At 39.7% G+C, this 281,055-nt stretch overlaps 10 protein-coding genes across 15 annotated transcripts in view; 4 read left to right on the top strand and 6 right to left on the bottom strand.

The window, feature by feature from the left end:
- Positions 1 to 1,165: 1,165 nt before the first annotated feature.
- On the bottom strand, positions 1,166 to 16,821 carry men1 (multiple endocrine neoplasia I). Its single transcript, XM_028475296.1, has 10 exons — positions 16,635 to 16,821; positions 13,747 to 14,232; positions 13,462 to 13,670; positions 8,893 to 9,021; positions 8,314 to 8,354; positions 8,154 to 8,241; positions 6,938 to 7,074; positions 4,757 to 4,901; positions 4,392 to 4,565; positions 1,166 to 2,204 (listed from the first exon to the last, which is right to left on the bottom strand). Exons 2-10 carry the CDS (start codon positions 14,180 to 14,182, stop codon positions 1,695 to 1,697), a joined length of 1,869 nt encoding a protein of 622 aa, XP_028331097.1. The 5' UTR covers positions 14,183 to 14,232; positions 16,635 to 16,821; the 3' UTR covers positions 1,166 to 1,694.
- Positions 16,822 to 19,748: 2,927 nt separating this feature from the next.
- cth1 (cysteine three histidine 1) lies at positions 19,749 to 21,648 on the bottom strand. Its single transcript, XM_028474081.1, has 2 exons — positions 21,538 to 21,648; positions 19,749 to 20,651 (listed from the first exon to the last, which is right to left on the bottom strand). Exons 1-2 carry the CDS (start codon positions 21,544 to 21,546, stop codon positions 19,749 to 19,751), a joined length of 912 nt encoding a protein of 303 aa, XP_028329882.1. The 5' UTR covers positions 21,547 to 21,648.
- A 4,182-nt stretch (positions 21,649 to 25,830) lies between these two features.
- Positions 25,831 to 71,955, bottom strand: mta2 (metastasis associated 1 family, member 2). The gene is made up of 18 exons (XM_028474723.1): positions 71,518 to 71,955; positions 53,183 to 53,250; positions 50,297 to 50,390; positions 35,914 to 36,031; positions 35,536 to 35,599; positions 35,337 to 35,454; positions 35,013 to 35,115; positions 34,366 to 34,465; positions 32,876 to 33,064; positions 32,695 to 32,769; positions 32,543 to 32,601; positions 32,359 to 32,459; positions 31,412 to 31,551; positions 30,339 to 30,567; positions 29,700 to 29,789; positions 29,312 to 29,430; positions 27,514 to 27,656; positions 25,831 to 27,429 (listed from the first exon to the last, which is right to left on the bottom strand). Exons 1-18 carry the CDS (start codon positions 71,543 to 71,545, stop codon positions 27,276 to 27,278), a joined length of 1,992 nt encoding a protein of 663 aa, XP_028330524.1. The 5' UTR covers positions 71,546 to 71,955; the 3' UTR covers positions 25,831 to 27,275.
- Positions 71,956 to 75,873: 3,918 nt separating this feature from the next.
- Positions 75,874 to 135,304, bottom strand: eml3 (EMAP like 3). Of its 2 annotated transcripts, XM_028474408.1 has the most exons (25): positions 135,000 to 135,304; positions 110,058 to 110,234; positions 108,410 to 108,521; positions 107,781 to 108,269; positions 104,298 to 104,408; positions 104,053 to 104,081; positions 102,242 to 102,277; positions 99,405 to 99,525; positions 99,169 to 99,318; positions 96,903 to 96,972; positions 96,711 to 96,821; positions 95,477 to 95,572; positions 90,432 to 90,566; positions 90,098 to 90,236; positions 86,859 to 87,010; positions 86,648 to 86,773; positions 83,918 to 84,049; positions 83,757 to 83,824; positions 83,050 to 83,138; positions 82,594 to 82,691; positions 81,524 to 81,611; positions 78,459 to 78,557; positions 78,232 to 78,362; positions 76,983 to 77,087; positions 75,874 to 76,903 (listed from the first exon to the last, which is right to left on the bottom strand). In XM_028474408.1, exons 1-25 carry the CDS (start codon positions 135,022 to 135,024, stop codon positions 76,775 to 76,777), a joined length of 3,018 nt encoding a protein of 1,005 aa, XP_028330209.1. In that variant the 5' UTR covers positions 135,025 to 135,304; the 3' UTR covers positions 75,874 to 76,774. The 2 variants fall into 2 exon arrangements, with proteins under 2 accessions (XP_028330209.1, XP_028330210.1); XM_028474409.1 differs by having other exon boundaries at positions 75,874 to 77,087.
- A 4,300-nt stretch (positions 135,305 to 139,604) lies between these two features.
- ecsit (ECSIT signaling integrator) lies at positions 139,605 to 146,007 on the top strand. The gene is made up of 7 exons (XM_028474188.1): positions 139,605 to 139,829; positions 141,898 to 142,300; positions 142,373 to 142,596; positions 142,681 to 142,738; positions 142,835 to 142,983; positions 144,982 to 145,093; positions 145,482 to 146,007. The coding sequence occupies exons 1-7, from the start codon at positions 139,773 to 139,775 to the stop codon at positions 145,763 to 145,765; spliced, it is 1,287 nt and encodes a 428-aa protein (XP_028329989.1). The 5' UTR covers positions 139,605 to 139,772; the 3' UTR covers positions 145,766 to 146,007.
- Positions 146,008 to 146,469: 462 nt separating this feature from the next.
- LOC114480234 (uncharacterized) lies at positions 146,470 to 173,642 on the bottom strand. 2 transcript variants are annotated; one of them, XM_028474184.1, is made up of 7 exons: positions 173,499 to 173,642; positions 166,253 to 169,061; positions 160,106 to 160,723; positions 153,618 to 153,664; positions 153,465 to 153,520; positions 153,059 to 153,376; positions 146,470 to 148,807 (listed from the first exon to the last, which is right to left on the bottom strand). In XM_028474184.1, the coding sequence occupies exons 2-7, from the start codon at positions 168,893 to 168,895 to the stop codon at positions 148,791 to 148,793; spliced, it is 3,699 nt and encodes a 1,232-aa protein (XP_028329985.1). In that variant the 5' UTR covers positions 168,896 to 169,061; positions 173,499 to 173,642; the 3' UTR covers positions 146,470 to 148,790. The 2 variants fall into 2 exon arrangements, with proteins under 2 accessions (XP_028329985.1, XP_028329986.1); XM_028474185.1 differs by lacking the exon at positions 173,499 to 173,642 and adding an exon at positions 172,024 to 172,132.
- Positions 173,509 to 193,496, top strand: zfta (zinc finger translocation associated). 2 transcript variants are annotated; one of them, XM_028474187.1, is made up of 5 exons: positions 173,509 to 173,641; positions 183,465 to 183,968; positions 185,186 to 185,551; positions 189,514 to 189,960; positions 191,506 to 193,496. In XM_028474187.1, exons 1-5 carry the CDS (start codon positions 173,635 to 173,637, stop codon positions 191,961 to 191,963), a joined length of 1,782 nt encoding a protein of 593 aa, XP_028329988.1. In that variant the 5' UTR covers positions 173,509 to 173,634; the 3' UTR covers positions 191,964 to 193,496. The 2 variants fall into 2 exon arrangements, with proteins under 2 accessions (XP_028329988.1, XP_028329987.1); XM_028474186.1 differs by lacking the exon at positions 173,509 to 173,641 and adding an exon at positions 178,988 to 179,412.
- A 7,330-nt stretch (positions 193,497 to 200,826) lies between these two features.
- Positions 200,827 to 246,739, bottom strand: rtn3 (reticulon 3). Of its 3 annotated transcripts, XM_028474033.1 has the most exons (8): positions 246,477 to 246,739; positions 235,009 to 235,056; positions 213,720 to 213,927; positions 210,709 to 210,847; positions 208,409 to 208,478; positions 202,597 to 202,643; positions 201,647 to 201,705; positions 200,827 to 201,572 (listed from the first exon to the last, which is right to left on the bottom strand). In XM_028474033.1, exons 1-8 carry the CDS (start codon positions 246,565 to 246,567, stop codon positions 201,524 to 201,526), a joined length of 711 nt encoding a protein of 236 aa, XP_028329834.1. In that variant the 5' UTR covers positions 246,568 to 246,739; the 3' UTR covers positions 200,827 to 201,523. The 3 variants fall into 3 exon arrangements, with proteins under 3 accessions (XP_028329834.1, XP_028329835.1, XP_028329836.1); XM_028474034.1 differs by lacking the exon at positions 235,009 to 235,056 and having other exon boundaries at positions 246,477 to 246,738; XM_028474035.1 differs by lacking the exons at positions 235,009 to 235,056; positions 246,477 to 246,739 and adding an exon at positions 224,093 to 226,256.
- A 482-nt stretch (positions 246,740 to 247,221) lies between these two features.
- taf6l (TAF6-like RNA polymerase II, p300/CBP-associated factor (PCAF)-associated factor) lies at positions 247,222 to 268,880 on the top strand. The gene is made up of 12 exons (XM_028474657.1): positions 247,222 to 247,346; positions 249,199 to 249,346; positions 252,429 to 252,515; positions 252,625 to 252,775; positions 262,007 to 262,057; positions 262,270 to 262,364; positions 262,437 to 262,511; positions 262,596 to 262,816; positions 265,351 to 265,483; positions 267,100 to 267,228; positions 267,851 to 268,347; positions 268,436 to 268,880. The coding sequence occupies exons 2-12, from the start codon at positions 249,200 to 249,202 to the stop codon at positions 268,764 to 268,766; spliced, it is 1,917 nt and encodes a 638-aa protein (XP_028330458.1). The 5' UTR covers positions 247,222 to 247,346; position 249,199; the 3' UTR covers positions 268,767 to 268,880.
- Positions 268,881 to 273,954: 5,074 nt separating this feature from the next.
- The window catches only part of LOC114480721 (tetraspanin-5-like), a 16,209-nt gene continuing 9,108 nt past the window's right edge, over positions 273,955 to 281,055 (top strand). Inside the window, exons 1-4 of the mRNA XM_028475113.1 lie at positions 273,955 to 274,263; positions 276,547 to 276,597; positions 278,540 to 278,686; positions 278,770 to 278,940. Of these exons, the coding sequence (XP_028330914.1) occupies positions 274,183 to 274,263; positions 276,547 to 276,597; positions 278,540 to 278,686; positions 278,770 to 278,940 (450 nt within the window). The 5' untranslated portion in view covers positions 273,955 to 274,182. The remainder of the gene's footprint in view (positions 274,264 to 276,546; positions 276,598 to 278,539; positions 278,687 to 278,769; positions 278,941 to 281,055) is intronic.

The raw sequence follows: 281,055 nt of genomic DNA, 5'->3' as shown, positions 1-281,055 counted from the left end.
AAACCATAATGATTAACTTTAAGAGTGATCCTAAACCACACCCCATTGCTAAAATAACCAATAAAATCAACATGTTGAAAAACTATGGGGTACCAATTGTAAAAACTCTGATAATTTTCAGTATTTGGCTCACATTTGTATGCACACATGTAATAGTCAATAGGTGAAAAAGAAATGTTAAATTTTAAACCAAAAGTTAACTTTAAATGTTCAATTCAAATTTAAATGCTTTCCTTTCAATGTAGAAATGGAAATGTTAAATTTAAACCTAAATGCATTAAGATGTGTTAAACATGTTCTGTAACAACTTAAAAACAGTGTTGTGCTTTTTATGCTAAATTTAATCTTCATGTAAGACACCATATAAGAACAAAAAAGAAGAGAAAAATCATGGTATTTTGTTCGTACTCATTGACTAATGGGATTCACCAATGTTTCCCTAACTTGTGAATTCTCTTCTACGAGTGGTCGAAAACACTTATAGATAAGAGAAAACCTCACAGCCTATCCAATGTTTTTTTAATACAACTTGAGAATAAAATGAACTTTGATTTCAGTGCTGCTAAAGTTCATTATTTTTGTGGCATCTTCTCTGGTTGTCGACTGTTTGCACAAAGCACAACACCTGCCCTTACATGCTGTTTAGTGGGCGTCACATATGCTAATCAGCTGTGGGGCTCAACACAGCACAACTGGTTAAAGACATTTTTAACTAAAAAAGGTAGAATATTAGAAATTTAAGAGACTATCTTTTACCAAATCTTTCTTTCTGGAGTTTTGTTAGTATCATTGACTGGTGTTTAGTGCACCCTATGGACAGAAAATTTAACTGCTTCCTGTCAAATGAACTTCTTGAAATACATTTCTGGAGGAATTTGTTTTAGGGTCAGTCAGATGTCTGATCCAGACCACGATGCTGCATCTGCTCCTCCTGTTACCTGTACACTTTACACGTTTTCTCACTTTTAACACACTGATATTAAGGTTCTTAATAACACACATTTGGTTATGGTTAGCAATTTCAGATTGGCTTTTGTGTTAAAAACTGGACATTCTGAATTGTTAGACTGTGTGGGACAGACTGGGATCTGTTCTAGGTGTTTGCTTCTTCCAGCACACACACGCACGCACACAATTTGTGCAGGTCTTTATTACTTACAGATACAATTCAAGAATAAAACCCACAAGTTATCTAGCAAAACATATGTAGCACAGCCACCTAATGTGGCTGTGTCAACAGTGCATGGTCCTCCTGGTCTACTCTATTCATTACAAACAGGCCTGTCCACTACTTTAGAAAACAACAAAGGCAAAATAAGGCAACATAGAGCTAACAAGAAAGAAGCCGTTGATAGAGCTGAGTGGACAATGTTACACAGTAACTATCCTAAATCAATCACTTCCACACGGTCCAGGTGTTGCAAGCTGATATCTACATGTTAATGTTTGTGACGATGACAGTCCTCCAAACTTCATTTATTATTCATAGTCAGTGTGCAATTGGCTGCCAATTAAAACACAAACTAATGAATGGTGACCACTTCAATGTATGAATTCAAACCAGTTTAGATATGATCTTTAAATAAAAGCAGAAGAAAATGTTTACTTTATCACTGCGTCCAATCTAACCGCGGGTAAATACGAGTCCATGCTGCTGTTCACAGTAAGTTCTGCCCTCGCCACCATCAGCTCTGCTACAGGGATTTACGTTGACGCTTCAAGAAGGACATGGAATAATCCCCGGCTGCTGTGCTCTTCTGCCTCTTCATTTGGACCTGGGACTGCGCTGTGAGCTGCAACTTGATGGCGCTGGAGTTCACCTTGGCTGCACAAAGCAGCTCCTTCATACCTTTCATCTTCTCACTCTGGAAGAACACCACAGGGCCTGCTAAGGGCGACGATGGAGGCGAAGGAGCGGGGTCAGGGCTCGGGGATTTGGGTTTTCCTTCAGTGTCTGCCCCTCGGGGGCCCTGGGAGGGTCTGCGGCCGATGGATCCTTCTCCTACCTTCTTGGGCAGAGCTGTTGCTGTGAGCTGAGTAGAGGGGGACGTTGGAGCAGCTGCAGGAGGAGAAGAGCTTTGCTCTTCCAGCTTGGACTCCCTCCTGGGGCCCCTCCGGCGGCCATCACGGGGATCCTCACTCGACTGGTCGTCATCGTCCTGGGCCTCGGGCTCTTTGATGATGATCGACACCTTCTGACGCACCTTTGGAGTCAGAGCACAAAGCTGTGTTTAAGTTGCAGTGCAATCTCACTTTTTCCCAGAAACCCAAATGAGCATGTGTGTGCAAAATGACAGTCCAGATTAAATAATGTAATAATAATATAACCTTTGTTAATCACCATAGTGATTCTCTGCATTTCACCTATTTTCCCCAAGGGGTAGTAAATTAACTGATAGGCTTTTTAGCACAGGCAAAGTTTGAGATTCTTGCCTGGTTGGCAAAAGAAAAAAGAAAATTAAAGTTCCTATATCATGCTAAATTAACTTTTTGGAGATTTTAAATTGTTACAATGTTAATTCCTAATCAAAAACACCCCCAAAGTATTACTGGGCTTCCTTCCTGCATCTCTGGGCAATCCTCACTAATCCTACTCTAAGCTGTTGCTCCGCCCTCTTCTGAAAAACAAGCGGTCTCTCCGGTTCAGACTCTAGGAAGTGCCTGTTGCTGCCTCCACAGTGCCTGTTGCCCATGCTGCTTCGCCAGGGCTCCAGGGCTACGTCATGAAATGGGCAGCACTCACACGGGGAGAGGCGGAGCTCCAGAGGAACCGAGCATTTCAACTTCCAGGTTGAAAGAAAATAAGTCATATTTCTTAATAAATTAGTATTTCATTTTTCAAAATGTTAAATACTAGCCATATGTGGCTGTAGTTGACTTTGGAAAGTTTAAATAGCATGATATACTGTAGGTCCTTTAAATATATAGATCATCTTCAGGTTTGCGTCAACCACAATGTGTGTAACATATACAATAATGCAAAAATGTGCATTGACGCGTCATTTAAAATCAGGTCGGCAGCTGTTTTCTGCTTCATTTTTGCTGCAGTACCGTACACAAACTGCTTGGCCAGGGCTGTACACAAACTTTTCCTGTGGTGGCAGTGGTCGCATCCTTTTGAGCAGGTGGGGAGAGTGTACAGCATAGCCATGCATGCTGATGAATAGTTGACTTAACTGGAGTACTGTAGTTTAGTATGAAGTAAAAATTGATATGATATTTGCTAAATGTTTTAGTGTCAATATTTAGTGTCAAGTTTTTCTACAGCAAGCAGTGGCTGAAATAACAGGTCATTTATTTTATATCATTTTAAAAGAACTAACAAATGCTTTAAATAACAGCAAAGCATAACAACAGGTTACATGTATTCTGTTTTTATTTTTGCAGAAATGCTGTACTTGAATTAACTTAACAGTAGTATAACAAACTTAGCATCTGCATTGCTTCACCCCATGGAATTAAATTCAGAGGATCCAGCTCTGATAGTGGGGTCTCCTAACCCTCTTCCCCTGGTCAGGGGTTGAAGACAATATTAATGTATTAAAATCTATACAGTTAAAATTATATAGAATAATATTTGATTTAATTTGACTTGATTTTTATTGATCATGTAAATGGCAACCTAAACAGCTTAAAAAAAATAAAATAAAATGACATCAAGAAATAAAACAGTATCTTACATCTTCAAATTCTTACACATCTGTATTTGAACAAAAAGTAACTTGAATTGGATAATGCATGATCATGTGGTCAACACATGCTAAATGCAAAGTCAATGATCTGTAAATGTTGCAAGAGGTGAAGTAGGAAGGTGTCATTGTACAACGTGATTTATTTTAGGTTAACAAATTGTTATATCTTGATTTTATTTGTGATTAATCATTAATAGCCTCTGTAAAAAATAACTCCTCCTTTCAATAGTTTTTTTAAGCTATAAGGAGCCATTGCAAAAGAGTCACTGGGGGGTCACAAACTTCACATAAGCTTTTTAGTAACCACTAAAGCAGACATTTTCCAAACAAACAGTAATGATCACATTCATTTAATGGTCCCAGGAGAAGTAAATATTTTTTTTTAAACCAAGATCTGAATCACCTATTAATTTATTTTTAACATAAAATGTAACTTGATGAAACAAAAAAGTCTGCTAACAGACCACCTAAAAAACTACAGATGAACATATACAGTACAGTGTGTCCTAATTACATGTTTGAAACAGCTCTGAAAGGTCTGTGCTGGTCTACTGTGTTAACTTTGCAACTGGTTTGAGGAAAGCCAGTCTGGTTTTTCGAGTTGACCTTGTGAACAGTTTTGTAACACTTTATACTTCTTTTGTGCAGGTTTTTAGATAGCTTTTGTCAAAAATCGTGTGTTGAGCCATTTTCCCTCACCTGAGCATCAAAGCGGCTCAGAGACTGGACCAGGTATGTGGCCCAGCCCACGTGGAGAACAGGGGTGGGACTTCCCTCCTCCCATTTGCAGATGCCGTCATAAAAACGCAGTAGGTGGGCAAAGCATTCTGGGTCCTGGAGGGCTGAGAGTGCTGCAGCCTGCTTGGGCTGAACCTGAATGGGAGCACAGGACCAGAGATGTGAGGTGACCCCACTGTGAAATAATCTACTGTAACCTCTGCTCTAAAATAATAAAGTCTGTTCTAAAATGAACAAGGCAGCAGTGCTTTGGTTTTGTAAAAACCTTCATTTATAACCTTTTTGCTAAGGATTCCACTAGCCCTGCTCAGTGTGGGAGTGTTTACCTTCTCAGCTCCTTCCCCGTCCTCTCCTCCATCAGCAGGACTCTCTGCAGCAGCAGCCGTCTCCTTCAGCAGGGTGGGGATCACATCGTTGGCAATGTCAAAGAACTCCTTGTAAATCTCCTCATCCTCACGGAAATAGTTATATCTGTCAGAGAGAGACGTATTAAATGATCAATTTTAACAAATCGAATCCTTCAAAGGAAAATCTTTTCAAATTGTTTAAATTATTTTTTCACTCATCCAAAATCTTTTGTTTTATCATGAAGAGGACACTATAAGGCTGCCCCACATTTAACAGGCAGGTGTGCAGTAAATGTCAGCTTTTTTTACACACCAGAGCAGCTACGTAGTCGGAGGGACTGATTATTGCTACTTGAGTCCACTTTCTTGTATGAATGAATTCAAAGTAGAACCGCCGAGTCATGCCAAGTGAGAGACGCCCCCCACACCCACACACCACTATTAAACGCACTGGCCACGGGTTCCTGAAGTTTGTAATTCAGAATGAATGATTCCAAATTAAATCATTCAGAATCAAAGTGTCCTGCTTCGTGTTGACATGGAAATAGTCATTCACAGGTTTATTCATTTTAGGTCTGGTGGTTGGTTCTGATTGAACCGGAGGTGAACGTGACGTATCACGTCTATCGAGAAAAAACACACAACAAAGCTTTCTTTGCGGTTACAACATAGAGGACCACATAATGAGAACGGTTGTCACTTTTATTTTCATTGTAGTTTTGAAGCAGCACTTTCACTTTCCATGTTTCACTTTTGTCGGCTAAGCAGGAGAAGGAAGCCAGACGACCGTACTTTGGTTAATCAAAGCCAGCGGTTAATGAAACAGCTTGCCCACCTCCACTATACAGGACATTGAGTGGAAAATTAACTTTATGACCCATACGTTAATAATACGTAAGTGTTTTGTTTGCTGATGTCAGTGTGTGTAAAAATTTAGTGTGAATGTCCACATATTTATTCCGTGGTCCATCCACTCCATTATATCCATGTCTTCTTAGGCTTTTATTAAATAAATAGTCTTGGCTCGAGTCCGGGCAGCCATCTTGGATTATGTAATCACCAACGGATCATTGCGACAGGAGGGGCATGAACAGAGTGACCAGAATTAACTTCAAGCGGAATTAAATGTCCACAAGATCGAGCAATTATTTAATTCGGAAGAAAAATCTGAATAAACCAGCAGCCTAATTCAGAATTACCATTCTCATTTGGAATTACGTAAGTGCTTACAAGGTCAGTTTAAAGAGGATTTCAATTTCATTCTGAATTAAAGGGAATTAAAGTTCTCAAGTAAAACATGGCCCCTCTCCATCTCTCTGCATCCCGTGCAACAGACAGACCACATCACAGACCACGCCCCTGCCGACTACTGGCTGTGCACATGACGCAATGAGCTGTTACTGTGGAACACTGCCAGACCAACCACAGCCCTGAATAATGAGGGAGTTTGACCCAGCTGAATGAGGTGGGCACAATCCTGAGCACAAAGGTACTGCCTCTCTCCTTTAGGGACAACGCACCTTCTGTAGACACCTTCAATAATTACTCAACCTGGCCTCCAGGTGCACCGTGCAGGCTGCGCTGCTCAAACTAGGGACCTGGGCCTGAAACCGTACCCAACTGTGGTGAGGCTGAGCTAACACTGAAGAACAATGGCTGAGCAGGAAAGGGAAGCTGGTGGATGGTGGGAGGATGTGTAAAGGTATTTTTAGCTGCAGCTCCTGTGAGGTCAGGGCTTCCTGAACACAGCACCACGCCCTCACAGACTCAGTGCCAAAACAAAAACCTGTGTGGAGAACCTGGAACACAGGTCACACCACCAATACACATGTGCTTTTACTGCCATCTGGTGTTTGCATGTTGCAACAATGGAAACGCTCATGTTAGTGTCTAACAATTATCCCTGTCTTATAAGTTGTACAGAGACAATTTGAATCTTACACACTCATTGCTGGGTATGGTCTATTAGAGACATACAACAGAGGAAATCCTAGTACTAGTTCAAAAGGTCCAACATAATATGAACCCATAATAACTGTGTAAATGTGTACATATTGGAATATTCAATTGTTGAATTTTTGCATCATATCTAGTTTTAAAGCAGTTCCTAGGTTTTATGCAAACTTGCTTGTGTCATTATAAAGTGGCAGAAAGACTCACTCCTGCATGACCTGCGCAGCCTCAGCCCATGACCTCAGAGCCTCCTGCACGTCCCGGTGCCTATAATGGAGGCCAGCCAGGTACATGTAGGGGTAGATGTGCTCGTTGTTGTAGTGCTTCTGTGCTGAGGTGACGGCCTTAAAAAAAAGAAAAGCAAGTTTTCATTCTGATCGACAAACAAAAGAAACTTCATCTAAATCGTTTTTCAGTTTCACAACACAATTCTGGAGCAAATACAGTGAAATTCAAACATGGACGTTTGATTTTATGTGAATTGGTACCAGGTAGTATCGAAGGAATTTGGTCAGTACCTAAAGAAGTACTGAATTCAGTACCCATCCCTACATTCCACACTACAAAAAAAGTAATAAAGTAGGTAGGATACGTGCTGATATTAGTGCTGTAACAATACATCAATCCACATCGATTAATTCATTGACAATCCAATTACATTGATGCACAATGAAAACATTGTCATCTTTAAGATAGGCCTTTATTTTGAAATTCACATAGCACGTCTGTGCCACCATTTCCTGCTCTGGGATGGTGATATAACGTTGCAAATGCCACGCGACAACAAAGCCTTGCAATTCCTGCTGCCAATTTGTACACGGTACTCTGCGACCAGTAATGCCCCGCTGCTGCTTTCTGAATGTGGAGCCAACCGCTATAAAACCAATGAAAAAGACGCAGAAGTACCGCAATTTCCGGACTATAAGCCGCTACTTTTTTCTCACGCTCACAATGACGTGGCTAAATTGTGGATTTTTCCTGGTTTTATGAGCTTCATGCAGTCACAAAATTGAGCTCCGTTACATTAGACCAGGTGGAACAAATAAATTGTTAAGATTAAATTGTTTTTGCTCGCACAGAATCATTCTGATCACTCATTTTGTCATGATGCACACTGCAACGATGCGGAGAAATGTTGTCAGAGAGCGAGAGAGACAGAGAGAGAGAAAGCGAGAGAGAGCGAGCTTGGATGAAATAAAAGTCAGCCAGTTTGTAATAGAAGGATAAACAGAATAAAGTTATTAAATCACTGCGTTAGGTTTGTTCAGCATTGATCGGTGCTCTGGACTCTGAGGCTGATGGAGACGCTTCTGTAAGCGGAGCGGAGATCAGAACAGACTGAATAACAGGCTGTTCTGATCTCTGCTTTGTCTACAGTAAAAGTCAGCCAGTTTGGGTGGGAAGGTCATTTATCAGCTTCTACCTTCAGGTGAATCTCGAGGGGGCTTTCCTTTCCCGGGGTTGGATCCTGGTCCTCCAGGTCTGCTAGCGTCCCCATGGCCATGGGATACCTGATGCGCAGGACGTAAAGCAGAGTCAGCATGGGAACAAACGGTATAAATAGAACAGTAACAGATTCTCACCTGTCCAGGTTACCTCGCTCATACAGCAGCCACAGGAGTTTCTGTTTCAGGAAGAGAAACAATGGGAAGCATAGCTCAACAATGCAAGGCTACATTTAAATATCATCAGCATGTAATGCTAAAGCTGTCATTAATTAAAAAAACAACCATTCATATCAACATTATAATAGTATTACATTTGTTCATATAGTTCCCACCAGCGAGTCTGAAAAACATTTGTTTTATTATCTTTTAACCAAAACCAGCATGTGTCTCCAGTACTGTCCGTCTTATTCAATAGGAAGAAGTTGTTTTAATCTCCAAAGATGGCTTTTATTGTGTCAGACTTTATGAAAGTTAAGTTTAACCATTTGAGGTACAAATTTACCTAAACCAAGGACTTCCTTTAAGACTCACTGCTGCCATCTTTCCTCTACTTGCTAGCCTTTAATTGGCATGTGGCAATTTAGTTTCCCTGCTATCAGAGCATAAGAAATAGTTTAAAGAGGCCCTCCTCACTGCCTTTGTTTGTTAGGTACTCTGCAGTATTGTGTTGATACACACTGTCTTTAAATAGAATATAAGGAAGTGGGAGCTGACCTGCTGTAGCTGCAGCAGTTCATAGCTGTCAGTGTGCAGGTCCAGTGAGGGGTTGATGGCACACACCATGAAGGCCACCTCCATATTCCTGTCACACTTCATGTAGGAGCCCTTCAGGTACAGCCAGCTCTACAGAACACACACACACACACACACACACACACACACACACACACACACACACACACACACACACACACACACACACACACGCACACACGCACACACGCACACACGCACACACGCACACACGCACACACACACACACACACACACACACACACACACACACACACAGGTTTGTGACTGTAAAAATACCACTACACTTGCTGCCAAACAGTGGAAACCCCAGGCAATCAGGATTGTTTCTGTCAAGAAGGCACCATAGCGTACACAATGCATTTAGCGTGTTTGGCTATGGAAAGCTGTTTTAACATTTAATCAGACGTGGAACATATCCAGAATTAGGGATGGGAATTGATAAGAATTTAGCGATTCCATTATTGATACTGCTTATCAATTCGATTCCTCACCGATTCTCTTATCGATTCTCATTGGGTGAGGGAATTAAATAATGCAAATGGATTTGTTTGCTTTAACTCCTTATTATATTATCTTTGTCTCTTCAATTTCCTGCGGGGATATCAGCTCTTTTTTAATTTACCAGGTATATATTGTTTTCAATGGATAATAATATATACAAAAGCGCTAGATAAAATTGATGAATTATTATTATTACAACATATGACACATTTTAGCTAAAAACATTTGAGAATATTTACAGTGCTCAATTTGAACTTGAACAACTTGATCCAAAACTAATTCAGAGATTAAACAAATAATTCTTCTGTAAAAAAAGAACATATTAACCAAAAGTACAGCTGCACTTATTGTTATGTATTTAAACGGTAAAACTTTAGTTTAGCCTTGTTTACATTTCTTTTAACTAGTACAGTGCCCATCAGAAGTATGCATTCATGTGGGAGCATAAGGGGTATAATTGCGTATTTTTGTATCTTTCTGTTGTCTTTTTGTGCATTTTTTGTATAATTATTGTTTTTTGTTGCCATTGCAGTGTGATTCTGGAATCTTTGTGTATTTTTGTATCTTTTTTAGTGTAGTTTTGTGCATTTCTGTTGTTATTGTGTATTTTTGTATTGATATTTAGTTTTGTGTATTTTGAGTCATTTTCATATGTTTGTTGTTGTTTGGTGTATTTTTCTGTAATGTATGTTTTTTGGAGTAATTTTGTATATTTTGATGCATTTCTGTTGTCATTTTGGGTACTTTTTGTATAAATATTTTTCATATTTTTGTTGTTGTTTGGTGTATTTTTCTGTAATGTATGTATTTTGGAGTAATGTGTGTTTTTGGAGCCTTTTTGTATATTTTTATGCATTTCTGTTGTAATTTTGTGTACTTTTTGTATAAATATTTAGTTTTTTGTTTTATTTAACTCATTTAGTAGATTTTTATTATAAATACTGTGTGTGTGTGTGTGTGTGTGTGTCAGCCATCTCCTCCGTGCGTTATCTATCACACATGCGCGCGCGTCTTACACATAATCCGTCGCAGGTTGTTTAGAGAGACACGGTAACTGTCCTGATAATAATAAATATGTTGATAGGGATATAATATTAATAGTGAAAGTAGTAATAGTAATAAAAGTAATGTTGTAATGATATTAATGGTAATAATTGCAATAACAAAATAATATAATAATGCACTAAAAACAATATTAATAATATATTAGTATAATATTAAATAATTATAAGGTAATATAATGATAATATAGCAATGCTAATAATACAATGAGAACACCAGTAACTATAATAAAAATATATATTAATAATGAAAAAGAATATAATGTGAATTATGAGAATAGCAATAACTTTAATACAATAGCAGTACAATTATACAATAACAATAACAAAATAATATAATGAAAAGCCAGTAACTGTAATACAATAAAAACAATAACAACATAAAATAATAAGGTAATAGCAATAATAATAATACAATGAGAATACCAGTAACTATAAGATAAAATAATAATACGAAAAAAGAATAATATAAGAATAACAATAATACGGTAGTAGTACAATTAGATAGAGATAATATAAATAATACTGTGTGTGTGTGTGTGTGTGTGTGTGTGTGTGTGTGTGTGTGTGTGTGTGTGTGTGTGAGTGAAAGAGAGAGACCCGAAAGTACCGCGAAAAATAAACGTTTTGCAACACCATGTACATCCCGATGTAGTGCAAGCACACCCATCAGCCGTGTGTGTGTGTGTTTACATTGTAGCTGCTAGCATCTTTCTTAGCAAATAGAATAATATAAGAAGTTACACTCACCATTGCACAGAACAAACAATAATCATAGTGGACCCATCCGTTCACATTAATGTTACATTCCTCTGTGTGAAGAATCAGAATGTTTGCGATAAGGTCGGCTAACGACCGTCAGCACAGCCACCGCCCACACTCATGGAGATAGAGGAAGTGAAGTCTGTGACCCGAGATTTAAAGTAAGTTTGCTCCACGCACGCGCGCACACACACACACACAATTTGTTATGAGGACATAAACTGGCAACGAGGTGTGTGTTCTTGTGGAACTTTGTTGTTTTCGGAAGAAAAGTCCGTGCAAAAAGCAACTTTAGCGTGAGTGTAGCAACAGAGACGCTACAAACAGAGCACGGAGGACAGCGCTGCTGCGGGTGGAGGAGGTGGATTCTCCGCGGTGGACAGCAAACAACAATATGGTGGAAGGAGCTTCACTTGGTGCTAGCATAAACACAATATACAGGACCTGAAGGAGTTTATTGTTACGTATTTGCGACGTAAGAGGAGCCGATATGCTGAATTGACAGGCAAGCAAACAAACGATTCCTAGGAACTGGATTAAAACGCTTTTCTCACTGAAACAAGCCCACCAAAAGAGGATGTTGTAAAGAGGCGAGCATACAGCGTGGACTCACAGAGCAGCTGTATTTCAACACATCTGAGCACTAAAATGTCTTCTAAGCAATGGTTGAGACGGAGCAATGAAACACTGTGATTACGTGTAGCTTTCCGTCAACACGGACCTCTACACTGTGACGCATGGCTGCAAACAGTTGCATGAATTCAGCGCACGTTATACAGAGATCGTCAGCACTACATTGTGCCCCGCCCCCCACCGGACAGCACAAGCCGTGGGGCAATGCCCCCGACCGGCGCACGAGCGACCGGCGGCCGCCACCACGGGAAGGAGGCACCCCAACGGCACACAATCAGTGTGGAGCAGCAGCCCCCAGCCAAAGGCGCTCCGGACCCACCCACCAGTCGCAGGACAGACCTACCAAGTGGCCGATACCGACCTCAACCACCTAAACAGCTAGAGCCGCCTCCCAGCAAATAGCATCATCCCGGAGCCCCCAGAAACATATATTAACACGGCTTGCCATAGTTTGCCTCTGATTAATATGTTGTGTGTACAATCATATTTCTCAAACGTGGAACTGTTTTTGCGCATCACTTTACACGCTACAGCATCAACTGGACCAATGGCTGAATGTTAAATAAACCCTTTTGCTATCAGAAGGAATGATAATAAATATTTGAAATAAAGCTGTAGTCTATACAGGCATAGCAGGTGGAGGGATGCGCAGAGATGGACTCCAGTGTGGCCTTCTGTATAATGAAAAATGAAACCACCTGTTTGGCCCTACTTCCTCATTTTAAACTGTGCTTGGTGGGTCTCTGGCTCCTCTAAACTACAGGAGCTGCACTTCTCACCTCTCCTCCTCCTCTCTGCTGCACTAATTACATTCTGTGCTTTATAACCAACATCAGCTATAATACTGACTAGAGTCATCAGAAACAGTGCTGAAAGGCTGCATCATGGGAGCAACAATGGGCCGAGTGTGTCGTCTGAGTGTGCACAACACAGCGCCAGACCAGAGACGGCACTGACCTACTGGGCGATGACCAGTAGTGGATTTGTGGAGTGCACCGGGGACGGAAAGTCAATAAATGTGGGGGAAATAGTAACATGAGTAGATCTTTAAGTCCGTTTAAGTCACAGCACTTTTATTTAAATTGATTTTGTAGCCTACTTAAATGAACAAATATAATGTAATCACTAAAATAAGAGTGTTTGTGTCATTGCCTTCAAATTTTATTTTGCGCTTTCTCCCACTCAGGTTGCCTCTTCTTTTCTCCATGCTCAGTTCATTAGGGCAGTGTGAACAGGTAAGGAAATAACACCTCCAAAGTACTTAAGTACGTTAAGGTACTTTGCGTCCTTTATTTGAGATCTTAGTCGATCTGATCCCAAAAGTTTAACATTTAAAAAATATGAAACAATTAAAAACTAACCAGTCATATAATCCCATGTTAATGGAGGAACTGTGTAGTGGCCCCAATTGTATTTTTTTGTACTCATACACATCCAAAGATATTATAAAAATGTTTTTTCATATGTTTTGATGGGCTAAGAGTGGAAACACATCAAGTTCAGAGCAAAGCATTTGACTACTAACGGAAAGACAAGCACACAATAGAGAGACGTGATGGTCGCATACTACCTTCTCATTGACCCCTGCAGTGACCGTCTGTCCTCTTCGGTCCTCGTTTCCTTTCCCATGCCACGTCACCTCCGCCGTCTCCTCTCCGTTTTTGGTGAATATGACCCAGGCGTGGTCTTCAGACAGTGCAAGGTGAACATCATTTAGGCCTAACACCTGACAGGCGGCCACCACAGCAAAGGCCACACCAGAGCTGTCCAGCTTAGTGCCTGGTTAAAATGTATTCAGCAGTTAGACAAATCCAAGTAGGCCGTCAGTACACTAAACTGGTCATTATCTCTATACCTGTGATGAGGCTGAACAGGGACTGGATGTGGGCCCGGTCTTTGAAGTAGGAGCGACTCAGGCTGTTCCAGATGACGTCCGACACCTTTTTCACCAACTCTCTGCTGGAACCCGCCGCAGTCCTCCGATACTGGGACAGGTCGACTGCTCCGCGGATCTGAGCGGTGAAGCGCTCGTACAACGCTGAGATCATTCCCAGCTCCACGGTGGGAAAACAGGAAGTAGGGCAATCTGGCTCCAGCGGCTCAAAGCGTACCCCCGGCACATTGATGGGGACGACCCGGTTCACAGCCAGGAAATGCTCCACAAAGCCCAACACAAGAGAGAGAAGGGCCAGGTCAGGCTCCGATTTATGGAGCTCAGCCTCAAACAACTGAACCACGCCATCAATCCCCCGCAGGGGAAAGAACTTCTTCTGGGCTGAGTGCAAACCCATGTCTGCTGACGGTCACAGCTCGAATGTACACAATGTCTTCACCTGCAAAGCTGGATGGGAGGAGAGTCACTTTATATCACTGTTCTCACACACTCACAGACAAGAGATGCTCATTATTTCTTTAACAATACCTGTTACCATGACTCACATTATTGTTTAATTGTGATTTATTATGATAAGTGACATTTGCATCACTTCATTTCCCTAAAAAAAACCAATAAGGTTTCAACACTGCATTACAATTGCAGCGTTTTTCAACCGATAAAATTCTATTTTTTATTTTTATTATTATTCAAATACACAACACACAATAAAAATACCTGTATCCTATACTTTAACTTTCTCAAATATAAATCAAATAAAATGCAGTATAAAAACATTATAAAATTATCTGAGGAGGAACACGTGCACTAATCCTGACTACTCTGTATATGTAACACTTTAATAAACATGATCAAAAACTAATTCTAGAAAGAAAAAAAATGTCTCTGGAGTCGGCGCACATTTATGATATCGGGTCACAAACTGAAAAAAGGTTCGCTTTTATACTTTTGCGTGTAAAATATCAAATTGCTGCAATCTTAACGAACTGCTGGCAGATATTTTTAAAATGCAACTCTCATTACCCTTAAATATTGAAAACAAAGAATATGTCCAGTTAAAAGAAATTCAACAAATATTCCACTACGGTTGGGGTGAATTCTAATTTTAATCACGTAATTGTTAATTGATTGAAGAAATATGTTGCTGTTGTAATCATAATTAAATTGTAATTGAGTTCAGAAAATTATCTTTGTAATTGGGATGGAAATTCTATTAATCTGTCAATTACAATTTAATTAATGGCCAACCATGTTACAATTCTATGGCTTACACATACGTAGTTAACAATTATTAAAATATATTTCATATAAAGTTTTGCCACTACATGTCAGATCTCTTGGGGATAATTTTACCATTTAATCAAGGGCTTTAATGGCAGAAAAAAGGCTCAGACGCCCACACCAAAAATATTAATAATACCAATATTTTCATTGATTAGGAACCCTAACAAGGTAACCAAGAGATGTAAATTCAGTGTATTTTAAAGCTGATGGGTGAAACTGACTCGTTATCATAAAATATGTTAAGAGATAAATAACACAAGAGGAAGGTTAGTTTTATGGGCTTATTTATTAAAGGCTCAGTAATTGTAATTAATTGCATTTGAACTTTTGTAATTGAGAACGGAATGAAATCTACTTTCTGGGTAAAAATAATAATTGTAATTTTGATTGTAATTGGGATAAATGTCGGTCACTGTAATCATAATTGAGTTGTATATGAACATGGATAATTGAAGACATAATTGTAATTGAAAAACGTAATTGACGCCAACCCTGGCTGTTAGTGCTTGTAATAATTTTTTGAAATTCATAAAATACTCATGGTGTATTTTATTAAAGGATTTTGAAATACAACAGCAGTCGGGCACTGGAGTAAGGCCATCAGGGGTTTAAAACTACAATGCCCGTTTACATCGCGTATTACGGTAAAGTCGGAAGACGCCGACGATAGCTTCATGGTGCGTTCAAGTACAACTCAAATCACACCAACAGTACAGGCGTATTGTACCAAAAAATCATTAAAAAGCCAATTATTTTCAGGACACTGCATCAGATTCTTGTTCTACAGCCTGTACAGTACAGTTGGGGTGATTTGACGTGTACTTGAACGCACAATGAAGCTCCCGTCGGCTTCTGACGGCTTTACCGTAATACGCAATGTAAACGGGCATTCTAGTTTAAACCGCTGATGGCGTTTCTTCAGTCAAACGGGTGACGGCATTCAAGGACAATTCATTAGGAGTGGCAGCAGCTCAGTGTGATGGTGACACCAGTAACTAGCTGGTAATGTGGCGGCCTGGTGAACTGGGACCGTTGCATAACAGCGCTCATCTCTGTGCCTATGTGAGAGTGTGGGCGGGGCAGTCCCACTGTACAGAGCTGATGAACATAATGCTAATGTCACTGTTACCGCTCTCTGACGCCCAAACACAAACCCACAGATTCCCTGAATGCATCACATGACCATACGCTGTCGGAACACACCAACCCCCGCTTTTCATTCATTTCACCGTCAATTCGGTGACGTAATACACGACTAACTTTCCGAAATTACTATGAGGATACATTAGTGTTTTAAACAAATATTTCAGTCACAATGTAAGCGTCGTGTTATTTGAATAAGTCAAGTAGACGTCATTGGGGCTTTGCGGTGTGACTAACGGCATAGCGTAGCTCATTGAACCGGCTAACAAGCTAACGAGCTGCTGCTTAGCTACCTTCACCACTCTTCATTAAACATTAACCTCCCGGTGATGTATCAGAATATATGACACAGAGCAGCGTACCAGGCTCTCACTGGTGCCTCTAAGCAGCCCAGTGTGGCCGTTGTGTGAGATAAGACGTACCGGTTTGCTCAGCAGCACAGCCACATGTTTTTGTTTGTGTCCTCCTTGTTTTGCCGCGCACTTCACTCTGTGTCTGAAAGTCAGTGCGAGCGAGCGACGCTGCGTCAAGCCACGGATCTCACAACAATCCGCAGACCGCAGCCCATTGCTAACAGCCCGTGACAGCTTCATCCAACACTTGTATAGATCTAACTGAAGCCCCGAAGGGTTCGCCCTATGAACTCTGGGAAATGTAGTTTTCCTCGGTCATTGACACGCACACCCCCAGCGAAAGGCGGTGTAACGCTACAAGATGAACAAAGGTACACTTACATAACACAGAGCGGATTGGATCCCATAAAAACATCCAGTAACAATCAACATGTTATTAAATACATTTTTTAAATACATTTTTCACCTAATCTACAACGTAGTCAGCATTTTAACGATCCTGTACTCAATCTTTAATTCTCGCTCCTTTATCTGCTGGCCAGCCTGCTCATTGAGCTGATAGGGTTTTGTAACCAAATAAAACATTAGGCATTCTTTAATCAAGTCAAGCATTAAAGTCACAACCCTGAAAAGGAGAAAGATGGAAAGATACTTTTATACATTATATATGTGAATTGGTGTAAAATATGTTAACTAAAGTTAAATGTTAACTGTTTAACGTTGTAAAGGTCTTCAGTATAGCAGATGTGACTTGTCTACAACCATATGGGGCACCGATTGTAAAGTTGGGCATGCTAAAATAATCAGCAACTTTTTACAACATTTAGCAACAAAGCACGTTTAAAAAAAACAAAAAAACATTGTGAATATTTTTATGTTACTTTTGACAGCAATATTTGTGAAATTTGTGATATTTACTTTTCCCGTAAAAATATAATGACAATGTCTAAATGTTAAATCTAGACCTCCGATGAATTTGCATATTAACTAAATATTTAGTTTCAGCTGTGACATTTAGATTTAACATTTAGATTTAGTTTAGGTTTAACATTTAGATGTCTATTTAACATTTACATTTAACATGTAGATTTAGATTTAACATTTAGATGTAACAGACATATTTTTACGAGAAAAGTTAATATGACAAATTTCACAAAAATTGCTGTAAATCTGGTCAAAAATGATGTTCTTTATACGTGGTTTGTCGCTAAATGTTTAAAAAAGTTGCTGTTTATGTTAGCATGTGCCACTACAATCAGGGCCCCATACAAAAGATCACATAGAGGTTTAGAGGTGAAGTCTTTCTACAGCAGCCAGGAGATAATTATACACATGACAATCTTAATGGCTGTGATACAGTTTGGGACCTGACTAGATGGTTGACCAGCACCTTTCATGGCAGCTCTGTCTCATAGTGTGTGAATGAGCAAATATAGTAAATAAAGCACTTTATAAATCAGGTCCATTTATTGATCCGTCTATGCATACAGATCAATGTACACATTGGAAGATTGTGTACATTGATGTGTACACAATCACTAATGTGTTGTTTTTTAACACATTAGTGAATTGAAATCCACATTTACAAATACTTGGCGTCAGCGTAGAATATTAATGCTGGCATTTCTAATGACCTGGAACACCTGGTTTTCTTTATCATCTCAAACAGGTAACTAGATGTGTGAGTAAAACCAGATAAAGTTACACCTTTGTGAATCTGAATACACTTTTAAAGGTACCTTTGCTACAATAATGGCCCCATTAATGTAAGATGTAGTTTCTGCCAATTTTAGATCAATTCTCCAAGTGGTTTGTTCTCACTATAACACTAAAACAAAACATTCAAATTCAGGGCACAAGTTAGAACAAGTAAATCTTGATTCAAAAACCTATTATAGGCTGGAAGGAGACTTTTAAAAAGAATTCACTGGTGAGTTAATCAACAAACACATTTGGCTCTGAGGCAAGGCAAATGTATTTGTATAGCGCATTTCATACACAAGGCAACTCAATGTGCTTTACAAGATCAAAAAGTGCATCAGAAAACATTCAACAGCTTAAAATCTATAAGATCATTTAAAATCATCTGTAAAATAATTTAAAATCAAACACATTACATTAAGAGTGTGACAATATCTCCATACTGCAATATATCAATTTTTTCGTGCTAAATATCGATTTTTTTTTTTTGAAAAACCTTTTCTGCTTTTTCTCTAAAATGTGCAGGTAGGTCTTCACAGAAATGTTGTCACTGTTTGAACCAATATATTGTTTACTGGAATATAAGACCCTATTTTTTGTTTTACAGAAAGCACTATTGGAGATACTTATTTGTTTACATAAGTATGTTGACACTTAACAGAAATGTTGCATTAAAATAGTGTCACTGTTCATAGGACACTTTTTTCAATTTGTCTTTCAGAGATATAAAGTTAAAAAAATAAATTAAAAAAATCGTATTTTTTCCACTTAATCTTTTTATGTCAAAGATTATTGTAGATTGAATTCTGACCAATAATCACAGTATCGTCATATCACAAGGTTCCCACCCTTACATGACCAAAAATCTCCCTTTCAATCATATGCAGTAGAGAAAAAAAATGCCTTTAACTTCGATTTAAAAATGTTCACGTGATGCTGACTTCAGCTCTGCTGCAGTTTGTTCCACTTTTTGCAGCATCATCATGTTTACTGTTAGCTCTGGGCTCTACTATCTGACCTGTGTTCATAGATCTGCTGGGTTCATATCTGACTAACATCTCAAAGTGTTCTGGACCAAACCCATTCACAGATTTATACAGCAGCAGCACTTTAAAGTTTATTTTGAGGTTGACAGGGAGCCAGTGTAAAGACTTTAAAACTTGAGTAATGTGTTCTGACCTAAGCAAATATTTCCATTGAGCCCCTGAAACATCACTTTACCTGTAATCATTTTCTAAAGCAATAGAAGTTGCATATATTAATCTGACACCAAGCTCAGATATTAAAAATTTATTTACAGAAATTCAGTCAGTTCATGTACAACAGTTAAAAAAATCACATTACTTAAGAGGAATGCATTTAAAAAAGATCTGATAATAAATGAACAGCCAGTTGATTTGTTAAACTGGTCAGTTCTGATTAAAAAAAAACATTTAAAAAAAAAAAACACAATGACCTTGAAATATCATTTGTGTCCATTCCTTAAACAGCTCTGTTTTCCCAGGCCTCCTGGGCTTTTGAGCTCCCCAGCTGCTGCAGATGCAGGGCCAGTGGCAACAGAAGCTGGTTCAGATGTTGGCTGGAGAAGCTGAAGGCATCATGGGAAGGGGCCTCTAATGGAGTGAGCAAAGGGGAGGCCGAAGGAGGAGAAGAGCAGGTGGAAGAGCCTTGTGAGGAAGAGGAGAGTAAACGTAGGCCATCTTGGGACCCATGCTTACTCTGCCGCGTCACCTTGTTGGGGATGTTATGTTGGTAAAGGCAGCGCGTTCCATACACGCAGAATCCAAAAGTACTGAAAGTACGGCACAAGGTTTTTGAAGGCTTGTTGTCTTTGGCTTGTGGTTTGGAATCAGGAGATTGATTCTTTATGTCAGGAGAACCTCGTCCACTGTCCGAGTCTTTGCTCTCAACATGCAGGAAGACACAGCGAGTGCCAAATGGACAAACCCCAAAGATGCGCAAGTTCCGACATGGAACATTCCTACGGTGCCGGATGGTAGGGCGCTGCTCGGAGGCGTTGTGGACAAACAGACAGCGGAGCCCATAGTAACAGTAGCCAGTTGTGTGGTAGTTGCGACACAACTCCGTCTTGTATTTTGGGTGCTGGTAGGGGACTCGAAGGTCCTGAAGGCCGTGAGCAAACTGGCAGTGCTCCGCATACTTGCAGTTACCAGAACTGGAGTAGCTGGTGCAGAGCTCCGTCTTGTAGCGGGTGGACCAGACTGAGGGGACGAGGGGAGAGGAGGAGTTCTCCAGTGGGAGAAACGCCTTTGCCAGTGAAAGACTGCTCCCACCACAGTCTGCGTCAGATTCCACACCAGAGAGCAGGTTGTCCACAAGCTCCTCATCCTGGTAGGAGGGCAGGAACAGGTCATCACTGCTGGTCTGAAAAAAAACAAAAGAATCAGTCATCATTTAGAAAGTCTTAAACACATCACATTCTTTGTTTTACTTATAATGATTCAATAAAGATATTGCACAAACTATAAAGTGGCACTGCTGGCCTTAAGTACAGTAGATTAAGATGAATGCAGTTCACTTAAATACATGTCATTATCCTTTAATCAGGTAAAAGTCTCAGTCAAACTTCACATTTTTTAAATACATTTCAACAAAAGTGACAAGCTGGTATTTCAGTTTTGACAAATTACTGAGATATTAATACAGACCAAACAGCTGACCTAAATTGCTTGTTGATGGCCATCTCATTCTAACCCTTAGCCAAGTTGCATAAGCATTAAAGCATAACGTACTGTACACTTACAGAGAAACTCAAAAGAAAGAAAAACTTGATTTTTATAAACATATTTCATGTGTTGTTTGAGCAGCAACGCAGTAACTCCTGTCAAGGTTTTGTGGAAACCAGCGAGAACATTCAATTTAGGCCGTGGCTATGGATATGTTAAACGTAACCATACGCAGCAACCCCATTGGCCAGTTTAGATCACGTAATAGGTGCACCATGTGACCTAAAGTTCCATCACTTGTATTTTAGTGACATTTTTTTTTTTTAATTCTATCCCAATCCCTAAGATGTTTATTTGGTCAGATATGTATTTTTAAAGGTGGAATTGCCCAAAGTTAAAATGAAAAAGTATGTCCAGTCCCTGGGGCTATGATTACATTTAACGCATCTTTAGACACGTTCTTTAATTTACCACTCCATGGCTGACATTGTGCTTTGGACCAAGAACCAAAGAAAAAAAAAAAAAACATTTGACAAAGCTCAGTGATAATAAAACACTAAGAGCAGTGCTCAGACAGAAACTACCTCTAGCATCTCTGCTGGTGCACTGTTGACGGCAGATAAAATCCTCCAAATCAGCGTAGACAACGTTGAGCTCCAGCTGGACCCTCTCTCTCCTTCCTCACTGAGACTCACAAGCTGCAACCAGACGTTCACTTGGCTTTATACGGAGCTCCGCCTCCTTCTCACCGTAATGAAGCTCAGGTGTGCTGAAAACCAACCAATCAGGCTGTAGCTGGCCCGTGGTGCGTTCAGGTGCAACACAGTAAACACAGATCCGAGAGCTGTGAAACTTTAGGCCTTGTCGTTAGCGGATCTAATTCCATTTATTATTTTTGAATTATGAAAGATCTTTGATAACATTCCAAATCCATTTCAAGTGGTTCAGATCTCTCACTCCCCGAAGAGATCATGTTTTTATTTTGATGGAGATTCATTCATGAAAGTTTGCCTTCCACATATAAGGACTTACACATATCAATATTCTGATTATTCTTCTTTCTTCTTTTGAATAGGAACCTTTTTTTTTTAATAGAATAGGATTGTGTTCTTATAAAGCTATTTTCATTTATTTGTTAAAGTAAAATTGCCTGCTACATTTTGGTCTCACATAACCTTCCTTTTATATGTCATACAGTAATATATTTTTAATTTAGCTGCAAACTTCTCCATGTTATTACAATATACATTTAAGTATTCCAATATTTTCTTTAGTTTATCCACAGCTTCTTATTATGTATGTGTGTGTGTGTGTGTGTGTGTGTGTGTGTGTGTGTGTGTGTGTGTGTGTGTGTGTGTGTGTGTGTGTGTGTGTGTGTGTGTGTGTGCGTGTCTGTGTGTCTGTCTGTCTGTCTGTTTTAAATCAAATAAAATCAAATAAATATATATATGTGTGTTACAACAGCTACATTTACAACTAGACTGAGACTTTCAACATGGCTGCTGCTTGGGTCAAGGGTGTGTAAAGTCAAATTTGTTTGGATTACAATGATACCATTCATTAATCATTTCATAAAATTGTCTTATATGCAGCTTTGCAGAACAGCTTAATGTTGACAGGTAGTCATGGTAACTCAGGATAAGTTCTGTCCTTGTAGGTTTACCGTAGTGTGATGTGAGCCAGCCCCCTCTTTGTTTAACCTTTGAGTAGGCTATATGTGTGCCAGTCGCATGTTTAATTTTTTTATTCGCACTATGCTAAGATGCTAAGCGAAGAGTTTATTATTTTTTTAATTGTTATGTGATATATTATAAAATATGTAGTTATCTGATTTCTTAATCAGAAAATTGAAGCTACTGTGAAGTTGCTGTTGCACTTTTGCGTAAACCTGGGTTAAAGCTTGAAATAGTTGAATGACAGAACCTCATTAACTTTTTATTTTGGGATTGTTCTATGCATTTTAACTCTTCAGGACAATCACAGCAATAAAGTTGCACTTCTGATGTCTGCAGTTTTTAAAGTGCATTGAAAAAAAAAAAATCGAATCAGACTCGAGATTTTTTTTTTCTAGCAAAATCGCCCAGTCCTAGTTGAAAGCTGCGGATAATCTACAGAGGGGTATTCCTTAAAGGAGGGTTAACAAACTCTGAGTCTATCCATAAACTCTGGGTCAACATACCCCGTGATGGGAAACTCTGGGTATTTGATTCCATTAAAGCTGGTATGAAGTGGGTTAATCAACCCTGAGTATGTAAACCTTGGGTTACAGACGTGCACGCGCGCGATAAAAAGCCACCATCAATGGATCAAAGAATACTCAAACTGCCATGACAACCAAACGGAATAGAGTGATTTATTCACCGTAATGGGTGAAATAAGCCACTGTTTGATGAATATGAGCCTGTTCTAAAGGTGTGTTCAGTCTTCAGTGATTATAGTGGCTTAAATCACCCATAATTAGTCACACTTTTTGGTCGCTTCATCACTTTATTGCTTCAGTGACGTGACGAGCGGTGAATAATATGAATAAAATGTGTTTGAGGAGACGTGTCAGCAGCATAGGATGGCTGCATAGAGAGTCCTCCCGTTACACTGGATATAAAGACAGTGGCTGCTGCTTCATATCACAACATTTATATTGATTCTTAATGTAATATTGTTGCCAGAGTCATCTATACGTCCTAAAATATGTCATAAAAACACACTGAAGTGGGACGCGAACCCACGACCCATCCCGTTCAAGAGCAGTGTCACACTTCACTGCACCATCATACCTTCAAAGATGTAAGATCTACAGATTTAACTGTATAACAATATAAAACAACAATCGAGCCTTAAAAGTGGATTTATTTAAATGTGTGATGTTACTAATGTGTTTCAGAGAAAAGTGTTAAGATTTATTAATGTGTTCAGAAACGGTGTTCAGGTGGGCGGAGCCAGGTAGAAACCCAGGGTTTCTTTGATAAAACCTGCCAGCGACCAGGTTTAGTTCATGGACAATGTTGCCATGGTAACATACTCAGAGAAGAACATACCTCGCTTTTTGGAATGGGATACTCAGAGTTTCCCTCATTTGAGCCTGAACATACTCAGAGTTTGAACATAACCCGCTTTATGGAATACCCCTCAAAAACGACTAAAGTGAATCTAATAACCAAAAAAAAAAAAAAAAAAAAAAAAACGTAAGTATTGACCAGCAGGTGTCCTCAGTGAGCTACGTTTGTAACTAAGGTGAGTAATAATAATAATAATAATAATAATAATAATAATAATAATAATAATAATAATAACCCACTAAACATCCGACGTCCACGGACCTCCAGATCACGTTCATAGCGCGCAGGTCGGTCTGGACCTCACCTGTACGGTTATATGACGTTTAAAATAGGTCAGCATCTGACGTCATGACCACGACCTCATCTGGACCTTGAACGTTTGAAGCAAATTCACATATAAAGTTTAAACAGCCTTGAAATTCTACACTGAGTCACAGACACATGCATGTGTATGTGCTTCTGTTTATTAAAAATCATTATTCAGTATTATCCACAGTCACTAAGTATATATAATAATACATTGTGTGTGTGTGTGTGTGTGTGTGTGTGTGTGTGTGTGTGTGTGTGTGTGTGTGTGTGTGTGTGTGTGTGTGTGTGTGTGTGTGTGTGTGCGTGTGTGTGTGTGTGTGTGTGTGTGTGTGTGTGTGCGTGTGTGTGTGTGTGTGTAATTCAGAATTAAATTTGCATTAGAAATGAAGTGTTTACAATTGGTCAGTTTAAAGAGGATTTAACTTTTATTCTGAATTAAAGCTTCCATGTAAACCATCCATGAAAAAGCTATTTAACCTCCCACTTTTCTATAGCAACACATATTTCCTACACTGCACTAGTAAAGAAAGAAATTAACTGCAATATCTTTATTTGACCACTTTAAGAGTGAGTACAAATAAACCAACGTTTTTACAACACTCAAGTTTCCTATTTGAACACTGTAGGCTATAGCCTACAACACAATGTTTTTGTTGTAAATAAGATTTATTTGTTAATCTTTCTTGCTTAATTTAAATAAACAGAATAAAAATCCTCTGTAGTCTGTCAGTTGTAATGTACCTGTGTAAATAAGCCGAGGCTTTACATTGTTGAAATTGCAATTATTTAGTTTAAATTTTAGTGTTGAAAAAATTATATATATATATATCTGTTGTAAGATACGTCAACAAATATCAATATCTTAATCGTGTATTAATACTTATTCGAAATAAACCTAGAGATGAATTTAATGATATTAGTTTTATTTCATTACTTTACGGTTTGGCTCACTTACTGGTAATAAGTTCCAACTAACTTAGTTCCAAATACACAAATTTTAATCAAACTAAAATGAATAAAAACATATTTGCACAGCTCAGTTTTCCAATACTTACATCACATGATGGCAGTCATTTTTAATTTTAAACACTGAATTTTGCCAAATCCTGCCATTTTCTTCAAAATTTAGCTAAATTGAGTAAAAATTGGTAAAAGAAAAAGAAAATTTGTAGGTAAAGATATTGGTCTCTTATTGCTTGGATGTTTACAGTGAGATATATATTTTAGATATAATTTATATGCGGAAGTGTAACCTAGGGCACAATAGTGGGCCACAGTTCATCTGCAGCCCACTTCAGATCAAAGTGGTCAGACTGTTGCCCTTGAGCAAAAATGAGTTTCCCACCCGTGGCCCTCCATTTCCCCTAGTGGTACCTCCTCCACGGTCCCCACTCTGTGCTGACAGACACAGCTAGCCTTGTTGCAGTTCTGGATGAGCTTCTGCAGGTTGCAAACTCATGCTACCTCTAGTGGTGAAGGTACTGTGTTGTAGTAATGAAACGTGAACCGATGTCTGACAACAAAGAAAAAAAATCTTTATTTCTTTTCGTATCAAGATACATTAAAGAATACAGAGATGTCGGAATAAAAAACACTTGCGAAAAAGTTTTCAATTGTAGCATGTTGATCACTCCATCATGTAAAAATCCACTCCATCCTGTGAAGGAAGGAAACCCCCCCACATGGAGCAAGGTTAATCAGCCGAGATGTAAAAAAAAAACCAAAAAAACAAAAAAAAGCTTCCAATTTGCCACATTTCCTGTTTCTTGTAACTGCAGAATAGCATTTTCTAAAAACTCACTTTGATTTCTAGTTCTGGGAGCAATATTAAAGTGGGCGTTGGGAGCACACTTGCTTATAAAAACAGTGGCTGCTCACTGGACTCACAGTGTTAGAAATATTCCAAATCACTGTTGACCTCAGGGCTCTTTGAATGTGGTCCAAATAAACCAAAACATGTGAAGTACAGACTGACGTAGCTGTTGTTTCCTTTCATTGTCAATCATGATCACATTGGGACCATCACATTTACAGGAGAGGGATACACACACACACACGCGCACACACACACACCAACCTAAGATCTGCTGTGGATTTACAATGAAATAATTTTCATACTGTATGGTTATTTTTAGTATGAGTAGACTAATGTACCTGAGAGGCATTTAAGAACAGTTCAACTAATATTTGTGTGTTACAATGAAAGTGAGTGCAGTGTAGACTGTGGTCCTTCACTTGTACTTGGGAGAAACAATAGTCCAACAAGCTCAAAACTCTGCTTGCGAAAGAAACCATATTTCATTAAAAAATGTATTTCAATAGTTAAAATGTTATCCAAAAACCTCGGGAGTTAAGAATTAAATAAAAATGTGCTTCAATTTTGACATGAAAATATCAAATAGTTGACAACAGACTCTGTGACATTTACAGGGCCCTGAAATACTGTGAGAATGTATCAAAACAATATCAGTGAGTTCAACATTCAGTCCACATTTCTGCTCTTGGAAACGAGGTGTCTGCAGAGGTGAAAATGAGCGTTTTGCCACAGAGAAGCTGCAGCAGATGCAGAGCTCTGAAAAAGAACCAACAATCACCTGTTGATCCAATGGCTGTGGCAGCCTGTCAGCACTGGGCTGATGAAGGCTGCTCACCAGTCAGACCAATATGTACACAGGGGTTAGACGTGTAGCTTCATCATCACTTCAGAGACAGACAGGGCTCAATTTAAATTATACATTTAAAACAGGAAAGTCTGTGAGGACCTGGAATAAAACACTAAAAAGCTTTGATGTGTGTGTGTCAGATTAACAGAGGACTAAAGAAAATGGAGGTGAAAACAAAAGAAAAAAAGACTATTGTATTGCATGCTGCACTGCCTGTGACAGCACCAGCCTAGACCACTCCCCCCGCCCCCCCATAAGTCCCCCCATGTCCCAATTAAAAACTAGTTGTCCTCTTCAGTCTTCCAGAACGATGGGTTCGCTGGTGCTGGAGGGCAGGAGGGGGACAGCCAGGGAACGGGGCGGGGCCACCAGCTTGATCCGGACCAAGAGGTGAGGTTTCCTTGCCGCCCTGCGCATCTCTGACTGGGTCAGGTGTTTCCTCAGAGCCCTGGAAAGACAGCACAGTGATCACACCTGGTCCAGGAAAGTGATGGCCTAACAGCAGGAGGTGCTGAGAAGGTGCCACGCGTACCTGGTGTCCTTTGTGGCAACAAACACAACAGGGTTCGGAGCTTCTCCCTGGCTAACTTTCTGCCGCTTAATGACCGACTGGGAGGTGGTTCTCATCACCGAAGAATACGGCCTGCCATTGGCTGGATAGGGCACCCCTGCAGCCTGGAAACCAAAAAAAGCAGCAAGTCTTCCTTTAGCTGTGTGATGCCATATTTAGAAAATAGGGTCGTTCAAAATAGGGTGGTATAAAAATAAAAATAAAAACTTTTAAAATTTTAATTTTGTGAACCACCCTATGGCACAACCATGAACAAGAAAGGGAGATATAAGATGGATGGATTACAAATTACTGCAAAACATACCAACTCAATATACAGTACATCAAAATTGACCTTTTGGTTTTAATTTGAACTGAAATGGCAATTATACAACTCACTGATGGATAGGGTAAATTAACATTGGCAACAACAAAAGAAAACAAAAAAAAAACAATACCATCAATCATGTGATTTAAGGTCTGATGCTTCTTCACTGCCCTTTAGTGTTAAACTAATATAACCTTAACTGTACTTCAGTCTTCTTTATGACACTTTTTATTTCAATGTTGGACTAAACAATAGAAAAATGTGAGATTAAACATATTGTCATGGTTGTGGCAGCATCTTTTCTTAAATGAATAATTAACGCGCTCTGGGGCAGATTCACTAAAGGTTTAGGGGTACTAAAACATGCAAATGCTACTCTATACGCTAATAAGGGGTACAAACACCAGGGAATCAGGACTGTGCGTAACAATGTGCCCATAATCCATTTAGCACGTCTCCCTCTAATGAATATGTAAAGTAGGTGGATCTCATGAGGGGCACAAAAAAAATAGGAGGAGAAAATGCAAATAAATTATTGCAGTGGGCGCAATGCAATTCATCAAAACTGAAACTGTTTGCGGTAACGGTTTTATGCGCCGAAAATAGTACGACACATATAGGTGCAAACTCACACAGATCATCACTGCACTGAATGTTGACACAAAACACAGCAGATATGCGGTGCAGAGAGTCGCTGTGCATGGAGCTCTATGGATGTCGCTCTAGGTTCATTGCTCTAATGAGCTCCTGTATCTATGTTCCTCTCCATGTTTTGACCGTAAAAGTCGCGTCGATGGCAGGAGCATCAGGCCAGAATCAGCTGATCAGCTGCGTAAATGGCACAATGTTTACTACTCAGAAGCTCAGACCTGCTGGATGATGCTCAGTAGATCATCTTCAAATGGTGCTGATCGACTGATTGATTCTGTTACTGTATGAACTCAGATCAATGGCATCAACAGATCAATAGGAAGGTTTGTGTCCAAATCTGCCTGTTTTCCATGGACTGATCAGAGCAAGATTACAGGACCTGACAGAGCAGCCACATTAAATTAATTATATATATATTTGTTTATTTTGTTTTCTACATTATTAAATGTTTGTGCAGCAGACAGAGAAGTCCACCTGCCTCCAATTGAACTTCTTCAAATGACATTTTGTGCTTCTCTGCACTCTCCTCTCCATGACCAAAATGTTTATTTAAATATGGCGGTTTCAACCACATCTATACGTGCACCCATTAGTGACGCAATGTTAGTGAACTCCCCACAGCAGGTGAACAAACAGCACCACCAAAGGAATTAGGGACGCACCTGGTTTACTACTCTTCATTTCAGATCTTAGTGAATCCACCCCTCTCTGTGTGTGTGTGTGTGTGTGTGTGTGTGTGTGTGTGTGTGTGTGTGTGTGTGTGTGTGTGTGTGTGTGTGTGTGTGTGTGTGTGTTACTCACGCTGTCAAAGCCTCTCTTTCCCAGCAGGCCTTGCCCCACTCGGGGCTGGCTCACCTGGTTCCTGTTGATGGGGGTTGGGGGTCCCCTGGATGCCTTCAGTTTGAGGGGAGCTGAGATGGCTGCAGAGAAAAAGCAGACATGCAAATCTGAAAAAGTCTCTCCTCACAGCTATCTTTTGATGAGACGTAACATAGAACAAACAGGTGATGCTCATTAGCAGGTTACTGCAGAAACTAGAGACCACGTTAAAAGCAACAGTTGTTAAGTTCTGACAAGCAAACTCTTACTTTATTACAAGTTCTAATGAAACTTCCACTCAGGTGTGTGTTCATGCGTCTGTGAATTGTAGGAACTAGTGCTGCAGGTAGGTCACATGACATGTTTGTACCTAAATCTTTAACGATGTTGGCCAGCGACTGTCGAGGAACCACTTTGGTCTTGAGCGGTGTTTTTGTGGCTTTGGGCAGCCTGATTATACCTGAGGACACAAACACATACAGCATGTAAAGCAGTGGAACAGCAGGATAAACAGTAGAACTACCCAAAAAGGACAGATACCTTCTACAGATATTTAAGGCAGCTAGCAATAAGGCAATAACAAGGCGTTGGCTTTGTAAGGAACCACCCACCGTTGATCAGTGAATGGACATTGTTAAAAACATGAAACATATGGAACACATGACCTCCAGTCTAAGGCTGCAGAGGGACAGATGTGAGGCTCTTTGGGCACAATGGGAAATATTTCTCACACAAAGAGGTGATAAACTTAAACCTGAAAAATTGTTTTCTGTGAACGTTATGAACAATGATGAGGTTGCTTATGGAGCACATGACATCCCCCCAAATGTTACTGTTGTTGTATAACTGTATAATTGCATGACATTACAGAGCTATTATGTACCCTTTGTTAATTGTTGTGTAAAATAAAAATGAAGTTTAAAAAAAAAAAAAAAAAAAAAAACAGCAAGATAAACACTATGTGTATGTAGCAGGAGGTGTGTGTGTGTGTGTGTGTGTGTGCTCGTACACTCAGCCTTCACAGCGTTGGCATTAATTGAGGCGTAGGGCCGGCGGGCGGCACGCCGTGGTTGCAGGAGGTCCTCGCACACACGCCGGGCGACGCGGGTGAGCTTGGTTGTCTGCAAAATGAACGTCTGGCGGTTCTTGGCCAGCAGCTTGGCGCGGCCCTCGTTGCGGGTAAACGGCGACATGCCCTGAACCTCCTGGCGTGTCATGTGACCGCGTGGTCCTGACTCCTGGTTTGGGAAGGAGGAGAAACTTAATCAAGGAATGGGTGAAAGTCTGAAAGCTTTTGTTGAAAGAATGTCTTGAAGGATCTGGGGCCTCATATATAAAACTGTGTAGGTAAGATCACTTCAGCTGGCGTACACACGAAGTGCATATACAGGAAGTGCATATGCAAAAAAAACTTTCAGATTTATAAGAAGACGCAAGCACGTCCTACGGCTGTTTCCGTTTATAACTCACAACCTCAAACAATAGTTCAAATTAAAGTAAAACAATGTTTAACTGGGTCGGTGTTACTGTGGCCCCACAGCACCTCGTTTGCCCTCCCACAGCACCTCATCCTTACGGGTGCAGTCCAGCAAATAGGTCTCACTGGTCTCTGAAGATCTGCTCCCTCCAGAGTCTCCCATGTGCCACGTCCTCCAGGCGTGCTGAAAAGCCCCTGTGCGTCATGCGTGTCTTTTTATAACAGCTACTGTACATGTGTTGTTGTTTACATGTGAGCAGCAGTTTTGCACAATGATCAAGTCATTTTAATTAGAATTATTATTAATATAAAACTGCATTTGATGGTGCGCGCACGTCACTCACTCCCTGGGCCATCAGTATAATTTTTTTCCTCCGTCATTTTTGCAAATATATCCTTCATATATGATATGTAATGTGTAATGTTTGATTATTTCACACAAATGTATCAATTTCACAAAGCTAAGTTCATCATTATCCTGTTGGGTCAGAGTTTCCCGTTTCTCTGAATTTTGTGCGTACGTTGCTTACGAATGGCGTACGCTTTTTTTTGTACATACACAGAGTTTATAAATGGGGCCCCTGAGCTTCTGGAAAGTTACTTACTGAGCCAGATCTTGCAGTGCCTTCCAGCTGTGTGGGGGTCTTCAGCCCTCCGTACTTCTTCCAGTAGATCCAGCAGGAGGCACAGAGTCTGCACTGCATATTTGGGGGGCCCCAGGCATACCACTGGGGAGACTGGGCCGCTGGGTGGGTTATAAAATAGGTTAGTGTGAGTGAACATCTGCAGTCATGCTGCTATTGCTTTAGGTTTTTTGAGGAATGTGAGGCAACAAAAATATCTGCATGTCATTTTTCACAATGTTGAATCTGAGTCTTTCTTTACAGTGTGTACTGTGTCACTCTGCCTTCCTAGTTCAGGGGTGTCAAACTCATTTTAGTTCAAGGGCCAAATACGGACCAGTTCGATCACAAGTGGGCCACCGGTTTTAGGCGGGAAAACTAACAATTTAAACATTAATGTGGCCAAGTTTGCACTTCCAGCTATGAATTAAACATAACGTATGGAAGGCATCAACATTATCTAAGCAATTTTTTGACCAATATCTATTTAATTTTGAAAAATTTTGTGGAATAATTTGAAAAAAATTGCAGAATTTTGGAAAAATGTAGAGTTCTTTTAACAAAAAATTACAACTGAATTATTTGGTAATTTACACAATGATTAATGTTTTTCATTTCTTCTGCAGGCCAAATCAGATGCTGTGAAGGGCCGGATTTGGACCCCGGGCCTTGAGTTTGACAAATGTCCTAGTTCAATCAACCTGCCATTTTATTTCTCCAATAACGTCAACAAACCATAATCTATTGAGGAACATGTACTTTATTGCATCTGTGTGACCTTTACCATTCCCATGTTACAGCAATTTCGGCGCATAACAATTAAGTCTCAACCAGGCTTAAGTTACATTAAGTGCATCAGCTTTGATTTATCTATTTTGACTGCAGTCATCTTCTAATATTGTCCGTCATGTGTGAATCTCAGTACTCACTGTGGCAGCTTTCACAGCTCAGCCCTTTCTGGAAGCCTGTGGCCCCGTTCATGCCGGGCTTACTCCCAGGCACCATGATCTGGTTGGGATTAGGTTTGGTGCTGATGGGAGACAGACAGATGAGCATGCTGACAGTGTTGCCAGGAGTGAGATCCCAGTGTGCAGCAGTTCAGAGAATACTCACTAGGTGGGGATGTACACCTGCTTGAGCTTGCTGTCAGCCTCTGCTGCCTTCAGCCGTTTCTGGGACCAAATGTGTGTTTGTGAGCATTAGAGAAGATACTTGATAGGCTGTAATTGTGTTTCCTGAAGCAGTGAAACTTGCTGTTGACAAACCTGTTGGATGTAGCGATCAGTGGTCTTCCACATGTAGTAGAACTGGACCACACTGGCCAGTGACTTCCAGGGCAGCTAAGGGGGATTAAAAATGATTGATTCAACACAAACCTGGAGGACCATACTGTTGAACATTGTCCACACTTCAATATGCAGACTGCTGTAGAGGAGAAATGCTTACAAAGTCCTGACGGATGTCGTTGAAGTCCTTGCCATATTTCTCCAGTGCTTCCTCAAACAGCATGGCTTCCGAGGCACTCCACTCCTCCATCTCATCACGGCAGAGCACCGGCCCTCCCTGAGGTACCAGGGTGGACATGGCTTTTGCTAGGTCGTAGTCATTCTTCTGCAGCGTATCCATCGCATGGAACTGAGAGCAAATTCAAGGTCAGTTTCCATCACAAGAGATTAGCACTTGGTTTACAATCCAAACCTTTGGTTCTTTAGTTCTTCCGTTTTGAAACCAAATCAAAATAACAAATAAACAAAACAGAAAAGCAGCTTTCTTTTGGTTTTCTTTTTAACTTGTTCTATTTGTGTGAAATTTGGATATCTACAGGGAAATTAGAGTGAGAACTGAAGTCCACTGCACCTGGTTTCTCTCCCCAGGTCCTGGACCAGGTCTCCACACACAATAGGACTGTATAGGATTTATTTCAGCAGTTTTCTGGTCCTGCTCATGTTTTCATGCACTGTGTGGATGTTTTATCTCGTAAAAAGCTGCTCACGTTAAATGTTTTGTTTTCGCAATGTTACGGTCCAAATAGTATCTAAATAAACTGGTGACTGACTATTAACTGTGAGGCTGGTGTGAGGAACAATAGATGTTAGAACTTCTACCATTTGACACTTTTGCAAAAACAATTACAGCTTTTTTGAGGGCAGTAAAAATATTTATTTTGCACATTATAAATACCGCTAACAGCAGCCGTCAACACACACAGAAGTTGATCGCAAGAAACGAGGAGCACCAGTAGATTAATTACACCACCTCTGGTTCCACATATCATGTGAATGTTTTACGTAAAACATCTATTTTTTGGTTTTGATTTATTTATGTAATAATAACGTTTCAATTCACCGGTAATGTGACTTACGCGTTGCTTCTTTTTATGTCCGGACCGGGAGCAAAAATCTGCCCAGTCACCAGTTTATCTGGATACTATTTGGACCATAACACTGTTTGGGAAAGGTTGGCAGATATTCACAGATTCAGACTTCCAGCATCACTTTAACAACAACAAAAATAATCAGTTTTTTCTATTTTTTAATTTGGTTTTGGAACTAAATAACCAAAGAACAAAGGGTACACGGATTGTTTACAGGTAATAGTGCAGCAGATTAGTAAAAAAATCGTTCACTTTGGTATGAAAGCATGAAATTTGGCACAGATACTCTCTAAGGGCCACTATTTTAGAAAAATACATTAGCCACTCAAAAACTTCAATAAGGCGCCCATTTTTCAAGATCGGGCCAAGCGAAGTGTCAGCCTAAAGGTCTGGTCAACCTTTTAGTTTGAGCAAATGGTCTGAGATATATTGATTATAAGGTATAATCAACATATACCTTCATGTATATCTTTATCTGATAAAAAAAATTTCATCACCACCAGCTTTAAAACAAAGACAAAAACCTTTACTGCGAAGCAGTGTTGATTATTTGGACTCTTACCAGTGTAATGTCTCTGGATGCAGCAGCTGCACTCATGTGGAGGCTGGGCTGGCGGATGGAGCTGCTGCAGTCCAGGGCTCGTGCAAACGTTCCCACAGCTCTGAAACAAACAGGCACGAGCAGCAATCAACTACTGCTCTATTCACCAAGAAAACACCAACTTGGAATTCACAGGAAGAGATGCTTTCAACAGCAGTAGGGTTTAAATAATATTTCTTGAAGACAAAACATTGCAACACCTCCTTATGTACTACATTTACAATAGAAAATTTAGTTTTTAGATAAATGTAAGATTCTAGAGTTAAATATCTATCACTATTAGGATGATTCATCTCTTTCGTCAAACACTTATTTACTTCAACTGTTAAAAAGGTACAGAAACTGAAATCCTATTTTTCATTAGCAGCTGTAAATGATCAGATTGTAGCATGAATTTGAAACCATGGATTGGAAAATGAAGCTAGAAAAAAAGTCACTTAGTTTTAGTCAAAATTTAACAACAAAAATAATTAAAAACTAAAGGAAACCTAAACTTGTTTTCCTTCAAATAAAATATGCTTCACATCCCTCTCAATTTTTCCGATGACAAAATAAAGTTTTGCGAGAGGATGTGACGGTGCAGTAGAGCGATGGCTGGGAGGCGTTACCTTGCTACCACCAGGAACTGGTCAATCTGAGGGTCTTTGAGCTGGTTGATGGGATCCCAAACCTTTGTCTCCAGCTTCTCCTGGATGCGGTTATCTAATTCAACTGAGACATGATAGAGTTCAACATGCATCACTTGTTACTGAAATAATAAAACTTCCAAATCAAAGTTAAATCATCTATAAAAAAAAAAAAAAAACTTGAATTCACAAAGACACAGTTGTGAATTTGAGCTGTCAGGACAGCAAAAACTTTCAGCCTAAAAAACAAACACACAAACAGAAAGTCATTGTTTTTTTTGGAATCTGTAACAATCCAATGATCACCATCGGCAAGCTTGTCAGGGATCTCTGCTTGGTACTTAGAGCCCACTCTGATCTCGCCCTGGTCTGCCAGCAGGGTCTTCTGGACTGGGTCAAAGACGAGCGAGTAGAAGAAACAGTCCTAAAAGGACACATGGATTACAGCAGTGCTGACCACACTTTCACAGAGCTCACACAACATGCTCAAAAAACAAATGCCTACCTCTTTATCCAGATAACCAGCCAAGACGTCCGTCTCATTGAGAAGGGTCACATTACATTTACCTCTGAGGAAAATGTGAGCAGCAAGGAGCAAGAGGTCAAGACAAAGATCTAAAAACTCACCCAGACTGTCAGATATAGATGTGTTGTATAGTCAGGTTTAGACATGGATGCATTCTATGTTGTTTTTGTCATTCAATGATGGAGAAGAGGTGGGAATGTTGAAGTTATACTTGTGCATATGAGGGACAGACAGTGGATGGAGAATATTAAAGCAGATGAACCCTGTGACTGAGCATTTGTTTCCCATCAGCTAAATAGATGCAGAGTGATGAACAGGTGGAGGTACAGAGCAGTGACTGACAGAGAGAACACGTACCGTATGTGTGTGGCAGGCAGAGACTCAAACTGTCGTGACAGGAAGAGCTCTCGATGTTTGAGCTGGTGTTTCTGCTGTTCAGACGGTGTCGGCTGCTTTGACTCTTCCTCAAATTCTCCTAGTAGCATGGACACACACACACACACCACACACACACACACACACACACACACACACACACACACACACACATTAGAACTAGATTGTCAGCCCTGAGATACCGAATATGTTTACAAAGAGGAAAAAAATGCAGGACTGTAACTGATACAGTGGTAAAACAGGGGTCCTATAGCTTAGGTGGCTGTAGTTTGTTGTGATGGGAGGTTGGGGTCAATTATAATTGTAATTGCGGTATTGATAATTAATTACAATTATCATGTAGTTATAATTGTAATTGTGGTATTGATAATTAATTACAATTATCATGTAGTTATAATTGTAATTGTAAAAATATGTCGCTCTTCAATCATAATTGAATTGTAACTGAGTTCAGATAATTGACTTTGTAATTGTAATTGGCGTGGAAATTCAATTACAATTTACAGTTTTTTTCAACTGCCAATAAGCATTGGTCTAAACTGAAGTCACATGTTCAAAACCCTTAACACAGTGTGCAAAACAGAAGTCCATGTGAACTAAACACTTTTCATTGTTTTAAACACTAAATACATTCAGTGACCACGTCACCAAAACTCATCAACTATTTTCTCAGTCACCAGTTCACCACCTGCTAAACACTAGACTTTTATTTTAAGGTGCAGCGTTCAACAGTTGCATCAATTATGAGAATTTTCCAGGAATACAACAATTAAGAGACATGCATCCTACAATTAACGTTTTGAGCCAGATTTCACAAAATAAAGTAATCCATGTTTTTACATCAGCTGAAACCTACTGCTACAATCACTGCCACATTCTTGCGAAGCATAAACTGCTAAACTTTGAAAACGTTGGCAAGTTGTGCCTTCTCAAACTAACTTTCAAATAGGGGTGTGAGGAAAAAAAAATCGATTTCCCGATATATCGCGATTTTTTTGGGTGGCGATTTTAAATCATTTTCTTATTTAAAAAAATCAATTGAATTTTTTTTTTTTATATTTAATTAATATTTTTGTGTATTTGTGCAATATTTCAGTGGTTACAATGCTTTCAATGTGTTGCTATGGTTACTTGATGCACTTGATTTTATGATGGCAGTGTGTAATGTCTGCAATATTTATGTATGTATTTTATTTTCATATAATCTGTTCAGATCAGTGTTTAAACTGACACAATAGGATAAATTATTTTTTTCTTATTATTGTGCATTATCAGTAACTCAGGGTGATTTTTCCTTAATGTTCTCACTTTTTTTTTTTATTTCACCTTTATTTAACCAGGAAAAAAATTCCATTGAGATTAAAAACCTCTATTTCAAGGGAGTCCTGGCCAAGAGGCAGCAAAGTCACAACACACTGAACAGAAATACATTTACATTAAAATGACAGGATAACATAAGAATCAAATAAAACAATTACAGACAACAGAGGCAGTCTCAAATTCTCTTTGTATCGTTTTACAAGAAGCATTCATATAAAAAAGGTCACCATAATCTAACACAGATAAGAATGTGGCAGAGACAAGGCGCTTCTTTACACCAAAAGAAAAACATGTCTTATTGCGGAAGAAGAAACCCAATTTAAGTTTTAATTTCCTCACAAGTTTGTCAATGAAAAGTTTAAAAGAGAGGGAATCATCAATTACGACAACAAGGTATTTATATTCATGTACCACTTCTATGACAATTCCTTCAAGAGTGGACACGACCGGGGGAGTTAGAGGCACTTACAGTTGTTACAATGTCGTCATTATGTTGTCATGGTTACTTTGAGACTTCTACACAGTAGTTTCAGTGAAAAGAAACTTGTTTATTTTATGATGGCAGTGTGTAAGACTGCATTTTCTTTTTTTCAGTGAAAATGTGCAAAAACACTAATAATAAATAATAAAAATGATGTTTTGAAGCAAATAGTTTTGACTCAATTTATCCTCTGAATGATCAATATCTTCTGATGAACACATACAGCAACTTGATTTTTCATCTCTACGTTTCATTTTGAAATTAACTGGGTAGAATATCGCAATAATATCATGATACGTATCGTATTGCAACATCCTTGCCAATACTCACCCCCTACTTTCAAATGTGTCAATAATCTAGCACCTGAGCCACTCAATTCATTTATACAGAGACAAAACAATAACAAAGTCACCAGAGGCTCCATCAGTCACAACTGTACCATTCCACTCTGCAAGACCTCATTTGGTCAGTCCGCCACTTCGTACTCCGCTCCGAAACTGTGGAACTCATTACCCACAGAACTTAAAACCATGAGTTTAAAATGTTCTTGGCTGAAAATAAAACAAAGCTGTACCCATTTGTAAATAGCACTGAGTCTGTGTGAATGTATATTTGATCATATATATATGTGTGTGTTTGAAAAACGTTTTATACAAATGTTGTATTAATGTATTTCATTATTGTTAATTGTGTAGAAAGACCCAACCAGGGACATGAGTTGCAAATTAGCACTAGCTAGAAGCTCTTTATGCATCGCATCAGCTGCAAACCTTATTTGTAACTATGTTGATTGATAAATAAATAATTAAAGTTTTGGGAAATATATTGATTGTAGATTTTTTTGTTTAATCTTTATAGTTTTTGTAAGGTCCTGAAATACTGAAGTACAAAAGTACAAATGTTCTTGATTACTAGGAGTGTCTCGATCCGATATTGATATTGGATATGGATCCGATATCAGCCAGAAAACAAATATCGGATTTTATCGTACTGCATTTAAAACTCAGATATAAGCGCTCCGATAAGCTTTCCCACCACCATATACTGACAATAAAAAATTACTAAAGTGAACTTGAATTGTTGACTATTGTTCTCTGTTTGAGTCACATCAGTTGATCAAGCCTTTTCTAACATTCCACACTACAAAATAAGTCATAAAAGTATGTTTGATTCATGCTGATATTGTATCGTATTGAAATCAATGAATACTCAAGGCTGCAATATCGGAATTGTACCGGAAGTGAAAAAGTTGTATCGGGACATCCCTACTGATTACTGTAAATTGCTGCACACCTGATTCAGTATTGTTCTAATATTATAATATTACAGCATATACTGTACAATCATTTAGAACCATCAACGGGCAAAGATCTTATTTTGTAATAAAATACTGATTTACCTGACAAAAAGCATTCAAACTTGAAAGATAAGATGTACTTTAGGTCTTTGTTCTTAGTATTGTGTAGTTCAGTGTGTGTTTCCACAGGGAGACTATTTGCTCGTGTTATGCTTGAATGAGACATTTTTGGGAACGATAGTAACCGTTGAGCTGAGATGCCTGATGAACATGCAGGCTGTGTGTTAAGGGTTTTGAACATGTGACCTCAGTTTTCGACCAATGCTTGTTAGGAATAAAACAAAACAAAACTGTAAACGCAAACCTAGGGAACCATGTTACACATACATAGCTAATAATTATTAAAATGTGTTTCATATCAAGTTTTCCCACTTCCTGTCAATTCTCCTGAGGATTTTACCATTTTCGAGGGTATTTTCCTGGATAAGGAAGCTTAACAATGTAACCAAGAGATCAAAAACATAATAGGATTACTAGGGGTGTGACGATACACTCAGCTCAGCTCACGAGACAAGACGAAACACGATACTGGGTTCACGAGAAGAGACGAGATTTTAAGAAAACTACACTAACAAAATGTATGAGTGGACCAACAGACTTTTATTTAACCGAGTTGCACATGCATTTTGAAATGTTTTATTGCAACAATTTACATGCATGATGTAAGCAAGAGCTTTTAATACACTTCTTCTACAAATTGAAACTAAAACTTAAATTTATAAAAGTTAGAATTTCTTTCTTTTTGTCAAGTCCAAACAATATTATGTGCAAAATCAAATCAAAGTTCTACTCTGTCAATACAGAGTGTAAATAGTGCAAACAGAGCCTGTCATTAACAACATGCTACAACTACACAGCCATAATCTTTTAACTGTTAATTAACTTCTTCTTCCACAAACTGAAACTACAACTAAAATGTACTCCTCCTCTTCTTCTTTTCTTTCCCCTGCTTTAGGACGACTCGACGTAGCAAAGGCGCATTACTGCCCCCACAGGTCATAAATAGAAGTTTGGATAGCTCACAAAAAAAAAAAAAAAATCTTGCAAGGCAAAATTTTTAAGGCGACGAGAAATCTCATCGAGTTAATGTCACGAGAACTCATCACAAGTAAGTAGGCAAGCAAGTAAGTAAGTAGTTTATTTATAAAGCGCTTTTTGCAGATAAAATCACAAAGTGCTGTACAGAGTTGTGGTAAAAGTACAAGTGCAACACAATAGATGATTTAAGACATTGGTCAAAACTGACCCGTTATCATAAGAGATGCTAACAGGAAGCTAAAGCAGGAGGAAGGTTACATTTTATGGGGTTATTTATTCCATCCATCCATCCTTTTTCTCCTGCATATCCGTTGGCGGGGTTGCGGCGGCAGCATACTTAGCAGAGAGGCCCAGACTTTATCCACCTCATTCCGAGGTGTTCTCAGGCCAGCCGAGAGACATTGTCTCCCCAGTGTGTCCTGGGTCTTCCTCGGGGTCCACAAGTGGAGAAGTTATTTATTTCAGGCTCAGTAATTGTGATTAATTGTAATTTTGTAATTATAATTGAATTTCGGGGGGGGAAATAATAATTGTAACTGGATAAAATTTTGGTCACTGAAATTGTAATTGAACATGGATAATTGAAGATGTAATTGTCATTAAAAAGAGTAATTGAACCCAAACCTGCCTTGGATCAACCCTTCCATGGAGAGCAAATACTAGAAAAGTTTAGCATATATAGCCCAGAGTGGTGGCTCACTAACTGGGAAATGAGCTGTACAGTTGTTGCATTCACTCCTGGCTCAGAGCTGAATTAACCAATACCATAACAACCCTTAATGTCCAACTAGCTGCTCTCATTGTCATCAGGTTAGAGAAGAACTTTACAAGCTGTTAAAATCAAAACTGGATATGATTAATAACCAAATCAAGACCAAGCACCTGACTGAAACTCCATCTTAACAGCTTATTATCAGGCAGAACAGTAGGGGTGGGAACCTCTGGGTACCTCACGATATGATACGAGACACAAAACTCACGATAACGATTATCTCACAATATGACAATACTGTGATTATCGATATATTGTTCAGAAATCAATCTATGATAATCTATGACAAGAAAAAAAAAGATGTAAAAAAAAATAAAAATTTTATTTTATATCTCAGAAAGACAATAAATTGAAAAAGTGTCCTATGAACAGTGACACTATTTTAGTGCAACATTTCTGTATCTTTCTAGTTTCTCCAATAGTGCTTTCTGTAAACAAAAAAATAGGCTCTTTTTTTACCACCGACACCATTATAGTGCAATATTCCTTTAAACAATATATTGGTTCCTTTAACAAACATTTTTGTTAAGACCTCCCTGCACATTTTAGTGAAAAAGCAGAAAAGATTTTGAAAATAAGAAAATAAATCTTAAATCTAAAAAAAAAAACAAAGAAAGAAATATTCTTTTTTTTTTTTTTTAAATCGATATTTAGCGTGAGGATATTGATAATCGATCAGGTGAAAAAATATTGCGATATATAGCCGTATCGAGATATTGTCACACTCCTACAGAATTGTACGCTACACCCTAAAGATGTGGATGGTCCTGTACGTTTGGTACATTATTGCATCCAGTGAATCAAATTTTATTTGTTTTCAGGTACATTTGAACAAAAAACTGGCCTAAACCAATAAATTCATAAGGATACAGTCAGGATTGTGAGAAACTTAATAGAATTTTAAAAATTCACTTCTTCATGATTTGCAGCAGAGATAACTTTAGGATGAAGCTGTGAGCAAATTATGTTTACATTTAAATACATTTTACATTGCACAACATGCTGTATAAACTATTATTACTGACTGGAGCTTTGGTCTCTAATCATAATCCTCCTGTAACTCTAACCCAAAACCAAGTTTATAATATATAACAATATATTGCACTCATTCAAAACCATGGAACTGAACGCTTGCTCATTTCATTGCTTGCAGTACAAGTTTAAGCAGTGTTACAGCCTCTTACGTGTTGCCCATGTACTCAGCAAGTATGAGAAATCAAACACTAATCCTCAAGACGGCAGTGTGTGCTTTTGCGATTGGCCACTAGATTGCGCATTCCTAATTTCAGGCAGATGAGTAATTTGTTGGAGTTGGGGGAAGGGACTATTGAGCTTCATCTCCTGGACTCCGCCCCTGCACTCAGCCAAAGGAAACCCTGTCAGTGAGGGCATGGAGAGAGAGAAAGACTGTACCTTAAGCCACACCCCTTTTCTGTTAACCTCTCAACCCCCCCACCCACCCTCCGTCCAGCGAGGAGTCCCTGCCAGATTAAGCAGGAAACCCTGTGTACTAAACCTGAGGCGCCCATCCCCCGCCAACTCTCTACACACGCACACAAGCATAGTGAAAACAACAATCATTTGTGTGCGTGTGTGTTTCGATGTATGCACACAGACACGGATGCACTCATACAGAAGCACATACATATGTTGGAGTCACTTTTCTGTGACAACGATGCAAGTGATTTAACTGGTTGCGTGCTGTGACCCTGTGGGACAGATCAAGGATCTTTTGTTCTGCAGGGAGCACATACGTGTGTGTAAGAGGAGGACATGATTAAAAGAGGCAGATACAGTAATAACAAGCAGGAACATTGGTGAATTATTGCAGTCTTTTAAACATTAAAACTAAGAGCTGTTTGACTTGGTTTGCTCCAGTTTTAAGGGGAAATCAGTCTTAGCTTTAATTTACAGTCTTTTGACTAAAATGCTACTTAGTTTCAGTCAAAATGTAGTTATTAGGATGAGGGATGCACCGAAATGAAAATTCTTGGCCGAAACTAAAAACCGAAAATGAGAAAACCAAGGCCGAAAACCGAACCACAGAAAGAAATTATTATTCAAATGATTAGTCTCATTGCATTTAAGGCTGTGAATGTGTACGAACCACTAAAATTAAAACATTACAATTGTATAAGAGGATCCCTGCGCTGACAGACTGAAACCAGATTCATGCTTCTAATGTTTTTTAAAGATTCAATTACCATTGATGGACAACACACTTGCGATACAGCATCACAACCTTTTCCCGCTGGTACAATAAATACATTAATTGAGGAATAAATGGGCTGAATATAAACACAGATATCCCTGATTTATCAACAACTGAGATGGGATCTTTTTGTATACAGCCACAACAAGACTTAAAGGGGGTATTATGTAAAATCTACTTTTTCAAGATTTATATCATGTTACTATGTCATTCCCTCATTAAAAACATGCAAGTGTTGCCTTGGTTCATTCATGTATGTTTGAGTAATCTCGGCAGCCATTTTAGGCGTAAATACGCCCGAGTCCTCCTAGGAACGCCCTCACCTCCTAGAAACACCTCGGACCTTTCGTCACCAGCCGAGTTACCGCTCTACAGCAGAGCCCCTCCCCCTCCTGTATTCTCTTCCTTAGTCAAGCCCAGCAGATTTAGCTTTTATTTTACTTATTTTAAATACTTTTGTAAGAATCCCAGGGCTTATGTTGTCTGTACTTATTAATGTACTCATTAAAATAAAAAATAAAATAAAACTGTAAATAAAACTCGTACACCTCCCCCGCTTCCAGCTCCGTCAAAACAGCAAACAGCTGAGAGATAACTGCGTGTTGATCGGTCTACTATGCTCATCGTAGCTTATATGAAAGTGGATAAATAAATACACTGACGTGTGTGTGTGTGTGTGTCGATGACAGGGAAGAGAGATCTCTGTCCGTACGTCAGCATTCCTCAGTTTGATAATCATTCTAATGTATTGGAGCAATGTAAAAATATAGAAAGTAGCGTGTTCATGGGCGCGTCAGACACACTTGGAGTTTCTTAAAGAGACAGAGGCGAAATCGAGGCGTCGTGAACCGTGTGCTACAGAGGGAAATTTTTTTTTTTAATATTTGCTGCATTTTCTAAAAAAAGTTGGGTAGCATAGCTATTTGAGTGTGCTATAGAATGGTACTATGTGCCTGAAAAAATCATGATACCCTCCATTTAAAGAGTAAGTAAGTAACAGAGGTTTTGGCTGACGTGTGTCTATGTCTAGTCCGGAAATTCAAAAAATGCCTTGATTCTGGGCGGGGCTCCTGGAGCAGCGAAGACACGCTTAGTCTATACAATAAAATCGCCAAAGAACAACCTATGCTATCCTAACTAGCTTTCTATGGATGCACCGATCGATCGGTGCCGATTTCCCTTATTTTGGTGGATCAGCGATCGGCCGATCCTTGCATATAAAACCAATCTTTTCTACCTCTGCTAAAGTCTTAAAGTCTGTCAAAGTCAGCCACTGCCCCTTTCTGCTGTGATATGACTGACAGGTCATGTGTGCATGTGCGTACGGCCCATGCCTCTACGACACAGCATAACAACAACAGCTGCAGCATGGTTAGCTTAGCATGTCAGCAGTTTGGCGGTAATAGACAAAAAAAGAGAGCAAAGGATCACAATCTGTAATTCCTGTAACGTGGAAATAAGTCTGGGTGGAGCTACAAACAAAACGCTACCTCGTTCACCATTTAAGAAACAACCTGAGTGTGCAGCATTTGAAGCTAGCAATCAAGCTAATGCTAATGCTAAAGCTAGCAGAGCAAAGAGCCAGGGAGAGCGCTTATCAGTGAAAAGAGCAAAGCTACTACGAGGAAAATGAGGGAGTTCATGGCTTTGGAAATGAAGAAAAAGTTGCCACGAATGAACAAGTGACTGTAATAAGACTAAAAATAACTAACCTGTGTCATGTTCCTTCTACTCATTACGCGTTGACTTATGAAAATGTTACACATGATGCACTTCATTATTTCTGTAGAAATATTTAGGGGCTTTTATCCTGTAAACTGTGTAAAGTTGTTTTTAGAATAATATTTTCACATTTAAATATCCACAAAGCTGATGTATTTGGACATTTTTTATTTTTATTGCTCGACAAGGGAATCTAAAACTCAAGACACTTTATTGGTGCTTTAAGATGTTTTGTTAATTTGTCCTGTAGATTATTATTTTATCATCTACCCCAAACCATGTGATTTTCTTTATTTATAAAACCAAAATACTGCTGTGCACTTTATTTTTGGCAAAGAGCTCCAAACAGGTCTGCAGTGCAACCTGTTGGACACGTTTATTTTGTTTTTAAAATGTGAAAAATAAAAGACTAAAAGAAGTGATTTAATTCAGTATTTTGACAGCTATGTTCTAAACTTTTAATTTATATTTGAGATAACTACCTCATGTGCAGTTAAAACAACATGTTTGTATTGTTTCACAGGTATTGTTCAAGGTTTTACAATAAAATAAGATTGGAACATTCATGGTGTATGATGTCAGTTATGACAAAAAAAAAAAAAAAACTCGGGCAGGTCAGGCTTTTCAAAAATCGGTGATCGGTGCACATCTACTGTACGTAGCTCCTCAATACTCACTATACCACTCTATTCACAGTTCTTTCAGTCCAACATACTAGCTACAGATTAAAGAGTCCATAGGTGTGTGTTATTGTAGAAGGTGCAGGGCCAACAGTGGTGCTTCAGGACGTCAAACAAACAAACCACCATTCTCAGTCAATAGTAAAATTCAATAGTAATAGTCGTGTTGCAACCCATAGATGGCAGTCACTCTTACATTTTTACAACAAAATATGTGGAATAAAAATATTTGAACTACAATGTCAAGCATTAGACAAGAATTAATCAACAAGTCTATTTCATAATCAAATAGTATACAATAGTTTTTCAGCAGGGAAAAATGGTTTTGGGGTTTAGTTACGCTTTTAAGTATTTAATAGGGGTGTTGATATTCATTGTCTTTACGATGCATGGTGATGCAGAACGTGGATGATGCTGCATTGATGCAGAGACAGAACTTAGTAAATTACAGCGTGGTAATATTGCGAGAGCAGAGGATGAAGCTGCAGCTACTAGTAGTTTACTATATTATATGTTTCAGCACAGCTGTAATACACTGCTATGTTGAAGGACTGATGATTAGTTTTGTGAGGATAAACCAATAATATGTGCAATAGCCAGGCTATGCCGGTACAGTTTATTTTGTGTTATATCTTCTTTTATGAAAAAGAACACTGCAGTGTATAAACTACTGAAGTTTGATGTAAGGTAGGCCTGAAACGATGAGTTTAATAAACTGACTAAATCAATTCAGAAAATGAATCAAAGCAAATTATGCGAGTCAACGCATTGTTTTTTTAGTCCACTAGGTCTGGATCTCGATTCCATCGTAGGCATCAGTTAATCCATTCAAATATCCTTCCACAGAATTTCTTGTTACCATATAAAATAAATAAACAATGGAGCAACTCTATCAGTGACAGGGCAGCGGCGGCATAGCAATCACACAGGCTATCACCGCGGCGACAGACGCGCGCACACACTCAACCCAGCACTCCAGCAGGCAGCACACACAAACATGTGCATCTATCCAACTATCTATCTATCCATCCATTTTCAGACCCGCTTTGTCAGCACACAGACACATCACAAACATTTCCTCACTTCCTCCCGTATTACTCTATCATTCATTTATTTCACTTCTCTCTCTCCCTCATACTGTTCACATAGTCAGCCAGGACCGCACATATGACTGCTCTGTGTTTCACCTGCTCATACAGGATATTCACATTATACATCCTTACTGGTGACATGACGCCTCTGAGCGCTGACAGGTGTGAGACGGAGCGGCTCATCTCTGTGTTTATGTAGCGCATTAGCGCAGGTTGTGTGATTATGGGTAATTTTCAATTATCTTTAATGACGTTTCTGCATGTTTTTTTTTTTTAATTTCCTTTGGAAAGAGAGACGAAATATAGGACGTGACGGCGCAACTGGCAGCATCACATCGTCACGGCGTCACGGCAACGAGCACACACACCCAGTGGTCCTCCGTTCTGCACACAGACATAATAATAATAATAATGTATCCTTTATTAATCACCGTAGTGAAACTGTAGTGAGATTCTTTCTCTGCAATTAACCCATTTCCCTGAGGGGTAGCAGTGGGCTGCCACAGTGTAGTGCCCGGGAAGCAGTTAGGGTTAAGGACTTGCTCAACATACCACAGGTGAGATTCGAACCAGTGACCCTCCGATTACAAGCTTGCTTCCTTAACCACTAGACCAAATTATAATGCAACAATGTTGCAGATTCACTGCCTGAACCGCACCGAGTCCACAGGACTATACGTATGTGTGAACGCACTTTAAGTACCAGTAATTGTTTCTTTTCTAAATTTAAGCCATGATTTTGAACGTTGTCAGTGTGAGTTCCAATAGTGAAATTCTAAAGCTATCTGTTAGGTCAGTACCCCCTTTCTCCTATTTCTGAATCCAAGTACCCCCTATGTCCTACTACCACATTTTGCTTAAAAAAGTATTTAAAAACAACTATACAGCATACTGATTGAAGGAACGAGTGATTACACTTTTTAAAGAATCTCATTTTGTAAATAAGTGAAAAGAAACAGTATTTAGTGCAGTGGTTGGATCGTGACCCCATGTTGATCTCAAAAATTTCTGGCAACCCCAAAGACATTTTCTTTCTAGAATTTGTTTTTGATCATGTTTGAGCTTGAGCTCAGAGATATATATATATATATATATATATATATATATATTATTTTTTTTTTTTTTACTGCAATTTAGTTTAACTACAACTAAACAAAGTTGTTTAAGATTGCGTGTTTTAAGTATAATTAAAAAAAATCTAATCTATTAAATTTCAGGTGACCCCATTTAATTTTCCACTACCTCTCTCTCTCAAGTACCCACTGTAGTGCCTAGGGGTACACGTAACCCCATTTGAGAAACACTGCATTAGGTAGAAAGATTTATGCAAGGATGAGGATAATTATCAATGCACAGAAGACTGAATGTAACGTTAACTATTGTTAACACACATGGTGCGTTTGGACAGAAGACGAAAGGTTGATAAGAGTAAAATGACACTTCAAATGTGTGTTGCTTTGTAGAAATAAACAAGGTAGGATTTGTGTGTGTGTGTGTGTGTGTGTGTGTGTGTGTGTGCGCGCGCGTGTGTGTGCGCCTTTGTCTTAAGCTCTTCAGCTCTGGTGGAGGGAAGGGCAGCTGGTGAGTAAATAGTGAATGCGTTCAGTCTTCTGTCTGCATGCCATTAGCACCACCCTCCCCAGCTCCTTGACACTCACACACAAGGAGATGGGTGGGGTGAAGGGGGTGGGGCAGGAGCGCACAATAAAATAATACCTCGGTGAAAAATATTTAGCAAATAAAATCAGCTAATAAATTTCTGAAGTCAGAGATGTGATCTGACCTGGAGATGCCGAGTGAAAAAGCAGCTACATTATTGATTTATTTTAATTATTAATTATGACACAATAGATGAATGGCCAGCATCAAGCATCAAGATTACTATTTCATTTAGCAGACACTTGATCCAAAGCGCCGTACAACACGCCCAGTTAGGGGTTAAGGGACTGGCTCAACACCCCAGTGGTGACCCAGGTTGGATTCAAACCTGTGACCCTCCGATTACTGGGGGTGTGAAAAAAAATCGATTTCACGATATATCACAATTTTTTTGGGTGTCAATTTTAAATTGATTTTTTAATTAAAAAAAAATTAAAAAAAATTTAAATAAATTTTTTTTTATTCTTATTAGGGATATTTAATCAATATTTTTGTGTATTTGTGCAATATTTCAGTGGTTACAATGCTTTCAATGTGTTGCTATGGTTACCTGATGCACTTGATTTTATGATGGCAGTGTGTAATGTCTGCAATATTTATGCATGTATTTTATTTTCATATAATCTGTTCAGATCAGTGTTTAAACTGACACAATAGGATAAATTATTTTTTTCTTATTTTTGTGCATTATCAGTAACTCAGGGTGATTTTTCCTTAATGTTCTCACTTACAGTTGTTACAATGTCGTCATTATGTTGTCATGGTTACTTTGAGACTTCTACACAGTAGTTTCAGTGAAAAGAAACTTGTTTATTTTATGATGGCAGTGTGTAACACTGTCTTTTCTTTTTTCAGTGAAAATGTGCAAAAACACTAATAATAAATAATAAAAATGATGTTTTGAAGCAAATAGTTTTGACTCAATTTATCCTCTGAATGATCAATATCTTCTGATGAACATATACAGCAACTTGATGTTCTATGTTTAATTTTGAAATTAACTGGGTAGAATATCGTGATATATCGTATCGTGATACGTATCGTATTGCAACATCCTCACCCCTATCGATTACAAGCTCGTTACACCACCATCGCATCAAATCATACGAGTCATGTATTGAACAAAGGTTGTCCTCTTTTGCAATGTCCATCACTATTTTCATTTCTCCCAGTATGTTCAGCTTACAGAGTTGTTTGCTAGCGGTGGCGGGGACTGTCCCTTTGTGATCTGACCGGAAGTGCGTTTCAGCAGCTAATGTGTCACTTTGGATTTTTGGGATGAATCTTTGTTAATATTGTTGTTTGCAACAATGTATTTCTTTAGTTGCACACTAAGAACTACAACCCAGGGCTTTACAGAGCAAGCATTTTGTCACTGCGCAATGGCCTGTATCAGAAAAAGTTATGTTATCATCCTCACCTCTTTTTGCCTTTATACATTTCGGATATTATTTAATTATAATCATATTATATTCACATTATATAATCTGATATTATATAATTATCTTAACATTTATGTAATTTTTTGTACCTCCTTTAGCCCTATATGTTTTCTCTGATAGTTAATAAAGGGTTAGTGCTGATATATTATTCTGTTATGAGAGAGTCCAAATATGGAAATAAACTGCAGTTCAATTAATTAACGCAAAAATAATTGTGATTATCATAAAATCACAATTATTTCTCTGACAATGATCATACCAAGAAAATATGTAATCATGACATCCTCAGTTATGATTGCGAGGAGTTTGTAATTAACTGTGAGCCCAGCTGTTTCATCACCCAGGACTTTTTCACACTGGCCTTCGCTTGAAGCTTTCCACACAAGTGGCGGTTTCATGGAGCCATGGAGCAACCCTTGGTGGAATCGACATAAAAGCTGAAGAGGTGCTCAGAGGCTTTTATGTGAAACACAATGAGCAGCAGGTTCATTAAAGGCAGCCAGCCATATGATAGCTGCTCTCATGCTGCAGAAGAGGGCCACAGAGAGGGGCCCACTGTTTACTACTCACTCGCATTGCTGTCAGCTAGAGTGTTGAGGTTTCCTGAGATGTCTCTCCTCCTGAACAGGCATACAACCTTGGCCTCCACGTTTCCATTGGCTGTCTGTAAAAGGAGACCGAGTAGTCACACATTAACAACTTTCAGTATCAGTTACTCCTTGTGACAACAGTCAGATACACAACATCTTCAAACCATCCTATGCTGTGACCTAATATAAAAAAATCAACTGAAAACTCAAATACAAAGATCTCTTTTACAACATTTCAACATGTATTTTTGTAACACAAGATTCTCTGAAGATTCACTTCAAATGTTGTATTTGTGTCAACATGTGACATGCCAATGCTTAGCTGAATCAATTAATGCACAGACACCAGTCTTCAAGTCTTCAATTAATCACGTCATCCACAAACATAAAAACTATGGGTTTGTATTGCCTGGCGAGTCGTATCCTGATACATAGGTCACGATGAGGGCTGGGCAATTTTACCTAAAAAAAATCTCAGAATTTTTTAAGGAAAAATTCGAGTTTCGATTTGATTTTTCATTGCACTTAAAAATGACTGCAGACATCAGATATATTGTCAAAAAAGTACAACTTTATTGCTGTGACTGTCCTGAAGAGTTAAAATGCATAAAATAATCCCAAAATCAAAAGTAAATGAGGCTCTGTCATTCAACTATTTCAAGCTTTAACCCAGGTTTAAGCAAAAGTGCAACAGCACACAGTAGCTTAAATGATCTGATTAAGAAATCAGATAACTACATATTTTATAACATAACATTACAATTAAAAAAAGTATAAACTCTTCCCTTAGCATCTCAGCATAGTTTGAATAAAACATTGAACATGCCTGTGGCACACATATAGCCTACTCAAAGGGTAAACATATGGAAACAAAGAGGGGGATGGCTCACATTGGAACACAAAAAAGTCTGAAAAAACTGTGGTGAGAGAAAAGAAAAAAAAATGTAATTACATTTTTTATTTTATTTTTTTAAACTCAGATTTGCAAAATAGAAATCTTTTTATCTACAAATTTGATTAAATCGATTTTTTGCCCAGCCCTAGTCACGATCCGATCGATATATCCCAATATTAATGTATAAGGAAATGATTTCAATTTATATATATATATATATAAATATACGTCTTAAGAAACAACTAATCTGTAAATGTGTACACCTTAATGAGAACGTTATGTATGAAATATATCTTATTGGCATATTTTACACTCAAAACACATTGACTTGTGACCTGTGGCTTTTAAACCAACTTTGACTTTAGTGCAACTTAACTGAGGTTTACGCCTAGAACAACAAATATATGCAGAAAGTTACTACTTCCTTTTTAGATTTTATTGAAAAGACACGAGCTGGTCTACATGCCCAGGTTTCAGCACTTCTTTGTGCAGTTATAATGTCTCCTGCCATGGAAAGACTTTCCTGGTTAGAGAAAGGTTAAAGAAAAATAAAAAATAAATTAAAAAATTAAAAAATATATATATATATATTTTTTTTTACCAAATAAAAAAAAAAAATATCAATATGAATGCATTTAGACTCGTTCCGAGAATCGTGCAACCTAATATCGCGATATATCGCTGAATTGATTTTTTCAACACCCTAATAAAAACATTTAATGCACTTTGTAAACAAAGAACTAAGCTGGTAAAGTAATAGCAATATGGGTCATCACATTGTGAAGGCATATGTGCTTATATTGGAGTGTGGTATTCCATCACTTGCTAAAGGCTTTCATTATGATTGACAGAATAAAACAGCCAAATGTGCCAAGCTATTCTTTGATAAAAAAAAGTTCACATACGGTACTAATATTTCATTTGACTGCCTTTGGCATTGATTACGAATTTTCCATAAGCTTGTGTGTAAACTTTTTTCACCAAGATCTCATGCATCCATCCATGTGCTGAATATTAGGGTAAAAATACATCATTTTCATGTTTTCTATAAGCCTGTCAATGAGAAATTACTATAAATTGAAGCTGGTGCTGGGTGATATGGACCAAAACTCATATCTCAATATTTTTTCTCAAAATGGTGATATATGATATAAATCTTGATATTTTTATTTCAAATTAAGTCTGACCAGAAAGACAATTCAGGGTTAAATTTGCTGATGTAAAATGCTACACAGGCACATTTATCAACAAACAGTTGCACAATATGTTCCACTTTTGGCTATTTCTCCTATAAGGGACAGCACATGTGAGCTCTGTAGTGTGGCTTGTTTAGGGGAAAGTCTGGGTTTGGACGCACTCAGAAATCCATCTAACTCAGATTTTCATGCTGTTCTGAGAAGTGATAAGTAGAAATATAAAATAAATTAAATAATATCAATATAGGCGATTTTGTAATTTTCTGTATCACTAAAAAAAAACTTGATATATCTTGAATCTTGAAACTTGTATGTTTGTTTTTATTGCATTGGGTTAGGGGACGAGGTGCAGACATGCCAAGGATAGCGCAAACTATTTAGTGGAAGTCTATCCCAGTGTTTCCCTCGAGATGACTTGTGTCTGTGTCTGACCATTGCCTCATTGTGCTAAGCAGTCATTAGAACTCAGAGCGACACACTCCTCCTGATGCACAGCACCAGCCCTTTAACGTAGAAAATGTTACATAAATGATCTTAAACCTTTGACCAGAAACACAAGCCTCTGTGAACTGCACCAAATGCTCTTATACGAGAGGCTCCTGCACCAGCGTCCAAACATCACTGAGGCCATCATTCACCAACTAAGGACCACAAGTGCAGAAACTGGCAGAAAATACTGGTTCCGATATTGTTTAACAAGATGAATTATGCTACAGCTAAAAAGGAAACTCACTAGTTTCTGTGGCAACGAAAGAGAGAGAAAAAGACAACTTACCTTGTTTAACTCTTCTATTCTTCGAATAAGGTATGGGTTGCTGGAGGAGTTCTCAAAGTAAACATAATCTGAAAGAGATAATAAGAAAAACTGTTAGCTCATAAACTCATTGTTTTGTGAATTTTTACTATCTAAAATGAAAAATAGGGCTTAGGTCATTTAAAGCACAGAAAGCAGAGAGTATGCACAGAACAGCATACGATATAAGTGAACCTTGCTGACCTCTGGCTCTGATCTGTTCTTGTGTGGGCTTTGTTTGGGTTTTCTTTTTCTAAATGTTTTTTCATGTACTACAATTTAAAGAAGAACATTTGAATAAAGACTTTCAGACAAAGAAAATTCACTGAAACACTGAAATGTAATTAACACAATACTTTGCACAGGACTGCATTGGAACAGTAAATCTTTGCCCAAAACCGTTCATTTCTATGAACACAGGAGTAACTTGTTTAAAAAACAAACACTATTTATTTACTCGTTCTGAAGCTGTGCACTGTCCTATAAGTAGGGCCCTATAAAATCTATTTCATTTTTTTAATGTTTTCCACATTATATTTTTGAAATTCCGATTTTTTTGAAATATCAAAAAATATTAGTTTTTAACTACTGTAAGAAAACAAAATAAATACTAATGAAAAAAACCCATAAATAAACATGTTTAAAAAATAAAAAAGGTCATTTAAAATAATTAGTAAGATACAATTAAAAAGATTATTGAAGGATTATTCTGACTGCTCCATTTTAATTATTTATGTCATATAAACATGTATGAGAGCAGCATTAATGTCAACCAATTTCCCCTCAGAGATCAATGGTTTACTGAATCTGATCAGGTTTATTGATTACATTTTGATCAACCTAATTTAAATTATCCTGATGACATCATTGCAGACCGTAACAATTAAACAAAAACAAATGAACGCAAGGATGCATCAGTTATTTCACCACTAGGGGCCAGAATATTTGACAGTATTAGAAGGATAAACTTTATTGATCCCCCAATGGGGGCAATTTGGATGTTGCAGCAGCTCCAAAAAACAGAAAACAGGAAATATAAACAGCATCAGTAGTGAGAAAAGTTTAAAAACAACTATTAACAGTATAAGGCGATTATTGTCTTTTTTTTATTATACGACTTAAACAACTAATCTGTAAATGTGTACACCTTCATGAGAACATGATGTATGAAATGTATTTTATCAGCATATTTTACACTCAAAACATTGGCTTTAACATGCCATGTGCCAACAACTTAAAATAAAAAATAACATACAATCTGCCTGTGGCTTTTAAAGGGCCCATGTTGCGCTAAATTAACTTTTCTGTGCTTTAAACATCATAAAAGTTCTATTATGGCTTCATACACATGCCCAAAGTGTTTTTTTCATTGATTCCCTCAATCGTTAGATAGAGGGTGATTTGCTCCTTTCTTACTGCAGGGTGAGTCCAAACACCTCGCTCCAATTTGATGACGCATTCCCACTTTGATGACAAATTTGACGCAGCACTGAGGTGGAGAAGCCACGCCTCCAGGAAGCTCTCTGCCGTGATTGACATGTAAACAGACACGCCCATGAAGGTGAGCACTTCAGCGTCCTTTGTGCAGTGCTGTGTATGTATTTTATACAGTCTATGTATGTATCAGCGAACGCCCTGCCTCCACGCTCTGTCTTGTGTTTAGAAAGCAGCATGAGCTCGGCTCTTTTTTCCCCCCCACACCCCTAGTTAATACTGTTGGGCAGTAAAGGATTCAGGCTTAAAGAGAGATTAGCTTCATTTGCATGGGTGGATCCAGAAAATGTTCAGGTGATGGGCACAGGTGTTAACAACAGTTAAACTGAGGAACCACAATGTCCCGAAAAAGACGAGGCCCAAAACAGCATTTTCGATTTTTGACCAAAACAACCCGGCAAAAACAAGATATTGAGATGACCCGACCAAACAATGTTGGTCAGCACCGCACGTGGGTCTGTAAACAGGCCAACGTGTCTGTGGAGCGGCTGTAGATTGAGACAAAACAAAAACAATGAAAGTTACACTCTCAGGTGCCATTTATGTTTTGGTTTCATCAACTCCATAAAATCCTGACTGAGCATCAGCTGCATTAATTTAGCTTTCGTCTGTCAGTACAAGTTTCACAGAGATTCTATGCACTTCATCACGACTGATTTACAGTAATTTGAGTCTTTCAGCAGCCCAGTCAGTTTTAGGCCTGTACATTATTAAATGACACAAGGGTCAAGTAAAACATATTTAGTACTTAATTTTACAATATATTGTGCATTGTTGGAATGTCACTGCTGAATAAATATTTTCATTTAAAAAAGATGTATTTATGAAACATTAATAATTTATGCAAATGTATTGCTTTAATTTTAGTGAGGTTAAAATTATTATGGTACTAATAAATGGCATGATCATTTGTTTTGCTTTTCAGCCTTGGTTATATTAACCTGTGTCTATCTAAATGTAGCTGGAAACTCAACATGTGCATAAAAAACATTAACTCATGGTGTTTGTAGTGTTAGCCAACAGGCTAAACACTTACTGCATGTCAAGCTGCTGTTGTTGGTTGGGCAGTTAAGGTACTCAATTCATTTATTCAGAGAATGGGTCCTACTCCAGCTCAAGACGCACGCACACACAGTAAAAATGTGTTAGAGCAAAACAAATAGCTTTCCATGATGAACTAGCTTATTTAAAGATCAATTACAATAACAATTTACAATTAGGTTTTAAAGAAGTTATATTCTATTTTTCCCAATTACAAAATGGGTGCACAGTGGCTTAGTGGTTAGCACTGGAGCTGAGTAAAATTATCTGTTTAATTGATTTCATTGACATTTCCCAAAATCGATTAATTGGTGCTGAAATCGATTTCTGTTTTTCACTCTAACCCCAGTAGTCTCGCGCTATAGTCTTGCATTAGCGACTACTGCAAATGTGCAATGTCAGAGTGCATTCAGTGCAAACATGGCGGATGCAGAAGAAGCTCTGCTGGGTAAGAAATTTGGAACCATCTTATTAATATCCAAATAAAATTTTGATTCAGGAGATTGGCCATGATACCCAGCTCTAGTTAGCATTAGCACGTCTGCCTCACAGCAAGAAGGTCCTGGGTTCAAGCCCTGGGGTGGACACTTGTGTCGTTTCTGTGTGGAGTTTGCATGTTCTGTCTGTTAGGTTGATTGGAGTCTCTTAATTGCCCATAGGAGTGAATGTGAGTGGTTGTCTGTGTGTTGCCCTGCAATGGACTGGTGCCCTGCAGAGTGCGTACCCTTGCCGAACGCCCTGGAGATAGGCACCAGCAGAACCCCACGACCATGAAAAAAGGAAGAAGTGGGTCTGAAAATGGATGTATGGAATTACAAAGGGTTTGGTGAAAGCACTGAGTACGAGGGCTGAACGATTTTGTGAAATAATCTAATAGCGCTTTTTTTCCTCGATATTGTGATTGCGATTTAATATGCAATTTTTTTTCAAGGGCCTCTTGTAGGGATGTATCGATTAATTGTAAGGCAGTTAAAAATCGATTCATAGGTATCACGGTTCGTATCGATGCTTTGAAAATTGAATCGCAGTACTTTTTTAAACAGCAGTGGGAGCCTATTTATCATTCTCTTGTCCAGAAGCGTAGGCGGCGGGCGGAATCGCCTACTGCTCTTAAACATGTTCATGAATGATTCCTTACCCCTTTAGCAGCGAAATAATATCTGTAATATTACGTGAATGTCTGTAAAAGTCACGTTTTTATATTAGCTATGTCTGCTAGCGCATAGCATCTCTTCTTCACTGCAAGAATATCTTCATGCCAACTGACCACTGGGTTACTGCTGGTCCAAACAAATATCTGATGTAAATACAGTGCAAGTCCAATTGTTAAGGCACAAAATACATTTTCAGTTGCACTTTTAAAAAGAAAAAGAACTATTATGCAGTTTTGCATTGTTTACTATAGAACCAGAATTTAAATTAATAGGCTTCTCCTTCATTTATTTCATTCAAGATTTATTTTTAGTTAAATTGCATTGTTTTGAATAGTTTATCAAGGGATTCTTTGGACAATTAAAAATAAAAGGAAAATAGTACAGTATTTTCTTTTTCCCGAAAAAAATAAAGGAATATTCTTCAGTCATCATTTGTCTACAGTCCCATTTTGCAAAATAAATCGTGAGAGAATCGTATCGTGAACCCAGTATCGTGAATCGAATCGTATCGGGAGTTGAGAGAATCGTTACATCCCTAGCCTCTTGACATGTATTTTTTAATGCGCCCAAGCAATAACTCAATCTGTTTCATAATAAACAATTTCAGATTTATTTAAACTTTAAAGCATATCTAACTTCATGTTTCATGAAACATGTAAAGATGTGGACTGCACTTTTTAAACACTCTGAACTTAACAGAACAGTACAAGACAAGACAAGACAAGAAAAAAAAATTGCAGCCTTTGCGATTAGAAAATCGCATTTTATGATATCGCGATAATATCGCAAACGTAATAATCGCTCAACCCTACTGAGTACCTCCAATAAGGTTGAAAAACACTGCTTTAGAGTCTGTCAGCACGTTTCAGAGACCTATTTGGATCCTCTGCACTCTGTGCATCTCCAAGAGGGTTCTTCTTCGCAGCATTACTTTCCACATTAAAGTAATGATGTCTACAATGCAGATTAAGTAGTTGCAATAAAGTGCAGATGATCTAAATAGATCTGTGACATGTGTGCAGATCTCCATCAACACGGACCTCTACACAGCAGCTCATCAAAAGTGTGAATTTAGTTTCAGTTTGTCAGCGCACGCTTCTCAGAGATCCTCTGATCTTCATCATGACTATACTTGGTCCACGATATAAAGATCATTACATGGATGGCATTAAACCATCGCGCACAAGTAATGATGCAGTCAGTTATAGGCCAGTACATTATTATATAATGTAGGGCTGCTCAATTAATTGAAATTCGATTACGATTTCGATTCTTACACCCAACGATTACAAAAATAACAGAATCGAGAAAAAAACCATTATTTAAAAAAAAAAAAAGTAACACGTTTTATTCACTAAATAAAACAAAAGCACCATTTCGGACATCTACAAATAATAAAGCTTGGCACACACATGTAAATAATACTAACTTTGGGTTGTTTAATCCATGCACATGCAAGCTCCTACCCTTTGCCCCTAGCCAAAGCTAGCCTGCAGGCCAACAGGAGGAAAGTTGTTGCTAGTGGTCTTGAAACTTGGCAGAAGAAATGCAGCAAAAACACTTGGTAAACAAGTGGCAAGTCAAATTCTCTTTTATGGGAACACTTTGGGTTTGATGATGAAGACCTAGAGCAAAGACACCACGTGCAAGAAGTGTTTTGTGCAAAAGTGAACATACTGGATTTTAGTGTTTGAAGGATTTCATCTATATTTAAAGAATATATTTTGTTGTTCTGTACAAAAAAATAAATAAATAACTTTTTGGTTGACAAATAATTGTTTGACTAATCGTGATTATTATTTTTTCTATAATTGAGCAGCCCTAATATAATGTATGAGAGATGGGCAAGTTAAACAATTTATTTTTTTAGTAAAAGCTAAATAAATATTTAAATTTTTTTGATCCAATTTATACTTTGAAGCATTAATTTTGCAATATTTCAATTTTGCTGAAGTTAGTGCACATTTTAAGCCTTAAATGCAATGGAACTAATAATTTGCATAATAATTTATTTCCGGTGTTTTGGTTTTCTGTCGTGGTTTTCTCATATTCGGTTTCGGCTAATAATTTTCATTTCTTTGCTTCCCTAGTTTAATTATTTCATTTCATATAGTGCATTATTTGAATATCAGTATTAACTAAATATTTTTAATTGACTTATTCCTTGAAGCATTTTTTTTTTTTACTTTCTGTTTTTTTTACAACTTAAAACAAGAAAAGTGTATTTATGATGTTTATAGTTTCATTTACGCATTTTGGTAAATAAAAAAAAATTGTATTTGCCAGTTAGGCAATAAAAAGTTTATGTTCTTATTGTTTCATATAGTGCTATTATTAACTGAACAAGCCCAAGGAGAAAAAACACCACAAAATGTGTCATTCCTTAACATTAGATTAATCGTCTGAAAAAATAGATGAATTATTCAATTGCTAAAATATTTGCTTACTGTAGGACCAACACACATCCAAAGACACGAGTATCCTCTGAGGCAGCCATAAGTATGGATGCATGCAGCTGGAGTGGTGCAGTGGCTGTGTGCTTGAGGGTGTATGAAGAGGAGGAAGCCCTTTGACTAATCTCTGGGGAGGATAATGATCTTACATGCTGACTGAACACTGTGTGCTTCTGGATCTGTGCTAATAAAGCAGCTCACTTATACATAGCGGTCCCCAGCAACCAGCTGGAACCAAACCAACCCAACGGTAAACCCAAATCCTTCATTAATATGCATACTTTTTAACAAAACCTACAATGACTAAACATTACCAATTATTTAGTGCATGTGTTACAGAACTGCACTGTGAACTACAGAACTATCAATTTGAAAGTCATTACATAATAATATATGGCCAGACCTGGTCTCACAGTGTAACCATAATAGCATGCACATTCTCCACTCAACACGTGATCCAGCGAGGTAGGCATTACACTAAAAATCAGAACTTTGCCAGGAGGCCAGCCGCTCCTTGCTGCCTACTAACAGCTGTAGAACAGATTTTGTCTAAGGCTTCCCCACAAAGCTTGTGCACAGGCCACGGGTGGGAATTAGCACCCCGCCACCCACCAAATGCAGGTGAATTTGTGTGTTGGTTTACCAGCCACTGCAGCAGATAGGACTGCCACTCTTACTGAAAAATAAATAATCGTCTTTTTCTTGGCCATTAAATGTTGCATCCTGCATTTAACCAACAAGGTACCCAATTTGTACTGTAATTTCATAATAATTATAATAACAACAACAATGGCTTGGATTTATATCGTGCTTTCTTCGAGGAGACTCAAAGCGCGTTACAGAAACCATTATTCATTCACACCAGTCATACCGGTGGCAGTAAGCTACAATGTAGCCACAGCTGCCCTAGGGCAGACTGACAAATTCATAATTGTCCAATACACACACACACACACACACACACACACACACACACACACACACACACACACACACACACACACACACACACACACACACACACACACACACACACACACACACACACACACACACACACACACACACACACACACACACACACACACACACACACACACACGAAAAGCCTATGAATACATTTTTAACTGCCTTACAATTAATTGTTACATCCCTATATCAAACACTTCTTTCTGTGTTAGGGGCTTGGTGGATGCAGGAGGTTGTGTGCCAGAGTAGTGGTTGCAGACAGTCAAACTGACTTTGATCACTAAGTTCAGTGATGTTTTTAGGTCCTCTGACTCTTTTCGTTTTGCACTGCAAAGAAAGCGTTACCTCTCTCTATTGCAAGCGTTCCTGGTATAACCATAAAACTGATGCACCGGCTACAACGGTAGAAGCTGAGGAGTCTTTGAGCGCGTTCATTTTAAATAAAACACACCGGATGGAAAACTAAAGCCCAGTTGTCTGCAAATTGTGCAAGAAAGAGTTTGTGGATCACCGGAGCTCTTCTAACCTCTAGCTAGGGGTGTAAAAAAAAAAAAAATCAATTTCTACAATATATCGCAATTTTTTGGGTGCCGATTTTAATTTCAAAAAATCTACAATCTTTATGTGTCGAAGCAATAAACCAATGAACATGTATGTGAACTGTCTCATAAAAATTAAGATTTTGTAAATTACATTAACCACTTGGCCACTGCATAAGCTGTCAGCTCTCGATCCTCATCTCCACATAGCGTTAACCTAAATATAAACAAGGAGAATCACTCTCCATGACTTTTTGTTCATAAATGACTCTAACAACCTTTTTCAAACAATCTGTGGAGGCAAATTTCAGCATCCTTCCTTTACAGTGAAGAAAAATGACTCTGATTCGGTCATATCACCAGCTGCTGCGCTAACAAGACACGGCCCACTGTCTCCAAATCCCTGCTTCTAATTGGTCAATCCCACACATGGGGGAGGGGAGGGGCCATGTCTACGAGCATGAATCAGTTTTGCTACAGACGTCTCGCAAAATGTATTATTTGAAGATTGACAAAAGTACACATTAAAGGAGACATATCATGCTTTTAAATCCTTCCTTTTTACACATAAATCATACAGTTGTGGTCTATATAAAGCGGAACTGCAATGCTTAGGTCTGAATTCCTCATTATTATAGCTCCACAGGCCCCTTTTTTGATGTGCTTCTGAGAGCAACTCGTTTTGGTGCGGCCTCTTTAAATGCAAATGAGACACTTCATACCTCGCCTTCTCTCCAGGTTGCAGAGGTGACACTCGGTTCAACTCCACCCTGTTTGGCCATTTTTTTAGTTTGATAGAAGAGATACGATCATGTAGGGGCACAGAAAATGTTTATTCACAAGTTATTTACAAAATGTCGGACCCGGCGGAGCGAGATGAAAATGATGATGATGAACCTGCAGAACAATGTCTTCATATGGATGTTAACAAGTGAGCTAACACAAGTGCCGAGCTAATGCTGCTTCAGCAACCTCCGCCAGTATAAAGAAGGATTTGCCGAACGACTTTGTCTGATTGAGGGTTCAATTCCTTCTATCTTTGGAGACGATGAACAGAGCACTTCGGTAAGCTGTAAATAACGTTAAAAAGTGTGATAAGACGTCCCTGTCATTTTTTAATAGCATTAGCAATTGCACCGTCTTCATATGTTAGCGCTGTGTGCTCGTTTTAGATCCTTGATGATATGGCCTACGTGATTTAATTTAAGTCTAAAGTTTTCATTAGGCATTTAATTTTTCATTATTAAAATGCATTTCGTGACATTAGTGTCACCATTGAAGTGCTTCGCGCACACAAAAATGACCTTACCCACAGATGTGGGTACATTTCCGTGAAAAATAAAACTCAACCAGGCACTTCGAAAAGGTTCTGATGCTGGGAGACGGTGTAATGAAGCGTGTGGGTTACTACATCCAACAACCGAACATTTTGACTTATCCTCTTGTAACATAGGCATCCTTGAGCTTGGACTACAAAATAAATGCGAGAAATAAAAACGGCGGATTGCTCGAAGTGTTGGGCCTGGAGTCGATGTCCTAATTTGGCAGTTCCACTGCAAATACTGTGACGTTATTGTTCAAAAAACGTAATAGAGAATATAAAAATCGAAACAGATTGAAAAATATGACCAAAACAGAATATAAAGATATCAACGGAGCACCTGAAGAGACTAATTTGAGCTTTTCTGTACTTCTAAAAACTCTAAATATACAACAAAATGCATTTAAGGGCAAAAAAGTGGATTTAGCATGATATGTCCCGTTTAATATTCCCCCTGATGGTCTAAACTGAAGGTTACATCAGCCCTCGGCACTAGTCTCAAATACCAGTGGAACTGAAATTATTCATGTCTGTTAAAAACTTCATATATATATATATATTATATTGACAGCACTACCTCTGATGTTTCGTGATCATCTTCTGATGAGTTTCCATCTACACATGAAGTCCTCACTGCTCTACGTCTGTATATCAGTCCACTTTAGAAGTGTGCCAATACATTGATTATTACATAAATCGGGATTCGACACGTGACAATTCGATAACGATTCATAAATAAAAACAATCGTTCATAAAACGATTGTTTTTTAGAATAACTAAATGACAGGACCATGACCGCTGCTTGCGGAATGTAAGTCGTGGTTGGTTCGTGCGACCGGCTCTGTGGCTTGAAAGGGCCTGGCGGCAAAGGTGCCACTTCCCAGGGATGTGGACAACATGGTTACCTCGCTGTGCCCTCTCTGCTCTACGGACTGTCCTCAGTGTGCCCTGACACCCACAATAGTTGGTGCACTGAATTAGAAACATGTTGACCAGCTCCTTTTATTACAGAATCATTTGAAGGTGAAGATGAGTACCTGCACATATACTGCCTGACATGATTAACAATTCATTGTTTTATGAATCCACCTTTCATTTAAAAACTCAAATTCAAACAATTGTTATGAGAGCTGATATTGTAGTTTTGATGCTTTTAAAGCTGCTTTGAATGTGCACAGCAAAAAGCTGTGTTTTGTTTTGTTTAGAAGTCTTTATTTTTACTGAACATGCTTGTGTGTTAGATCAGATTGGATTACCTGAACAAGCTATTATTTTAGTTATTTTTATATTTATATGTATTTTTTAAATATGAATATTATTGGATTTGGTGATTTGATATAAATAAAAATCAAAGCGATACATTTGTTTGGTTATTTAAATGAATGGATACCGACACATAAAACTTGTTTAAAAGTAAGAAATAGCCACAAAGTGAGGAAAAGAAAAAAAGATGAATAATAAAAGAGCAGTGGGCTGCCACGGTGCTCAGGGAGCAGTTGAGGGTTAAGGGACTTGATCAAGAGCCCACATTGTTGGTCCGGGTGAGACTTGAACCGGCGATCCGCCGATTATAAGCCAAGCATCCTTAACCACTTTTGAATCTTCAGTTCATGGTAATGAACATTGGCAGTGCCAGTTTAGTCATCCCACTGCAGGGGTGAAGGTTAGAACACCCTACAAATGTGTGCCCACTTGCAGAAAAATCTCCACAGATCGCTCTGCCGTATTGACCTCATCCTCTTTATTCAAAATCGAACCTACTATTAGTTATTATTGAATCACAGTAATTAATAAATCAGAATCGCACTATATATTGAATCGGCACCCAAGTATCATGATTAAAATCAAATCTGGGTGAAAGCATATTATCCCAGTCTTAGTAATCTCACATGATTTCAGTGTAACCATTCTGTTTATGTAAATCATTTAAAGCATATGAAATAGTGATGCACCGAATATTTCCCCAACCAAAATGCCTCAAAACGGCATTTTAGTTTTTGAAACGTTTTCTCACTGAAACAATCTAGCCAAAACAGGATGTTGTGATGACGTGAGCAAACACAGCGGTCAGCGCGCACTTGTTTGGAAACAGGGCCAACGTGTCCGTTAAATAACTTTTTGGTTGACAAATAATCATTTGAATAATTGTGATTTCAATTATGACTGAAATAATCGTGATTATTATTTTTTCTATAATCGAGCAGCACTACCGTGGAGCGGCTGTAAAATGTAAATGCGGGAAATGGACAAAATCGGCATGAAACGCTGTTACCATGGTGCAAAGAACGTTTTTTATGGGGAAATGTTTCCGGGGACTGCTTATTAGGTGCACCACCCTCTCTCCCTCGGTCCTGGCTGCATTAAACTCATCTTAAATCACCACAAACACCCTCTAAAACAATGCAAATCATCACTGACTCCTCACTACAGAATCTCCAGTGCACGTTAACTTTGCTGTGCCTGTAAAGCTCTCTCCGTGTTTCATGTAGCACAGCAGCGTTCCGTGAGAACGTGATCAGCTTTAATCATCTTCACCTGCTCAGTGTTCAAACTGTGCCTGGTTAACTAAGAATAACTCAGTCCGTGTTGTCCTTTAGTTCTTTTTATTCCACCTTTTATACACCTTCAGTGTATTGCATGGTGTTACTTTAGTCCTGACTATGGGGGACAAAAATAACAAAGTGTAACATCTAGTCAATGTCAAAATCCACATTACACAGAAGATAGGATCATTTAAAGTTAGTTAATTTAAACTAAATTGATCAGAACTTAATCAAACCTGCTCAGATTCAGTAAATCATTGATCCCTGAGAGGAAATCAGGTGACATTAATGCTGTTCTCATACATCTTTATATGACATATAAATAATTAAAAAGGAGCAGTCAGAATAATCCATGTCACTTCAACTTATATCTACCTTTTAATTGCATCTTACTTTTGTTTTTGACATACATTTGTTTAATTATGAGGGTTTTTTTTTTATTTATTAGTATATATTTTGTTTTCTCACAGGAGTTAAAAACTAATATTTTCTTTAAAAAATGATAAATATTTCTTTAAAAAAACAGAATTTAAAAAATTAAAGTGGAAAACACGGAATTCGGGAAAAAAATGAAACAAATTTTATAGGGTCCTATGTATAAGGTTTACAATAGGATCAAAAGGGGAGGCATACAGCTAAATTCCATTGGTTCATCAGGATGTCTGTAGTGTCAGTGTGATTTGGCAGAAGAAGAAAAAATAATACAAATTGGAAGCATCTGTACATGAGCACACGGACAAATGGCACAGACAACACTGTGAGGGATGAAATGTGCACTACAGCCGGTTCTACGATCTCTGTGCTTTGGTAGATTGTCGTCATATTCTAATCCTTCACTATCTAAGATCTTCATATCACATGTCTTTATCTGAGGCCCATAGGCTGCATGCTCCTTTGGAGCTGGGTGTCCACCATTAAACAGTATACTCGCCCCAGGTGGGCGTTTACATGCACAGGCGCAAAATAGAAAAATAAGAAACAAAATAAATAAAACTTTTTTTTAAATAATTAAATAAGAATTGAATATGACTAACATGGCAAACAGTGTGAATTATGTTTATGTACTGACATGCTGAGTTTCCAGCTAGATTTATATACAGGTTAATATAACACAAGTTTGAGCTGTTCAGACTTCTGGACTTGTTTGCCCACATATTTGTACCGAGAGGTCTTTATGATAACTAGGGATGCACTAAAAATGAAAATTCTTGGATGAAACTGAAAGAGAAAACCAAGGCTGAAAACCTAAACACCAAAAGGAATTATTATGATAATTATTAGTAGACCTCACATATTTGGGCGCAACGCTGCGTAGTATTTTCTATTAAAATCCTACATGTCCCATGGTTCTTAGCGCTTCTCTGTAGTCCTTGTACTCCTGGGACGTGTTTTAAAGGTGTCACTACTGTCATAGCTCGTCTGCCAGTCTCTCCTCTAAGCTCATGTTCATCTCCTGCTCTGTTTCACCAGGCGAGTGAAACACAGGTTGATGTTACATTTAATGCAGGTCGATACAATGTTAAGCAGTGTTTTGTGGGACACTAACTACGTGAAGTCTGCGCGGTAGTAAAATCCGAGCTTTGCATTTAATTGGCCTGCGGGACTGTGCGTGGGGGGTGGGAGGCGACTGTCCATAATAGTCGCAATATTACTGCGGTATAAAATATATATATAATAATACAATTTTATTTCTTGTCTATACAGTGTCCGTGACTACCGATACATTCATGATGAACCTTCACCAATTGATTTGATTTGTTTGTTTTTTGGACATGAACACAACAGCAGTGTATTTACCATAATGAAAATGATAATAGTCTTTTTTTTTTTTTTTTTTAAATCAAACAAAGCAAAGTGAGAATAAATGGTTACAAAATCCGGCACATGAAGCCTGTACATGTCTGAAAAGGAGTAGGAGGAAGTATAAACTTATATGATCCAACCCCTTGTAATAACAAATAACTTTTGGCTTTAAAGTTAGGCAGAAACAAAGATTAAAAACACAAAAAACGTTAGCTTTACTTTACTAAATTTGACTCTCAAAGAGTTATAAATTCAAAATTTTCCACAGATCTCACTCACGCGCCACACGACCACCCATGCTGTGAAAAATTCCTGGTGAGAACCCTGCATGGCTATGAATTTTACTAACCTCACTAAAATTACAGCAATGCAATTGTATATATAAAATCATGGTCCAACAAATATATTCGAAATATATTGTATCATTTTCTTGTTCTCGTTATTCTTTCGCTGCTAAAGGGGTAAGGAATCATTTATGAACATGTTTAAGAGCAGTAGGCGATTCCGCCCGCCGCCTACGCTTCTGGACAAGAGAAGGATAAATAGGCGCCCTCTACTGTTTAAAAAAGTACTGCGACTCAATTTTCACAGCATCAATGTGAACCGTGATACCTATGAATCGATTTTTAACTGTCTTATGATTAATCGTTACATCCCTACTATCCAAGCTGATAAAAGTGAGGAATCACCACTAAAATATCAACAGTCCATCACAGGGTATGGACTCAAGTGTATTGCTATAAAATAATTTTTTTTTCATAATCAATACTTAAGTAGGGCCCTATAAAATGTTTTCCGCATTCATTATTTTTAATTCAGTATTTTTTTTTTAAAATATTAATACATTTTTTCAGCTCCTGTGAGTAAACAAAATAAAATGAAAGCCATAATTAAACAAAAATGTATGTCAAAAATAGTGGAAACAGTAGAAAAATAGCATAATATGTCCCCTTTAAATGCTGCATACTCGGTGGTGTGGTGGGTTCTTATGGTGAATAAGGTAGTGTTGTTTGCGACCCCACCAGGACTTATTCCCGCGTTATAGGAATTACAAATTGCGATCCTTTTCTCTTTTTTCGTGTATTATTGCCGAACTACCGACATGCTAAGCTCCGTGTCCGTGAGTGTTGTTCTCCTGTAGCAGAGGAATGCACACGCAGACATGCTCACATGCAGCTTCAGAGCTTTCAGTTGTGTCTTTCTGATCCATTTACACTTCAACTAACACCAGAGCGCTACTGTTTACCTTCTTATTTAGAATTGCAACATTGAAAAGGGTCCGGTCTGAAACGTGGCGCAGCGTAGCGTTCCGAAAGTTGTATAATTGAATACACCGGTACGATGCTATATTAAAAATTTATATCATAATGAAATTATATACCGGCATTCAGTATGAACAGGTATACCGACCCAGCCCTAGCTCAGGGAGTGATTGGGAAGGCTCTGCCCAGCCCACCCTCAGACACATTTTTGCTGGCCACCTAACCGACTGTGCCTGCCTCCTCACACAGGATCTCACACACCCTTGGACAGTTTTAAAGATGTTTATTTACTAAGGATGCACCGATCGATTGTCGCCAATTTCCCTGATTTTGGGTGGGGGATCAGCGACTGGCAGATCCATGCATATGAAATTGATCTTTTCTGCCAACCTTTTCTACCTCTGCAAAGGTCTTAAAGTTGGTCATAAAGTCAGCCATTGTCCCATTCTGCTGTGAGATGACTGACAGGCCCGCCCACCAGGTTATGTGTGCATGTATGCGTGTGCGCATGCATCTACTACACGGGATAACAACAACACCCGGAGCATGGTCAACCTAGCATGTTGACAGTATTACACACAAAAACACAAGTAATGACTTGTGGGGCCGCAAACAAAACGCTACATCATTCACCATTTAAGAGACTACCACACGCTGAATATGTAACATTTGAAGCTAGCAATCGAGCTAATGCTAAAGCTAGCGTAACAAAGAGGCAATAACCCATTGAAAAGCGACTATGAGGGAAATGATGGAGTTCATGGCATGTCAAAAAATAGCTGCCACTAATGTACAAGCGACTGCAATAAGTCTCAATTAACCTGTGCCATGTTCATTCTACACATTACCCATTTACTTTTAAAATGTTTTTTTTTTTTTGGAGACTTTTAAGAGCTTTTATCCTGTAAGCTTGTTGCAAGTTCATTTTAATTTGCTATTTTTACATTTAATTATCCACAAAACTGCTGCATTTGGACATTTTTTCTTTTTGCACTACATGGAAACTTGAAAACACAGGACATTTTATTGGTGGTTTAAGATGTTTTGTTAGTTTGTCCTGTAGACTACTACTTTATAATTTACCTTAAACCTTGTAATTTTCTTTATTTGTAAAACCAAAATACCATTGTGCACTTTATTTTTGGCAAAGAGCTGAAAACATGTTTGCAGTGTAACCTGTTGCACAAGTTTTATTTGTTTATAAAATGGGAAAAAATGAAAGGAACTGATATAATTTAGTATTTGAGAGCAATGTTCTAAACTTTTCATTTATATTTGAGTAAACTACCTCATGTGCAGTTAAAACAAGTTTGTATTGTTACTTTCAGGTATATTGTTCAATGTTTTACAATAAAATAAGATTGGAACATTCAAGGTTTTTATTTTAACATATTTAACACGGCAAAGTCCACCTTTAAAAATACATTTCTGACAAAAAAATAAAGATTTTAGGGTATTTCCTAGGTTAGGGCTAAAATTAGAGCAGGGACAACGCGTCAACGTAATCGTTGATGCAAAATGTGCGCCGATGCTTCGTCCGACCAAAACAAAGATGGCGACGCCGGAAAATAACTAACGCGAGTGGCTCCTCCGAGTTTCAAAAGTGCAAGGCAGTGAAGGCACGCATTCGTTTGTCGTAGGTAGCTGTTCCCCGTAACCCTCGTCCTTTATCCCGGGTGTGACCGGACGGCAGCGCATCAACGGGACATCAGCGGCAGCAACAGCACATGCACACTCGATTAAAAAACACATTTACATATACACTGTGATACCCTAGTAGTCTGTCCTGATTTGTAAATTAAACACAATTAATGTTTGCTGTACACATAGGCATCTATTGACATTGTTCCTTTGCAGTCTGACATTTTATTTTTCCCTTAAACTTCCCAAAGAACAACGCGCACGCACACACACACACACACACACACACTTCTTAAAAGTAAGGTTTATTTTAATGCTACTTCTGATTCTGAGTGCATTATTTTGTACTTTTATATTCTTACTTGGACTTTATTTTGGATTTTTGAGTTGAAGAGCCATACACATATGTTGCAATGATATGGAATGTTTATTTTTTCATTTTAGATTTGTAAATCAACATGTATAAATTACTATTAGTCAATTAATGGGGAGATAATCAAACTGAACTGGGAAAAAAAATCGTTAGATTAATCGACGCATCAAAAAAAAAAAAATCGCTAGATTAATCGTTTAAATAAAAGTGTTTGCGGGGTAGCTAAAAATTAATATGAGCTAAAATACAACTGACGGAACTTTAAGTCACGTGGTGCGTGACCTAAGCTGGTCAATGAGGAGTGCTGCTTATGCATAGAGTGGCAGTTCGGCCATTTAAAAATCGGTGCACCCCTAATATATACCCATTTTTATTCTTAGTGTGTATTTATTGCTGTTAACTAAAGAAGAGCTACTAAACTGTGTTCCTTTGTTTTAAACAATGACAATAAAGATCTGTTCTAATCACCACATACAAGGAACATTGTATGTACAATAAGTAAGAACTACCTAGTTGACCTGCCATCAAACTACCCTGAACAATAAAAGGTTCTCCTCCAAAAGGTAAGACAAAATCTTTACAAAGACTTTCTGAGCAACCACTGAGTATAGGATGCTTCATATGACAGGGAGCAGTGACCTTATTACAAAAGCCAAAGACTTATGGTCTCAGACATCAGTCTGTACGTCACACTGTCCGTCCAGCCACCTTCACAGTAGGGTACACCAAGTTCTCACTGATGCTCCTACATGCGGGCGATGTGGAGGCCTGTCAGATACTGACGCACATTGAACGCACACGCCATACCAGCCGAGAGGGAAACGTAGAGCACAGACCGGTTAGCAGAAAGCTGGCGATCTTTACCGGTGCGTTCTCATCATTTAGCACACGTGCTGATGTTTGGCTAGCTGAACATGACTGCATTTAACAGCTCAGCAAAACTTGTGTCATTTTACTAAAGTGGACATTTTCCAGAGTTCACCCAGCCGGGTGAAGCCCAGTTATTATCTGGTAACCAGTAAACACAAAGTCTATTCAGTTTCTGTTCAGCTTATAGTGTTTCACTCACTGGCCTTTAGATAATAATATATATACCAAAGGGAACTGGTTTAGACGACGACACCTTCCATGACATTTGGCGAAGCGGCGGTGAACAAATGAAGCCGGTCCTGAACGAGCAGCTTCGTTGACCTATCTGCCGATAGCTGCTAATGCTAGCACGTATTGAACCGTCGATCAGGACGGACTCACAAGCAGGAACCACTCTTGTCAACATTAAAGATAACAGAGTATTAACTTTAACGCATACAAACTACGAATCTCTAGTATTGTGCGATATTTTAGACAACTTTGGCCGGCGGCGCCGCCGAGCGATGGACGGCCGCCCGCCACGGGCTGTTCTGGAGAACAGAAACAAACTCCCAGTTCTCTGATCTAAAAGTTGACAATGTGCAAATAATAAACTGCATTGTGTTCATTTTACTAAAGCATCGATCTTAAATGCGGCCAGCTTCTTAAGTAATGTCCACCAGAGTGAGCAGAGTAGTTTTCCAAGCAGTTTATTGTCGGATGTTTGAATGGCTTTGACGCAGGTACCGACGCTAACTAAAAGCTAGCTTTAGTTAGCAGCTAACCAAGCAGACAGCTAGCGGCTAGTTAGCCACCTCGCTGCCGAGGCGAACAATCACGTTGTGCGGGGACTAACTAAGAAAACCGCTCCTTACCTCCCACCCGGTACATGTTGGCCGCCATTCTTACGTAGCCTTTATCCAAATAAATTCCGGTATGGTCCCTTACTAGGTAGAAAGAGGTCGAATAGATCCGTTTTATTCCTTCATTTATTGCAGACACCCCCGCCACAAAACAAAGCCGGCTCCGGGCAAACAAGCCGCTCTGAGGCGGGTAAAAAGTTGGAAGTGTCCGTTAGCGACGCTCCGGAGGTTTCTCCGAATGTCCAAGTCTTTGTGTTCACTGCCTTGGACGACCTTCCTCTCCTCTTCCTCACTCGTTCACGCACACAGCTAGCCCGTCTCTTCCTTCACTCTTCCTCCCATCCTCAGCTCCAAGCTTCATCATCCTCTTCTTCACCTCCGCTCAGTTCAGCACACTCACGGCCCGCTGAGCTCGTGCGCGCGCATCATCTTCGGAGAACATCGGCTATTTCCGGCAGCCCGCGAATAGTGGTGGGTTTACGACACACGACTTGACATGACACACTGGCGTGCGTGTGTGTGTGTGTGTGTGTGTGTGTGTGTGTGTGTGTGTGTGTGTGTGTGTGTGTGTGCGCATTTTACCTTAGCACATACACTCCCCTCTAAAAGTATTGGAACATCAAGGTCATTTCCTTTGTTTTTGTTGTTTACTGAATACATTTGGGTTTCAGATTAAAACATGAATATAAGAAGAGTTCAGAATTCCAGCTTTTATTTCATGGTATTTGCATCTAGATGTGTTAAACAACTCAGGACAGAGCACCTTTTGTTTGAACCCACCCACTTTTCAAGTGAGCAAAAGTATCGGAACAAACATTATTAAATTAACTTAAAGTGAATAATATTTAACATTCGGTGACATAACCCTTACTTGTAATAACTGCATAAAGCCTGTGACCCACTGACTTCACCAGACTGTTGCATTCTTCATTTAAAATGCTTTTCCAGGCCTTTACTGCAGCCTTTCAGTTCCTGGAGGTTTTTCCCTTCAGTCTCCTCTTCAGGAGGAAAGATACATGCTCTCTTGGGTTAAGGTCTGGTGATTGACTTGGCCAGTCTAAGACCTTCCACTTTTCCCCGATGAAGTCCGTTGTTGTGTTGGCAGTGTGTTTTCGGTCATTGTCTTGTTGCATGGTGAAGCTTCTCCCAACTAGTTAGGATGCATTTTTCAGTAAATTTCCAGACAAAATGGTTTTGTAGACTTCAGAATTCTTTGTGCTGTTACCATCATGAGTTACATCATCATTAAAGACCAGTAAACCTGTTCTAGAAGCAGCCATGCAAGCCCAAGCCATGACATTACCTCCACCATGCTTCACAGATGAGCTTGTGTGTTTTGGATCATAAGCAGATCCTTACTTTGGCCTTTCCATCACTTTGGTAGAGGTTCATCTTGGTCTCATCAGTTCATAAAACCTTTTTCCAAAACTTTTGGGGCTCATCTCTGTACTTCTTTGCAAAAGCCAATCTGGCCTTCTGATTCTTTTTGCTAATGAGTGGTTTGCATCTTGTGCTATGGCCTCTATATTTCTACTCTCAAAGTTTTCTTTGAACAGTGGATTGTGATACCTTCACCTCTGCCCTGTGGAGGTTAGCAGTGATGTCATTGACTCTCGTCTTTGGGTGTTTCTTCACATCAACTCCTGTTGATACCCTTGGCCGAACTGTTCCATGTCTGTTGCTCAGTAGAACAGAAGTTTCTTTCTTTTTCAGGACATTCCAAATTGTTGTATTGGCTATGCCTAATGTTCGTGTAATAGCTCTGATCGATTTTCCCTCTTCTCTCAGCTTCAAAATGGTTTACTTTTCTCCCATAGCATAGACAGCTCTCTGGTTTTTATGTTTGCTTAACAGCAAATGCAGTTTCCACAGGTGAAACCCAAAGCCAAAAACAAGAACTATTTAATGTTTAGGGAATCAATATAAAAGGCAACACCTGAGCAACTAGAAACACCCATCAGTCACATGTTCCAATACTTTAGCTCACTTGAAATGTGGGTGGGTTCAAACAAAAGGTGCTCTGTCCTGAGTTGTTTAACACATGGAGATGAAAATACTGAAATCTGAACTTTTGTCTCAAATTCATGTTTTGATCCGATACCCAAATGTCTTCAGTATACAACAAAAACAAAGGGAATGACCTTGTCGTTCCAATCCTTTTGGAGGGGATTGTATGTCATTAAATAGGTAATGATTGATTAAGTAACTGGAATAAGAAAAACAAACATACATTTGATCGGGAATGAAACTCACAACCCGAGACAAGCAAACCCCAAAGTAACTGCACCACGTGGAGTCTCAATTTAAGATCCGAGGGTGATCTATGACCATGTCAGCCGATTGATATATCAATTGTCTTCTGCAGATGTAATCCATGCTATGGACAAACATCTGATAAAATGCAAGTATATAAAAATGCTGACTAATTTATACTTAGGGCCAGCATTTTAATACTTCTGGAAGTAAAACTCTAATTAAATCTCCCCTCTTAATGTTACAAACTAATGATGCAACTGGGGAGTGCAGAAAACCAGTGGAGAACATAAAGAACCTCTCAGAAAATTGAAAAGCATGTTAAAATGCAAACGTGTAGCAGTACTTTTGTGTTCACAATTCAAAACTTATACACTTCACATACTGAGGATCATTAAAGATTTTTATCCATTGTCTCATTTTCTATCCGAACTATGGATGCCCATTCCCGCTAATAAAAAAAACATAATAAGATACTGTCATAATTATGAGACACTAAGTCATAATTATGATTCATTTTTTTTTTGACTATAGTTATTTTGTCATTTAAAGCTTATTCGAATTATGTCCTCAAAGAAGATTTCAACACAATATTTAGCATTTTATTTATTTACCTTTCACGTTCACTCTTGGTGTCACAAGTCAAATCTTGACATCATTAGAAATGTAAGACCAAAAAAAAGCTCAGGCACAGGCACACACACACACACACACTCACACACACTAGAGGAATGTGAAGACAAAACTGAATATAATCTAGAGCATAAATCAAGTAATGAAAAGTAAATCCATACAGAGGCTGTTGTCAAGTTTTAAAGAATGGAAACCTTTTCTGGTCATTGTGATTGTTCTTATTGTTTTTTTTTTTTTTTGGAAAACACTGAACTTGGAACAATGTTCAATAAAATTTGTACTTTCCACTCACTTTCTACTGGGAACAAAAGCTAACAGCTATTAGCCCACTTGACTGTATAACAAAGTTTTTGACACAAAGTCCATAACTTTAAATTACAGTAGTAAAAACCCACTAAATTATTTCTAATATGAATTTTTTTCCTTAAAAATAATAAGTCAATCAAAGTTGAGATGTGTTAGATTGTATAATGCATTATGATATATGCCATTCAAAACAAGTAGAAGTTAAAAACATGTGATAATATACATAATAATATAATCTGCTCAATAGACCTAAAAAAATCTTGTTGTGGTAAAAAATGTAAATTGCTATTATAGAAATGTCATTTTTGCGTCAAAAATCTATAGGAGCTTGATGTTTTTTTGGGGCTGCACTGCCCACTAGTGACACCACCCATACAACACAACCTCTTTAGTCAAATTGCTTCAGAAATCAGCAGAAACTGCTGACTTGCTTTCTTCTTCAGTGCATCCTGGTGCTATGCACCCCACGAAAGGAGCACGTCTGTGGAATTAGGCCAAACTGGCAGGATTTTGCTAATCACATTCATCAATGATCCTGATTCTGGTTCACTATTTTTTCTCCCCCAAATCCTTTCAATTTTGAGAGAAAATGCTCGACTTGCTGCATATCATATTCCAGTCACTAACATATGCTCCAACAAAAAGATGAACAGTATTATTCACTTTGTCTCTTCAAGCTGGAGTACATAGTCACAGTTATATCTAGATTGAATATACTTACAAATGTAGAATAATATGCATCTTTAGGTGGACTGAGATGATTGACCTTTATTTATTCATTATTTAAACCAGTGGTTCTCAACCTTTTTAGCCTGAGACCCCCAAAATAAAGGTTCCAGAGACCGGGGACCCCCACTGTAGCTGCAGGTGGTTGAACACAGACATGAACATTGAAGAACAGTCATGTGGAGACAGGGCCATCTCTAAGGGGGAGTAAAGGGGAGAGATTTTTGGGGTCCATCCATTAAGTCAACTATGAATCTGTGATAACCACATTTATTTATTTATCTGAATATTATCCACTATTATCCAGGAAGTTTAGTATTATTTGCTCCATAGTATATAGTCATCTTAAAGATGTAAATCCTTGTTTTAATCAGAAATGATGGGTTAAAAGTGACCAAATATGGTGGGAAAAGGTGGTGAAATGGGATTTTAAAAATCAAAGAAGTTGCAAATTAGAATGGCCAGAAACGGACAGAAAAAGTGGTAAAAACTGTTCAGTCTCAATATTGGCTTAAAAGTGGCAGAAAAAAGTCAGAACAATTAGTTTAAACTTTCAAATAATGGGCATGACGTAATGTGAAAAGAGGATAGAAGTGACAATAATGGTTCAACTTGTGCGACATTAGGTGGAAAAGTGGTGGAAAGGTTTTATGAGTGCCGTAAATGTCTTGAAAGTGGAAAAAAAATATACAGAAAAGGCATTGAAATTTGATGGAGAAGGAGGCAGAAATGGAAGTATGATATAAAAAAAAGTGTTGAAAATAGAGTAAAAAAGGGAACGATTGTTGTCGTTGCAGAAAAAGGCTAAAAATAGGTAGAAATTGGCTCAAATTCTTTAAAAAAAATGTTCTTAGTTTCCTAAAGACATCTGGCGACTCCCTCCCAGTGTCTTGTGACCCCAAATGGGGTCCCGACCCCAAGGTTGAGAACCCCTTGATTTAAGCATGCATCTGGTTGATTTGAATCTCATGGTAGATTAAACAAATCTAAAACGACATAGAAATAATGTAAGCACGTTTAAAATGTACAATCTGGTATACAAGAAATATAGGGAATGTTGCTAGTTGTTATATTAAATAAACCAAGAATATAGTCTGTAGTAAGGAGCTGAGAAAAGCATGTGATATGCAGAGACTCACTGAAAGAATGGAAGCACAGGCTTTAAATGAACCCCCATTGTAGCTGAGAAGCAAGATCACTAGTCTCCGTTCTAGTACAGAGAATTAAAAAGAAAACACGCTTTTCATTAATTCTGAGCATTTCTCACTTGGTGAGCAAACACTATGATGTGCATGGAGTGGCAGACATGTTCAGAGAGTCCACAAGGCCACAGCAGCAAAGAGCTGGACCTTCAACACACCTGCTGCAGAACCTCAAAGACTGGAATGAAAATGCACGGTTTCACAAAGACCTCCATGACTAATGCGTTGCTGCTTTGCTCTGAGCGAGCTGCTCTCCTAGCAGGTGGCGGGCTCTGGAGAGCCGGTGGAGGTGGAGGAGGCAGAGGTCAACCTCTCCCTGCTGTCTCCTGACCCTCTGCCAACGACTCTCCACTGGAGGATGCACATGTCCTTCCCGCCCATGGAGAGCAGGTGGGAGTCACAGTGGGTAAAGCAGACATTGGTGACGTGGCTGCCATGGCCTTCATACCTGTGGCTCGGAGCCTGCACAGAGCAGAAGACCATAGTGTGAGGACCAGTCGAGAGTATATAGAGTATATAAGGCCCTAACAGTGTCTGAGCAAAAGGTTACAGCTAGTGACTATTTTTATTCAATTTGGGGAAATCTTTTCAAAAAATTTAAGGATTGAGCAGAATTTTGGAAAAATGTGGTTTCTTTCAACAATTTGAGAGTAAAACTGACTGCTATACAAACATGGGAAAACTGCTAGCCCCTGCAAATGTTGTATATAATTATATTATTTTGCAATAATGCCAAATATTTATGTTTGGGTATGATGCAGTGATTTCAAATGACTCCAAATTTCTGCTTAATTTCAATAAATGATTCCCTCGAAAGGTTTTGATTTTTGAAATATTGCCAAAATTCTCAAGTTTAAGTTCCCGTGGAAATTTGCCAGATATTTCACGCCCCTTTGCAACCCTACTGAGATATCTACAACTAAATGATTTAGTAATTTACACAATGTTTTCTTAGCCATTTTTAAATCTATTTAAATGTCTTAAAGGGTCAGATTTGGCACCCGGGCCTTGAGTTTCACACGTGCTTTAGACAGACTTTGAACCACTGGTAATAAACTGGTTTTTCACTGTTTCACTTTCAGCGCTATCAAAGACATTTTTACCTTCTTTTACTACTGGCCTACTACTGGGGATTTGAAGCTGTTTTAGTTTTGTATTTGCATTTGTTGTTAACTACATTAACCTGCTTAGTGCATTATAGAAATTGGTTTAAAGTGGTTTCTAATTTGTGTTTAAACTGGTTTAGGACATAATACCAACACTGTTGGACTCGCTGTCCTCACTACTTTGAATGACTTTGGAAGATTAGTGGTAGGACCATAAAATGAGTCTGGAATAGCAATCACATTTATGACACAAGCTTAGTTCTGAGAAACTTTTTATTACCGCAGGACGTATTAATAATTAATGAGCTGACGATAAGTCTAACAGGGGATCAGTGACTAAAGTTTACTACAATTCAGCACATGCTCCAGCTGAGATTTATCAATGTTGCTCTACTTTAAAGTTGAAGGTAAAAAAAAAGTCTATAAAGGCATTTATAAATCCAAAAAAAAAAAAAAACAACCAGAGTAAAAAGTCATGATATGAAGTGAGCTGTGTGTACCTTGGGTTTTGGACAGGGGTACTGGAAAAGATGGACCTTGCAGAAGTCATCAGCCACAGCCACTATCCTTTCACTGTGAGAGCGACACAGAGCGTTGATGTCTGTGCCATCAGAACCCTCCAACCACACGCCTGAACGACACAGCAGCACATCAGCTTCAGCTGGACCAAACATTTACCGTTTCTATATATGTTTATATATAAGCACACAGCAGCGTTTCGTCTCACCCATGACGTGGAAGCCAAGCACGCAGGTGTAGGATGCCCACTCCCTGTCTTTGCTCTCGAAGCGGTTCCTTAAAAGCTTACACCCTGCTGCTATGTCCCCTGGTCTCACACACACGCGCACACACACACATGCATACACAGCATCACGGAAAGGTCCTGCTAACTGAAATTTGGTGTAGTTTTAGCAAATTAAAATGTATAGTACAAAAAACTATGATAAAGTCCTTTGATATGGTGAAATCAACATTGTTGTACATTAATTTCTGCACATTATTCAAGATTCATAGCTCAGATCATGAGCAGAGGCAACTACAGTAATGGCCTGAGCTGAACGTATGGGCAGAGACAAGGCTGAGGTGGATCAGACAATAGAAAACATGACACAATCATCCAGGGCTGGGAGATATATTGATATTCAAGATATATCGAGTTTGCCATTTTTGGCGATATAGAAAATTATAATATTGCTTATATCGAAAGACATATTTCTTCATAGCTTATTTTGTATTGAAAAACTCATTTTTGCTCTTGTTCTTAGAACAGCATGAAAAGCACAGTTTTCTGAGTAGATTCTAACCCAGTCCTTCCCCTAAACAAGCCACACTACAGAACTCACTCACACGTGCTGTCCTTTTATAGGAAAAAAAGCCGAAAGTGTCACATATTGTAGAGCTGTTTGTTCTTAAATGTGCCTGTGTGGCATATTGAGTTATGATTAAGTTATGAGTTTTGGTCCATTTTGTCCAGCCCTACAATCATCACAAAACTATGCAACTAAACTAAAGGAAAATCCAAGGAATTCATGGAAATGCACTGACAAAGTGTCATATATCGTAAACATAAGCTTGTGTGATATTTCCAAACAGACAGCGTTGAATTGGCTTTACAGGTGACATGTGCATAAATAGAATGATAGCTGTAGCGATTGGGGTCAGGCAATTTTTGGCAATATCAGGCAATTCCGAGCAACAAGCAGAGTGTAGGAAGATGAACAAAAGTTGCATTCTAATGTGCATTTTACAGCAGTTGAGGCTTTAACTTAATTTTTTTCGACAGCAGCAATGACTAGTTAATAAAGCAAGAAGTCAAACACATGACTATTCCGTAACATCTTATAATGAAACATCTTCTATGTCATTAGCATATGAAGATGTCACCTGTAGCTTCACTAATTAACTAAGCCAGTCACCTGTGTAAGACAATAGCTCTTAGCATTTAAAGGCAGATTTGAAACGGCTGTCTAAAATTATAAGGACAAAAATGTAAAAAAAAAACAAAAAAAAAAAACACAAATTGCATCTAGACAGCATGGAGATGTTGGTCATTTGTTTTAAACAATGATTTAATTGCTCCATAAGTGGAAAAACTGATTTTTGCATTGACTCCAATTGTTCGCATGAGAGCAAAATTAAAAATGCAGTAAAAATTTCTGTTTTTGAGAAAAAAATATATTTTTTTAACATTACCTACCATGACTCTAAAACATTGTAAAAAAAATATTGAAAATGTATTTAGTGAGAATTGGCAAGTCTATGTTTTTACAGCACCGTTTGCAGTCAAACATTTTGATGCACTGTACTCTCAATTTCTGAGAAATACAAAAAGATCTGTGTGGACGGTTTGTGTTGTGTCTGAAGATGAGATGTAGCAAGTTTGGTGTCAACTGAGCAAAAATTGTGGGATGAGATTGTTTTGATAACTTTTACAATTTTTGGAAAAAAACAGTGCAATAGATTTAGCTGTAAAGAAGTTTCTTCAGTGTTCTTCAGTGAAAGTTGCACATATAGTTGATTTGTTGAGAAATTTTTCAAATGTTGAACTTTAGAGACTTTAGGACGATTGCTCCTTTTTTTGCAGCTGAGGCAATCTAGCATGGGACTGGACCTTTGTGCAAAATTTGGTGATTGTTCATGCGTGGGAAGTATGACTTCCTTGGAAGAAGAAGAAAGAAGAACATGTCGGATAACAATAGGTTCCCAGCAGCTATTTAAACATGTTTTAATGCATATCCGCACAGTCGCAACAGTTGAAAATATTGAACTCCTGCGACTGTTTTGCAATGACAAAAGCCAATCAGAGTCTTTGTTGACGATGACGTCAGGCCGTCAACACAGACACTGGTCTGTTCACCCATTCAACCATGGAGTAGAAGCTGTGTGTGACCACATGGAGCTGTATGACACGGCCTTTATAACCAGGACAGGACGAGGAAGGATTTGGCGAGGAGGAGAATCAGCGAGGAGGTGGTAGTAGCAGGTAAAAGTTCTCTCTGTAGCACTGAGCTAGGATAGCATTAGCGGCTAACTGCACCGGCTTTTGTCACTGGTGGTTTATGTTTATGAGAGGAGAAAAAGGAGCGCAGATCCTCGCTTCAGCAGGCAGTGAAACTCACTGAGTTGTGATGTGTTGCTGGTGGGTGGGGCTTAGCTTCAGATTTGCGTATGAAGCGAATTGGGGAGATTTTTTGATCCTGCAGACCCTGCGGTACGTTTTGTGCTGCAGAAAATGCATTTGGTGTGAAGGCAGCATTACACTCTTCTTATGCTGTATCTGTATATCAGATTGGCTTTTGTCATGCAAAACAGTTGCAGGAGTTCAATATTTTCAACTCATGCAAAGTGCAGATACTGTATATGTAAAATCGCACGGCCAACGCACTTGACGTGCGGATCGGACCGCACCGCTGCACTGGAAAGATTTTGCATCTGGGACGCATCTATCTATTGACTTTGTGTGTAATCTGGATGTATGGACATTTCGTGATGCATCTGGTGTGAACGCAGCATAAGTCTGGAGGAATTGGTTCTGTCCTAGTGGACTCAGAGTGTGAGATTGGGTGCCCCAGGCTAGAGACAATCACAGGCACACAAACAAACATGCTCACACATTTACTTCTTTGGTGGATTTGGACTTCATTGATAATCTAATAAACTTTACCCAATGAGGCAGAAGCCTGGATCTGCTGCACCACTGAGCATCCCTACATGATCACAATATTAACTCTATCTCAGACCACCTTTATGTCACTATCTCAAATGTCTCTGTGCAGTGCAGTGGGTTCTTACAGTAAAGGATCTCATAGTCCCCAGAGTTTGACATGATGTGTTTCCCATCTGTGGACCAATCCAGGTGAGTTATGAAGCTGGAGTGTCCCTGGTTCAACACAACAACAGTGGAGATCATGTCAACATACCATTAATTATTCTGTGCTCCTACGGCCTGTACTATGAAGCTCGATAAATGAAACCTGGATTTACCACACCAAACATTCTCCGTCAGAGAACAGCTGGACAATGAAGCATGATACAAACTTGCAAACTTAAGCTAGTTGATTTTAGCCAGGCTATGTGTGCGGTCTTGCGACAGGGGTGGAGATTGGAGCACAAACACAAACTGTGCAGAGCAACTTACGTCACAATTGAAGAATAATTCTTTAAAAAAAAAAGAAGAACTCAAATCCATAATTTAGACCAAAAACAGCAAAAAAGAGCATCTGACACAGGCTTCATAAGATGACTGTAGGTCAGTCTATCAGATGTAAATCTATACCTTTCCTAAAGGATGTCATCAGAAAATAAAAGGATTGCATTTATCCATTAATCATCTTTTTTTCCTAAACAAAGCTGTCAGATCTGCACCAACCAGGATCTTCTAAGAATAAGCAGGTCATTTTCCAAGAGAACTGATTGGTCAGGAGGCGGGACTTGTGTACTTGTTCAGATCTTATCCCCTTCATAACCTGGTCCTGACCAGGTTATGTGTTCAGCCTAAGTTACAGCGGTGATTTAGCGCTGTAGAAAGTTAGTCAACATTGTAGTACACCACATACAGAATAAATCCTGGAAGTTAGCGCAATAAGAGGAAATCCAGCTTCGTAGTACAGGCCCTAAAGTCAACAAATGATGTGCGGATTAAATAAGTTATGAATGCAAAATTCAATTAGAGATTAGACATTAAAAAACAAGCTGCCCTAAACACACAATGGTGAGCTTTCATCCCTCACAACACAAATAAATATAGTGTCACATTTCTGTGATGAAATATGGACCTTTATGCATTGGACATAGTCCTTTGAGACTTTAGTAGTTGCAATTGTTACCGGTACAAGACAAGAATGGGAGCCACCTTCACTCACATTGCACTTTCCGAAGCGACTGTAGCGCCGACCGTTCTCTGTCACATTGTAGATGTAGATAAAGTTGTCATGAGATCCAACTGCTAAAAAGCTGCCATCTGCAAACACACGAGGTCATCGACAAAGATAAAAGACTTTACCACAATGTTCCTCAATCTCATGTCCTTTTGTGCATTAATCAGCCATCAAACTTCCACATTTCACTGATCGATCATGCACGTCTCAGCATCAACAAGAGTGGTGTGATGGGCTGTAGACACGGCACGTTTGTATCCTAAAACAATGGAAGTGTGTCTAACTGCTGACCAACTGGAGCTCATGTTTACAAAGCACCTCTTTTAAAGGCTGTAGTATTACTGAGAGGCTAAAGTACTGAAGGTGTGATCATGAATCTAGGCCAAAACTGTCCCTGAGGAAGAATTGTCAGATCGTGTGAAACAGACGATGATCTCGGACCTGGTGAATATCTAATGACAGAAAGCTGTTCGTTTCCATCGGTGGAATCAGAAATGACATCTTGGGTCAGCAGATCCAGAACCATCCATCTGTGAGATTGAAAGAAACACAGTTGCATGCGATAAGTGACAGTCCGTCAATCAAACCTTCTACTACTACTTTGCATTCCTGTGAATTTCAATGTCGAGGTTTGTAAACCTACGGGGAGTCACTGCCAGAAAAAAACAAACGTCAGTGTACACAGACATGGACACCCTTCAACAAGAATTTGAGTGAGTGCTTGAAAATATGATATCAGAACTGACAATAAAAGTTATGAGACACACACAAAGGCTCTCACAATGGGCACATCCCACAACGCCACAACTCAAATGTCCAACCAAAAGAAAAGGTAAAAGTAAGAACCTGGGACAGTGTAAACAGACAAACTTTCAGACCAAGACCCACCAGCACATCTCGTAATAATAGATTACATGAATAATCATTAGTTTAGGCTAACATGACATGACACCTAATCAGCGCTAAAAACACTATATTTGAAATACTGAAAAAAACTTGTGAGACGTAGTAACACCCTCCTCTAAGCAAAGCCCCATCTGCCAGTGTCCCGTCCATCTAGGAAAGCTTCTCCTGTTAATACTGCACTAACAACTACAAGAAGCCTATTCCATTTTGATGGTTTATGCTTCAGTGAAATAAGAACTCACCTTCCTGTACTCAGGCCGACTGAAACCACTGATCCGTTAGGGCAGAAATCAGCACACAGACCATACTCCTGTCACACACACACACATACACACACTAGCAATCAGCACCGTGTAATGCACAATCAAGTTACAATATGAGACAAAGGTGTTCCTGCACCTACCTCCAGGTTGATACACCAATCCAGCTGATGTTCCTCGGTATTCCACAGACAAACCTGTCTGTCATGACCACACGTTAGGAAGATGTTCTGAGACGGATGTGTAGCTAATCCCCACATCTCGTCCACATGACCCTGACACCATATACACACATGAACATAGAGAGGAAATGGCACACACACACATACACACAGTTAGACATGTGCATAAAGCAAAGGCACAGTGATGGACAGAAACAAAATGGTTTCAGTGTTTGCCCTTCAGAGCACCTTTAATCTGGTTTCACTCATTCAACGAGGATATCATCCAATCATGTTGGCAAAATAACATCATACAGTTCCTAAAGGTTTGCAGATATGAATGACCCTTCCCACCTCAGGTAACCTTGTGTCACATGTGTGATGTTTTGAATTTGTTATCCTGCTAAAGATAGCCCAGACCCCAAATTTGGGATATCAGTACCACCTGGGGTGACTAATTCCCTTTGATATTTTTAACTTGCGACAGGTATATGTCTCTAGTTCATGTTTTGATGTGATAGCCCATGCAGACTGGCAACTTAATAGAGGTTATTGCTTCTTTAATAGTTAAATCCATGGAAAATGCCCCAAAAAAATCAGAAATGGCAAATTGGAGGAAGTAATGGCAAATCTTGGACAGGAATGGCAAAACTTAAACAAATTCATGCAGTTACAGTTACAATGTTTAATTCAAGCAATGCAAATACAATACTTGAGCACAATTTGTTATTCTGCTCATTTTCATCGGTTGTTGTACATGCTGTTTAAAGCTGCTATCTGGAGTTTCTAAGAGGACGTTTCAAGGTCCCGCCCTCAACAACTCCACTTCCTCCCCTGCCTCTGCAATCTACCAGAAGCCACGCCTCTACTTTTCTGCACGCGCATCGCGGAACATAACAAGGTTGCATCGGGTCGCATTGATATAGGTCTATGGGTCAGGAAAGAGCCAAAATCATATTTACCTGTTTGCTGTTGTGACGCATTGCTTTGTTTCTGTGCACAGTTCTGCATTCACTTTGATTGACAGTCTCAAAAACACTAAGTCAAAGCCTATTGGCTGGGCGCACTCGCCGGTCGTTTCCATTTGTATAGAGGTCTATAGTACGAAGGAGGGACTTATATACATTAATGTATATGAATGACCACCGGCAGTAGACCATAGTAAAAGATTAGTTAGGTATTTTTTCGCATTTCAAAAGAATCAGAAACAGATTTCTCAGTAACTCCGGATATCAGCGTGGGAAAAAAGTAGTGCCTCATAGTCCGGAAATTATGGTACTGACAAAAACCCACTAAAACCATCCTAAATTATTTCCTCAGCGATGATAAAACATCAAAAAACAATCTGCAAGATGATTTCCCACAAACACAGTAAGCACATTGGCCCTCATTTATCAACCGTTCGTACATTTAAATACGTGCGTACAATGTGTGTTCGACCAAATTCACGCAGGCTGACTGAGACTGAAAATAAAGTATTAATTAAACAAACATCAGTTGTCATTTAAGCATAAGCAGACAAATTCAGAACATTCAAAACTGATTATTAAAACAAAATAAAATTAATTTTATTACTGATACCACTCACACCTCACAGAATAACGTATAACTGGTAAACTCTGCTACCGTGCATGCAGTAGTGCAAAGGTTCACCCATTGCGCACACACGTACACGGGACAAGCTGCTATGATCTGTCTTGGAGGATGAGGTCCTACGTCCTCCGAACGGCGCATCACTGAGGGATGTACGGAGGAAATAAGACCTCATTCAAGCTTTTAAATGTAAATAGTTCCTTAAACATTTACAAATGTGCAGCAGTAATCAGTAATGTGATGAATTATAGGAAAAATAGGCTGAATACGGCATAATAAACACAGGCAAGGAACAACATTTAGTCATTTTCAGGCTTTTTTCAGCATTTCAATCATTAATTCCGTGTAATGTGATATTTATTGCCTCAATCATGCAGACTGAGACTGATATAAACGTCATATCCGTGTGTCTCTCCAGGATCTCTGTTGTGAAGTTGCTCGCAGCGCACACAGGGGGGCAGACGTCACCTGCTCGGGAGCTGATCCTCTTCCACAGAGCGATCAAATGCACTTCTTTAATTCCAGTATTCACATGTTCAAAAAGCACATCTTCGTTTTACTCCACCTCAGATGTGAGGAGGTCAATTTTCATCTTGGAAAAGTTTATTTTCTCATTTTACCTCAGTGGGCGGGGCCTCCGAAACAGGAGGGCGTAACAAGTTAATGACGATCGAATTCAGCTGCCGCATTTATCAACACCCAATCATTTGTACACTGGGATTGGTCAAATATGAATGTTTCATAAATCACACGTTGGTCCTGTTGTACGACCAAATGTGCACTCAGATTTGCACCCGTTTTCACGCAAGATTGATATGTGAATGTGTGAATGGAGTTTCTACAGGCAGTTCGCCAATGTGACATCATCAACTCACAAGGCTTTGCAGCAATTCAAGTCGGCAGCCCACAGTCTCTATAAAGCCTATCTTTAAAAGACAATAAAATTAACATAGGGCATAATGAGGTGTTTATTAAAGATCTGCTATTATTAATTTAGAAGCTTTTAGGCCAACCAAGTAAAAATAGTGAAGGGTCTATACCTTATAAAGTGATATTGAGGGATTAGAATCTATCTTCCCTCACTCATGCACACACGCACGCACACACTGACATACACACCTGGACTATGGCCACAAAGCCATCTGAGAAGGTTCCTCTGAGAATGGCATTTCGGGTTGTACCAACTAAGAGTTCCTCATCATCCACATCTGCAATGGTACGGACTGCCCCAAATTTTTCAGGAATCTGTATAAAATATTTCATCAATAAACAAATCATTTTTTTCCTGATCAGATATAACAGCAGAACACACTCGTGCGCATAGGTTCACCTCACACTCTCTCTCTGGCGCCAGGTCTGCACTCCATCGGATAATTTTACGATCCTTTCCTCCTCCGCTGAGCAGCGCACTACCCTGCAGGGTGCACAGGGTGAACACGCTGCCTTCATGAGCTTTGGTTTGTCGCATTATTTGCAAAGTCTCTGGGAAAACAAGTAAACAAAGTGTTTGTTATCATGTTTGGTTGTAATCTTTACAGAAACACACATGCTAATAAAACATGACATGGGGGAGAAATTCTGTACACCAAGACCCATTCATGAGAAGTATCCAAATCCAATTCAAAGGTATATGCATATTTAAAGGTGCAGTCCGTAACTTTTATAAAAGTGATTTTTTGTCATTATTGCTAAAGCTGTCACTATGTAAGGACAGCTTTACATCAAACTAGTAGTTTGTGTGAAAACAACAGGTTCATTGAGTCCCCCCTGCTGCTCCTGCAGCCTTTAGCAGATTGCCAGAATGCACCGCGACCGAGCAAAAAGAACCAATCAGAGCCAGGATTATGTTTGATGGACTGTCTAACAGCTGTTGCTCACAGCCCCCGCCCCTTCTGCCGTAGCCAAAACACAGCAATGCTCATAGCCAGGTAGTGCTTGGAGCGCCGTCTTTTTTACAGTGTATGGTCTGAAGGAGTAGAAGATGGAATTAGCAACTTTTCTGCTTGAAAGGTAATTACTGCTGCTTGATTTACAATATGTTTGATTTGTAATTGTTATACTAGAACTCTGTAGTGCACGTGTTGTTTGTTCGCATGCACGCTGCCATCACTGCAGCCTCCTGTTAGAGGTTGGGTGAAGCCATTTATTGTCAAACAACTGTGTTTACTCCTTCTAAATCATAATGACAACAGAAACTACCCAAATAACAACGATCAAAAGTTTACATACCCTGGTGATTTTGGCCTGATAACACGCACACAAGTTGACACAAATGGGTTTGAATGGCTACTAATGGTAACCACCCTCACCTATGATCTGTTTGCTTGTAATCAGTTTGTGTGTGTATAAAAGGTCAGTATGTTTCTGGGCTCCTGAATGACCCTTGAATCTTTCATTCAGTGCTGCACTAACACTTCTGGATTCTGAGTCATGGGGAAGCAAAATAATTGTCAAAGGATCTGCTGGAAAAGGTACATGAACTGTCTAAAACAAGAAAGGGATATAAAAAGATATCCAAGGAAATGAGAATGCCAATCAGCAGTGTTCAATCTCTAATTAAGAATGGGAAAATGAGGGATTCTGTTGAAACCAAACCACGGTCAGGTAGACCAACAAAAAATTTCAGCCTGGGAAATTGTTCGGGATGCAAAAAAAAACCCCACAAATAAGTAGTAAAAAATAAGTGGTGTGGCTGTTTAAAGATGCACAATAAGGAGGCACTTGAAGAAAAATGGGCTGCATGGTCGAGTCACCAGAAGAAAGCCAATACTACGCAAATGCAACAAAGCATCCCGCTTACAATACGCCAAACAGCACAGAGACAAGCCTCAAAACTTCTGGAACAAAGTCATGTGGAGTGATGAGACCAAAGATGAACTTTTTAGCCACAACCATAAACTTTATGTTTGGAGAGGAGTCAACACGGCCTATGATGATAGGTACACCATTCCTACAGTGAAACACAGAGGTGGGTCGCTGATGTTGTGGGGATGTGTGAGATACAAATGCACAGGACACTTGGACAAAATTGATGGCAAGATGAATGCAGCATGTTATCAGAAAATACAGGAGGAAAATGTCCATTCACAGACTGAGTTTACCTCGTACTGAGATCGATCATGAGCATGCGCACTACCGGAAAATGAATTTATGCTAGTTCCGCTGTGATTTTTGCTACTTCCACCATGCTGAGTGAATGACAATCTCACTCAACAACTTCAGTAAAGTAATAGTGTCTCATGCAGCAATCTCAATACGAATAGGAATAGCTTATTTTCCAAAAAAACATGATAATAATATACTTTGCAAGAAATAACAGTTAACCTAATGTAACTTTACAATAGTAAGCTGTTGTATTCATATAAATTAGCAATCTGATCATGAATTTTTTTAATCGATGGTTGACTGATCATCAACAGCAATCTCTGTATGACATTGCGCATGGCAATTCCAGCACAGGTACATCTCAGTACGTCGCAGTCACATACTGAGATTGTAAGACAATCTCGTGACGAAGGTAAACTCAGTCCGTGACGCACTTAGACGTTCCAAAATGACAACGATCCAAAACACATGGCCAAGTCGACCTGTCATTGGTTACAGCAGAATAAAGTAAAGGTTCTGGAGTGGCCATCTCAGTCTCCTGACCTCAAAATCATCCAAATAAGATTGCGTGTTATCTTTCATATTCTCTGAAAAATGGCCAAAAATCCTAAATTCTGCCAGGGTATGTAAACTTATGAGCACAACTGTATGTGCACAATCACTAAAAAACAAGAAGCTTTGAAGGAAGTTACTGAAATAAACATCTAGTAATATCTTTGATATAGCTTGCAATTAAAATTCACTAAAGCTGCCCTTTAAGGCAAGAATGAACAACTATATCACAGCGAGGGCCACAAGAATGTGATTGTATCTGATCCGAGGGCCACATTATCAACATTCATGTCAGCATTTAGAGTAATGGCCGATCAGAGGATTAACACGGGGAAAAAGGGCTTTGTCTTTTTTGTCTTTGTGGTTTTGATGTTTTCTCTGTTTTTAATCATTTGGTGTGTTTTAGGGGTCATTATGTGTTTTTTGCTATTTTTCTGTGTTCTTGTTTTAATTTTGTGTATTCTTCTGTCATTTTCAGCATTTTTGTTGTTGATTTGTGTGTTTATGGGGTCACTTACTGTATTTTTGCAGTTGTTTTCTGTATTTTCCTGTCATTTTGTGTAATTTTGTTAACAATTTGTGTGTCTTCGAAGCTATTCTGTAACGTTTAGTTGTTTTGTGTGTTTTTGCAGTCATTTTGTTCGTTTAAGTGGTTGTTGTGTCTGTCTTTGTTGCCATTTTTTGAGTTTTATGGGTCATTTAGTATATTTTGCGCATTTTGCAGCCAATTTCTGTGTTTTGGGAGTTATTTTGTGTATTATGTTCATATTCCTTCCAACTTCTTAAATTACAATTTTGGGGGATTTGCTTTGAGGGCCACAACAAATTTGACTGAGGGCCACCAGTTGCCTATGTCTGCTTTAAGGTAAATGAAAGGAGATAAATGTACATCATCTGAAATGCTTAAGTTACCTTTGGCACCTTTTCCCAAAGTCTTAACATCAGCTGCTGATTTTCCCCATGTCAGGATGTTTCCTTCAGAGTCCCCGGTCAGAACGTCTCCCGTCAGGCTGAACACAAAGCACTGGATAAACTTTGGCTTCTTGTATTTCTAAAAACAAAAAGAAGTAAATAACACTGTGACTTCATGCAACATAAGCTTCAAATCTTACAAATCACAATCAGCATCCATCCATCCATCCATCCATCCATCCATCCGAGAAAGACGCACACCTGACTTTGTAAATCAATGAAAAGCAGTATAGGCCACAGCGGGAATAAAGTCTGAATGAAGGGTTTGTCTTACTCCAAAGATGCCTTGTTTCTTGGTGAACTGTCCTCTGCTGAGAGTCCAGAAGTAGACGTGGGATCTTCCACAGGTGATGATGTTGGTGCTGTCACTGGGGTTAAACTCCACAGCAAACACAGCCTCGTTGGTGCTCTAACAGACAGATGGACTCAGATTAATACCTTTAAAACAGAGAAACGTTTACTGGCACAAATTCCATCTGAACATATTCAAGGTGAATGCACAATATTGAAATTGGTGGCCTGGTGTTGAACTGATCTGTAAATGAATTGATCTGTATAGCCTTAATTTGGCGAGGTGGGTTAAAAGTGGACAATGGGGTGATCTGTGCACGCTACACTTGACTCGTGCTTGACTTAAAACATATTTTCTATGTTTCTATTTTAATTCCACAGAAGGTTGAACCAATAAGCAGGAAATACAGGTGCCAGGAATAAGGTTAATAGAACGTGCCACAGAATCATGACGTTATATTAGAGCATGCATGAATCCTCAATTTACCAACATATAAACATGGTGGGCTTGGTTAGTGCAAAGGTTTACAAGCAGCCCCACATGACCATAGTAACACATAGTAAAGAATCAGTCATGATGTCTCTAGACTTTCAGAAGTTTGAGCAAACTCTGTGCCACCTCCTCTGTTCTCCATTCTGCCACCACGCTCTTAGTCTCTGAAACACATTATTTACTCATTCTACTTTCTGACATTTTAGGCAGAGACATGCACACAAGGGGTCAGTTGCTCTAAAGGTAATCTGGTCAGATTTTGGTTATCGGATTGGATCAGATCTTGAAAATGGGTAGTTCAAAAGAGAAATAAGGATTCAGAAATCAAATTAGATCCCGGAATCCAATTCTAGTTTTAATCTGGATCAAACCTTCAGTTGGGGTTGTTCAAAACGTTTCAGGAGGATTTGGATAACTTTGATCTAAAAAAGCAGAATTACAGTATCCTGATCCCAACAGGGGGTAGGATTTCAAGGTGGATTTCAGGATCAAAATGTAGTAAAATTTTAAATTTGGTCAAATATTACATTTATATAATTTAGTGTATATACTTTTATATATATTATGCACTTGACGGTTTAACTGCTACAGTGATGAAGTAAATAACGTAGACATTGCGTTACCTCGTCTTTGACTTGAAAACACACTCTGTGGTGATAAATGATGAAGACCAGACAGGAGAGATGATGAAGTAATAAAAAATGATTTAATCTAAACTAAATAAAAAGGTACAAAGTGGGATAGACAAAGAAGTGGTCTCCTCTGGCCAGAGGATAGATGGGAAGAAGGGCCCAAATGTTCCTGTGTATATGATGTGTGTGTGTGTGTGTGTGTGATGTCTGGGGTGGGTTTGGACGTGCTCTGGCCTTCGAGATTAAACTGAGGCCAACTGACATTCCTTTAGAGAAGCTGTATCATGGGAGTATGGGCCCACTGACTTTGCAGGAAGAGGAAAAGACATCAGACAGGCGTGGAAAGTTACAAATTGGGGTATTAAGTTGAATGAGATCAAAAAGCAAATATATGAGTATACATAATTAATCAATTTTGCCACCACACGCCTAATAGTGATGTTGTGCAGGACAATACATGCAAGTATTATGTTGCATGCTCCCTGTGGTTCCACTCCCACTGGAAGAGCAGAAGTACAGATAAATCAAACTGACCAAACTGCAGCAAACCTAAGTGAAATGGTCTCTCCTCCTCAGATGAGGAAGAACTCTGAACATCTTTATAACTATTGGACATTTAACCTTTTTATCTAAGACGATTTCAAAATATCCACAATGTATTTGTTAAAGTATATTTGTTTTTTATTTGTTGTGGCTCAGATGAGGGGTCATAAAATAAATTATAATTGGAAGTGGATGTTTGTTATTTTTGTGTGTTGTCTCAAAATAGAAAACACTTACAGTGACCCCATGTTGGCTCTTCTACCTGTTGTTCTTTACACAGCTGTAGCCCACACTGTCCCATTTAGAGCCCTGCTAATCCGGATTTGGTAATCTTGAAAACTGTGTCGTGTGATCGATAGTTCGCGGCTCAACTAGTCTGGAACACTCCAATGTCTATCCTTCTATCCTGTTCTGTTTGCCTGTCTGTCCACTAACCCCAACCAGTCAAAGCGGATGGCTTCCACCTCTGAACCAGGTTCTGCTGGAGATTTCTCCCTATAAAAAAATAGGGAGTTTTTTCTTCCCACTGTTGCTAAATGCTTGTTCATGTGGATCTTGTTGGGTTCTTTCTTTCTTACTACGGACTTCAGTATATTTCGTTAAGTGCTCTGAGATGACTGTTGTAATTTGCGCTTTATAAATAAAGTTGAGTTGAGTTGAGAATCTGCATCAGGTTGATCCAATCCAATGTTGCTTTGAAAAACCTGCATAAAAGTAAAATGGATTACCTGATTCTCGGTAGCAAAAAATGGGATTCCCAAATCCAGATAATTTTGATCCAGATTAAATGTTTTGAACCTTGAAAACATTATAAAAAGAACCTCATCAGTTTCAACTGTGCCTCTGCTCCTCTCACCAGTACTTAACCCAGTCTTTTCGGCAAGATTGTCATGATTCCCAGTGTGCATAGTTTTGAGCGTGTTGTCGGACTCTGCATTGTTTTCAGGGTTATGAACTCGCCGGTTCCCCAGGAAACCTCTGCCTGGGATTTTTTGACTTCTGTGTGCCGAACCTCTGGCTATCCATAAAGGAACTGAGTTTTCTTATACCATGTCTCTGCTTTTGGCCTCCCCGTATGGAACTGCTTCAGGCACACAGCCAATCCTAGCTGTATGTCCAGTACAAATAGAAGTACAGAAGCATCACTTATACAAATGCTGCATTCATGGCCGTGCAGTAAAGTGGCATATGGACTGATTTATTGCAGAAAAAACAGAGGGGGTATAATCATCTTGTCCCTATTGGATTAAACTGTATATTTGTACAGTGTGTGTGTGTCCAGAACTTGGATGCCCTTCCAAGGTAAAAGATTCATTGATGTTGTGTGTGTCATAAACCATACAATCAAGCCCGATAAATTCTGTACCTGGGATGATAACACTCCACACGTTCCTGCAACCGCTTCAGAGAAAACCCACACAGAGTGACAAAGTCCCCTTACAAAATATTTACACTGTTGCCAAGACAGCTGTGGCAAAATTGCCGTCAGGAAGTGAAGCAGTTTTGGGATAAAAGCCCAGTAAAACATAGCAGGGAAGAAACCCCAACCACCATCTCTTCAAGCTCAGCTAGAGTCCCAAAACGTATAGACAATAAACAGTCTCTCTGCTTAGACAGTCTTTCTGGAAGGATCTGCAAGGTGCACTACAGGGCCAATTTTTTAATTATTCAAGGTGGTATCTTTGCACTCAGGATTGAACTGACTTTATTCAGTTCAATTATTCAGGGGTGTGGTTCAGTGTTCCTGTTGGGAGAGGCAGAAAGGAAGGTGGTGGTGGTCCTCAGTAGAACTAATGGAGCTATTCTAACTGTAGGTACAGCGTATGAACACGCACTGTGTTCTGCGTTCTGATTGGCTAATGCTGCGTTCACCCACCAGCAACACGCCCAACTTGGTGAGTTTCACTGCCTGATGAAGCAAGGAGCTGAACTCCTTTTTCTCCTCTCATAAACATAAACCACCAGTGAAATAAGGCGGTGTGATTAAATGGATGGTAAATGGACTTGATTTATCACCACATTGAAGCAGTCTCAAAGCGCTTTACATATCAGCTCATTCACCCAATCACTCTCACATTCACACACCAGTGGGACAGGACTGCCATGCAATTCGCTAGTTGACCACTGGGAGCAACTTAGGGTTCAGTGTCTTGCCCAAGGACACTTCGACACATAGTCAGGTACTGAGATCGAACCCCCAACCTCTCGATCAGAAGACGACCCTCTACCACCTGAGCCACGGTCGCCCGTGATTAGTGGCTAATGCTATCCTAACTCAGTGCTACAGAGAGAACTTTTACCTGCTACTACCACCTCCTCGCTGATTCTGCTCTACGTCAAATCCTTCCTAGTCCGGTTCCGGTTATAAAGGCCGCATCATACAGCTCCAGGTGGTCACACACAGCTTCTACTCCATGGTTGAATGGGTGAACAGACCGGTGTCCGTGTTTACGGCCTGATGTCATCGTCAACAAAGACTCTGATTGTGTTCGCCATCAATGTCCGATCACTAACAGTGTGACTATGAAGTGATGTATGTTTGAAAACAGGTTTATGTTTGAACATCTACGGTTTGAACTTTGAGAGTGTTTAAACAAGAGAAAGTGTGTGGTGAGGGGTTTTACAGCCTTAAAATATGTATAATAATTGTAAAAAATAAAGCTGACTACTTTGCAGATTACTACTGCGGGTTATTTTTAGAACGTAACCCACACGATAAACGAGGGACGACTGTATAGTCTATCTATATTCATGTTCTGGGCCACTTACTCTTTTTTTCAGGGTCGCGGCGGTCTGCCGGTGACTATCTTGGGTCCATGGGTAGTTTGCACAGGGGCCCACTCGCAGTGGCCAGCCAAGGTCTGGGGGGGGATTGCTGCCGCCCCATCTTCATTAGGAGCGACACCGCAATGGAGACACCAGTGCCCGCACGACCCCACAACACAACACCATCGGCAGGGGTGGGGGCACCCCCACTTCCCCCCCAACAAGAGAGGGCACTAACAACTGCCCAAACAGGGCTACCCCACCAACTACTAGACCAACAAGCAAGCATACCCAAGCACCTCCAACTGGGCGCCACTACCCCACACCAATGCTCACGGCACCAGTACCCTACTTTGTCCAAAAACATGTGTTTAAGTAAACTGGCCTCTCTAACTTGCTTGTAGGAATGTGTGTCAGTAACTTTCTGTTTCCAGTAAATGGGGTACCTTGCTATGTGGTCTTCCTTGTCTGCTGTGTTAGAGTCAGGCCACACAGTCTCATAATGTAATAGGATAAATCAGGCTACAAAAAGCAAAACATCTCATCCTGAAAGCCTTTAAATGCAGAACCTTGTCATGTATGGGTTTTCCTTACCTTGACCTCTGCATGTTTGGTCCCCTTATTACAATCCCATACAGACAGCATGTGTTCATTTGAGTCATCGATGACACACAAGAATGTACCAGAATCCTGAAAATACACACAACCGACACAAAGGTGACTTTACGTGTGTGAAGTCTCTGCAAAGCATCATAAAAGTAACAATATACTGCAGCTACACAGGAGATTTTATTTAGACTTTAGACTAGAAATGGGTATAATAAAGTTTTGCTATCTATCTATCTATCTATCTATCTATCTATCTATCTATCTATCTATCTATCTATCTATCTGTGTTTAATGACATATTAGATTTGTGTTTGAACAGTTTTCAGAGGGTGCGTTTGCATCGGCAAAATCCTAGAGTGTTTAAATTGCTCTAGGATTTGTTTTCCTGGAAATCACACGGCGTTTGGGCTGGTGTAAACATGCAAATTAAGTCTAGCGCAGATCCGGCAGGTGAATTCTAGAGCAATTGCTTTGGATAGAATCAAAGTACTTCCAGTCTAACTCTAAAGTGAGTCAGCTGTGCTGTGAACACAAACGCTCTCAGTTTGGCCCAAACACAGGAAGTGTTGAAGATGATGTAGGGCACAGCATTGAGGGTGGGCAGGGAAACCAGCTATGGCACAAAACAAAACATCAAAACCACCAGAGAATCGGCAATTTGTTGAATGCTGTGAAAGAACAGGCAGTCTTCGTCGTCTTCTTACTTCTGTTTGTCTGCACAGAGGCCACTCTACTCTGTTAACAGCACCTCAAGTGAGTAACTCATGCAACTGCATCAGAGGCTGTTTGGAGCGGAACAAAAAGTGTACTGTGAACACAAACCGAGCCAAATCAAGGTGATCAAATTATCAGATGTTCTCCGCCCATTCAGCCTGAATCCAAGGCTATCTCGGTGTGAAAGCAGCCTTAGTCAGTCCTGAATTATATTTTGGCTTGTTTGTGTAAAAATGGTCCAGTTCACACACACTATCTTTAAACTTTCCCCAAAATGGTTCAAGAAATGTTATCCTAGAGTAGCATCAGCTGCAATACTCTCAGGTACCCCTGATTGTGAATCACTTGTCTGAAGTTGCTAGTTAGAAACCCTGGACAATAAGATGAAAGTCAGCTAATCAGAATCACTGTTTTTGACTGCTGAATGCTTAGCAGGTGCTGCAGAGTGGCTGCTCACTGACTCCATTCTTGGCAGTTATTTCACTTCTTATTTACGCAGACTCACAGCACAGGAGAAAGCCACAGATCCCACTCCCCTCTGAAACGTTCCCAGGCCGATTTGCTGCAGGGTGACCAAGGTGGTTGAGTCCCAGATATGAACACAAGCCTGCAGAGCCTACACACGTGCACACAGACACATACACACGCTGTTATTTTAATCTATGACATGCAAAGTTTTCAAAAGTCCTGAAGTCACCTTGCCATCTTTATCCACTCCTGCTGTTTGACCTGACGCCACCCGCACTTTGTCAGGATGGAGGGTGAGACTGAGGAACACAAAGGCAAATACAATACAAAACTCATCCATGCTTTTAATGTCTTAAGAAAAAAAGTTTGCTTTCATTTTTCCATGAACTGATTCATGTAGAAATAGTGCACGAGATATAAGACAAACACACGAGTTAGTTAGACTAACACTCCCAGTGGTGGACAGGACACATATACTGTACTGTGTGCCACACACCAGGGTTGGGGTCAAATATAATTAGAATTTTGTAGTTAGTAATTAATTAAAATGATGGCATAAATATAATTGTAGTCGTAATTGATTGCAAGAATCTGTTGCTGTTGCATTCATGATTTAATTGTAATTGAGTTCAGATAATTGACTTTGTAATGGTATTAAGCAGTAAAATTCTACAAAAACTGTCATTCACAACTTAATTAAATGCACAACTGGGGAATCATGTTACAGTTCTATGGCTTACACATACGTAGTTAACAATGATCAAAATATGTTTCATATCAAGTTTACCTATTAGTTCTCTTCAGGATCATTTTACTATTTTAAAATCTGGGGGGATACTGACATAAAAGGGGTCAGACACCCAAACCAAAAATATTAAAACCAATATTTTCATTGATCAGTAGCCTAACAAGGTAACCAAAAGATGAGAAACAAATTAGATGATAAATGATATTTTTAGTGTATTTTACAGCTGATTTAAGACATGGGTCAAAACTGTCCCGTTATCATAAGAGAAGCTAACAGAAAGCTAACACAAGGGGAAGGCTACGTTTTATGGGGTTATTTATTAAAGACTCAGTTATTGTGATAAACTGTAATTGAGCTTTAGTAATTGAGAACGTAATCGTAATTGACTTTCAGGGGAAAAAAAATAATTGGAGAAGATGCCGGTCAACGTACTCATAATGGAGCTGTAATTGAACATGGATAATTGAAGACATAATTGATCATTTGTGATTGTAACTGACACCAACAGTGCCACACACACACGCACACACAAACACACACAAACACAAACAGAAACACACACACACACACACACAAACACACACACAAATACACACAAACACACACACAAACACAAACACACGCACGCACACACAAACACACGCACACAAACACACACACACAAACACACACACGCACACAAACACACGCACACAAACACACACACAAATACACACAAACACACGCACACAAACACACACACAAACACACGCACACAAACAAACACAAACACACGCACGCACACACAAACACACGCACACAAACACACACACGCACACAAACACACGCACACAAACACACACACAGATGTTAAATGATACAGGCTTAGTACAGTATTTTTGCTGATGTGCTACTCTCCTGAGTTACTGACGCCCCTCGTGTTTGGCTTTATGACAACAGACTCCTCAGTGTGAAGAATATGTTCTCTAATCATGAGTAATATAACAACATGCTGATTTGAACATTTCAGTGCACATGTACAGTAGAACCAAACAAGCCAGAACAATCTATCCAACCACAGAACGCTACATAAAGATATCATTAAGCAATGTGGACTCTGTTAGCAGTGCCGCCACTTCTTGAGGAGCTTTTAATAATTCTTAAGAATGCTCCTGTCACTCCAGTAAATGCAGAAATGTCATCCCTTACGTACGCCATCACTTAGCTCAAGTTGCTGAGTTACAACTGCCAACTCTTCAACTGTTTGGATGCTGTTTGTACTAAACCACATTAGTTAGCATGAAGGTCAATCAATCTGTAGCATCCAAAAGCATTAGCGGCCTGGTCAAATTTATTTTTGTTACCTTTCTGTTGATCTATTGTGATTATACTGTATGTTGACTAGATGCTTAAAGGAACAACTAGCAATGGCCACTGCAAGTTAATTCGGGCAATAAATGCTTGGGCATGACTGTATAATCTATATTGTACCATCCAAATAAATAAACATAGAATATATGCATATATTGATATACAGTAACAAGTTGTATACCTATTAATAAGCCCTAAATCAAAATGTTCAACAACATAACGCAAAGTTCAAACACAGCAGAATTTGACATTCTAACACTGTTGTTAGAGAAAGACCCATTTTACCAACTGAGCATCCTCAATGGATGGATCTTGTTTCACATCTTTTTACTAGACATATTAGTGTGTTAATCTGTAGCTTATGTAGATAAAAGCTTAAGTCCTGTGTGGAACTGACCAGCGGACACAGTCTGTGTGTTTGCGATAGTGCCTTTGTGTGCGGTTGTTAATGTGATAAAGAACGACGACGCAGGCGATGAAGTAAACTGCCTCGCCTGACGGCAGAAAGTACAGGTTGGCTCGGCAGTCTCGTCCTCTGTAGCCATAGCTGGTACAAAAGGGTCAAGGTAATAGCACGGCCAAATTACAGCCTCATAAACTGAAATAGACTAGCATTTTAGTATAGAAGGATACACCCAGTCCAGCTCCAGCCTTTGAGAAGGGGGCTCCATCCTCAGGTCCTCATAGTTCTGAATGTTAGATGGGATGTACATTGTTATGGGTCGACCTCGAATGAACATTTTGATTGACTGTCCTGAAACACAAACAATGACATTAAATCACATTTCAGCCCTTTGCAACAGTGGTGGTTTTTGATGGTTAAAGATCCTACATTGCATCCTAACATTTACTCCTACATCAATCATAAGTATCATCTAGCTGCTTCTTACTTTTACTGCAGATGACAAACTCACGCAGCACACCTCACCATTGGTGCCCATCCCTCATAAATGTCCCACAGCTCAACAAACTTCTCTGCCAACATTCAGCACACTTTGAGGTCATGTCGCTCTAAGAATATACATTATCTGTTACATCAATACATTGAAAACTATAGTTTTGTAATTCGTTCATTTGTTTTTCATTATGTTATGTATTTGCTTCCAAAACCAAAATGAAAAAATGTAAAACGCCCTGTTTTTCAAATTCAAGCTCCTTTGCTCCGATACAGAAAATGAAAAACGGAAAACGAACACCTTCGGAAGTGTACTCTCATCCGACGCTAACGGCTATGCTAAAGGCAGTTCAGCATGACAAGATCGCTGCTTCCAACTGTCCTTTTCGCTTTAGCTGGTGTTGGACACAGAACCTCCTCACGGACATTTCGGAGGATTTAGAGACTCCTAAGTGTTGCAGAGCTAAAGATATCTCGGAATGTGTAACGCTTCACTTCCAGGTCACATACTTTGGCAAATCGGTAATTAATAAAGGTGTTCGTTTTCCGTTTTTCGTACCGAAGCAAAAGAGCTTGAATTTGAAAAACAAGGCGTTTTCCGTTTTTTTTCATTTTGGTTTTGGAAACAAATATCAAATAATGAGGGTTTTTTTAATTTTTCATGTTTTTGTTACATAATGAAAAACGAATGAACGAATGATACACGGATTGTTCTGGATCACAATGGTAATGACGGTTTACTTAGCAAAATGTGGCTACAGATATAGATTATTAGCATTAAAGGCCCCATATCATGCATTTTTCACCCATCTCCATTTGTTCAAAGAACCCCAAAATCATAGTATTTGAGGTTTATTTTTCCCAAACTCTCCTGTTTTCCAGAGTTTTAGCCTCTATAAAGTCAATTTCTGACCAACGGGCTGTATCACCTCAACCGTTGCGTTGCATTGGGTCACAAACACGTCAGATCAAGTCATAGGTGATATGATGTTTGCTCCCTGGGTGCTACACTGCAGTGTTCACCATGGAGGCGCGGTATCAGCAGCAGGCACTTCCTGGAGGGGGCGGTTCATAATGCTAGTGACATCACTAGTTCAGAAGAGGGCAGAGAAGCAGCTCAGAGATTATTGAGGATTTCTCAGAGATGCAGGAAGGAAGCCAATAATACTTTGGGGGTGTTTTTGATAAGGAATTAACATTGTAACAAGGTTCAAAGCTCCAAAAAGTTGATTTTCATGATATAGGACCTTTAACATAAAAAAGTGTTTTAAATAAACAAGTTAAGATCCTAACTCTATCATCAATATTTCTTTCTATATTCCATAGTTCAACAATAAATGCCTAAGGATGAAGCTTAGAAGGGCTCAGTAAACTCTGATTTTATAGACAGATATTTTTTTTATGTCTACAGTGGGTTTGTGACTTCTTCCTCCTTTCTAAATGTACAGACAGTGACAGGAAATGTCTCACTCTGCTCACAAGAGAGGAAGTGGTTATGAAATGTATTATTAGCATATTGAGTTTCATGCAAACACTGGGAAACAGAAACTAAACAAAAAACCCCAAAATGCATCAGAAACAAGAACAGGGCCTATGTAACCAAGACATAATGGCATCCTCAACCCAAATGGGAGAGGAGAAGCTGCAGATGCAATAAACAGCTATTCAAACCCACGCTTGTGTAGGTCAACACTGATGTAGTGATTAGTCAAGGAAGTGAATGGCTCAGTACAACACAATATGCACAATAGTAGCATCACATTATAATTTCAGTACAACCAAATTAGCTTAATGGCAATCACTCCTTCTAATTTCCCACCCTAACTCCATCTTCCCTGTTCCTTCCCCCTCACCAGGGTATAACCTTTAGCTTAACCTTCCTTAGTGGGGGCTTGTGATGGTCAGAATTAAACAATCAAATAAATGTATTTGTTTTATTACAATATTAAAACAGGCATAGGTGTCACAAAAAGATTACACTACATTGATTGTTGACCTTCAACAGTGTGTGCAGACAAGGTGAAATACAAAAGACAAGGAAGTGCTCCATTCATGTAACTACAACTTGTTTGATGAGTTTAAAAGCATCTGATGATTGCCATGATAGCACAGACTTCCTCATTTTAAGGTGTTATTCAAAGTCCCGTTTTCTGTTTCCTGATAAGTGCAATGTCAACATCTGTCCACCAAAAGGTTCCTGGTCTTCTTATGGAATAAGGTCCTAATGTCCAAGAAACTAAGCATGAAACCACACACAAAAAACATCGTATTGAAACTGAATTTCTCTCTTACCGTCAACTATACATCCTGTGACGTTTTAATGTATTGTCCCACCTTTAATTATTCCCATTTAGACTGATCAAAAGTGTATTGCCCTGTAGATATAATGTGATCTTGTGTATCAGGATTCACATTCTATCTGTGAGCCAAAAATCCCCTTAATGTAATATCTGGCAAAGAAAACAATAACGGAATTTTTTTTTACAGTAATTTGATGCCCCAGATGCTCTAAAGGTGTTTATCAATGATAAATATATACAATAAATGCATAAAATTAAGATTAGAGCAGAACTACCTTGACTGTAAGTTCCTCTTCTAGAGCCAGGAGATCCTTAGAGAGGAAAAAGGCCTGTTAGAACAATAGTCAGCAACAGTAAGTATGAGAAAAACTGACCCATTTATTAGTAACCAATTGGTTACATGAAGTTTAACCTTCAACATAATATTTACAGTATTCTACAATTGAATAAAATAAATAAAAATGAATTGGGGAAAAGTAAAACATTTAAAAAAAAAAATAAAATAAATCGGAAATTTGAATCTGATATCCAATATTCCTTTTCAGGCTGATATCGGACCGATAACCGATATCAATATCGGATCGGGGCACCCCTAAGCATAAAATATTCTTGACAAGTTTTAAGAATGGGTGCATTGACATCAGGAACTGTAAAATTTCAAAATTAAATGAAATACTATTAGGGAAAATTCTCTGTTCAACATTTCAATTGTAAATATAAATGATGGTCAATGAAAAAGACCAAACACAATCTTGCATAATTTCTTAAATGGGGGGCATCATGTTTTTTTCAGGCACATAGTACCATTCTATAGCATACTCAAATAACTATGCTACCCAACTTTTTTTGGAAAATGTAGCAAATATTAAAAAAAAAATTAAAAGAAATTTCCCCTCTGTAGCATATGGTTCATGACGCCTCGTTTTCGCCTCTGTCTCTTTAAGAAACTCCAAGCTTGTCCGATGCGCCCATGAACACGCCCCCTTCTGTACTCATACAAACACGCATGGATTTTGTTTACTTCTGTTTTTCTGTGCGCTGTATTTGGATACTTTCTACATTTTTTACATCGCTACATTACATTAGGATGATTATCAAAGTGAGGAATGCTGACGTACGGACGGAGATCTCTGTCATCGACACGCACACACACACACACACACACACACACACACACACACACACACACACACACACACACACACACACACACACACACACACACACACACACACACACACACACACAGTCCAGAATAGGGATCGCATTGTGTCAGTGTATTTATTTATCCACTTTCATATAAGCTCTAGTTTTAAAGCAGGCATCTGAAAAGGCAGCAGCTACTACGATGAGCATAGTAGACCGATCAACACGCAGTTATCTCTCAGCTGTTTGCTGTGACTGCAGCTGTTTTGACGGTACGAGTTTTATTTACATTTTTATTTTATTTTTTATTTTAATGCGTACATTAATGAGTAAAGACAACATAAGCCATGGGTTTCTTACAAAATGTAAAATAAGTAAATGAAAAGCTAAATCTGTGGAGGCGGGTGCTGTGTGCTGAACTGAGGAAGAGAACATAGGAGGGGGAGGGGCTCTGCTGTGGAGCGGTGAACTCGGCTGGTGATGAAAGGTCCGAGGTGTTTCTAGGAGGTGGGGGCGTTCCTAGGAGGACTCAGGCGTGGCTACACCTAAAATAGATGGCGCCAGAGTTTTTAAAGATTACTCAAACATACATGAATGATCCAAGGCAACACTCCAGGCATGTTTTTAATGAGGGATTGACATGATCTAAATCTTGAAAAAGACGATTTTACATAATACCCCCCTTTAAGAAATTTTTAAAGTCTGAACCCATGTTTTCGTGACATTATGATTTGCTCAGCAATAAATGAATTTTCCTGGTGTCTACAAAACTCAGATGGCATGTTTGAGAGGGATTTAATTACCCTGTCTGACTGAAAACATTCTTATAACTCTTATACAATTAAAAGATCTGATACATTATAAATGAGCCAGGGACATAAGCAAACCTCTCACAAAGTGCTGACCAATCACATGTTGACAAAGCCAGTATGGACCTTACCTGCACTGGAAATCAGCTCCTTGGCCCGGCTGTAGAAACACAAACATTCATCATTGATTTCACAATCGCATGCTAAATATCTGCACATCTTCACTACAGGAGGTGATTCATGAATTATTACAGGGACTGGCAACATTTCACCAAGTGTCCCTTTGGTCAGAGAGAAGGTTGCAAGCAGCCGCATAGGAAAAGGTGAGCAGTGTGATTGTGAGCAGACAGCTGTGAGTGACGGCTGCGTGGCTCACTTTTCAAGGCTGGGAGAGCGGGTGAGGAGGTTGGCAGTGGAGAGTGCTTTCTTGTCCAGACGTTTCTTCTGCCTCTCTGGGTTTACCAGTTTCTCACTGTTCCTGCGAACTCTGTAACCACAGGAATCAAGTCAAGCTTTCTCCCTCCCACATTCCATCGAAGAAGACGTACATGGTGTCCTACAAAACTCCTTTAATTTAATTACTTATTTAATGTAAAGAATCATACAGTAATGGGTTCAACCATGCATACTGATAGATGCATAACCAGATTTTGGTAGATTCAACGAGTTAGATTAAAACATATAATTACAGTGAGCTCCTACTGTCCTAGTTCCAGAGAGCAATTAGTTGAAACAATCGTTCCCTAAACATGATCAAACACAAACACCGGAATACTAAAGTGAGTGATTTGGGGAACTTCCAGAATCTCAGACTGGTGCTAAGGCAGGGCAACAGAAATGATTCAGCTTCACTGGCATTTCATCATAAAGCACCCATGCCAAACTCTAGGACCGGGGGCCAAATCCGGCCCTTTAAAAGATCCAAATTGGCCCGTTGGCTAAAGTAAAATGTCTGCGAAAACAGTGTAAATAACTAAATAATTTAGTTGTAGATATCTCAGTAGGGTTGTAAAATATCTGGCAAATTTTCACGGGAACTTAAGCTTGGGAATTTTGGCAATACAGTATTCAAAAAAACTGAAGCTGGTTATTTTCTCAGTTTCAGAGTTCATACATTTATCTATACTTAGAGCCTGATAATGTTTTATCTATTTTGAATTGAATGAATTGGTTTTATTTTATTCCTAAAATAATTGTACATTTTGACAAACCTTTTATTCTATATTGTATTTGTTAAAAATAAATACTAAAGTGCAAGATTTCATCTCTTCCATTTGAAGTTTATACATGAGATGTTTACTGTATGCAAGGGAACTGTGGCAAGATTTATTTACCAAAAAAAAAATGTGTGGGGAGTAAAAGTAACCTGTAACTTTTACTTGTACTTGAGTACGATTTTAATCAAATAAAAGTACTTTTACTTGAGTAGGCATAAATCCAGGTCACATGACCTCCAGGTCAGCTCCCGTTGAGAAATGAGACGACATCTCTTTTATATATACAATCCATAGTGTGTCTGTTCACGTGATAGTATATTGTTTGGACCGTTTGTACAATATAGTTATATTGTACAATGTAACAATATAGTTATTGTTTGTACAACATAATTCTATTGCTTGTACAATATAACATCATGTTTGTGCATGTGGCAGCTCTATGTTTTCATACAAATCAACAACCTTTATTATTCATAAAATAGTCCATACTTGACAAATCTCAAAATGAACTTCCAATCTCTCAAACATTGTAGCAATATAGGAAATATTTCCTCCTTTTGATTTAAACTGTAACAGAAACCTCAAGGCTTACAGAACAGATCAATAAATAAAGACACTGGCCTAAATCTAAACAGTGGTACTGTTACAGTTTGCTGCTCCATAGTCCCATGCTGACTTTTAAACTCTTTGTTCTGTCTATCACCCGTGTAGACACGGAGGTATTGAGGCGTAGACCAGGGGATGGGAAACTGTGACAGGTCATTTTGCAGTTGTCAGATGAACTGCATTTGTTCCAGGTATCTGATGGGACGTGTCCACTCTCTATGTACTTAAAGAAGAAAAAAGAAAAGAAGATTTTTATATAGTCACAGCACATTCCTGTGAAACATAAAAGTGATAGTACACAAACACACACACTGCTCAAACATAAACATATATACAGTATAAACAAATAAGGCTTGGTAATGTTACTCTATCCTAAAAAAAGAGCCAGCCAACTAATGTAACTCAAGGCATATTGTGTGTGTAGCACACATTTACTCACAGAAGGCCAAAATACACGCATACAGTACAAACTAACAGACTTGATATGCTGATTTTAAATGTTCTTATTGATTTTAAACAATTGAATGTTTTATCATGTAAAGCACATTGAGTTGCCTTGTGTATGAAATGCGCTATACAAATAAATTTGCCTTGCCTTGCCTAAGAACCACACAACACAAGAATGAAGTTACACATAATAAAAGAGTAACTGAACCCCGAGGTTTTGGCTGACATGCGTCTAAAAAAAGCCTTGATTGTGGGCGGGGCTCCAGGAAGAGTTAAGACACGTCCAGTGAGTCTATGCTATAAAATCTCAAAAGAACAATCTATGCTATACTAACTAGCCACTTAATACTTACAATACCTCTCTATTCATAATCCTCTCAATCACACCTACTCATCACAGATTGCATAGTCGACAGTTGCTAGTTTTCATAGGGGGGGGTGGGGCCAACAGTTTTTGTTCATGAAGTCCCAAGCCACCAAAACATCACAAAATTCTCAGCCAATAGCAAACTTTGATTGTAAAAGCCAAGTTTTCACTCATCGAGGGCAGTCACTCTTTACAACAAAATACGCAAAATTGAAAGACTTTTACTAAAATGTCAGGAGTTGGACTAAAAACAATCAACAACACCACTTCACACCCAAATACATTTGTTTTCAGCATGTTTTGGAGTATAGTCACACTTAATGTATAAAAAGTAAAGACTAGCTAGAAAAAAAGCAGAACAAGATTTATTCATTCAGAAATGTAATTCATCTTACCTTAACGTTCTTTGAAAAAAGTTCCTCCTCTTTTTGCTCCTTCATTTTCATATGAACCTCCATTCAGGTTATTCATTTGAGACGGTCCACCTGCTGACATTTCTCATTAAGATCTGCCATAATTTGATCTCCTTTCCTTTGCTCTCTTTTTTACTCTGCTCCATGTCTAATGCTCTCGTCAAGCAAAGCGGCCGCTTCAATGGCTTCTGCCACTTGTGTGAGCAGCTGTATTGACATTTTGGCTGTAAAGTAGCCTACAACAAACTCGTTTTTAGAAACCGTTGGATTTTTTCCGACAGGGCAAATGTTGGGAAATTGCGAGAGAGATGTGTTAATTTAAAGTTTGTTTATACAAATGTGTCACTGAAAACATGTTCATGTTAGGTTGAAAAACCTGGACGGTTCCATGGATGCCCCAGACCGGCTTTCAATGTCCAGCCATCCTACACATAAAGCACTAGGAGCATCACTTGCTCTTTGATCTGCGTTCAATTGCTCCTGTGTCAGTTTTTCCACAGAGTGTGATGGATGGTTGTGTGTGCTGTGGAGCTAAATGTAGAGGTAACCACTAAACTCAGCTGTGTCTTTGTTTCCTCAGCCTGCAGCTCAAACACACAGAGAGCAGTATATTTATTGTCTGCAGTGACCATGATGACAGAACATGTCATCCCCTGGGGTTTCGTGCACCAACATCCTCACACAGGGCTAATTTAAGACTGACAGGCTTTCATATTTAGAGGAAGGAAACACAACTGAGCTTTGCATAGCCTGAATCACAGAGAAAGTGTGAGGATTGTTAGAGATCATGGTGAAGTGAGATTACGCACAGAAGTTTGTGTTCCTCCTGGATGGGAGTTAGTGGTGGTGCAGAGCGGGGGCTGAGGTTCTGCTCCAGGTTTCTGTTGGAGGTTGAAGCAGAGCGTGGTTCCTCTGAAGAGAAGCATCCATCATGGAGCCCTCTGATGGTGGTTGGCTGAATAGGCTCTTCTACTGAAGACGCCCAGGAAAATGCCTTCTCCTGCTCCCCACCTCCTTCATCCTCCTCCTCCTGCTCTTCATCCTCCTCCATACCAGGAATACGATGGAGCTTAGCTCGAGTTCCTTCCAGTATATGTTGCTCTGGATGGAGGGCGTCCTCCAGCTGCAGGCTCTGAACTCGTCTGTGCAAAGGAACACTGTCGTGTCCAAGGTCCTGCCTCAGCAGGGTGTGTTCTGTCTGAGTTGACCTGTCCATTGTAGCTGCTTTGGTTGTGAGCTCCTCAGGCACAGGGCCTACGTGTCCATTAGCAGTGGCCATAGCAGAGACGGACAGTTGGCTGGAAGGAGTTGAAAAGTTGAAGAACAATTCAGAAAAGTCACAGAGGCAGATGAAGCTAACACATAAACACATCTACACGTGACCCTGCAAACTGCCCCACACTGGTCTGTCATGCCCCCTGATATGTAGCTGCAGTACCTTGTGGCAAACTGGTGGATCCCATCCAAGCCCGAGCTGGAAGATAACTTTCTACAGCTGGTAAAGTCTGAGCAGCATACTTTGTTAAACACGAGTGCAGCTGCAGGATTCACTGAGGAGGCAAAGAGCACAGAGATGGACAGTCTTTTTTTTTTTCTATAAAACTCAAAAACACACAAGAAAAAAACCTATACATAATGTAATAATGTAAAAATAAATATAGGATATATATGTATATATAAATATCAGTGGATTCCATATGTTGGTGCTTTCCCAACAGCCCTCCATCATCGCTTTGATCAGCTCACAGGGATGGATCGCACCTTGACCAGGAGGTTTTCTAGCAGGGATTATTGTGTAGCTAATGTAGCAACTAGCTGACAACAGTGTTGGGGTCAATTACATTTTTCAGTTACAATTACATCTTTAATTATCCATGTTCAATTACGTCCCAATTACGATTATGCTGACCAGCACTTTTTCCAATTACAATTATATATATATATATATATATATATATATTTATATATATATTATAACAAGTTAGTCTTGACCCACGTCTTATATCAGCTGTAAAACACACTAGAAAGATTATTCATCGCACAGTTTGTTTTTCATCTCTTTGTTACCTCGTTAGGCTCCTTATCTATGAAAATATAGGTTTTCATTTTTTTGATGTGGGCTTTTTTGTGCCTGTTTACCCCTCGATCTATAGTGTCTAGGACCGGAATGATGCGTCGGCATCATTGATGAAGTTGACACAAAAAATACGTCAACGCAAGATATGCGTGCCGATGCGTCGCCCGTCCAAAACAAAGATGGCGGCTCCACAAAATAATTAACGCAAGTGGCTCCCTCGAGTTTCAAAAGTGCACGGCAGTGAAGGCACGCACTCGTTCATCGAAGGTAGCTGTTCCCCGTAACCCTCGTCCTTCATCCCGGGTGTGACCCGACGGCAGCGTGTCGACGCAACAAGGAGGAAACACTCGCCGTGACATCAGCAGCAGCAGCCGCGCACGCACGCTCGATATTTGTTTTCTGGCTGATATCGGACCGATATCCGATATCAATATCGGATTATCATCAAGAGAACTGACGGTAGTGGGAAAACTGGATATGAAACATATTTTAATCATTGTTAACTATGTATGTTTAATTCAATTGTATGAATGGAAATGACAGTTTTTAGAGAATTTACATGCCAATTCCAATTACAAAATCAATTATCTGAACTAAATTACAATTCAATTATTACAACCGCAACAGATTTTCCTAAATAAAATTACAACTGTAATTACGACATGATAGTAATTAATTATCAATTGTGCGATTACAATTATAATTGACTCTAACCCTGGTTGACAGCACTACCGTCTAAAGAAAAGGTGTTTCTACTTTTCTGGTGAAACAATAAGACATCATGTTAACATAACAAACGTCAATAAACTATTTTTAGCCCTCGGACGGCAGTCTGAATGAAAGTCACATGATGGCGACATCATCTGAGAATTAATTCTATTTTAGAGACTTTAAAACATCTTAAAATCTTAAATAACCAAGACTTGTTTCAAGAGGTTTAAAGGCCATTTGCGCGTCCTATGTATATAATGACTTTACATGTGCCACTGATTGGAGATCTTCAGCCTACCTGCAACAAGCTGCTGCTTTATTAATGGAAGTAGCTGATCGTGGACATGGATCCTCCGCAAGGCATCAGCTAGCGAGGATTTTAGCAGAATTATCTCCTCCTCCTGTGCCTGAAGACGCACCTCCATGATGGACGCATGGTCAGGAAGTTCAGGGCTGATCTCTGCCGACATGTCATCTGCAAAGAGACCACAAGGAGGGTTCATTAAAAGGGCTTACAAGAGTAAGCCTCAGTTTGAAAAGCTTCTATGAGCTAAATTCTAGTCATGCTGATCTCTAGGGTGTGTTTTTTACTTGTTTTCCTCACTCACCCTTAAGAGGCGCTAGAGATCAGGGACAGTCTGCATCACTTCGTGTTAGGGAGATTGTCAAGGCCACATCTCCTCATGTTACATTTAGATCTTGTAATTATAGTGAGAATGGGATGGGTCATAATAATGTGTGAGGTCAAGAGTTGTTTAATTCTCAGACATGGCTGTTACTTTGATTCCTGTGCAAGAATGAATGCAAACATATATATTTTCAATAAGCAAGCCTAGTTTTTACTTTATATATTTAAGCAACGATTACATTATTCAAATCGGTCACCGCCTTAGTTTTAAGTTTCAGTAACTGCATTATGGGATGTATGGATCGAGTCCCCACATGCTTAAAAAAGTAGATATGTGAGTTTTCTGGAAAGTCTTGTGATTTCTAGATGATTACAGATATTTAGAGCATTGTAGTGAAGCAGATGACACTTTCAAAGACTCTTTTGTATGAACTCCAATTTGAGTGGGCGTTTACACACAAGACAAGGCTCGCTGGAAGTGTGTGTGGCACACCACATTCTGCTCTGGTAAGACGGGCTGTAACCATGTGTGTAGCTAACAATAGGTCAACATATTTCTAAGAGTCTGTGTGTCAATTACTCAGGCACTTGTTTCTTCAGCTTCACTCTTAAAGCTGTTTTTCCCCACTGCAGTCTTACCAAGCCTCCCAGTGACCAGGAAGTTGTACAGATTTTTATGCTTGCTCATAGACAAAAAAGAAGAGGTCCTACTAACCACTCTGTAAAGCCCAGATCTACAATTTACTAAAGTCTCTGGAATTAATTTTAGCACAGGCTAACACAATTTCACTGTCGCCTATTAACTGTAGTTTCCAGCAAGCGGAATACTCTGGGTGTTCTTATAATGTGGGCAAACAGCAAAATTTCACAGAAAAAAACACATGAGGACCACCAACATTTCTCAGTGTTTGCTTGCAGTCTCCAACTAATCCACAACACCATCCAACTTTCACTCACAAGGACAACACAAAACAAAACATACACTTTGTCAAGCTCATTCCAAGACAAAAGGAAGAAAATCAATCAATTCTACATACATTAAAGCATAACTGCACGAGAGAAGAAATACTGTACTCAGTCTGCACACTGCCAAAAAAGGGATATTCTGGAACTGTTTGCGTTAGTGAAAGATTTCAAGCCGATAAGAATGGATCTTAGATCCCAGTGTGACTCAGTCCTGCTGGTTGCTGCTGGCTGTGTGATCTCTCTCCAACAAAACAGCTCACTACAAATTATTAAATGTTTAAATTGCCCGAGGTCTTGGAGAAAGTTACATGAGTCAATGTGGTTTCCAAAGACATGTTACTTTATAACGTAAGCTTTATTCATCACCGTAGTGAAATTTTTCTCTGCATTTTACCCATTCTCCTCAGGGGGTAGCAGTGGGCTGCCAATTCCAGGCGCCTGGGGAGCAGTTGCCTTGCTCAACCCCCCACGGTGATGGCTCAGGGGAGATTCGAACCGGTGACCCTCCAATTACAAGCCCGCTTCCTTAACCACTACCCACACTGCTTTGCTAAATGTGCAGAGTTAATCCAATCCTGTGTTGCTCACAGAAACAAATGTAGGTGAAGGTTTACAATGGGTAAACTGTTCCATGGAAAGAAATGTCGGGAAAAGGAAAATGCAAGAAAAATCACTAAATGTTCTCTCATTTATACTTGGAGGATGAGGAGAGTAAGGGCCGCATGCTGGTGTAGTGGTTACCACTGCTTCCTCACAGAAAGAACATACAAATCTTACACGCACCCGCTGCACATGGTAGTACATGAAAGAGATCCCTAATTAGACCAACCTTGGAGTTAAGTGAAGCTTCATTGGGAAATCTAACCACTCCTTCCTAAAAAGACCTAATGATGATCAATTAAAACATTCCAGCCCTGCTTTTGTGAGGCCAGTGCTGAAACGTGGACAGAAAAGCAGAAACACATGCTGGAGGCTGGAGGACCCTGCTGGCCTCCTGCCTTCATCAGTTAGCAAGCCATGCACCGTCAGAGGCCCACCAACACTGGCACACAAAGAAGTTTCATTGTGGAAGCCACATTAGCCCGACATTAACAATCAGCACATTAGAATTAAAGCACGTACACAATTTCACTGATGCTCACATATACTGGCAGTCCATTTTAGCAGGAAAGGTGCAACTTCTGAGTTTCATTTAGGTTCATTTAAAGAGTAAGTAAGAAAAGTTTGAAGACTTTTGGAGTAAAAGACAGAATGGACTCACCCCACCAGGAATCATTGTTTAAAGTAGTAGCCAAATGTTTCTGCAATCTTTGTATATTTTTGTGTTTATGTTGTTTCTTGTGCATTTTTATTGCTAATTTGTATATTATTCTGCATATTTTTGTTGTTCTTTTGTGTGTCACCATGAGTCATTATATGTATATATGTATTTTGTAACACAGTGTTAATATGCTGTCGTTTTATGTATCTCTTCCTTAATTTTGTTCTTTTGGAGGTTTTTTTTTCTTTTCTTTTTGCTGTAGTTTTGTGCATTTGAAAAACTATTTTATGTGTTTTATTGTCACTATGTGTGTTTGGAATCACTACTTTGGGGCCACACAAAATTTGACAGGGCAGCCAGTTGCCAATGTCTGGACTAGAGTGTTGCCCACTAAGTTTTGGCCAACCAATGCCCATACTACGCCTGTTATGATGATGAGAATAACTGGGGGGGGAAAAGTGCACAAAGTGTACAAACAGTAAAGATACTGTACATCCATAAGAGCTACCTCTTTTCATACAGTTATCGCAATCGCATCATGAACTCACTGTATCGTCCAACCTCTAATATTCACTGTTACTCTCAGGGCACATTGGGACCAGCTGGAACGCACTCTCTGTTGCTTTAAACACGCCACAGTTTGTTTCCTTGGATAGTGTGCTATGTTTTGCCAGGTCTGAACGCACCCACACATTTTCACTCTTGTTAGTTGCAAATACAGGTACATTTAAAAAAATTACAATATCATGAAAAAGTAACATTTTTTTTGGTCACTCGTTTCAGAAAGTCAAACCCACATATGATATAGGCTCATGACACAGAGTGAAATATTTCAAGTCTTTATTTCTTGAAACTTTGATGATTATGGCTTACAAATAGTGAAAACCCAAAATTAAGTGTCTCAGAAAATTTTTATATTGTAAATAAGTTCACCTGCAAAGGTTTCCTGAGCCTTTAAATGGTCTCTCAGTCTGGGTTAGTAGGCTACACAATCATGGGGAAGGCTGCTGACTTGACAGATGTCCAGAAGACAGTCATTGACACCCTCCACAAGGAGGGTAAGCCACAAAAGGTCATTCCTAAAGAAGCTGGTTGTTCACAGAGTGCTGTATCCAAGCATATTCATAGAAAGTTGAGCGGAAGGAAAAAGTGTGGTAGGAAAAGGTGCACCAGCAAAAGGGATGACCACAGCCTTGAGAGGATTGACAAGCAAAATGCATTCAAGAATTTGGGGGAGCCTCACAAGGAGTGGACTGAGGCTGGAGTCAGCGCATCGAGAGCCACTACGCACAGGCCAATCCTAGACATGAGATACAATGGTCGCATTCCTTGTGTCAAGCCACTCCTGAACAAGAGACAAAGTCAGAAGCATCTTATCTGGGCTGTGGAGAAAAAGAACTGAACTGTTGCTCAGTGGTCCAAAGTCCTTTTTTAAGATTAAAGTACATTTTGCATATCATTTGGAAATCAAGGTCCCAGAGTCTGGAGGAAGAGTGGAGATGCTCAGAACCCACATTATTTGAGGTCCAGTGTGAAGTTTCCGCAGTCTAGGATGATTTGGGCTGACTAGTCATCTGCTGGTGTCAGTCCACAGTGTTTTCTATAGTCCACAGTCAACGCATCCATGAGTACTTCATGCTTCCCTCTGCTGACAAGCTTTAAGGAGATGCTGATTTCATTTTCCAGCAGGACTTGGCACCTGCCCACACTGCCAAAAGTACCAAAAGCTGGTTCAATGACCATGTTGTTATTGTGCTTGATTGGCCAGCAAACTGGTCTGACCTGAACCCCATAGAGAATCTATGGGCTATTGTCAAAAAGAAGGTGAGAGACACCAGACCCAACAATGCAGATGACCTGAAGGCTGCTGTCAAAGCAACCTGAGCTTCCATTACGCCTGAGCAGTGCTACAGGTTGATCACCTCCATGCCATGCCGCATTGATGCAGTAATTCATGCAAAAGGAGGCCCAACTAAGTACTGAGTGCGGAGAAATGACCATACTTTTCAGAAGCCTTACATTTTTGATTAAAATATCTTTTTTTTTTTATTGATGTTATGTAATGTTGTAATTTTCCGAAACACTGAATTTTGGGTTTTCATTATCTGTAAGCCATAATCAACAAAATTTCAAGACATAACGGCTTGAAATATTTCACTCTGTGTCATGAGTCTATATCATATGTGGGTTTGACTTTCTGAATGTAACTTTTTTATGATATTCAAATTTTTTTAAGATGTACCTGTAAGACCTCAATACAAACATCCCTGAGCGTGATGTAGCGATACGAAAAGATACATTTATTTGGAAAAAGCGCACCTTAAACTTCTCAAGTACATCTACAAACCACTTCAACCACTCGGTATCACAGTTAAAAAAAATAATAGGTGGTTATTGGAGGAGGTTGATAGGAGGAAAATAAACTAAACTCAGCTCAGTAATGTACAAGCTGCTCAGCCGTTGTGAAAAAGATGTTCATGCATCACCATGGATCATGCAGGTGAAGTATTTACTGAATGACTGTGGTTGGTCTTATCTTTGGATTAGTTAATGGTGTAACAGCATTAACTGCCTTAAAGTGACTGTTGAACAAAGGCTCAAAGACCAGTTTCTGCAAAAGTGGCAAAGTGTGATGTGATTTACATTTTATATGTAGAATTTAAACAAGAGATTAAACTGGAGAAGTAACTGTTATGTGGAAATATTAAAAAATATAGACAAGATATCTATAGTTTTAGATTGAACATCAGGATATTTTGTTCCCTTTGTCTTGTCTGCACATTCTGTCAAAGGTCAACACTACATGAAGTGCAAACTTTTTACAACAGCAATGCATGTTTTGTCATTACAAATTAATGAATTAAATTATATTATTGCATAGTTGTGACCATCAACAGCACTCCCTAAGATAGTGGTAGAGTGGGTTGTCCAGTGACCGAAGGGTTGAGGATTCAAATCCCGCTCATTGTCGTTGTGTCCTTGGGCAAGACACTTTCAATCTCAATCAATCTTTTATTTGTATAGCGCCAAATCATAACCAATGGTATCTCAAGACACTTTACAGTAGAGCAGTCTTAAGGACGGACTCTTCATTTTATGGATACACACATATGCATATATACGTATATACACATACATATGTATCCCACACCCAACATGAATTCATCATGGCGGCAAGGAAAACCTTCTGTTAAGCAGCAGGAACCTTGTGTGGATCCCATTCCTATGATGAACAGCCATCCACGTTATGCTGTGTTGGGTGTGTGCAGAGGAAAGGGTGGAGACTCTGTAACTCTTTACCCACATTGCCTTGTATGAGTGAGTATGAATTGTGCATGAATGTTGGTGGTGGTCAGAAGGGCCGTAGGCGCGAAATGGCAGCCACGCCTCTGTCAGTCTGCCCCAGGGCAGCTGTGGCTACATTGTAGCTTACCACCACCGGTATGACTGTGTGAGTGACTGGTGTGAATGAATAATGGTTTCTGTAACGCGCTTTGAGTCTCCTCGAAGAAAAGCCCTATATAAATCCAAGCCATTATTATTATTATGCTCCCTTCATAAACCTGTCAGGCTGGCATTCGTGGAGAACAGATTCATTTAACCACCTTTGTGATGGTTAAATATGCATGTTTTATGTGTGGCAAGATATTAGCAAGTAGCATGTGTTGATCACATGATCATGTGTTATCAAATTCAAGTTACTTTTTGTAGCCTTTCAAATAAATTAACTAAAAAAACTTCTTTATATAACATTGTGTTCATGTAAACTGAGATGTGTAAGAATTTGAAGATGTAAGATACTGTTTTATTTCTTGAAGTCAATTTATTTTATTTTAAACTGTTTTTAAGTTTCCATTTACATGATCAATAAAAATCACAATCAAACATTATTCTACTGTATATAATTGAATACACTGTATTGTCTTCATTGAGAAGGTATTTTTTTGCTCCAGGAGGACTTTAATCCAGGTGAGATGAGGTTAAATGGTTCCTTGTAGAGTAAAGGTTACAGACCCCTGACCAGGGGAAGAGGGTTAGGAGACCCCACTATCAGAGCTGGACCCTCTGAACTGAATTCCATGGAGTGAAGCAATGCAGATGCTAAGTTTGTTATACTACTGTTAAGTTAATTCAAGTACAGCATTTCTGCAAAATAAAAAAACAGAATACATGTAACCTGTTGTTATGCTTTGCTGTTATTTAAAAAAAAAATGGTCTTCTTTTAAAATTATATAAAATAAATGACCTGTTATTTCAGCCACTGCTTGTTGCATAAAAACTTAATATTGACACTAAAACATTAAAACATTTAGCAAACTGAGAAAGTTAGTCGCACCAGTGCCACCACTAGAAAAGTTAGTGTAGCGCCCTGGATTTGTTTAAAATATTGATGTATTTTGCACTTTGCTTTGTGTGATTTGTTACAGATTTACATACTTGTGTTTACCCCTCACTGTATACATTTTAAGAACACAATGTAAACAACCATTTTGCCAACAAGCTTTATAAAATCACAAACTGCAATGAGGAAAGTGGTTTTCTTCTAACTGCCATCTATACAGATAAATGCTGCAACATATTGTGTCAGAAATGTAAAGGTGACAGGTTGGAGGACCCAGATCCAGAGAGACGTAGGTATTAGGGCTGCAATAAATAATTATTTTAGTCATCAATTAATCTACCTTTTTTTTTTAAGTCAATGATTCTAATCAACAGGGAAAAATTAAAAAATGGAAATCAATTCCTTCCATCACTTCATTTAACAATAGAACATTAGTTAAAAAGACAACAGTTCAATAAAGTGCATAACAACATGTTCTCACTTAAAATGTCCCAGAGCTTTTAAGATATCAAGTCATAAATATTAAACAAGAAAAAATTGTTTGGAATAGCTTTGCTTTATCTAACAGCTGTAAGAATTTGCCGTAGGCCAACAAAAAATATACAAATGCATGTTATACAATGTACAACTTTGTGCGTATATACTGCATTATTATCCTATTGGGTAACACTTACTTTGAAGAGGTATACATACGACTGACATTACGCTGTCATTATGATGACATGACACCTGTCATTAACATGAATAAAGTGTCATGAAGACTGTCATTAAGTATTGTTTGCTAAATTATGATACCTTTGGAGCTATGTTGGCATTTCTTGGGAAAGCACTGTCATGACAAATAGTCATTTAGAGCGTACAAAATGACCATCAATTATCTTTGTCACGACAACTTGTCATTGATCAGGGGAAAATACCCTATCTATTTTTACATTATGACCACGAGACATTAACATGTCATAATAGACCTCAAACATCCATCCATTCATCCTCTGACCTACTTAGTCCTGTTTCAGGGTCACGGGGGTCTGCTTGTGCCTATCGCCAGCTTCCTTTGGTGGATAGGTGGGGGTACACCCTGGGCAGGGAACCAGTCCATCGCAGGACGACACAGACACTGACAATCATTCACACTCCCATTCACTCCTATGGAGCAGTCTCAAAATTTCAATCAAGCGAACGGTCATTTTTTTAGATTGTGGGAAGTAACCCAGGAAGCACAAGGAGAACATGCAAATTCCGCACAGAAAATACCCAAGTGTTGACCCCAGGGTTTGAACCTAGAACTTATAACTTTCCTTTTATTATTGTGTGTGGTTAGAGTTGACATTGACGTCATTAGACCATTTTAATAGTACAAAGTTTCTTTTCCATTACCTGAAGTAAAGTGAAACCCTTTGAAATGGTAAGGATATACTGTATGTGATATATGTAAACATATATATGGAGATAAAATGACACATGATCAGAAACAAAGACAAAACCACACCATCGTTTTCTTATTATTTAGCCATGCAAAACCTAGTTGTATGTTTCCTGGTCCATGCATTAAGAGCCTCTGCTGTAAAGGATAATTTGGTTATTGGTGTGTGTTTACATTTACAATAAGGTCAATGTTGCATGTAATGTAACTCCTGTGGCTCCATGACTTTGAAAGAACTAGCTAATGTGGATTTAGTTTGTATTGTATTGTATGCGCTGTATGTATTGTAAAGCACTTTGTGACTCCTGTCTGTAAAAGGTGCTTTATAAATAAATATTACTTACTTACTTACTATAAAAGCAGGCAGCTAAATGCTGGATCACCTTGCTAACAAAGTGAAAAATCTTCTTTTGCAGCAGTGGGTGTGGTTCTAGTGGTTCTATGAAATCACAGGAGTGGCCAAATTAAAAGGAAATATGTGTGTAAATGGTTCTAGTAGCATGTTGCTGTACGTTAACTTTGGTCAGTAGTGGACGCTGAATGGCTCAGGTCACTTTAAGCAATGAACAGTGCCTTTGGAAGGAAATAGCGGCTTCCTGTCTGCTGTACCTTCCTGTAGCTCACGCACACGCACGCACGCATGCACGCACACAGTGAAAAAAAAAACGCCTTCACCACACGTAAGGTATTTATAATGAAAAATATACTAAATTAGTAAAATAAAACAAAACACTAAACGATATTTATACAAAAAGTACACAAAACGACCACAAAAATGTACCAAAATATACAGTAAAAGGCTCCAAAAACACACAAAATTACTCCAAAAAACATACATTACAGAAAAACAACAGCAAAAATATGAAAATGATTCAAAATATAAACAAAAAAAAGATAAAAGTGAGTTAATTAAAAAATTTATTAAACCAGGGAAATCACAGATGCTATTTTACTCTGCAAATATAAATCTTTATAACATCCAACCTTCAAACACATACTCATTTGGCCATAATTGACAGCTCTACTTAAGCTCCCACTATATGAATACATAGGGCACTGTACTAGTAAGTTCAAAGCTAGTTTAATGCTAACATTTATTTACACAACGTGTGACATGTTAGCGTTGAGCCTTCCATACAAGTGTTCAATCTTACCATACGTACAGTCTATCGGTGGCACTTTGTGGTTTGATGATGGTAAGCTTTTTACTTTGTACTTGTTCTCTTCCTTTTATGAAACTGTTAGCGTTAGCTCTTAGCCCAGTCTTATGTTTCAGTGGGTTAGCGTAGCATGCTTTAGTCCAGTTTCCAGTTCTATCGTTGCTGCAGGTAAATCTCTGTCATCTTGTTTGTGGGAACTTTGGGTGGATCTGACGGAGGAACTTAGACTGGTTCACTTTGTTGGTGCGTGTCTGGTTTGAACCAATCAGTGGTCCATAACGTGTCAATGCACAGAGCTTTTGGCCTGTGGAACAAGGTTTTTAGGGGCATTCTTGGCTAAATTAAGGCCAAACAGCACGTGACCCTCACTAATTTCCAAAATGGGAATTTATCGTTTCTATCGTGGGATGACACATTCTTACCAGTGGGAATGTTTTTGACAATATACATACCTGTCAAGTTTTGGATTTGAAAATAAGGGATTTTTTTTTCTGGTGCCCGCTATATATATATATATATATATATATATATATATATATATATATATATATGCAATATTGTAGTTTTCTATATCGCCAAAATAATAAACTCAATACATCTTGAATCTCGATATATCGCCCAGCCCTAATTCCTAAATAATAAAACAGCCTAAATTAAAACATAAATGTTTATATGAAGCACGTGTTTATTTAATATACTTACAGTTTATATACAAGTCAACACTTTGCATATTTACTGTTAATTTCACGTTGCTTGACATTTACATTTTAATTTTATCACATATTTTCTTATAATTTCTCATACTCACTCATGTGGTTCTCTGGTATTCACTAATGACTTATTAAACACATTTATTACAGACTTTACATTCTTTAACACTTTTTGAAAATAGTGTATATTTGTGGCGCTTGTGATTGGCTGGTTTTTATGGTGACTTACGTGGTTCCTTCTGCTGTGGTAGACCTTAAAATCTCAGTTATTAATCTAACAGAACGTGTAACTGTGTCCCATCCTGCTGCTCTTTAGGAAGGTAAACTCTCTGTCACATTTTCCAAAGTATCTTTTTTTTTTTTTTTTTACCTCTTCGTCTATCCATCTCTCTTCTGAGTTGTTTCCAGGTTTGGTGCCACTGTCAGCACTAATCTCGCGAGAGCTGCCACCAAGCCAGGTCATTTCAGATGGCAGTTCTCACGAGGCTAGTGACGGCGTTCAGTTTAGTAAGGCATATTTTAATTATTATTACATTAAAATACGGGATATTTACGGGAAAATAATAATACAAGAAGATGGCGGGAAAAAGGGCTAAAATACAGGAGTTTCGCGGCCAAAACGGGATACTTGACAGGTGTGAATATATCTCCCGCTAATCACATCTGTAATGTGCATACAGACGTTTTTAGTCATGCGACCATCGTATATCGCTTTGTGATGTTTTTTTAAGTTTTGAAAAAAGTTTGTAACAGTGGCAAGGCAGGTTCTGCACATTACCTGACGTTGAGCAGTATCTGGATTCGACAACTGAATTAATTCCACACAATTGACCTGCTGCCCCTCTTTGGTACTCAAATTTCTGCAGCGTTGGCTTCAATTGAACCAGTGCAACTCTCTCACTGCCTGCTCCGCTGACTCGGAAGTTGCGTGAACAGAATGCGTGATTAATCAAATTGCAGCCTTGGCGATTAGAAAATAGTTTTTTACCATATTGCGATATTATCACAAATGCAATTAATCATGTAGCATTAATGAGAATCACTGATTTACAGGGTCACAGGGATTAGCTGAACCCTATCCCAGCTAAATTGGTACATTTGTGCACCCTGGATGGGAAACCAGTCCTTCACAAGGCTAGTACACAGAGAAAATCACACTCACTACAACAAAAGTTTCAGGGCCCATATCATGCTGCCCCGTCATGCTTTTTATGTTTATCAAGTAGGGCTGTAACAAAATAGTTAACTATGAAATATGATATAGGGCTCATGATACAAAATACTCATGATACAAAAAATTACAAAAATTCCCAATTAAGAGTAACAAATGTGTAACAAATCTTTGCAAATGAAAAATAATTTGACTGTAAAAGTTGGAGACAGTGTGTGGGAGTGTTTTGCTTTGCAAATAAAGAATGAAAACAAATTTACCAATCTAACTTTTTTATTATTATTATTTATAGTTTCTGTAACATTAAATATTTGAAAGCTTTTGTTGCACCAATGTTTTGGCCTGTTTGTGATGTATAAAAAAAATTGGTCGCTAGGGATGTAATGATTAATCGTAAGGCAGTTAAAAATCGATTCATAAGTATCACGATTGATATCGATCTTCTGAAAATTGAATCGCAGTACCTTTTTCAACCAAAACTGTAGGCGGCGGGCGGAGTCTGCTAATACTTTCTTTCTGGCCGCCTTCTACTCTTAAATATGTTAATAAATGATTCATTACCCCTTTAGCACCGAAAGAATATCTGTAATATTACATGAATATCTGTAAAAGTCACGTTTTTCTATTAGTTCTGTCTGCTATCGTAGCATCTCTTCTTCACTGCTAGATTAGCTGCATGCCAACCGACCACTGGGTTACCAGCGCCCTCTGCTGGTCCAAACAAATATCTGACGTAAATACAGGGCAATGACGTTTTTTTTTTTTAAAGTCCAATTGCTAAGGCACAAAATACATTTTCAGTTGCACTTTTAAAAAGAAAAAGAACTATTATGCAGTTTTGCATTGTTTATTATAGAACCAGAATTTAAATTAATAAGCTTCTTCTTCATTTGTATTATTCCTTTATTTATTTAATTCAAGATTTATTTTTAGTTAAATTGCATTATTTTGAATAGTTTATCAAGGGATTCTTTTGACAATGAAAAATAAAAGGAAAATAGTACAGTATTTTCGAGTTTTTTTTTCCCCCCAAAAAAATAAAGGAATACTTTTCAATCATCATTTGTCTACAGTCTCATTTTGTAAAATAAATTGTGAGAGAATCGTATCGTGAACCCAGTATCGTGAATCGAATCGTATCGGGAATTAAGTGAATCGTTACATCCCTATTGGTCGCGTTTGGAGAATGCAGTTTTTCATTTCCCAATCGTCGTCTAAGTGGTGTGGTCTGAAACTGTTACGTAGATTTGAGTAGCACGTCTGCAGTTATAGCTGCTCTCTCAGCCTTCCTCATGGCGTTTTTTAGTTTAGTGGACCAAGTACAGTTTTGTGCGTCAACGTGACAGAAACATAAATCACAAGATATGTCTCAATCTCCGCTTAAAAGACGTAGTGCTCAGATGTGTTGAAATCGGGCTGCTCAACGGACATGCTGGCTCGTATCCAGACAAGTGTCTGGATACGAGCTGAGCACAATGTTGAGCACAATGCTGAGCACAATGTTTCATCACGACAAACAACCGACGAGTCCACGGAGCATCCGTGTTGTTGCAAGCGCTGCAGTGTCTACGAGAAGCAGGGGGGGGGTCAAATGTCATCTCGCGCATCTGCGCTTTTTTGTAACTTTTTATTTTGTGAACCTTTGAATTTTATGTTTTACCTTGATACCTAAGTGCATCCTTTTGGTTGGAGTAAACAGAACACCAAGAAGAATCCATGTAAGTAGAACATGCAATATTCTGAGACAGAATGGTCCACAGATCTAATCAAACCAAAGTCATTCTGGCTATAAGGTGGAAGTCTGTTTTTATTGTTTTGCAAAATAGAATTCTGATAATTTCCTTAATATTCTCTCCCAAATTGTGCCACTTTCTGTTTGGAGATACAGCCGAATAACTAAATAAATAACTCTGGATTAAAACTGTTATATATATATAGGCTTGATTATTATTTTTGATCCCTTTGAGAAAAAAAAAAAGATTTTTAGCTAAAGATGTAATAAAACTACTTTAACTTCTAAAACTATTATCTATTCAGTATTGATACAATATTATATATTGAATGAAAACCACGCCACAAGCATCCATTACCAAATATCCCAGGTAATGGTCTCTCCTGGTCACAGCTATAGGAGTGTACACATCTCAATGTGCAGCTGCTTTGCTGCTTGCCTCAGTGTCTGCTTTTCTTGTTTTCATTTTTCAGTTACAAGCCCACACTGTTGATGACTCACCGTTGTTTGGCAATCGCTCAATGAAAACAAAAATCTTGATTGACATACAATTCAGTGCAACTGCACAAAAAACATTCAGACTCATGCAAATCTCTTAAATGTGACTGCCTAAAATTGTTGGAATTATGTACTGGTCTTACTGTGGTTTTTTGTGTTCGGGAATCAAACTTTCTTTCCTTCTGCGATTGACCCTTAAAGCACCTCCATTATATGTTCTTTTCTCCTGAAATCCTTCAAAAGGAGAGGGCTTGGCCAAGCTAGTGTACCAAGTCCCTGTTGTAATCAAGATGTCATGTGGGTTATTGGGGCTGGATATGCAGCTGGTTCCCTCAGGAGAACCACAAAACCTTACATTACATAGACACTTTTCATGGGATTCTCATACCTTTTACTTGACACTATCGACTTTCTGTTAAGTCGGTCATTTATACTGATATGAGTCACAGTGTGTGTGAGAGTAAATGAATCTGATCCGTTCATCCAAAACATATTTTACTAGTGAATCACACGAAATACAAGTAAATACAAGACACTCCGATAGTATTCAGAGAAAAGTCCATCAGTATCCGATGATCCTAAAAGAAACAAAGCCAGTGTTTGATTACTAAATCTGAGGAAACTCATTCTCTGTTTCATTGGGATTTAGTGGACTACGCCGGGTCATTTCAGGTCTTTCGGGAGCTTGGCTGTCTGACAGCAGCACAGACACACTGGCAGGCAAACTGGTAGCTTTGTTGAGTCTTTGTGGAAAGCTGCAGTCTACAGAAGCACACAATTCTCTCCACTATAGACCCAATCAGACGTAAAAGCAGCAGATAGCATGAGTTGAGTGCAGATTTCTGTTGAACCTCAGTGTGGCCTCTTCCTTTCCAGCCTGTATAAAAGCCTGAAATGTTCCAACAGCAGTCTTTTGCAATGTCTCCTCGTGAGTTGTGAATTACTGTTGTGTCCACCAATATATTACTGTATGGGATTCAGATTCAGAATACTTTAATTATCCCTGAGGGGCAATTCAGTGCTACATAAAGACAAGCTACCAGAGGGCTTGTGGTGCAGAACGCCAGCACAGAATATAATTTGTGGCAAAACATGGCTCTCTGAAGGTGCTGCAGGTTTGCCTGGTTCATTCTGAAGCTTTGGAGCAGCAGCACTGCCCTGCCGGTGGACGAAGCTTGATAGTCTGCAGATAGGTTTACGCTGCTCCTGGCTACAGAAGTAAAGAACTGCTGTTCTACAGGTTCAGCTCGTAGTTACAGGGCTCTGACGTGAGATATGAGCTGCTGAAGCAGCTCCTGGCTGGACACTAAGCTGTGGTCATTGATGTCCAGGAGCCCTGAAATCTCCAGGAGTATGGCTTGATCCATCAATGTCCCACTGGTTCAAGTAAACACCGCCCTCCAGCTGGCTCCAGAAGACTTCAAAGACAAGTATGAAGGTGAAATGTCTCAGCACACTGACAACATAGTGTTTAGCTGTCTGAACAGCTCTGGACACAGCAAACTCTGATACAAAGAGTCTCAGCATTACCCTGGCTGGAACAACATAACTGATCCTGAGATAATGAAGGATAATAAGTAAATGTAGAGATTGTTTCTTTGAGCTAACATCAATTACTCTTTGAGTAATTAATGCTACAAGATATTTTACTGGTGGAATTGAAGGGCTTTACGAAGTACAAACCCACATTAGGTCAAGAACTCTTTTAAACCACTCTGATGTCACTTGAAGGTTGTTAGGAGAAAGGATTCCTGTCTATGTGTCGAAGTGTCCTTGGGCAAGACACTGAACCCTACGTTGCTCCCAATGGTTGATTAGCACATGGCAGCTCTGTCCCATTGGTGTGTGAATGTGAGTGTGAATGGATGAATGAGGTGATATTGTGAACGCTTTGGGACTACTTCAGTGGTTATAAAGCGCTAAGGGTGTAACAATACATGTATTTGTATTGAACCGTTTCGGTACAGGATGTTCGGTTCAGGTACAGGGTTGTGCACGGGTGAGTTTTCGGAACGGCGAGAAACCAGAGCTGGAGGACCCTCCCCTGTCGCTAAAGTCTCCTGCTTGGGAACACTTTGGCTTCCGGGTGAAATACTGCAACGGAGAAAGACCAGTGGATAAAACGGACAGTGTGCCAAAATTGTTCAGCTGAGATCGGGTATGTTTCCGGGAACACGATAAACATGCTAAGAAAGAAAACGTCCTTAGTGCAAACGCAGCTGACTTTGACATTAAAGCAGCCTTTTCCTAGCAATTCAGATCTGGCCAAAGCTGTAACATCTGCCATCGGAGTCTTTATAGCAGCGGATAAAAGCTGTTAACAAGCTGTGAATAGCTTATTTTTTTTATAATGTTTTATGTTTTTTTTTTGACAATATTATTATTATTACCAGACAGCACTTTACAACAGTTTTTTATTTTAATTTTTTTAAACTTTATTTTCATATTCTGTATAATGTTAAATACATTGTTGGTTTACAAAAGTTTCAAATAAACAACAAACATTTATGTTTTGCATTTTGTTCCATACTGTACCGAAATAGAACCGAATCGTGACCTCAAAACCGAGGTACGTATCGAACCGTGATTTGTGTGTATCGTTACACCCCTATAAAGCGCTACATAAATCAAGTCATTGCTACACTTGTGTATGGATACGAATGCAGAACATTTACACAGTAAACTATCAGCACTTCAAACTTACAAAAAAATATTTTTTGGCTTCATTAGAAGAACTGAACCATTAAATATAAGCTACAACACAGGGCTGAATCAATGTAATTAATGCTCATTTGTAGCTTAGCTTGCTCAGGGTTGTGTTCCTCTTTACATGAGGCACAAGGGCAGGTATGCCTCCTTGTTTTCCTTACTATTATCTAAGGGGGCATTGGTTAGTACAGTGCAGGTTTTAGTAAAATAGGGACTAGCAGATAAATAAACACAATTAAATACCTGATTATCTACTAATTCCTACAGGAACATTAGATTGTCCTCTGGTTACTAAATTGTGATACTTGGACAGGGTTTAATAAAAAAAAAAAAAAAAGTATAACGCCTTTCTAGAAAATCAAAAACCTCAAAAACTATGTTTTTGGGGCAGAACTCAAGACTGCGACCAAAATGGTCGCATATGCGAGTAATTTTTCAGTGTGTGCGAGTGAAAATTTTATCTGGTCGCATCCGTGCGAGTCCGTATAGGGTGACGTTATTTTATACGGAGCGGCTGAGCGCTTTGTCACGTCCCACAGAGTGTACTTCTCTCTCTCACTCCGCGCTCACACAACGTGGCTGAGTGTAATGCAACGGTGAATGTGCCGAGTATAAACACCAATGTGCTCCTTTGGAGTGCGCATGGTCCGTTATGAACGGAGCCAGGAATAACGAGCCCTTCACTGAGTGCACGCTCACACTGAGGGCAGCAATAATTAAAAAAAAGAACATTATAGATAGAGCGTACACGCTCATCAGAATCATCATGGAGGGACCAGAACTGATGGACTATGATCCCAGGCCAGATGTTCAGCTGTGGTTCTCCCAGAGCAGGGGTCTGCAACCTGTGGCTCTGGGGCCTCATGTGGCTCTTTGGCTCTTTTGCAATGGCTCCCTGTAGCTTTAAAAAAAAAAAAACGACTATTGAAATAAGGAGTTAATTTTTACAGAGGCTATTAATGATTAATGACAAATAAAATCAAGATAACAATTTGTTAACCTAAAATAAATCATGTTGTACAATGACTCAGCACCTTCTACTTCACCTCCTGCAACATCTACAGACCATCAACTTTCCTGCACCTGTGGCTAAGCTTAAGTTTTAAATCCCTGGTTAAGATAACTAAACCAATAAAAACACTATTCTGGAAGAAAATAGAGATTTTAATTGTGTGGGAACAGATTATTTTAACCACCTTTGTGATGGTTAAATATGCACGTTTTATGTGTGGCAAGATATTAACAATTAACATGTGTTGATCACATGATCATGTGTTATCAAATTCAAGTTATTTTTTGTTACCTTTCAAATACATGAACTATAAAAAAAATCATCTTTATATACTGTAACGTGTTCATATAAACTGAGATGTGTAAGAATTTGAAGATGTAAGATACTGTTTTATTTCTTGATGTCAATTTATTTTATTTTAAACTGTTTTTAAGTTTCCATTTACAAGATCAATATAAATTAAATCAAACATTATTCTATATAATTTTAACTGTATATAATTTAATACACTGTATTGTCTTCATTGAGAAGGTATTTATGGCTCCAGGAGGACTTTAATCCAGGTGAGATGAGGTTAAATGGTTCCTTGTAGAGTAAAGGTTACAGACCCCTGACCAGGGGAAGAGGGTTAGGAGACCCCACTATCAGAGCTGGACCCTCTGAATTTAATTCCATGGAGTGAAGCAATGCAGATGCTAAGTTTGTTATACTACTGTTAAGTTAATTCAAGTACAACCTTTCTGCAAAATAAAAAAACAGAATACATGTAACCTGTTGTTATGCTTTGCTGTTATTTAAAAAAAAAATTGTCTTCTTTTAAAATGATATAAAAGAAATGACCTGTTATTTCAGCCACTGCTTGTTGCATAAAAACTTAATATTGACACTAAAACATTTTGCAAATATATCAAGTCATTGTCAATCTTTACTTCATACAAAACTACGATACACCAGTTAAGTCAAATATTGATCAGCATGCATGGCTATGCTGTATAAATTATATACAAATATGATATAGATCATTACAAAAATAATACAAATGTGTCCCCTTTAAAATTACACATACTCTTGTTTCATGATTTAGATTCTTAAGCAAACATAGATTAAGTCCTTAAGCCTTTGTGGAATGGCTCCTAATAGCTTCAATGTCTGCTGGAACAAAAGCCTCTAAAAACAAGCAACAAAAAGCTAGAGCGATGGTACAGGGGTGAGCTCACGTTTGCATGCCATCACACATCCATGTTGTAACCAGTTGAGGCAAACTAAAACATCCAACAGGACCGTGTTCGCTATGAAAGGCAATAAAACCATAACTGTTGATGGAAGTTGTTTCTCTAAAGGTTAACTGGAAATGTGCTGAAGCAAGTCTGCGCTGCACACTCCTCTGCTGCTGTCAATGTGGCTGTGTGAATAATGACACATTGGAAGCTAAACCAAGACGTCATTACATGACTCTTATTGTAATGAATCCAACATTGCTATCTTACAACATGTCTAAGTCCTTTTAATCAGCGCATTATCATGTCGTGCATATTTACCAAATTCGCCGACACGATGTTTCATTGTTAACTGCCAATTTATTTTTGGCTTCCCGTCTCAAACGGCTCATTGCTTATATGAAACATGACAATGGGAGGCAAGTCGGAAACAAGCACAGCATTAAGAGAGACGAGTCCTAGATAATGACTGAGTCAAAACAAGTATGTGCGTACGCCAACAAAACAGTAGTAAATTCACTCTGTGAAGCTTCATTGTCTCATGCCAGAAAACAACCACGATGCACAGGCTCCTAAAAAGTAAACACACAGGAGTTGTTGAGGATGAGAGAAGGAGAACACAACGTTAGCAAATTATTATTAATGAAACGGCTTTAACGTGTGTTAAACCCTGCCATGAACACAAGTGTAAACATGAGCAGCATGTAGCATGTGTGTAGCCTGCTTTCAGCGCAATTCATTGTTAGTGAGAGAGAAGCTAAGATTTAGCGTGGTTCTGCACCCACAGAGAATGAAAAGACAATGTACATAAATGAAGAAGAATTCAACAGTGAGAGTTTTAAACCCTGCCATGCACACAAGTGTAAATGCGAGCAGTGCAGATGTGTGAATTCATTTTTAGGCAGAATTAAAGTTCTTTGAGTTACGTAAGTAGTAGGCTGCTCCAAACTTCAATGTAGCACAGCCTAATAGAAATGCAGATAGATGCTTAGATTGTCCATACATAATGTTTTTGAACAGCTTACTTAGTCAGGATGGGAGACACGGATGGTAACGTAACTGCATGCACGTAACAAAAACACTCAAGCACAAACGGGAGAACAGGTGCAGTTTGATCCAACATAGGCCGTAATCTGAAAAGCTAACTAAGGTGAGGCTAACTAAGCCATCCCAGAGGAAGTTCGGATCAGTAAAGTCTCCAAAGTTGAAACAGTTATTTTGAATACACCAACACAAAAACTACACACCAAACCACACTCTTCCGTCATGTATGTAGACCTTGTTAGTGGCATATTGCAAAGTACACACTCATTGGGACATTGCTTTTAACAGACACAGAGAGGCTGTTTTCCTCCAGATGCCAGAATAAATCGCCCCCTCTGCATTTCTGAAAAGAAGTGCTGTTACAAAATTCTGGAAAAGAAAAACACCATAGACTCAGTGCCATCACCTGATGCAACTTCCTGTTGATTGCTACACCACATGAAATATTTTTTTAGTCTAACACTTTAAGTATTTATTGAAGGTGTCCTCTGGCTTGGCTCGAAGTGTAAATTAGGTTTATTTGCTGTGTGAATCTGGGCTAAGATTGTTCAAGGATCACATTCAGGTCAATGGAACATCTTTCTACAATTTAGAAGCTATAACCACAAAGATACAGACTTGGTCTTTAGTTTGAAACACAGAAAGTAGTGCTCAGAGGACCTCAAAGAACTGTTAGGCACATAGAGATGCACTTGGACACCTAAAGGTGATCAGCATCAGGAGGAAAGCCAATAACAGATTAGTGACATTAATCAGTCCCTGATGCTGCTTTACAACCATTGTGGTTTTGAAACCAGTGCGGTTCATAAGTCTGGAGATTTTTAGTGCGCTGACCCGCGTTCACACCAGTTAAAGCCGAACCATCTGGGCTTTGAAAGGTTCTAGATTACAGTTTGATAAGAACCCAGTAACACTGGTGGTCGATACTTGCCGTAATATATTTAATTTTATCACTAAGGAAATGGAATGAGAAGAGTTGGTGCAGGCGGCCAACACAGAAATCAGGTTGAAAAAACAAGTTCCTAAATGTACTTAAAAGCTTGTGATAATAAATTTGCTACAAGTAAAATGTAGATTATATTAGAGGTCGACCGACATGTGATACCGATTTTTTTTTTAAAAATAAATTTCATCCGATTTTTGGAAGCCGATATACTTTTTTTTTATGAAAGACAATTGAAACACTCATATGATATAAATGTATATATTAGAAATTAAATTAAATTAAATAGAACTCTTAGCATTTATTGAGCTTTAAATATGCCCGCACACAACCAAGTAAAACAAAAAGTACAGGACAGGTAAGTAGCAGTAAAGCACGACAACAATATACAATGTGCAAGTAGTCGGTTTAAACTAAATACCAGTTTTATGTAACACCACTCACTCCTTCCCTCTGTTCACAGCTACCACCATTATACCTAAGCTTCACACTTGTCACCATATGCACAACTACATCATCACATCTCTCTCTCACTTTAAAATATCGTAATTTCCAGATTATAAGCCGCTACTTTTTTCTCACACTGTGAACCCTGCGGCTTAAACAATGATTCTTGCTCACACTGAACCACTCTGATCACTCATTCTGTCATGATGCACACTGCCTCGTCACAGCAACGACACGGAGAGAGAGAGAGAGAGAGAGAGACAGAGAGAGAGAGAGAGAGAGTGCCCGGTGCAGCATCAGTGTGGATACAGTAAAAGTCAGCCAGTTTGTAATAGTAGCATAACAGCATGAAGTTACCAAATCACCACGTTGGATTTGTTCAGAAGCGATCGCGTACGTATTCTGACTCAGAGTCCGACTCGCTGTGATCGTTCCGCAGTAGTTCATGGTAAGAATAGTGGACAAAGCGGTGTATCAGTCTGGTTCCAGTAAAACGTGACCATAACAAGCTGTAAATGGACTGATATGTAGACGTGGGGCAGTGAGGAGGAGACTTCATGTAGTAAAGGAAACTTATCAGTTTACAAACACGGACACTTCCGTGAAACCTAACTTGAGTACAGCAGCCCGCCAACCTGCCCGTTCTGATTGGCCGAGTTGTCTGATGGGCACCCTCATCAGCCAATAGGGTGTTATGCTGTGGCGTGTGTGTGGATTTTTCTTAAGAAATTACAAAATTATTGTAATGCGGCCAATAAAACAGTGCGCTTTATAGTCCGGAAATTACGGTAATCAACTCTTCCCCACACTTTCCATTTCCTACCTTGAGTCTCTCCTCCCTGTTCCCTTCCCCCTCACTTAGGTGTAACACTGCCCTCTCTTTTTATATCCTCCCTATAATAAAGTGTTTCTTACCCTTCCTTAGGTAGGGCTGGTGATAGTAAAAAAATAAAAATATTTTTATATCCTCCCTATAATAAAGGGCATGTTAGTCAGCTGAGTGTGTGGGAGGGGATTGCAACGCACCTACATGAAACATTTTCAGGTAAGTAACTTCCTCCATTGTGAAACATGACTAAGCACTATATACTGTATGTCACCGACAGATGTTGGTGTACATCTCCATCTGATGTTTACTGCTCCCCTGTGCCCTGCTGCTCTACCAGTTTAAAAGACACTACATCAGCACATAAGGTAGGACAGCAGGTCCTACAGATGTGCAACATGAGCAGCATTGTGCAACAGCTCAAACTATCTTTCTGATAAAGCTTAATGTGCTGCTTGTATTTGCTGTTTCATTCTGAAGGCAAACAGAATGAACACGATCCGGAGTGTATGACCTGCACTGCTTGGCGGTCATTTGAATATATTGTTGTGGTAAAGCTTATCCACCAGTTCACAGCCTTGACAAGGATATGCAGATGTAGAAGCTTTGATGGGTGGACCTAGGGATGTTTATAAGCTGAGCTGGAGATTTCGAATTGAAAGCAGACTCCAGTGTTTGTACCATTTTAAATTTACTTTCACTTTTTTTTTTTTTTTTTTAAATTTTCATCATTAAGCATAAGGGTCCAAATAACAATAACCTTCAAAAATCATGTAAACTATCCATGGACCCTTCAGTGTCAGCATCACTTAGATCATATGTGTCAAACTCATGGCCCGGGGGCCAAATTCGGCCAGCAGGAGAAAGTAAAAATCACAGAGAAAACATGAATCATTGTGTTAATGCAGGGTTGTCAAACTCATTTTAGTTCAGGGGCCAAATACGGACCAGTTTGAGCTTAAGTGGGTCACAGATTTTAGGTGGGAAAAAGAGGAAATTCAACATATCCAAGCAACAAGTGACAGATATCAGTCCCAACAGGATTTCCACTTTAAATTTTCTAGATTTTGTGACCAATTTCTATTTAATTTATGCAAATGTAATAATTTAAGGAAAATTAAAGTAGTTTGTAAGAATTTTGAGTTTTTTCAACTGTTTAACAAGACTGCAATCATGCGAGATAAGCACTGGGAAAAATGAGCCTGTGCAAATATTGTTGAATTAAATCTACACAATGATTCTTTTTTTCTCTGTCATTTTTACTATCTCCTGTGAGGCCAAATTGGATGCTCCAAAGGATTTGGATTTGGCCCCTGTTCCATTAGTTTGACACGTGTGTTAATGAAACTCAACAATATTTGCAGGAGCTCACAGTTTTCCCGATGCTTATTTCACATGATTGCAGTCATTTTAACATTAAACAGTTAAAAAGACTCAAAATTCTTACAAAGTCCTTCTTTTTTCCTCTAACTTTGACATAATAGTTTCCTAACTTAAATAGAAACTAAAGATCGACCGACATATCGGCCGGCCGATATATGGACTTTTTCAAGATCACCATCGGCCAAAACATTACCATCACCAGCCCTCCCGTAGGAAGGGTAAGAAACACTTTATTATAGGGAGGATATAAAAAAGCGAGGGCAGTGTTATGCTGCGTTCACACCGGCTGCGTCACGAAATGTCCGTACGTCCAGATTACATACAAAGTCACTGGATAGACGAGTCCCAGATGCGAAATCTTTCCTGTGCGGCCCGATCCGCATGTCAAGTGCGTTGGCTGTGCGAGCGCGTTCCCGATTTTACGCATATCCGCACATTTGCAAGAGTTGAAAATATTGAACTCCTGTGCCTGTTTTGCATGACAAAAGCCAATCAGTGTCTTTGTTGATGATGACGTCACCGGTCTGTTCACCCGATTCAACCATGGAGTAGAAGCTGTGTGTGACCACCTGGAGCTGTATGACACGGCCTTTATAACCAGGACCGGACTAGGAAGGATTTGGCTTGGAGGAGAATCAGTGAGGAGGTGGTAGTAGCAGGTATAAGTTCTCTCTGTAGCACTGAGCTAGGATAGCATTAGCCGCTAATCACACCAGCTTTTTTCACTGGTGGTTTATGTTTATGGCAGGAGAAAAAGGAGCACAGGTGGTTAGTGGCTGTGAACAGAGGGAAGGAATGAGTGGTTAAAACAGCTAAAACAGGTATTTAGTTTAAACCGACTACTTGTACATTGTATATTGTTGTTGTGCTTTACTGCTACTTGCCCGTCCTGTACTTTTTGTTTTATTTTTGGTTGTGTAAGTTCAATAAATGTTAAGAGTTATATTGGTGTATTTATTTAATTTCTAATATATGCATTTATACCATATGTGTGTTTCAATTGTCTTTCATAATCAGTGTGCTTTAAAAAAAAAAAAAAAGTATATCGTGCTCAAATATCGGCTTCCAAAATCGCCTTTAGATATCGGCCATCGGCTGAATTTTTTTTTTTTTTTTTTAATCGGTATCAGCATCAGCTTTTGAAAATCCTGTATCGGTCGACCTCTAATAGAAACTGGTCACAAAATCTAGGAAATGTAAAGTGAAGATCCTGTTGGGACTGATTTCTGTCACTTATTGCTTGGATATTGTCGGTTTCTGAAATATTTTGTATTTAATGTATACATATTAAAGTGAGCACAATAATGCTACATACTCGTTTTCCTGCATAAAATCTGTGGCTTACTTCAGATCAAACTGCTGCATATTTGAGCCCTGAACTAAATGAGTTTGACAGCGCTGACTTAGATAAAGGACATTATACTCAAACTTCCTGAAAAGCACTTTCAAAAAACACAAGCAACGCTTATTTCTGTGTCTCCATGTTGCAGGATCGACTCCCGCCTGTTATTCTCACTGTCCTCCATTGAAACACACAGGAATGCATAAACAAGCAGAAAAACAACAACAACAACAACAGCTGCCAAACCAACGCACAGTCTACGGAGACGTAGGAATATCCGCTGCATAAGTCTACCATTATTAGTTTCACACAATGTGTATGGTGCAGTACAGCAAAAAGCACTAATAACGACAACCAGCATCGTCATTGTACTGTACAACTGCCTCTCACACAAGCTTCCTTAACACCAAACTTCTTTCTACTTACCCAAACTGTGGGTAGTGAAGTCCATAGCCCGGGTCTGAGGCAGTGGGCACCCCACACACACACTCACACACACACACACACACTGTGTGCACTAAGGTGAGTGTCCCATGCTCACAGGGAGTGCCACACGCTGTCACACGCCGCCTTCAGTGAGCCCAAACCCCGCCGCAGCTTCTCCGCAGGCTGCCTCAGTCAGCCTGGAGCTGCTGGCTGACATCAAGTTACCACACTTATATGGAGGAAATCCGCTGAAAAATGTCAACTTCAGACAGTTATAGGAAGTTCACTGACGCTAATAAGCGAGAGTCCCATAACGCAGGGGTTCTCAACCTTGGAGTCGGGACCCCATTTGGGGTCGTGAGACATTGGGAGGGGGTCGCCAGATGCATTTAAAAAACGGAATATTTTTTGCTTCTTTTTACCCTTTGTCGGCAACTACACCAAACTTGTCATATTTTAACCTATTTTCATTACTTTTTCTTGCCATATTTTTTTCTCCTTTTAATGCATTTTACCATTACTCCCATTACTTCTCCATCAAATTTGAACACATTTTTTATACATTTGTGTTTCCACTTTCAAGACATTTTCAGCACTTATAAACCCTTTCCACCACTTTTACCGACTCATTTTGCGTATGTTGACCCATTATTGCCACTCTTTTCACCATATTTCATGCTTGTTTTTGCCATTGCACATTTACGATTTGTCATGTCCATTATTTGCCAGTTTAAACTTATTGTTCTTACTTTTTTCTGCCACTTTTAAGCTAATACTGACACTTGAACCCTTATCACCACATTTTCTGTCTGTTTTTGGCCTCTCTAATTTTCAACTTTTATCAATTTTTTTTTCAAACCCCATTTCACCACCTTTTCCACTAATTTTTGTCACTTTTAACACATTTTATTTCTGATTAAAACAATTATTTACATCTTCAAAGTGACTATATATACTATGGCAAATAAGGAGTGTGATGATATCTCGATACGGCGATATATATCGCGATATTTTTCCGCACGATCGATTATCAATATGCTCACGCTAAGTATCGATTTTTTTATTTTTCTATTTTTTTCAAAACCTTTTCTGCTTTTTCACTAAAATGTGCAGGTAGGTCTTCACAGAAATTTTGTCACTGTTTGTTGAAGGAACCAATATATTGTTTACTGGAATATTGCACTATAATGATGTCACTGGTAAGAAAGACCCCATTTTTTTGTTTACAGAAAGCACTATTAGAGATACTTATTTGTTTACATTGATATGTTGACACTTATTTACAGGAATGTTGCACTAAAATAGTGTCACTGTTCATAGGACACTTTTTCAATTTATTGTCTTTCTGAGATATAAAAAAAAATTGTATTTTGTCACTTAATCTTTTTTTTTCTTGTTATGTCAGATTATCGTAGATTGATTTCTGACCAATATATCGATCGTCACAGTATCGTCATATTGTGAGATAATCATTATCGTGAGCTGTGCATTGCGTATAGTATCGTGAGGTATCCAGAGGTTCTCGCCCTTAGCACAAATAATACCAAACTTCCTGGATAACAGTGGATATTACTCAGATAAATCAATAAATGTGATCATCACAGATTCATAGAACAATAAACCATCATTTTACTGACTTTATGAATGGGCCCCAAAAATCTTTACTCCCCCTGTCTCCTGTCTTCAATGTTCACGTCTGTGTTCAACCACCTCCAGGTACAGTAGGGGTCCCTGGTACCTTTTATTTTGGGGGTCACATGATAAAAAGGTTGAGAACCACTGCCATAACGGGCAGCCTGTGACCACTCTATGATCATTAATAATATCTAGTCCAACCAGCTCTGAACAATCAAGTGTTTGCCATTAAAAACGGATGATTGAAAATAACAACTACTGCTCAGGTCGTATAAAACCACAGTTTACCACTCTTTACTTTTATTTAAACAGGAAATTAAGATTGATAATCTTTTTTTCTTATCGTGTGTTCACATGTTAACTGTCACGCTTGGTTAGAATTTGCTGAAAAACACCATGTTAATGTAAACCGCCCGTGGCAGTCATGGGTTATGGGATTAGAAAGGCTTTGCCGCCACCATGCGGTAAATAACTTGAACTACATGCTGAAGTCTGGGTGGCGATAACGGAGACATACAGGGGCCACAATAAACGCACGAAATGACTCAAAATATACATAAAATGACTCCGAAAAACAGCTGCTTACCTATTTCTCTGAATGGGGTGCTGGATTTTGAACATTCATAGCAGACATTTTGAACAATAGCTCACTTTCCTAACATTTATCTAATTGTTCTTTAATTTGAGACAGAAATTCATGTAAAACAGCATGTTATTTACCATTGTTAAAAATGTGTAAACATAAAAAATAAATCTAAATGTAAATGTTAAATGTAAATTTAAACCTAAATGTTAAATGTAAATCTAAATGTTAAATTGGTCGCCAAGCGTAAAACTAAATGTTAAGAAATTATACAAAGTGGACAGGTCAGCACCTGTCGATCACAAGGCATGCTTAACACCACCGACTGTGGTCAGAAAACCAGTCAGTATCAGTATCTGGTGTGACCACCAGTTGCCTCAGCCAGTGCAACACTTCTCCTGAACATTTATAGAGTGGCCTTTTATTGTGGTTAGCCTAAGGCACACCTGTGCAATAACCATGCTGCCTAATCAGAATCTGGATATACCACACCTTGAGGTGGGATGGATTATCTCTGCAAAGGAGAAGTGCTCATTAACAGTTTTAGACAGATTTGTGAACAATATTTGTGAGAAATAGGTATTTTGTGTGTATAGAAAATGTTTTAGATCTTTGAGTTCAGCTCGTGAAAAATTGGAGCAAAAACAAAAGTGTTGCTTTTATATTTTTGTTTAGTGTAGATTCTATCTCTCACAGGTGAATTGTACCTACAATGAAAATTACTGACCTTTCCAATCTTTGGAAGTGGGAAAACTTGCAAAATTGGCAGTGTATCAAATACTTATTTTCCCCACTGTACAAACAGTACAACAGAAATACTCAAAATGACAACAAAACTACAACAACAATGTGAAAAAATACACAACAAAAAATACACCAAATAACTCATAATACACAAACTAACAGCAAATGTAACACTTCTAATCCCACTGCCAAACCAACCACCAAAGATGAAAAACCATTCACAGACAATATCCCATGCATGTGTATCTGAAATGTGGGCCTGGTCTATTCCACATTCACTGAAAAATCCTCTGTCACACTGACAGCACACCTTAATGTTGTCACATTTCTCTCATACATGATCTGCATATTTGAATTGGCTAAACTATCTCGTGCCGAAGCCCAGTCCCCGGCCTGATGCAACCCTCCAGCTTTGGAAACCAATGCCACATAATGTGTCTCAGCAGAGACTAGATCACCTACTTTTCTGAATGGTATACCAAATTAAAACAAAGGCAAATGACAAAAATTATGAAAAGTTCAAATGAATCAGAAATTATTTTGTTAAATTTGAGTTCATTATAATGAACCACTTTAGGAAAAAAGCTCAGGCATAATGTTTCATTAGCTGATTAGAAGTATTTTTAAGGTTACCAATATCACCTTGGAAAGGCTCTAGCACCGCGTTTCTCAACTGGTGGGTCGGGACCCAAAAGTTGCTTGCGCACCTGTAATGGGTGGGTCTGGGACAGCTGGTCAAAAATAAACAAATGCTTAATGTCTCATGTTGGACTTGTCTTTTATTTTGAAATAAACTTTTATTTTGACAGGCATGTTGTGAAATGCATGTTGCAAAGGAAAATTTATGTTTTTAAAAAGATTATATATGTGTGTGTTTTCAACAAAAAAAAAGCTAAATTTGGTTGGTTGAATACTTAAATAGTGGGTCAGGATTTAATGACAGTGGCAAAATATGGGTCCCCGGGTGAGACCAGTTGAGAACCACTGCTCTAGCAGATCCCAGTCTATGGGCTAAATCATTGATTATTAAAAAAAAAAAAAAAAAAAAGTTTAAACAGTTTACTTCCTTCTTCTTTTTCTTTAGCCTATAGTTTTTTGGGGGGAATTTATTTTAACTTAGCACTTGGATGATCAAATGTATGATAATAAACAGTGTCAAGCCTTTTGAATAAAACCTGGGGGGGAAAACGTAAGTAGTTTTCTTTTCTCAATAATGCAAAATTTCAGATTTCGTTTTTTATTTTATTTTTTATTAGGCTGTTCCGGGTCAACTGGTGACCCTTTTAACTCGTGACAAACTTCCGGTTGTGGTGTTAATAGTACACAGCACATCTTTTATCAGATATAATTCTTAGTTTCCTTTCTAAAATACCAATTACACGTCTTTACACGAAATTGGATTTTGTTTTACAGAAGATACAGATTATTGTCGGTTGAAGTACAATTAAACACAGTCTTTGGTTGTTTGTTGTTTAAGACATAACAATAAAATAAAATAAAATGTTTCCAATACAACGGAAACAATAATGTCCAATTCCATAATATACACCAGGAAAGTCAATTAATAACTTTAAAAAAATCAAAATAAAAGGGTAAGTTGCCGCTTGCGGAAACCTAGTATGACAAAGTGTTTCCGTCTTTTGGGGAAGGATTTACGTGTCGGACCAGAATGTTCTCGGGGCTTTACAACATGGATGCTTCCAAGGGGAGTGTTAAGTGAAGGAGAACAGGTCGTCAGACAGACTGTTAGTAGGAATGGCCGTGTTTATGTGGTGTCGGTGTGTGTGCTGACATCGGGCTGATGGTGGAAGATGATCCGCTGCTTGAGTCCTGTTACCCGGGGCTGTGCTGCTGCTGTCAGTGTGCAGGTGAGAAGCACACAGGGTTTCCAGAAAATAAGAGACACCCACAGGACCGTGAACACAATCCTCACAAATAGAAACATTTTGACATAGAACAGTGTTTTCCAAACATTATTGCCCCATGTACCCATTAGCTCATGTTATATATAATGTATTTGTGTCTACAGGGTCATCATCAGGGTCCAACATTAACCTTCAATTTAGGCCTTTTTTATTCATTTATTTCTGATGTTTTGCTCGCTTTAAAATGTGAATTTCACCTTTTGGTGTATTTTAAAGAGTTTTAAAACAAATGATTATTGATGGATGAGGAAAACGTTTCTGTGTACCTCCCGAAATATGTTCAATTATCCCTAGGGGTTCATGTACCCCAGTTTGGGAACCACTTCAATATACAGAAATCTCTACAAAAAATGCAACCTATGGAATATATATAAAATAAAATATTCATGTATTTATTTATTTAATGTTAATCTGTGTATGTTTTTTTTTTTCGTTAAAATGCCTATTTATATTGCCTAATACTACTGTAATAATAAATAAATAATCTTTATTAAACTTTAAAACCTCCACATCCTAAACATTAAAGGTCATATCCATAGCCTGTCACTCTATGCATACGCAGCGCCCCTCATTGGCCAGTTTAGGTCACATGATAGGTTCATACCGGTCAAGTATCTTGACAACGGCAACAAACCCGGAAATAACTCAGAACAGAGATGATGAATGAAGACGTTCCGGTGAAAAAACAACAACTAAGAACTGGTGTAAATACATTGTAAAATGTGACAGAGAGTTTACCTTCCTATAGAGCAGCAGGATGGGACACAGTTACACGTTCTGTTAGATTAATAACTGAGATTTTATAGGTGCACCACGTGACTTCAAGTTCCGTCAGTTGTATTTTAGCTCATATTTAGTTTTAGCTACCCTGCTAACCCTTTTATTTTAACCCTAAACCAGGAAACACCCTAACATGTTTATTTTTGTTGTATATGTATTTTTAAAGGTGGAATTTGCCGTGTTCAATATGTTAAAATGAAAAAAATGTATATGTCAGAAATGGGATCCGAACCCACGGCGGCGGAAGGAAGAATCCCTCAGTGCGGCGCCTTAGACCACTCAGCCATCCTGACACAGTGAAAACACACAAGGCACATTACACCCATAGTCCCAGGGGCTATGGCTACATCTAATGTATATTTAGTCACTTTCAACTTTAAATTAAATCCCAGTCGTCTATTAAATCAATCCAGCCACGATGTCTTACTGTATCAGCCTCAGGGGATGATGTGTTTATGAAGAACTCCTCAGATTGTTCATATATACAGTGTTGTTCTCCTGAGGCTGTTTGACAGTCCACCATGTGACACTGAAAACTCTCTAATGTTGGACATTTTTAGGGTGTGCGTCATCTCTTTCTCCAACAGTCCGTGAACGCACCACACACACATCCAGGTACACAGGACACAGAGCAGAGCGTGCGTGCGTGCGTGCGTGCGTGTGTGTTTGCTCTTTAATCCAGGAAATAAACATGTAAAATGTGCCACTTTAATGACCGGTAAAACTGAATACAGAGAACCCATTCACAAGAATGTTTGCTTCTCCCTGATTCACCACTTGTGTGCATTGACCATGGCAACCTAAATAACCCACATGTTCCTGCCCCAAACCCCGACAAACTTTTTATTGATTTTGATGGGCTGGCATGTCCACTAGATAGGATGTATAGCAGATGTTTTTGTATATTCTGAGAAAGTAGGTGGAGCTGTATGACTATACCAAATTTCAGTTTCCTATGTTATGTAGTTTCTTTGGTATTGGAAGAAAAAAAGAACGCAAAAAATCACCCCTAAATTGTCCATATCTCAAAAAATTATTCTTTTGGTCAAACAAAAAATTTGAAAGTGTGCAAATTGAATTATTAAGGAACAATTGGCAAATATGTGAGATTTTTTTTTTTTTAGACCAAAGTGCATGAGATGTCCTGAAAATGAGTTCAAATGACATGGAATGACAATTATGTTAGTAGCAACAGTGGTTGTTGATACTTTGTATTCACTGTCTCTTGTAGTTGAGGAGTGGTTTCCATGGCAGCCCTGCATCTGCAAAGAGCCGACCCGTCCCCACACACTTTAATAATGAGGACAAGGAGAAGGACTGGTCTCCTGCTTCCCGTGATGACCTGTTTGAGCAGGTGGCCAGAGAGACAAAAACCAAGGCCACGTTTAACAAAGTGATTGAGGTGTTCACTAGGCAGGACGTACGAAGGCGAGGCCACGTGGAGTTCATCTACGCTGCTCTTAAGAAGATGCCTGAGTTTGGTGTGGAGAGGGACCTCAGCGTCTACAACAAGCTGCTGGATGTCTTTCCCAAAGAAGTGTTTGTGCCCAGAAACTTCATCCAACGGATGTTCAACCACTACCCTCGTCAGCAGGAGTGTGGCGTGCAGGTGCTGGAGCAGATGGAGAACTATGGTGAGTAATCACATGCTCACTTGGATTTGAATCCTTTTTGTGTGCATGTTACCCTTTGATCGCTGCCTTCAGGTATCATGCCCAACGTTGAGACCAAAGTCCTGCTGGTGCAGACCTTTGGAGACAAGAGTCACCCTATAAGGAAGTACCAGCGCATCATGTACTGGTTTCCCAAGTTCAAGAATATCAACCCCTTTCCCGTCCCCGAGCAGCTCCCTGAGGACCCCGTGGACCTGGCTCGTCTCAGTCTCACCCGCATCGCCAATGACCTGGATGCTCAGGTCACCGTCTACCAGGTACAGCTGTGGATCAGCGCAGGAAAAACAGAAAGGTTTGGAGACAATGGTAGTTGCTTCACGAGCTGCTTTGTGTTTCCTCAGCTGCCCTGCACAGACGTGACCGAGAGCGGCGAGGAGGTCGTAGTCCCACACATCGTGGGTACGAACACACGTGTTCACAGCTTCCTGCAGCTGCAGAGGTGTCGTCCACTCTGTTGCTCACATTGAGTGCTTCTTTGTTGTGTTTTGACCTCAGGCATCCAGAGTCCCAGCCAGATGGAGCTGCTGGAGAAGCATTCAGTGGACAGGCCCGTGTTTGTGGAGGGGCCCTTCCCACTGTGGCTAAAGAGGAAATGTGTGCACTACTACATCCTCCGAGCTGAGCCTTTGCCGCCTGAACTCAAGGTAGAAGTCTATTCTTTTAGCCTTTCCTCTACGTTCAAATTCTTCATTTGTCACAAGACGAATGAAGGAAAGATATTATAAGATAAAAAAGAAAGAATAAATTACTTTGAAATAGGGACTTTAACTAGAAACAAATGCATTCCCACGACAACGCAAGTGGGACTGTGAAAAATAAATGCCAACTCCTTCGACTGTATGTATTTATTGTCAATAAACACAAGTTAATACACACCTTAGATATTTATAGGCAGTACTCACAGCATTATGTTCACTTATTTAGCAGGCACTCAGAAATTAACATTTATTTAGAGTCAAATTTACAGACAATGTGCAGGGCAAGATTCTAAACAGGTACCACTTGATTGCTCAAGGGAAGGTAAAAGCAGGTTCTGATCACACTGAACTACACAGAAGTCTCAGGGTAAAAGTCCTACTTAGTAAGGGACGAATACTAACCATTCCCAATAAAAGTATAATTTTAAGAAACAGGAAGATTGTAGCAACATTTTAAGCTGCAAATAGTGGCTGTAGCTGCAGGAAAAATATGAAATAAACTATTGGCAGAAAAGTCTGGTCCTCCCGGGTCCAAATATGTGCTAGGTTTTTGGCTAGAGTCCAAAATGGGCCCGCTCGAGGCCCCGTAAAGTCAGTGTTTTCTTCTACCAGGGGTAACCTCTGTCATTGGATGGAATTATGATCCGCCTTGAACACTAACTATTTTATTTTGAAAATAATCCTGATAATTTATTGTCTATACACTACTTCCTGTCCCGCACTGGCTTATCTTTGTCAAATTGATGCAGCATCAGCATCTGGCAAAAATAGAAGTGCTGCGTGACTGCTGCAAAGGGCTCCAGCATGACTCAGCAGTTACGGAGCTGTGCGAGAGCAGATTCGCATGTGGTGGAAATTGGTACATTGACTTAAATGGAACCTTATCAGCTGCGTTGCGGTTCCGCAGCAGTTTGTGAGCAGTTTCAGTTTTGGATATAGTGGAAATTGGGGGTGAGGCTGGTAAAAGCAGCCCTAGATATTGACAGAGATATTGCAGTTTACAGTAAATGCAAAAAGTATTAGCATTTTACAAATGACACTAAATAAAGATGTAAACACGTTTTTTTCTCCCATCTTTCGTGAGCTGAACTTAAAGATCTAAAACATTTTCTATATACACTAAATACTTATTTTGTTCACAAATGTGTGTAAATCTGTATTAGTGAACATTTCTCTTTTGCAGACATAGTCCATCCCACCTCACAGGTGTGGCATATCCAGATGCTGGTTAGGCAGCATGATTATTGCACAGGTGTGCCTCAGGGAGGCCACAATACATTTGTGCATAAAGAAAATGTTTTAGATTTTTGAGTTCAGCTGATGAAAAATGGGAGCAAAAAACAATTTACTGTATATTTTTGTTCAGTGTAGATAGCAGCATTACCACTAAGCCAAAAGCAGTGTGTGCTTTGACTGTGAGTACATCTACTTCCACACTGGCTATATTATTTACACAGGTATATTAGTACAATACTGTAATTATTATTTATTATATTATATATTTATATGTTATTATGAATAGTTTGAAAAAGAGAGCTGCTTTTTCCTGCAGTAAAGTGCACAGACTGCTTTGCCTCAGCAGCTGAATGTAAAAGAGAAATGCATTTGAATGTTTAAAATTATACTTTATTCTCTCATTCGTTCAGATTCTTTTTGAAAGCAAATGCATTTATTACACATTTCCCCTTAATGAATGGAACTGTTTCTGAATAAACACTATTTCAGTGTGTTGTTTACTAACCCACATGATGTGATTAATTGCAATCAATTATGGTCAGATGTGCAATTAATTAGTATTAATATTATTATTGCACTAATATTTACCACTCAGCCATGGAATGATCCATATGTTTATATTTGATCAGTAAAATAATTGAGGGGACATGTATTAGTGTTGGCTAAATGTTTCAGAAAGCAGGGGGAATAATTGAATTGTGTCCACAGACTGAGGAACCCTACGACCCAGAGCGGTGCCTGGACTATCCCCTGCAGCTAGACCTAGACCTGGACCTGGACTGTGATCTTGGGGATGACCAGAGCTTTGATGTGGAAGACTGTAAGAGATGACGATCTGTCAAGACTGAGAATGTCCTTATTTGTTACATTTTATAAATAAAACACATAAGATCCATGTAACATATAAACGGATCCTCAAATTTGTAGCGTTAGTGTTTTGAAATCAGTGTAAACACAGTTTATGGATTGGGGCAAATTTAGGATGCTGACTTTTCTTTCCAGACATATTTAAAACTAACTTTTGTCAAAGAAAATAAAGTTAGAAACTTGATGAAAGCATTATATTAGATCCCAGTCCAAAAACAAATACAATTACATTTTGAGATTTCTGTCAATCAACGCAAATCATGTGCTCCTCCCATCAGGACTACTCTTTGTTGCTGTGATGCTTATGTGCTGTGTGTGTGTGTGTGTGTCCATCCCTCCAGTGGACGAGGGTCCAGTCTTTGCCATGTGCATGACCAGTCAAGGAGACCAGTTTACCCTCAACCAGTGGATCTCAGGCCTCCAGCAGAACAACCCTGTCCTAGGTCGGGTCCCCACTCTGTTCCGACTGGACAGCAGTCCCCGTGAGCTGCAGAAAACAGACCACACAAGGTCAGACCACAAACAGGAACCTTCGTTTGGGACAGAGGGAGAAGAAGAACCTGCTGAGGAACCTGAGGTGTTGAAGGACGAGGAGCCCAGGAGGAGCCGAGGGATGAAGCAGTGATGACTCGCTGTGGGCTTTGGACTCCACTAAGAGATGTTGGAGACTCTGAATCCTTTCAAGAAACTTAAATTAATTCATGCATTTGTTCTCAAACCATGTGTCATGTTTATCATTAGGTCAGGTGTTGACGTTCATCGAAGGACACAAAAACATTTTTTGTAAACCTGGAAACTGTAAGTAAACATTAAACCTAAGAACAATTGGATATCTGCTACGATCAGTAAAGTTTATTACCATAAATACATGTATACACAAACCTAATCTGCTTTTAGTCTATGATGATTTGGGTATGGTAAGAAATTGAAATTAATCATCTCTCCAAACTGTTGACCTCCTTAAAATGTTAGAAATAAAGCAGTTCTTACATACATTTAATCTAAACTGAACCCTCCCATTCCTTATCCACACATAAAATACCGTCTGAGACGTGTTCGACATGTTGCACTCACATAATTAATGACACTATTTTAAAAAGCCTCAGTAAATAATATATACAATGACCGGAACTGCTGGTTTAAATGCTTTACTTCCAGGCTGCCATTATTGAGTTTACATTTTAAATTAGTCCATCCCTTAAATTTACAAAACCACACTTAATCATAAAAAACAAAAACAAGCATTGGCATCGTTACTGTGTGAAGCCCAATGGTTTTCAGTCAAACTTTAAAGATCCCAATGTAAATGACCACACACACAAAGAGACCAAAGGTAGAAAAGGTTTATTATTGAAAAAGCTTGAAAACATTCCCTTTGAACAGTGAACAGCTCGGTAACATTCGGAGAGTGTGGATTGGCTCCTCTAGCTTCCTGTGCACGCACAGCTCCGCCCACAGCACACGACAGAAACACATGGAATGTGTTCCACAGCTCTTCTCAGTACACAACTACGGTACTCATGCAGGAGAACCTTTGGATCTTGAATACGCACTATTGAGACTCTAATATGGTGCTATCTACTGACATGAAAGATACATGATAAATAATTAGCAAAGCAAGTGTCAATAAATAATAAATAAGGTGGCTTAAAGATTTTAAAACAGCGATTAAATTCAAAGTTTGGCATCTAATAAAGGTTGCAGTATTGTGTATTTACAGTGCAGGTGAAGGGTTGGACGTGCTGTAGTTTGAAACCGTGCAGGAGTCCAGACCTGGACGATGATACTGTTTGAGAAGCTTCCCTGCTTTACCAGGAGGTGTGGAAATGAGCAGCGCAGCTGTGACCTCTAAAACCTGCAGAACCACAGTTATCCAGTAACAAGTTTGGATAACCTGATGCCACACATCCTACCAGTGAGGAGTGGATGAAAACCAGAGCTCCCCTGCTGTCTACTGGAGTGTGTGGTTCCCTCAGTGGGATTAATAGCACAATGACAACATAGAGGTGGATTTGGGATGACTTGGAATATCTTTGCCCAGTGTTCTTTAAAATGAACATTTTTTTGTATTCTGCCAGGTTAATTTAGTTGATTATTCGAGGCTTGACATGCATCTCATTGCTTTAGATAATCGACTCTAAAAAGCACTCACAGCTCTCACAAGGCAGGAAAACAGCACAAATTCTAATGATACTTGCAAACAGAAGCATGTTGTGTTCACATTTTCACTTCATGTTTCTCTGAATTATTGAATGACATCAGCAGAAATTAAATGGGCCCATTGGAAAATAAGACAAGAATCTTCATTAGAAACACGACAAATCCTCACTGAGGTGTTTGAGGACTACAGGTCAGTAAAGGAGATTTTGGTTAAAATGAAGCAAATAATCTCACATGTGCAAAGCTGTTACCTAGCAACCTGTTGTACTTTGAAATGACATTCCCAAAGTCTAAGAGATGTTTAAAAGAGAATCACAACCATACCAGTGAGCACGTTTCAGTCACTTATTTGTATTAACCACTTCAATGCACATGATTTCATCACTGATGAATCAGATTTACCACAAATATAAAGCAAAAATGTACAACTTTTATCTTTTTTTTTTAGAATATTCCATTTCTGAACTCATGTTATGCTTATGTAGCATCCATCATCTTGCTCTATCCCAGGTCTTCCAGCTGACTGCCAGCTTAAGACACAAAGAAAGCCTAAATAGGTTTTTAAGGAGCTCTTTCAATAGTAAATTTACTCATCTTAGAACCTGAAGAAAAAAATAGGAACAAATAGTGACTGACATGGTATGCACTGACTTTGAGCTTTGGACCAGAATGTGTAGGATAGTGAAAAATCATCTTGATCGTTACCTGTAGTTTAATTCTATTTCTGATTATATCTTATAGTGACTGCGATGGACTGGCACCCTGTCCAGGGTGTACCCCCACCTAACATCCAATAGGAGCTGGAGATAAGCACCAGCAGACCCCTGCGACCCTCAAAAAAAGGAGCAAGCGGGTCAAAAAATGAACGAATGGATGGATCTTGTGGTGATACAAGGCCTGGCATCCAATACATGCACTATAGTTTTGTTGCCCGTTTTTATACATGTCAGTTTTATTTAAAAGTTGTACCTTTCCATTTCATCTTCATAGATGCTCTGTTCTCGAGTTTGTTTTATTGATTTTTTAAAATACTTAAATCATATCAATAATAAATACCCTATGGGCTTGCGATTATTTCCAGTCCCTACCTGTCACTGAGCATGACACAGCATGCAGTCGTCACGCTTCCACTTATGGCTGTTCTTTACGCTTCACAGTGTTACAAGATGTTCAGTCCAACTGCTGTTTCAGCAGAATGCAAAAGAAAAGGTGAAGATGATAAACATGTTTACATAAATTGAAGTTTCATCAGCAAACAGCAGTACATTGGGATTCTTTGACTAATGAAGCCTGTGCTTGAGTAGTATCTGTGTCCTCACAGATCTGCTTGATCCAACATTAGAACCCTTAGAATAAAATGAGGTAAGGTTTGTGGCCTGAATTCAGACTGTGCAGCTTTCTGCTGTGGGTACGCGCCAACAAACAGCAGTAGGAGAAAAGAAGACAATGAGTGGGCTTAGGTTCGGTGTCATGCTCTTGTTTCCTGCTGCTCAGCTCAGGTGTGCTTCTGCAAAAAAAAACAAAGAACACATCAGTGAATGGATCCACATCATGAAAGGACAGAAACAGAATTCCTTTATTAATCCCAGGGGGAAATTGCTTATTAATCCCAGAGGACATGCTTATCTCCTCCAGGTGCCATGACAACCACACTTAAGCATGTGACCCTCCATCACTGACGATTCGATACGCATCTCGATACACTACCAGAAACACGATACATAAGCAATACAATGTATCCCCAGGTGATACGATGCGATATGATTCACCCCTGTTCCCGATTTGATACGATTTGATATTGATTTGATGGCGATTCAATTCTACACAATGCAATTTTGTACAATGTGATTCAACATGGTGTTAAGAAATTCTACAAACATTTAAATAGTAAATAAGTAGCTGCAATTCAGTGGTACTAGAGGAAGAGGATGTATTGTATTCCTTATAAGCAGCACATTTAACAAAAGTGCACATTTTGCTTATAATCTCTACTAGTATTTATGCGTCACTTTATGCAATTTCTTTTTAGCCTCTTAAAAAGCACAACAAAAAAACAGGCCTTTTACAAGCAGGGTTGGGATTTAGAACCAGATTCATCATAAGGAACAGGAATGGGTTCCTCACATTTAGAACCTGTTTATCACACTGTCACAACTTAAACAGTAAACAGTGAGACAGTGATTAAAGTGACACTTTCAATAGTACAATGTAAATGTCCTGTCTGACACATACTAATATAAACTGTTCAGCAGGTATTAGGCTAATACAGTAGTGAAGAACAGAAAAGATTAACATTTCTCATATGAATAATACAAATAATGATATTTTACAATTAGGTCTTTAACAACTGCTTGTGCAAAAAAAATTAAAACTATTATTTAACAGTCACTCACAGCTGCTGTAAACTGACCCCTGCTGAGTCATATTTAATGTCCATAAGACAAACTAAAGACTTAAATGAAATAAAATGCACTTTTGAAAAAAGGTCTGGCATCAGTTATGGCTTTGGCACGGGCAGAAGGTGCTGCCAGAGTAGCGTCTTGGACTAAGTATTTTATGATATTTTTCTCACCAGTTTGGCTAGAGCTCTGATTCTAATCTACCTCAGATGAATCTGAGTTAGGGGGAGAAGCAGCGGACGTATCGATACTATTGAGCCCCTCAGTTTGTGTAAGGTTTAGCAGCACAACATTCTTTATAAACCACCTGCGTCTAATCAAGTTTACCATCTTTCTACGACTGATTTGAAGTTTTTAGGTTTAGGCGTTATAAATCTCATCTATAGCTGCTGCTCTCACGGACCTCCATGTTTTTGTAACTTTGTTGCGGTACAAATGTGCTTCCCGGTGTCACGTAATGAGTTTACCTCCATACTGGGATTATAACCCTAACCTAATCCAATAAACAAATAAAACACGTCTGTTCACTTTGAAATAAAAAAATTAAAAAAAAATTATTATTTTTTTTTAGCAAAAATTCATCTTTCGCTAGTGCGCATATACAATCTCAGTATGATGCGAACTCATTACATGACACCGGCTTCAGTCCGTGTTCAAAACAAAGAAAAACAAAACACAAAGCACATGGTGCATTTGATGTGCCTCGGAAAAACAGGATAAAATGAAAAACAACATGAAAAAAATCGCCCCGCGACCCTGAAAACAGGAAGAAGCGGATCAGACAATGGATGGATGGATGAAAAAATTGATGCAACCATGGGTTTTACCGATGCAGGCACGCAGTGACCGATGCATCTCGATTTCACCCATAAATCCTACCGATGCACACTGAATTAATCTATACACTCGCATCACGCACGTTTGTATCTAGATACCGATTTGTATCGATTAATCTCCAATTGCTTAAACCACATCTTTACAACATCTAAACATTATAGCCAACAAAAAGACTGAGACTTTTTGACCACTTAGCGCTAATCTTCCTGCACCGTGACCTACGGCAGTGTTCATGTTGTAGATCTGTTACGGCAGGCAGACAATTCTGCAACAGTGGAACGCTGAGCTTCTGCAGGTTCTGTGGTCATCGCAAAACACAGCAGAGGTGTGGCGTGAACCCCCTCCTGTGTCCACCAACCTCCTTAAATCGGACTGAAATGTCTGGTATTAAAGAAAAAGTATATTGGAGTGCCTTGCTCCACTCTTGACTTGAACCTCAGTTCTGTCCCTGCACATCTTTTCTCATACAATGTGTGACTAAATCATTTTTGCAGTTCACATGGATGTTTTTTAGGAGCAAATGAGAGTGAATCATACGCACTGTAGAGCTCTAGTGGTTAAGGAAGCGGGCGTGTAACCGGAGGGTCACCGGTTCCAATCTAACCATCACTGTGGGATGTTGGGTAAGTCCCTTAAAGGGCTTACGCTAATGTTACGCTAAATCAAATTTTCTGTGCTTTAAGCATCATCAAAGTGCGATTAGGGCTTCATACACATGCCCAAAGTGTTTTTTCATTGATTTCCTCAATCATTAGTTCGAGGGTGATTTGCTCCTTTCTTACTGCAGGGTGAGCCCAAACACCTCGCTCCAATTTGATGATGCGTTCCCACTTTGATGACGAATTCGACGCGGCACTGATCTGGAGAAGCCACACCTCCAGGAAGCTGTGTGCTGTGATTGACATGTAAACAGACACGCCCATGAAGGTGAGCATTTCAGCTTGGCTACGGAGTGGGTGGGAGGAGGGCGGGCCGTCCTCTGGCCATACGTCACCATACGGGGAGGAGGAAGTTAGTGTCCCCTCTATAGACACACCTACTCATGAATATGCATAAGTAGGCCGCAAATCAGCCTGTTTGTGTAGAGTTGCTCAGAAAGTGACTTTTCGGAGGCTAAAACTCTGGAAAACAGGTGAGTTTGGGAAAATAAACCTCAAATACTATGTTTTTGGGGTTCTTAGAACAAATGGAGATGGGTGAAAAATAGCATGATATGGGACCTTTAATCCTAACTGTTCCATGGGCACTACACCATGGCTGCCCACTGCTGCAAGTTGAAAGCAGATAACTAATTCTGTGTATGTAGTAAGGGTGTACGAAAAAATCGATTCCGAGATATATAGCGATATTTCACAGCGCAATTATCGTATCGATCCGAAAAAGTCCAATCCTATTTTATAAAAAAAAAGAAAAAAGCACAAGTCACTAGGTGTCAGTGAACCACATCAGACCTTGTTAAACTACCTCACTCCTCAATGCATTTTAGCCTGGATGTAAAATATACTGGACACTTTTATAGATGTATGTGCTTAATTAAAAAAAAAAAGAGAGAATGTAAGAACTTAACACAATCAGAATCTGGAATTACAGTTAGTTAGCATTTACTTGTTTTTGCACGTTTATCGTATCTTGACATGCAAATCGTATCGTCAGATTCATGTCAATGCACACCCCTATTATGTAGTGTAATTGTACATATATTTGAAAATAAATAAATAATAAATTATTTTATTTAATTCCATTCTTTGACCATCAGTGTTACTAGAATGCTGTTGATCTGTGACATCTGTTATGGTCATTTTTATATTCATCATCATATCCTCAAATGTATGTTCATGTGTACAATTTGTCATGTTTTAATACATGACGACTCCATTACTCTTTACACTTTTGAACAGCTGAATCATGATTAAACAGTACAGATCGTATTATTCTCAGTGCAGCACAGTCTCTGCCAAGTCAGAATCTCTGCTCACATGCAGACATACACTGACGCACACACTTATCAAGACAGATAAAGACTGGAGCAGAACCTTCTCATAACATCTTCATCATCCTCCAACAATTCCACTATGGGCATCTGACTCCCTCCCTTTTGTCTCTCACTGTTGGGACCTTTTCTTATCTGTATAAAAAGCTTAAGCTGAAACTGTTAGAGGGCGCGGCACTTCCTTCGGACGTCCGCCTGGACGGACGCTAATTTTGTTCCATCTTGTACCTTTTTTCTTAGTTTAGAATAAACTATTTTTTATATAAAATCATCAATGCTTCTCCTGGACTCCATCATTCAACCAGAGCAATGAATCATGTCTTCAAATGAGGTCAACCGTAAATTCAGCCGTAACACATCCTTAGTCAGGAGCCCATGACCAGGGAGACATACGGGGTTGTACTTATTTCACTCCTTCTTTTGAAAGTCTAACAGTTTACATTTTCTACTTGTTTATTTCAGTGTGGTCTACCATCAGAAGCCAACTGGTACTGATGGAAGCGCTGGTACGTGGTGTGTTGTCAGCCCCCACCTGTGACAGCGCTGCTGTGCTGCTGCAGCTGGCTGGTGAAGAAGCGTTCCCGCTGGGATACCTGCTCGTCCCAGGACGTCATCATGTGCTCCCTCTCCTCTGCCTCCAGGGTGAGCGTGTGTGGGTGAGCCTCGTCGATGTGGGTCCTCACTCCATCCAGGCTGTGAGAGTACTGAAGCTCTCCACACACCATGCACACCAGCAGCTGGTTAAGCGGGTCGTAGTCCATGAGGAAGCGGTTCCTCCACATGGCATCTGAGAGAGGAGCGTCTTCGCCGTTGGTATTGGCGAAGTCGGGAAGCAGAAGCTCCGACTCTCCTGCAGAGAAAGATGCAGAGAACCATGACTCCTCCACATACACAGCTCTGAGGGGCATGAACTTCAAACAGACACTGATGCTACTTACCCTCCAATGTGTAATCTGAGTATGAAAAAGATCCGGGGTCGCTCTCCATCGGCACACTGAAAAACAATCATTGTGTCATTGCCCTGCATCGCGACTGAAGCAAACTGACTTGAAAAAAAATTAAAAATTTAAAAAATGGATAGTGATCCTCACCTGATGAGATGCTCTGATCTCTCAGAGGAGTTCACCCACTTATCGTCCTAAATGCGGGAAAACAAACAGAACCTTAGATTTGAGGTTTGAACTTGAGAGCCACACAGATGTGGACCTAAAACTGAGAGATGTTTGACGGGTTGATGACTTCTCTCCTGGGAACACCTTTAGCTTGGGCAGACAGCTCCATTCGAGTATTTTATGTAACTTGTGCTAATGGGGGCAGTGATTGGTCTTTGCAGACAGAACTTTAAAGGTCCCATATCATGCTATTTTTCACCCATCTCCATTTGTTCTAAGAACCTCAAATACTATGTTTTTGAGGTTTATTTTCCCAAACTCGCCTGTTTTCCAGAGTTTTAGCCTCTGAAAAGTGACTTTCTGAGCAACTCTACACAAACGAGTTGATTTGCATCCTCCTTATGCATATTCATGAGTGGGCGTGTCTATAGACGGGACACTGACTTCCTCCTCCCCGCACGGTGACGTAGGGCTAGAGACGGCCCACCCTCCTCCCACCCATTCCGTAGCCGTGCTCATGCTGCTTTATAAACACGAGACAGAGCGTGGGGGCAAGGCGTTCACCAGTACAGACAGACTGTAGAAAATACATACTTAGCACTGCGCGAAGGACGCTGAAGTGCTCACCTTCGTGGGTGTGTCTGTTTACATGTCAATCACGGCAGAGAGCTTCTCCAGCTCAGTACTGCGTCAAATTCGTCATCAAAGTGGGAACACGTCATCAAATTAGAGCGAGGTGTTTGGGAAAAAAACACTTTGGGCATGTGTATGAAGCCCATATAGAACTTTTATGATGTTTAAAGCACAGAAAAGTTAATTTAGCGTAACATGGGCCCTTTAAGGTGACAATGGAAGATAATCATGCTTTGGGAAATTTAGAAGCAGTCTTGGATTACTAAAGTTGTTTTATGTTAAAGACTTTGATTCGGTCCCATTAACCGACATTGTGTTTGGTTGCTTTGGCGTGTGAGTGTATATCAAGCATCCAGTAGGGTAGCTGGGAGCGACTCCAGAGGACAGCATATGGCCTATGGCGTCACAACTGTGTCGGCCGTCAAATGTTATTTGGTTACACTCAATGTTGGGGAGTAACGAATTACATGTAACAGCTCATATTGTTGGTAATAGTTGGTAATCGGACTACAGGTACATTGTTGAAATCAATAGATTACCTGACATTACTTCTCTGTTTCACGGGTTTATTCATTGTCAACATGGCAACGCGATACATTTCCCAGACTTCCCAAATGTAAATAGAAAAAAAAAAACTATTTCCTTCGGCCCCTCAATCTTAATGATATTGTAAAACAAGCAGCGGGAGAAAGACGTCGACCCGGAGGTAGAGCTAATGCCTGAAAAGGTAAGATTGTGTTTCTTGGTGTCTCTGCAGCACAGAGCACTTATGGATGCTGTGAGATGACGGATCTAAAAAAACTTGCTTCGTCTGGAAATACTTTCAGCTGAACAGTGACAACGTTTTACAAACTTTCAGGCTAAATTTGAACAGAACAATCGTCAGCTCAGCACACAGGCTGATCACAGCCTAAAACTAACGTTAGCTTTGCTTCTATGTTATGTACCGATGTAATGATGTCAGTGCAGAGAATAAATTATCTATAGAGAGACAACTCCGTTAACTAAAGAGATGGCGTGTATGTGTGCGCCCACGCGTGTGTGAGTGTGAAAAGGTACGACTGTATTTTATTGCAGGTGTTTTAACGTGATGGTTTACTAATGATTCCATGGATGCTCCGTTTGTATGATGAAGTAATCAAAGCTTTATCTGGTATTCAGTAATAAGAGGATGTCCCACACTTCTCTCATTCTACATTTCACTGTTCAATTAAAATGTGATGCCTGAACATGATATTGTTGAGAGTTAAACTGTAATTCTGATAACTGATTGAATTATTAATTAATTAATTAACTCACAAAATGCACCACACACCAATACCCAACCCTTGGGGGGCTGGATGGTGGGGCTGGGGGTGGAGGGGGCCGCCACCTGTGTTACTATGTAGTGGCGTGGGGGCGGCCCTCCCACCTCTAGTTGCCCTACTAATCCCTCCAATTTTAATCGCATCTCAACATGTCACCCCCCGGAGGGTGTATCATCTTTTACACCCTCCGGCCTATTACACCACATACACATAAATCCACAGAGGCTGGAGGGGGAGCACCGCTCCCCTCCATCCCCCTTCTTTTAATTACACCCCATACATTCACCAAACACACACATTCACACAGGGGATCGGGAAGTGCCTCTCCATTGGGGAATGGAGAGGCACCATAACAGGGTGGTGGGTTGGTACACATATTTGGGCCTCTCCGGTGGGGGCCTGGCCCCTCTGTTGGTGGCTGGGCCACTGCATAGAGCAAAAGCACATCAAGATGGTGCGGTCGGGCGTGGCGGTGGGTCTCGGGGGGGCTTTGCCGGGGTCTCTCCTTGCGGGGTCTTTCCGGGCTGTGTCGGCCGGGTGGGGCGCGGGGGTGCCTCTCCCCCTTGGGTGTGGCTTGGTGCTTGCATTGTCTCCTGGTGGCCTTGGGGGCGGGCCCCGCGGTGTGCGGGCCCGGGGCGGCCTGCCTCGCCGGTTTGGGGGGTGGGTGTGCTGGGGGGGTGCTGGTGTCCTCGCCGGGGTTGGGGCGGGGTTGCTTGGCGCCTCGGGGTGATGCTGTTTACTGGGGGGCGGCGCTAGCTGTTCCGGTGGTGGAGGTTGCTGTCGGCCGCCTGGTGGGTCTATCCTGCCGTTTGCGGACTGGTGGGTGGGTCCGGGGCATCTTTGGCTGGGGGCTGCTGTCCCGCACTTGATGTGTGCCATTGGGGTGCCTCCGTCCCCGCGGTGGGGATCGCCGGTTGCTCGCGGGCCGGCGGGGGGCGCTGCTCCGTGGCTGGCGCTGTCCGGGGGGCGGCGGGCCCTGGGCTGCTGGCCGTGGGCTGTCCGGGGCTGTGCGGTCCTGCCGGGCCGTGGCCGGGTCCCGGGCGGGGGTGGGGGATGCGTCCCGGGGGGCTTGGCCCGGGGGCTTGCCCTTGGGGGGTCCTGGTCCCGGGGGGTGCTCCTGGGGCCCGGGGTGCTTGGCCTGCTGGCCGGGCCGGTCCTGGCGGGGGTCTTTCGGGGCGGGTGGCGCGTGCCGCGCCCTTGCGTACCTACTGGTGCGGCCCCTGCTTGGGCAGTGCCCCGTGAGGTAGGGTGTCGGGGGCCGGAATAGGGGGCCACATCCCGGCGGGGCGGTCTGGCTTGGCCCTTGGAGGGGGCCCTGGCTTTAAAAAAAAAAAAAGAACTGAAGCTCGTGGCGCGGGCGGCATCAGTGAAGGGTGATCTGGGGCGCCGTGGGGGGCTAGGTTGGGGTGCCTGGGTGCCGGCGGGGAGACTCCCAGCGGCCCCCTGGTGCCTTATGCGGCTTGGGGTGTGGTCGTCCTCCCTGGGCGGGCTGCTCCTGGTGCTGCATCCGTTCCGGGTCCTTCTGGCCTGGGGTCGGGCCCCTGCTGGCTCTGGGCTCGCCGGCGGGTGCCCACTGGCTGCCTGTTCGGCGCGGTTCTGGTCGTCTGCTGGGTGTGGGCTTCGGCTCCTCCGCTGGGGCCTCGGGCAGGGAGTTCTCTGGGCCCTCCCCTCGGGGGGTTGGGCGCGGGGGTGGGGTGGGGGGGTGTGGGGGTCGATGGGGTGGGGGGTCTGGGGGTTGGGGGTGGGATCGGTGGCGTGGTGCGCTGGGTCCTTGGCTCCTTGGGGCTTTCTCGGGTGTGTATGGGGGGGCGATGGCTGCCTCTCGGCTTGGGATCTTGGGGGCGTTCGGGGGACTGCTTGGCCGTGGGGTGGTCGCCGGGGGCCCTTAGGCTGCCTGCTCTTGCTGCTGGCCTGACTGCTTCTTCGGGCCCGGGGGCGGCTCTTGGGTTTTGCAGTGGCGGTACTTGGAAATACATTTGTCATGGATGCACTGGCCTTGGGCTGTGGGATAACACTCATACTGGGCTCAACCTTAGACACGTTGTTCCCAAATACCTGTTTTATGGAATTTCCACTCACCTCTTCCTCTGTTCACAGCCACCACCATTATTCCTAAACCACACACTGGTCACCAAACTGGCTTGACAACACAACAATAAACACAATATACACAACCACAATTTCACATCGCATCACTTAAAACTATTCCTCACCCATTCCATATCCTATCTTGTATCCCTCTTCCCTGCTAACTTCCCCACCCCCCTCCAACCCCTCACCTTGGTGTAACACTGCCCTCTCTTTTTTACATCCTCCCTTTAATAAAGTATTTCTTACCCTTCCCTAGGGATAGCTGGTGACGGTCACAATTATGCAATGAAATAAATAAATTTATTTAATTGCAATAATAAAATATGCATTGCTGTCAAAAGATTGCACTTCTTGTAGTGTTAACCTTCGAAAGCATGTGCAGACAAGGTAAAAAAAGAAAAAAAAAAAAAAAAAAAAAAAAAAAAAAGTTGACTTTAAAAAAACAAAAAAAAAAAACAGTCATTTTACTGATTTACGTCAGATATTTGTTTGGACCAGCAGAAGGCGCTGGTAACCCAGTGGTCGGTCGGCATGCAGCTAATCTAGCAGTGAAGAAGAGATGCTATGCTAGCAGACAGAGCTAATAGAAAAAAGTGACTTTTACAGATATTCACGTAATACTACAGATATTTTATGAACATGTAACATTAACATGTAAGAGTAGAAGGCGGCCAGAAAGAAAATAGTAGCAGATTCCGCCCGCCGGTACAGTGCTGACAAGAGAAGGGATAAATATATAGCGCCCTCTGCTGTTTAAAAAAAGTACTGCGATTCAATTTTCAAAGTATCGATGTGAATCGTGATACCTATGAATCAATTTTTAACTGCCTTACGATTAATCGTTACATACCTAGTCAACATCAGCGCTGAGGATGTTGTATTTACAATAGTCTTCTTGTTTTCATTGACGGCTGCAGTCCAACACTTAAAAAATCTAATTTAATGTGGAAGTAATCCATTACACAGATTAAGGCCCTCTTTACACGACTACGTTTTGCTTCTGTTTCCGTTTTTGTTTCCAAAAAGTTCCTCATTTTCAAAACAATCTCTGTTTACATGAGACTGCAGGAAGAATAAAAAAATACGGACTCTGCTCAGATGCTGCACTGTTTCAATAAGCGCAAGACGATGCACAAATGTTTGCTGTGGAGGCGAATGGAGGCTGTCCTCTGGTACATTCATAAATTATGTTATAAAATGATTAATGACTCGTTTCTGACTCGTATTGTTGTGTGTGTCACGCACAGTATGTAGAGAGTAGGTTGCTGAGCTGTGTGTGTTGCAGCATTAAACCGCTAAGTAGCGTCTTTAGCGTTACATGAAGTTGCTATTAAATAAAGCTGAGTTATTAAAGAAACTCACCGACATATGCACGCCGCGCATGAATGGGAATAGTGTGTCGGCAGCAATGGGTTCAGGATTAAAAAAAAAAACCTTTTTTAGGGATCGGGCCATATTCAGACGGCTTCGGGTCTAACATTATAGGTGTAATTAAAGCTAACATCTGAGGTTCTGCAGCCACAGTGCGCATACCTGTGATACAGAACATTTTGGAGGGGGTAGCGTTTTCAAGCACCAAAACACTGTTGCCATGTAAATGCACCGCCAAAACGCAACAAAACATTTGCGTATACACTAGAAAACGTTCTAGTGTAAACAGAGCCTAAGTAATGAAAGGGATTATGTTACAAATTACAATTTTGGGCATGTAACCTGTAACAGATTACATTTTGAAAGTAACCTTCCCAACACTGATTCCACTATCATTTTCACCTCAGGTCTTAAAGGGAAGGTACACAGATTAGACATACTATCATGACCACAAACGTTGCTGTGTTTAAAAAAGGACAAACAGAGAATTAACTCAAAGATAGTGGTTTGTGTGTGCTCCAGAGATCAGTAGGCATTAAAGACACAACATTATCATTGGTCAGCTGACACCGCTCTCTCATGTAGTCCATGACAGCAAATGAGTTACCAAAATGATAAAGATGTTCATGTTGGTTCTGATAAAAGGTGTGCTTGTTACGAGTCCTATCTCTGACCTAGTGCAGATAAACAACAATATCTTTGTCCTGGGAGCTGAAGTATGTAGACCATCAAAATTTGAAGGGAATCTGAAACACCCTGAACTAAAAACCCATCTTTTCTTTGTACTGGTCCTTCTTTTGACTTTTACTGACTTCTAAACACCTTCTAAACACAGTGGTTATGTTAAATTGATATCTGCCATGTACATAATTTCCAGCATTTTGAGAATGAGAGTGAATAATTAAAGAATAACTTGACTATGGCTTTTTTTTTATTGTTCTGAGATGTAAATTGGTTGGGTTTGTGTGTTGTGTCTCTCCTCACTGATGCTGGATTTGAACATCAGTCTCCAACCTTAAATTTGAAGTTGTGGAAGCAGATGTGGAGCAGCTGTGTGGCACTCACCTGTGTCAGCAGATGCTGCTCAGATAGGACCGTCTCGTAGCTGCTGGAAACGTTCTTAGTCGGGAAGGGCCTTTTGTGGAGGACGGCCTTCCTGGCTCTCTGCTCCTTCTTTTTTATTCTCCAGTATTCTCTCTTCCTCTTCATGAAGTCCTCCTTTGACTCTCCACGGATGGGCTTTGGAGGAACCATATTGCTAATTGGAACCAGCTTGGTTGGAGATTGTACTGGGTTTGTGTTGCTTTGAGGATGAGAGGACATGGGGATTACAAAGTTGTCTGGACTATGGCAAGGTTCAATTGGCTGCAGGTTGATGCTGGATAATGGGTTCTCTGGAGGTTTGAGAGTAGGTAGAGAGGGTACTGCGTCAATGACTGCTGCTCCATGTGTCCAACTGTGAGAGAGCCTTGGAGGTTCAGGAGGGCTTGTCGAGCTCTGCAGGGTTTCCATGGGATTCTGCTCTGTGATGAAGGCCGGAGGTTTGACTCGGACAGTCCCAGGTGACTGCTGGCCATCTTGTGTATGCCTGACAACCAGGAGGGTGGGCAAACTGGGCATGCTGCTTATGGCAGCCAGAGGGGCCACAGGTGGTTTGGGCTTAATCGTGACAAGGCCTGGAACCTGAAAAAAATACAAAACAGGAAATTCCTTTTAAACTGGGACAACAAAGAAATGGTAAATGGACTTGATTTATATAGCGCTTTATAACCACACTGAAACAGTCTCAAAGCACTTTACATATCAGCTCATTCACCTAATCACTCTCACATTCACACACCAGTGGGACAGGATTGCCATGCAAGGCGCTAGTCGACCACTGGGAGCAACTTAGGGTTCAGTGTCTTGCCCAAGGACACTTCAACACATAGTCAGGTACTGGAATCGAACCCCCAACCTTTCGATCAGAAGACGACCCTCTACCCCCTGAGCCACGGTCGCCCTACTTCCTTCAAACACATACTGTTTGAAGTTTGTAGCCCCTGGATAAAATAAAGCCCCATTTGCTGTTCACATGTAAGATTCCAGTATGAGTTATAATCATTTGTGCTGCTTTTAAAAGGGACTTGTAGGGTCTTTCAAGATGGCAAGGTTGTGGCCAGGAGAGCTGCCAGGCTAGTTTCCTAATATTTTTCATTCAACCCTGCTATACACCACAAATACACATCTGGGGCCACCCAAAGTTAAGATGAGCCTTAATAACTACTTTCTGTGACAAATCGAGATGTCACACAGAAAAACACAAGCCTGAATGAATCAAGTATTTCTGAGTTAGAGGATAGGGAATGTACTAAGAGCCCTTGAGCAGCAGGTGTGTGCCTTGAACAACGCAGAGTCATACCTGTCAAGTATCCCGTTTTGGCCAGGAAACTCCCAAATTTTACCCCTCTTTCCTGCCATCGTCCCGTATTATTATTTTCCCGTAAAAATCCCGTATTTTAATGTAATAATAATTAAAAGATGCCTTACTAAACTGAACGCGTCACTAGCCTCGCGAGAATTGCCACCCAGGCCACTTCAGAGATAAGTGCCGACAGCGGCAACAAACCCGGAAACAACAACGAAAGAGATGAATGAAGACGTTCCGGCAAAAAAAACAAAGAACTGGTGTAAATACGTTGTAAAATGAGACACAGAGTTTACCTTCCTAAAGAGCAGCAGGATGTGACACAGTTCTGTTAGATTAGTAACTGAGATTTTAACATCTCCCACAGAGGAAGGAACCACGTTAGTCACCATGAAAAATCAGCCAATCACAAGCGCCATAAATATACACTGCTTTAAAAAAGTGTTAAAGAATGTAAAGTCTGTAATAAATGTGTTTAATAAGTCATTAGTGAATACCAGAGAACCACATGAGTGAGCATGTGAAATTATAAGAAAATATGTAATGAAAATAAAATGTTTATGTCTAACTTAAAGACAAGCAATATTAAATTAACAGTAAATATGCAACGTGTTGACTTGTATATAAACTCTAAGTATATTAAATAAACACGTGCTTCATATAAACATTTATGTTTTTATTTAGGCTGTTTTATAATTTAGGGCGATATATCGAGATTCAAGATGTATCAACTTTTCTATTTTGGTGATATAGAAAACTATAATATTTCATTCATATATATATATATATTATAGCTTATTATGTATCAAATACTAGTTTTAGGAGTCGCTGCTTTTACTTCTCAGAACAACATGTAAAGCTCAGTTAGATGATTAATGAGTGTCACATATTGATCAGCTGTTTGTTAATAAATGTCCCTGTGTGGCATTTTGCTTCAGCAAATTTAACCCAGAATTGTCTTTCTGGTCAGACTTTATTTGATAAAATTATCTAGATTTATATCATATATCACCATTTAGAGAAAATATATTGAGATATGAGTTTTGGTCCATATTGTCCAGCCCTAGTAGGAATGTTCACAGCATTTCAATGTTAATAAAGGTCGACCTACCAGATTCTAATCACATAATTGTATTTAGCAAGTGGTTGAAAAGTTTTCTTGTACACTTGTTTTAAAATATAAGGGATACTGGAGCTTGGTTGGGCGGGTGGGACGGCTCGTAGTGGGCGCCTGAAAATTTCCCTTATTTTCAAATCCAAAACTTGACAGGTATGCACAGAGATGATTTAGAGAACAAAGTTTGGTGAAAAAATAATAGTATTGTTGGTAGTCAGAGGGGGCTGAGAGAGAAGCCCCAACGTGTTTCTTCAAGACCCCAAGATTTTGAGCTTGGAAACAAAATCGGGGCCGCGTGAATTTGAAGAGAGCCCACCGCACACTGGCAAGATGTTTCATGACCCAGCTGAGGTGGACCGACACGTACACTCACTAGAAGAGAACCCCTTCCCCTGAAATGAACGAATGGCAGACTGTGGTTGAAGCATTTTTTGTTTTTGTTTTTTTACTGCTACATAACGGATATATTGGACTGGCTCCAGGTTGTGAGTATTGACTGTTGACGTGAGCTTTAGGCTTATTTGAACTTTTTTTTTTCTTCTTTTCTTTCAAGTTATAGCAGGGACAGATACACTCTGCACCTCTCAGGCCTTGTCCACACGTAGCCGGGTATCTGCTAAAACAAATATATTTTCCTACGGTTTGGCCTGTCATCCACACGAAAATGCAGGATAAGGTCATTAAAAACGGGGCTTTTGGAAAACTCTCACCAAAGTGAAGATTTGGGAAAACTCCGGTTTTGAGTTTGAGTGAGGACAGATAACCAGAGTTTTAAGTTTCCAAACGTCACTGTCTGCGACATCTAATGTATAACCGTCATATTTGCGCTCCTTTATATTTCAGGCAGTGGGCGACATGGATACTGTACTACTTAAATCATTGCTACAGGCACTTTTTGCTGCCTGTTGGTAGGAGCACAACTATTGCTTCTCCTTGAGGAGATGATCAAATCAACCTGTGACACTGTTTATCAACGAAGGCATTTCAAATTAAAAGTGTCCTTTATCATTTTCATGGATTTCAATGACATTTGCAAGCGTTAGGAAAACTCCATGTTCCATGATTTCTTGACAGCCTAAAAATAATGACATCATGGCCGAGTCCGCCTCCTTTGCTTCAGACTAGGCTTGGGTGGTAATACGATAATACCGTATACTGCGGTGTCATAAAATAGCAATAGTCAGTTTCAATACTGTTTTTTTTAAAAACAAAGCAATGCACTGCTATAGGTGATAAAGATTAAATATCAAATATAATTTATTTAATGCCAAAACATGATTCTATGTCCAGCAACAGCTGTGTGAGTGAGTGAGTGCTGGCTGCAAAATAAAGTGTTGCGCTTCAGCTGTTAGTGACTGCTCTGATCGGAGGAGACAGGGATCAAATGAATACAGCATCCACTATTGAATCAATCCTTTTTCTGCACAAGAACGTGGATTATCCCCATATTTGACAAGTGGATTATGTAAATAGATCCACTGCTGTCTCTGGCGCTGCGCACCTTTATTTGACGTGTGATTGTTACCCGTGAGCTGAGCTGATGTTGACATTAACAGCTGTCTGTTAATAAAGGCAGGCTTACCACTAAAACAAACATAAATATGTCATTTGTATGAGGGAAAAATTGGTTTTAATTGTTGGTTTCGGGTCGGGCACGGATATAAATACCTAATGTCTGTCAGACGTGTCACTTTTGCTTTGTTGGGTTCTAGTCAAAGCTTGAATAAGGTTCATATCAAAAATGGTCTGTGTTTAAAAGCAAATCGACACCACAAAACGCCTAAAACAAAGTATTTGTCTCTTTTTCTTTCTCCTCGTCCTCCTCTGCACCTGCTCATTCATTCTCCGGCACCACTGCACTAAAACTCAGACAAACGCGACAATGCACACGCGTGGTTCACACTGGAGCCACAAAACCTCCACAATGGAGTCTGATACAGGTCACATTTTTAATAGTCATGTGAACGAACAAACAAAAAAATCGGATCTGTGTTTGGTATTCAGTTACTGAACGGTGAAGGCACAAGTCAAAAGTTTGGTGAGGCTGTCTGAGCCTTACGTCAATTATGAATTATTCACAGTAATACCGTATATCGCGGTGAAATAGGGAAGAAGTTTGACTGAGCCAACTTCAGACCGCCTTCATTCACAGACTACGCACTGTTGGTTGAATTACGCACAATGGCCATGTCAGGAGCCTGGACAGGAGAATACACACAGCAGAGAGGCGCGTAACTGCAGGTGCATTAATAAGCGTTTAAGTCCAGACTGGAGAATGGGGCACTTTGTGAAAATCTAGATTACAGTGATGCATGGAGGGTTCAACACTTGATGGATAAGGACTAGTATCCCTTTTTTAATTCATCCTATTCAAATATGTATCCCATCAAACAAAGAGGAAGATTGATTACAGAATTGTCTCCTCCATCACAGATGATGTTGGCAAGCAGGCTTTTGACACTCCAACAATAATAAGCGTATTAATATGAATGGTGGTCCATTGTCATTACTTCTTGGTATATCTAATCACAGATTTAAGAGGGAACTCTATAACACGTTTGTTTTGTTTTTTTTTACCAAAAAATTTATAATTTTAAACTGGATCACAGACAAGGTCCTTTTCAAAGTGCAATGGCCAGAGGCAGAGAGTCATACTTAATTATGTTCCACTGGACTACTTAACATGTAAACTACACTCCACTATTCTGAGGCTGTGTGCTATAGACACACACAATTTTTTTAAATTATTTTTGTCATTATTAATTATTATTATTATTATTATTATTAATCTTCCTTTATTATTCTGTCCTGAGCCTGACACCTGTTTGAGTTTGAATGTTTACCATCATGTATACATGAGCCAAGTGTGTGTTTTGTTACAACTAAATATTTCTAAAAAAGCAAAAAAAAAAAAAAAAGTGTGTGTGTGTGTGTGAGGGGGGGGGGACTTGGCAGTCCATGGCTGAATGAGTAAGAAGTGTTAATGTTTGGAAATAATGTCTGCAACACAGATTTGCTCTTCAAATACTACAAGGAACCTAAAGATTTACTCCCCTTAAACTGAAACTTTCTCTTGTCCTTTGTTTCAGTATGAGCAGCATAATAATGATGAGGCTAAGGCAGGGGTGGTCTGAGAAAGTGAACAGCTCGTACTATTAACCAACAAATTCTGGCAAGGGAGGCATTAGCTGTTACTGACCCTCCGCCTTCTTCACAAAATAATTCCAAACTACTTCACAATGTTCTCTTTCTCTTTGTCCTCCTGAATGACTGATGCCTGCACATAATTAACTGACAGCCGGCACTTTTAAATATTCAATAGACAATGATACTGAAATATTATTGCAAGTCTAAGTATTATTTATTTCCTTGCTGCTACAGGGGCTGCCAGACATGATTTCAATGTATTTTTACTATCCAATTACAATAAATCTAATGTCTAAATGTTATTTAGACTAACAAAAAGTGCCAGCTGTAAGGTAAAACTTACAGCAGTATGTGTTATTACTGAACATCTCATGGGGAGGCCTTGGAACAAAGCTTCAGATGCAGATGAACCACAGGCTAAGGCAACTAGCGTATAACCAAGCAAACAAGAGCTAGTCAGCTTCTCTGTCTTATATAATCACTTGATAACCTCGACTCATCAGAAAAAGAGTGTTGTGGGTGTGTTAGGGCCTCTCCAAACCTGGATGTCTCTGTAGGGGAGTTTGTGGCTGGATTCCCCTTGTCTGTCCCTCTGCTGGGCCCTTAGCCGTGCCCTCTGCTGCCTCTTCATCAGCTTCCAGTACTCCCTCTTCCTCTGTAGGCTGCTCAGACCACTCAGCGCGCTCAAGTCGCACTCCTGTGTTGTTGGTGACCGATTGTCTTGAGATGCTTCTGGGAATTTACACAGTAGTTCTGTGGTTTGTGGCTGCTGCTGTGGCTGAGAGTGATTGGTTTCTGTGAGCTGCTGTGGACTGAGTGAACCCGGGGATCTGAAGCTTTGAAGTATCTGGGCTTCAGGTGGAGAAGAGGAATCAGATGCTTCCAGTGATGGAGTTGCCATTACATGAGATGGGCTGTGGGACGACTGCTCACAGGTGGGATGCTCTTCTACTTTAGCAGAGTGATGAAGAGGGGGAGGTGTCTCACACGTAGAGGGTGAGTTCTTGATCTGAGGGCATGGAAAATCCACCTGCTCTGAAACATCAGTGTCCACCGGAAGCAGCATCAGGTCAGCAGAGAAGGGAGCAACTTCCTCCTTTACAAAGAGCGCCAAGTCAGGCTTGATATCCTGCTCTAAAGCTTCATCCTCATCTGGTGTCTCTGTTTTTATGTCCCACTGCTCACTTCTATGCTCGCTCACTGTGCTGAGTGACTCCTCCAACAGCTTCCTCATGGAGGCCACAGCCAGCAGGGTGGCACTTTGGCTGTCTGAGCTCTGAGCTGGGTCAGGTTCTGGTGGAGAAGCCAGAAGTGGAATTGGTGGTGGTTTGGTGTCTGAACAGGTGGTTTGTTCTGTTAGCGTACTTGGGTCGGTTGTTGGCAAACACTCTCTCTCTGTTTTGATGACATTGACATTAGGCAGCTTTGTTGTGTCTGGGAGAGTTTGTGCATTTTCTGTAGGCTCCATGGGACTGACCCGCTTCTGAGCCTTTCTCTTTTCTAAAGCTGCCATAGCCCTCACCTGTATGAGTCCCTGCTTTAGGCGGACAGCTCGAGCTGCTCGCTGTTCCCGCTTTTTTATCCTCCAGTATTCCCTTCTCCTCGCCATCCTCTCCTCCTCCGTCAGCTCTGGATGCAGGGTCAAAGCTGATAGTGACGGAGCACGGCTTGACACAGCCATTTTCATGACACAACCCCTAAGGTTTGAGGCCGCTTGGGATCCTCCAGAAAGTGTGTTCTGAGGACGGCTGAGCCTGAGTTGAACACCGGTGTGTGTGTGTGCAGTTGGAGCTGTTATGCTTTCAGCCTGTGATTTGATTGACGTAAGCATTTGAGATTTTTTGGTGAAATGTCCAGCAAGAGGAACAGAGACTCTGACCTGAACTGGTTGAAGTGGAGGCGAGGGGCGGGGTATCCTGATAAAGGGAGTGTCTTTGTGTTTACAGTGAGGCTGGATTTTAGAAACTTTCTGTCCTGTGTGACCTGTGGAATTGCGTAGCACATTCATTGTCAGTGTTCCATCCTCTTCAATGAACCCTCCGATGGTCTCCGAGTGAGTCAGGGCTTCTCCTGTGGTATGCATCAGTGTTCTGGCCTTCCTCATATCCTCCAGGATTTTCTGATAACGTTTGACTCTTCGCATTAGAGAGTCTTTCTCCTTCAATCGAACCTTCTTGTCCATTGACAGCTTTGCTCTTTGCTCGCGCTTTTTGTCCCGCCAGTACTCTCGCCGTTTTGCTATTACTTGCTCAGGGGTGGCAGCAGGGTCAATTTTCGGCATACCTTTGCTGCTCAACATTGGAGACTTAAACTTGAGGTTAATTTGATGCATTACATTTTTTTGGGCATCAATAAACCTTTGTCTGGGTGTTTTGCACCTTACGATCCCTCCTGTTCCATAATATAGAAGCTTTCTCTGAGGTTCCACTATCCTTTTTACAGATGTCACTGACATTTTGCTAAGGGTAGGGCAGGTTTGTGTGGACACCAAGGCACTCCGTTTTCCACATTGAGGTGTAGGGTTTGATGCACCGACCTCTGTTTTTACTGAAACTGGGCCCCTTGAGCGGGACACAAAAAGGCTCCCTGTAGAGTATGCAGTTTGTGCCATATCTTGGGATTTGGGAAGGGATGTGTCCTGCATAGACAGACTGTAAGGTTTTGTTTTAATATAGCTGCCATTGGTAACCATGTTCAGTCTGACGGGAGGCACTGAGGATCTGCTGAGGAGCTGGGTCTCACTGGATGTGGCTGAGTAGATGGCTCTGGTCCCTGTATATGGAGGCGTAGCTGTGACTGTGTCAACTCCAGCAGCTTTGGTAGTGATGGAAAATGATGCTGGCAACTGAGACAAGTTGTTGTTGAGATTTTTCGAGTTGGACCATTTGCCCATTTGGCTTTCATTGGTTTCAGGTGAACTGTCCCCAACTTCATTTCTATTCCTAGTTGGAGGAGCATCAAAGAAGCATTGGACAGCACAATCCCCCCGTGTGTTTATGAGTGAAGGCTTTTTCCCAGGGCTCTCCAGTGCTAGCTTTCCTCTGTGCTCTGATACACGGGCCCTCTGCTCCCTCTTCTTGTTTCTCCAATACTCTCTCTTCTGGGCGAGGGTGGCATCATCATATTCAGAGGCCGGTCGATAGCGGTGATATGAAGGACCACCTTTAACCTTTGCCGTTGGCATGCTATGGCCAGCTTGGACAGGCGACTAGTTCTCATCCAAGAGTGATGGTTGGCTTTGTACTTTCACACGGATTTACTGTGGCCTGTCAGTCCACAATCCTCACCACGATGAACATTAGAAGGTGTTCTCTTTCCACAGATATAAGGCATCACCCTCATCTGAAGGTCTGAAAACAGAGAAAAATCAGTTAGCTCTTTGTACTACTTTTTTTTAATTTACTTATCAATTTCAAACAGTTGGTGTTAACTGGAAAAACAGAAACTTAGGGTTAGATAAGACCTATAGCAGTGGAGGCATAATCACTGCTTATGTGAAATAAACAGTTTTACCCTCAGGGCCCAGTGTATAAGATCGTTCAATAAACTACAATCAAACTGGATTTTTTATGATCATGATCCTCAGACTGAGTCATGCTTAAGTTGATCCTTTCAACAAGAAAATCCCTCACAATCTTGCACAGTCTAACTCAATATCACTTCACGGTACTTATTTACCAATTACATATCTATAATTACTGAGCCATGTGTACCATTTCTGCATTTTTACAAAAAATATATTATTGTAGGGACTTCAAAATGTTTAGGAAGAAGTTCTATAAGACAAGGTGGTGGTCTAAAGCTACAGAGCTAAGTTGTTGAGAGACGCGCCTAAAGCGTTACCATCTTGGTACAGGTGAGCAGAGGCGGTACTGCATATCTATCTATGACGGTAAGAGGTATCGCTAAATCCTGAAGTAGAATTACTCAATTAATCTTTCCCCTATTTCAAAAATGGTTTTATTTGTTTGAAACATTACACATGTAGCTATGACACAAGGACGCTTGAATATTTTGAACATATTTGTTTTACTATCAAACTACTACACATTTTACTTACAATCTTCTGACATAACTGATAAAGATGGTGGACTTCAGTGCATGCTATGGATGTTCTAATGAGTGGAACATACTGTACGAACCAGATCCTGTGGAATCACTGTCACAGGTGTATGCAATAATATGGCGTTAAATAAACCCTGACAGAGAGAACCATCCCACATAAATATAACCAGTTTAACATATAACATATTACTGTGTTCCAGTAGCTCCTTTATGGGAAGAGCTGTTGCTTAATGCAGCCTCTACTGGAAGACCAGGATGAATTTTACAAAATCCTTCTCCTCAAAAATCATGGGGATTTCCTCTCAAAAACACCCACAATGAGCACAGAAGCATTGAAACTGGACAGAAGCTGCACTGATTATTATTATTATTTTTTTTACATCACATTAATCGCTCAGACAAAAATGGTACCAGGATGCATAGCGGGATGCTAGGAGAACTTGGGTCCTCCATCCATATATGTTACAAAAACTGGGTCGATATATGGGAGAAATTAGACATTGTAGAAAATTCATTCCTGGATGACTGACCAAATAATGAGTTCAATCAATAGTGTTATCTATTTTGGATTAAGTGTCAGTTGTTTGTAGGGAGGTCCCAATACAACTTTTTCACTTCCGATACGATACCGATATTGCATCCTCAAGTACTTGGCCGATATCGATACGATACAATATCAGCACGAATCATACATACTTTTCTTACTTATTTTGTAGTGTGGAATGTTAGAAAAGGCTTGATCAACTGATGTTACTCAAACAGAGAATAATAGTCAACAATTCAAGTTCACTTTAGTTATTTTTTACTGTCAGTATATGGTGGTGGGAACAACTGTGGGCGAAGACAAAAACAACAAAAACTTATCGGAGCGCTTATATCGGAAATATTAGATGCAGTCCTATAAAATTTGATCTTCGTTTTCTGGCTGTTATCGGATCGGGACACCCCTAGTTGTTTGCTCAAATACAATTGAAAATCATTTACACAAACTGCAAGTCGCACAGAACGAAGCAGCCTGGCCTGCACATAACAAATATAGCCACAATGCATAAAAGTTTAGCATGATTAACAGTAAAACTGATTACAGTATTATATATTATCATTCATTTGAAACATTATTTAAACCAAAATACCAGAAACGATTTACAGTAAACTGTCTTTTTTTTTTTTTTTTTACTGACAAGCATCATTATAACAAGACAAACAAGTGAAAGTGTTTAGGCAGAACACAACCATTGCAAAGAACAGTTTTATTGGTCCATGGTTGCATGGAATGGATCACCATGTTTTTGGTTGTTAGAAAACAAGTGTTTTTAAAAGAAGTTTTAAATGTGTTCTTGTTCATACAATGAACTATACAAGGAATATTGGGAATAATATGAAACGTGTTATATGTATCAGTGAGCTATGGTTTATGTATGAGTTTCATGTAAGCAGTTTTTTGGTTATTTTTTGTTACATTTACGTGTGTATAATTTATGTAAAAGTATGTGAAGTGGAAGGTGTAATGTATACGAAGAGACCCCAGGAGGAATAGTGGCTAATATTAATGGGGATCTTTAAAAAACTCAACTAAAATGTGAATGCTACTTTTACTGAAGACAATGTTCGTAGTAGTCTGATGCAGACATGGCTCAGAAATAAATTGGAAACAACAATTAGTTTGAAGTGTTCTCAGATTTTACTTCAATCCAGCATCTGTGGGATGGGACCTCTAGGACTGGAAAGGAGCTATATTTAGTGTCTCTGACCAGATACCGCAGCACAACTTCTGAGGTCTAAGGGAGTCCATGCCTCAATACAACATGGACGGCGGTACATAATGTTAGCAGAAAGACATGTCCTTTTAACCACAACTACTGGTTTATGCAGATCAGGAGACAAAGCGTGTGTAACGCCCCTCAGCATGCAGACAGTGAGACCTCCACAAACACACACTAACTGGGCCTCCAGGGTTAGAGTTCACATATTTAACATTTCAGTGTTTGTTCTGAAGTGACGCCATCGTGAGGGTAAACGCGTGTTGGAAGTCTAGGAACCAGGAAGGAGACGAGTGTATGTCCTTTTAAACATGTCCCCCTTCTCTAACTCTGTCTACCCAGAGCCGGTTTTCTCCCCTATCGCAGCAGCGGAGCTTTAACGGCGGACGGATACACGGGGACAGACCGATCCGGTGAGGCGGCGGTGTCGGACGGACCGTGTGTTTCTGATCGGTACAATGGACGGGGTGTACCCTGCCCTACTCACGGACTACAGAAGCCTGTCTCTGTGCTGCTTGGAAGAAGAGAGGCCGGTGTTATAGTTTAAGTGGCGACCATTTTAACTGGCGACCGACTTCCGGTAACGTGGCTTGTTGCCACAGCAATGGCAGATGTGTTCAAAAAGGACCAGGGTGCATAGCTGCCCGCGTTGATGCCGGGTAGCTTTTATTTACGTTGTACAACTGTTTAAAGTGTTAATATGTGATTGTGTTTGCAGCTCTGTGTGAGGACGCATTACATGTAGAAAACCAGACTTCTCGGTGCAAAGTGGACTCACCACAGGCTAATCCCACCACGATGCTCCACAGATAGCCACAGGAAATCAATCTTGCCTGTGGCGATCGAACTTTACAATTTATCACTGTAACCTGATACCTTTGATTGTAGTAAATATCTGTATTATTGTTATTATTTATACTACTTCATGGTTTACTACTGTAATGTGTGTGTATCAAATCCTTATATTTTGTTAAAAACATTATTTCACGTCATTATGTACTTTATTATCACATCTCATAATCATGTTTAGTGAGATGTACGTGTTATTCACTCCACAGTGACAGTAAACAGTCTTTTATGTTATTATTTTCTATACAATACCTGTGACCCAGATGTAACTTGTGGTATGTTGCGACCTTCGGAAGCATAGACATTATACAGTATATGTATATAATGTCTATGTTCGGAAGTAGGTCGCCAGTTAATCTGAACCGAAACAAAGTCATAGTTCTGGACTGTGAAGGCCCCGCGCTGAAGTTTGGCTCCACAGATTGCTTGAAAAATATTCTTAGAGTGATTTGTGAACAAAAACAATAATGGAGATATCTTCTCTGTGTGTAAATTCAGGTAAACGTGGTCACAAGTTAACATGGAACTAGTGTAATTCCCCTGCGACCTCCAATAAAAACGGTATGTAAAGATTAGAACTATGAATTACAAACTGATCAATGGCGGATGTAATGATTTGATTTTTTTCTCATTGACGAAGGATCGATCCCCAGTGGAAGCAATTCAACTGTTTGTTTATTTATTTGTATGACACAGATCATATACGTGTTTATTGTTTCATCATATTACACAGACTGTAGACTTTGTAGAAACACATAGGGATGAATAGGTGCGAGACACGTAACTTCCTGTTTACAACAGCTGTGGTGAGTCCACTTTGCACCGAGAAGTCTGGTTTTCTACATGTAATGCAAACATGTAACACAGAGCTGCAAACACAATCACATATTAACACTTTAAATAGTTGTACAACGTAAATAAAAGCTACCCGGCATCAACGCGGGCAGCTATGCACCCTGGTCCTTTTTGAACACATCTGCCATTGCTGTGGCAACAAGCCACGCTACTGGAAGTCGGTCGCCAGTTAAAATGGTCGCCACTTAAACTATAACACCGGAAAGCCGCCCCGTAACAGCACGCCTTAAAGAGCGGATAAACATGCAGAGCCGTTACCTTTTAGCAACATAACTTTCCAGCACAGTAAGAAGAGGACGGACACGGTCAGGTCTGCTGCCCGAACATTAGAGCTGTTTCACCGATAGCCAGAGCCTGTTCGCTCCGTGCTGCTGACAACGTAGCAAGTACCAGGATGAGAAGTAAGGCCCCGCCCCCACGGTTTTAAAAACACCAGAGCCGTTTAGCGACAACTCCGTTCACTCCAATGGTCCCGTTTTTTTAATACAGAAATGGCGGTTCATGGAGCCTCACAATAGTTCCCGGAAGTGAACAGTTGACTATTGCACCGCAAAGGAGCTAGAGCGGAGTAGAAACTTTGTGATGCACTTTTGAACGATAAGACGTTTAAATAATCATATTGGATATTATTATTATTATTATTATTATTATGCTGGTTAGTGGGTTATTATATTATATATTATAGTTATATACACATACATATGGCGGTGTGCTGTATAAATATTGTAAATCAATGCAGTTATTGACGACAAATTACCAAAAATCCCAGTTATGTCTCTCGGATTCAATGGATTCAAATCTAGGAGTGTACCGATATCTCGATACGGCAATGCATTACGATATTTTTTTGCACGATCGATTATCGATATGCTCGCGCTATCGATTTTAATTTTTTTTTTTTTTTTCAAAATCTTTTCTGCTTTTTCACTAAAATGTGCAGGTAGGTCTTCACAGAAATTTTGTCACTGTTTGTTGAAGGAACCAATATATTGTTTATTGGAATATTTCACTATAATGATGTCACCGGTAAGAAAGACCGTATTTTTTGTTTACAGAAAGCACTATTAGAGATACTTATTTGTTTACATTGGTATGTTGACACTTATTTACAGGAATGTTGCACTAAAATAGTGTCATTGTTCATAGGACACTTTTTCTATTTATTGTCTTTCAGAGATATAAAATAAAAAATGTTATTTTTTCACTTAATTTTTTTTTCTTGTTATGTCATAGATTATCGTATATCAATTTCTGACCAATATATCGATAATCGCAATATCGTCATATCGTGAGATAATCGTCATCTTGAGCTTTGTACCCAGAGGTTCCCACCCCTAGTCAGATCTTCTGAGGAACTATTTGAGTCTACATGAATCATGTGACGGTCAATGCGTTCTGAACTTCTGTTGTTGCAACTCTCTTTCTCTCTAAACGACTCTGAAAAACTCAAAAAAAAGTATTACAACATAGCAATAATATTAATTATTTTTATGACCAAGAAAGTTCAAAACAATGGAGCATCCAATCCAAAAACAAGTTGTTAGTGAATCAGTGATCCTCATGATAATTCACACTTTAAAGGCTTGAAAGAAATGTATATCCTCATTAATGACAATACAGTAGGTATTTTTTTCCAAAAATCGTGATGAAATGCGCAATACGGGTCCTATTCGGATGAAACTTGGTGGGGTAAATGAAGAACCAACCCGACATAACTATAGTAAAATTGCATAAAGCAGTACATGGTGGAACAGCAAGTAGGTCCTGGTTTCAAGCCCTGGGGTGAACACTCCTTTCTGTGGAGTTCGCATGTTCTCCCCGTGCATGTGTGTGTTTCTTTCGGGTACCCCGACTTCCTCCCACTATTCAAAAACATGACTGTTGGTTGACTGGAGTCTCTAATTTGCCCGTAGGAGTGAATGGGAGTTGGAGTGGATGTTTTTTCAATTCAACTCAACTCAACTTTATTTATATAGCACAAATTACAACAATGTCGTCTCAATGTGCTTATCAAAATATAAAGTCCATAGTGAGAAAGAAAGAAAAAAACCGACAAGATCCACATGAACAAGCATTTAGCGACAGTGGGAAGAAAAAAACTCCCTTTTTTTTAACAGGAAGAAATCTCCAGCAAAACCAGGTTCAGAGATGGCAGCCATCCGATTCGACTCGTTGGGGTTAGTGGACAGTTCAACTAGTCTTCGCATTATCTTGTACCCAGAACAGAACAGGATATAAGGATAGACATTGGAGTGTCCCAGACTAGTTGAGCCATGAACCATTGATCAGGAACTGCGAGCTCCAGCATCAAGACACTTGAAACAGAAAAGAGAGAGAAGGGCGAGGAGAAGGCACTGACTGCAGAAAAACATGATACACTATTAGCAGGTCTGCCTGCATGGTTTTGGGCTTCATTCCTAGTGGTAAGGTTAACGTTTAACGTCTTGCGGCATCTGCCATGGTCTGAAATGCTACCACTACAGACGGGACTTCATATTGTACTGGGCGCACGTAATGATCTAAGCGACCATTACGTATAATGGTCTGTGATTGTGACCATTTCAAACAAGACCATGTCCACTTTAGGTTATTGCTATTTTACGGTATACGCTTTAGCAAATAAATAGGTTTTGAGTTTACTTTTAAAGGTGGAGAGAGTAGCAGCCTCCCGTACTAAGACTGGGAGCTGGTTCCAAAGGCGAGGAGCCTGGTAGCTGAATGCTCTGCCGCCTGTTCTACTTCGAAGGAGAACTGGCAGAGCTTTCAGCTGGACACTTTAGGAACTTCCAGAAGACCAGCAGACTGAGAGCGGAGTGTTTTTCCCAAATTATAGGGCATTGACAGGTCTTAAAGATGCACAGGAGCTTGATCATGTAGAGCTTTGTATGCTAACAGGAGGATTTTAAACTCTATTCTAGATTTTACAGGAAGCCAATGAAGGGAAGCCAATACTGGAGAAATATGCTCTCTCCTGTTGGTACCTGTTAATAATCTAGTTCTGAATTAACTGGTGATTTTTTTAATGAGTTTTTGAGACATCCTGAGAGAGAGTTACGATAATCTAATCTAGATGTAACAAATGCATGGATCAGTTGTGTTTAATGTTGTGTGTATGTTGCCCTGCGATGGACTGGTGCCCTGTTCCGGGTGTACCTCAGCCTAACGCCCAATGACAGCGAGAGATAGGCACCAGTAGACAACCACAACCCTGAAAAGACGCAAGATGGTTGGAAAATGGATGGCTGGATGGAAATTTCATTAGGATCAGTCAATTATGAGGTCACGTTATGACGTTTTTTAATTTCGCCAATAAACAATTTCCTCCCAAATTTAATGGAAACTTTATTCCATGGTGTAAAATGTCCATCTTTGGTTAACATTTTGTACTTTTGATGTGATTCTGCTTACAGACCAAAAAACATACATAAACACCAGTGAAAATATCACCATCTTTATTCAAGGACCAATGCAGTGAAAGAAATTAAAGGAATAAGTAAATTAACACTTTTCCACTTTGAATTGTGTGCAGCACTGCCCTTACAGTCATGCAAAAGCACCGATCATACTTTAATATAGTTTTTCTCAAATGGTGGTACGTGTACCCCTAGGGTTACACAATGACACTACAGGGGATACTTCAGAAAAAGTCAGAAATGAACAAATGCAAGCATTAAAACTATGGAGTTTCATCATGTCTATTTTTAGTTAAAAATAATGATGATGGAAATTATTTTGATTAGAACATTAACTGAAATTTCAAGGGTCGGTCTTTGTTTCACACCAAGCGGGGGATGACCGGAAATGATAAAATCTATGGAAATAAACTTATAGGCGACCGTGGCTCAGGTGGTAGTGGGTCGTCTTCTGATCGAGAGGTTGGGGGTTCGATCCCAGTACCTGACTATGTGTCGAAGTGTCCTTGGGCAAGACACTGAACCCTAAGTTGCTCCCAGTGGTCGACTAGCGCCTTGCATGGCAGTCCTGTCCCACTGGTGTGTGAATGTGAGAGTGATTGGGTGAATGAGCTGATATGTAAAGCGCTTTGAGACTGCTTCGGTGTGGTGATAAAGCGCTATATAAAATCAAGTCCATTTACCATAGGAGGCACTAAATACTGTTTTTATTTACAAAATGAGATTCTTTAAAATGTGTTATCACTCATTCATTCCATCATCATGCTCTATAGTTGTTGTTTTGTTTTTTTTACAGTATTCTGAGCAAAATGTTGTAGTTGGACAAAGGGATACTTGGATTCAGAAATAAGAGAAAGCAGGTACTTAAGGCCAAAAAGTTTGTTTGACAACCACTGCTTTAATAGACCTGTCAAGTGTGTACCTTTCCCTGAGCTCTGAGTCACTTTAATTTACTCTGGTTTAATGGAGTCTATGTCCCTCAGTTGATTTAAAAAAAACAATGTCCTGTGTTTTCCATCACTGTGTTCAACGACTACAGATAGAGAGAAGCATTTCTTTAAAAAAAAACACTGGGCAAGGATCAAAATAAATATGTATAGGTGAAGTTTAGGTTGTGGCTTGATAAACTGTATGTCACAAATACCAAACACTCCTATTGACCTTTGTCGACAAACAGACTTTAAAAAAATTCACGGATAGTAATCTCCAGGCCAGGAGACCACCTCTGGGGGCTGATACAGGTTGGACTAAGCAATGACAACCAGTAGCTATGGTTAACAGGCAATAACTCCCTAATGGAGCACCGCCCCCACCTGCCTGTTGGGGTGAAGTGTCTGTGGTTTATAATTCAAAACTATTAAAAAACAATGGGTGTTTGATGATGTAAAGCAGATTGGATTTACGGACCTCGGCAAAAAAAAAAATCTTCCTATACAACAAAATCATTTGAACTTGTGGACATCAGGGGTGCAGCAACTTCCTGAGTACAAATAGATAGATTTCAAATAACAAAATATGCTTTGATAGGTAACATAGGCCACTAAACTGAAACTCATATTTGTTGAACACAGTCAAGAGCAGTATATATATTATATAATCTTACAAACTTGCTAACTTCTTTTGCTCAGGAGAAGTTGTGCCCATAAGAGAGATCTACAGTAGTGTCTCCAACCACGGGTATCAATGCAAAAGCATCATTTTCATGTAGAAGATGACCTGAAATACTTTGAATAACCCCAATTTTTTTTTGTCCCGATCCTTTTCAATTGTGTCATAGTCCTTAACAACCTTTTTATCCTCATCATCTCTACATCCTGCTCCACTGAGTCCATTCTGTGATCATTGTGCAGTAATGCCAAATATTTGATTATATGAAACAAGTCAGCCATAACATGTAAACATCGATAGTCTGTAACTTTTCTTTTTTTTTATCTCAATGACAGGTTAAAAAAAATCAACTTCTTTCACTCAGGAGAAGTTGTGCCCATAACTGGAAATCTACAGTAGCGTCTCCAGGAATGGGATTTTTTGGCTCTTTCCAATTCCAAGTGTCCTTGACTTGATGATAGCTGCTACATGATGAAATGTGACCTATTAATCATTAAATAGAATGCCAGACTTAAAGGTAAATAAATAAATACATAAATAAATAAATGGAATTTGGTAAAGGGGAGGGCTTGGCCTCAGACTTTGGTGAATATAAGCACTGCGAGGGCCCGGTGCTTGTCCGGTGCTAACCGCATTAGCTGCTTATCGGTATTAGCGCCCCTCGGGGTGGCTGTGCGCCGACTACGCGGTTACTGTCTCTTTAAATTTACCCAGGAGCCCCTTAAGGAGCCCCAGGGGCCCCTAGTCTGGCTCCCCACCCCGAAGACAAGCAGGAGCCTTAAAATACATGAGTGGAGGACTGCGCAGAGGGGCGACGGGCCAAGCTTGGCGGAGTGGACACCGTTTGGTTTCATGATAGTGGATTGGATGAAAAGTTAACTTGACTCCCGTGCGGGGCGCGTGGAGGCGATCTGACAGATGCGCGTGGGCTCCCGCTGTAACGTGTGACATGTCCCGCTCCGGCCCCGCAGACCGTTGACGGAGTGAGGACAACCAGTAACCATCAGCAGCAACAGCAGCCAGGCCAGGGATGGAGGGAGAGGCGGCGGACAGTGAGCCCGTGGAGCTCGGCTGTACCGGGCGGCCCGAGCTGCTCTCTTTAATTATAAGCGACGAGGAGGAAGCCGCGAAGGACGAGAGCGACCCGGGAGGTAAATAAATAGCAGTTATTTTTGGGGTTTTACTGTAAGCCCACGGTTAACCGGTCTGCGTGGCTGTCAGAGACACGGCCATTGTCAGGCTGCGATAATCCGTGTCAGGGACAAAGCCATGGAGCAGCATGGCCCCTCCGTCTGTGGCTCCTATAAACAAAGGCTCAGCAGCACACAAGCAGCGACACCCAGCGGACTGCAGCGGTACTCCTCCCCCTAGAAAACAAACCCTACTGTCTCTCTTACTTTATAGCTGCTATAAAGGTGGCCAATCCTGGTCCTCAAGAGCCACTATCCAGCATGTTTTAGATGTTTCCCTCTTCCAACACACCTGATTGAAATGACCAGGATCGTTATCAGGCTTCTACAGAGCTTGATGATGAGTTAATCATTTCAATCAGGTGTTTTGGAAGAGGGAAACATATAAAACATGCTGGATAGTGGCTCTTGAGGACCAGGATTGGCCACCTCTGTTATAGCAAGTATTGGTAGGGGTGTCCCGATCCGATATCGATATCGGATATCGGTCCGATATCAGCCAGAAAACAAATATCATAATAAACGGGTCCATTTTTCTCATACCTACTGTTGATGACTATTGTTCTCTGTTTGAGTAACATCACTTGATCAAGCCTTTTCTAACATTCCACACTACAAAATAAGTAATAAAAGTATGTATGATTCGTGCTGATATCGTGTTGGATCATTATTGGTATTGGCCAATACTCAAGGCTACAATGTTGGTATTGTATCTGCAGTGAAAAAGTTGTATCGGGACATCATAAGTGTTAGAATAAATTATGAAACTTTAAACATTCAACATATTTCTAAACTGCTGCAGGTTATGAAACAAAAAATAATGTCACAGCAAATCAGAATCAAAAGTACTTTATTTATCCTGGGGGGGAATTAATTGTGTCACAGAGGCTCAAGAAATATTACAAATGAAAATAATAAACACCAAAGGAAAAGAAAGAAAATGTACATAATTAAGGAATAGACTGTTAATTAAATAAGGATTAAATAAAAGTGCACACATTACAGTAGAAACAAAATAAGATAATAATAATCTATTTATAAAACAAATATCTCTGTCTGTGTTCCTCAAATATCTCTGCGGATCAGGATCAGACTGAGCTGAGACTTTCAACATGGCTGCTGCTTGGTTCAAAGGTGTGCAAAGTCGGATTTGTTTGGATGCCCCACCCCCAAGTCCCACCTCCTGAGTCAATGGACTCAGTGATGATGTCATCAGTCCGAGCTTGATGATGTCTTTAGTCCTAGCTCTACGGTGATGATGTCATCAGTTACAATTTTAGAACATTGCTACATTGGGATGACATCATCACTGTAGAGGTAGGACCAATGTTCTAATGTTCTATAGCATACTTCCTACAGGCACTGCACTAGTAATAATACAAATGTACAAATATAATACAAATATGTACAAGAATCAAAGTTTCAGGTTAAAGTTGTAGAGTTTGATACTACTAAACAAAGGAGGTTCAAAGCTGAAAACAAAAATAGAATAGAAATAAATATACTTTATTGTCATATATGTAAAGCTAATATGAAAAGTATGCAAAAAAAAATACACAAAGAAAAAAATCTGAATCCGAGTGTGCACAAACAGAAAATTATAATTTAACGCGAACAAAAAACAACATACAATATGTTATTGGTGACAAGAGGTGTATTTTACACAATACTGCAAAAATAATTGCAAAAAAAGTAAAGATATATAACCGATAGATAAGAGGATAACTGTAACACAGATACACAACTTATGTGACAAAAATGTATCATAAGCACTGTCAACAGAATGAGATAGCAGAATCAAAATAATATGTAAATATGTTAGAGATAAATAAATATTGCTGATGTGGTTTATTCATCTGTAATTTATGATTATCACAATGAGAGAAAACATTCATTGGGAAACAGGGTAGAATATGGAGGCATATCCATAACAAACCTGAGTGAAACGTGTTCGGTATAAAAAGGAGAAAGTAAAGGCAGTTAGTGCTGAAGGTAATGACCTTAAAATGTTATCTGTGCTGTACAAAGTGCTACAGAGATACTGCAGGACACGAGAAACAAGCCGCCCAGTGAAAGGTTTGATAATGAACTCACAGAACTACCACACCTTTGTCAGTGATACGTCAGCTGTTTGTGGCTATTTCAATGTTTAGCTATTCACAATTTAACTTAACACTAGATTTGGCTTGTTTGCTTTCATATTATAGGTTTCTGACATACTGTAAATGTGAACAAGAGGCTGGTCGACATTAATTTGCTATAAAAGATTCAACTTTGGTGTCAAAATTAAGAATAACACATCTGGGATTAGACTGAATACAGTATACTGTTTGCTTGTTGTTATTCTTTATTATATAAAAACAAATAGTGTAGATATCTCTTAAAGTTCACTGAAACAAATAAATAAAATGGCTCCTTGGATTTTATAAAATCTGAACTTTGCCGTACAGCAGTGAAAATTAGCTTCAATGTATTTAATTGTGTAGCCAATCAGGGCGTTATTAGTGTTACACAGCCAAGAGAAACAAATATCTTGTTTTATTGGCAATCAGTGGAAAAAACAACAGATGCCGATTATTGTGAAAATGGCAAATTTCTGCCGATATTATCGGCCAAGACAATGATCAGTGGATCCTTGATCCCACCCTACACCAGTAAGAAGGTGTTATAACACCAGTTAGAATGCCAGTCTATGTGAGAGCCATCCACTGCAGCTAAACATGCAACTTTCCTGATATGTGGCATTGGGATGTAACGATTCACTCAACTCCCGATACGATTCAATCACGATACTGGGTTCACGATACGATTCTCTCACAATGTATTTTACAAAATGAGACTGTAGACAAATGATGACTGAAACATTTTTTTTTTTCTTCAAAAATAAAAATACTGTACTATTTTCTTTTATCTTTCATTGTCAAAAGAATCCCTTAATAAACTATGCAAAACAATGCAATTTAATTAAAAATAAATCCTGAATGAAATAAATAAAGAAATATTACAAATGAAGAAGAAGCCTATTCATTTAAATTCTGGCTCTACAGTGAACTATTCAAATAATTGCATAATAGTTCCTTTTCTTTTTAAAAGTGCAACTAAAAATGTATTTTGTGCCTTAACAATTGAATTTTAAAACAAATCCCATATCAAAGAAATAATAAAAATAAACAAACTAAGGGTTTCATTCTCTCTCTCTTGTTTCTCCTCTTCTTCTCTGTGCTCCTCTTACCTTGGATTTCACATGTTCTTTCTTTCTCACCTCTTTCATTTTGTCTTGGTGAAGCCAAAATGCTTCCACACTTCTGATTTAAAACACGGTGGTGCGTCCTGAATTTCAAATTCTAAATAGATAGTGCTCTTTGCTGTAAAAAAAAAAAAAAAATGTATCGATATGAATCGTGACACCTTTGAATCGATTTTTAACTGCCTCACGATTAATCTTTACATCCCGAGTGTGGCAACATTGCAATGTTTGTTGTTACCTTTCTGCATTTTTGTATCAATACTCTCTGATGGGATAGTGTTCACTTTCAACATTACTCATCCATGTTATTATCTTCTCATGGCACTAATGATTTCGTGGACACGCCTCAGAGCTGAACAATCCGTGTATCATTCGTTCATTCGTTCTTTTATTATGTAACAAAAATGAAAAAAACACTCATTATTTGATTTTTGTTTCCAAAACCAAAATGAAAAAACGTAAAACGCCTTGTTTTTCAAATTCAAGCTCTTTTGCTTCAGTACAGAAAATGAAAAACAAGGCGTTTTCCGTTATTTCATAATAATAATAATAATAATGAAAAATGAATGAACAAATGATACACGGATTCTGAGGGTAACTTGTAATACGGATAATATGAGCATCCTTCATGTCCCTGCTGCATGAAAACAAACAGGCCTGTTGGTGATGGTCGTCCTTTCTCTGATTGTGTGTCTTCCTGCCTCGCGGTTGTCATAGCAACAGCAGCATTAACAGCACCAGTGTGCACTGTTTCCTGTTCTAACAGATGAGAACAGTCTTGCTAATGGCCATACTGAGGAGGAATCCCAGTCTGGGATGGTCCTGCCTGACAGGTCAGCCAGCACCAGCTACTGGAGCATCACAGAGGGCCCCGATCACCCCCACCTCCTCTCCCCTGCCCCCGGGCCCTCAGGACGGAAACCCAGGATGCGGGCCTCACGCCCAGGCCTGAGCAGGATTCCGGGCCGTGACCACCGTCGCTACTACCACGAGTACTGGCGCAGCGAGTACCTGATGGACTTTGACCCCCAGAGGCATGGAATGATCTGCATGGTGTGTGGCAGCTCGCTGGCTACGCTCAAGCTCAGCACCATCAAGAGGCACATCAGACAGAAGCATCCGGACTCTCTGCTGTGGAGCCCTGCTGATAAGGAAGTGATCCGTTCAGGCTGGGAGTGCCACCTGGGCCTAGTTGAAGGTCAGAGGTCGCATGACTCTGATGATGCACTCCCACAGCAGGAGGGAGACCCGCTGCCTCAGCATTCTGCTGGTAAGACACGGACGCTTTCATGTTTACACACTTGGTGGCACTACAGTATGTATTTGTGTGTTTGTGTATGAGGATGATGTCATGCTCAGTGGGAGTGTATGAGGGTGGCCTTTACTGATGGGAACAAACAAGAACCTTGCCCAGAAGACAGAGCCCATGAGCACAGAACAAAATGCGTAGCAAACACTGTAAAAACCCTTCAACCTTCAGTTCATTTGGATTATCAACAACTGTGGATGAGTTCAGAGTCAGTAAACATATCTGAAATCAGCTTTGTCACCCCAAACCTAGGGCTGGTTTTATATCTCTCAGGAGTGTCTGATCCCAACTTTGCCTCCTCTTTTTCAGCAAACTTATGCATATCTTGGCCTAACCCTGGAATCAAACCATTGCCCTCTAGCTAAGAATCAGTATCACTAGCTTGTGCTTCATCAAGGCCGCCTGCTCTGCGTACAGTTACATTTTGTATTTAAAAAAGGATTTAATCTCTGATTGATTCACTAATGTGTGTTTGTGTATGTTTGACTGTCTTTGTGTGTTGGTCCCATCCATGGGTTCCTGATGTTAGCTAGGACAGCAGACACTGGTGCAAAAAAAGAAGAATAGTTATAGAGCAGGGCAATATGGACCAAAACTCATATCTCAATATTTTTTTTTCAAAATGGCGATATACGATAGAAATTTTGATATTTTTAATTCAAATAAAGTCCCACCAAAAAGACAATTCTGGGTTATAAATGCCACACTGGCACATTTAATAACTAACATGTGTACAATACAGACCCTTTTCAAAAAATTAGTCCAGTCCTTCTTCTGCTCTTTTTTTTTTCTGCAAAAACGGGTCTGTTTGTGCCACTTTTGGCTTTTTCTCCTATAAGGGACAGCATGTGTGAGTGAGTTCTGTAGTGTGCTTGTTTTGGGGAAGGTCTGGGTTAGGGCGCACTCAGAAATCCTTCTAAGTGTGCTTTTCATGCTGTATTTTAGTACAAAATAATCTGTAAAATATATATATTAATAAAAGCGATGTAATTTTTTGTATCGCCAAAATAGAAAACTTGATATATTTTCAATCATGATATATTGCCCAGCTCTAATAGTTGCAGAATTTTCTGATTTTTGTCTGCATTTTATTGTTTTGTTTGACCCTAGTGGTTATAAAGTGTCACTTAAGTGCATTGTTTCAATGTCCTCATTTCAACAAATCTCTGTCTGTTAAGCACCAGTAGATCCCCCGGACTGTGTGTCACACGGAGAGCAGCCTGCCCCTCCCCCCAGCCTGTCCCCTCCCTCTCCAGAGGGTGAAACCCCCCAACTCAGAGAGGAAGAGCGTCATCTCTCCGGGCCATCAGCACAAACTCTGGAGCGCTATTTGAATGACTCGCTGCACGCCTGGTTTCGCCAGGAGTTCTTGATGGAGTATGAGGCGGAGCGCGGCCGCCTGCTGTGCATGGTGTGTGGAGCAGAGCTGCCCTCGCTCCATCTGGATCACATCAAGAGCCACGTACTGAACACACACGCCAACTCTCTGGTGTACAGCTCTGAGGAGAAACACTGCATCCTGCAGGCCTGGGCTCTGGCTCACGGTGAGAACTGATATTGTCTTATATGTACTCCCAGAGGTGTAAAGAGTAGCGATAAAGTGATTGAAATTATACTCAACTACAAGCACAAGTAAGTCATACATAAAATACACAAGTACAAATGAAAAGTAGCTCAGGTGAATAGTACTCAAATTAAAAGTAACTAGTTACTTTCACCCTCCCACATTTATTTTTGGTAATAAATCTTGCCACATTTCCCTTTGATACAGTAAACATCTGATGTATAAACTTGAAAAGGAAGAGAGGAATTCTTGCAGAATTGGAACTTCATTTATTTTGCACAAAGGCATCTGTATAAATAAAAGGTTTGTCAAAATGTACAATTCTTTTAAAAATAAAATAACACCAATATATTGAATTCAAAATCAAAATATAGTATAACTACATTTATGAACTCTAAAAATGGGAAAATAACTGCCATTCAGTGCTGTTTTGGCGCCGTGCATTACGCTTAATCTGATTGGTTGGCTAGGATGTGATGCATTGATTGTTCTCATGGTCATTTCATTTTTTGCGGTTTCACAATGTCCGTTGATCATTTTAAAACAAAAAATATGAATTTACTCAGTAACGGTTGAGTGTAGAAATGCAACAAATTACGTTACTTATTTTATAACGTACTTAAAGCTGCAGTTTGTAGAATCGTAAGACGCTCCCATCCTCTCCTGAATTAATCTTCTTGTGCGAACGCGCACACTGGAACTCTGCAATTGTTTTTTCCATAAAGACTAGTAACAAATGTAGAGACTTTATCTTGTGTTATCGGAGAGTTTTCTGATGTTTTAGAGTCATGAAAGCACGTATTATTCTCCGCTGTGAGGACAGTAAGAGGCTCACATCCACAGCAGCTGCTCACACAAACAGCTGCAGCTGAGCCCAGCTGATTAGAGCAGACACACTCCACATCCACTCTGCAAATTAATTACATCTTTTCTCTTCACCTTGGATAACGTTTATTTTAGTTATCAGAATCAGAAGTACTTTATTTATCCCAGGGGGAAATTACTTGCGTTACAGCCGCTCAAGAAATATTACAAAAAGAATAAACACTGAACAATAGGGATGTAATGATTAATCGTAAGGCAGTAAAAAATCGATTCATAGGTATCACTGTTCACATCGATAATCTGAAAATTGAATCGCAGTACTTTTTTTAAACAGCAGAGGTGCTATATATTTATCCTTCTCTTGTCCAGAAGTGTAGGCAGCGGGCGGAATCTCCTACTACTTTCTTTCTGGCCGCCTTCTACTCTTAAACATGTTCATAAATGATTCCTTACCCCTTTAGAACCGAAAGAATATCTGTAATATTACGTGAATATCTGTAAAAGTCACGTTTTTATATTAGCTCTGTCTGCTAGCATAGGATCTCTTCTTCACTGCAAGAATATCTGCATTCCAACCGACCACTGGGTTACCAGTGCCCTCTGCTGGTCCAAACAAATATCTGACGTAAATACAGTGCAATGACTGTTTGTTTTTTTTTTTTGGTCCAATTGTTAAGGCACAAAATACATTTTCAGTTGCACTTTTAAAAAGAAAAATCACTATTATGCGGTTTTGCATTGTTTACTATAGAACCAGAATTTAAATTAATAGGCTTCTTCTTTATTTGTATTATTCCTTTATTTTTTTCATTCAAGATTTATTTTTAGGTAAATTGCATTGTTTTGAATAGTTTATCAAGGAATTCTTTTGACAATGAAAAATGAAAGGAAAATAGTACAGTATTTTCTATTTTTTTCCCAAAAAAATGAAGGAATATTTTTCAGTCATCATTTCTCTACAGTCCTATTTTGTAAATTAATCATGAATCGAATCGTATTGGGAATTGAGTGAATTTTTACATCCCTACTGAACAAAGAAAGAAAGAGAAAGAAAAACCTACATCATTAAGTAAAAGACTGTTAATTAATTTACAGTTTTCCCATCTGTTATCATTGTCTCTGACTCTATATGTGAGGCAGACTGCGCGCTGACTGAAAGCGGATCACTTGCAGTCCGCCACACAGACACAGTCATAGGGACCTCCATAACACATTTGTGCCTTTATTCTGTTGCTTCTCCACCTCGGTCTTCTTTTTTCCGCTGGCTTTGCCATGTAACCGCGGTGCCAAAAGCCGCGTTTGAGACTTTTGCTGGAATGTCCAACAATGCACTTACCCTACCCTCTTGTGAACGCAGATTGACTTTTGACGAGCAGCTCGAGCAGCCAATAGTCATGCTTCAAACAGCTCATGGGATCGCCCTGTTGGTAGAAAAAAGATCTTTGATTGGCTGAAGTCCAGCATCACCCTCCTGGATTTCTAAAGCTCATTGTTAGAGCCAGGAGAAGGAGCAGAGATTCACTGTCCACTCAGAACACTTTGGATTACAATATGCTCAAAGATGATTATGGATTTTTGACCAAACTAAGCCAAAAAAACTAAGTAAAATTACTTTTTAAGAAATAAACTGAAAAAAGTACAAGTACCCATAAAATAAACTCAATTACAATAATGTAAGTACTTGTAATCAATTACCTTCACCTCTGTGTACTACATACATGTAGTACACAGAGTATCAAATTTTGTTGGGTATTTTCCACTTTGAATAAAGGTGAATTTTCAAGCCCCACTTGCTCCCAAAATAATCCTATTGACCTAATGGGGAACAAGTAACATTATTTTATATCAAAAATCACAAACTAAATTAGACTAATTACCTGCATAAAAACATATCTTAAAGTGCAGCAGTCAAAAATACAGGAAAAAACCAAACATTGTTTGCAATCTGTGCCAAAAAGCGTAAAAAACACTGATGCACTGAATCCTGGACAAAGATGGCTTTCATATTTTGATGACTCGTCCCATCTATTCAGTGAGGGCGCTGACTTTTGTGGTCTTTTTCACAAATGTATCCATATTTCTCAGCTAATGAAAGTTTGTTTGTTGTTCCACTCCACCAGTTCACATGCCAACGTAAATCATTATTTTTGCACTTTAGTTCCATGTTACATTTTGTTCCCAGTTCATATCTAATGTAGCCTGGCAAGAAGTCACACCCACTTCCTTAGTTTTTGTAAGAAAGGTGTATGGTACCTCCGTTTGTGCTCACTTACTTGGTTTGAAAGAAAACTAGCCAATCAGAGCTGTACAGAAAGAACGTGTCAAAACAAACATGGCGCCCGCTACGGAGAAGATATCCAGAGCTGTGTCTGCTCTGTTTTAAAAGACCTGGATATATCGTTGAAACCACAACAAGTAGAGGCTTTAAAACCCTAAGTCTGTATCATACTACACGTCGTTTTCCTTTGCCGGCTTCGTTTAGGTAGCTTAGCTTGTCACGCTCTTTGTTTGATTGGTTACTCTTTACATGTTTGTCCCACCCAGTGAGTGCTTCCAGACTAATCGCTTGTATTAAACATAGAATAATACAAGGAGATTAGAATGGATTCCAGGCTATATCTAATGCAGTCTAATAATTTAAAGCTAGGGTAGGAGATTTTCTTTTTAAGTTTTTGGTTGAAATTTTCTTTATGTCCTGTCAGAAATTAAGATTTTATGTGCTCTGAAAAAGGAGCAAAGAAAATTTGTCATCTGTAGCAGCTGTAAATCTGTAATATCTTCGACCAATGGAAAAAAACAAACCTTTTCTTTTAACCAATCACGTCTCCTTGTTCGTTCTCGATCCCTCGCACTGGTTAATCCATCCCTGAGGAGCAGGAGTTAGGTTAAGGTTCAGGGACTTGCTCATTGTCCCACAATGAACTACAATAATGTTTTACATACACAGTATGAGACACATTTCATTAAACTCCAATGACAATCAATAAGTCGCAGAATTGACTAAAGGGTAACGTTGTAAGAGAGATAAATCTTGTCAGTAATGGATTGGTCAGAGGAGCTAAACATGAGAAAACAGTCTTGCTCTAATGTTCTTTGCTGTTTTTTTCTCACCAACAGACGAAGCAGAGGAGTCTTCAGAGCCTAGCACCAAAGACGGCGAGCCGGCTCTTTATGCAGAGGATATGGAAACCAGCCACATCAACGCATGCACGCACCCCTCAGCCGATGGCACTTTAATGCAGGACACTGCTCTTATCAGTGTGGAAGGAGGTATCGTAGCACCACAGCAGGAAGCCCTGCCCCTACGACATCCTAGGAGGCGGCGTCTGCGCGTGGGCGACCCGTGGCGGCTTCGCCTTGACTACCTGGTGGCTTACGGGCCTCGCGGACAGGGAACTTTCTGCATGGTATGTTCTCAAATCCTAAAGGAAACCAAGGTCAGCAGCTTCCGCCGGCACATACAGGAAAGTCACCCTGAGACCACTACCCTGAGCCGGGAGGAGCGGGAGGCCATGGCTGCTGCCTGGACCAAGGACTGCAGTGAAGACCTGCAGATCAAAGAGGGTGAGACATCTGTATCATAAAAATCACAGTTTTTTAAAAAGAAGTCAACAGAGTTTGGATGTTGTCCCTGCGTGTGAATTAATTTATTAAACGCTGCCATAAAATAAAACCAGGTTAATAATGAGCTACTGATAAACTTTGTATTCAGTACATGCTGTTAGCTTAGAGAAAAAATGGCTGTCAAACTCAAGTTCTTTCACACCAAACTTGCTGATCCAGGTCTCTATGGACCTTACTTTGTGCACTTTTGCACAGGCAGGTTGGAACGGGACCCTAATATAAAAATATCTCCAAACAATCCATCAACGATTCCCATAAAGTTGGGAACATTAATTTGCCCAAAATGCCATGGAATGCTAAAGCACTCACACCAAACGCGTCGAAAGCGTCAGGTTTACATAGACAATAAATGATGGACGCGCTTCTAGGAGCGTCGAGAGGTCCCGCTGCGCGTCCCGCACTTCCTGTGCGGCGCTTTTTGAAGCATCTCAACCCGGCCGATGCTGGAGTTGGGATTGTTGAACTTTTAGAGCATATCGCGGCGCGTCAACCAATTAGGAGCTTTCCCCAACCGTGACGTATTCAGAACACTAACCGGAGACAGATGAACAGGCTCTTCTGCTGGAATAGAGCGCCTGTAGTTGGGGTCCTGGTAGGAGAGCGAGCACCGATGCGGGTCAGCAGGTCGTCAAACTGGGCACGGGAGAGACGTAAGTAGCGCTGAAAGCGACTCTCATCCGAGTGCAGCTCTGGTGAATCCAGAAACGGTGCCGAGGCGCCCTTCAACGACGTTGTCTGGCTTAATTTATCAAATAAAGCCAAGCCACTCCCTCTATAATGTAGAGCTGATGAACGGGGGTCGGGTGTTCAGCAAGGAACTCCTAACTTTATTCTGCATTCAACCACACTTCTCTATAGCCTCTAACATCACAGTGCACACACTGAGTCACACCAAAATACATCAGACCAGAAACACCGCCTTCTCAACACAATAATGTTCCCCACCACTTCAGTCACTGGGTCAATTACGAACGTAACTGATCGCCACAATATCATTCATTGTCTGAACACTACTGGCAACAGAGAAGCCCCTCCCCTTCACGCGCTCTCTTCCCAACTTGTTTGGACCCGCGTCCAGAGCATCTTCAATGCTGGTGACAAGCGTACTGATTCAATGAGCACAAACGTCCAACGAGGGGCGTGAGGCACGATTTTGACGCGCGAAAGGCGTTTGGTGTGAACGCAGCATCAGAATTCATTTCACTGGAACAGCACAAGTGATGAGACAGAGACATTCTTTGTTGATAAGCTGTATGGGATAACTGGTGGAGCACATACAAAACTGAGAACTGTCATCATGACACATCTCTGCAGTGTGATCTGGATTTGATATGACCTGGTTATGTTCTTTTGTCTATATTTGGCTTTTTTAACAAGCAGTATTTTACTGTGTCAGCTGTAATGCTACATGCTTTACATCCCTAATACCAGAGAGCAGCTTAGTTACATCTTTCAGTTCCTCTTACTCAGCCTTTGTTTTAACAGAAATGCTTCCCAGTGAAGCAGACGATCTCCATCCAACAGAAGATACAGGTGAAAACGCCTCTTTTGACTTAAACAAAGTAAAGAAAGAGGAGACTGGGGGAAAAAGCCGGTGGAGGGACAGCAGTTCCCGTCACGGGCACTACCCCGGGAAGGACCAAAGGAGGAACTACCAGGTGCGCTGGCGGATGGACTACCTGATGGACTATGACTGCAGGAGACACGGCCTGATCTGCATGGTGTGTGGGGCCACTTTGGCCACCCTGAAGGTGAGCACCATCAAGAGACACATTCAGCAGGTGCACCCACATTCTGTGGACTTCAGCCCCGAGCAGAGGCAGCTGGCCATGCTCAGTTACAGCCAGAGCGCCCAGCACTTCATCCACGCAGACGATTGCTTCTCCTCCCAGGACCATGGACACACTGAGCTGGAGCCCAGTCCAGCACACGAAGGCACTTAGAAAGGGACTGCAGTCAGTGTGTGAATCTTCAGGTTCAACGGGATTAGCAGAAAGCTACGTTTTGATGTTATGCGATATCACTTGAACTCAACACAACTCTGTAACAAGTGTGTAAAAAGCTGTGCTGAGCTTGTTTTTCTGCTCCTGGTGTGAGGAATGGAAGAGCAGCCACTCCTCTGTAAAGAAAGCTTTATTTGCACATGAGCTACCTAAGGACCTGCTGAGCCAGCTGTGATCCAACATCTGCACAGAACACAGGGTGTACTGTTCTCTGTTTTAGAATCACTGTGCACTCCAACCATGACAGCAGAGGCTCTACAGGTACAGGTCCATGAATGCATCTCAGGTAGAGGAAAGACTTGCAGCTCACACTTTGTGTTCAGAGTAACTTCAATCCACAACAAACTCCTCATCTTGCACTTAATGTGGTACTTGGATGGACATGCAGAACTTGGGTGTTCAAATTTGGTCCTTGCTGCAACACTAATGAATCTGATGTAGGCGTCATCATGCAGTTGTGCAGAAAACCTGGCATCAGCAGTAAAGTGTGTTGATGCAGGGAGACATTTTAAAGCTGAGGGCTGCAGCCCTCCAGGACTGTAAGGGCCCTCTGGGTTATTGATTGATTATTATTTAAGGAAAAATGGATAAAGAAAATTGTATGTCCATCCAATATGACACATGGGTTGTAACCCTGCAGTTCACTGCTGCATTCTCCCATCAGCCACTGCTCCTTCAGTCTGTATATAGTAATATATGGTAATAAGTTTTTTTTTTTTTTTTGCTAAAAGCACTTTTAAGCCCCTTGGTTTTGTATTTGTGTCCTGTTTTACCAAGTTGTCCACTGCTGTTGGCAGGTGGGACTCGTTTCCTGTACAGTTAGTGCAGTTTATGCAACTAAACATGAATTGTTCAAGACGTTCCATCTTCATCCAGACTGTAACTCAGGGATCTCAGTTTCATCATCTGCATGCTCAGCGTGAACATCAGAACACTGAAGTGGTTAATATGTGTCTCAGCCCGTTTAGGACAATCAGAGCCAGAATGGCACTCATCAATGGTTCATCTCCTCTAAGGTGGGAGGGAAAGGTCTCATCCTGTTCACATCAGAGATGGAAAATGTGTCACAGGCTGGAAAACTGGAAAAACAAGTCACTAAGAGTGGAAATGAAAAAAGTCAAGTTACACGTGGTGTAGTTTGCGAAAGGAAGTATGTATTCAACCAAAACTCATGTAATGAAAAACACTTTATTTATTACAACAAACAAATCCCAAATGGGAGTGTGTGGATTGTATTTATTGACCAGGATCCAATCAGTTGAGTGTGCTTGTGGTTCTTACTGGATGTTCCTTCTGAATGTCACCTCCAGCCTCCGAACAATGATCCTTTCACCAGGTGACCACGAGTGAACGCTCCACAGCAGCTATTACATAGCAAGAGTGTGTGTATGTATGTGTGTGTGTGTGTGTGTGTGTCTGCGTATTGACTTATGGCTTACTTTGCTTCCTGACTTTTCCCTCTCCTTCTGTACATGGCCAACAAGTCACACATGTATTGTGTTCTTTTAATAAAGCTCCACACCATCATACAGTGGTATGGTGGTGTGGATAAAGGAGTGGAGACAGAGTCAAGCTTTAAATGTTTATTATGTTAAAGGGTTTGGGACGGACAGACAGGTCTGGGATTTGGAGGTTAAGCAGCCAGGAAGAGTGTGTCCCTGTCAATCTGCTGCTGTTTGGTGCTTTTTCTGTTTATGTGTGTTTAGTCTCAACATGGGAGAGTCATGAAGTCTGACTATAACAGACCAGGAGAGAGAGATTTACAATATCAAATCCCTCCTTTGTTAAAGATCGTTCATTTTTTGACACAAATATATTAATTACAGAATCACCAGATAGAGATCGAGGCACCAGACACCCACACTCACCAACATGACACTATTAATAATAATAATAATAATAATAATGCATCAATTTTATATAGCGCTTTTTTGGACACTCAAAGTTGCTTTACAGAATTAAGGCCTTATTCTTTCACTCTACACTTAGTGGTGGTAAGCTACTGTTGTAGCCACAGCTGCCCTGGGGCAGACTGACCGAAGCAAGGCTGCCAAAGTGCGCCATCAGCCCCTCCGACCACCACCAACACTCACTCACACACTACATTAATATTGTGGGTGAAGCATCTTGCCCAAGGACACAATGACAGATAGCACTATTACCAGTCTTTATGGTCAGTTTCTACTACTACTATTTTAATTTATATTTCTACAACTCCTTATAGCCAATCACTGTATCACCAACACATATACGCCAGAAAAGAGTAAAAACATCAAACACAACCCCCGGACTCTGAGCCAAAGGCCCAGGGTAACAAAAGATGTCCTGTAGCCGTGGTTTGTTCAATCAAGCTAAACTAAAACCAGTACTGTAAACAGTACATTACAACTACAAGCATTTCATACAGATGGCATTACAGTTTAAAGTTTCAGGTGTAACATTGCATCTGTAATATGATTTTAAAATGACCTTTTTCCCCTGATCTAGATCCAGAAAAACCCAATTAAAAATATTTTGCACAAACCTGAAACCAAGTGAATTACAGTAAGTAAGGACACACCCCATTCACAATACCATGATATTACATGTACCATTGACCATGTATCTTGTGGCGTTATAATATCGTGATATCTTGTAGCACGATATCTAGTCTTATCCTTAGTTGATACTGTTGGGTCTGTCCAGTTGGGCTCTCATTCTTACCCCCTCTCCGGCTCCCCTGGGGGTATATCTAAGTGGTTTCTTTGAAACGATTTGGGTTCTCTCTCATGGAAGATACAGGTTGGGGTGATGACGTTTCCGGTCCGTCAACTTTCATTTCAGTCGTCACCAAACTGTTCTTGTTAACTGGCACCCAGTCTGTTCCTCAGCGTCTCTGGCTTGGCCAGATTGAAAGGTGAAGGATACATCGTACGGATGTGCTTTATTATCACTGCTGTACAGTAGTATTTTAAATCGGTGGTTCTCAACCTTTAAAGCCCGTGACCCCCAAGATAAAGGTGCCAGAGAGCGGGAACCATCAATGTACCTGAAGGTGGTTGAACACAGACATGAACATTGAAGAACAGTCATGTGGAGACAGAGCCATGTATAAGGGGGAGTAAAGGGGAGAGATTTTTGGGGCCCATCCATAAAGTCAGCAAAATGATGGTCCATTATTGTCTGAATCTGTGATAACCACATTTACATTTGATATCCACTGTATAAGTTTATTATTATTATTTGCACCAAAGTATATAGTCATCATGAAGATGTAAATCCTTGTTTTAATCAGAAATAAAATGGCTTAAAAGTGACCAAAAATGATGGAAAAGGTGGTGAAAAGAGATTACAATAATGGGTTAGGTGGAAATTGTTTATAAATGCCAAGACAATGCAATTTAGTGGAGAAGTGGCAGAAATGGATGTAATGTAGCAAAAATGCTTATAAATAGGTTATAATATGGCATGTTTGGTGTAGTTGAAGAATAAGGGTAAAAAATAAGCAAAAATGGGCTCAAATTGTTAAAAATATATTCTTAGTTTCTTGAAGGCATCTGGCGACGCCTCCCAGTGTCTCACTGGGAGGCGTCGCCAGATGCCATTTGACGCCTCCCAGTGTCTCACTGGGAGGCGTCAAATGGGGTCCCCACCTCAAGGTTGACAACCCCTGCTTTAAACTGTGTGCTTGGAAGCTTGAATCCTCCAAATATTTTCACCACTGTGTTTCAGTCTGGATGATAGCAGTTAATTACTACAGTATATATCTGCTGCTGCTGTTTCTTTGACCAATATCTCCAGTTTCCACAACTCTAAAAACATCAGGCAGAATAGTTGACTTCCTAATTACCATTTTTTATAATAGCATCCTTCACTGTCCTTCAATCTAAAAAATAGTCATTTCATTTATCATATGCAGTAAAAGGAGAAATCAGACTTTACAGCTGTTTGTTGAGTGGCAATCATTGACCATCATACTTTTATTTTATATAGCGCTTTTTCATAGACACACAAAGCGCTTTTTCATTGGTGAGCATTATTCTTTAACTCCACACATGGTGGTGGTAAGCTACTATTGTAGCCACAGCTGCCCTGATGCAAGGATGCCATAGTGCGCCATCAGTCCCTCCAACCACCACCAACACTCACTTACCCACTGCATTCATACGAGGCAATGTGGGTGTAGTGCCTTGCCCAAGGACACAATGACAATGACTTGTATAGAGCGGGATTCAAACCCCCAACCCTTGGGTTATTGGAGGACCCACTCTATCACTGATCCATGGTTGCTTTGAATCATCTTATTTCCTATAAGGCTTTAAAACAACAGCATTGCATACTGTATGATTCTGTTTTAGAGAAACATTAACCAGGAATTTAACCCTTTTATTTTTTAATTTTGGCTTTTAACGTGTTCTAAGAGCCAGGCTAAAATGTATTAATGGCTTGGTTAAAAAAGGGCTTGTTATGTTGTTGATGAGAAATGGATTGGTAAATGATTAGGTCTAATGCTGGTTAACAAACATCAGGAAGAGCAGACAAAACATGTTTAGCCTGGCCCCTAAGGTAAACAGGAGATAACGGAACAGCAGCAAAATCACACATTGACAACAATACACAAAATGACTTGTAAAACACACAGAACTACAACTAAAACCCTAAATGACTCAAAAAACACAACACAACAACAAACACTAAATAAGGAGAAAAAAAAAAAAAATTAACAACAGTATGACAACATTGGAAACTAGAATATGATTATTACAGCAGTCAGGAGATTCCATACATTGCCACAAATTACACACTGGCCTCTAGTGGTGACAGAAAAACAATGTCATCAAAAAAGCAAAAATACTTGCTAGCCAAACATGCGTGATGCCCTCTGCTACCACATACTTATGTGAAAGTGGATTTTCAGCTTTGACCAACATGAAAACAAAATAAAGAACAATTAAAAACTCTCTGACTCTCGCTAAATACAACACCTTTGGAGCTATGTTGGCTTTTTTAGGTTAGGTACCTAGCCCCACTAGATCCCTCTACTTCCTGTCGTAATTTAGAGAACGACACACGACAGCTTTCATGACACCTAATTCAGGCTAATGACCGTGTAATGTCAGCCTTATGTATAAAACTTCAAGTATAAAGTGTTACCGAAAAGTTTTTCCTCAATATACAAGATAGCTGACATGACATAAGTTCTAAATATAACAATGAGCTTGAATCAGGTGAGCATAGTTTTATGTTAGAGGAAGCAGTGATGATGACAAACCTGGTGGTGGAAGGTCTGTAACGCCTTGCAGAGCGCCTGCTGTGCATGAGGACGGATGCCAAACTGTAACCCAAGGCCTGGAGCTGGTCCTGCAAAGTGCAGCTCCATATTTAAGCTGAATAAACTAAGCTACTATATCTATATCTATAAAAGTTTAGGCTATTTTTGTTTGTTTTGAAGATGCAGTCTGTGTGTAACTCCACATCCTGCTGCAGGCTCAGGTATACACTGTAGAGATCTGACTAAATGATCAAAGCCATCTGCATAGAGCCAGTCATCCCAGTACACTCACAGAATTCCTTTCAACGATTTAATATGCAGCTTTGAAACTTTTATGTAACATCAGGCTTTAAATGGCTCCTCAACTCTTAATGGTTTTAGTTTCCTGGTCTGCTCTAAAATTAGATTCTATAATCGTCCGTCCACCCAAACATCATGACAGGCTGCATCCATCTTCTCTGAGACATTTCATCAGGATTGTGACGTTTAAATCCCCCCCCCCCCCCCCCCCCCCCCCCCCCATCAACAGGGACAAAGAAGAAGAAGAAAGGAGACCAGCAAAGCTTTCAACCTTTGAGATGTTTTTATTCATTTCACTGACAATCAGAACAGACCAAAGACTTTTTTCAACATTTTCTTGGTTTTCTGCAACATTTTCGCCAAAAGCCTCAAAAAAATCAGAGCCGAAAGTCGAAGCTAATACAAAACAGATCTAATGTTAGTGCAGCACACTCCCACACCTGATGGGAACACTGAGTGCAAAGCAACGTGCTGCTCTTCATCTTTTTTTTATTTTTATTATATATTACAGCTCACACGTCAGATCAGTCGAACCACTGCTTCACCTCTGCAGCTTCTTTAGGTGGAATTCTGATTGGCTGAGCTGAACTTGAACATGCACCAACCATCAAACCCACTCCATCTCTAGCTCGCATGTATGAAAACGAGAATGGAATCTTTAAGAGCTTTGTTGTGCAACTTATTCACATGTAAATAAATGAAATGGAAACATGCCACCATGCTCAGTGTGTGCCTCGTCACACCTGGTGCCTGCACACTGCGGGCTAACAGCCATGCTGCAGTTAGTTGGCCGTTCTAAAAAGTCTAATGTTTATGCACGTCAGGTAAAAATTGAACGTCACTTTTAATTGCATTAAGTCTTTATAAAGGAAATATAAGCTTATAGAAACCAATTTGAGAATGATGCACAATAACCATGAACAAATCTGGGTAAGTTTTAGGGAAGAAAGGCTTGATAGTTGAAGCATCTTATATAGCTGAGTTTGTCCCTAATGCCTCCATTCTGATTCATGCCCATTCCTTCCTGAGCCACATGGAAGGCAGATAAAGTTTTTTTTTTAAAATCATATCAGTTTTCAGACTCATTTCTGCTCCCACAGACATTTGAGGTTTTTAGAGATCCAAGCTCACCTTATTTATGCCTTTATGACTGCTTTTGAGTAAATTGAAATTTGTGTGAATAAGCCTTCAAAATGAATTATGAAAAAAAATTTCAGGAATCCAAATGTTTAAATCGGATTGGTTTGGGAATATGTTTCAGTTGCCACGACTCTTTCCTGCAGTGCAGCATTAAGTCGGATGTTCAAGCTCCATCAGGTGGTGTGAGAGGCATGGACTGTGGGACGATGTAGAACAGCAACACCAACATCTGGGCCATTTCATTTCCATCACAACTCTTTCAAGAAAACTATATGAAGACAAAGTGGTTTCTAAAGAGTCCAAAAACACCATCAAACGACCACAAACAGTAGTTATAAGGAACAAAAGTCAGAGTGAAGCATAGTCTAAACAAGGGCTGAGAACCACCACACAAATCCCATCAGTACCAGTGTGCACCACCAACACCTGTCTGTGCACAGTAATACACTTTTTCATGTGTCAGTAAGGTAAGCATGCTGGGACTTTTTGTACAGATACCATTCCCAAATTTAACAGAAGTTAGCTCCATACCTTATCAAAAGTTATTGAAAAGCGACTCAGGAATACTTGGGGGTTTAAAGAGGAAACAAGACATGAAATCTTCTATCTTAAAAACAACTAATCAAACACCTATAACGCATACATTTGTGAAATAAAGCAGAGCCCTAACTATACCATGATAAAAAGTACTGCTGTTACGCAGCCCATTTTTCATTCAGTGCGACTCGGTGAAACTTACCTTTTATTTTGAAATCACTTCTAAATACGCCATTAAATAAAACTGACTGCTGCTCATTTGATGCTTGAAGTTTAAGAACTTTCACACAGGTCAATCTGTTTCTGCATATTTAACTGAACTTTTACATAGATTTTGGGGCTTCACCACATCAGTCTGTCGAAGAAGAATTTTCCTGAATAACAAGGAGGCGGTAGTCTGGACTTACAGGATCTTTACACTGTTTTCTTACGGGTGGTCAGTGCAGCATCCTTATCTATATGACATATGTTGGGCCTCATGAGCAGAAATCTTAAGAGTTCTTTGGAAAAATTACAACAAAACAAAATGAAATCCCTCAAACCAAATTAAGGTGAAGGGTCCAAGGCTATTGGAGGACACTTAGGTGGATGTTCTTAATCAAACGCTGTTCAGCTCTTGGACTTTTGACACACTATTACTGTGAAAGTGAAGCAAACAGTGATCATAAAGGAATGTGTTGGGTTCCGTATTGAACAACCAGGGGCCTCATGTATAAAACGTTGCATAGGATCCAAACCAAAAGTTAAATATTCTGAATTATCAAATCTGTCTGAGCACACCTGCAAGCATTCCCACTTCATATCCTGCCCTCGACACACCCACATTCTACCATAAACGGTCAAATGAGCTCATGAATGGTTTTAGCATCTAAACGAGCTGATAACCAATGGGGTTTTACACTTGATCATGACAGAAAAAGAATTTCAGAACAAAGTAGCATTGCTAATAATAAAAAGCAAGTTAGTGACAGCAGTCGTCAATACTGAGAGTTCCAGAGTGAAATATGGCAGGGGTGAAGAAAAAGCATCTGATCTGAAGGTGGAAACCAAGAGGAGAATCTCTTGGGAACATATTTGCGTACATGGAGCAAATAGCTAAAAAAAGAAATATCTATAACACTGCAGGCTTAGTATTGATTACATGGATGTAGAACTCTGATATGTGAGGACAGTTAATGTATGAGATTTGGCTTTAATTGCCCATTTCCGGCATCTCTCTGAAATGTTTGTGTATAAGGTTCATAGTTAACGTACCATTCTCACATGATGTTTATTTTTTTTAAATCACAAATTTTCATAGGAAGCGTATTTCAGGCCCGGATTTGTGCGTGTGCAACACTTATAGACGAGGCCCCAGGAGTTTAGTTCATCAGACTGAGCTCAGACTTCTGCTCAATGAACCCAAACAGAAGCGAATAAGTAACATCAAGAACAGTAAGAAGAAGAGAAAAGAAAAATCCAAATGTACCTCGGAGAACGCAGCACTTTGTGCCAGATTTAGCAGAACATCAGGCGTATGTACATCCAAAAATCATCTGATCACAAAGTGAACTAGACCCAATCATCACAGCTGGCTCAGGGTTCCAAACCTTTTATTTCAACCTGATCATGTGCTTCCAAAGGAAAACTTCAGTGCATTGCAGAAACTTACAAACACAAGTGCCTGGAAGATGAATGGGAACAAACAGGCCAACCAGTAACAGATCTAATACCAACTGCTAAAAGTAAACTCATATGCACATAATAGCTGCAGAGCAAGAGATCAGCAGAAGACCAGCCACAATCACACCCTAAAGGTGGTTGCCTCTAGAACAGTTTCTTTTGGATTTATTGTTTTGTTTTTACTTTTACAGGTTTAAAAGAGCCGATGACCTTCGGTGGGAAAATGTTTTAAGTACAGACATTTGCTTTGGTTGTGACTTACAGCCATCATCTGTCCTCCTGCATGCAGTACCAGCTCATAGATTCAGTCTAGTTCACTCCACCCTGCCTCTATTTCCCTGTGAGCGCACGCAGACGGGTAGTCCCACTGTGCAGACGGACTGCTCGTCAGCGCAGACCCTCTAACACTTGCGATTTAAGCTGCGCAGTAGTTTTACATTGAATAGCAAGTAGCTCAGGTTTCCTATCTAGCAAGGTTCAGTGAAGTTGGTGGTCAAGAGTAACGGCGTGGAGGGGAGGAGTTAGACTGGCAGGGTGGGGCTTTCCTAGAGAAAAGTGGGGGTGGGCTCAGATGATGATGAAGATGATGGTGATGTGAAAGAGAAGCTGATCATTCGGTTTTGCTGCGTTTCACAGCTCCAGGGAGCTTCTCTTGTAGCCTGTGGGAGAAAACAGAGCAAGTGAGTGGCTGCTGCTGGTCACATGATCAAAGCACCATCACTGAGGCACCTACTTGGCAATGGTGGAATTGATTTGAGTGCGTGCCAGGTCGATGTAATGATCAATCTGGGTCTGGAAGGACAAGAGAGAGGTATTGAGGATCAACTGAAGTCCTTACTAGTTACTAGTGGGCATGCATGAGGACATCCTCCATTGGTTGTGTCAACTCAAAGGTAAACTGACAGGTCATGTGACGCAATGAGCCTTCCTACAGTGCACTGACATTTTCAATTCAACAAATGGTCGTTTGCTACTAAAATCATCCAAACTGAGTCTTTGACTTGATAAGAAATATCTGTTGATCTGGATCATCCTGCACAAAAAGATAGATCTTCCATCACGAGTTGTTGATCTGCACCAGACTGGAAGGGATTAGAGCTCACACCAGGACTTCAGCTACAGACCAAACATGGAGACTGGGCATCAAAGGCAGTGTGGAAGGCTCTGTGAGGGGGAACCACACTTTCAACAGTTTCAAACTTAAAGGCTCATGTCTCTGTTTAAGAATCTTTTGGATGATCTACGAGTTTTCAGGCTGCTTTACTGCATCAGGACTGTGAAGACATGCAAACTCCACACAGAAACACAGCGCCTAGAAAACAAAGTGACTTTGTTCTCCCTACATATCACCAACTCATACTAATGCACTGCTGAAATAAGATAAGCAGTGCTGTTCTCAATTAATCTAATTACATAGAAACAGAGGCAGACTGTGAGGAAGATCTAAGAGTAAAAGAAGGTTAAAGAAGCAGTGTGTATGTGCATGTGTTGTGCATCCAAGCCCTGAAGTGTGTGTGTGTGTGTGTGTGCGCTTTGTTTGGTGATGACATTGTTGTTTGGAATGACATAATGAGCTGCACAGAGCCCTCAGTGTGTGATTGCAGTCATCCTCTGAGCTCACTGCTGCTGCTTTTGTGTGTGTGTGTGTGTGTGTGTGTGTGTGCGCGTGTGTGTGTGACTCACCTTGTTCTTCTCATAGATGGGCGGCACAGCAAAGAGCAGGATGTCAGCTGGAGAACACAGACAATGGAGAACTTTAAGAGACAACAGCAGGACATGCACACGTTGCTGCAGATTACAATAGACCTCCAAACACTTTTAGACTGTAAACATTACAATGGTCACGGTTACATGATGACTTTTAATTCGGAATTAGTTATTCTGAATTCAATTATTCAGAATTAAAGTGTTCTGCTTTGTGTTTACATAAAATAGTTATTCAATTGTTCTTTAGGTCTGGGGGTTGGGAAGGGCTCTGATTGGACAGGGGGAGAACGTGACTCATCACGTCTATTGGGACAAAACACAAAATAAACCTTTCCTTTTCGGCTACAACATAGAAGACCACATGAGAACTGTTTTCACTTTTATTTTGATTGTAGTTTTGAAGCAGCAGCTTAACAATAACACACGGTTTCACTTTGCTCTATGGAGCAGAAGAGAGATAGAGCAGGAGAAGGGAGGTAGAAGTCCGTACTTTGGTCAATCAAAGCCAGCGGTTAATACAACAGCTGTTCTACCTACAACTATACAGGACGTTGAGTGAAAAAATAAGTTTTTAATGATCTGCTTCATGCCCCAATGAAGCCGTCTCTTTTGTCGAGGTCCATGTGTGTCATAAGTCTGTGTGAATGTCTATCCACTCTTTTCATTATATCCATGTCTTTTAAGGCTCTTAATAAATAAATAGTGTTGGCTGGTGTCCGTACAGCCATCTAGGACTATGTCAAAGCGGAACTAAGTGTTTACAAGATAGAGGAATTATTTAATTTCAAAGTGAACCAGCCACCTAATTCAAATTTAAGATTAATTCGGAATTGAATTTGCATTAGGAATTACGTGTTTACAAGGTCAGTTTAAAGAGGAATGAACTATTATTCTGCTTTAAAGAGGAATTAAAGCTCCCATGTAAACATGGCGAATGTGTCTGAAACATGGATTACTGTGTCCTCAAAGTGTCACCGTCTGTTATAGAAGAATGAATAAAGTTAAAGGTCCTATATCATGCAAATCAACTTTTTTTTAGCTTTTAACCGTACAATGTTAATTCCTTATCAACAACATCCCCAAAGTATTATTGGATTCCTTCCTGCATCTCCGAGAAATCCTCAATAATCCTGCTCTCTGCCCTCTTCTGAAAAACGAGCGGTTCAAATTCTAGTGACGTCACTAGAATTCTGAATCATCCCCTCCAGGAAGTGCCTGCTGCTGGTGCCGTGCCTCCACAGTGAACATACACGCTCATTCTCTCTGATGCTAGAGGCATGCAAGTGGCCGAAGAACATCCGTTTGGATGGTCATTGCCCTTTCTTATCCAGTCTGCATAGGGAAAATAAACTGGCTTTGTTATTGTACCAAAAGAATGTCTGGTAACCGATAATGCACGTTTGACTGCAAAAGTCCTCAGAATTTATTCAAACTTCCTAAAGAACAGTCGACTCGCCAGATGTGGTTGGAATTTATCTTTGGGAACACGCGACACACCATCCAGCATCCGTTAGTCTGTGACCGTCACTTTACAAAAGACTGCTTGGTGAATCTTGGCCAGTTCCAAAGTGAATTGTCCAGCAAATTATGTCTTCAAACCTGAGAGATTCCCACAATAAAACCCACTGATGGAGAGGCCACAGCCCTAAGTAAAATAAACTTATCTATAGTCACTTCTTTCTCTTTATATTTGAAACACATTCTCTGGAACTGTTTACAAAGTTTGGTGGGCGTGCTTGTTGCCCATGCTGCCGGCGCTCCAGGGCTACGTCATGAAATGGGAGGCACTCACACAAGGAGTGGTGGCGCTCCGAGAATCCGTGCGGGTTGAAAGAAAATGAGTAATATTTCTTAATAAATTTGTATTTTATTTTGCAAAATGTAAAATATTACCCATATGTGGCTGTAGTTGATTTTGGAAGGCCTTAATATAGCATGATATACTGTAGGACCTTTAAAGTTGTCCCTGAATACGACGATTGAAAATAAACCCAGAGAAGCGTACTGTTCCCCCTACATAGCAGCTTATCCATGAGGTCTGTAGTAATCAGATAGCACTTTATAAATGATGGAGAAGCTAAACAGGCAGCATGTTGATCATCATTCAGAAGCAGGGCCTGTGTATTTAGGCCTAAGAACCACAGACTGGCTGTGTGATGCTGTGTGTGAGAAATATCTTCTGATAACAATGAAAAGCTTCAGGACTTTATCTTTTTAGCCTGTGTTTATACCTTTGATTTCCCTCTTCTATATAAAGTATGTGTAAAACATAAGAGAGCTTTACTGATGTGTGCTGCAGAAAGAGGAACAGGAGGAGGAGGAGCTATCCATTAGTGCAGTCCTTATACGGCCCTGTAACCTTTGCATGTGTGAGGCCCCGGGACTGAGGGGGGGCTGCTGTCTGACCTTTAGCTTCCAGGCTGCTAGCAGGCTGCTCTCATGCGATCAAGTAAGTCTCAGGCGGCTAACGACTGAGACTAAGTCAGGAGTGACATGAAGAACATTCCAACTCAATGGTGTTTGGGTGCTGTGACCTGGTGTGTTAGGTTCTTTAAGATGAACTTTGACATTCATAATTTAAAATGTGGGTCACAGCCCCTAGTGGGCACAGAAAGTACTGCAGATGGAGCATGGGACCGACCTCAGCATACTAAAAGTACTCAATGTTTTCTTGAATCTAAAAATACAATATAATAAATAGTCATTGTCAATTAGGTTTTTATTTTTTTTAAATAATGTATCTCTTTATAACAGACTTAAAAACAATCTGAAATCAGTGGTGACTCAAGACAATCACCTAAATTATGCATTTTAACAATCTGTCCTTGAAAAATCTCATAAACCTTCTTAAAATCTCTCAATCATTGAAACAATGAGAAACATCACCTCCTAGAAATTAAAGGTATGACAAAAAAAACTCACGGCTTAAAGAGCAGTAAATAACTTTTTGTTATACTTCGAATTTAGAATATCAGCCTGCTTAAACTCTGAAAGAAAAGTACACTATAGTAGATCACTGTCTGAAAAAGCTATAGCTCGGGTTAAAGATTTAGCTCCATCACTGATTACCTTTAACCCATATGATATCGCTACGGACAGTAGCTATCAATGTCTAACGACAGAGAAAATAAATGATCTTCTCAACAGTGCAATGTATGTCATAAAAAGGTCGCTCCCTGGTATAAATCTGAATTGCGTCTTTTAAAATAGGCATTGCGAAAATTGGAAAAGAAGTGGCTCTCCTGAAACATGTTAGAAGTTAATATAGCTTGGAAGAAAAGTTTGTTAGCTTATAAAAAAGCTTTCCACAAAGCTAGAACCTCCTATTATTCAACTTTAATAGAGGAAAACAAGAACAATCATCGGTGTTTATTCAACACTGTAGCCAGGCTCACCAAAAGCCACAGCTCTGTTGAACCCTCTATTCCTGTCAACCTGAGCAGTGACGCTGACGACTTCATCAATTTCTTTACTGATAAAATTCTAACAATTAGAAACAAAGCTAATGTCCCCCCTGCAGGCATTCTCAATAATTTCTTAAACAAGCAGCTCCTGAAATTACCCCAACATGCAGCTTTTATTTACATAGTTTCACTCCAATTGGCCTATCTGAACTGACCTCAATAGCTAGTGCTTCTAAACCAACAACCTGTCTTTTAGATCCAATCCCAACTCCACTATTTAAATTTCATTCACTAATTAGCACTAATATGATGAACTATATTAATAATCTCTAGCAACAGGTTATGTACCACAGGCCTTTAAAACTGCTGTAATCAAACCTCTCCTTAAAAAACCAACCATTGATCCAAATGACTCGTCCAATTATAGGCCAATATCCAATCTCCCTTTTGTTTCCAAAATTCTTGAAAAAATCATTGCAGGTCAATTATGTGATCACCTACTTAGGAACAATTTATACAAGAGCTTTCAGTCTGACTTTAGAGCCCATCACAGCACAGAGACTGCCTTAGTAAAAGTAACCAATGATCTCCTCTTAGCCTCAGACAGAGGGCTGGTCTCAGTTCTGGTGCTCTTAGATCTCAATGCAGCCTTTGATACAGTGGATCATCATCTACGGCTGCAGAGAATGGAAAGCGTTTTTGGGATTAAAGAAACAGCGCTGGGTTGGTTTAAATCCTACCGATCAGACAGAACCCACTTTGTTCATGTTAATAATCTGTCCTCAGCGCACGCCAGAGTTAATCATGGAGTTCCACAAGGTTCAGTTTTGGGACCAATACTCTTTACATTATATATGCTTCCACTAGGTAACATTATCAGAGAACATGATACAAATTTCCATTGCTATGCAGATGATACACAGCTTTATCTCTCAATGAAATCAGATAAAATGTATCAGTTATTAAAACTCCAGGCTCAAACTCAAGACATCACTGATGAGCTGTAACTTTCTCCTTCTTAACCAGGATAAAACCATATTTTATTTGGTCTAAAACACCTCAGAGATAAATTATCAGAGCAAATAGTGTCTCTGGATGGCATTACTCTGTCATTGATAATGACTTATCTTTTAACTCTCATATTAAACAAATCTCAAGGACAGCTTTTTTCAGCCTGTGTAATATCTCTAAAATCAGGAATATATTAGCCCAGAGTGATGGTGATAAACTAATCCATGCATTTGTTACATCTAGATTCGATAATTGTAACTATCTACTCTCAGGATATTACAATAACTCATTAAAAAGTATCCAGTTAATTCAGAATGATGCAGCCAGATTAACAGGTACAAACAGGAGAGAGCATATTTCTCCAGTATTGGCTTCCTGTAAAATCTAGAATAGAGTTTAAAATCCTCCTGTTAGCATCCAAAGCTCTGCATGATCAAGCTCCTGCATATCTTAAAAACCTGTTAGTGCCCTATCATTTGGGCAAAACACTCCGCTCTCAGTTTGCAGGTCTTCTGGAAGTTCCGAAAGTGTCCAGAAGTAGAACAGGAGGCAGAGCATTCAGCTATGAACCAGGCTTCTCGCCTTGGGAACCAGCTCCCAGTCTTAGTACAGGTGGCTGCTACTCTCTCCACCTTTAAAGCTAAACTCAAAACCTAATTATTTGCTAAATTGTATACCGTAAGATAGCGTTAACCTGAAACAGAAATGGTTGCATTTGTAATGGTTGCAATCAGTGACCATTACACGAAATGGTCAACACCTCAGACCATTACGTGCGACCATTGAACTCAAAACCTACTTATTTGCTAAAACATATAATTGCGTTAACTTAAAGTGGACAGAGTCTCGTCTGTAATGGTTGCAATCGGACCATTATGTGCACCCAGTACAATATGAAGTCCCGTCTGTAGTGGTAGCATTTCAGACCATGGCAGATGCCCGAAGACATTAAACGTTAACCTTACCACTAGGAATGAAGCCCAAAACCATGCAGGCAGACCTGCTAATAGTGTATCATGTTTTTCTGCAGTCAGTGCCTTCTCCTCGCCCTTCTCTCTCTTTTCTGTTTCAGGTGTCTTGATGCTGGAGCTCGCAGTTCCTGAACAAGGGTTCGTGGCTCAACTAGTCTGGGACACTCCAATGTCTATCCTTCTATCCTGTTCCGTTTGCCCAGTCTGACCACTAACCCCAAACAGTCAAAGCGGGTGGCTGCCACCTTTGAACCTGGTTCTGCTGGAGATTTCTTCCTATACAAAAGAAAGAGGGAAATTTCCTTCCCACTGTGCCTTGTTGCATGCATTAGATCATGTGATTAACCAAGCAGTTGGAGCTTTGATAGTGTTATTGGATGAAGCTGCTGGACCAGTGCTTACCCAGGATAAGGATGGTGATACCATTGAAGACGGCGCCTACGTAGGTCAAAAGCCACATGACCACAGCCAGCTGGGGAGAGAAAAAAGAGCAGACAGGAGCAGTCAGAGAGCACCAGCACCAACATCTCAGATTCACTCCAACATTATCAACAGGGCTTGTTCCAGAAATAAGTTTAGATGGTGGGTAAAAAGACTTTTGCACCAAACGATGACACTCAACAGTCAGCATTAGCATCATCACACCTGAACACGGCGCACCATTGCTCAGTGAAAGTCAGTGTTCAGTTGTTGTCCTGTTACACATTATTAATGTGACAGAGGTCCTCAAACCTTTACCAAGCCCTGGGTCGACCTTCCTTTTCCTTGCAGATGATACAAACTAGGACATAGGACATCAGAGACGCCACAGAGGGACTGTCCTCATTTATTTGGAGCTAAAGTGAGCGACCCCAGGAGAGCACGCTCTGATCACTCCCTTGATTGGCTCTCTTTTCTCTAGGATGTGACCATGACAAAAGCCAAAAAAATGGATACCAGTACCTGGAATGGGACATTCAGGGTCACTTGCTGGTTAAATTTGATGCTGAAAATTCAAATTTTAAAAAGGCCTTTAATGTAACAAAATCAAATGCTAAACAGCTCACAGTGCTTCCTTTAAAAATACTGGAACTAAAGGAGAGGCTTTAAATGCTAAATCTATGGAGGACCAAACCTGCCAAAAGTATAAATAAATAAATATTGGAATAAATAAATAAAAGAATGAATAAATAATTAATTAAATGCGTGGGTTAACTGAGCGATCCAATCAGATCTGTTCCCGGAGAGACTTCCTGTTAACGCAGCATGGCTTCAACCGGGAGACCCCTAGTAGACCTGCTGCAGGAAGCTGCCGACCACCTTGATAATTGTGAGTTCATTTTGAGTATGCCATTAGATAGTATAACTAACAGAAGTCATTTTGCCAGTGTATTAATCTTCATCTGAGCCATGCTGGTCTGCTGCAACAGGAAGTGGATCTGATTGGATCGCTCAGTTGACCAATCCTGAATGAGACTGAGGTTAGTCCCTCCTACCTCATTAGCATACGGACACAGAAATGTATAAATAAATACATGTGGAAATAAAAAAATGTGGAAATAAAATGTATAAATACATGTAAAAAAAATAAATGTATAAATACATGTAAAAAAAATAAATGTATAAATAAATAAATGTTAAAATAAATAAATGTGGAAATAATTAAATTTAAGACATTTAATTATTTATGTCCCATTTATTTACCAGTTTTTATTAATTTATTCACACATTTGATTATTAACTTATTCATTCTTTTATTTATTTATACATTTTTTTAATTTATTTATACTTTTGGTAGGTTTGGTCCTCCATATAAATTAGCACAGCAGACCAACCTTGGCACACCCAGCACTTTAGTCTGACCTTTGAGACGACTTTGCAAAGAGTAGTAGACATTTGTATCATTTTGTAGATTCCATGACTCCAAACTCAAAATACACAGCTATAAAAAATCTAACTTGATGTTGCATTATCGTAAAAAGCAAATAAATCCCATATTCCATGCATGCTACAGATTTCTATGTATAGGAGCCACAGACAGTATATGAGCAGTAGCAGATCAGTTCAGACACACTCCAAGTGCCCTTTGTTCTATTGAACCATCATATCTTCTCATTCTATGCATTACCTGGGCTGGTATATCTGATGACTATCATGTCAGGGTGTCAAAGTACGTCTTAAAGAGCCGCATCAGCATGTTCACTCTCAAAGGGTCAGAGGAAAAAAAATTACCTTCTAATCATTGCAAAACACATTTTCTCTATGTGATTTCAGACCATTATTAGGTAAGGTTACACCCATGGAAACTGAATCAAGAAATTATTTATAGTTAGGCTTATTTCAGACCTCTGTAAACCAAGTTCAAATATAATAAATAAGACAAAACTGAATACAGGCAGCCTTGGGATGGACACAACTCTACATGTGTCACTGCAGCTGACAGAGACCATTCCTCTGTGTGTGAGCATTATTGATGGTTTTAGAGGCGAGGAAGACGCCATGCTTCCAAACAAAACACAGCACTAGTTCATCATGCCATTCACAGATATCATGGGACTAAGGGGAGCTTATTTTAGAACTATGGATCACATTCTGTTAATAAAGTGACCTGTGGAGCTGCTCCCGCTCCAATCAGAGCTATGAAAAAAGCTCCAGAGGGAATGAACCTTAATGGGACACAGTGGACCATTCCCACTGAGGAGGACAGTCCTGGAGATGCTCACTTTAAGGGAGTCCACAAGGTCCTCGACCAAGAAGAGGCGGCTCATCTGCTTCAGGGCTCGGTTGATGTAGGTCAGACTGGCGTCCACGTGCTTGCGGAAAGTCTCGGGGGGGATGCTGACATCCTTATCTATCAGCGCTCTGTGAAGAGGAAGTTACAGCAAGTATTTAGACCCATTTTCAGGAAGCAAAGCAGGCTGAGTTCACTGTAGTTATCTAACTTTAGGAAAAGGAAAGAAAAAGTAAAGTACAAGCAATCATTTAGGAAAATAAACTAGACTATTTATTAGCCCAGAACAAGCAGTGTTATTGATTTTGACAGACTCATCAGCGGATATGAAAATGAGATCAAAGGTGATGAATGATCAGCGTCATGGGATCCACTTCAGGAACTTCTCGTCTCTAATCTAATCTTTTTGACTTTTGAAACACCGGTGTTGCTGGTTGAATGTCTCACTGTGAAAGCTTTCCTTCTACTTCCTTCATTCCAGGCTTTAAGCTTCTCTGATCCTTGGAACAAACCTGCAGTGGGTTTGAGGTCAGTGCAAAGTCTCAGGGCTTTAAACCTTTTGCTCACCACTGTTCAAATAACATGCAGGCAGCAAGTTATAAAGGCTGTTTTAATGTCATTGGTGCATCTCATGTGTCCTAATGTTTCATGTTTCTGTAAATCACCTTAAATGGCCGGGGCTCAGAAATGTTCAAATGAAATAAATTCCCTCTACCCTTGCTTTGTATAGTTTTTGTGTGTCTAAGTGTGGCTGTTTAATAAAGATGCTTTGGAGGCTTCACAAAATCCATTTTTAAAACTGTATTCTCAGCATCTTTTTGTAAATTATGAAGGTGACTTCAGCTGCACCATGAGACTGAAGTGAAATCTGCACGTGTTGGTGGCTGTATTCCCAGATCTATATTGATCTATAACAAATGTTACCTTTAAATATACTGCCAGAAACTTAGAGAAAGAAATGACAACACATTATGTTTATAACAGTATCTTTAAAGTCTAATAGTTTACAAACTGATGTAGAGTAAAAAAAAAAAAAGTGAAAATAACTGAAACGATTGTAACAGGAATGTAACGATTCATACCACAATTTGTTGTTGCCAATTTGATTCATGGATGATATTGGTTAATTAATTTAAAACAATTCATTTCAAAATGTGACCGGGATATTAAACAGTGCAGTTGAGGATTAGATGTTTCTTGTAAGGGAATCAGGTACAGTAGTCCCTCGTTTATCACGGGGGTTACATTCTAAAAATAACCCGCAATAGGCGAAATCCGTGAAGTAGTTAGCTTTATTTTTTACAATTATACATGTTTTAAGGCTGTAAAACCCCTCACCACACACTTTATACACTTTTCTCAGACAGGAATTAACATTTCTATCTTGTTTTAACACTCTCAAAGTTCAAACCTTCATTTTTCTCTTCAGAGTCACACTGTTAGTGATCAGACATTGATGCCGAACGCATTCAGAATCTTTCTTGACGATGACGTCACGTCAACATGGACACCGGTCTGTTCACCCATTCAACCATGGAGTAGAAGCTGTGTGTGACCACCTGGAGCTGTATGACACGGCCTTTATAACCAGGACCGGACTAGGAAGGATTAGGTGTGGACAAGAATCAGTGAGGAGGTGGTAGTAGCAGGTATAAGTTATCTCTGTAGCACTGAGCTAGCATAGCATTAGCCGCTAATCACTCCGGCTTATTTCACTGGTGGTTTATGTTTATGAGAGGAGAAAAAGGAGCGCAGCTCCTTGCTTTATCAGGCAGTGAAACTCACCGAGTTGGATGTGTTGCTGGTGGGTGAACGCAGCATTAGCCAATCAGAACGCAGAACACAATGCATGTTCATACATTGTAAAAAATGCATCCAAAATTGCACTGTAAAAAAAAATCCGTGAAACACAGAGGCCGCGAAAGGTGAACCGTGTTATAGTGAAGGACTACTGTATTCATTAATGATGGCCATAAATAAATAAGTAAACAACATTTAATGGCAAATGTATTCACATTTTATTTTTTTTACTTAAGTCCAACCAACACTTGGGTTTAAATCTACAGGATGTTAACCTTTTCTGCTCTCATTTTCAATACTCAATGTTTTAAAAAAAAAGGTACATATAACAGCAGGTTTACCTGACTCTTCTGATTTCACGTTTTAAAAGCATGTTGTTCTCATAGTTACAAGCTAAGCTGCCTCAATGTATCACTTATTGGTTCTATTATTGTTAATTACATATTTAATCACTCGATGAGCTCTAAATACAATTGGGAAATGGACCCTGGTTGGGAATAGTTTGTAATAACTGTTCCCGTAACTAAACAGCCATTAACCTGCATGTTTAAAGCAAGGCTACAGCCTTCTGAAGCATATGAGTGAATACAACACTTAACAGAGTAGTGAAGAAAAAACATGAAATGGTTTTAGGCTTTCAAAAGCACTGGGACACTTTGTAGCCACAGAGCAGTTCAACACCATCTACGACGTCTCCTATTTTTACGCTGCACCCGTTTATTAGCCGACCTGTTGAAAAAAGGTTTGAGGTAGACTGAGCTGTAAGGAAGAGGGCAGGAGTTGGACTCTGAACTATAGAAAGATCTCCCCCAGCCTCTGGCTCCTCCTCTGAACCTCTTCTATAAACAGCTCCACCTCAGGGGGGAGCAGGAACAGGTGTCTGTGCTGCAGGGACGAGCAGCAGGACGCCACATCAAACTATCCTCATGCCTTCCCATGTGTTGTGATTTCTTTCCATTCACGAGGGATGGTGTTTTCTGGTGATTTTTAGTAAAAGTTAACATTTAGCCCACAAAGCAAAGGTCCCAGACTGTAGAATACCTGAGCGACAGGGGAACCTTTCAACAGCAGATTTAGTAAAATGACTTGCTTTTGCTGCAAAAGATTCTGTTAGATAATAATGTAGCAGGAACAATTAAGTTCAGAGCTATTTCTTCTGTATATATTATACATAAAGTCCACCTGCAGAGGATAGGTTCTTACTTGAAGGGGTGTCCCTCATTGGACTTCTGCACAGCCTGGACCACAGATTTGTAGATGCGGAAGGTGATGGTTACACAGAGCAAGGCCAGCAGCAGGTAGGAGACCACGCTGATGACGCTGAAGGCTGCCAGCGACAGCAGCACCAACATGGACAGGCCGAACACCAAGCCCGACTTCTTGGGGTCTCGCCAGTGGATCAAAGCATTCACTGCAGGAAGGAGGAAGAAAGTTAGACTGACCACTGTGACAAATTAAACTGGATGATACTTTATATGTTTGCAACTTTTCTTAAATGTCGTATTTTTGTTGTAAAATATTGTCTCATGCCAAATTGGTGGTCACCAAATAAAAGGTAGGAATGCACAATATTATTGGCAAGTTTTCGGCCAATATTGGATAATTATCGAACATTGGCTATTCAGGTAATATAATTAACTTATAAAATAGCAGGCTTTACTTCCTTGATCAAACCATAGACATCACATACGTAAACGCCTCTTGGCCCCTGAAAAGGCGTAACTATGCAATGCCATTTTGTGTGTGGGGAGCAAACTGCAGGAGTTAATGGAGGTGAGAGGCACTCCATGATCTCAAAGTCGATTTTCTTCATATATAGCTCCGACACAGAATGTTTGGATCATATAAAAACATAGTTTTTACCAATCAAATACAAAATGTAAATATATAAGTAGGTAGTAAATGTTTTAAGTTGGACAGGTTGCAATTACGTGTGGGGGTAAATATTGATTGATAGTAAACGGCCAAATGAGTTGTAAATCATCCTTTGGATATCAGCCAAAAATCTAATATTGTGTGCGTCCCTAAACACAACTATTATAGTACAGCATTAACAACCCCAGCTGGTTGCCTTTATCCACATTTACTAAAGTGCAACATTAACAGTTCAGGCCTCTTCACATTCATTTATCTTTGAAGCGATATGCAACCCATCACAATAATGCACATAAGATGATAGTGGCATCCATATCCTGAACCAATCAGCCATCTTACTACAGACCTTCTGCCTTCCAGCAGAACAAGGGAGACACCTTAAAACCAGAAAGCCTATCTCATCCCTACTAGTAAAGATTACAGTCTTTCAATTGAGATGTGTAAGTAATTGGCCGTGGCTACGGGTACGTTAAATGTATCCATAGACTGCCACTCTATGGATACGCAGCGCCCCTCATTGGCCAGCTTAGGGCACGTGATAGGTGCACGTCACTTAAAGCTCATATCTATTTTGAGCTACTCCGCTAACCCTTTTATTTTAGCCCTAATCCTAACCCTAAAATGTTTATTTTTGTGGGAAATGTATTTTTAAATTGTGGAATTTGCCGTGTTAAATATGTCAAAAATGAAAACAAAAAAAATTGTCAAAAGTGAAATTTGAACCTTCGTTAGCATAACCCACGTTATCGGAGAGTGTAGCGTCTCTGTATTTGAAGCTATCCTCAGCTTCGGGGTTAACTCCCTTGCTTCACAGCAGTCATTGAGTATGATATGGTACTCCAGTTCAATTCAACAGCTGATTTTTGACAGTCATTCAAAAACGGCATACAATACGGCAATCAATCTTCTACGGTCACACTCGCTCCCTTACTCCACACACTGGTCGAGCAACCAGCACATTCAGTCGCAGTTAAAGGGCCACTAACCCACACCCACACTGACAACAAATGTTATGTTCAGGTCCTGCATGGAAATTCTTCAACTCTTCCACTCCCTCACAGTCACAAGGTTGCGTTTAGGTCCCGAAAAATGGTACTGTTTGATTTTCTGTGAATCTGTATCAGGTAGTACCGAAGTAATTTGGTCAGTACCTAAAAAAACAACTTGAATTCATATGATTGAATCGGTGATCCGTTTTTTTAAACTCACTGATCGGTGATTGGCCCAAAAATCCTGATCGTGTATAGCCTCGTGTGTAAAGTCCTTCACCAAAAGGTGACAAACATTTACTGCTCAGGAAAAAAATCTGACCAACTAAGCTGTCTAAAGCGCATGAAAGTGTACTATACACTACTCCATTTACACTTTCTTTTCTTGAGAATGTGTTTACTCCTAGTTTGGATATTACACAAACTATAAAACAATTCTTGAAAACTCAAAATCCAGGCAGTGATTTAGCCCAAAAGACTGAGACTTTACTGATTGAATACAAAAGCAAAAATTAAATGAAGGATTAAACTGTACCAACAAATTAAATGTAAAGAAACAAACATTGCTAATCACTTGCTAGACTGAAGAACATTTCTGTAGAAAACCTTTGCAGTTACTCTTCTGTAGAGTAGTGCATGAGTGTTAAAAAGTATTTGGACAGGGTGAGATAAGAAATGCCATGTGTGCCTGTTACACCTCTTTTGGCACATGGAGTGCTGCTGCACAAGCATAGTCACTTCATGTTTGTGCGCATGTCTTGGTATAGAGTGGTGCACACACAGACGCTCGCCTCAACACAACATGCTTATGTAATGCTAGACTGTACTGGCATGCTCAGACCGACTGTGTGTGTGTGTGTGTGTGTGTGTGTGTGTGTGTGTGTGTGTGTGTGTGTGTGTGTGTGTGTGTGTGTGTGTGTGTGTGTGTGTGTGTGTGTGTGTGTGTGTGTGTGTGTGTGTGTGTGTGTGTGTGCGCGCGCGTTGGAGGGTGGGACAACACATCAAAAAGACAAGCCTCGTGTAAGTGCTGGTGGAGGGAACACGTGCACTGATGCCTAAAGGGCGACTAAGACCTCAGTGTTGCAGCTACATTAATGGATACAATGTTATGAGGACCTACTTGCATGGCAATGTATATTCTATTTTTCATGGTTCAAAGTGTCCATGTTTAATTTCTGTCCTTCTTTTAAAAAAATAAATTAAAACTAAATCTGGTAAATAATCCATAGAGCAGAAATTATTCTGGAACAGTTAAAAGGACTAAATTGGCCTTTAAGCTTCTCACATCTCAATCTAAACAATATAAATGGTAGTCAAATTCTTGACGTTATTACCTTAATGCAAGAATCTACTACTGGATGCTGTACTAGGTTCTGAGGTTGTCCGGTGTGCAGAAAAGCAACACTTAGAACTACACTTATACACACTAAACCTATCTGTCAAAAGGTTTTCACTACAAAACTGGACATAAACATGGGATTCTGAAGAAGCCATGTTTGGACCTTCATTAAAGATGACAATATCAGATACAACTGTAGATACGATGACAGCTCTAGGTGTTAATGATGACATCATCATTCCCTAGGCTTGCAGTCCACTTTAGGAGGACCTTGAATTATTCACAGCTAGTTAAATAAAGACAGTGCAACTCATTTGGAATAAGAAACAAACACGCACACAGTCTTGATGTGTGTGTGTGTGTGTGTTTCTCGTTCCAAGTGAGTGTCATTATTTGAGAGTTAGCACAATCCTGACCAACCCCACCCGGCCAATCAGCAGCTCAAACATCCAGAGGCAGACAGACCTGAAACGTTTACTGTACGTTGGCTGATGGAAAAACCTGAGCTGTCACTTTCAAAGACTGGTACCAGAGGAACCGGTTTATGGAATGTTCATGACACATCCACTCACTGCACACAACCAGGGTAGGGTATAGGGCTGGGCGATACTGCCTTTTTTTATTATCTTGATATTTTCAAGATATATCACAAGATATATCTCGATATTTGGCCCTTGCCTTTAGATTATGCTTTGATGCATAAAATCAAACCAGAATGGCAATACTCAATATATATTGATGTTTTCTCTGTGATATCACTATTATAGCATAGCGTACCTGTTAGAGGCAAACCCTTAAAATAACACCTTTATTAACAGAAGTGTAGAGAACAATATCAAAATGTATAAAACAAATGATGTGCATTTGTGCATATTTTAAAAACAACTTCAGCTGACCAAAGTGCTGTACAGTTTTTTTAATTATTACAATTAGCTATCAATTATTTATTTATTATTATTGTGAATTTATCAGATAAATAATTAATAAACAGTTTCCACTACTAATACGCACTGTAATGATCACCTTCTGATGACTGTCCCTTTAAGGGCCCCATGGAAACGTAAGGTCAGAGTTGAGTCAGACATGCCTACTTCCTGGGTTGTACTGAGTGCACCGACAGAGCTTTATGTTACTTTTCTGTTACTGTTCCGCCTGAAATGACATCAGCAGCGTTTAAGCTTCCCCTGCTTACAATAAACGTGTAGTGTGATGGTAACGAGTTGTTTTGAGTCCTGTTTATAACGTTATCGACCCGCGGAGACCTCTGGATCTCTTCACACACACAAATTTACTGAGCATTATGCCTGCCATAGACTTTGTCATTATGGGGACCATGTCCTTAGCGATATGGTAGGCTACTGCTTTGGTAATCTCACCCTACTTTCATAAGGCACAGCATGAGTCATTGAAGCTTTCAGCGTGGTTTGTTTCGGCTGCGATCAGAAACTTTTAATGTTGAGTGAATTATATATATAGTCTTATGCTATATCTCCTAGATAAATATATCGATATTTATTAAAAACTCAATATATCGCCCAGCCTTAGTAGGGTATTCACACTGGTCCCCACACTGCAGCAGTCAGGGATTTAGTGAGAAACAGCTAGTGTCTTTTACTCAGTCAGCAGCAGCAAAGGTTCAACAATCCATCAAAGCAGTGGCTCTGTGCCAATAGGGCTGTGGTGTTCTTTGCATCACACCTCTGTTAACTGCAGTAGCAGCTCGACAGACTCTGCTTTGATGGAATGAGGACCAAACCACTGCAGGTGATGAACTTCAAGGGTGACGTGTCAGTTTCACTGTAACAATCCCATCACATCCCTTAAATAATAAGAAAATCTAAAACAAAAGTATAGTCAGAATAATAAACATTAGTAAGTATTGTATGGTGCGCCATGCCTCACAAAAGTAAAGCACAAATGACCATCATTTACTTTAAAGCAGAAACCCTTGTGTCACAGACATCTTTTATTGCCGACATGTTTATCAGACATGCCACAAATAAAAACCCAGATACAAATGAAAAAAGCAGTACTGTTGGCTTTAAAAACGCAGGCACAGCAGCTTTGTTGCTGCATTAAACCCTTCTAACTCCAGGATAAAACAGCTTTCATGGATCATCTACAGGAGCTGACAAGCCTCGGGAATAAAACAATTAGGGATTCTTTCCAGAAAAACTTCAGCTGCACTTTGCTCAAAAACAAAACTGAACTCTGACTATCTGACAGCAGCAATGGGCAGGGTTTCCTCACCCTGCATAGCAGGGGTGCGCCTTCCCAGCATGCTTTGCCGTCTGTACCCACAGGGGAGGCAGGCAGTCTTTGTTTGTTATATTTGGGCATCAGACTGGCCTGAATTCACTGCTACACACACACAGGCACTGTGAGCGGCTGAATGTTTGCGTTAGTTTACACAGATTGTCACTTTCAGCCTGTACACATGCACTTCAAACAACATAGAACACAACATACACATACATACTGTATATAGAGCCTTATTAAATGCTGGATATTTACAATAACTAGGGACTGTGGGGACAGTGCACCAATAGGAGGGCTGTAGCCACTTAACTTTAATAGATAGTAGCTTTGTAACACTTAATATCATCAGGAACAGACTGATCCTACTCATCAGGCAAAGGCAGTACAAACTGGTCTTGTTTGACGCAGTCAAATATGATTTTGTAACATTCTGTATAACTGTATATATATCACACTGGCCAAGTATAAAAAAATAAATATTCATGCTGAGAAGTACTCAAACCAATCACACCTTCAGCATTAAAACAAGTGAATCATACCACACAATAATAAACCAAGGTGTGGTCTAGCGACACACTTAAAGCTGATATCCGGAGTTTCTGAGAAATCTATGTTTATGTATCATTCTTGTGAGATACAAAAAATAACTATCTAGTCTTTTACTATGGTCTACTGCCGGTGGTCATTCAAATACAGTATGTCAATGTATTTAAGTCCCACCTTCGTCCTATAGATCCCTATACAAATAGAAAATCGCGCCGCGATCGCCCAGCCAATAAGCTTCGACTTCCTGTAGAGGAGACTTTCAATCAAAATGAATGCACGTGTGTAAACTGTGCACGAAAACAAGGCAGCGCGTCACAACAGCAAACGAGTATCACTCTGAGCAGTATAGCATCATGGAGGAGCGCTCCGAAACTCCAAAGCTTCTACTAAAAAACAAAATAAAAATCCTGGTACAAAGACGTCTTCATGACAGCAACAGAATTTATGTCAGAACTGCTTTTCAAAGGTGGAGAGACTTGCGGCTTTTTAATAGGATTCCGAACGGACCCTGATTTGGCTACACATTTCTCATGTTTTAATCAAACTACCATAAGTGTTTTATTAGTGAAAAACAATACTACACGTGTGTTAAACGTTATGTTCCGTGATGAGCTTGCACTAAAGTAGAGGCGTGGCTTCTGGTAGATTGGCAAAGGCAGGGGGAGGGGGAGGAAGTGGAGCTGTTTATTGAGGGACATTGAGACGTTCGCTTTTAAATTTTCTCTCTCTCTTTTCATCCTCCAGATATCAGCTTTTAGTAGCGATCCTTATCAAAACTCATGGTCAGATGGAGAGTACACTGAAACACACAGACCAGTGATCACTATGGCTTTAAACAAAGCTGACCACAACAAAGTATCAGCTTACGTTCCTTTTGTAACTAATTCTGTGAGCAGCAGCACGTGGTTCTGTGCGGTGCCAGCAGAATGCCGCACTCATAGGTTTGGAACGACTGGTCTGAATATCAGCCACTGTAAAAGGGCGGTTGTACCCATGGGTGTCCAATTAAAGACCAGATTTACAGACTACAAAAGTTGTACTTGAGCATAGTAACAGAAAGGCAGACAGGGACGTCAAACCCATTCACTAAGATGACCTCTCACGACAACATGACCACAAATTATCACTCCTCCCCAAGGTGACCTCTAGATATTATGCAGCTACTTTTGGATTGCTTAATTCTTTTGGATGATCCTCTGTAATTTTGCCAGTACACCATGTGAAGTGACATCAAGGCAGAAACCCAATACAGTGGATTGACTGTACAACCCGACTTATAACTTTTCAAGACTCTCAGCAAGCCAACACGAGGCACCATATTTAACCTATCACCGACCCAGTGTCAGAGGACCCCTGCTGAGTTAAAGGACAGAGGGCATGGTGGGGTTAAAGGCTCAGATGAAGTAAGGAACAGTAAATCATGTAAAATCCCTTTTCTGAGGTATATTTGTAACTAACAAATCAATTACAACTGCATTGTATTGTTAAAAAAACCCTACAAAACATAGGAAAGTTTATGGAACAAGTTTTTCAAATCCATTTTTTTTGTAGCTTTAGAATGTCAACAAACATTAAATAAAGAGTTGAAGGCAGGTTTTCTGTTCACTGAGGTGTTACTATTCCTGTGCAGGCTGTCTGTGCCGCTCCATAGAGCATCAGACAAACAGACATTCTCTCACGAGAACACCTGCTCCATCTACTCAAATGCTTCTCGGCATTAGCTGCATGTGTGCTGCAAAGCTGTAACCGTGCGCACTCTTACAGTCCCAGCATATTGAAAAGGTCAGTGATATAATGCAACAATAAACAAATCGTGCAGCTTTTAGAAAAACATGTTTATGCACAGATAGGATTTTTTTTTTTATTGTCGAAGAATGTCAATGATAATGACATGGTTTGGTTTTAATTTCAAACTTCCATGATTGTCAGTCTCTGATTTTTTATAGTATTTGCAGAGTGGCAGTTTAAAATTGGTTTATTTGTTTATACTATTGTTTATTGTTATCTTCCTATTGAGTTGAAAGTCATATCCAGAGTAAGTATGGCCAGAGTTACCATCAAGAAAATATGGTTATTTTTCAAGGTGCTTTTTTGGGGACTTTTTTCCCTTTCCAAAATGATTGCAACATGTCGTTATCAAGAGCCCAATATCACTTATATCGTATCAGTAACTTTGTCAATTGTCCCACATCTCATATGCTGTACATGTGTTTGGCCTTGTGGTTGTTTGATTACTGAGATTTAAAGTAATATTGATTTCTTTATTTGCTATGTCGAATGAATGCCACTTTCAACAAAGGTTTTAATTATCACTACTGACAGTAAACAAAGGACTTTAAAGTGTCTGTGACATGAAATATTAGTGTTTAAACCAAACAGGTTATTGACCAGAAGTGGTTCTTGTGAATGTAAAGCGCAAATATTAGGACATTTTTATGTGTCTGTTTGGAGTTATAAGACTAGAAAAGTAGTTATTTTCAATCAATTTCTGATATGAAGCAGAGAAACATGCACATGCACAAGAAGTGACACGTCTCTCCATATTTACATGAATGAACCAACAGTTAAAGCTGCTGGAGATGATGATTTTTTTAATCAGATAAAGACAGTGTAGCTGGGCGCTATGAGCAAAAATTTATATTACGATATTTTTCGTTTTTTTAATATTTTCATATTACGATATTTTTCTAAATTCTAACGGTTTCACAATATATGACGGTAAAAAAAAAAAATCATGCATAATCAGGTGTTCACAGCATTTTCTACTGGTTGAGAATCAGAATAAGAAAGGTTTATTTTGCCGAGTACAGTTTAAAAAAAAAAAAAAAACATGGAATTTGCACGCAACAAAAAACAAAAAACAAAAGCCAGCAGCAATAATAATAATAGTGATAAATATGAGGATAAGGAATAAATAAAGGATAGAGGATAAAGAAAAATAAAGATAAAAATAAGAGAGAGGAATTGCAGCTGTAGATTGACTTAGGATGGTCTATTTTACTGTCATGATAAGTGAATATTGTAGAATAATTCCACACTAGTAGTAATACAAGTTTGCAACAACAGCGTAATGGCTCTTTGCGTAACTAGCTTAGCTTTAGCATTAGCTTGATTTCTAGCTTTAAATGCTGCATACTCAGTGGTGTGGTGTTTTCTTATGGTGAATAAGGTAGTGTTTTGTTTGCAGCTCTACCAGGACTTATTTCCACATTATAGGAATTACAAATTGCGATCCTTTGCTCTCTTTTTTGTGCATTACTGCCGACATGCTAAGCTAACCGTGCCTCCGTGTCCGTGAGTGTTGTTCTCCTGTAGCAGAAGAATGCGCACGCAGGCACATGCTCACATGCAGCTTCAGGGCTTTCAATTGTGCCTTTCATATTCATTTACACATATGATTTACACCTCATTTAACACCAGAGCACTACTGTTTTCTTCCTATTTAGAAATGCAACGTTGAAAAGGGTCCGGTCTGAAATACTACGCAGCGCAGCATTCCGAAAGTTGTGTAATGAAATACACCGGTACGGTGGTATATAAAAAATTCATATCATAATGAAAATATATACCGGTATTCGGCATGAACCGGTATAGTGCCCAGCCCTAAGCGTAGGGATATTTTTTTATTCTAGTTTGTTCCCAGTATTCCACGTGAAATTGGCCGGGTTTGTTACTTTCTGTAAACACCAGAATACATATTTGCCATATTTTGGCAAAAACTTTCAGTCACCAGTAAAAACACCACAAATGTGTTGGGAAGTCACTTTAGCAGAATTCTGGGAGCATATGCAGGAAATGACAGTAGCAATTAAGTAAAAACACTTCTATGCATCTGTCTAAGGGACTACACATCCCAAAATGAAATGCACAAAACTACAGTGAACAAACAGATTGTTTGAGTAAGTTTGAGTGCTCACCTCTTCCTATTACTAATCCCAGCCTTAGACATAATTTCCAAAGTGTCAGATTCCTCAAAACAATCCACTGGGAAGAACAAAGGACACTGCTGTTGGTCGAACCAGACCAACAAGCTCTTCTCAGTTTTACCGCACAAATCCATATCTCCCAGTCAGTCTGGAATTAATGTAGACTTCCTGATGCCGTAATAGTGTTGCCACACCAACCAGAAATGCATCTTCTCCCCTTATTGTATGGAAATATGATGGAATATCAAACTTTTCTGAGCCTTGTATGCATGTAAACAAACCAAGCGTTCCTCGTTAACATTTCTTTTTCTTCCAATTTCAAGGATTAAATTCTTATTATAACATATACCAATTACTGCTCTACAAAAACTAAAATTTGATATTTCATCTATTCAATAATGTATTAAACAGTAAAAAATATTAGGGACCTTAAATAAAATACTTAACCTTTCATGTATAAGCCTGACTATGTAACAAAAGGCTAGCTATATTCCCCATCTAAAAAAGCAAGTGTAAATCTGTAATAGGCTATAATAAAGCCATTTATTTATATTTTTAAAGGCTTTTACAACAAAGAATAGATCCTGTTGAGGGACCCAGTATTGGTTAGCAGACTAACTGCTCTAAAAGAGGAAGGGTTACCTGATAAGTGGGTTAGTATTGCTGTCAAGACATGCTCAGCAAGACGATAGGAGTCATCAAACGTGTTGCCAATAGTCTCTGCCCCTTTGGGGTAAGTGGTGCCAGATACCGGGTTGCTTTGGGAATAGGTAGACAGTGGTACTGAGTCCAATGAAGACTGCTTTGAAGATATGGGGTTAGATTGGGCCTCGTCTGAAACATTCAACTGCAGGTTCACTGCTTCTTCATCCTCTTGATCATCTTTAGTGAAACTCAGTTGTTTGATGGCATTGATCGTAAGTTGTTCTTGTTCAAGATTCGGCACAACAGTTGGAGCAGAATGAGCAAGAGAAGGACATACCCTACTGAGCTTATTCATTTGGGGAGCATCCTGGTCTGTACGCTTAGGTGCCTTATCCTGTTCTGATTTTAGGCACTCTCGCATGAAATCCAAGAAACTGTCTGAAGGTTCAGAAATAATGCTTTCTGTGTCAGTGCTATGGTGAGTAGCTTTAGTATCCTTCTGGACCTTTGAGCTGAGGCTTAGTGGTGGCAGGACATTATCTACCTGGGTATCTGGCCTTACATCAGTAGTAATTTTCTCACTGTTGTTTCCCATAATGCCGCTAGTAATCGTTTCACAAATGAAACTTGGATATGGATTTGGGGGACAGTCTTGTAGAGATGGCTGTGGAAAAGAATCTTGTGTATGGAAGTCTTCAGTGTTTTGTGAAGTTAAAACCTCTGGACCATCATTCTGTGTGGAGAGAAAGCGCTCCTTAGCATTAAGATTGCCATTAAAGTCGTCCAAATAGGACGAGACATCGTATTCATAATCAAAAGACTCCTTATCGTAGATATCATCCTTCAACAATGTGGTTTTAGAAGTAGTAACAGATGAATTCCTTTTTTCGTCCACTTTGTATTGGGTGCAAGAATCTGAATTCTCTGGATCATTCCTTTCTGATTTGTCCGAGATATTTTGCACTTCACCGGACCACTCATCATTGTTAAGGAAGTTCACTTTCTCATTTGTCAATGGGAAGGGCTCATTGGAAACATTTACTTTACTCACAGGGGTATGCTGTATTCCAGATTGGGTCTGTTGAGCATCTGAGCCGATGTTCTTTGAAGAATCTGCACTGGAAGGAGTCTCTGATTTTGATGCATTAATCTGATTAACATTGATGGGAGTAGATTCAAGGATCTTGTGTTTAGGAGAAAATTCAGTATCAGAATCCACTGGTGAGGATGGAGGAGAGTAGCCTTCGATGAACTCAGTTTCTAAGGGACGGGTATTGGGAGGTTCAGATTTGAGAGCTGTGGTTTGTGGAGCCTCTCTTTGGGAGTCTTCAACAACTTCACACTCCTCATCTTCCTCTGTCCCGGGTTCCATGTCCTCGTCACTATAATTTGGTTCATCGGTTTCAATAACATTAATTGTTGGAACCTGCATTAGCTTCTTTCCTGACTTTGGTGGGGATGGCTCATTGTCCACGGTTGCAAGATTCGGAGCTGTAGAATCAATAGAATGACTTAATGGAAAATCAGGGGAAGCAGGATGGTCAGATGCCTGAATGCCAACACCATCTTCAATGACAGTATCATCTGACTCTCCTGAGCTGTCTGCTTCACTTGCCTCTGGTGGCTCAAGATCTCTTTCCCAAGCCATCTTCTCTTCCAAAACACATTGTTTTTCATCAGTGTCATTGGGGGAGGAAAACTGCAAAGCTGGGGAACCGAGGTCTTCATTGTGTACAGGTGAAGACGAAATTGAATCATCAGATTGTGCATTGCCTTCTGGGATTTCCGGCTGAATGTGGGCTGTTGGCAAGAAGCTGATATCAAAATCTTCATCAAGAATCAACTGCTTCTGTAAATCATTGTTGTTTGCAGCTGCAAGAGGAGAATTTTTGAAGACTGTGTCAACCTCATTCTTTATTGCTGTGGCAATGTTGGAACCTTTGTTTAAATCTACCGAGCAAACATTTGGGGCGGGTGGTAGATGAGCCTTCATCCACTCTACTGTTTCTTCATACTCACTCACTTGTTGAAGATCACCAAGCATTTCAAATGGAGTTTCTGGTGATGACTGATCAGAAAAACTATCCTTGTTTTGCAATGTTGAGGTTGTTTTCTGTGGAAATTGTGAAGACTCAACTGGAGCCATTGGGATTTCAGGGTAAGGCTGTGTCAAAGATGTTGGGTACTGAGTGAAAGTGGACATTGCATTGTCAGAGATAGACTTTGATATTGAAGTTTCAGAAGGGGGATTTGATTTCTTAGTGGAAGGCTTTGCGTTGACGTTGAAAGATTTGTGGCATCCAGTTGAAGACTTCAGTTTCTCATCCTGATATTTTGACATGTCCCAGGGATATGTTGGGAAATCTGTCAATATTTTAGTGTTTTCGCTGTGAGATTTAAAATGGTTGCGATCCTTACAGTGAGAAAACCCTCCTTCACTTCTGAAGTCTGGTCCTTTCTTTCCAGCAGCCAGAGCTTCTAGAGCCTTTATTCTCTCTGACACGGGAGATGTCTTTATAGGTGAATCCGAATGTTCATCTGGCGAGCCAGCTTCACTGCCATAGTTACCCGGGGAGAAAGAACGAGTTTGAGAAGAAAATCGAAGAGATGTTGGAACACCTTTGCAAGCCATGTTTGGGGCTAGCACCCCTTTTTTGTCTGCAGTTCCAGATGTCCCAATCGAATGTAAAGAGAAAAAAGGAGGATCACACAAATCATTAACGTACAAGTTCCATGCACTTAATTACTATTAATAAACTATTTAGGAAGGTCTTACTATAGCAGCCAAAGCTTTCATGCATTGCATCGCGACAATCTGAGGAAAATGTATGCAATGAAGTGTATCTTATTTGGTTCATGCTTTAATTACAACCTTATTCATTCAGTATGGACAATTATATTTAGCCACCACTTAAATCAAGTAACTATCATCTAAATAGCAATATAGGATTATGGTGATCATGCATATAGCAAGCATATATGGCTGATCTATACACTTTCACAGTTTGTCCCCTTTTCGAAAAATATATAGAAGCAATTAAAGCAATCCGGGCTGTTATATGTAAGTTATGATCAACTAAATATTGTGTTCATTGTGTATCATTTATTTTAACTGTAACTAGTAATATTCAAGCAGCATTCAAACACAATCAAGAAATTGTTTAGATTTTTTACTTATCAGGTACTTGTTGTTGTAATTGTACATTAAAGCAATTTTGTGCATTTAAAATGATTAATTTTCATAAGGTAGTAAAATACGTGAGTATATTTTTGTGTCAAAGATAAGATGGCTGCTTTGTTAGTATTATTAGATAGTTCAAGCTTCACTGTTTGTATTTAGAAAATACATTACCGTATTTAGATATCCAACACTTCTCTCTATCTCACATCTCCCTGTGATTACTCACCTGGTTGATGCTTAATGTGGGGCCTGTAAATTGTATTATTGAGAGCAAAACAGTTTTTCTAATGTCTAATTCATCATTTGAACAATTATTCTTTTGTTGTCTGTTGTATAGTGAGTCGTCATTGTTTTTTACATTAATTATTGATGATTAAGGTGACTGGTGCCTCTTCTGTCTGTTGGCATGTAGGACTGTTCAATGTACAAATGTTTGTTGTTCAGTGCTTTCAACTAAATGCTTGGATGTGCCACAGTCATTTCATTGGTATTTTGTATCTTTTCATTGTCATTTGCTTACTTTTGTCCATGAACGAGGTGATAACCTGATGTTCAGGATATGTGCACATCTAAGTAGTATTTCAACGAATTACTTGTTTTCAGATAGATGTTAAATGCACACCAGGATGTTTAGCTGATAAGGATTATTTTTACTTAAACTGTTTTAGTCTATAACACCTTGTGCTATAGACTAGTCGATAAAGAAATATCCGTGTAGTCGAAAAGGAAAATATTCACATCTCTAGTAATAACTGTCACATGGGCCGGGGGTTGAAAACCACTGTTAAGCCACTTGTAAAATTAACCCTCTGGTCTTATAGTGCTGTATCAACCCCTTGTTCAGATGTCTTAATTCCTATCGCAAAATAGCAATAGCTGCTGTGTTCAGTTAAGCAGGCCTAGGTACGTCACTTTATTCTCTGTCCTGATGGAATGCAAAAATAAGGAGAAAAGATCAACTGATGTCTGAAATATTTCTCAGACCATTTGGATCTTAAAGCCACAAACAAAATTCCAAAGTTGCTGTGTCAACATTCACATGATCTGCCTTACAGTCCATAATCACCAAAGCTATTTTTTTGTCAAACCATCACAACAGGGACAGCAGTTAAATCACAAGATTAATATCAGCTTCTTAGTAGCACGTGCGCAATTCAATGTCCACAAAGAGCAAAAGATTGCTGAATTTCTTTGCAAAACTGCTGTGAACTTGGCATGGTCCTCTGTGCTGTCAGCAAAATCCCACATCCCCACCCCTCCCAACCACTGCACAAATAAATTTTCCACTCTTGCTCAACTGACAGGTCCACTTTGTTTTAGATAGGACCACTGCCTGCCCAGCGTTACAATAGAGCCTTGTTAACAGGCTAAATGAATGGACTTTCCTTTATTCAACGTCACTCCACTACCTCTATTGTAATATGACACAATCATCTACCCTTACCTACATGTTTTGGGACGATATTACACATTTCCATTACCTGACTATATTTTTTGCCATAAAACGGGTGGGTGACCAGTACATGCTTTCTGCGCACTTTTATGGTGAAGAAATATGTAATTAATATTAGTTAACTTAGTTAACTACTTTAGGCATGTTTGGCATGATTTTGGGGAGTTTTATAGCCAGTAGAGTTGTCATGATACCAAAATGAGTAACCACAATACTATACCAGACAAAGTATCACGGTTCCAGGTAATAACGCGATACTGAAGCCATTTTTTACTATTACTATTATGGAGTTCGTTCTACCGGCAGAAACACACGAACAGCCAATCAGCTAACAGACGGGCGGACCCAGCATGCGGAAACAGCCTATCATATCTCCGGACGTCACCAGTAACAGGCAAACAGCCATCATTCAGCAGGTGTGTAGTTCGGTTGCCATGTTAGATTGGTGAGTGAGGAGCGTGCAGTGAGCTTAGACTGTGCAGAGAGAAGCTGGGAGGAGAGTAGAGGCAGCCGCTATGTAGCGGAAACTGGCACCGGTAGTATCGTAATCCATGGTAGTACCGTTGTGTAGAATTTCTAGTATAGTAGGGACCATTACAATTTTGGCACCGCGGGGTACCGTGGGTATCGTGCAACTATAATAGCCTGTAAGGAGTCTGACAACTAGTTACGGAAAGCAGATGAAACGGAAACAAAATGGAAATGTGTAAAACTGACGCGGAAAAGAGTAAACTCTGAAATGGAATTGAGGAATTTTTGAAATGGAAAACCGAGGGACCGTATTAGTGGCTGGAAAAATTCCCACCAGGGCTCGACACTAACTTTTCCAGTAGTGGCACTGGTGCGACTAACTTTCTCAGTTGGTTGCACCGTTTTTTCTTTTTTTTGAGCGGGGGTGGGGAGAGTGTACAGCATAGCCATGCATGCTGATGAATAGTTGACTTAACTGGAGTACCGTAGTTTTGTATGAAGTAAAGATTGACAATGACTCCAGATATATTTGCTAAATTTTTTAATGTTTTAGTGTCAATATTAAGTTTTTCTGCAACAAGCAGTGGCTGAAATAACAGGTAATTTCTTTTATTTTATTTAAAAAAAAGACGGAACAATTTTCTATTAAATAACAGCAAAGCATAACAACAGGTTACATGTATTCTGTTTTTTTATTTTGCAGAAAGGTTGTACTTGAATTAACTTAACAGTAGTATAACAAACTTAGCATCTGCATTGCTTCACTCCATGGAATTAAAGTCAGAGGGTCCAGCTCTGATAGTGGGGTCTCCTAACCCTCTTCCCCTGGTCAGGGGTCTGTAACCTTTACTCGACAAGGAACCATTTAACCTCATCTCACCTGGATTAAAGTCCTCCTGGAACAAAAAAATACCTTCTCAATGAAGACAATACAGTGTATTAAATTATATACAGTTAAAATTATATAGAATAATGTTTGATTTAATTTGATTTTTATTGATCATGTAAATGGAGACTTAAAAACAGTTTAAAATAAAATAAATTGACTTCAAGAAATAAAACAGTATCTTGCATCTTCAAATTCTTACACATCTCAGTTTACATGAACACAATGTTCTATAAAGAAGTTTTTTTTAGTTAATTTATTTGAAAGGCTACAAAAAGTAACTTGAATTTGAACCATCACAAAGGTGGTTAAATGAATCTGTTCCCACACAATTAAAATCTTATATTTTCTTCCAGAATAGTGTTTTTATTGGTTTAGTTATCTTACCAGGGATTTAAAACTTAAGCTTAGCCACAGGTGCAGGAAAGTTGATGGTCTGTAGATGTTGTAGGAGGTGAAGTAGAAGGTGCTGAGTCATTGCACGTGATTTATTATTATTATTTAACAAATTGTTATATCTTGATTTTATTTGTCATTAATCATTAATAGCTTCTGTAAAAAAAATATTTATTTCAATAGTTTTTTTTTTTTTTTTCAAAGCTACAGGGAGCAATTGCAAAAGAGTCAAAGGGCCACATTAGGCCCCAGAGCCACAGGTTGCAGACCCCTGCCCTGGGAGAACCCCAGCTGAAAACTTGCCTGTCATCATAGTCCATCAGTTCTGGTCCCTCCATGATGATTCTGATGAGCGTGTACGCTCTATCACTGAGCTCAGCACGTTCTTCCTTTTTACTGCTGCCCTCAATGTGAGCGTTCACTCAGTGAAGGGATCGTTAATCCTGCTCCGTTTGTGGACCGTGCGCACTCCAAAGGAGCACATTGGTGTTTATACTTGGTGCTTTCACCGTTGCATTACCCGCAGCTAAGTTGCGTGAGCGCAAACCGTCTCATCACCCGCAGCACTGCGGTCAAGCCAGCCTCTACTCCGAAATCCTCGGTCAACCTAGTCGCTAGCCAATTTGCAGTGCCTGCTTATAGACGGTTTTATACAGTGGCTGGGAAGTGTCAGGTGAATGCATTTACAGAAACGAACACAAATGCAAACAGGTCACAACACGAATGCAAACCGGCCACAACGGAAGTGTTTTCGACGGACCGGTATTACAGTCGGACGGGTATTATGATACGTTGTGGCCATTTTGCATTCGTGTTGTGACCTTTTTGCATTTGTGTTAATTTCTTTAAATGCATTCACCTGACACTTCCCGGCCACCGGGTTTCCGCAACGGAAGTGTTTCCAACGGACCGGTATTACAGACGGACACGTTTCTGGCGGATGTTTTTAACCCACCAGAACAGTTAAGAACAAGAAGAAGACATCGAAACGCGTATGAAAGTAAGTGAAAGTTGATTAGGATACTCTTATATTTTTCATATCAGGCTATCATATCATAATACCCGTCCGACTGTCCGACTGTAATACCGGTCCGTCGGAAACACTTCCGTTGTGGCCGGTTTGCATTTGTGTTGTGACCTGTTTGCATTCATGTTGTGACCTGTTTGCATTCGTGTTGTGACCTGTTTGCATTTGTGTTCGTTTCTGTAAATGCATTCACCTGACACTTCCCAGCCACCGTAGTTTTACGGTAATCCCGAAGCGCGGAGAGAGAGAGAGAAAGAGAAGTACACTCTGTGGGACGTGACAAAGCGCTCAGCCACTCTGTATAAAATAACGGCACCCTATACGAACTCGTACGGATGCGCCCAGATAAGATTTTCACTCGCACACACTGAAAAAATACTCGCATATGTGACCATTTTGATCACAGTCTCGAGCTCTGCCTATGTTGTGCCCTATGTTAAGATCATCTTAGATGCATATGTATACCAAAAAACAACCTTTAAACATCTAATCAAAGTCTAATGATCTGCAAATATGTGATTTAACCATACCTGTTTTTTTAGTTTTTTTTTTTTAATACAAGTAGTCTTTATAAGATTTAACTTCAAGTCCTATGAAGCATTTTTGGCATGATACTGGGATGTTTATTGTGTCAGAATTATAACAGAAATGGTTTCTCTGAAAAGGAAAACAATGTAATTGAGTATACTCTATACAGAATTTAAAAATATCGGTAGCCCTAGCTATGATATTAAAATGTAAAAAGGAGAATCATATTTGGAGCTCCAGCCACTCGCCTGTTGAGTTGAACCCCACAATCAGCCTTTACTCTACGCTCACTAGCCTTTGCCATCCATGGTTTTTACTTATTTGGAAAAATCTTTCTTCTTTCCTTTGATAGATCTTGCCCACTGCAGCCCAGAAACGTTCCACAAGTCCACAGTTATGGAGAAGCTCTGACCATCATCTAACCATCATGTAGTGGACTCCAAACTTCCTTCAAAACTCCATTTCAAACTTTAAGCTCTTTCAAACTTACAATAATCTTTTTGCTTTTCCATTTTCCCTAAAATCAAACATTAGGAACTAAAGCTGGGCGATTAGTCAAAAATTAAACCGATATTTAGAGCTTCTAACCAACGTAAAACTTCCATGTCAGATATTTTAGTGTGAATAGGATATTGGCAGCATGTTGTGAGCTACCACAGAGCTGAGCTTACAAAGCTCTGTATTAATACTGGGCAATAAAGAACCTGAACATACATATAAAACATACAGTACGTACACAGGAGCCACAGGCTCCATCACTTTCCCCCACACATGTTGAGGCTGGTTAAAACCAGTAAGCTGTTGGTTACATTTCTGACATCTGCTTTGCTTTGAAGGAACAAGTGGCCACTTTTGGTCTCTGACTGCACAGCAAAGTGCTACAAGTTCATCTTTTCCCTTGCCAAAACATTTCAACTCTTATTCACAGAATAAACTTAGTTGACAGTGGGATCATTTTGCATTAACTGAATTTGGAGTAGACGGTTCAATTACCGGTAATCATGATTTTTTTTTTTTTATTTAATCACCCAGCTTTATTAGAACAACTTTTTGCTCTGTTTATTAAATTGCTAAATTGTTTCACTTTTGTAATAAGTATTTACAAAAGTATGGTTAAAGTACGTTTGTCCAAGACTGTCAAACCGTTTGTTTGATTTGACTTAACAACTGCATTTTTGTTAACAAGACCAGACATGAACAAAAATAGATATTTATCTGGGAGGCAGGCAAATCGGTAACGTATGTGCTTCATCCTCTGAGTATGCTGGCAATATGAAATTATTTTGTGCTCATTCTCATCAGTGTCATTCATTGCATGGGCACCCATGGAAAATTCTGTAATTGCTTAAAACTAAGCTTTAAAAAGTTTTTTTTTTTTTTAAATTAACATGGGTGCCAAAAAACCCGTCTATCTACAGCTTAAGCAATGGGGTGAAACATGCACAAAGCCTACAGAGCCAAAAGCAAAGTGGCATGGAGAGTGAGTGAGCAGCTTCAGACGATGGCAGGTCCAAAACTCTGAGCCATGAATGATGTCTCCAGTGCCACTCATTCTCAGGGACCCTGCTGCTAATAAGACTCACGGCTAGTGTGCAGTTTGGATAATAGGACAGCAGGAAGACAAGATCATCCCTTGGTAGGCCAAGCTGATCCATTTTTAGGATTGTTCTCCCTTGTGCACATCAGTGCTTTTCTAAAATAAAACCGCTATCATGGGATGAACTGCAACCTACAAAGTCTGATACTGACCTAAATAATGCTTGCTAGTAAATTGTAAATACTAGAATAGGTCTGACTGCTAACGGCCACATAGGTTAGATAGATTAGAAGAGTGTAAACCCTATATGTTCAGATGACAAAATAGTCCACATGAGGCCTAGTGGTGAATAGAGCTGGGGACAATAAACCATTTTCAAGATGCAAAAAGAAGGTCAAGAGTTCGTGCTTCTTAAGTGACACAGATTTGGAGATGGGTAGGGATTTTTTGGGAGGCACTTGCAGGTGACACGCAGGTAGCAGGTGTAGGTTAGGCTTTAGGGGAATACCAGAAGGTGGCAGGTTTGAGGCATTCTACTCAATAGCCAAGCAATAGTCCACATACATTTGTAGTAGCATTATCAAGGATTTTTGATATAAAGTAACTTTAACAGACTGGAGGAACGTGTGTGTGTGTACAGGTGCAAAGTTATCAATATCTGTATCATTAACTAAACACATTTTGGTGCCTCAACAATTCCTATATATCCCTCTATTACAGTTTGGTTTATAGTTTATATATATTATATATCCTAACCTGTTTCCATATATCCCACTACACAGCTGTTTAGCAATATAAGTCTAAGTGGAGAAGCTAAGGTGCTTAAAATATTTCTAATGAATTCATTCTAAAATTGAAACTCCATATATAAAATAACAACTACATGAAACCAACAAAAACAGAAAATGGGCTTTTGCTTAAAAATGCTGTGAATGTATTCATTTTTATTGGCTCAGCTACCCTAACCGTACTCGTCTCTGGCTCCGTTGGTGGCTCTCATGCTGCTGTGGCTATGTATAGATGCCCATCCTGCAGCTGAAACAATAAACTAACAACCCAAGCTGTCAATAGGCCATTGTGGTTATTTGGGGAAGGAGATGGAGAGGTTTCAACTCAAGTTACAGCAGTTAAAACACCATATGTCACTGAGAACATGGGGAGGGGGCTCTATCAGTTAACATACAATTAGTGCAGCAGCTGACTGTCAAAGTATTGGAAACAGATGGAGCAGCAGAGAGGTTTGTAGGAGATGGGGCCAGTGGAGACTTGGATTGCAGGTGGGATGATTTTTTTCTGACCCCAACGAGCAAAAGAGGGGCACTACTTAGAAAGGAGGGATGAAGTAGAGCGGTACAGCAGCAGGCCAGCAAGAATAAAGGATAGAGATAGAGAGATAGAGAGCAGGCGAGCAGCGAAAGAGAACCATCCACTTGCCTTGAGGAGACTGAATGAGAGATACAGGCGAAGAGGAAAGAAAGGAATCTGAAAAAATAAAAAGGACAGAAGAATGAACATCTGAGAAGAACTCCCATCCACTCAGATCAGGAGAGAACAGGTGTTCCATTATCCAGCCTTACCTTACACTCTACACGCCTTAAGATAAAGTGCTGTGAATATTCATGTTAACCAAAGCCACATGCAAATACTGATGTTTACTTATTACCGTCAATTACACACATGCACTTAAAGACTCTATGCAGATGGCTTCAAATAAACCAAAGAAAGGCACATGTGACTTTGTTCTAGTTGTTCCTATGAGTAGATGAATGTCCATGAAAGTTTATATTATTTCACAAGTAAGACTGCAGTTATACTTTTACAAAAAAGCCAGGAAAAAGAAACTATCACATTTAATGGACTGAGGGTCTGTAAGGTGAGGTGCTGTATTTGTAACATTGACCTGCATTGGTCATGATAGTAACCTTTATTGTACAGGCTGGGCTGCAAATATGGGAGACTTCAAATGAGTGTACTTACCCAGAAAGGGGGGGGGGAATCATCTACCGATGTTTAAAAGACATAATTGACATATAAAAGGGTTCAAGGAATGCTGCTTTAGGTTTAGTGCCATCACTGATCGTTCAACTTATTTACCGATTCGTCAACTAATAAAAAAAATCAGTACTTTGTTAGTTAATTGTGTCTGTTTTATTTTAAATACAACTCAAGGGCAGAAACATAAAATGTCACATGTAAACAATATAGTATTAGTATATTACTTTAAACAAATAAAAATGTGAGGTTTTTCACATTCCCAATTTCCTTTTAACAAAGTTAATCAAGCAAACTGTTAGCTATATCAAATAAACAACAGCCATTTTGCATTTCTAGTGCAAAGTGAGTGGTTGTTAGACGCTCAATAGATAAAGTGTTCAAAGACATTATCTGTCTGCATTTCCATTTGGCTGTGCAATATTAAAGTCTGGACCAACCTACTACCTAACTCAAAGAACTTAACTCTATCTAATAATGAATTGCGCTGAAAGCAGGCAGGCACGCATACATGCTGCTCATGTTTACACTTGTGTTCATGGCATGGTTTTAAAAACATGCCATTTCATTAATAACAATTAACAAACGTTGTCTTCTCCCATCTTCAACAACTCCTGTGTGTTTACTTTTTAGGAGCTTGTGCATCGTAGTTGTGTCCCAGCATAAGCCAGTGAAGTTCTACAGTGACTAACGACTGTCGTTAGTCGACCAAACGTACGAAATTGAATTGAATTGCTGTCACATTAGATTCTGGCTCAAGCTGAAGAAACAACTACAAGCAAAACCCAGGCCTTTCTCAGCTGTATTCATATGTTCTCCCACAGGTGTGTGGTTGTTTTCCAGACAAAATGAGTTTCAGCACTGTAGGGCCTGATCAGCATAAGGAGATGTAGAGGTCAGAATAATAGACAGGTACAGTATAAGAATCCATACATAGATGATTACTTATCAGCAATGCTCGATAAAAGTTGTAAAGGTTACTTTGAGCCCTATAAATGTCAAGCTGATCAATATAATGATATACAGTAATTGATGATTGTTGAATTGCTTCCACTCCAGTCTGCAAGTAGTCCTACATGCTGGTCTGAATGCCATGGGGGCATGTTTGAGCAAGCTGTAGGTTTGACACAGCTGGTCCAAAAGGTAATTAATGTGGCCATCTAACAGAATAAAATCTACACAATAGTTTTTCCTCAGCTGCTTTTTCATCTATGCCTTTTACCATTTAAACACAACTTAAAGTAAAACGGCATTCCCAGCCAGAGCTGGAACATGACAGGCGTTGAGACGAGCAACCAGATAAAGACTAAAAGAAAACTCCTTCTCTCCCCATTGGGCCGGTCATAAATCCCATGAGAGAAACATGTGAAGATGAGGTGTGGTGGTTAGGCTTTACTGGAGTTTATACAGGCTGAGCAGGTTATGGGTGTTGTGCACAGGTGGTGCAACATTCCAAAAGCCAGATTCATCAACTACTCTCTCATCAACCACACCTTCACTTTTTAACCACAGTATATGACACAACCAATTCCAATTGGTTTACATTTATAAAAGGGGAATTAAAGACATGCTTAAGAACAACACAACTAAGTCATTGCATAGAAAAAAAGATTACACCTGCACAACAGTCACTATGTGCACTGGTACGCATTTCAGGGCATCTACCAACTCCATGGAAACAGGGTCACGTCTGTCAAGCACGCAACATAACGAGCACAATCGGTTTAGCACGTTTGATGAATATTTATTGTGGGCCAATCAGCTGCAGTGTTAAATATTGAGAAAATGTAAAAACATTTTGGGCAGCCTGTACGACCAAAGTTATTTAACCTGGAGCTGTTTGTGGTGCCTGTTCTCGCTCATAAGTTTAGCAGATGGTTGCAGTGACTGTTACAATAAGAATATGTATGGCAAACGCAAGGCAACTAAAAAAACAGAAGTGTAATGCTTGGGTTTACATTATTGGGGTAAAAAAAAACGATCAAAGACAATCTAAATGAATCTATAGTGTAAATATAGACCATAGTTGGATTTTACAAAAAAACAGCGTAAATTGTGTGTGACGGTGCTTTGCTGTCCTGTCTACCTGTAGCCTAGCGCTTTCACCTCCTGTGCTACACTGAACACAGCTCTGACATCCTGGGTGATGTCCAGTAGCTTACCTTCAAGTACTGCAGACTGCTTTCTTTGTTGCTGCAGCAACTCAAAATCAATGGCATTGATAGGAGGGTTTTTGGCTTTTGTCACGGTGCTTATTTTGGGCAGATTTGATTGATTTGAGGAGTGCGATGGAGACGAATGGACGGACATTAACAAAAAAGGATGTGGGTAATCATGAATGATAGGAAAAAAACATCGCATTTTACAGTCCATTTAAGTAACAGCACTTTTTATATTTAATGTATTCACTAAAAAAAAATGCAGGTTTGTGCAGTTATTAAAGCCCTATAAAATCCATTTTATTTTTTTCCAAATTCTGGGTTTCCCACATTTATTTTTTAAAATTATTTATTTTCTCCTACTTGGTCTGCACATGCTGTCGAAGGTCAACACTACAAGAAGTGCAGTCTTTATAAGACAGCAATGCATCCAGAAAATTCCGTTTTTTAAGAAAAATCTTTACATTTGTTCAGAAAATATTATTTTTTAACTCCTGTAAGGAAACAAAATAAATACTGAAAAATTAATTAAAATAATAATTAACAAAAATGTATGTAAAAAATAACTAATTAATTTAATTTAAACTAACAAGTAATCTACAATTAAAAGGTACTAGATGTACTGACAAGAATTGCTCCTTTTTAATTATTTATATAAAGACATATGAGAGCAGTATTGTCACCCAATTTCCCCTCAGGGATCAATTGTTTACTGGATTAAGTTTTGATCAACTTAATTTAAATGTACCTAATTTAACTAAAATAGTAATATAACTTTTCTCCACAGTTCTTCTGTAGCACTGATGAGATGTGCTGCTCCAAACTGAGCAAGTGAAGCTGCTCGGAGTGTCGCAGCGATTCACGAGAAATGGGCGGAGCTTCACAGACGCATAAAAGTGGGAACTGATAGGATCCGTATTTTGGAGTGAGTGAACATTTCCCCATAAAAAAAAACCTTCTTTGCCTCAAGATGACGGAGTTCCATCCACATTCTTTCACATTCCACATTCAACAGAGGATTTCGTTTTCATTGGTCGATTCCGGGATTAAATTCTGTTAACGTGGAATCTATGTTGAACTGCACCTGCTGCTCCATTGCACAAAAACCTTTGTGCTGTTACCCTCTCAGCCCCTCCTACATTCTCCATGTTGAACAAGTTACGTGCACAAAAGGCTTTTTAAATATGGTGGTCTCAACCACATCTGCATTGTGCACATATCTGGGCTGTAATCTTATAGATGAGGCACAGCAGGTAAGAAAACAGTGCATCCAAAGTATTTAAGCACGGAAGAGATTTTATGCCTTTTCAGATCTCAGTAGATGTGCCCGTTAGTGGTAATTTTGCTCTGATAAAGGGAACCTGAGGAAGTAAACAACAATGCCTGCATCACAAACATTTGCAGGATGCCCTTATGACCAGTCTTCATGTGACTGCATTTGTGAAAACAGATTGGAAGAAAGAGAATGTTCAAATGTGTGAAATAGGCACAGCTGGATGGACAAATCAGACTATAGTGTACAATTTTACAGCTGTACTGTACATTTTCAGCTTTGGGTGAGCGTAAGTGATTTGACAGTGTGACATCATATACAGGCATACATATACATTAGAAACACATTTGACAATCACTGCTGTTTCTCATTGGCTGCCCTCACAAATGTTTGTGAGATTTAACCAGTCAGCTGATAGTTTGATGTTGTGGCCCCTGGCCTGGGGACAAAGAGCATCAGTCAGATTTATAGACTTATCACTGCATATAGTGGAGAAAAATAGGCAAATCCAGATGATAACCAGTAGGCAGCACTGACTACAAAAGCTTTTCCAAAATATTAACATTTTTCAAATATTGAAACTATTCCAGATCACCATTTTAGAGACATCTTCAAAATCTTGTTGAGATAAAGGTTCTGTTAGACCCTAGGTTCCTAAAGTCAGGTACGCAAATGGTCATGGGGGTACGTGAAAAAAATTAAAAAACAGTGTGACAACATTGGAAACTAGAATATAAATAAACCAGTAGTCAGGAGGCTCCATGCATTGCCACACATTACACACTGGCTTCTCTAAGACTAGCCTCTAGTGGTGACAGACAAAATATAGAACAAGACAATTTAAGACTCAGCCAAATATTGCAGAGTTCTCAACCTCACCATTCTCATTAAAGTTGTAGCGAGTTGTATTTCACAGTTTCAGAGTGATACCAATATGTTTTATTACTGGTATCAGAATCAGAAATACTTTAATAATCCCAGGGGGAAATTATTTTCGTTACCGCTCCAAATATATAAACAACATATATTATACTAGCCACATCTATTAAGAACAATATAAATATAACTGTACATATATAAAAGGTCAACTGTACAGTTTAATCATGTGCAGAAAGTACAAAAAAAGCAAAATGAAAAAGACTTTCCGTGTTAAAGTCAGGTTACAGAAGGGGCGTGTTTGACTATCTTAGGAAATATGTTTAATTATACAACAGTTATTTCTGACTAAGTAATTTAATTGGATGACACATTCCAAAGATCTGATTTGGGTCGCATTTGCCTGCAGTGTAAACGTAGTGTGTGCTCTCCACATTTGGCAGAGCCAAATGATTAAATAAACAAACAAATCCTAATGTCTTGTCACTTATTACTGTTAACTAATAAAATACGCTTGTAGAACTGTTGTATAAAAGTAATATCTCACTCACTGTTGTGCTGTTGTGTGACACATCAGCACTGGAGTGATTATCTAAGATATTTAATCACAACAGCACTCCCTCTCGTGTGATATTGCTTAATTAACTAAATGTTCGGTAGATTTATTTTTCCAAAATAAAAAACGATTGTTGTTTCTTAATGAAAATGCCAGTAGGCTAATGAAATAAATTAAATGAGTGATAATTCTGAATAATGCGTTTTATTTTGTGCTTACAGATTATTATTCTTTTTTATTATCATGTATTATTCCTCAACAGGATTGGTAAAAGAGACATACTGTATATCACTGTAGGGCTACATTGTATATGACATTAATTTATTATGTTTTTAGTGTGTAGGAGTAGGGGTACATGACTTCAGGTTAAATGTCTAAAGGGGTACGGGATTAGGAAAAGTTTGGTAATCACCGTGTTAGAGCACAATGTGACTAATGTGTGTGTGGGTTTACTGTTCATGGTAAAACAAATCTTCACCATTAAAGGCTCAAATATAATGCTCTGTATAAAAGCTTTACTCATGTAGCACACATTAGATTCTGACATGGGGGCCCATTCTGAAGCCGATTTATTCCCAGGAGTTCCCACAATTAGCCAAAAGGTACACAAAAGTGAACTAGAAAACAATGGAGACTGGCAAGATGAATCATGGTTTCCAGGTTTATGTCTTTTACTCTTACAAGATGGCATCTGTATCAGGCACTACAGGAAGAAGGCACGCTAAATAAGCCAGTGTAATGCTTTGACATTAGTAGGTCCTACCACACATAGGGCTGCCATTTTCCCACGAGCCCAACCTCAATATTGCTGATGTGAATCCCTTGATGGAAACTGTGTTCCCTCTTTCAGCAACATAACGTTTCAAGCCACAAAGCAGAAAGAGTTCAGGAATTGCATGAGGATCACAACAAAGACTATGAGGCACTATAATCTATGTTTGAATATTAAAATAACAAAATGACAAAGAAGATACTTTTCACTATATATTGTGAACTACTACGGCCCTCAACTCACTAAAATTGGGTCTGGTACCCACAACCGGGTCATGATCCACAAGCTGAGAAGCTTTGGTCTCAGTCATTAGCAGCGTTGGAGGTGAGCTTTTTACTGCTGAGTCACTTGATAGAACTATAAATATAGTAAGCACACTTGTCACAGATGGTACGAGAAATATGATGCAGCAGAGAGACCTCTACCTTTTTAGCATTTCAGTTCTGTCACCGTGTTCCTACATAACAGAATGTTTGACAATGTCTCAGCTCAATGCTTGCTCTGCTGTAAGCTGGTTCAAAACACAAAGATCATGCTTGATTATGTGATGACCCATTTATTTCAAGTTCAGATTTTCATAGAGAAAGGAAATATATATATATATAATTTTTTTTAAAGCTCTTTGAACAAATACTGAACCTTTGTTGTTATTTAGCAAAATACATTTGCTGGAACAGAGTTTCTTATACATTCAACTTGTGATGATTCTTGATTAAAAATTGTTGACAGGACTTAAATGACACTGTCAGAGCAGTAGAAAAAATTGCAGCGCTGACTATGTACATTTTTGGTGAATTTATTCCTTCCAGTTACTTGATGCGTTAAATGAAGATGATGTGACTCAAGGTAGGGTCCTATAAAATCTGCGTTAACGAAACTGTGGACAGAATCACAGAATCGTCCAATGAAAATGGTTAAACGCGGAAATGGACAAAATCGGCATGAAACACCGTCACCATTGGGCAAAGAACGTCTTTTAATGGGGAAATGTGTCCGGGGACAGCTTATAAGGTGCCCCCCCCCCCCCCCCCTTCCTGTCTTGGCTGCATTAAACTCATCTTAATCCACCACAAACACCCTCTATCCATCCATCCATCTTCAAACCCGCTAATTCCTGTTTATCAGGGTCGCGAAACACCCTCTAAAACAACGCAAATCATCTTTGACTCCTAAATACAGAGCCTCCAGTGCCCATTTAACTTTGCTGTGCCTGTAAAGTTCCGTCTGTTTTTCGTGTAGTGCAGCAGCGCTCTGTGAAAACATGATCAGCTTTAATCATCTTCTCCTGCTCAGTGTTCGAATTGTTGTGCCTGGCTAACAAAGAATAACAGTCCGTGTTGTGTGGCTGAGTAAACACAAACGCCAAACTCAGTTGTTCTCCATCACATTTGTCACTGATAGTAACGTGTGGGAGGCCAATCCTGCCTCTGGCCTAGAACTGCTTTGCATTCTGTCTTCATGAGCAGTGATGGTGCAGCGTGGTTCCACAGCCCCTGCCCTGGTGTGCTGTGCAGCCCTCAGGGCACACTCGATAAGCTCTGTGACCTCCTTGACTCAGTGATATGGTCTTTTGCAACAGGGAGTGGAGTGAAGGGGAGGGATTACTTCATATACTTGTTCAGTTACCACAAGTGCACTGTAGGAGGTGGCTGTAGGTTCGAGTCACTGCCCATGACAGGAAGTGAACTCCCCAGAATTACCCACCAACACCACTGCTGGCTTTACATAGCGTCCCTCCAAGGGTGTGATTGAACAGTTTATTGACCAACCATCAAAGCACATGAAAGAGGATAAAACCAGCGCACACACCCAGTTCCTCTGAATCTGGAGTACAGTGGAGCACTTTAAGTGGAGCACTTCTTTTTGACAAAGAGTGAAACCACGCTGATAATTCCCTGAGCTGATTCAATGTAGTTAGTGAAACTAGGTCCTAGATCCAAAGTGTGCCACTTCCTTTGTGACTCGGGTCACTCATCAGTATGCAGGGCAGAGGGAATTGGAGCTTCAGACAAGGATCAAAAGGCAAACGCCACTCTTTCCAGTAGCTTTTGTGTCATCAGACTGAAATTAAATTTAGCAAATTTCTACATTACGATGTAGTAAAAAAGAAAGAAAGAAGAAGACGAAAGAATACTAGCTAAACTTCAGAGAAAGCCAAATGTACAGTAGGATATAAAAACTGTGTCAAATCCAGAATTCGTCTTTTGTTCTAGACTAACCCAAATGAGTCCAATTCTGCTTGAAATGCAATTTTTCACATGTAAAATTAATTTTTATATATTAAGTTCAATATGCTATACATTCAGTCCTTGATATCAATGATTTGTTTATTTGTAACTTGGTTCTCTGTAATCTGTAGTAGTATTATACAGCTGTGTGTTATAAACTTAACACAGTGTAATTAAACCATATTTATTGGCAGCCGGGTTCTGAATGATGCCAGACTATGGTTTCCTACTGCTCCTATTTAGCTTTACAGCACAATGGTCTTCTGTATATCTCTGGGAGAGTAAAAAAAAAAAGGTATTTCCACGATTTGAAACTAGCTCAGTCAGTAGACTCCTCAGACATTGGTCTGAGAACTTCTCCAGGCAACTTGAGGACAAGTTGAACTTTCCTTTGAATAACTAGCACTATATTGAAAATTAAAAAAAGGGCAATCGATGTTTGCTTAGGAATGTTGCTGGTAATCACATGCCATCTGAAATCTGACTTAGACGAGAACAATAGTATGGTTTTGCAAAAGAAAAGACATCTAATCCCTTCAAACTAGAGATTTACACTTGGGATTTCTCAGTAAAAGCCAAAGATTTACAAAGATTATATTTCTCCCTTTGAAAACAACATACTCATGTGCGAAGTTACATGCCATTAGATAACTTTCTTCTTTGTTGGTATGATCACACATGCAATAAAAAAGATGAGTTTAAGACTGTACATTCAGTTATTTTAAACTTGGCCTACAAAAAATGGTCCACAGACTGGTACGGATCCAGGCCTGATGGTGGTGGCCCCTGAACTGTAATTGCCTAGTCTAATTAAAATCTTTTTCACAACAAGGTCAATGTGGGTACCAAAATAATTAGAAAATCTATTTTCTTCACATTTATCCCAAATATCAGAAAACACGAATAAATGAATTAAACTGTTAGTGGTTGTAGGCATGACACAGTTGTATACAGGTATAAACTATAAACTGGTACTTTGGTAGTTTTTGATGGTATATCACTCATATCTTCTTTGAGCTTTCAAGGAAGAAATAATCAAACAGTAACTTGTACACATTATAGAATTATTCATTCGTTCATTTTCAGACCTTGGCGGACTGTCCGCACTCCTCAGAGCTTACATACTCAAGCGACATGCATAGTAGTTTCCATTAAAAGCCTACATTTCCCACAATCCTTTTTCTGCATTTATTCTTTGAAGCATAAATATTTTTTAGGGTGGTCCTGATCCGATATCGATATCGGTTCGAGATCCGCCAGAAATTTTTTTTTTTTGGATTTTATCGGACTGCATTTAAAATCTCCGATATATATTATAATATATTTATTCAATTGTAGAATACTGCAGATATTATGTTGGAGGTTAAAATGTATGTAAACAATTGGTTAATAATAAATGAATCATTTTTTCTCATACCTACTGTTGATGACTATTGTTCTCTGCCTGAGTAACATCACTTGATCAAGCCTTTTCTAACATTCCACACTACAAAATAAGTAATAAAAGTATGTATGATTCGTGCTGATATTGAATCGGATCGATATCGGTATCGGTCAATAATCAAGGCTGCAATATCGGCATTGTATTGGAAGTGGAAAAGTTGTATCGGGACATACCTAATATTTTTATGCAATTGCAATATCTTGATTTTAGTGAAGTTAGTACACATAGTGCTAATAACTGGCATAAAAATGTTGATTCACGATTTTTGTTTTTCCATTTTGGCATATAATTTTAATTTCGGTGCATCCCTAATTACTATCCAATAGCTGTCATTATGAGTATGACACCGTCTAACACAGGAAATTGTTCCTGTAATCATCACACCTAAGATAGAACCTCCAGAAATAATGTGGGTATTACTTACATTGTCTGATCATTTTACCTGCTATCACAATTCTATATCTTATTTTATGTAAATGTGCTGCTTTTACCTTTTCACACGTCTATTTTCTCGGTTTGGTGTTCTATCCTGGCCTTAAGCTTAAACTCTGAACGTGTGTACACAATGTGGCTGCCATCTTATTTTGAAAAGCTCCAAACGAACATTGTTGGGTTGATTGATGTCCAGCATAAACAATAGCAGAGACCATGTGCCACACCCAGTCATTATGCTGCCAGCCATTCATCACCAAACATGTGCCACAACCTTTCATACGAACACTGAAAAGCTTTCAATTGTTTTAGATAGGTTTGGATTGAGAGGCTGATTGAACGCAGGAGTTTAAAAAACACACACACACACACACACACACACACACGATGCTGAAGCTCTCTCTCCCTCGTGATCTGTCAGTGGATTAAGAAAACACTGCCTCTTTGTTTTATTGTAATTAGGTTCGTCCAGCACATTCGTTAATGTTGACAAAGTGTTGTTTAGCTCGACGAAGGGGAGCTAAACGCTGTTTCCACCGCGGTGTTGCTGGTGAGATGTGATGTTTATTTGCTATAATGTGACAAAAGGTGCAGTGGGACACCTTTAAGACGTGCTACACACGAGCTGTTGCCAAGTAACAATGCCTCTGCAGCACGAGCTCTATCAATAAACCCACTTTAACCTGGCCGTTCACATTCATTTACAACAGAGTACACAGGTGCAGGGACAGAGCTAGTCACGATGTTTCAAATCAATCGTTTCTCCGTTTAATCCACACAACGACGACATACTGTCAGCTACGTGCCAAAGAAGCCTTTATTTGCGTTTCCCAGCTCGGCTAGGTAACACTGCTAACACTACGTGGAAACGGCCCTTCAGCTACTGCCCAGTTCACATAAAGACCCTTTTTAACCACAAGAAGACAGTGACATGCTGGGAGATTGTGTCACACCACAGGTGTTCCTCATAATAACACACAGACGGTACTGTGTAAATGTGCATGTCAACAAACAGGCTAAATGGCCACCCATTAACTGCTGAACTATGCATTTACAACAGTAAAAACAATATCTGATTAAAAAAAACAAAACATTTATATATGTACATTAAACACGTAATGGCGTCGATCATATCTTATCCGGGCTTACGTAACCATAGATGTATCTTACCTGATAGCTTTGATTCTTTGGCAGCAGAGTTTTGTCCATCCGCAAACCCCTGCGACGATGATATCTGAGCGGACTGAGTCATTGGATCCATTTTATTGTGACTTCAAACAAAACTGAAATCGCTGTCGTTTCGATTTAAACAGTCTTATCAATAACTTTGACGTCAACTGACTTCCCTTCGTTTCCCCAAGAGCCGGACTCAGATCTGCACCTTGACGCACTGCCCGAGCACTGAGTGCTGATCGGAGATGGAGGGAAACAAGGCGGGCTGTGGAGGAGGGGAAAACATGTCGACCAAGAGGCGTTCCATGCACCCTGTAAAAAAACACTCCCACTTCTAAATAGATGCTGCGTACATTTAATATCTAACCACTTATTAAAACTACTAAGGCCATATGTTGCTCTTAGTGTTATTTTAAAATATTATTTTGAAAATCAAATCTATTACGAAAGCGAACACTGTAAGAAAATGTTATTTTTGTGCATTGTTTCTAACATTTACGACGTTACGTGAAGGCAGCAAGAAGAATATTCCTGAACATGGAGCAAGACCTGTGTCAAGTCTGCCAAAATAAAGCGGAAGCTAATGTGTTTTTAAAAGTAAATGTAATCATTTTAATGCCAATGAAAAAAATACAAATTAATTTCGCAGTTACAATAAACCTTTAGTTGTATGTTACTACAAATGTGTGATCATTTCAACTACAAACACAATAGACGTATCCTTTAAGTCTTACTTTGAAAAGGTTTGCTGACGACTCAGTGACGTGTGTTAGCGTCACAATGTTATGGGTCCAGTGCACCATGCATAGCACAACTTTGCTAATGTGAATTCGAGAGACGGCTAACTGCGTTGCTTTTGCCAAACAGGTAAAAACTCCCATGAAAAACCATTATTAATCTTTTTCGTTGACCTGATTCCGTATCACTTTAAGCATTTTGTTGATGGGTTTGAGCCAGTGCTACTAAAATGCCACCAGATAGTTTCCCCGTTATTTACAGGACGTGTAGCATGCTGTTATGTTATAGTTGTAATAATTTAACCGTAAATTTTTTTCTTAAATCATTTTTGTTACTTTTCTAAACCTTAAAGCGTTTTATATTCACGAGCATCTGCATTCTCGGGTCGGGTCCGAACTGTCCCTTGTTTCGAGTATTTTGGATTCTGTGATAGCATGTGATCGACTTCCGGTGTCACGTACTGCGTTTACCTCCGTACTGAGATTATAACCCTAACATAATCCAATAAACAAATAAAACACGTGCCCGTTCACTTTGAAAACAAAATGAATTATTTATTTATTTTTTAGCAAAAAATAATTTTCAGGTAGCGCGCTTATGCGCGCATGCGCATATACAATCTCAGTACGACGTACCTCCGTACATGACACCGGCTTCCAATGCGGTTATTTTCCACAAGTCACATTACAACCTTGTAAAATTCAACTAAATTAACCCAAATAAACATTTTTCCGTACGGTTTTGTGGTTCTACACTGAATTGTCCACGGCGTAACGTGTAAAATTAGGTATCTACGCATAAATATTACTGCTATGTTACTTTGAAGATGAACAAAGAAATAATTATATGCAATTTAAATAACAAAGTGGTATCTATTATGAGATCATTCATGGTCGTTCAGTAATTTTTGAGGAGGTAAGAACATTTGAATCCCCTTTAGGTCAAAGACAACAATTAAGCTTCTTTTTTTCTTTTTTCTTTTTTTTTATTAACGTGCATTTTACGCTACATTACTAAGGCTGAAAAATCAAACTTAAGATATGGTTAAACATACATTTTTATACCTGCCTAATCGACAAAGGATTGTAAAATGTTTAGTATAGTTACACTGAAAATTAAGTTTGGGAATTCTGGAAATATTAAAAATGAACATTTTTGATGGAAATTGGTAGCTTTAAATAACTGTATGTAGTATCCATGCAAAATATAACAATAAAAAAACTACATTTCAACAGATTTTATTTTTAAAGTACAACTTTACAATTAATCAAGTTTTGTAAGCATCTTGTTTTTTTGTTTTTTTTAACCAACAACTACTCCTCAAGCACACACAGTGCTGTGTTTGCTTTAAATGATTAAATTCAAATATTTGAGTGAACCATCAATTCTTTCATCTGCCTAACCCCGTATTTAAAAACAGGGTTAGGGGGTGCAGGGAAGAGGGAAGGGTTTAAAATGTTTAAAATGTATTTTCCCAATGTATTTATCATCTGTGTTAAAGACCAACCTTCAATTGTTATTTGTCCGTTTATTCCCATAAATTCCTGTTAATTCTCTTGAAAAGTTTCCAATTTTGAAAATTCCCAGAATTTTGCAACCCTAGCCAACATGGGACAGCAGTGTACCAGATGTACCACATGAACCAATTCAATAAACCTGCTCTACTTTCTTTTTCTGCTAAATTCCAATATGCCTGTGTTGCCCTTACTCTAAAGAAGTCATAGAAACCCTAAGCTCATTCACTTAGACTCAGAGTGTACATTTGGAAAAGAACAGTGGACTCCTTGGGGTCAGTGGATTGCATCTTACTGAGCTGCAGAAAGTTAGCAGGTCACATGACTCAAATTAACATCAACAATCCTTGATTTCTGCTTGCTTGTGACTAGCAAATTCCACCCTACCTGCATACTTCTCTGCAAAGATCACAAGACTCCCAGTGTACAAAGTAGAATTGAACTCATTTCTCTGTAATTGCTGCAAGAATGGCGGACCGAGAGGAGCGTCGCTTTGCCGAGGTCTCCAGGGAGTCCATCAAACTGATGGCTGAAAGTGCAGGCGTGGAGCTCGGGGACGATGTGGCCGGTCTGCTTGCTGAGGATGTCTGTTATCGACTTAGGGAAGCAACACAGGTCAGCAGCGCACAAACGCACTGAGATCAAGTAGCTGCACATTCATCCAGAAAAGTCTTGTGCATTGCATTGTGGGATGTGGAGTCTTGTAAACAGATTCCCTGAAAGTGTTTTTTCTTCATTCTTACTGTGATCACCTCACTCCGCCAGACATTTAATTAGGGCTGGGCAAAAAAAACGATTTAATCGATTAATCGAATTTGTAGATAAAAACAATTTTTATTTCGCAAATTAGAGTTAAAAAAAAAAAAAAATTATTATTTTTTTTTTCCCACCACAATTTTTTAAAACTTTTTCACGTTCCAATGTGAGCCAGCCCCCTCTTTGTTTTCATATGTTTACCCGTTGAGTAGGCTATATGTGTGCCACAGGCCTGTTTAATTTTATATTCGCACTATGCTGAGATGCTAAGGGAAGAGTTTATTATTTTGATAATTGTAATGTTATGTTATAAAATATGTAGTTATCTGATTTCCTAATCACAACATTTAAGCTACTGTGAAGTTGCTGTTACACTTTTGCTTAAACCTGGGTTAAAGCTTGAAATTGTTGAATGACAGAGCCTCATTTACTTTTTATTTTGGAATTGTTCTATGCATTTTAACTCTTAAGGACAACCACATTTTTTTTTTACATGCTTTATTCACTAAATAAAACAAACCCACTATTTTGGACATCTACAAATAATAAAGCTTGGTACACACGTTATTAATACTAACTTTGAGTTGTTTAATCCACGCACATGCAAGCTCCTCCCCTCTACCCCTCCCCTCTCAAAGCCCAAGCTAGCCTGCAGGCTAACACGAGGAATGTTGTTGCTAGTGGTCGTGAAACATGGCAGGAGAAACACAGCAAAAACGCTTGGTAAACAAGTGGCAAGTCGAATTCTCTGATATTGGAACACTTTGGGTTTGATGATGAAGACATAGAGCAAAGACACATCACGTGCAAGAAGTTCTAGATATTTCCAAAAATAACACACAATTTCAATGAAACTCTACAATATAAGCAGGGCTCATATTTTCCCCATGCTTATATCACATGATGGAGTCACTTTTAATCTGAAATTGTTTAAATAACTAAATTTTTCCTAAATCCTACAATGTTCTTCAAATTATTCCACAAAAATTCCCCAAATTACTTAAAAATTGGTCACAAAATCAAATAAATTTAAAGTGAAGATCCTGCGGGGTCTGATATCTGTCACTTATTGATTGATATTATTGGTGCCATATATATACACAGTGGTATGCAAAAGTTTGGGCACCCTTGTAAATGTTCATGATTTTCCTTAATAAATAATTGGTTGTTTGGATAACAAATTCCAGTTAAATTTATCATATAGGAGACAAACACAGTGATATTTGAGAAGTGAAATAAAGTTTATTCGATTTACAGAAAGTGTGCTAGAATTATTTAAACAGAATTAGGCATGTGCATAAGTTTAGGCACCCTTGCATCTTATTGATTTTAATACTCTTAGCACTAATTATTGGAACTCAAAATTGTTTTGGTAACCTCAGTGATCCTTGATCTTAGGGTCTGGATTCTGGTGGGAGGTATTTTGGACCATTCTTCTCTGCAGATCATCTCTAGTTCAGTCAGGTTTGATGGTTTCCGAGCATGGACCGCCCGTTTTAAAGCACACCATACATTTTCAATAATATTCAGGTCTGGGGACTGAGACGGCCATTCCAGGATGTTGTACTTGTTCCTCTGCATGAATGCCTTAGTAGATTTTGAGCAGTGTTTAGGATCATTGTCTTGTTGAAAGATCCAGCCCCGGTGCAACTTCAACTTTGTCACTGATTCCTGGACATTGTTCTCCAGAATCTGCTGATATTGAGAGGAATCCATGCGCCCCTCAACTTTAACAAGATTCCCAGTGCCTGCACTGGACACACAGCCCCACAGCATGATGGAACCACCACCAAACTTTACTGTAGGTAGCAAGTGCTTTTCTTGGAATGCTGTGTTCTTTTTCCGCCATGCATAACGCCCCTGGTTATGCCCAAATAACTCTATTTTAGTTTCATCAGTCCACAGCACCTTGTTCCAAAATGAAGCTGGCTTGTCCAAATGTGCTTTAGCATACCTCAAGCGACCCCGTTTGTGGCGTGTGCAGAGAAAAGGCTTTTTCCGCATTACTCTTCCATACAGCATCTCCTTGTGTAAAGTGCGCTGAATAGTGGAACGATGCACAGTGACACCATCTGCAGCAAGCTGATGTTGTAGGTCTTTGGAGCTGGTCTGCGGGTTGACTGTGACTGTTCTCACCATCCTGCGCCGCTGCCTTTCGGAGATCTTTCTTGGTCTTCCACTTCGGGCCTTAACTAGAACTGTGCCTGTGGTCTTCCAATTCCTCACAATGTTCCTCACAGTTGAAACTGAAAGCTTAAATCGCTGGGATAGCTTTTTGTATCCCTCCCCTAAACCATGATGTTGAATTATCTTTGTTTTCAGGTCATTTGAGAGGTGTTTTGAGGCTCCCATGTTGCCACTAATCAGAGAAGATGCAAAGAGGAAACACCTAGAATTTTCCTACTTAAATACCCTGACTCATGATTGGATTCACCTGTGTATGGAGATCAAGGATCACTGAAGTTACCAAAACAATTTTGAGTTCCAATAATTAGTGCTAAGAGTATTAAAATCAATAAGATGCAAGGGTGCCTAAACTTATGCACATGCCTAATTCTGTTTAAATAATTCTAGCACACTTTCTGTAAATCGAATAAACTTTATTTCACTTCTCAAATATCACTGTGTTTGTCTCCTATATGATAAATTTAACTGGAATTTGTTATCCAAACAACCAATTATTTATTAAGGAAAATCATGAACATTTACAAGGGTGCCCAAACTTTTGCATACCACTGTATATCATAATTTATTTATACATGGAATTGCAAAGTAGAGCACAATGATGATTTAATGAGTCGTTTTCCTGCCTAAAATCTATGGCCCAACGTAAATAAACTGCTCCGTATTTGGCATCTGAACTCAAATGAGCTTGACCCCCATACCTTACACTATGTCATATCTGCAGCTTTAAGTGTGTTTGTTGTTTTAATCCACACAGAGCAGCTCTCAGTTCATGAGACATGCCAAGAGGAGGAAGCTAACAGTGGAGGACTTCAACAGAGCTCTGCGCTGGAGCAACGTGGAGGTAAATACTCATATCTGACTGGTCTCAGTCAGATATAACTGATCAGTGTGCTGTTATGTAATAATGCTGCAAAGGACCTCCTCCCAGCTGTTTATCTGTTTGTTATCAGGCCATCTGTGGTTATGGGGCGCAGGATGCCCTGCCCTTCCGTTCAGTAAAAGATGGAGAACTTTACTTTGTTGAGGATCGGGAAATCAACCTGGTGGAGCTGGCACTGGCTACCAACATCCCTAAAGGCTGTGCTGAAACCATGGTGCGAGGTATGGCTCAACACTAACTCAGGTTCAAGTCATTGTTATCCCTAAACGTGTATATTGTAATAAGGCAAAAGTGAAGCATGTTTTAATGAATCCTCAGAGAATCACTGATCTAACCCAAAAGGTAAATACTTTCTGTAGCTACTGATCAGACATGCTTAAAGGGTAGTATTATGAAAAATTCACTTTATAATGTTTTTTTCTACAGTGATATACATCCCTTTAGCCTCATCCAGAGGGCCAAAGTAAAAAAGTTCTGTTTCCTCCCTCCCTTGTTATTCCACATTTTATATAAAATCAGCTCCAAACGGGCAAGTTGGATTTTTCCCCCAATAATACGTCATAAGGTAGAAACTCCTCCTCCTGAAAATCCTGGCTCCTCCTACCCTACATAATGTCATTGTCAGTTTTTTTTATATAGCACATTAAAACAGCCAGCGGCATACCAAAGTGCTTTTCAGTGAAGAGAGAAAATAAACAACACCATAAAACATAAAGACATTAAGCAACAATAAGACACCACCAGTAAAACATGAAAAGATTTAAGAAATTCTTTAAGGCTGGGATACACTGTGCGATTTTTTTCAGTCGTTGTACTCAGCTCCAGCTCAAACTGTGCGACTCATGAGCAGAGTCCGAATGTGCGCAGCTCACGATTCATGTTCTCACACTATACGGACCGACACTCTGACACGATGTGACTGCTCACACTGTACGTCCATACACAACAAGTCGGGGTCTTGTTTCTGTAATTGCAACCTACAAATTAGAAGAAGAAGAAGAACTCTGAAGCATTGCCATTAAAACAGATGAAGAAGAAGAAGAGCCCGGAAGTGGAGAGACAATTGCAAATCTCAACAGAAAGAGCTTTAAAAAAGAAAAGGTGGCGATGTGATGGACCAGGAGCTGACTGGACAGACGTGATCAATTTTACGGTGGTCGTACGGTGTTTGCGCACGCGCAGTGTGAGCGTTTACGGTAAGCCGGTCCATGGCACTGCTTCAACTGTGAGGTACCCTGACGAGGAGTGACCGGATTTCAAACATGTTTTGATTTCCGACCTACGATTGCTGATCGGGAGCTGAAAAATTGCACTGTGTATGCCTGCCTTTAAGAAACTCTTTAAGAAACACTTGAAGCTCTGCCGAAGGCCAAGGCAAACAAGTGAGTTTTGAGCTGAGTTTTAAAAGACTGAGAAAGTGAGCTCCTCCCTCTAAGTTATACCTCATAGGTAAAATAACCATAGCGATTTAATGTAAAACAGTGTTTCCCAAACTTTGTTACCCCATGTACCCCTTAGCCTTTGATCACAAGTACCCCTTAGCTCATGTTATACATTATTGTATTGTGTCTGCAGGCTCGTCTAAACTTTTTTCTGTGTTTCAACATAAACTTTAAACTGTTTTGCTCGTTTTAGAATTTGAACTTCACCTTTTGGTGTATTTTAAAGAGTTGTGCCACAAATTATTATTGATGGATGAGGAAAAAAGTATGTATGCATGTAAAAAAAAAATATATATATATATATATATAATGTTAAAAAATAAACTGACAAATGTTTCTGTGTACTTCCTGAGAGGTGTTCAAGTACCTCTAGGGGTACACGTACCCCAGTTTGGGAACCACTGATATAGACCATGAGTTGTAATTTATTGTCATATATGTAAAGCTACGTACACGAAATGTGTTCTCTGTATTTAGCCTCTCCCCGAGGAGCAGTGGGCAGCCACGGTGTAGCACCCAGGGAGCAGTTAGGGTTAATATAAGGGACTGATGATCATCATCCCACAGTGATGGACCAGGGAGAGTAGAACCAGTGAATCTACACGCAGCTCCTTTAACCACTCGTCCCTTTATCTACAGATAATATACAGGATATAATATATTGTATTTACGTTCAGTATATAGATTATCCGAAGTGCAGTGTGAGCGCTCAGTCAGTTTCATTTTTAGTAGCTGTTTATCGCCTCGTATCGCCTTTGACATGATCGGATGTGTTTGTGACCCAATGCGACACAGCGGTAGAAGAAGACAAATTATTATCACCTAAAATGAACGAGTTACTGTGGTTAGAAGAAGTGAGGATGACAAGAAGGTGACTTAGCAGGTGAGTGTTTGAAACAGCTGACTCAGATGACGGTTTACTCCGCTGATGTGATAAACACACCTTGAAGCAGCGTTTGTTGGACTCACTATCACAATAGCCGCTTAAATATGCCTGTGTTTTACTGTAATGTACAGTTCTTTGGCTGAAAACAATAACGAGAGTGTGTGGATAACAAAAGACAACCGCTATGGTGATCAGCTGTGTCGTGGAGTTGGCGTCTTGACACGCCCACTCATACATATTCATGAAGGCCCCAAAACAGCCTATTTTTAGAAGCGTCATGTAAGTGACTTTTCAGAGGCTAAAACTCTGGAAAACTGGCGAGTTTGGGAAAATAAACCTTATTGGGGTTCTCAGAAAAAATGGAGATGTGTGAAATAACATAATACTGGACCTTTAATGTCAAAAGACATTTGGTTTTATCATCACAAACAAAACTATTGCTTGATGGTTCTTTTGATTTTGTTCAATGAAAATCAATTTTAAAAAGCTTTATTATTAAATCTGAGTTTATGAAGAAAAACGTGAATTTTAAATTATTATGCCCAATCTCATTAGATCTGGAAAGCTAAGCAAGGCTGGCCCATGTTAGTACTGGGAGGGGAGACCATTTCATTTAGCGTTGACATAAAAATGAAACATGGGGACTTAGTGGTGCCTATTTGAATTTAGCCTAATAGGATGTGGGGTATTCTGCAACTGATTTTGTTTTTTTCTTTAAGTTTGTTGTAAATTGCAATTATGCAAAGTAATACAAAGTTGCCGCAGTCACACTTGTGGTTTTAAAGTAAAATTCCACAGAGATCTATAATCCTAAGAACTACAAAACTGCTTAGTACCAGCTAGGGATGTCTACCATTTTTCCCCCAGTCATATATTCAGGATTTGAGCATCTGACGATTCAAATTTTTCTTGATCCAGTTTTTTTTTTTTCCCAGTTCACAGATCAGCAAGTTGTTGTTTGTTTTGTCAAAAAATCTGACATGAAATCTCAGATACACTTGATAGAGTGCAATTTCATTAGAACAGTCAATAGAAATTTGATTCCAAAACACATCATAATCACTTTCAAATTTGAGTACAAATGTAACCTAAATTGTCTGAAAAAATTTTTCAATCCATTAAAATTAAAGACAATCCAGCTCCAATGAAGGACAACAGTTTTTATCAGAACAGTTGCAAAATAAATGTAGGATAATAAAAGTACATTGAAAACAACTAAACACTTCTTTAATTCAGCCTCGACTCAACAGAATGCAAACATTAACCCTCCTATACATTATACTCCTGCTCTTTACTGTGAGAAATTACAAAATTACATTCTGTATTAATATTCCAGTAAAGCTCTGGTAAAGTGGTGTCAGAAACCTGACACTGGTGGTGGTCGGGCACAGAATTCTGTGGCTCCAAAAGCTTTAGAGGAGGACAAAAGCCTTTATTTTTTACTAATGTCAAAAGACACAAGAGGGATTTGTCTCAAAAATATTCACAATTAGATCCACAATTTTCACCTGTGTTGTTTATCAGATTTTCACGTGTTTTATAAATACACAAATAAGGGCTGGGAAAAACAATTATTTTTTAAATTATTAATCTAACTATTAATTTTTTCAGTTCGATTCGACTCGATTAGATTATCTCCCTATTAATTGACTAAAAGTAATTTATACATGTTGATTTACATATCTAAAATGAAGAAAAAAAACATGAATTCCATAACATTGTAATATGTGCTGCTGCTGATGTCCTGACGGGTGTTTTCTCCTTGTCGCGTCGACACGCTGCCGTCCGGTCACACCCGGGATAAAGGACGAGGGTTATGGGGAACAGCTATCTTCGACAAATGAGTGCATGCCTTCACTGCCTTGCACTTTTGAAACTCGGAGGAGCCACTTGCGTTAGTTATTCTCCGGCACGCCATCTTTGCCTCAGCGTTTATAATTTGTGTCGATGTCATTGATTACGTTGACGCCTTGTCCCGGGTCTAACACAAATATATCCACAATTTGCGCATGTATTTTTTAGATTTTCACGTGTTTAATAGATCCACATATACATCCACATTTTTCAGATCAACAAATGTATCCACAAAATTTACACGTGTTTTATCATTTCTGTGTGTATTTGAGACAAATTTAACACAGATTCGCTCCGCTACACACACACACACACACACACACACACACACAGACACACACAGAGAGCAGTGTGTCAGCTAAACTGCGCCCAAAATTATCCATTGACTTGTATTGAAGACTGCATGCACAACTTTTAATGAGAATGGATGGTCAAAGATTAGTGCGCCCCAAAGCGGAACACGTCACCCTTTAGACAGAGATTAACGAAACAACTTAACTCATAATCATTATATACAGTGGGGCAAAAAAGTATTTAGTCAGCCACCAATTGTGCAAGTTCTCCCACTTAAAATGATGGCAGAGGTCTGTAATTTTCATCATAGGTACACTTCAACTGTGAGAGACAGAATGTGAAAAAAAATTCCAGGAATTCACATTGTAGGATTTTTAAAGAATTTATTTGTAAATTATGGTGGAAAATAAGTATTAGGTCAATAACAAAAATTCAACTCAATACTTTGTAATATAACCTTTGTTGGCAATAACAGAGGTCAAACGATTACTATAGGTCTTTACCAGGTTTGCACACACAGTAGCTGGTATTTTGGCCCATTCCTCCATGCAGATCTTCTCGAGAGCAGTGATGTTTTGGGGCTGTCGCTGAGCAACACGGACTTTCAACTCCCTCCACAGATTTTCTATGGGGTTGAGGTCTGGAGACTGGCTCAGCCACTCCAGGACTTTCAAATGCTTCTTACGGAGCCACTCCTTCGTTGCCCGGGCGGTGTGTTTGGGATCATTGTCATGCTGGAAGACCCAGCCACGTTTCATCTTCAAAGCTCTCACTGATGGAAGGAGGTTTTGGCTCAAAATCTCACGATACATAGCCCCATTCATTCTTTCCTTAACACGGATCAGTCGTCCTGTCCCCTTAGCAGAAAAACAGCCCCAAAGCATGATGTTTCCACCCCCATGCTTCACAGTAGGTATGCTGTTCTTGGGATGCAACTCAGTATTCTTCTTCCTCCAAACACGACGAGTTGAGTTTATACCAAAAAGTTCTATTTTGGTTTCATCTGACCACATGACATTCTCCCAATCCTCTGCTGTATCATCCATGTGCTCTCTGGCAAACTTCAGACGGGCCTGGACATGCACTGGCTTAAGCAGGGGGACACGTCTGGCACTGCAGGATTTGATTCCCTGTCGGCGTAGTGTGTTATTGATGGTAACCTTTGTTACTTTGGTCCCAGCTCTCTGCAGGTCATTCACCAGGTCCCCCCGTGTGGTTCTGGGATTTTTGCTCACCGTTCTCATGATCATTTTGACCCCACGGGATGAGATCTTGCGTGGAGCCCCAGATCGAGGGAGATTATCAGTGGTCTTGTATGTCTTCCATTTTCTGATAATTGCTCCCACAGTTGATTTTTTCACACCAAGCTGCTTGCCTATTGTAGATTCACTCTTCCCAGTCTGGTGCAGGTCTACAATTCTTTTCCTGGTGTCCTTCGACAGCTCTTTGGTCTTGGCCATAGTGGAGTTTGGAGTCTGACTGAGGTTGTGGACAGGTGTCTTTTATACAGATAACGAGTTCAAACAGGTGCCATTAATACAGGTAACGAGTGGAGGACAGAAGAGCTTCTTAAAGAAGAAGTTACAGGTCTGTGAGAGCCAGAGATCTTTCTTGTTTGAAGTGACCAAATACTTATTTTCCACCATAATTTACAAATAAATTCTTTAAAAATCCTACAATGTGAATTCCTGGATTTTTTTTCACATTCTGTCTCTCACAGTTGAAGTGTACCTATGATGAAAATTACAGACCTCTGTCATCATTTTAAGTGGGAGAACTTGCACAATTGGTGGCTGACTAAATACTTTTTTGCCCCACTGTATATAATATTTATTCTGATTATCTAAACACAGATATACATTTATTTTGTCGTATTTTTAATACATTATCATTATTATTTTATGTCTTACTCAAACTAACGTGGTGAGTGGTATTTACCGCAGCTTTCCTACTGATCATAGTACCACTCTTGGTTTGACAAAAATATATATTTTTTAATAATTTCAATGGATTTTTGTTAGTGATAAAAGTGAATAATTTCACTCCAATATACTGTAGACTAATGAATCTCTATCCAACCATCAAAGGGGTTCAGTTGATCACACCACTTGGTTCTGCAAAAAAAATACCTTTTTTCATAATTTAAATAGGTTTTTATTAAAAAAAATAGCAAAAGGCTATTTCATCAATTTAAATATTGTGGTTTCAATAATAAATTCACATTTGCTTTACACACGGTTTGTGGTTTTAAAGTAAACACACACAAATGATAAAACGTGTAAATTGTGGATCTGAAAAACACATCTGAAAATTGTGGATATATTTGTGAATATTTTTGAGACAAATCTCTCCCCGTATTCAACCTGTTCTGCTGCAAGGAATATTGTCCTTTTTCAAAAAGGAAAAAAATCCAGTTTGTTGCCGTGGCATAGCAGCTTTGCTCTGTACTCTGCTGCATGTTTAGTTTTAAGATAGTTAGGGTTGAGTTCACCATATCTTGACATTATTCATCAGGCTGCTTTTATTTTCAACTTAAAGATAAAATTCCAAACTATGGCCATCTTCCCTTGTGAAAAGCCAGGGGCAATGGTCTGTTCTGCTCCCTTTACAGCAACTGATGTCAAAATATCATCACGGTTTTGGTTGATGGGCATTGAGGCTGGAAATTTAAATAAATGTCTTGATTATGGGTGGGGTTCTTGGAGCAGTTAAGACATGCCCAGTGACTCTGTAACAACAGCCCCTATCAGTCAGAGGAAGAAGCCAAACTTCACAAACCACCGTCACAGACAAAACCCAAATGCAATTGTAACAGCTGGGTTTTAACCCATAGAGGGCAGTCACTTTTTCATTTCTACAACCACATATGCCAAACTGAAATATTTTGACTAAAAATTAAAGACTAGAATCAATCAACATCACTACTTCATACTAAATACATTTTTTTTTGGCAGAACAAAATGGGTTTGGGGTTTAAATTAAGCAAATCTGTGCCTTGATCTGTTTCTGATGATCTGATCACAACATTTGCGTGCCAACAGCCTCTCAGCCAGTTGGACACGCAGCTCAGTAGTTAGGAACACTTGACTAAATCATGAGACAGCAACGTAAAGAGAGAAAACATATTTTATTAGATCTGTGAAGTGTTTTTTTTAGTCTTAGACAAAAAGTAACTTTCTCTGGGTTGTTATGCAATCAGTGTATCCCAGTTTACTGAGTGCTAGATTAGAATCACTGATGATTCCTTCCTGTTACTCCAAACTTCCTCAGTAAACTTGACTGCATTGTGGAATTTCCTCAAGGAGACTCAGTGACACTTTGAGTCTGACTCAAAACAAATTAAATTGAGGGAAGCTTTTTTGGTTATGTGCTGTCATGGTACACATCAGCAGATGCCTCTGAGGAGTTAAGGACTAAAGTTGTGATTTTTTGAAAGCCAAATAACACTTTATCAGACTAATCTGTCCTTGTGACACATGTAAAGCTGAGACATTCTGCATTAGTTTTGGATTCTTTAAAGGGGGGGGGTCTTATGTAAAATCAACTTTTTCAAGATTCATATCATGTTACTATGTCATTCCCTCATTAAAAACAGCCTGGAGTGTTGACTTGGCTCATTCATGTATGTTTGAGCAATCTTTAAAATCTCTGACAGCAGCCATTTTAGTTGTAGATTTGCCTGAGTCCTCCTAGGAACGCCCCCACCGCCTCTGATCTTTCGTCACCGCCCACAGCAGAGCGCCCCTCCCCCTCGTCTCGAGCAGGCAGCACAGCATTTTATTGCAAAACATAGCTTCATCATGATGTATGCGATTTCATAGCAACATGTAGCTTCATAATGTAACATAACTGTAATTAGCCAAACATCCGGCTCCAAAATGTAACTATGTATGTTGCTTTTAACATAAAATAAATTATAAATCAAACATTTAGCTGTTGCCCTTTATGATAAAAAAAAGATTGTGCATTTTACATTATATTTATGATTTTATTGCAACATAGTTTTTTATATATTACTGAATTGCAAAATGCAGCTTCAAAATTACATATATGTATTTGTTTATTAATGACAAGAAGGTTGAATATTACCAAGCAGACACGTCTTGTAAGTGAACTCTCTCAGGTTCGTCTTTAAAGTCACTTCCGGCTCAGACGCAGGATCAAATTCATATGGATGCACAATATCCTGCATGGCCATTGTTCACAAAGTGATGAAGTTTAGCTCCTTTCCAATAGTCAAATTAAAATGGAATGAAGATTGATAGTAGTTTCAATGCGTGTGGAGGAGATGCAATAGTGTTGTGGTGACGCCACAGACAGTGTGCTGAAGGGGCGTGTCGGAACGGGTAGGAGCTTCTTGAAGAGACAGAGGCCTATTTTAAGGTGTTTGATACAGTCATGATGCGAGAGCAAATTTATACGAGGCAGGTATTTAAATTTACTGCATTTACAGACCAACGTAAGCTTGCATCATCATTGTAGTGTGCTATAGAAGTGTACTATGTGATTGAAAAAAGCACAATACCCCCCTTTAAAGGTATAGTGGACAATGTTTTTTTGGCTTCTAATTCTAGGTGGCTCATCAAGACTATTGGTCTTCCTAGTTGTCAATCATTCTGGTGATATGTTTACGCAAGGACGTCGTACGTGCCCCGGTGCGCACCGGGTCCTTTGAAAATGAATTTTCACTTAGCAGTGTTGAATCTGACATCGTGGGAAAAGTGCAAATCTTTTTTTTTTTAGCTTTTGTCAGCTTGCATCCGCGATGCCAACTCCAACTTGTAAACAGAGCTGTGCACGAGAAAAACTGGGCTTGTGTACGCTCTTTCGCGCACGTAGGTGTTCCCTCTTGGAAGCAGGTAGTGTGTTGCATGTTCAGAGGGCGTTTCTTTTCTAAACTTCCGGAAAATCGTCCACTATACATTCAAGTAATAAAAAGTTATATACACTTACAATGTTTCTTTGTTTTCTGTCAGTGAATGTATCATACCTGGATGGGAAAGGCAACCTGGAGCCTCAAGGAACTGGTAATTCCCTCCTACACAATCAATCACAGTTAGTCCAACAACATCATCTTTGTCTGGCTCATGTTGAAAAGGAACAGCATTTATTTCCCACTGCATGATAAAAGCAAAAAGAACATTACGATATTTTCCACTTTTGTTCACAATAACATATTAGAGTAAAATCTCATTTGAAAAGCCTACCAGTATTCCTATGACTTGTGCTTTTGTCTCAGTACCATCTGCAGTGCAGTCTTTGTCAGACGACTTGCTCAAATATTACCAGCAGATCACTCGAGCCATCTTAGGAGAAGACCCTCATCTGATGAAGGTAAGCTGCTTCTGCTGGCACTTCATTAGGAACACATACAGCTTTTCCATAACACTTGCTCCTCTGTTGCAGGTGGCTCTGCTAGATCTGCAGTCTAACTCCAAGATTGCTGCTCTGCTGCCATACTTTGTTTATGTCATCAGTGGAGTATGTTATTAGAAATCCACCTAAACTTCCATGATTAAATAGTTTCCTTTACATGTGTGTTGATGCTGTTGGTGTCTCTGACAGGTGAAGTCAGTCAGCCACGACCTGGAGCAGCTCAACAGGTTGCTCCACATGGTGAAAAGCCTGGTGCAGAACCCTTACCTGTACCTGGGCTCCTATGTGCGCAGCCTGGTGTCCAGCGTGATGTACTGCATCCTGGAACCTCTGGCTGCTTCCATCAACCCCCTCAATGACCACTGGACCCTCAGAGACTACGCCGCACTGCTTCTCAGCCACATCTTCTGGTGAAACCTTCATATACTGCTGCTAATGCACAATATACTTATAATCCTAACTTCTTTCATTGGATTCTACATATCACTCTGTCTGTGTTGTTTGTGTTTGATATTGATTAGTTTAATGCAGGAATAATGGGCACTGAGGTGTTATCTGTGCTGCCACCAATAAGTGAGAACAAGGTTTGGCAAACAACACCAGTCAGAAAGAAGTTACCAGTAAAAATTTATCCTCACATATTACTAACACATTTTCCCCTTGGGGTCAATTTGACCCCAGGGATGTTAGCCTTCAGAAGTTGATTTTCATAAAATTTTGTGTCAGGCACTTTTTTGAATACTGTGTATAAATAATCACTTGATAATGACACAATGACATGTTTTCTAGTGCCACCATCAGGCTAAACTTTTAAATTATAACTCAAGTCAATACAAGTAATTAAATTGGAAGCAAAAAAATATAAAGTCAGCTATTATTTTTTGATTGGTGAACATTTACCATAAATGGGGTCAAATTGACCCCAAGGATAATAGGAGGGTTCAATTAAGCCCAAGATCAAAACCGGTCAAAAAGTAATGCTTGACATCAATCAGATGAATGGACTGTTGATCACAAACAGCAGTCAGAAAGCAGTGATGTCATAACTTAGGAAGAGCAGGTCCACAAACAGGACGTGTGGCTCCTGTTCTGAATTTAATTAGATCTTCTTTGACCTTTGGCAGTTTCCTTTAGGGGTCGCCACGGTGAATTCTCTGCCTCCATCTAACCCTATCCTGTACATCCTCTTCTCTCACACCAAACAACTTTATGACCTCTCTCACTACATCTATAAAACTCATCTTTGGTCTTCCTCTAGGCCTCCTGCCTGGCAGTTCCAACCAGTAGTTCCAACCTCAGCATCCTTCTTCTGATATATTTGTCCAAACTATCTCCGTCTGGCCTCTCTGGCTTCATCTCAAAAACATCTAACGTGTCCTCTATCTGATGGACTCATTGCTGAACCTGTCTATCTTCATCACTTCCAAAAAGAACCTCAATGTTTTCATCTCCACTACCTCCAGCACTGCCTCCTGTTTTTTCCTCTTTGCTACTGTCTCTAGACCATACAACATGGCTGCTTTCACTTGGACACATTTTTTTCATTCTCTCTGAAACTCTTTTATCACCAAGTCTCCTATCTACTTTCCTTCCAGGTGACACACTGAGCACTCTCCTACTTGTCTCACTGATTGTCCAGGCATGATCTGGAAGTGCCTGACCACCCAGAGCATGTTTCATCTCCTCCCTGAAAACCAAACATCACTCTTCTTTTTTCAGCTTCCACCACTTGGTCCTCTTCATCTTCTTCGCCACCAGAGTCATCCTATCACCACTTCTGCTTGTCTTTTTACTCTGTAATTTTTACTCAGCAGTCGTTTATACCAGATGTAGTCCACCAGTGTGCTCCTTCTTTTACTCTTATAGGTCACCCTGCATTCCTGCCTCTTCTGCTCATTACAGCCATTTCCACCATCTGTCCTTCCGTGTTTTTACCCTGGATTCCAAACCAGCCCATTACCTCCTCATCACCAACATGTTCATTCAAATCTGCACCAATCAGCACTTCCACATCTCTGTGGATATACTCAGCATCTCTTCATCTAACTCAGGGGTTCTCAACTGGTCTCACCCTGGGACCCACATTTTGCCAGGGTCATGAAATCAAGACCCACTTTTTTTAAGAATTCAACCAACCAAATTTAGTTTTTCAAAAATAGCTTGTAAAAACACACGTACAGTATATAAGAATAAAAAAAGAAAATAAAAATCTGTATATTTTTGACCAGCTGTCCGCAACACACCCAGTACTACAGGTCCTCAACCCACTTTTGGGTCCTGACCCACCATTTGAGAATCGCTGATCTAACTCACTACACAATTCCAACCATTACACCTTCGATCTCTAGTGTCCGACTCATCACTTTGACATTCCTTTCACCTTTAAGATAACTCCTCCTCCTTCTCTTCCTATCCGGGCCATGATAAACTGCTTGAATCCTGATTTTAAGGACCAAGCCTTGAGACCTATTCACCTTCCTCTAGTTCTCCTTGTCATCGTCCCAACAGTTCCTGCTCTCAGTCCGAGACTCTTGCCTTTCCTCTTCTCTCTCTGCCTACGAACACACCTTCCTCCTCTACTTTGACCAAAACTAGTCCAGGTTTTACTTTGTAGAAACCAAAGTATTGCTATACTTGAGCTTTTGTTCTTGTATAGTGCTCCCTTAAAAGGGTTTGCACCCTACTTCAGCTTTCCACATTTTTTGTTCTGCTTTGTTTCTTCTAATTTGTGCAATTTATCAGTTATTAGAATTGTTTGCATCAATTAAAATCAGTCATATCAGAATATTGATGCATCGATTATGTCCCCTGGTCCTACTCGAGCAGTGAAGCCTAAATGATGACCAGTGTCTGTTGTAAGAACCTGATGCAGCTCCATTAGCTCTTCTTTGAAGTAGAATGTGTGTGATTTCAACAGCTTCTCTCCTCTTGTTGTTTTTGTTAGGACTCATGGTGACCTGGTCAGTGGTCTCTACCATCAGATCCTGTTGTCTCTGCAGAAGGTCCTGTCAGACCCGGTGAGACCACTGTGCTCCCACTATGGAGCAGTGGTGGGTCTTCATGCACTGGGGTGGAAGGTAAGTTGTCTGTGTCTCTCTGTGAAGCTGAAGCTTTAAAGAGTTCCATAAGCTGTGTGAGAGTCATTAGCTAAGCAATTACCATCAAACAAAAATGTTGACTTGCAAAACTTTGTTTTTAAGGTAACACACTCGTGAATGAATCCTACTTTCAGCAGTGGTTTTGAACCCCTCATTTTCCACAGCTTGGATTGGGATCACATCCTTTACAAGATGAAACGTTACTGCTTCGGTTAAATCTTTCCGGCTCTTACTTGTTTTATCACACGGACAGTCCTTTATAATGTCTGTGTCACAGTGGTTTGTTTAGCCTGTGTGGATGGGGGTGTGGCCTTTTGACTTTCGGATTGGGCTTCATTTTCCTGCCTGAGGCCCAATACAGTTAGAATCCTTCAATGTCAGCAGATGGGTGCACACTGAAGCTCCGGGCACGTTAACACAGGTCGATCAAGCCCAAACCCAAACAACATTTCTAAAAATCTGTCAGGTCCCATCAGGCTCAGGTTGGGAATCTACCGCTACCTTACCTCACTTTGGTTTTCATCAGTGGCTCTGTAGTTAAGGATCAAAAGCTGAGGTGGTAAACAAAATAAGACACTCCCTACAACTCGCTCTGATTGGTTCTTCGATGTGTCCGTAGTGCTAATATGAAACAGCAGATGTGTGATTCAGGAGAAGAAGAAAACTTTGGATGCGTCTGTCTATGAGCAAAGACACAGGATAGAAGAATGTCACCTACAGCCAGTTCTATGATCTTTCTAAGAACTTCATCACACACCCTTAGAAAAGCCTTAATCAAGTGATAAAGAACAATAGTCAGCAACAGAAGGGATGAGAAAAACTGACCCTTTTATAAGAAGTGGTTGAGCTGAATCTGGAATGGACTGCTTGTATTGGAGTGTTTATATCAGAGGTTTTAGATGGAGCCCGATATTATCCCATACTTAGTTTTTTGCTGATAACAGCCTACTAGTGCTCCTAGTGAGATTTTGATTGCACTAGTAGTACAAGTAAACAAAAACGTTTTGCTAGTAAAGGTTTCTCATGCACTAATGTGCGAGTAGACCGTAATTAAATTCAACTTTATTTATATAGCACTAATTACAACAATAAGTCATCTTGAATCGCTCATCACAAAATTTAAATGTTATTGTTACCTACTAGTAAAAAAAATCATCTACTAGTAGACAATATTGCATTGCTAATAGTACTAGTAAATATGATGATGTTAGTAAAACTCAAAGCTTTACTTTCACTAGTAAAACATTTTAGCCATTAAATATAACATATTACATTATGTGCAAACGGCTTTCCATACATCTGCAATAAAAAGCCCTGTAAATACACACATTTATTAAACTGTCACAGTTATTACTCATTCTCACAACTCAAACTTCATAATTTTGTAGATTTTCACGTTTAAAGGTATCTTCTGTGTTCAGCTGGAAGACATGCTGGGATCTGTAGTAAGATGGCTGATAGTAGAATCCAAATAAGCAACATTTTTAAAGTGTTTTTTCTCAGGCCCTGATAAGTGCAACATCAAACATCACTCACCCTAAGTTCCTACTGTCGTCTTTCCTCTGTTTTATTGTCCTAACCCTCTCCTAATACAGGCTGTTGAAAGGGTTCTCTTTCCTCACCTTCCTGCCTACTGGGCCAACCTCCAGGCTGTGCTGGATGACTACTCAGTGTCTAATGCCCAGGTCAAAGCAGATGGACACAAAGTGTATGGAGCCATCCTGGTCAGTACTGCCTCAGTGTTATGTGATCTTTAGAGATGTGTGAAGGAAACTTGAGCAGTGTTGACTGTAGCTCCTTCAAACAAAGGGGGGGAGGGGGTTGTAAACTGACTGCTACACACATCTATCTGTTCTATTAGGTAGTTGTTTGGAGTATGTGCTCTGTCTGTACAGCAGCTTCATCTCATGTTGTACATCACACGTGTCAAAGACAAGAGCATCCAATTTGGCCCGCAGGATAAAGTAAAAAAAAAACAACAAAAAAGAAGAAAAAAACATTAATTAATGTGTAAATTACAACTAATTAAAATATAGATATTGCAGTCCCTACAAATACACAAATTTAATAAAACTACAATATCAGCACTCAGTTTCCCCACACTTAGTTAAATGACATGATGGTAGCCATTTTTAAAAGCTAAATTTTTTGAAAGATCTCTCAGGTTTTCCAAAATACTGGTATCTGTCACTTATTGCTTGGATATTTTTTTTGCTTTACATACTTTACTTATCATTAAAGGTGGAAGTGCAAAGTAGGGCATATTATTGTTGAAATGTATTCTGTTCTAAATCTAGATCTAAAATGAGTTTGACATCCCTGTGGTACATGGTGTATGTCCTGCAGGTGGCAGTGGAGCGCCTTTTGAAAATGAAAGCGTTGTCCCTTTCGCAGCCAGTAGAGGGCGGCTCCAGCGCTCAAGTCGGCTCCACGATGGGCTCCACGGGTTACAGAGTGAGCTCCCCAGGCCTCAGCCCCCCTCCAGAGCCCCTCACCGAGGCCGCCCTGGGGATCGCCAGCCACCTCCAAGCAGGCGGGTCAGGCTGTCCCTGGGAGGAGTGGACCCCGGTCCCCCTCCCTGCCATGTACAGTGAACTCTACTCCTTCTTTGGAGACAGCTTGGCTGTCAGATTCAGCACAGGCCCCGGGAAGGGAAACTACGCCCCATGTAACCCTTCCCAGGTCAGCAACAGCAGAAAGGAGCCCTCCGGCGCAACCTCCAACCCTGACACTACCCGCAAAATGCCTCAGCTGACCGCCAACCTCAACATTAGCCCAAGGCAGGACGGCAGTCCTCGCATGGACCCGCATCCTCCCAGCCTGGCTGCCACAGGATCTGGGAGGTAAGGCAGACTTTGGTGGAGGTGATGGTAGGAGTGAGGATGGGGGCTGTGCTAGGTGATGTTTTTGATGTTTCTTTCTCTCTTTCAGGTCTGTGGCTCGCGCCTCCTCAGTGCAGCGGTCCAGATCCTCATCGTCTCGATCAGGCCAGCGTTCAACAGGCCTGTCTCGTGACGTTTTCCCCAAGGCCCGTTTTACGCCTCCTCAGACTGGACCACCAGTGTTCTCGTTTCTTATCGGTGGGCGTCAGATGGGTCGTCGCTGTCAAGGTCGACGGCCCTTTCAGACGACTTTTGCCCCATCTGCTTCCCTTCCCATCCCACCTCGAGCCTACACTCACAAGCTGCCCGTCATCGGCCGGGTGGGAAAACCAGTCCGTCGTTGGACTTGCTCCCATTACTCCCTCCACCTGCCTCTGTAGACTTTGGGGTTTGGCTGGTCCACATTTTTCAGACTCATTCATACTTTGTAATGCTAAAAATCTCAGTGTTGTGGTGAAGAATAAAATGGAGGACAGAAGCTTTTAGAGTGTTAAGTGGAGTCTATGACTTTTTCAAAGATGGCAACATTTAACCTCACTACTTTACTTATTAGCATGGATCACTTGTTGGGCTACATGTTGCTATTTGCAGTGCCTTATGTATCAAATCATGGGTGTGACACAAAAAGTGATGCTCTGTTTTATGGAGATCCATCATGCATCAAAAAATGTGGATTATTATCTCCAGTCACATTACAAGAGGTTTACAACTTGTCCTGTTCATGAAAAGGTAATCCCTGGATTCAACTAATTCAGCTAGTTAATAGACATTGTTCATCACACAGACTGTGATGACCAACCTGCAACATTTATCTGAAACCAAGACTTTAACTATAATAATAATGATTGGATTTACAGTATATAGCGCTTTTTTCAAGGAGACATAAAGCACTTCACAGAAATCATTATTCATTCACACCAATCATACAGGTGGTGGTAAGCTGCATTGTAGCCACAACCATTTTACCCCTACCGCCCCTCTGACCACCACCCACATTAATGCACAATTCATACCCATTCATACAAGGCAATGTGGGTAAAGTGCCTTGTACATGGACACGATGACAATGACTTGATAGAGCAGGATTCAAACGACCTACTCTGCCACTGATCCACGGTCGCCCCACAACTCCTTGATATGTCATACCCATGAACAGGTCATATTAGTAAAATTATCTGATTTTATTTTATTTTGAAATGCATGTACAAAGGGGTCTGCAATAACCTGAGCCAAGTACTACTTCTGCCACATTTGAAGGCTTGTCTACTCTGACCAAGAACTACATCACTGACATACTTTCCAGATTTTCTACAAGATTCATATTTGACAGCAACGAGTAATCATTGTCTTTAGTGATTTGAACTGTTTATGTAGATACTGTAGCTCAAAGCTGATAAATCGACAAGGAGCTGAGGCATATGCAAAGTTTTCAAGCCCCAAACCCACACTAACTTTTTAACAACTTTTAGGGGCTGGCATGTCCACTAGATAGGATGTATAGCAGATACTTTTGTATATTCTGAGAGAGTAGGTGGAGCTGTATTACTATACTAAATTTCAGTTTCCTATGTGATGTAGTTTCTGAAATATTGGGAGCAGAAAATGGAAGAAAAATAAGGACACAAAAATTGACATATACCCCTCTCACTAAATTGGCCACATCTCAAAAGATATTCATACGATCAAGCTAAAAATTTATAGTGCCTATTCAATTTTTCAGACCGAAGTGCATTGGATGTCCTGAATTTTTTTTTTTGAAATGTCATGGAATGACCCCATAACGAAGTCATTGCAGCTAGGAAGTGCTAGGTCATGTAAAGTCTCAAGGTGGAGTCGGCAAATACTGAGTGCAGAGAGCTTCCTTTGATTGTTTTCTCTGGTTTCTTCATTCAAGCCTCTCATCACTAAGTGGAGAGCCCACCACTGCTGGAATCTACAACACTAAGGACGTCTCAGTAGAGATGCATGATGTTTCACTTCACAGTCAGAAACGATACTCGACTGATTGCATTGGGCCATGTGCAAAGTTATGTGGAGGTAGTATCTTTAAAAAAAAAAAAAAAGGGGGGAGTGGTGGCCTAGTGGTTAAGGACGCTGGGCTTGCAATCGGAGGGTTGCCGGTTCAAGCCTCACCGGGGCCGTCACTGGGATGTTGAGCAAGTCCCTTAACCCCTAACTGCTCCCCAGGCGCCGCAAAATGGCTGCCGACTGCTCCTCAGGGATGGGTTAAGTGCAGAAGACAAATTCCAATAATGTACTAACATTACATGGCCAATTAAAGGCGAAAGCCTGATTTAATCTTAATCTTAATTAGGATGTGGGATTAAATACATTAGCTTTAACTCGCTGACAACCCTTTAATGTGATTCTGAACTCATTCAGTCTTTTAGAGTGCAGGATACTGATTACATCCTGGACAAGTTCATACCAAGGCTGAGAAAAGATACATAGTCTTAGCTTCATGTAAAAGTTCTTAAAACATCTTGTGTCCTTCCACATGTTTATGTGGACCAAATGATGCCTTTTTTTTTACTACTTTGATCACTTGCTTATAGGTTATTGCTGCCTCCCAAAATGTGGCTTTGACTTTGTGTAGGTGACCAACACTTCTCAGCTGTGGCATACACACTCTCCACTGATTTGAAATGTTATATCCCACATGGTCTCTTCATGATTCTTAAAAGAAGGCGCTTTAATTCCCTCAACTTCATTAGCCTGTAGGCGGTAGGCTAAATCGGACACCAAACTTAAAACACTACTGTTCTGTCCCATGACATTGATGTCGGCGATCATGCCCGCATCAAGCAACATGCCTACCGTGTAAAGGAGGGTCAGGTGGGCGCTCCCTCATTATCCCGTGCTTCAGACCCCACGCCAGCTCTAATGATTCCTTGGAATGGCAATTGACTACCGAGGTGTTTACAAACGCTTTGCTGATGTTGTCAATCAATCTTTTATTTGTATAGCGCCAAATCATAACCAATGGTATCTCAAGACACTTTACAGTAGAGCAGTCTTAAGGACGGACTCTTCATTTTATGGATACACACATATGCATATATACGTATATACACATACATATGTATCCCACACCCAACATGAATTCATCATGGCGGCAAGGAAAACCTTCTGTTAAGCAGCAGGAACCTTGTGTGGATCCCATTCCTATGATGAACAGCCATCCACGTTATGCTGTGTTGGGTGTGTGCAGAGGAAAGGGTGGAGACAGAGTTGTTGAGACTCTGTAACTCCACATTAACTAGTGCCTTTAACTAGTCTCACCAGTGTCCCACAACAATTTGTTTGATCCTCAGCATGTCAGAAATCCTTCAAGTCTGCTAAAGTGATTCTCTGCAGCACACATGTGCTCTCTGTTCCTGATTTTGCCCACTCATTTCAGTTGGAGGCCGACGGCAGAGCTGGTGGTGCAGAAGGATGAAAATGATGATGACCATCACACAGTGGCATCTCTAACAGTTTCAGCGGACACCAAGTCCAGTACAGAACCACTGAAGTGGAGGCACTGTTGCCGATGCTCGCCCTGCAACATTTTGAAGTGTACGTTGGGTTTAGTTCACAGCCCGTTCTGGTCTTTACAGACCAAAATCCCCTCATGTTCCTAGAACAAATGGGTAAAACGAACCACAGGTTGATGAAATGGTCACTGCTGGCTAGTGCAAGATTTTAACATAGTGACATTCGTCAATGCTCTAAGTGCAGATGTCTAGAGGGTTATGTTTGTTCTTTAGAGATGGAGTGTTACAGCTGTGGCCTTAATATAATATTGTTGTTTTGTATATTGTATTTTTGTTTTGTAAAGGAGTGAGTGCTTGTTTGTACCCTGGTGGTGCTGCCTTATTGTGCTTATTGTGTTGTGTAATCAAGCCAGTCTGGTGACACAAGTGTGAAGCTTATGTATAATGGTAGTGGCTATGGACAGATGGATGGAGTGAGTGGTAATACCTAGAACAGGTATTTGGGTTCAACATGTCTAAGGTTAAGCCCAGTACGAGTATTATCCCACAGTCCAAGGCATGCCAGTGCATCGTAGAACAATGTATGTGTAAGAACCGCTACTGCAAACCCAAGCGATGCCCCGGACCCAAAGATGCAGCCAGGCCAGCAGAAAGAGCGGGGGCCGAGCAGCCCCCCAGACTACCTAGACCCCAAGCTGAGAGGCAGCCACCGCCCCTCCTATGCACACACCTGAGAAAGCCCCAAGAAGCAGAGGACCCAGCGCACCCCGCCACCAACCCCAGCCCTAAGGCCCCCCACCAACATCCACCCCACCACCCCCGAGGGGAGGGCCCAGAGAGGCCCCTGCTCGAGACCCCAGCAGAGGAGCCAAGACCCATGCCCAGCAGACGGCCAGAGCTGCGCCAAAGGGGCAGCCTGTGGTCGCCCGCTGGCGGGCCCAGAGCTAGCAAGGATCGGACCCCAGGCCAGAAGGAGCAGCACCGGGAGCAACCCGCCCAGGAACGACGACCACATCCCCGGCCGACTAGGGTAACAAGGGGACGCTACATGGCGGCCCCCAGGTGCACTGACCGAGCCCCACAGAGCGCCCCATGGTCACCTTTTTTTCGATGCCGCCAGCGTGATAAGCCTTAGTTATTGCCCAAGTCAGGCCCTAATATCCTAAAAAAAAAAACACCCTGTAAATATTGACCAGCAGGTGTGTGTGATTCAGAATTAAATTTGCATTAGGAATTGAGTGTTTACAATTGGTCAATTTAAAGAGGATTTAAGTTTTATTCTGAATTAAAGAGGAATTAAAACTCCCATGTAAACCATCCATGAAAAAGCTACTTAACCTCCCACTTTTCTATAGCAAGATATACTTCCTACACTACACACTTAAATTAAATTTAAATGATTGTCTCCCAGTGTGTGTGTGTTTTTGGTGTCGTTTTGTATGTTTCTCTGTTGTTTTTGTTGATGGATTAAAGATGCCTCTCTACAGCTTATATTAACCTTTCTTTAGCTTGGATCATTCAATTAGTGTAAATATCTCCATATCCATAGTTGAGCATTTATTTAAATCTGATAGGAATATGGAAATATCATAACAACAACAACAAAAACAATATAATACCACTAAAAAGCTTATGTGTGGACAAAATAAAGAGAGGCACAGTTCATGATTATAAATGTATTTTCAACAGCATAGCCAAAAGAGCCCCAGCACAAAAACAGCTTAATGGAAGTGATATTTTACAGTTCTACATTTTAAGTGGTATCACCAATTTGGGGGGGAAAACACACAAAATGACGCATTAGGAGTAGAATACTGATGCACTTTCTGAGGCTGACATTGGTGAGACGTATGTGTGCTATCTGGGTAGTATTATTATCATTTATAACTAAAAATAAACATGATAAAACCCCATATTTTTTATGCGTTCATTTGTTAATTCTCCCCTGACTCTCTCAAGTAGCCCTGGAGCGCTATCGCGTACTCCTAGAGGTACATGTACCCCCATTTGAGAAACCTTGCCCTAGTGGAATGGTAACAGCGGAAGTGTTGTGTATTTCTTGAATCTGATTGGAGGAAGCCTTTGACTTCTGACCAATGGCGTTAGAGCATGTGTGGGAGCTGCTGATGGAGGATGATGCGCTAACTACTGAGAGCTTTGTTCAGGGCTCAGCGTGGAGGCACCTCCGTGTTTCGTCCATCATGTCCGCGGGTTTAAAGCGAACAGCAGAAGGTTGTGAACCCGCTGCTCTGAGCCTGTGAGCCTCTGAGCAAGGCCTCGATCCATCCTCACTCCGAGTGCTCCCAGAGGATGCTCCAACATGACCGGGAATCATTTCAAAGGCCACGAAGTCAGCTGCTGCATCAAATACTTCATCTTCGGCTTTAATATCCTGTTCTGGGTAAGAGGCGTGGACTACAGTCTACTGTAGTCGGTGAATGTTGTGGTTGTTATTGTGCAGGCCTCGTCCATCCTCTGCCCCATTGTGCCGCTATGTGAGGTACCCGGATGGAGCAGCTGCAGCGGCTAATCGGCTTTTTTCTAATCAACCTTTAAATATGTGTGTCATCACTTCTTCACTCAGTGTTTATCACAGAGGACACACATACACACAGTATTGCATTAAGCTGTTTATAAATAGGAGCCAGCTTTTTATTAAAAGCTAAAAAAAATAAAAATAAAAAAAGTCACTTTTTATCCTCAATCTTAAAATAAATTACTTCTTTAAATACTGTAAAGCAGTGTGCTTCGACACATATTGAATGTACACATACATATACGTATACTATTTCATTTAAATGTTCACCAGAGGGGTATTCCTTAAAGGAGGGTTAACAAACTCTGAGTCTATCCATAAACTCTGGGTCAACATACCCCGCGATGGGAAACTCTGGGTATTTGATTCCATTACAGCTGGTATGAAGTGGGTTAATCAACCCTGAGTATGTAAACCTTGGGTTACTGACGTGCACGCGCGATGAAAAACCATCATCAATGGATCGAAGATGACTTGAGCTGCCATGACAACCAGCCGGAAAATAGTGATTTATTCACCGTAATGGGTGAAATAAGCCGGTGTTTGAGGAATATGAGCCTGTTCTAAAGGTGTGTTCAGTCTTCAGTGATTATAGTGGCTTAAATCACCTGTAATTAGTCACACTTTTTGGTCGCTTCATCACTTTATCGCTTCAGTGACGTGACGAGCGGTGAATAATATGAATAAAATGTGTCTGAGGAGACGTGACAGCAGCATAGGATGTCTGCATTGAGAGCCCTCCTGTTACACTGGATATTAAGACAGTAAATGCCACTTGATATCACATAATTTATATTGATTTTTAATGTAATATTGTCGCCAGAGTCATCTATACGTCCTAAAATATGTCATAAAAGAACACTGATGCGGGACGCGAATTATTATTATTATTATTATTATTATTATTATTATCATATCCTATTTAGTTTTGCACATATTAGTCTTTAACTACTGTTTATATTTTTCTAGTTGATTGTTATTATTTAATGTTTACATTGTTAGAGAGAGCGCAGTTCACCAAGTCAAATTCCACGTGTGTATAACGTACAGTACATGACCATTAAAGTTGATTCTGATATAGGTAACAAATTAAATGGCAAGCCACAGAAATAAATAGCAATGGAAAAAGCTACAATAACAAGATGCTTTTTGTTTGTATGCACCTGACTCTATGAACAGGTCTGTGACTGGGACACTTATGGAGTTTGTTCCATTTGCTTGATGTAGTTCTGAAATTAGGGGCACTTCAGTGTTGTGGCTTTGTTTCTGGAGATTTAGAGCAAACTCAATGTATTGTTGTTCTTTTAAAATGCTCTACTCTCACACATACAGACCCAGGGTCACCAACCTTCAGCATTATAAAAAAAAACATTTTAGCTCCTCCTGTTAATTTTCTTAATTTTGTCCTGATGAAATGTAAATTTCAACGTCAAATCTTTAGCTTTAGTCATAGTTTTACTTTTTTTTAATAAAACAACTTAGTTTAAGTCAAAATTTGATTTAGTAAACAGGACTATTTCAGCTAATAGTCTACTTTTAGTCAACTAAATTACATCAAGAATTGACTAAATCTGCTGCACATATTTGACTAAAATATAAAGTGAATGGATTTTTTTTAAGATTAAATACACATACACAGATTTTATCCTCTGAGCAAAAAGAACAAAACTTATCTTTTTCAATTTTTATCTTTTACTCAGTCAGCTTCCTTTAGATTTATATGAACAATAAAATAAACATCATTAAATATACAGTATATTCATCATAAAAAGACCCTTTGTCTATCCAAAGTCTCAGATACATGATGTGTTTTATACCAGTTTTCTTTTCAATACTTTGAAGTATTGTCAGAATAAGATCATGGATGTTATCTAACTATCCAAATACTCAACACATTAATGGATGCCTTGATGCAGATTATGCTCTTTTTAGTGGCCGACTGAAATTATTCCTTATTTCCTGGCAGTTGGTCACATTGTAGGAATCCTCTGAGTGAGTGAAATGATGAGCACCTCTGTGGGCTCATGGAGTGAACCATTGTGGAACACATCAGTACGTTAGAACATTCCATGGTCTTACTGTCCTATCACTGAAGAGCTTTGTGGAATATTTCTGTAACATTAACATTTGTGTTTTGGCGTTTCTCAGCTTCTGGGCATGGCATTGGTTGGAATTGGACTGTGGGCGTGGAGTGAAAAGGTGAGTCCTCCTTTTCATTTAGGGCTCTATTCTCACATGTGCGTATGTCAGAAAAGCCATGCAGCAGCGCTGTTTCTGGCTGCGTGCTATTCTCCCCCTGTACTTAAGTCAGTCCGTGCACGCCTTCATCCTAGTTACACGCTGTGGGTGGAGCAGCCCTAAAATGCGGGCGTTCCCATTCAAATTTGGCTTTACTCGTATTCTCCATTTTGCTTAAATTCTTTTCCCCTTACGCGCTTCTAAACCTAGAGTAAGTGCAGCGCCCCGATAAGGTGAAACATTATATTGTACTAGAAGTTTGGACTCGGTTACAATTTAAGCTACACAGACTCATAATATTGCAGAAGAGACTCCCAGAAAGAATCTATCCAAACTGACACTGTTACACTGTTAAACTATCCATGCCGTCCACTCGTTTTCCTGCAGAGACGATGGGTGCTGCCTTGTGGAGTTTTTTTTTTTTTTTTTAAAGGATTTTTTTGGCTCTAGTGGCCTTTATACAGTTGCTTGACAGGAAGGGGGTGAGAGAGAGCAGGGAATGACACGCAGGAAGGGGTCCCAGGCCGGGAATCGAACCTGGACCCGCTGCAGGTGAGGAACTACAGCCTCCGTACATGGGGCGGGCGCTCAACCCACTGAGCTAAACACCGCCCTGCCTTGTGGAGTTTTGCGCGCACCCGAGTTGCGCCTCAGCTGCTGCTGCTCAATAAATTAAAATCTGAAAGACGTCAGACTTCTGTCCACGTTGGTCACACTGATGTCTAACTTTTTTCATACTATGTCCAACGTAACGCCACAGTTTGATCCACTACAGAGTGAATAATAAGTGAAACAAGATGTCACATGGGAAGGTTGGTGAAATGCGGGTGAGAGGATGGACCAGAAACTATTCCCACACATATTTAAATGAGGCTCAGCTTCAGTTCAGACTCGCTCACATCAGCTCCATATGCATTAGACAATTTATATTTAAAAATGCGTATTATGTAGGAAGCCAATGGTTCTGTTTCACTGCAAACATCTGTCTCCTCTGGATTAAAGCAGGACGCTCTGTGGGATTATTTTCCTCAAACCTGCAACGCATCACACTCAGTTACGCTTTAGCGCAGGCACCGTATTGATGACTGATGCGCTGATCATTTCTGAATGCAGGAATGTAAGAAGTTAATAAAATCAGGCTTTCCACACAAATAAATGGTAATCTGTCATGAATATGAGGGGAAAAAAAGAGAGATTTTGACTGTGACTCAGACAGAAAAATGCGGCCGATCCTCACAGTGCAATATTCTGATCAAATCAACCTGTTACATTGTTTATCAATGAAGGCGTTTCATATTAAAAATGTGCTTCATCATTTTCACAGATTTCAATGACATTTAAAGGCATTATGAAAACTCCATGTTCTGTGATTTTCCAGACAGCCCCCAAAAAACGACATCATGGTCCTGTCCGCCTCCTTTGCTTCAAACTACCTTCATTCACAGACTACGCGCTTTTAGTCGGTTTACGCGTGGTGGGCGTGTCAGGAGCTTGGACTGGAGAATACACTCAGGAGAGAGGCGCGTAAAAAAGCGCTTCAGTCTAGATGGGAGAATAGGGCCATTAGTGTCTCACATACAGTAGCCATTCGTCTCCACATAGTCATTTTTAATGTTAGCCTGGCCTAGGGTTTTGTTATCCATGAGTTAATGTGGCTGAAAATTAGCTTAAAACCCCCGTTTGAGTCAAAACAATCTGATTTTACTTCAGTTTCTTGCAATAGAAAGAAGGGAACGTTTCACAGGTTTGATGACATCCCCCTGGAGCTACTCAGTCCTCTGGACTTTACACACATTACATACGTGAAATATTGGATACGTAAAACAAATGTCTAAAATGTGCAAACTAACCCCATAGAGTAATTTATGACTGAAATATGTGTGCTGTGTTTCTTTCCCACCAGGGGGTTCTGTCCAACATCTCCTCCATCACAGATCTCGGGGGCTTTGACCCTGTTTGGCTCTTCATGGTCGTTGGTGGAGTTATGTTCATTCTGGGCTTTGCTGGATGCATTGGAGCACTGCGGGAAAACACTTTTCTTCTCAAGTTTGTATGTTTCAGTTCACCGTGGCCACATTAATCTCACTTGTTATTTCGTTCTTGCTCCTAATGATTCTCATGTCTCCGCTTTAGTTCTCTGTGTTTCTGGGAATCATCTTCTTCTTGGAGTTGACCACAGGAGTTCTGGCATTTGTCTTTAAAGATTGGATTAAAGACCAGCTCAACCTGTTTATCAACAACAACATTCGGGCATATCGGGACGACATCGATCTACAGAACCTTATTGATTTTACCCAGGAATATGTAAGTTCAGCAGAAGCACAGAAACAGCGGTGCAGAAACAAAACTTGTTTTTTTTATTTCAAAGTAGACATCTAGTACACTTTACAACATAATGTTCTAACTTATTACATTTTCTAAAATTCTTACAGCTGTATCCAGCTGTAGTAACAATCAGATTTTAACAATAGCAGATCTGAACATATTTCAGCCACAAATACATAACTTTATCAAAGTGACGTTATTCATAAAGGCAACCAAAGAGGATAAATGTGAGATTTAAAAATTAGTTTGGAGTGAGTTGAGTAATAATATGTGGATGGGTTCAGATCATTTTATTTCATGAGTTTGGCAGATTTCCATCCAGTAAAAATAGTAAAAAATATTTCTTTCTGGAATCTTAAAGCATGTGATTTTCTCCATGTGGTATATTTTTTCTAAGTTTCTCAGTCCACACAATGTATGCTGGGGGAGGGTTTAGCCAATTAACTGTAATGCATTTAATTGCTGCTGTTGTCATTATTTGTAATTTAAGATGTATTTTCTAGCTTTTCCATCAATGCAGGCTGGTATTAGACCCAAAATTACAACTCTAAGATCTTTAGCTAGGTTTTTGATACAACACATTTTCATGAGCTTAAAAAACATCATCCCAAAATGTTCTCAGTTTTGTACAAGCCCAAAAAATATGAGTATGGTTGCCTATTTGCGTGCCACAGTTTCTCCAACACTTATTTGAGTATGTTGATCCCATTTCAGCAGCAATTTATCCATCCATCCATCCATCTTCTCCCGCTTAGCCGTTTCCGGGTCGCGGGGGCAGCATCCTCAGTAGGGAGGCCCAGACTTCCCTCTCCCCGGCCACTTCCTCCAGCTCTTCCGGGGGGACCCCGAGACGTTCCCAGGCCAGCCGAGAGACATAGTCTCTCCAGCGTGTCCTGGGTCTTCCCCGGGGTCTCCTTCCGGAGGGACGTGCCCTGAACGCCTCACTAGGGAGGCAATTTATAGTGTTCAAAAAATGTCATTATTACTTTCCACTTAAACTCCCTCCAAGTATTTGAGTTAGTAACTAAATGTGCCGGTGTGCAAAGTTCCTCTCACTTCTCTTCAGGTGTATCTACACTCATTTCAGATTCCCATTTCTCCTTCTACCTATAAAAGCAAGAAAGTTCTGTAATGCGTGTGTGTTTGTAGAGCAAATATCTCCACGGCGCGGTATCTGTTCGACCTGAAACTTTGTTAACAGCTTCCTAATGCCATGAGAGTGTGCATCTGGTATTTTGGAGTAATTTGGTCATTTCAAAACGTTTATTTTCATGTTTGTTTGACCGTTCGCTGTTTAGACCGGACGGACTGGACCCAGAAGTGAGTGGCGGGCAATGGCCGCGGCTATGTTAAAATGTAAGAGCGATGTTTCTACGTGGATACGGCATTATAAACAGATATTTTCATCACATGCTATATAACCTAATGCGCACACAGAACCCTTTAGAGAGAGAGTTGCGACAACGGAAGAGTTCCCGGAAGTTTCAAATAGTTCCCACGGGTCCATTTTTTTTTTTTCTCTACACGCATTTCAACAACTTGTGACGGAGTATGTGCATGCGCGTGGCTGATGTGCGAGAGAGAAAAAACGCCCTCACCACACATAAGGTATTTATAATGAAAATGTACTAAATAAGTAAAATAAAACAAAAAACTAAACAATATTTATACAAAAAGTACACCAAACGACAACAGAAATCCACCAATATATACAAAAAGGCTCCAAAAACACACAAAATGACTCCAAAAAACATACATTACAGAAAAATACACCAAAGGAAAAAAATATGAAAATGAGTAAAAAAAAACTACAATTGTCCCATAGAATTAAACCAGGGAAAAATCACATGCTATTTTACTTTGCACCTGCAAATAAACCTTTTTCTAACACTACAGAGTATGTACACCTCTTTGTACATCCAACCTTCAAACACATACTCATTTGGCCATCATTGACAACTCTACTTAAGCTCCTCCCACTATATGAATACATACTTCCAACGGGCAATGTACTAGTTGTATTTATTGTGCAATTTAAAGTCATGCTTGTAAATGCATAGTCAAATTGACGGATGTCTCTCTTCATTCGTCATG

This window comes from Gouania willdenowi, chromosome 18 (genome assembly GCF_900634775.1).
Source record: "Gouania willdenowi chromosome 18, fGouWil2.1, whole genome shotgun sequence".
Classification (NCBI taxonomy): domain Eukaryota; kingdom Metazoa; phylum Chordata; class Actinopteri; order Blenniiformes; family Gobiesocidae; genus Gouania; species Gouania willdenowi.
The sequence above is the reverse complement of the archived record's forward strand: the minus strand, read 5'-3'. Positions and strand labels throughout refer to the sequence as shown.

Excerpts from the sequence above, each read along its gene's own strand:
- men1 (XM_028475296.1), bottom strand. The coding sequence starts at position 14,182 with ATGGGTTTGCACTCAGCCCAGAAGAAGTTCTTTCCCCTGCGGGGGATT. Across the intron at positions 9,022-13,461 it reads CTGCAGGGGTCAATGAGAAG|AGCTGGCTGTACCTGAAGGG; the intron begins GTAGTATGCGAC and ends TGTGTTCTGTAG. Across the intron at positions 8,242-8,313 it reads GAGCGAGGTAACCTGGACAG|GTATCCCATGGCCATGGGGA; the intron begins GTGAGAATCTGT and ends CCTGCGCATCAG.
- eml3 (XM_028474408.1), bottom strand. The coding sequence starts at position 135,024 with ATGGACTTCACTACCCACAGTTTGG. Across the intron at positions 90,567-95,476 it reads CCAAACATGCAGAGGTCAAG|AGCACCAACGAGGCTGTGTT; the intron begins GTAAGGAAAACC and ends TCTGTCTGTTAG. Across the intron at positions 90,237-90,431 it reads AGAAACAAGGCATCTTTGGA|AAATACAAGAAGCCAAAGTT; the intron begins GTAAGACAAACC and ends TTTTGTTTTTAG.
- mta2 (XM_028474723.1), bottom strand. The coding sequence starts at position 71,545 with ATGGCGGCCAACATGTACCGGGTGGGAG. Across the intron at positions 31,552-32,358 it reads GAGCTGTGAAAGCTGCCACA|CGGCCCAGTCTCCCCAGTGG; the intron begins GTGAGTACTGAG and ends TAACCCACCCAG. Across the intron at positions 27,430-27,513 it reads GTTGCCACAAAGGACACCAG|GGCTCTGAGGAAACACCTGA; the intron begins GTACGCGTGGCA and ends CTGTCTTTCCAG.
- taf6l (XM_028474657.1), top strand. The coding sequence starts at position 249,200 with ATGGCGGACCGAGAGGAGCGTCGCTTTGCCGAGGTCTCCAGGGAGTCC. Across the intron at positions 262,512-262,595 it reads TTGTTTATGTCATCAGTGGA|GTGAAGTCAGTCAGCCACGA; the intron begins GTATGTTATTAG and ends TGTCTCTGACAG. Across the intron at positions 267,229-267,850 it reads AAGTGTATGGAGCCATCCTG|GTGGCAGTGGAGCGCCTTTT; the intron begins GTCAGTACTGCC and ends TATGTCCTGCAG.
- zfta (XM_028474186.1), top strand. The coding sequence starts at position 179,292 with ATGGAGGGAGAGGCGGCGGACAGTGAGCCCGTGGAGCTCGGCTGTACC. Across the intron at positions 183,969-185,185 it reads GCTGCCTCAGCATTCTGCTG|CACCAGTAGATCCCCCGGAC; the intron begins GTAAGACACGGA and ends CTGTCTGTTAAG. Across the intron at positions 189,961-191,505 it reads AGACCTGCAGATCAAAGAGG|AAATGCTTCCCAGTGAAGCA; the intron begins GTGAGACATCTG and ends TTGTTTTAACAG.
- rtn3 (XM_028474035.1), bottom strand. The coding sequence starts at position 226,241 with ATGGCTCCAGTTGAGTCTTCACAATTTCCACAGAAAACAACCTCAACA. Across the intron at positions 213,928-224,092 it reads AATACTAACCCACTTATCAG|TGAATGCTTTGATCCACTGG; the intron begins GTAACCCTTCCT and ends TCCTTCCTGCAG. Across the intron at positions 210,848-213,719 it reads AATGAGGGACACCCCTTCAA|AGCGCTGATAGATAAGGATG; the intron begins GTAAGAACCTAT and ends TCCTCTTCACAG.
- ecsit (XM_028474188.1), top strand. The coding sequence starts at position 139,773 with ATGATCCGCTGCTTGAGTCCTGTTACCCGGGGCTGTGCTGCTGCTGTC. Across the intron at positions 139,830-141,897 it reads CTGCTGCTGTCAGTGTGCAG|TTGAGGAGTGGTTTCCATGG; the intron begins GTGAGAAGCACA and ends TGTCTCTTGTAG. Across the intron at positions 142,301-142,372 it reads GGAGCAGATGGAGAACTATG|GTATCATGCCCAACGTTGAG; the intron begins GTGAGTAATCAC and ends CGCTGCCTTCAG.
- LOC114480234 (XM_028474184.1), bottom strand. The coding sequence starts at position 168,895 with ATGCCAACGGCAAAGGTTAAAGGTGGTCCTTCATATCACCGCTATCGA. Across the intron at positions 153,665-160,105 it reads AGCAGCATCTGCTGACACAG|GACGATAAGTGGGTGAACTC; the intron begins GTGAGTGCCACA and ends TCCCGCATTTAG. Across the intron at positions 153,521-153,617 it reads AGATCAGAGCATCTCATCAG|TGTGCCGATGGAGAGCGACC; the intron begins GTGAGGATCACT and ends ATTGTTTTTCAG.